This window comes from Nematostella vectensis, chromosome 4 (genome assembly GCF_932526225.1).
Source record: "Nematostella vectensis chromosome 4, jaNemVect1.1, whole genome shotgun sequence".
Lineage (NCBI taxonomy): Eukaryota > Metazoa > Cnidaria > Anthozoa > Actiniaria > Edwardsiidae > Nematostella > Nematostella vectensis.
In genome coordinates, this window is record NC_064037.1 from 16,849,270 (window position 1) to 17,104,021 (window position 254,752).

A 254,752-nucleotide genomic window follows, 5' to 3' on the forward strand; every position below is an offset into this window, starting at 1 on the left:
TTAGTAAAATGAATATTAACACCTTTTAGTAAAATGAATATTAACACCTTATAGTAAAATGAATACTTTAAAAGCACACTAGCATACACACATTGGCACCAGTCGGGGCAAGACGGGACGCTAGCACAGTCTATTACCCGTGCAGTTCGGCAACCATGGACAGCTGTTTCGTCCTTATTAGGACTCGTCAGCATGGCATAGCCGGTTTGCCTCAGTTAAACTTCATCGGCAAAAAAAAAAAAAAAAAAAAAAACTGCAGGGCGACTTCGACTCGAACGAAGTGCTTTAAACCACAGCTTAGATCCATGTGGGCTAGCGTGATGCCAAATGTGCGGATCACGCATGCGACCTTTGCTAGTCTAAAACTCCGTCGGATAGCCAAACTATCCTTGCGAGTATGTACATAAATGTGGACTTTAAAAGCACACTAGCATACACACATTGGCACCACACATTAACACCTTTTAGTATAATTAATATTAACACCTTTTAGTAAAATGAGTATTAACACCTTTTAGTAAAATGAATATTAACACCTTTTAGTAAAATGAATATTAACACCTTTTAGTAAAATGAATATTAACACCTTTTAGTAAAATGAATATTAACACCTTTTAGTAAAATGAATATTAACATCTTTTAGTAAAATGAATATTAACACCTTTTAGTAAAATGAATATTAACACCTTTTAGTAAAATGAATATTAACACTTTTTAGTGTGACCCCTAGGGTGGCACTTGCAGAGTGTAAACTCAGAAATTCAAAGTCGAAAGGAGCACTCATCGAGGTGACGGTTTTGAAGATAGCCACTTTTTGAGCAATCACGGTTTGGAGCCTTGATATAACGAACCTCCGTAAAGGGACACCCTCTATATAACGGACACGGTAAAATATTCTTCAGTCAAACTCTATAAATGAACCCTCTGTTATGGTATACCTGTTGAATTTGCTAGTTACCAGGCCGTGCGCAGCATGGCTTAGCTTGTAGTAAATTGAACACGAATAAAACACCCTCCATTAAAGGGCGCACTTTTGGGGTCACGAGGGTGTCCGTTATATGGAGGTTCTACTGTATGTTTGTTATGTGGTGGTCCCGAAGGTGTCCGTTATATGGAGGTTCTACTGTATGTTTGTTATGTGGTGGTCCCGAAGGTGTCCGTTATATGGAGGTTCTACTGTATGTTTGTAATGTGCTGGTCCCGAGGGTTCGTCATATGGAGGTGCCAGCATTATTGTGACATTAGCGTGGATGATACTCACCGCAAGCTTGTTTCGCTTTAGCCAGGCAACCAATCCAAGACTACCTTGAGCCATTAGCTACAAAAGAAATATGGAAAATAATCGCATCAAAATTCATTTATTCCTTTAGCTATGATTACTGGCAGAGCAGGCCTTAGATATTTGGGGCACAGCCACGCCCTGATTGTCATTTCTTTATGTTTTAAAACATTTTTTTTTTTTTTTGGGGGGGGGGGCTAAGGGCCCAGACTGAGCTGGGACGGATCTAGAATCTCATAAAAGGGGACTGGAGAAGAGTGTCTGGAAATATACTTTATTTGTTACTTTATTTATTTGTTTACAAAACAAAGAGACGCGATAATGATTTTACTAAAGAAGAACGACAAATGGATATCCACCCATTTATATTCGCACCTAAGGGGCATGGCGATGGGTGGGTGGAGGGCAAACCCTCCCTTGGGCTGAAGAATCAGCAAATCTGCATTAGCACAACCGGTGTAATTTTGCACGGGGGTTCTGTCTAACAAACAGATATCATTTTTGCGTGCGTCTTGACCTCTAATATTTGCAGAGGAAAAAAAAAATAGCCAAATTATTCGCTGACGCCTGAAGCGTGCGTGTACCCTCTAGTAACACATGGACCCTTGACCAATCAAAGCTCGTGATTTACGAGTGTCGCTGTAAAAAACGTGTGCTACCTCTATCAGGCAGCCATACTTAAGAGGGAGAAACGTAACTACCTAAGGGTAGGTTAACGTCGTATTATTATTCATGATCCGTAATTACCTTATTCTCCTCTATTTTTTATTGTCATTTTCGCGATCGCGGAGAAAAATTTTGTTTGAAGGAGATATAATTTCGCGAATACGAATTTCAAGTTACTTCTTTTTTTCGTTTTTACAAAAAAAATGACGATAACCAACAGCTAAAACAGGACCAAAATATTGAAACAAAGACTAACAAGCTGCCTTGTTCCTCGGAACAATTATCATCCAAATATTTGTTATTATACGCATGATTCAAATCACATTTGGGAAATGATGATAAGTGAAAAAAGGCCTTTTCAACATTCATTATATTACTGAATCTTCCTCTTAAGTAGTTGATCCCCGCCACGGAGGCGGAGCGGAGGCCGAGCGGATCAGTCGTGTGTTTCAGCCGCTCCGTATTATTGCTAAACCTTTATCAATCGTGGCCGCAAAATGGCTTTTAAACTACTCATTTCATCTCTAGTAGTCCTTCTGGCCCTACACAAGTGTTTGGTGCGGGAAAATAAGCGTTCTCCATCGTCTAGAGTGCCAGCATTTACTCGATGGCTATCAAGATCAAGTTTTGCTCTTTCGAAATCAGCCAACCGAACACTGCCTATGTATTTGCATATTCCAGATCACTGTCACGCAACCGTCACGGTCGTGCGCCGGGTCTTGTTTTGCGATCGAATTCCATGGGGAGTCTGCTACAACTGCTCCTCATGATCGCAAGCGATTGTTCATCTATAAACCCTTGCCTGGTTAAACATCCTTGCGGTGTCTGCGAACGGCCTTGTAAATCCAACCAAAACGCGATCCAGTGCGATGAGTGTTCATTTTGGTTCCACACCAAATGCATTTCCATGGCGGCGAAGTCATACGATAGACTTGGCTCCGATTCTAAATTGGCATGGTTGTGAACCAAGTGCATCTTCCCGAATTTCTCAACCACCTTCCTCCTAAGAGAAACGGACTTTGATCACGAAAATCACTTTAGCCTGTTGTCAGACGTGAGCTCTACCGAAAGCGATCCCGGGCTGCCTCTACTCACATCTAGTCCAGCCATCTCCTCTGCCCACTCGAGGTCTCGTAATCCCAACGCACGAAAGAAGTTAAAGGTTCTGTCGCTGAACTGCAACGGAATCAAGAGTGCGAAAAAGAAATTAGAGTTCCACTCATTGGTCGCTCTGCATGACCCAGATATTATTCTTGGATGCGAAAGCAAAATCGATTCAAGCATACCGGCATATTCAGTGTTCCCTGAAAATTACGAAATTTTTCGTAAGGACAGAACTCTATTCGGTGGCGGTGTATTCGTCGACGTCCGCAACGACCTTACTGCGGCGGAGGAACGTGGTGTAGACGTCGACAGCTGCGAGATCATTACATGCTCGATCCAACTTGTGAAGCGCAAAAAGCTATTCTTCACTAGTTTTTATCGACCCCCTCCTGACGAATACTCGCTTAGCCTGCTCAATGATCACCTCTGCAAGCTGTACAGCAAGCACACTCAACTCCAATCTCGATCTGGTGTTTTCGTCTAACCCAGGACTTATCCAGGCGTGTCATGTTACCAACGGCTTGAGCGACCACGAGGGGGCTGTTCTATTCGAGGTTGATACTTTACCAAAGTATACCCCAAAGGCGCCCCACAAAATCTACCAGTACCATAAAGCTGACTACGATGGCCTGAGGTCCTACTTGTCTACCTTTGGAACCGATTACATGGCATCATTCCCGCTAAGATCTGTCGATGAGAATTGGGCTCCACTTTTTGAAGGCTTGAAAGATGCTCTGGACAAGTTCGTCCCACACAAGATATCGAAGGGGAAACGCCACCTTCCCTGGGTGAGCCCAGCCATCAAGCGGCTTATGCGTAAACGAGATAGAGCTTACAAAAAAGCCAAACGCTCTTCGAAGGAAAAAGATCTCCGCTCGTACAGACGTATACGGAACTATACAACCAAATGCATCAGAGACACGCATAATATATACTTCAGCGAGGTCCTGGGTGGGCTTGCGCCGGACAATAGTACACCTAATCCTGGCGGAGCAAAAAGGGCGTGGTCGTATCTTAAGCTGCTGCGCTCCGAGTCCTTGGGTATCCCGACCCTCTTTCAACGTGACCAGATCTGCGCGTCAGATTCATCCAAAGCGGAGGCATTGCGCGTCCAATACGAGAGCGTCTTCACGCAAGAGGATCTTACCAACATTCCTGTTCTTGGTGACTCCCCCTACCAAGAGGTCGCTGACCTGACATTTACAACTAACGGCATCCACAAGCAGCTAAAGAACATCCAGCCCAACAAGGCCTCCGGTCCCGACACTGTGCCAGCACGTATCCTGATAGAAGCCGCTGGCGAACTTGCCCCGTTGCTAGCTCCACTATTTCAACAGTCTTATGACTCGGGCTCTCTACCTGCCGCCTGGAAGGACGCCAACGTTACAGCCATCTTCAAGAAAGGCCACAGAGCGGACCCCAAGAATTATCGCCCAGTATCTTTAACATCTTTGATCTCTAAAGTCATGGAACAAGTAGTCTGCCAGCATGTTATAAACCATCTTTGCGCGAATCAAATAATAACGCATCTCCAACACGGATTTCAGCAAGGTCTTTCATGTGAGACTCAACTGACTTCAGTGATCCACGACTGGGCCTTCGTTAAAACGCCCATGGTCAAGTTGATGTTGTGTTCTTGGATTTTGCCAAGGCGTTTGACACTGTTCCCCATCAGCGCCTCCTCCTTAAAGCTCAATATTACGGGATCAGGGGGAAACTACTCACTTGGCTTCATAGCTTCCTTACGGATAGAAGGCAACGCGTCGTTGTAAATGGGTCTTGTTCAGAATGGTCTCCAGTGACATCCGGAGTTCCCCAAGGCACCGTCTTAGGCCCGGTCTTATTCTTGCTCTTCATCAACGACATGCCAACTGGTCTGAAGTCGCATGTAAGGCTGTTTGCCGACGACAGTGTATTATACCGCCCAATCAACTCACCTGACGACCATGATATTCTCCAAGAAGACCTACACCTCCTGGAACTCTGGGCGGAGAAATGGCAAATGGCTTTTGCGCCAAAAAAGTGCTACATCATGTCAATCACTTTGAAGCGTCATCCATCAGTAGGGGTGTACTCCTTATGCGGTTCCGTCCTCGAGAGCGTCACGTGCCAAATATACCTAGGCGTCTACATCACATCAAGCCTTCGTTGGGACATGCAAGCTGAGGAAGTTAAAAAGAAGGCGAATCGAGTCTTAGGAGTGCTACAGAGGAACCTTTCATCGCGTTCAGTCCGAATCAAGGAGCGAGCCTACATGTCCCTCGTCCGCCCCATCCTCGAGCCGGTTCGGTGGCATGGTCTCCACATACCAAGAGGTATATTAGCACGTTGGAATCTGTCCAGCGTAGAGCCGCACGCTTTACCACAGGGGATTACCAAAGAACAAGTAGTGTTACCCAAATGATTAAAGTTGGCAATTAGGCTGGCAGTCACTCCAACATCGAAGAATAGTTAGTGACCTCGCACTTTTTTATAAGATAAACTCCGGCCTCGTCAAAATTGATTTTCCGCCTGATGTTTTACCTAAGCCTGCCGTCTACTTCACAAGAACCAGTGCCTGTAATAGCTACCAATTTTCACTCTTTCCAGCTAAAATTAATGCTTTCCAGTTCTCCTCCTACTCACGCACTATCCCCGTCTGGAATGCTTTACCGCAGGCAGTTTTTCCCTGTCTACCATCTGCAGCCAACTTTGTAGCGGCCTTACCTAGTGAGCTAATCCGATGATGGGCTTTCATCGTGTTTTTCGTTTGTTTGCTTTTTACATGTCACTTTAAGTTATGCGCATCGCAAGTATTTTCATTGTATTATCATTGTTTTTGTACATGTTGACGTCCGTTATCGTTCTCACGCGCCAGCCTCCGCTGACCGCCAACTGCCGGATTAGCTCGCTAGTGGCAATTAAGTTATTTAAAGTAAAGTTAAACTAGATGTTTGACCAGTTTTGAGGAAACCAAGAAAACGTGTTTTAGGGAGTCACTTCATTTACTTTCAACAGTTTAAAGTGTTTGTCCTCGTTTGCAAGGGCGCAACGATGCAGCTAATATCCATATAAATTATAAATTATATTGGTGACCTTGTTTTCTTGAAGTTTTGGTGTTATTGGTTACCTGTGTTTGTACACCGCTAAGATCGCGGGCTCATCAGAAAGCGAAAACGTGTTAGAGTTGGCACGTTGAACCGTACACATATGTTGTGTTTGGAGTTAACAAGTGGTTATTATTTATGTTCAATTCCAAACAATTCGCGATGGAATAATCAAAACATTAGGGCTATAAAACAGTTAAAGTAAGGACATTATTCTACAGTAACAAAAGGAGTTTGCAGGCCATACGTTTGTTCGCGTACTCAATTGACCGTGAAAGAGTTTTTACTCGCCTAGCAGGCGCTTCCCCAGGATTGGCTGAGGAGAGGTGCGCAGTCGTAGATATCTTATGGAAAAAGCCTAGTATTTCAAGATTCCTTAATAAGAAATGACCCACTTTTGGGGCGCCAGGGGGGGGGGGGGGTGCGTTCAATCACGCCGCCATTTTATGCTCCCGCACAATAAGAAAAGAATCCATTTCCATCGGCTAATTTAAGCAATTAACTAAGAAACTGTCAATCAGGTGTCATTAATAATGTATCAGACTTAAATCGTGGATGGTTATTTTGAAAGTTTTCTTGTAAATGAACCGCTGTATTTTCAATTGTAAAAAATAGCAAAGGAGTGGCTGGTCGACATGTTTCAATTTCCCTTAATGTGGTGACAATAGCCTGCTTGTTATTATCGGTTCAAAGCATGACTTCTTGAATATCTATTGCATACTGCCAAATGTTAAGAAGCATTCTACAGAGATTTGAAATAATCAAAATAAGCTCAAATCGTGCGAAAACTTTCGAGTTGAAATAATCAAAATAAGCTCAAATCGTGCGAAAACTTCCGAATTTTGACACAAACAGCGCAAATTTACAAATTAGGGAAACTTTTTGTGTCAATTTTTCAATATTTGGCAGGTGAAATTGAATTTATTATGTGGGCAATCTAGTCAAAGTTTTTGCTGATTGTTCTGCACACCACGTCAGCACCGCTCTTTCATCCGGAGGGTAAAAACACTTGATAGTCACACATAGCAACAAGCGTAAACTTTTCTATCCCGGTTAATGCTGCTTGTTTTGCATTACTACGATGTTAGAATTACATTCTGTGTTCGGTAGCGTCGTGCTTCAAAACTTAAACTCATTTTCTTCAGATCCCATTTTATACGTTTATGAGTAATAAAAAATTAATGGTTTTTGAGGTGGTCTTAATTTTTCACCCCAACTGATGAATTGTTTTAAGGATGCGAAACACATTTTTTCCGGTGACTCGGCTTAGATCTTTTAGAAATTATTTATTTGCATCGATTAAAATTCTATGGTAGTCAATATCAACGAAATTTGCCAATTCTCTTCAATTTCAGCTTAATCTACTAAAGAAAAACAAAGTTGCTTTAAAAAGTGTTTTAAGAGGGCTGAATTATGTTTGTCATCGTTAGGTTTAGTTAAAAGAAAAGGCGCAATGTTACACGTACGTTTTTATGCGCAAAAACACCATATTGTCAAAACAATAGAAATTAACACCAGAATATATTTGACATTTCCCTCTATGAGTACTCTTAAGAATCAAATAAATGAGGTAAACGGTCCTGAGGATTTGAATAAAGGCATTTTTGTCCCATATTTTAGCCATTTTTCCGATTTTTGTCATTTAAACTTACCAGAAAACCACACCATAGACCGCTTCCATCCGAACCACCGTAAACGGCCCACATAATTCCCAAGATGACATTAATGAGTCCCAAAACGAGCAGGAAGATTCCCACTATACCGGCGGCCTTGCCTTTCCCTGCTTCTATTTGGTCCGCCATATCAAAATTCGAGTGTTCTAGTGGTTTGGCTCTCTTGAAGATCGTTCGGATAATGTAAACTTTCTTAAATAATACACTTCTAAGTTTGAATATTTGTCATGGAAACTGGAATTTTTTATTAGCCCCCATAGCGCTTGCTTCATTCAATTCGAAAGGAAATTAGCGATTGAAGTTATTACTCTCATCTAGATATCAAAATTCTACATTTCCATATTTCACGCAAGTTTATTTTTACATCAACCAGCTTGCCCCTTTATTGTAAAAAAAAAAAAACACACACACACTTGTATAACTCGAGTTTGTATGCTAATATTGAAGTCATATTTATGACAAAACAAGCTCGAGAAAGATAAACAAATACAATGCTGTTGCCAACACAACCTTGATATCGGATAAAACATATTTTACGTTTGTACCGAAATGCAAAGTATAGTACAATTAATACACGTGATTTTCTTTACACGTTTATCTTCATCTACAGAAGTATATATAGGAAACGAGAGTGATAAATAGAAAAAATGGACGACAAACGAGTGCTCGATAAACCTGGGTACTAGAGGCTTCAAGCTTGCCAGACTAAGTCGTGTCCGATTGGCCACCACGCGCGTACACAGGGGGTGCGCGCGCACCCCCCTTGGCGGCCAGAAGTGAGTCACTTTTTATAAAGAAATCTTCAAATACTCTGCTTTTTCTATAAGATTCCTATGACTGCGCACCCCCCTCAACCAATCCTGAGTACGCGTCTGGACACGAGTAAGGCTTGGAGCCTCTGGTACACAGGGCTATTCTTGGTTTTATTCGATTGCTGGTTGTATTCCCGCTCTACTGCATTGGGTAGCTTTGTTGCTCTGGAGGAGGAGCTTGGCCGATACCGACAGCCGCTGGCTGTTGCACAATTACCACGTTGGTTTGTTGAGCCTAATAGAGAGAAACAAAAGCGTTAGATGAATGGAATTGTCTATACATTTTCTACATTGTCATAGCTACGCGCTTTTGATATCTATTGTAATAGAGATCGCAGGCTCAGGGCCTGGCCGGCGGTATCCGTGACATGGATAGCTTCGCCCCCCTTTCGGCTGAATAAAATTCATACTTCAAGATGACAACACGCCGTAACATTGCGTCGTAATGAGTTCTGTTATCGTTAATAATTTGAACACATTTTTACTGCACATTCCTGCTCTTTTGGTGGGTTATTCATTGTTAGTAGCCAAGAGAAAATAAACCAAGCAAACAAGAACAAAAGCTCCTAAAAAAATTGAGTTTGGGTCTCGCTCCTCTTTGGCAAACGAGACACGCTTGAATTCCGGAGCTCCGCACCGCATAGCAGTTTACTTCCAACTGAGCCTTTCGTGGACGCCCTGGTCAAGGGCCTTTATTAGTGCAGGTCCTTGTTTAAGGAGAGGGCCTTCCTAAAGAAGGCTTTTAAGGAAAGAGGGGCTTGATAGGGGGAAAAAAGGCTTATTTTGAAATTATTTTCACTAGTGAGCCGCTTTTTTTTTTTAGTTTTTATTCTATTATATTGTAAAATGGGCTATGTGCAGAAATCTCAAAATAACTATTTATATGAGCTTCACAATTCAGCCGAGAGAAATGGTTGCTTCCTTCCTATTAACACTTTTGACAAAATCGCGGCTAGCAGAGACTCTTTTAATGGGACTCGTTTAATGGCAGAGACTCGTTTAATGGCAGAGACTCGTTTAATGGCAGAGACTCGTTTAATGGCAGAGACTCGTTAAATTGCTGAGACTCGTTAAATTGCAGAGACCCGTTTAATGGCAGAGACCTGTTTAATGGCAGAGACTCGTTAAATGGCAGAGACTCGTTTAATGGCAAAGACTCGCTTAAAGGCAGAGACCCGTTTGATGGCAGAGACTCGTTTGATGGCAGAGACTCGTTTAATGGCAGAGACCCGTTTAATGGCAAAGACTCGTTTAATGGCAGAGACCCGTTTAATGTATTTAGCTCTTACCGGTTGGCTGGCACAGCAAGTAGCCATGCATCCGATGATGGAGGCGGCGAAGACGAAGATGGCGGCAAGACCGTTGAGGATCAACAGACAGAGGAAGATGGCGTCAATGGTGTTAATCACATCACAGTCATCAACTAAGCACAACAAAGGCAAGTCAATTTAGCCGTCTAAAATAATAACCAGAAGCGCTGAAGAATTGTACATGCTGGCAAGTCTGAGTCAAATTGTCGTTTTCTTAGCAAGAAAATGAATCATTATTTAGCTAGCAACCGTTTTGAGTATTCTTCTGCAGGATTCCAGCCACAATGGTTTGGTGCAGGGAGCGGTCTCACCTCCCCCCCCCCCCCCCCCCCACACACACACACACCTAACCTTCACTTGACCCTTCAGATAACGGCTTTTTTTTTAATCGTAAAATCTCAAAACCTTGAGAAAAACTACAGTGTGGTAAAGGGTATTTTTGTGAAGCGAGATTTGGCCTATTTTCACAATCGAGAAACGTGAAATCGTCCGTTTCGATGTCCGTGAAACGTGACTTAACGATTTAGAAGGCCATTTTTTGTTCCGTGAAAAGTGGAAAAGGTCATTTTGCCCGGTCCGTTAAACGTGATCCATACCCCGTTTTCTACCCTGAAACTAGTGTTGAACATCCGTCTGAAGCGAATGTCTTCGTTTTCCTGCGTAGGGATATGAAGGTCATAAGAAAAATAAGCGCGTGAGGTAATAACAATGTGTTTTATAAAGAAAACGTGATATAAACCAAGTTTAACAATTCTTCGCCGTCACCTGTGAAGGCGCGTACACAGGGGGGGGGGGGGGGGGGGGCAGGGGTGCATAAAGGAATCTTTAAATACTATGCTTTTTCCATATGATACCTGTGACTGCGAACCCCCCCCCCCCCCCCCCCCCTTGGCCAATCCTGGGAACAAGCCTGCTATGCATAGGGTGGTGTATGTTATAATATGAATAACTACATGGAATATGAAGATCGCCACTTACGTCCAATAGGGATTGACTCGCCACGACAGACACATCTTCCGCTAGCGTCACTGCACTTGGTCAGTATGACTCCCTTGATAATTTGCCAGATGAGCCAAGCCAAGGCGGCGAGGGCTGCCTGTACGATCGTCAGGATGATGTTTAAAAGGGCCAAGATTAAGTAGAAAACCGCCTGGAGCAAAAATAAAATGATAATGTTTTGCACTTGTTTTAATACAAGCTTTTCATACAATGGAAATTCCATACAGTAAAGTGTTAGCCCCGTGTTTTTAGCCATTACATCGCCCAGCATGGCGACAAAGCCTCACTTGTCTAAGCTACAAGACAAATTTGCTAACAACTTTGTAGGAATCCCTTGGCGTACAAACAGCCCGCCAATAATGATGTCGCTTGATTCCTTTGTCAACATGATCAGTTAAACGGCTTGTGGCTATCTTAGTCACGTTGGGACCCATAGATAGGATGGGGAGACCCTGAGGGGGGAGGGAGAGGGAGACTTAGATTAGTAGGAGGGTGACCTACCGCTACTTTGTTGCGATTAACCCAGCAAACGATTCCAAGTGCACCATTCAACAACAGCTAAAATCACATAGAATCAAGGATAAGTAAGGGTTAACATACCGGTACACCAAAAATGTTATCAGAGCAAACGGCAAATGGCGATTGGCACATGCAGTAATCAATTTAAGGCTATAGATGTGCAACTCTGTGGCATCGCGGGAGTTCATTTATAAGCACCTTTTGGTCTTGGGATTGCCAGTCCATATTTGCCGTTTGCACTGACGTTTTTTTATTATGTGTATATTCATTGTCAATATAATTACACCAAAAGGTATTGTTATATCGAAAAACAATTTAGGTAGAGTGGTTGATCATTATTGAATTCTGTAGTGTTCTTGTGGGTAGCCTGTGAGCGAGGCGAGGCCTGGGAACGAGAGAAGCGGATCGCCAAGTTTGATTGTACTGAACATGCTCAAACCGAGTAAAAGTCGTGATTACATTCTGGTATAATCCTATCCATACTGTAGTTAGACACTGCAAATTCGCTAATAAGAGCGGGCTATACTGACACGAGAGTTAATTTAAACCGGTATTTTGTTGCGTGTTTCCTGTATCGGCGTATTTATTGCAGTTTTCTTATAGGGAATTCAATTTTAAACCGGCACGTGAAGATGCGTTGTGACTGACACATTTCAGTCGCTTTGCGTCAAACAACGCAGTGAAAACACTTTGTTTCACGGTTTAGCGAGAACGGAAACGCGGCGTTGTACATCAAACCAAGTTTTTTTCATGGTGATTATTTGAAATAATAGGTCATTTACGGAGCATCCCGTATGCCCTTGACAACGACGTCATATTTTGATTCTTTGTTATGAAGTTCTACGGTTTTGTTCAGTATCCGTTTGAAACGATAAAAAATAAGCTATTCGATATACATGTTAAAGTCCATATAACCTTTCACAGTTGATAGACTTTGTCAATTCTTTATATTTTCACCTCCCGAACGGTATGTGGTGCTTATGGACCCTAAAAACACGCGTTCGCGCGAATAACTCAAATCTGTAATATTGAGGTATTTTGGTCAACCTTCGGAAAAAAGGCCGTGAACTGAAAGGCCCGGGTCCAGTCATTTGTGACGTAGATCGAGATGTCAACCATGAGAAAACATGTGAGCGCGCTTTACCGGTTCCCGTCTTCATGTCTTCTTAGTTATTGCTGAAGAACGTTGTGTGTTTGCATTTTTTACCGTTATCTTTATATCTCAACCTGGTAGTCAAATGAGTATTTAAATTCAGGAAACAAATCTACAAAATTTGGCAGATATTTTTTAGTCTTTGAATTGTTTTTGCATTGTGCGCGCGCGCTGCATTCGCAATCAAGAATGGCGACATTCTCACGAGCGCGCGCTGTTTTTGAAACCTACAACAAAACGATATTTTCTTTTTTCGCATAAAATTCTCGACTTTAAATTATTCTTCGCTTTATTGCGGGTAGCATTGCAATAGAAAACAATTCGCCAATATTTTGTGGTACTGCCGTCTCTGAATTTTAACGGGTTTAAGGAAAATACGTTGTGTCAGATTTTCCCGCCTAAACTTGGAATTATTCACTCGATTCAATCTCCTTTCGCGCGACCAGGAAAATTTTCAAAGATCTGTAAAAAAATTCAAATTTTAATCAAATTCAATTCCCTTTTCATAATTTGAAAGTTTATCTATGCTTTGTTTTGACTAGATTTTTAAAAGTGAAAGGTTTTAAGAACTTTAAAGAGCGAGAATAATTTATTCGACCTTAGAAAACGATAAATTAAGTAGGTAATTATGTAATCGAATTGTTAGGTGAAATTAAGGCACAAGCCTTTTTGGGTTGGTTCGAAGATCGCTCAATGCAAATTCTTAATTCAAAAGAAGTAGGGAGGTTTTTTTCACACAAAAGGAATAAAACGAAAAAACAATTTTTTTCAATTACCTTACAATCTTAGCCGCCCGCTAGTTCCTGCCACGGGAATTAGGATACTTTGTCAGCGATTTCTTAATAAAATAACCAAAAATGCATTCCCAATTTGTATTGAATATTGTATTCGGCGAATAAAATATCTCTAACCTTTGTGCGAAAAATGTCTCCTGCCTCTCGAATCAGCGAAATCCTTTCTCGTTATATTTCTATTTCTCTTGTCTAAAAAACTTGTCGCATGCGCGGGCATGTGTCGGCGGCGCGATAAGTTCAAAGAGAAAGTGACCTGTCACTCATCAATCATGTCTCATACCAACATCACAACATTGTCCTTAACTAGGCAGGTTTTCGAACAATGGAATCGAGCGTTGTTTCACTCCCTTCCTATTTTATATAGAACCTAAATACGAAGTTAGGTTCGGAGAGCGTTCGGGCTAGTCACGAACACTGAAGAGGCTATATGGTTACTTAGTACTGTTCAAATGTTTCGAGAGTTGAAAACAACGATCGCGTGGGTTTTTAGACAAGAGAAATAAAAATATAACGAAAAAGGATTTCGCTGAATCGGGAGGCAGGAGACATTTCGCACAAAGGTTAGAGATATTTTATTCGCTGAATACGGTATTCAGCGAATTGGGAATGCATTTTTGGTTATTTTATTTAGAAATCGCTGACAAAGAATCCTAATTCCCGTGTTCCTGCTACTGTTTGCATGGAGATGACATGGCAACAACACAAACATTATAAACCAGCAAACAAGCTAAATATTGCAACGAATCTTTAGGTAAACTTCAAAATAGAGCTGGGCTAGAAATCTCGAAATAGATAGTCCTCCATCGATAAAAAAAACATGAAAAAGACAATAATCTGGTCAAAATACGGAAATTTCGGAACGATCACTACGATAAAACGTCGCCTCACTTATTCTAAAATCAGCTTGTCAAATAGGAATGGTTTAGTTCAATTTTTGTTCGTCGTGTTCATTTTTTAACTTAGGTATTCTAGGACTTGTTTTTCTCGCTAAGCTTATAAAGCTATATCCCATGCTGAGTTACCTCTTCATTAAATTGTTAGCGGCTGAACACATACAACTTTGTCTTCGTTTTCCACTAATTGTAAATGTTCTAAATATCTTGAAGATCAGCGAATAGTTTTACTTCAAAAAGACAACAAGCCAACATTAAACAAACTAACGTAAGATACCTAAAATATCTTTAAACCTCTTTCTAAAACTCACCAGAAATCCGGACCACAATCCTTGGCCGTCAGGGCCTCCATAGGTCGCCCACATAATGCCCAAAATAACATCGATAAGACCGAAAATTATTATGAAGATGCCAACTATACCGGCGGCCTTGCCCTTTCCAGCTTCGATCTCCGACATTTTTTGGTTTCTTCAAGAGAGTACCGTCCTCTACCACGCTATCTTCGAGAATGCTCCAAACAGTGTTGAATGGATTTTTTTTTATATTCAATAACTCTATTTGTGATGGTTACATTGCTATGACAACAAATGACCGAACATTGTATGATTTAGTTTTTGGATACCACCTCAAACATACTTCTTTTAAGAGCCGTGAGAGTAAAATGGAAAGAAGTTTTTTAAATCACCGTTTTTGCTACAAAGTTCTCATCCTTTGAGCACTACAACAGTTATGCTAACATTGACCCAGCCAGTATTTTGATCAAACTTTCCACGCAATAGAAAGGTATCCATTCAAGCGTTTCCACTTTGAATAATTTTAATTACCGATACCGTTTAAAAAAAAACGGTAACGGGCATAGAAAACTATGCGTGGTGGCGTGCATGTTGGGTTGATAAGCATGTTTCTGCTAAAATCACTCTCTTATATTCTGCAAAATGTTCCCAGAGTTGTCCTTTGACAACTCGAGTTTGAATAAGTTTAGCTAGTCAAAAATGACACCTGAAAAGAAATTATTGGTGTCTATTCAGCGAGTAGAAAATGTATGAAGCCTTCTTTGTTCATACGTTTGAAACCTCAACATACTAGTTCCTTTTTTTTATCTCTTATGTAATCCTTCAAATGCAAAACAATAATATTGAAAGACTTTGCATTGTTTCGCAAGGATCAAGAATAGTGCCCAGGGGGCATAACGAGCAAAAATACCATGCGATGACGTCACACACAACAAACTATTGTCAAACAAATATACGTGAAATACATCAAAACCGTCGGCCTAATGCATTGCCTTTATATTGGATTGGGCTACAATAAAAACAATGAATTTTCAATTCAAATACTACGAATTCAGATCAGATCATTGAAATGATGCCATAAAATATATCTAGATATGACGAGAGGCAATCATCTAAACTGTAAGTTCCTGATTTCCAGCGCGTTTGTCTGTCAGCTAGGGATTAACTTGTCAGCTTCTTTACCTGACGTTTTACAGTTTCAGCAACGAGGTATACATTTACTCGACATATGAACCTTTTTGAAAGCGGGATGGTGAACTCTCTGTGCTCTCCACAAGTATCCCAGGCTCACGGCGAGTGTAGGTTTATTACAGAGTTTGTATGAGCGAACAAATCTCGTTGAAATAAATATGCTGATTTGAAAATAAAACAGTAGCTTGACGTTGCTGCTACTCAAACCCGCCATTATTTGCCATTTTAAGCTGTTTTAGCCGCTGCGAATTTTTCCCGTCGCCTTCTGTATATATTTTATATACAGAAAGCCGTCGTCGCCTTCTACAAACTACAAACTCAATAAACCTACACTCGCCGTGAGCCTGGGCTACCTGTGTCCTCTCCCGTTTCTACAAAGTTATTCGACTCTATGAAACGCTTTTACATCCTTTCATTATGAGATTTGTGGTGAGCGGCCCTTTTGCAAAGTTGCAAAGAGTTTTCCTGCAACGATTCCAGGAAGAATTCGCTGGTAAAGCGAGAGAAACTGCTTGACTCAAAAGCCGGCCACGGCAGTCAGAGCAAAGGCGATTGATGCCCCACTACATCAGTCGAACGACTAATTGCAACTCGTACCTAGGACGTCCACCCTTTACTCTATCACGCATTACCTCAAATACAAGGTATGTTGATTTTTAGGATACTCATTTTCGCTTGACATGCTAAACTTTGCATGGCCCGTTATGCTGTATGCATCAAAGCCCGCCAAAATTACTCTAGACCGAAATCTTTATAAAGCTTGCTATGGAAATATATAATCGTTTTGGGCAAGGCTGATATAAAATCGTGTTTACAAACACAAAATACGTATACAACTTAAATACTGGTTTGTGTCATTGATAGTCTACTGCAGTACATGTTTTTAATACCTTTCTAGGGCCAACTAGGGAGCTACTCTTCCATATGAATACAACCAAGAACCGCAACATATTCTGACACAGGATAGTGAAAGTTGACAAACTGAGCCGTTTGTAAAATGTATCATCATGAAAATATAATATTGTTTAAAAATATATACTTTTCTGTGGAATTCTACTTACAGTATGACCTGCTTTTTTACTCTAACTTTCTAACTTTATTCTCTTTTATAATAGCGGAGCCAGCGCGGAGCTCCATAGCTATAGAAATATGGTAAGCTATGCGACTTGGTTTTGTGGTCATCGCGGTCACCCTGTGGTGTCACAAATCAGCCAGTAACCCAGCCGCGCAACTCTCAGGCCCCTCTCGGTCTTACGCTTTTATGTGTTTTTAGTTCAAAGTTCGTATGTTCACAGAAAAAAAGGCAGTATTTAATGAGGAAATATGCGGATTCAAATGGACTGAAGTCTTTTAGGAACCGTTTTGTCTGAAGTACGAGTCAATAGTAAAATCTACCCTAGTATTCGTGAATCCCGCCCGTCGCAACAGCTAAAAAGAGGAATATGGAGGACTACACTACCATTGTATATTCATTCACGTCTATATTTATGTAAGGAGATCCTGAGAAGCAAAAGGCCTTGATGTTTGTTTTCAGCTATAAAAATCATTCGCTTGTGTCGACGAGTTCCTTGCTAGCAGAAATTCGACAACTTCACAGTTTACAAAAAAAGCGAACAACACAACCACAACAAAAAGCAAAAAAAAAAAACTGCCAAGGTGAGTTTTAGACGACAATTTGTATTGAGAATATGAAAGTTATTTTTCTTTTATTGTTGTGCTTTTATAATGCTCGTTTGTTCGTTTTTTTTTTCCCATAACCAATCGCTCAGACAAAAACACCGTACCAGCTTTAGTTTGACGTCAAGATGCCATATCAAAGTCATATTATATCCTTGTTTTGATGTAAATACGTAAATACTTACAAGTTCTATAAATTCAGGCGTATATTCCTCACGGTAAGTAAGAATTTAACGACAGAAATACGTAGTAGTCTAGTTACTGTATCAATGCCACTTAGCTTGTTGGATTTATATATTTGTTTCTAGAATTTGCTTTGAGAATTCGTGGTCTAATCAAACATGTTGAGCAGAACACATCTTTTGATATTCTTCGTTCTCTCTATACTTTATTGACTGCGTTGAGATATTTAATGAAGGCTGACAAATATTATCCTGTCATATATTGCTAAAGAAGACCTTTCTTGTCTTTATATTCTGTGTATTTAGTCTTTTCAAAGATACAGAAACATTATTTCATTATTACATCATTTCAACATTATCATAACTACTTAAACTTTACAATTACAAAAGAATTTTCTCTTCGAAAAAAATGCAACCCTTATTAGCTATATTGTTTTTGCTTTTATATTGTCTGCATCTTGCATACTTTCTAATGTGTTTATTTATTTTTATTCAAATAGTTGTGGAAAATTAGTAAGGTTATAAATGGCATGATGAAAATATTGTTTTGAAATAAAAAAAAATAATTAATTGTTTTCACTTTTATTTAGGTAAAACCAACCAAGGACTACCTAAAGGCCATGATTGATTCTAAAGGCTGAAAGGCATAATAATTGGCAAATATTAAGATAATATAGTAGGCATCTTACTTTTATATTACAGTATAAGTGTAATAGGTTTTTTAGAGCAAGATACTTGCTCTCAATGATAAATCTGTAAAGAAGACATCTATCAACCAAAAGATAATGAGGAAAGGAGAAATGTTAGGAGAGTGTTGTTGCATTATTGTTAATTTTTTTTTATCAAAGATATACCCCCATTTCTTCCTTTTTTCTCTCTGCTGACTATTTTTCTATGCAAATGATATTATTTGCTGTTTCCCCTTTGCACCCTAAATAAATTAAAATATGTTAGCTTTGAAATAAGACATTTTCATTTAGCACCACTTTCAGTAATATCAAGGATTTTTTTTAGAATTTGCTTCCCAAGTAAATTTGTTCTTCTCCATTGCATTTAATTTTGGAGTAGCATTAGGATGTGTGGATCCAGGGTTTTTATAAAACAGCAGGCCACCATGCTGAAGGGTGGGTGCACCAATATGTAATGCATGACTGTAATATCCTTGGTGATGGAGTATTACCAGTATGTGATAGACAAAACTTCCATATGGCACCTGAAATGTATAACTGTATCATTATATCTTTGGAATGCTGTTTCATTCATTATTTGTTTCTTTGCAAGGGCAAAGCTGGTCAGAATGTAGCTTTGATACAAGTTCTATACTTCTATAAAGGGAAGAGGTTTTTATTAGATCAAAGTACTTAAATTATATAAAGATAACAACAAACTTGTGCTTTTTCAATAATAAGTTTGTAAAGAAAACAGTTTTATATCAATCCTAAAGGTAATAGGGAAAGGGAAAAATAATAGGAAAGTGCTCAGTCAAGTTATTATTGCATTATTGTTATAAATGTTTTAATACAGAGTAACATTTTTTCAAATAGAGTCACATTTCTCCCTTTTCTCCGCTCCCCATTGACTTTTTGTTTATTTGTATATTTATTCCTCTCTGCCCCAAACATAGATCAATGAACATGGTTTGGTTTGAAATTAGAAACTTTCAGTAATTTAGGATTTGCCTCCATTGCATTCATTTTTTAGTAGCCTGTATGAGTGGATCCAAAAATAAGGCCAAAGGGTGGGTGCACCAATATGTAATGCATGTCAGGAGGTATATTTGTGGAGTTTAATTTCAACACATTCTTCTGAATAATCAGTTGCAGTACGTGAAAACTACAGTATGGCATCTAATTCTTTGGAATACTGCTACATCTTTGATATATTCTTCACAAGGTCAAAGCTTGTTAGAATGCTATTTTGATAAAAAACAAAATATAGATAGTGGAGTTAAATAAGAGGGAAAATAAGAATTGACCATTAGACTCTTGAAAATCATTCTCGCCAACTAAGACACCTAAACTTTGACAGCCTTTTTCACACCAAGGTTTAGTATTTGTTAACTTTCATACTGCATATTAAATATTATTAAATGAGTGCTTGCTTGATACATTTGGAGGGGCCAATGCAACAGACCCATACCGAGGATTTTTCTTGGGGGGGTGAGAAATAAAAAAAAGTGGACCTTACATTTCTGGGATAAAAATCTGACAATGCCTTTGCAGTATCCCCACGGGACGTTTATTGTCGGATTTGGCTACATACCAGAGTGAGTTTTGTCTACAAATAATAGCTCGCCTATTGCGAACCGAAAGTGTTCCTTTGGCCGTTGTGGGGGGGGGGGGGGGGGGGCATTCGCACCCCTCCTAGGTACGGGCCTGTACAATTCACAATGACATGGCAGTAAAAAAATGACTTTTTTAAGACACCTAGAACCCCCCAAATTACCCCTATCAGTCAACACAGAAAGGTATCAAATGCTGGCTCCGCCTTTTGGCAGTGCCTAAATCTATATATTATCTCATTCATTTTAGTAGCAGTGCATCCAGATGTGTCGTCGGGGTGTGCCCTGTTGCATTAACCCTTATAATAATATTTATTCACTTTAGTAGCAGAGCATCCAGATGTGTCGTCGGGGTGTGCACTGTTGCAATAACCCTTATAATAATATTTATTCACTTTAGTAGCAGAGCATCCAGATGTGTCGTCGGAGTGTGCACTGTTGCATTAACCCTTATAATAATATTTATTCACTTTAGTAGCAGAGCATCCAGATGTGTCGTCGGAGTGTGCACTGTTGCATTAACCCTTATAATAATTTCTTATTCACTTTAGAAGCAGTGCATCCAGACGTGCCGTCTGAGTGTTCACTTACATTATATTATCTCATTCACATTGGTAGTGAATATGGTAGTGAATGAGAGTTCATTGTAATTTTAAGGCATTTTGTTTTCTTTTTACAGCTTCATCCAAGCACAAAGCCCAAATGCGCAGATGAGGTGTATCGTGCTGAGGACTTCGTTACATTGCGCTTAGCCGCATTTTGTTCGATGTGCCTGAAATGCTAATGCTGCCCTGAGTTCAAATACCCATATTACACAGACATTTATTTTCTTGTATAGTGGAAAGCTGAGCAGGTGTACTCATAGCCCGCTTGAACGGGCATGCATTACAGCTATTGGTTGAAAATAAAAGTTTGTGTGTATGATTCTTTTTCGGGGTCGGTATCCATCTTATCGCGCGCTCTGATTGTCTCTCGTATGAGGTCCTTTATCTTACGATCCGGACCCGCGCGCGGTCAACTAAACAACCTAATTAGGTTCTCGGGCTCGGTCAGTAATTTCAAGACCTGGTAACAAATAAGTGATGTTTTATAAACGATCAAACTATAATGCTGCATTTTTTTTCGCTGGAGTTATAACGTTTGCAGTAGCTGTGGTTGTTGTTTTTGCGAGGATATTATATGAAATCGAAAATTTTGTACGACTAGAGGTGTTGGCCAATCACCCCCTCCCTCCCCCCCCCCCCCCCCCCCCCCCCCCGCATCCACTCCTCTCATGATGCTATCAGCGTTATAAAGATCGTATAAAATCTTTATCCTCCAAGCCTATTTCAATATGAGATTTGTTTGTGTGTCGTGACGAATTTGTCGTGCTATAACGTGCTGGTAAGCGCTATTTAGTACCCCATCACGATAAATATTCTTTTGCTTTTGAATTCCTTTTGAATCCAGGCACTTGCTAGTTCCTTTGTAATGTTTTTATACTTCAAACGCTTCGTTTTGTTCCCTAGTCCAGCGGATATGTGCAGATTTTACCTTGAATTGCGCACTTTTTGCTAAAATTATCAATTTTAGCCAAGTTTAGCCATTTTAGTTTTTGATACCTCTTAAAAGATAGGCTATATGTGACCGGGTGGTATTTTGGGTTATTTTAGATTTTGCAAAGATTTTTTGGATTGCGATTATAATTGTTTTACGTATTTTACGGATTGTTTCTCAAACGTGATTCTAATTCGTTCCGTACACGTTTAGGAATTTACTTTCAACATGTTTCAAATTCCTTTAGATTAGTATCAATAGCTTGATATAGATAATTGACTAAAGTTTAGCGTCCTTTACCATTTCCCAGGAAGATTAGCGATTGGCGAATAGCGATGAAAAGAAAAGATGAGAAAATGAGAGATGGTTCCGCGGATGGACTTGACTTTTTACAAAGGAAGCTAATACGAGCAAGATGGACACATGGACGGTGATACGCAGTGCTCTACAGTTGTGCTCTAGTGGTTTAGCTCTCACGAGGACCACTAGGCGAACGCCAGCCCTCTATGACACTGGTGTTGTTTAAGTTATTTGGAAGTATTCTTGCTGCTTCGTAGGTTATGAGAGTAATGATTAGTATAACCGGACTTGTCAGGCTATTTTGAGGAAGGTTTATGTAGTTATATTTTGGTTTTAGTTCACACGAGGACGTGATGAACAAAAGGAGGGGCGAGTGTGACCAGGTGGTATTTTGGGTTATTTTAGATTTTGCAAAGATTTTAAGTAAGCGATTTTTGGATTGCGATTATAATTGTTTTACGTATTTTACGGATTGTTTCTCAAACGTGATCCTAATTCGATCAGTACATGTTTAGGAATTTACTTTCAACATGTTTCAAATTCCTTTAGATTAGTATCAATAGCTTGATAGTGATAATTGACTTAAGTTTAGCGTCCTTTACTATTTCCCAGAAAGATTAGTTTCTAAATTTGACAGGACAATGGACGCTGAGTAATTTGAACGGTAGTAAATGTTAGCGTCCCTAGAAAAATGCGCGTTCCCAAGCGAGTTTAAAAGCGGCTGTTTTTACAGTATCTGTTAGTTTTTAGTTTAGTACCGTTGAGCAAAGGAGACGCATTGCTTGCGCGGCGTGATGCCGGAGCGAGATATGCAGTTGCTCAGGGAAGACAGTCAGCAGAGATAAGCTACAAGCTTATCCGTACGGGCCTGTCATGCCAGTTGTGTTCAGTTTGATTTACCGGTTGTAAGTACTTTGTTTTTAAAACTAGCCTTTGGTTTAGGTCACCTTTTCTCCGGATTTGACTATGTTTGTTATCACTCAAACTTTATTATTTAATTTTTTAATAAATCCTTATAAGTCCATGCCTTGCATCATGTCTTCGTTTTCACATTGCCTTTCGCTCGATCGTTTTCGTTTCATTCCATTTATTTTTGCCTACTTTTTGGCTGGTGTCAGAACCTGATAGTTTTGCTTTCAGTATTGCATTTGTTTCTACATTTTTCGTAACCGCACGGTTCTTAATGTCAAGTTCCGACGGTTACATATAGAGTCAAGCTCAGTTCGGCTTTAATTTCTGATTAATATATATTGACTTGGCCGCCATTTTGAACCAGAAGTATTCCAAAAAAATAAACTCGCACATTTTAAGAAAGTTTACTCATAGACAAATAAAATATAAGTCAGAGAATGCATCTAAACAAAAGAGTTCTTAAAGAACAAGGTTTTCTCCATTTTTGTAATTTTTACGGTGACAACGATTTTGAACCGGAAGTTATCAAGAATAAATACTGGCACGCTTGTTTCACTTTGCGCCTTTAAACAAAAATTTAAAAAACATTGTTTCAGGAGTAATTTAGGGTCATCTGTTCAAGATAAGCTATGGAGTCAAAAGAAAATCTGATTAAATCACGGATTATCTTGGAATTTTGAAATGGCCGATAATTTAAACCGAAAGTGAAAAGTCACGCGTCGATACTCACTATTTTCGAAAGTCGTCAAATGATTTAAAAGGCACATATAGCCAGCCCAAGTATTCCAAACATTCACGCTCAATAGCTGGATCAAGAGAAAAGAAAGAAGACAAAAGCAACTGCTTATGTGACAAGCCTGGTGGGGATACCAAGTACCCCGGGAGCGGGCCGCTCCACCAATTGACTTCAACGTCTGTAAACGACAGCACACATGAATGTGTGCAAGTGCTACAAGATAAACAGTTTCTAACAGTAGAACTGTTAATTTGGTGGCCTCGGGTGTGCGCTTATCACTCTTCTTGCATTCCTTCCTTTTTCTACAGAAGAGTCAAAGGAGTATCTCGCCAATTAGAATTTCACGCATTTACAGGTGATACTGTATCCTGTTGTGCGGGTAGGGGGAAAAGACAGTACTTACTGTATTCCCCGAAACCACAGATGCTTTTCGACAGTTAGCCTTCAGGCCAGTTAAAATAAAATACAGAATGTTTGGCAACCTTTGAAGTAGACAAGGCAAGAATACAGCTCTTCGTGAAGAAGAACAGCATTTGATGTCATTCTACCGACGAAGACAGCTAATACAACACACCAAGAAAGCTGCATTTCAAGCAGGCAATTGTTGGGGGCAAGCACTCCTCCCTTTCCCAATACTTCCGTCTTTTTAGCACAACGGACAACAGTTACCAGCCGCTTTGGACAAACGCTACTAGAGCTTTCCAAGGCGTGCCAAGAAGCCAAAGAACTATTAGATAAAGAACCAAGAGCTATTAGATGCAAGATAGGCTGCCCAGCACGCTGAACTTGCAGCAAAGCCAGTTTAAAATGTTCAGCCCTTTGCAGCTCCATTGAATTGTTTAACGAGAAAGCTGTAAGATATCTGAACTGCGTCAAATAAAGAAAACAATTCTCATCGGAGTTTGTTATTACGTTAGACCGACGTATTATGAAGCACACTAGTAGTAAAGTAAGTCTATCTATAGGGTGGATTCCAGTCCCCCGGCCGCGCGGTCGTGGCGCGTTCTGATTGGTTGTTAAAAATGGCGTGCTGTAATTGGTTGGATTTGATAGGGCAGAAGTGACGTCACAGGTGGACTTTGCCCTTTGGCCTTTTGACCTTTGGACTTTGGCGTGGGGAGGGGGAGGGTGGTGTGATTGGTGGGAATATATCGGGCGGAAGTGACGTTAACTGTCCACACCATATTTAGAGCAAAAAACTTTTATTAAAGAAACACTATGGATACAAAGGTTCATAAAAAGTATGTTATTTATCAAGTATCTATCGTAGTGTTTTTTAGTGTTCCCATATAATGTTGGAAAAGTCAATGGCAGGTACTGCCAGGTCTGCCTTCTACGTGGATGGTTAACCTTAGGTCATTACGACTTGGTGAAGATGTTGGATTACCTGTTGTAGCAGACTGCTCTTGGGGTAGTGCTGGGTTACCTGTGGTAGCAGTAGTCTGATCTTGGGAGGGTAGTGGTGGTGGTGGCGGCGGCGGTGGTGGTGGTGCTGGTGGACGTTCAGAATACGTTCAGAGATGTTGATCGAGAGGGGGTTTCTATTTACTAGTGGGAGCGCTTGTTCTAGAGCTCTTATTAGAACTCTGTAGCAAACATCGAGAGACCGATTCTCGAAGATTACGCATGTAACTGTCGGGCCCCAATTCGTAGACTTCTCGTTCAACGTGGCCTTCAGGAGGTGAGGGTGGAATGACGTTTTTGATTGTCCAATGGTAATCATTGTTATTGTTGTTAACGTGTAGCCACAGCCAGAATCCATACTGGGCTATATTTTCGTTTTCTTTTGGGGTCGTCAAGACGGGTCGTCGGGGGAGTAGGAGGGGAAGTTCCATGTCGTGTCTGTTCTCACAATTGGTTTTATGAGTAGCTTGTGTTTGCTTTGTTCGCACATCACCCCAATGTGGAAGGGGTCCTTCAGGTGAGCGGAGTGAATTTCCATGAATTGTTTGTACCGGTTTATGACCGATTGAGCCTTTTATTTTTCTTCGAGGACAATTTGGTCAGTGGTATGATTTTTGTTCTTGGGGACGAAATCACTGGGTATCCACAGGACTACTTGGTTCCATGGGTGGTGCTCCTTTCGGCAGTGTGGACAGGCCTCCCGTGGTGTTAGGTGAGCGTGTAGCCATTTCCACAAACAGGGATAATGTCAGGGTTGCTTACAGCAGGGGAGTAATTCCATGAGTTCGTCATCTCCTTCACAACAGATCATACAAGTCATATGACCATCCATGTTGTTGCTGTTGTTGTTGTTCATGGTGGCTTGTGAGAGTGTGTGAGCTGGCGTTCTCTGTTTTATAATTTTCTAAAAGGATGACGTAATGGTAAGGAGCGCTTTTTATTGGTAGAAATTCGCGCGCTTTCTTAATGCTGTTCTCTGATTGGTTTAAATTTTTTTCCCGAGAGTGTATAGATAGGGAGGTTTCGCTTTTGTTTTTTCTATAGTGTCCGTCCACCGATGTGGAAGTTAGCCCTTGTTTCTTTTACCCGAGGGTGCTCGTTTGGATTTGTTATTTTCGTGAGTGTACGCATCTCCCTTTACCTGATATGTTGGGAAGTGTCGGAATGGCTGAGAGAAATGATGCCGAAAAGGAAGGAGGAGGAGGAGGAGTGAACCATACTGCTGCTGTTGCTGATGAGCTTCAGGCCATCACGGGAATTCTTAATCTTGATGGCTTTACAAAGAATAACGAGTTTTGGTGCAAGGAAGCAGCGTTTTGCCACCACGGTAATGAAGTGGTTGGCAAACATTTTCCGTTCCCCATCGCATTCAATGAACTCTCGGTGAGTGACCAGAGATGTGTTCGTTATACCAGTCAACGTATCATAAAAATGAACTTTGATCTTGCACCTAGGTCAAGCGTTCCGCTCACGGAACTGAATCATGTCGTCCAGGAGTGGTATGACATGTACGGCCAAGGTGGAATCGTAGCGTACAAGGGAGGATCCTATGAGCGCAAGGTGCTACATGAGCTCGGTATTCCCCACGTTAATCTGGAACTGTATGGTTGCCCTAAATACGATGCATTATGGAAGCATTATGACTCTATTACACCTCATATGAATATTTTATAGGATATTAGTGGAGTGACTTGTGGGTATCACTTTTATCAACCCGAGCCCACCCCCGTGCATTGCCCTAGAGCTGAAGTATAGGTGTGGTGGTTAAAGGAGAAACAAAGAATGTATAGTAGACCCCCTCTCCCTCCACACCATTTTGAGACTACTGTGTAAAAACGAACATACGAACAGCACGTTATGGTTTTTGTAAAAAAACATTTTATTGCTATTAAAGAGAGAATGTTGCACATAACAACACATTGTCTTTTTTTCCTTTTTTAAAAAGGGTCCCATGGGAGTAGCCTTCCTGGGTGCTGTTCTTGTGGCGGTGAGTGAATAGGTCGTAGTGTCGATCTCCTTGTGGGTGTTTGTAGTCGTCGTCGTTTAAGTCTTGGTATGCGTGATTGCCTTGGTGTGTTGGTGGGTGGTGACGGAAGTAGAGGGGTCTTGTCTACTTTGACTTGTGATGATGCTGAGCTTGGTGTTTTGCTTGGTGGTGAAGGAAGGCTAAGGGTCGGTTCCACCGAAGCTGAGGACCTTGACCATTTCTCCATCCAATCGTGCCATGATGCGGAATTAAGGGGCCGTTGTGACGTTTTTCTTGGTCATAATCATGTTGATCATGTATTCAGGGATCATGGCCATGCGATGGGGGGGGAATGAGAAATCCACCACGTTGACTTGTGACGAAACCTTTTCGGGTACTATTGGGTATTCTCTTGTTGGCCAGGGTGCGTAGTCGTTGCTGGTAAGGCTTCAGCTTTTTCTTTTGAGTCTGAGAAACCTTTCAATAGGTTATTGGCAATTTCCCCCAACGTGTTTATTTGCTCCGGTGTCGCATTTTCCAGGAGACGTTGACACGCTTTCCCTGTGGTATGAGCGAGCACTTCAAGGAAACGCACGTTCCTTCTCAGTCGGTTAGACATGACGAAATTAGACTAGGTAAGAAGAGTCTTTGTTATTTATATAGTTCACACCCATCGTGTTCTCCATGCTGGATTACTTTTGCCAACGAGGACTTGACCCCCGCGTTGGTTTGTTCCATGACCAGACACGCGACGGGTGGTGACGCATTTGGTCTTGGTGGTGGTGTCCCCGTTTTGGCCACGACTCTTGCGGGTTGTACACTTTTTAGTGGTTTTGGTGGTTTTGGCTTTACCTCTTGTACTACCACGGGAAGAGGCACGGCTCGAGGTGGGTGTGGGTGGGGTACAGGTGCGACTTCTTGTACGACTTCTGGGTGTTGAAGTTCGTGAAGGAGAAGGAGTAATACTCCCCACCGAAGATCTCATCCCTGGTGATGATAATGAGCTACTACTACTACTACTACTACTACTACTACTACTACTACTACTACTACTACTACTACTACTACTACTACTACTACTACTACTACTACTACTGCTGCTACTTCTAGCAGGAGTACCAGCTACAGCTCTGAGGGCCTCAAGCAAATTGGTGCGCCGTGGTGGTGTTTTCGTTTTAGTGGTGAGAAGTCCCATGGCACTACCAGCTCGTCGCCGTGGAACCGAGATTGGTCGCCGCTTTGCGGGTGTGCCACTGCGTCGTCGCGAGATCGAGGTTTAAGCGATGGCGGGGTACGTCGTTGTTGTCGAGGTGTACTCACGGGTGGAGTGGATGCCAGGGGAGACAGGACTGGTGATAGGGATGATGGGGTCTCGAGGGGTACCCCCAATTCGTCTAGGAGAATATTGTCGATTGCTGAAGCTACAGAGGATGAGGAGGTGGAGGGTGTGGATGTGGAAAGGGAGCTAAGCCCTTCCGATGGTGTGGGCGGGGAGAGACCATGGCGTCTACCCAATTCTGCTTCTGCTCTCTAACGTGCTCGCGCACTTGCTGTGGGTCATCCACGTACACCCCACGTGTGACACCGCCACGGATACGGGGAGTACCTCGTGTGATACCACCACGGGTGTGTACTGCTCCACGTGTTCCTCCTCGTGTCCTGGCCATCGTCAGCTGAAATGGGGTGCTTTCCCTTCACCTCTATTTATGCGCTTTTGGGTGTATACACGTACATGGGACATTGGTTGGGTAAGATGTGAGAACGAAGGCGGTAGGCGTCAGGTTTTTTTTTTGGTGAAAATCCATCAACAAGTAGCCATGAGGTTTTTGTGTGGCTTGTCGGTACGCATCCATCACGTAATCTAACTGTCCTGGAAACGCTTGTTGGGCAAGCATGCGTACTCCCAATTGGTTCCTCGGGTCTTTGAACAACACAAAGTAATGGCCATTGATCGAAGCGGTACGTGATTTTCCTCCTGGGAATAAATTCTGTGACAAAAATAGGGTGGTGATATCATGGTGATTCTTGGGTGAAAACTTTCACTACCCGGTCGATTTGATCCATCAGGTCGTCCATGATGAGCAGGCCTGGGGTATCGTGTTTTCCAAATAGGTCTGTGATGGAGTAGGTTAAACCATGGTAAAATTCGACGCCCAGTTGACGTTGCATCGAGTCAAATAAGGCTTGCCATTCCCCGTAACAATAGACGATTTTACGAAATTGTTTGTCAAAGGCCCGAGGTGCTTGTTGCAACAAGGCATGGTATATAAGTACTAGTATTATTTTATTTATTAGGTTAGTCGTAATAACAATGATTAGTAGTTAAGAGCGTACTAAATGGTGCTGGGGTACAGCACACTGACGCCAAGGGCAATACGGTACACGACGTTGTCCATCACGTAGTCGTCGTTGTGACAAGGCTCTCACGTGGAACGTGTCGTGTACAAACGTGCACACCACTTGATCGTTCCAGTCGGGGTGAGTGCTAAACATGGAAGTAATGTCTTTCAAAGGTTTGTTACGAGTACGGTGCCACAAGAAAAACAAACTACTGTCCACACACGGCAGAGTTTAAAGCTTGGAGACGTTGTGGATTCGTCACGAGGCGTGGACGTAGGGCACAAAAATCTACCATGTTCAGTCCATACGCTTGTGGGGGGAAACCAAAACTATCCCACCATTCACAACGGTGTGGAGTAAAGTAGACCGATAACCAATGGCTTCCCGGTTTGTTGCTAGGATCCACATTCGCAATGTACGCTGCGCAGCCGTTACCGTCTTCAGGGATGAAGGTAGGTAGACGATCTGAGGGGAAAACCCCTTCGAACACGGGTTCTATGTAGGGATCGCTTCGTGCCATGGCTTCCAATTCTTCGGTCCTCATTGCGTCTAGTCCAAGATTCATCATTCTTCCCCAGCCGTCATCCATTTTTCAGTTTTTTAACCTTGAATGTCGTACATCACGTTGTGAGCGGGGTCTATTTCCATGTTGTTGTTGAATTCACCGTACAGCACGACTGTGTACACCTTGTCGGTGGCTTGACTGAAGGTTAATTCGAGCGTCACCACTCCTTTATACTGAGGCTGGAAGTACCCGGATGGTGCATTCGCAGGGGAATAAGGCGTACCCCTTCTTGAATTCTTCACGTGTGATGTTTAGTCCTCTTCCGCGATACGGACCACACACGTTGTCGAACAGCAGATGGTACAAGTCCACGTCTTGACCATCTATGTTTTTGAGATTCGTGATGGGTGTTTCGTTTCCATCCACTTTGACCTCGATACTGTTCAGATGCGGCATCTGGAAATTGAAGGGGTTCTTTTAATAATGGCCATTGTGCGCGGCATCCTCGACGATCCCAAAAATCATCCGTTTAGGGACGAGTCCATTGAATAGGTTCTGAACAGTACGGGCGTTTTCCGTTTTCGATCTGCTCGGTTTTTACTACAGCAGTAGTTAAGGGGTACTTTGCCAAGTTGTGCTTGAGCATTTCATTGGCGTGATTCAACCTGACAGAGTCGGCGGGAGTCACGTGGTACGGGCGAAGAACTGCTCCCTTGGAAATATTAAATTTTCCATTTCCACCATGGGACACGAGGGCAAATACTGTTTTTTGCAGTTTAATTCTGATCTTGAAGGGAATTTGGTCCAGTTGGTACCGCTCGGAATGGAATATGTGGTAGAATAGAGGGCCGGTCAGTCCAGGGGTTGCACTTTCAGCCGTGAAGGTGGAGCGTGTTGTCAATCCCAGGTTTAGAGCGCCACTACCACTCAATTCGTTGACTTCCATATGACCAGCTGTGTCTTTGTACCAGAGGGCACCAGTCAAGTACGACTCTTGGGCTTCCTTAGAGTAGTTAAAGAGTGATTCAATGTAGGAACGGTACGCATAAGAATTCGATTGTAGGGTAACGGGTCTATTATTCAATTCGACCTTGACTTTTTCGCCTGCAGAAAGATTACCGCCATCATTTTTGGTGAGTTTCACTTCCAGTCGGATGTGTGATTTCTTCAGATCAATATAAGTGGAACTTGGGTAAATGTACCACTCAATGTGATCGTCTCCCTCATCGGATGGCGTATACGGAATATAAATGCCCTTTTGTACGTCTACATCTGTTGCTGGAAGTGTAAACAAATTCATCCCCGCATTGGCGACTTGTTTTTACCCGGTAAAGACACTCATGATGATGATGATGATGATGATGATGATTGAAGAAAATACTCCTCGATGTTCAATTGGTTTTATTGACAAAGATGAGGAAGTCCTATGGCAATACAATAAATCAAGGATTATAATTAAACTGAGGATTACAAATAACGGTAACTAGGATATAACAAATGAACGCGTAGGACTTACATGAATAATGTTCAAAACAAGATGGCCGGCTGCTCTCTTCTGAGCCGGTCAGCGGTCTTACATAAGACCTAGGCCCTAGCGGCCAGCGTCACACACTCTTCATCCCCCCCAGTCCGTGAGTCTATACTAAGTCTAGAGTCTATACAAGGCTAGACGAACGGACTCCTGCTACTGTCCAATTCCCTGTCTCTGGTTCGTAGCGTTTTGGTCGTGTTCTCGCACGAGTTGGCCTTCTAGGTTCAGGGAGTGGCTGCGGGGCCTGAGATGAGGCGTCAGGCATACAAGAGGATACAGGGTCATTGTTGGCTTGAGTGGTAGGTGGTGTTTCAGCGACGGGTTCAGCGGGTGGAACTGTCTGGTTGCACTCTGTGGGTATGACGGGATGGCTACCGTGTGAGAGTTGGGTGGTGACGTGAGGATTGCCCGTCAATGGTCCACTGCCTGTGGGAGGCGACGGTGAGCTGTTAAGTGTGGGTTGACACTCTGGAGATCTGGGTGGAGGTGGTGGCGTCCTGTACTGATGGTCTGGGGTGGGCGTGGCCGGGGTGTATGCACGAAGGAACCGACGATTACGCAGGGTCAACCGTCCTGAGCCATCCACCTTTATCCTGTATTGGTCGTGGCCTGGCGACTCCACTACCATGCCTGAGCGGTCCCATTTGTTCGGGTGTGGGCCCTGCTGGTTCTGGATGAAGACCCTTTCACCTAGCTTCAGAGGTCGAAGTGGTTTGGAGTGGCTCGTCAATGATTCGGTGGTACGTGATATGCGGGTCCGAAGGGCATCTTCCTTTGCCGCCCATGCTTGCCGCCACAGGGGTCGGATGTGTGGATTAGAGAACTTCTCTAGTCGATTGACGAACATGAGGGAGTCTCGAAGGGGTCGACCGAATATGATTTGGGCTGGTGAAAGGTCGCAGTCCCGGTCCGGTGTGTTTCGTAGCTGTAACATGGCACGCAGGAAGCGATCGTTATCAAGGCTGCCGTTAGGACCAGTATTGGACATCAGGAGACGTTTAGCTGTTTTGACTGCCACTTCTGCTCTCCCGTTGGATTGTGGGAAGCCGACAAAAGACAGGCGGTGTTTGATCCCCCAAAGTCGGAGAAAGGTCTCGGTGCCGCCTGCTGTGAACTCTGGTCCGCCATCGCTTGATATCTCTGTTGGCACGCCAAAGGTGGCGAAGAATGCTCGGAGGTGACGGACCAGGCCAGCGGAGCCCCCTAGGTCAGTACCTGCGGTGGAGCCATGTGACAGGTTCCCCGTAAGGCACTCGTTCGATGACACCAAGGGCCTCGTCCCGGAGAAGGTCGTCGTATACCTTTTGCTGCCAGTGAAGAGGAATGGTGGCCGGGGTGTGGCAAGCTCTGGGTGTGGCTGCTGGGTCTACATGTATCTCGATGGGTGGTCCGTCCATGCACGGGAGCGCACGATGGGGGCAGGTGTTGAACGTCGAGGAGGCATACCTCTCGAGGAGCCAGTCTTTCATGCGGCCATTGTTCTCCGGGGTGCAGGGGAATGGCAGTTCCGACGGACGTTGTGGTGGCACCGTGCGCTGGGGACAATGACAGGTCGGATCAGAAGGGGTGTTTGGTGCTGTGCAGCCGCCGTTGATGGAACGGGTGGCGTTGATGGATGAGTGCGGCTCTGGTATGCTGCGGCCATGGGGGGTAGGTCGGCGGCCGTCGTGTCTTCCAACCGGGTTCGTCGGGAAGTCCGTAGATAGGAGACCGAGGTTGAGGAGGGACTCATAGGAGAGGTACATAGCTCGGACTGAGCTGCTCACGTACACCATGGAACGGCAGCACGTGGCCTCACCGTTGGGAGGAGCTGTGGAGAGTTTAGCGAAGAAAGCACCGTCGATGGCTATTGGAGACCGGTTGGCGGCCGACAAGCTGAGGTTGACCGGTTGCAGTTCATCGCGCGAGAAGCCGCATGCAAGGAACTCCTCTAGAGACCAAAGGTCGGACTGGGCACCAGTGTCGGCCACGGCTGATATCTGAGCTACGAGGTGATCGCGAGGACGGGAAGTGGCTCCCGAAGCTGATGGAGTATCGAGCGATATAGTGATGTTTGTCCGCGGATGATCACGGAGTTGAGCTCGTCGCCACTCCCCCTTGGTGAAGATATGGTGATCCAGTTTGGCGGGCTCGTTCTGTGGTCTACCACGAGAGCGAGGTACGGCTCCGGATTGTAGAGATGCGATCTGGGAGATCGGGCCTGACTCGATGGCGGACTGTTGACTTTTGGCTGGTTGTCGCCTTTTGCGCCTACGGGCTCTGTAGCAATCGATGCATACCTGATGAGGTTTGGAATTCCAGCCCCGAGATCCTTCTGAGAAGACGTGAAATGACACTTTACAATCAGGACAGGAGGCCTGTCGTGATTTCTCTGCTGCGCTTGGTGACTGGTCTGAGGGTGGCGTGTTTTTGTTACGCTGGAAGGACGACATCGCGGACAGGGTTGAAGACGGTAGGGCGTTGCGAGCCATCTCTTTACTCTCCACCGAGGCAATGACGTCATTAATTGGGTTGGTCAAGATATCTGTAATGCCCAGAGTCTCACGCCTTATGTCTGAGTCGTAAATGCCATTTAAAAGGACGTCGCGTATGATGTGGTCGGTGTAGTCAACGGGTTGGCCACACGCACATGCTGCTGTGTATGCGCACGTTTCCGCTTTTCCCCGCACCCTGGCTGCGAATGCACGAAAGGTTTCGTCCCGTTCCTGTTTTAACTGGAGCAGCTCGGTACGGAGGACACATGTAGCGATAGGAATGACAGCTAGCGAGCGCATGGCTGCGGTCAAATCTTGCAAGGGCAACGAGGTGGCTCCTGGGTTGGCTTTCAGTAGGCTGTCCCCGAGGTCAGGGCCGGCACACTGGAACAGTTGGAAAGGCGCCTGGGCGTCAGTGATGCCAGATCCAGAACGGAAAACCCCCCATCGGCGCATGAATATGTTCCATTCCTCGATAGAGATCCCTATGTCCACTTTGGGTCGGTCGAGTTTCGGGCCTCGGGCCGGCGGTGGGGCAGTAGGAGCGGGAGGTAGTGCTTGATGTGCGAGGCCGTGGTTATTTAGTAACGCTACGGCGATTGCATCAGAGACATCCTGTGTTTTGAAGTCACAGTTGGGTACCGAACATTCGACGATCACCATGATAATGACTTCCTCATGAAGAAAATACTCCTCGATGTTCAATTGGTTTTATTGACAAAGATGAGGAAGTCCTATGGCAATACAATAAATCAAGGATTATAATTAAACTGAGGATTACAAATAACGGTAACTAGGATATAACAAATGAACGCGTAGGACTTACATGAATAATGTTCAAAACAAGATGGCCGGCTGCTCTCTTCTGAGCCGGTCAGCGGTCTTACATAAGACCTAGGCCCTAGCGGCCAGCGTCACACACTCTTCAATGATGATGATGATGATGATGATGATGATGATAATGATGATAGAGTGAGAGAGAGAGAGAGAGCTCTTCTTCGTGCCAAGGATAACTGCTAACTGAGAATGGTACGTGTTCGATGAGGACTTTTATCTTTTTGTCTAGTCAAAGATATCAGGGCTGCGACGACGACGAGGACGAGGATACTATGGGGTAACTTTACGACGGCGAGGAGGTCGAGGACGGGTACTCTTTCTTCCACCAACACCCATTTTAATGGTTGTTCCTATAGGAACGGTCTTTGGTAGGAACTTCACCAATTCGGGTGCTTGTTTCTTGGTGTATGGTTTGATGCTTTTAAAGGAAGAATGAGTGATGGGGATGCCATTAGGAATGTCAATGGGAGGTCCCATGGACTTACGAATGAATACGTTGGACTCCCTGGTATGAAGCACAACCGATGCCACGCCCACTTTGTAAGACAACAGGGTGTCCGATGAACGTTGGATCTCGTCCATTTCCCCATCCTTGTTGTGGTATTTCAATGGGGCCGCCTACGAATGCATCATCTCCTAGACCACGTTGGTTCCAACTTCCAATAAACGGTGTAGGGTGTCCAAGATTCGGTTGGCCACTCCCTTCTTGTCCAGACCCCACTGTCTGGTCATCGGGCAAGTACATCTCCGCCACAGTCTTTCCAAATACACCTAAAAGTTTTTCAACAGGAACGTTTCCTCCCTTCATGATGATGATGATGTACGCCGAAAATGAAGTGTCACCTTGATGCTACCCGATGAAAACGGCACTGTTCTACCCGTATCGTCGTTTATATAGATGTGAATCTGCTCGATGAGCTGTAGGCGTACAGGGAAATAGAACGGGCGTTCAAAATTCCGTTCTACAGCACTTCCTCCAGGTTCACCTTGGGCCACAATCACGCGCAACACATTGCGGGCGTTACTCCCCAAGATGAAGTTGTCTTCTGTGATGTTTGAGTACACGTACATGTTTTGAAAGGGTAGACGAAAAATGAAGGGTTTAGGGTGCTTACTGGAGGGGAACATGCGAGTGTCAGTATTGTCTGGCCATTGAGTAAGAGAACAATCAAATACAATCCAGTGGGGCAGCGGTCTTGCAGGGATTTCCGGTGGATTCGGTGGCTTATCTTTGTAGGTTTCTCTTTCAGTGATGGGGTAATCCGGGGGAAGGATGCCTCGAATCACGATATTTTCCAGCAGTGTGGGGTAGAAGGGTCCTGGATCGGAGAGTCTTCTGTTGTCATATCCAATCCCTGCAGCCAATCGTGGGCGCATCAGCACTCGATTACCTCTTCCCACTCTGAATAGCACCTTTTCGTTGCATTCATCGAGTATCATGTCTAGATCCAGATAATTTTGCTGTAATGCTTGTCTTGTATCGTATCTGGACGCGTTAAAGTCGTTGACTGTTAGTTGAACGTTTTTGGACAATTGAGGCCAATCGTTCATCGTCGAAGGTGGTATGGTAGTAGTAGGGCACGGGCGGTGAAGGATTTGACTTGGTGGTCTAGATGCTTGCACATGATCCAGATATCATAGTTGGGTTGGTAGATGATCGAGGAAAGTCCCACTTCCCAGTCCCCGTAGCGTAAATCTATCCTTTGTGGAGGACACACTAGGAAATCCCCAACCTCACTGGTAGTTGCGTCTTCTCTGTCTGAGCTGGATAAGGTGAGAGTAAATTCTCGGCGGGCAGCCATCCCCCCTCAGGCGAATCGAACGCGTCGAAAGTGTAATGTTCCCACGACGGCACCAGACTGAAATGAGATGGGTTCTCCCATATCGTCGGTTATATTGAGGTGAATCATGTTAATCATCTGCGAATCGGAAAATAATAAGGATTTATAAAATGTCGCTCCACAGCTTCACCATAGTTTCCTTCAGGCGACAGCACTTGCTTCCCATGACGAGATTGCCCTCGGACATGTTCGAGTACACGTAGATGTCTTGAAAGGGGTGCAGTTCTTCGATGGCCATATCAGTCTCCTTGGAGGTAAAGGGACGAACTAGTAGTAATACGAAATCCTCGGAGCCTGCGAATTGGCTCAGGTCGTCGTAGCTTAAGGGCACCCAACTCAACAGAACTTTATGTATTTCAGCTTGGCCAAAGTGATAGTCGGGTGGAAGAATACCATCATCAGGATGCAATTGCATGATCCATTCCCCCGAAACCCATCCGTGGACGTAGGAGGAGTTGAACGTTCTCCCCGATCTTGATGGTGGTCTTTTTTGATGTAGTAGCTATCGTCACGTCCACATCCTTGTGCCTTTGACCAAGTTGCTGTATCACTGTTGCTCGATCCTTGTTGAATTGATCGATAGCCTTCTTGAGATTGAAGGCAACTTCGTGCCATTTCGGGACTTTGAAGTCATCCGGTTTGATATAAGTTCATTTGTTATTAATTTTTTAGTCGGGGACGCGTGCGTTGGGGTTATCTTTGTTAGCCTGTAGCCAACTTGCTTCGGGTACTTGATGGTAGATCCAGATATTATGATCACGTGGTAGGAACTTTGTCCACGTGTGAGGGTAAATCAACTACACCAAGGCCACTGCCCCTCGCGCAAATCCAGTGTCTTTGGCGTACGTATGGAAAAATTGTTAATGGTATTGCCGGGTAAGGCGCCTTGAATGGCATTGCTGGGTAACGTCACGTGGAAATGATGTTGGTCTGTCATGGTGCATGAAACAACTGGGTGCAGGCCACGTCGATCATAAGATTTTATGCACTTGTTGGGCAGACCCCCAACTGTTGTACTTGTCAGGCCATCCACGCCATTGCACAAAATACTCCTCGCTCCGACCCTTCCCTAGCGTCCTGATCACCCGTTCGATGCGGAACAGATCCCGTTGCTCGTCGAGACTGACGTGTTGCAGTTCGGGTTCGTAAACCGCCCCTCTAACCACGTTCCATCGTATTCGCGAAGTCGGTACGCGTGGTTCTTCTGATTCGTGTTGTTGTACCGCTGACCCACCGTAAACACTTCTTCGGTCCAATTGGGAATGTATCCTTTGGCAAAGACGTGTTTGACTTTACTGATCCGTACCCTATTCCCCACGTTAAATTTGGATGGTACCCCCTTTTTCTTCTTCTTTGGGTCTCCCGGTCTTTTTTTCCCGTACATAATAGCCCACACCTCCTGAGCATCGTCGTACGTGACCACATCCGCAGGAGCACGTCGGATGCTACGGTGGTACGAGTGATTGTAATTGTGCACCAATTGCGGTAACACGTCCACGTAACGGCGTGTCTCCTTGTGGGTAAACCATCGCCACATCCAGGTCTTGAGAGTGCGATTGAATCGTTCTACCACAGAAGCTTTCAATTCGCTTCGGGTGGAAAAGTGTTGGATCCCTTTGGAGTTGAGAAACGCTTGGAAGATTCGATTCTTGAACTCGGTACCATCGTCCGTTTGTAGTTTTTCTAGCTGGCGTCCACTCTTGAAAATCAACTCAAACGCCTCGACGAGCCGTTTGCCCGTCTTGTCCACCGTGAATCACGGTGAGTAAGTAGTTGTACCCGTCATTGTACGATCGTAACGCCTGCATGTCACACAGATCCGCTTGCCATTGTTCGTCCATACCATTCACCACTACCCGTTGGCGTGGGTAGCGACGACGGTACGGTTTATGGAGCGTGTAGGCGGGCTGGCTCCGAAGCCACAAATTCACTTGGGCACGACGCACTCCTTGAGAACGTACCGCTTGGACTAATTTGTCCACTCCCCCCAAGGCTGCTGGATGATTCGGATCGTAATAAATTGGGCGAAGAAGACGATCGATTGTCTTCTGAGTCATCGTCTTCTTCCTCTTCTTCATACTCTTTTTTTCGCACACGGATGATGGTGGGTGTGGGTGTGGGAGGGGATGGGGCTGGGGCTGGGGTGCCATCGAGTTGCGATGCATGAATTTCGATTCGACCCCCACAACACGCAAAGAGACACCGTAAACGTTCCCACACCGTGCGACAATCGAAACGCGGCTGAAGAGGATCCGCACCAAAGCAACCCATGCTACAAGTGATTCCTTTCCCTACCACCCTCACCTTATTTATATACAAAAAAACAACCTACTACCACAGAAAAAAAGGCTTTTATTTATCTACATCTCTCTTTAATTTTACAACTTAAAATAACCATAAGGGTAAGTGCGCATGCCCCGTCGCACCCGTTTGTTATACACGACACGAAATGTCTTGTGCGCTTGCACCGTGTGTAGAGGTCTGTCGTGCACATTGCGCTGAATGGTGTAAGGGAGAGTAACGTGACGCTCTTCCGCAACCGCGCCTTCAACGCTCAAGAGTTCCAACATGCTGGTCAGCTTCACGATATCAGCCGTACGAAGGTTGATGTGAAGTCCCTTCACTTTACACTTAGAATGACCCTGTAGCGTGGTCTACCCGTAACTCTTGGGTACCGTGGACGAATAACGATCGATAAAGTCTCCTGGCTCCAACTTGCTCGTCAGGTCACCTAAATAGTCTCCACAGGGTGGTTTCCACTCTCTAGGGCGATGTAAGAAAATGACGCTATTCGTGTCATGATACAGACAGCGTTCCCCTAACCCATCCAGCACATCGTACAACTTGAGGCGCGCGTACGCCGTGGTGAAGGCAGCAATCACCACGTTGGTGTGTGGTTTCAATTCTTGAAACTTTTACGTAAGCCTGTAGTGAACATGAATGAGGCCGTTGTTCACGATGAGCACATCATTCTGCTCGATATTGTCGTTGTTAAGCAGAGCAAAGTAGGCTTTGGGGTCGTCCACGTACTCGGTACGTTGGGGGTTGGGCTGCTCACCAAACTTTCCCCACATACAATTCAGGCCCATCTTTGCCACGGAGCGGAGACCTGGCTTCTTCTCGATCTTGCTAGGATCCATACAAACGCCTTGGTGACGTTCGTAATCGTCGATGTACTGAATCTTGTCGGCGTCGGTGGTGCACCAGCCCGACGCTTCTTGTTTGTACTTCAAAAAGGTCTTGATGTACTCTTCAAACAACCGTGCCCAGCGCTCCCAATGCCACACCTCGTACACACGGATCACGCGATAGCCTTTCTCTAGAGCTTTGTAAATCCCGGGGTGGGCCCACGTTCCCGTGAACGCCCGCTCCTCGTCCGAATGCGTGCACGAACCTTGCTCCTCCTCTTGGGCACACCGGTGACACAGAGGGAACATCAACTTGTCGTTGACACGGACAGGGAGGACGCGGAAGAATAGGTCGCGAGGCGGTAAAACACGTAGCTTCAGCAGTCCCTTGTACGCGTGAAGATCTTCTTCGAAATTCTTGGTAAGGATCGCGTCGGGGTGCCCCACGGGGTACTCGCACATGGCATTAACCAACGGGTACAACGACGTAAAGTCATAATAGTGAATTTCTTCACCCTGCTCCACGTTTACTTTGCAATGCAGTCGAATCGCGTTGGTCCTTCCTCCGAAAAAATAAAAGCAGGAGCTTCTAGAGGTTCCGTGCTCGACATCCCCCACGAGAGCTCGCAGTTCGGGGTGGGTGTTGAGTTGCGCGTCAAACTGGCACTCCCACACTGTAACCCTGGGCTTTGAGACGCAACTCCACCGCACGCGTATGTTCGCGAAGCTCTTGCATCGTGGTGTTCGTCAAAGTGTTGACGGTATGAGGTTGGAAACACGTGGTGCAACCGTGGTAGAAACACCTGTGGTACTGATACACCGTGCTGGTAGACTCGGCGTACCCGTCCACCTTGATCCGGCCTGCCAAGCGCACTTCGCCACGGTTCCCGGCATGCTGAATAAACACTCCTTCTCCCTCGCGATGTTCGATGTACTTCAGCCACTACAACGCTTTCAGAGATTGCACGTCGTGGCCACGGTACCCGCGCGTGTGTATCAGTCCAATAGTCTTCTCCTCCAGAAACTTGGTGCGCAGTATACGGCTGGACAACGAGGCAATGGTGATGGCCACTTGAAACGGGTGAAGACCTGCAGCGGCCATGATGAGCTCGTCAAAAGCGAGTACTGCTCTCTTGAGCGCCTCAACGTCCAGATGACAGTACGAAGCGAGATCCTCTTGTAAGTTAAACACGGCGCCACGAGCCACCGGCTTGGTGCCAGGCACGTAGGGTGCGGGCATCTTCTTCTTTCATCCCTTGAAGGTCGTAACAGCTCAAGTCGGGCATGGGCCCCACGTAGTCTTGGTGCTCGGGGGTATTGAAAAAATGAGGAAACGTTCCCTTTTGGGTTACGTGATCAAAATTTGGGGAGCTTGCTCAAAGGCATCTGCAGAAAGTTCAGGGTGCACTTCATGTCGATCCGCAGCGGCTTGATGTTCAGGTACATCACCTTTCCTCCGGTGAAAATCACTTCGGGTTTAAAGCCATTCGTAAAAAGGTATTCGAGGATGAAATAGGAGTCGTAACCTAAATTGTGAGCCAAACACGTGTAGCCAGCAGTACTCCCATCGAACAGCCAATCGCAAAACGCTTGTACCGGTGTAAAACTGCGTTTGCGAAGTCCATACGTCTCGCACTCAAGGCGATCCATAGACCACCCCTTGCAGGTCTCACACAGTTTCTGCACCCCGACAAAATTCACAGTATACTTGGCTTCCAGAGGCATGGCCTCGAAATCAAAGATGATCAAGCGCATCGAATCGTCATCATCATCGTCAGTGCTGTTCTTCTTCGGTAAAGCATCTTCACCCACCGTCACGTAACACAAATGATCGGGTGGGACCACTTCCTTGCACACGGAGCACTTGTACTCTCCACACACATGGTCTCCTTCCTTTCTATCCATCATATCGACGCGTTTACCACACCTCTCGCACTTGTGGTACCGTTGGCAATACGACCAAGAGACCTGGGGTTCACCACCACCACCACGCTTCTTGGTTCCTCGAGGCTTGACACGTCGGTGGTTCTCGAAACACGTCTGCGTGCGAAAGTACCGGTGACACTCACAATACTGCCACTCCCAACGATGGTCTTGTTTGGCGGGTGGAACCAAGAGGGGACACTCTTGCTCACCACACCCATAGCACATGTTGTTACACTTGTGATTTCTTCGATCGTACCCCTTTTGACAGCTCGTACAATAATAACATCGACCAAGCATCCCCGGCATGCTATTGATATAATCAAAATGTTGCTTGGCGTAGTAGAGTTATAGCCTGTACTCGGGTGCAGGTAAGTTTCCAGAATAGATCACCGTGTTCGCGTGTTCCCTCGACACCACGTTAAGCTCGAAGTTGCGTTCACCCAGATAGCGCTGGAATTGCTGGATCTCGTAAAGACGGTCCTCAGGGACTCCCGCATCGCGGTGCAGTGCTCGAGCGCGCTCCGTCTGCAAGGAGAGTCTAGTACCTCCATCTTTTGGGTTGTACAACTTAACATAGTCAGGATCCATAGTGAAATAAGCCATTCCGATCACGATAGCTCGAGCCGCGCACAGTTCGTCATGATTCCTAACGCGGGTGATGTTCTTTGTTCCCAAAAGCCATGTCTCTAAATCTCCAGTATCCAGGGTGGAGGAATTCTTCTTAGACTTTACCTGTTTCCCAGCCCCATAAGGCATTTGAGTGCGTACGACATGGAGATGGAAATTACCTTGCACCACAAACTGCTCGTTCGATTGCACCACGGTCTCAACGACTCCCATAATGCGCTGAGGGGTAAGTTGATGACGGCGCATAAACGGCAAAGCAATGGGATTCTTGATAGCAGGGGCGTATAGAGTAAGGCGTGCGTAATCGTGCTTTTGCACCCCGCGTAGCGTATCGTCGAGGACACGGTCTAGCACCCGCTCCACATCCTCCAAAGCTCCCTCGATAGTACCACGAGTAGGTAAATCTACCGACAGTTCGTAATCGGTACAGTCAATACGCATTTTGGTAGAATGTCGAGTAGTCACTTGACGTAAATCATACGTAACATCATCCTTCTCCTCTTCCTCATCATCACTATCATGAGAGCGTTTCATTCCACGGCCTTCTTGTTGCACCCCGGAAGGACCAGGTTCGCTCAAAAAAGGATCTTCAAACGAAATCTCCTCACCCTCCCTCTCTGGAGTGAAATAATAGTCAAACAATTCGTCATAGGGGCTAAATTGAGGTAAGTCCGACTCAGCGAGATCATCGTCAAAAAAATCAGGAGGAAGTCGTTCAGTCTCTCCTTCTTCTTCGGGGTCAGGTAACACTTCTAACAATTTGGTAAGCCACTCATCATCATCACTATCATAAGCCATTGCGAAGTTCGCCAAGAACAAACTGAAATGCGAGTGAAAATGCAACCTCTTTTATAGAACTCTTATCCAATCAAAAAGCTTGAATTCTAGTAAGCAAAAAATACTTTTTTCTAAAAAATAAACCGATCATTTTATTTTTCATCGTTTTTTCTATCCCTCTAATTGGACAAATAAAACTACTTAACCCAATCAGTGGCGTTCCTGATGACCTCATCGATACACAGGGATCCCGTAACCATTATTATATTTTTAAAAAACACTTCTAACCCTTAATACTGTTTATAATAACATTTATGACAAAAAAACCAAAAAGAGATGGGAGGGGTGGGTAAAAATAAGCCATGACATCATCAGTATGACGTCTTCCGATACACAGGCTACCGTGACAATTATTTTATTTAAAAAAAAAAACACTTTTAACCCCTTAATAACAAAAAAGCATAATGAGAGGGGGAGGGGAGAATATAAAAATAAGCTATGACATCATCATCATATATTCGTTTGTTGTTTTATAACAAGTTAAGGGAAAACAGAGGTCGAAAGATTCCAGCGTTTCGAGGTGGGAGAGTCGGCAAAAGCCAAATTTCCCTGCGAATTCAGCAGTTGGTGTCACAGTTAGCCCAAGTTTGAAAGGTCAAATACCTGTGAAGTGTTGTATCTTTTTGGCGCTCTCAGCGCTCCGGATTTTATTATCCCAAAAATTTTATTTCAGATTCTAGGCAAGTAAGTGACTATCTTTTCAGGAAAAATGACCATTTTTGATAGAGCAATGTACCAGATGCGACTTTTAAGGCCTCAATTTGTCGGTTTAACGATCGTGCAAAATGATGGATGCGAGGCTATATTTGAGAAAATCTGTCAAATATTCTATTTTAACTGGATTAAGCCGAGATTAAAATAATATTGAGAGCATGTATTCTGGTTGCCTCCTGTGGTGTTGTTGTGTTTCTGCGCTGTTTATTTTTCGCGCTGCAGGTAGCGATACTTGGTTCAAATTTTGTAGTGTTTTTCGGGGTCAAGCCGAGAAAAATAAAAAAAAATTCATAAAATATTTAATATTTGTTCGGTTTTAAAAAGAAGCACAGTTTTGTAATCAGGAGACAAATATAAGTCTATAGACAAATTATTAAAAAATCTTTTTTTTGAGTATTGCATTTCATCTTGAATGGATTAGCGGAGCGCTTCTTAATATGTTCTCAAAGTTTCAAAATGTGCCGATTCTTTTCTTTTATTGTTTTATGGAATCAATGTGTCAACGTTGACGACAGCGCGGATTACACTAAGGCAAACTGTAAAAGGATTACAACGCATTCCTTTCGGGTACTTACATTTAAAGCCGTTTGCGTCTCGTCATTGAGTTTCTAAAAGTCCACCTTCTATACTGCGTAATGTGTTGAATTATTTATTGCGATTCTCAATACATCGCGACCCTTCGCCTTGACATTCTAACGGTGAGTTTGGTTAGTTCGTGGGCGTCAATCATCTGCGTTTCCATAACAATCAAGGCAGACTTCATTTGTTTCGTGTATCGAAAGTTGTAGTCGACTTTACTCAGGGCCCGAGAGCCACATTTGACAACACAGTAAAGGAACGCAAAAGTTCAGTTCTCATAAAAGGGTAAAAAACATATATCAAAACATTCAAGGTTCAAGTTTTGCCAGTCATCTCACAAAGAAAGCCACGAAACTCTTTCTTCAAGATTCTACCGCTGTCATGCAATCCAACAACGGCCACGGTTGTCAGCGATAATTTTATCTTGTTCAGATAATATTTACTGGGATACCTGTGGTAGCTCAGTCATAAAATGCAACTGTTGTTTTTTTGTGGACCCGAGAAATCTGCAATGTGCACTTTTTGTACTCACTATGATCATACCGAGGCATTTTCCTTACACGAAGTATACAAGCCTATGACCTCATTGCAATTCGCTAGAGGGCAAGCTGGGGTAGTCGCCATCTTGGAATTTAGACTTTCAAATCTACGATTTATGTATTTGTGCAGAATCAAGGCCTAATTGGCGATTTTATTGCTGACTACTTTAGTAAGTTAGAGACAGCTCCAGCTCCTAATCTTGATGTGATCTGAATACAAAAGAATGAACTAAAGGTATTTAACTAAATTGCTTAATCTATTAAAGTAATTTGAGTGAAAACTAACTTCTGTACTAAATCGCTATGGTATTATGAATAAGCTACTTGGCCGCTAGAGCTTTTAGAGGCTTCTGGTTAATCTCTTAGAACACATGCTTTCTTTAGATAAGTTTTGTTTTCTTCCTAAAATACCTTTATAACTGGTACCAGTGGTAGCCCAGGCATAAAAGGCAACTGTTTTTATTTCTGCTCGCGATATGGCCAAAGTTGCGTCGATCAATTTCTGCATAGTTAAACCACAGGGAGCCCACTCAACTCAGCGCATTATTTATTTAGCATGTGCTTTGAACTTCGTTTATGAATATTAATTAGGTCAAGAAGTTCTCAATAAAACTCCTTCCAAATACATATGTCTTACTCTTTATTGCAACCATTCATGTTCGGGTTTTGCAAAACTTCGACGCAAGTAAGGCTGTCCCAAAGATGCTCGGCAACTTTTGAGCAACTTTTAGGATTTGCGACAACTTTTCCTTTTCCGGGCATCTTTTTAAAATGAAAGCAACTATGCTGTTTTTTTTCGGTTTTAAGGGATATATTCACACCAAATGTGCATTTTTTTTTTGCTTTTTTTCTTGTTCTTGGTATCGAACTATTTGCGTTTTTTTAGCTTTTTACCTCATTCATAAATCTGGTAATCATTTATGGTCATTGGTTAACTTGTGGTTTGGCAAGCATGCAGTTTTGATGGTCAGCGTTCTTCACTATGATTATTCAAAATGGCGGAATCCTCGAGTGACGATGAACTTATTATAGAATCCAACCCTCTAGCTGGAACAGCTGGAACTAAGCTAAGTACACCTCAGAAAGCAACAATTTCTCGAGAAAGAAAACACCCAGACAACCTTGCTGGGAAGAAGACTGTCCGTGGCGTCAGGGCCTGAAGTGCCGACTTGGCAGAGAGTTAAGGAATTCCAAAATGAACATTTGGTTGCTCAATCTGGAAAACTTAGGTGCGAAGCCTGTAAAGCATGTTACTTCGCAAAAGCATCTAAGGGCTAAAGCTATTCTTGAGAAGGACAAAGCGAAGGATCAGAACATTAAGACACTTTTGTCCAAACATAGCAACATTCAAGGTTCCACTCTTCCAGAGGAAATGCGCCTCTATCGCTACGAGCTGGTAGAGATAATGCTAAAAGCTGGGATTCCTCTTGCAAAAGTTGATGTTCTTAGACCTTTCCTTGAAAAGTATGGCCATCGATTGACCACTCGATCCCATCTGTCAGAGTTCATCCCTTTAATATCAGAGAAAGAGAAGATGCTGATAAAGACTGAAATCTCGGCCTGAAATAGGTTCTCTGTTATCTTTGATGGGAGTACAAGACTTGGCGAGGCCCTAGCTATCTTATTAAGATATGTTGATCAGCAATATAAAGTCCAGCAGCGGCTTGTCAAGATTGAAGTTTTAGCTCGCAGCCTCAATGGAGAACATCATAATCAGCATCATGTTTTTAATGTGAAGTGCTTTTCACATACCATTGATAATGCTGGGAAACATTTTGAGTTTACAATGCTAGAGACATTTTCTAGATACTGGAACACAATGTTTTCCCACAGCCCGGCAGTCAGACTAGCTTGGAAGACAAGAACAGGGACTTCTATGAAGCTGAGATCAGAGACAAGATGGTGGAGTAATTATGAAGTGCTTGATTTGGTTACCCAGTACTATGGAGATGTTGAGCCCTTCTTGAGAGAGAATGACCACCTCTCACCCATGTGCAGAGCCAAGCTGCTGGAGGTGTTCGATGATCCTGAGACTACACGTGACCTAGAAATGGAGTTGGCTGATGCAGGCAAGCATTTCGTTTCTGCCACCTATTATCTAGAAGGAGATGGGCCCCTTGTATTTTCTTGTTATGAGCCCCTGTCTACAGTAGCCCATGCTATTGCCATCGAGGCATACCGGAATGTTGAGGCCAAAGCAAAGCAGCAGGCAAATAATGATCCTGGTATCTACAACGAGCCGGTTGTAAAGGCAAAGGCCTGCATTGCTCCAGGTTTTTAATATTTTCAAAGGAAATTTAGTGTAGAATTTCGTTCTACCGTGCGTGCCTTCAAGGCAGCACGCATGTGTTGCCCTGTGAAGGTACAGGAACTGCACCCAAATGCAGCATCTGTGGAGGAGCTGCAGGAGTTTGGATTTTTCTCCAATGATGAGGTTGATTCTCTGGTTGAAGAGTTACCAAGCTACTTGGGCGCTGCAGATGGAGTAGTTTGCACCACAGAGGAAGAGAAAGTATCTTGGTGGGCAGATCATGTGGATACTCTTTCTAACTGGTCAGCAGCTACGAAGAAGATCTTACTTATCCAACCAAGCTCGGCAGCGGCAGAGAGAGTATTCAGTCTCCTACAAAATGCTTTTAGCCGACAGCAGAACAGTGCACTAGAGGAGACACTTGAAGTGTCTGTGATGCTCAGATATAATGACAACAAGCGAGTTTGAAATGCCTGTGATGCTCTGATATAATGGCAACAAGGGAGTGTTGCCTCACTAGCCTGCATGTGCTTTGGCTATCAGCCATGTTGTTATAAAACTCACATGGACAACTCTTTCTTTAAGTTGCACTGTGAACCAAGTCGTTTCGTTTTTTCATGATGCCTCTTTTATTGCATCATAATTTATATACATATTACATTTCATATTACATATTTACATTAAATGTCCAACAATGTTTTTTTTGATGTTGAAAAGAATTAATAAGCAGCCATCTCTCAGCAACTTTGAAAAATGTAGTAAATTTGTTGGCAAATTTTTACACTTGGGACAATTTTTCGATAATTCGTATTCCCTTTTTTGAGCATCTTTTTGGCAACTTTTGCAAATTTGTGGCAACTTTGTGGGAATTTTTTAAAATTTTTGGAGCAACTTTTGGCAACTTTTAAGTATTTTTGGAGCATCTTTTTAAGAAATTTGGGGCATCTTTGGGACAGCCTTAGACGCAGGGGTATAAAATAAGTGTTCCAAACATGAATGGATGTAATAAAGAGTAAGACATATGTCTTTGGAAGAAGTTTTATTGAGAACTTCGTGACCTTATTGATATTCATAAACGAAGTCCAATGCTAAATAAACAATGCGCTAAGTTGAGTGGGCTCCCTGTGGTTAAACGCTGTGGCAAAATGAGGGGTAGCCGCTCAAGGTCCTACGTGAGCTAAATGAGCGGTGCTAAATGAGCGGTAGCTTTTATTTTTTTTAATGCGAGAAGATGCAACCTTGATGAACAAATGACCTTCTATCTTGTTTTAGATAGGGGAAACATTTATCGATGTATTGATGTCTTTGAAATAAAAACTTTCCCCTTGCCTGTGTACAGTTGAACAACGCTACTTTCGGTATGTGTTGTGCACATTCGAGTAAGCCGGTGAAACAAATTTGATATTATAGTCCAAAAGTTGCTAATCTTCTGTGAAAAAAAAAGGAAAATTACACATTCTAATGTGCCTTTTTATTTACCCTCTTCGTCTCTGTTCACAGCTAAAACCCCAGCATTTCCTTAGAAAGATGTTTCGCGTGAGGCCCGCTCTCACGCTCAAGGTCTTTTAAATGCTATGGTATTGAAAATTACCTGTATTTGTTATTCTCTTAAATCATCCAAGCAAATTACACCTTTTAAATAAAATTAAATAAGCACAGTCTTTTCCTTGTTTAGAAACAAGAAGCAATCGTTTTTTATTTGTTTTTTTTTTATCATTGTTACAATTCCGCTTACCGTTCTGTGTACAGTCTATTTCGAGCATTTTGTCACACTACGAAGTCGCGGAGTCTCGCATCGCGTGGGCCCCGGCCTCCCGCTCAACAGCTCAAAGGTCTTGAAAATTCTAAATGAGTGGTAGATTTTTCTTCTCTTAAACAACCCAAGAAAACAACATGTTTGTAAATAAACACAATTCTAGTTTGTTGTGAAACAAGAAGCGATTGGGGTTTCTTTTATTCCGACGCTTTTCGTTGTGTGTACAGACTATAAGATTGAGCATCTTTTTCACACTTACCCTATTCAGACCGGGGGGGGGGGGCTTTTGAAGCCCCCAGCACCTTTGATCTGTAATAATTTTAGGCTACAGCATTGAAATTTGATAGGCTACAGCATTGAAATTTGATAGGCTAGAGCATTGAAATTTGATAGGCTAGAGCATTGAAATTTGATGACTTTTCCTAAAATTTATCTGGAATCAGTTTGGTGTAAACAAAATTTTGATATGTGTACCCTGGTAACCATTAGTAACCAAGTTTTGAGACATTAGGCAAAACGCTTTAAGTCGTTAAGATCAACTATTAATACGACGTGCTCAACTTAAATCCATTTCATATAAACGTTTTATACCAAGTTTTAAACACAATAAAAATGTACATCTCTATTTTAGGGGGGAAGGGGTGGTGTTTTTTTTGTCAATTTTTGACCTTCTCGAAATAGTGCTTGAAGAAATAACAAAAGATAGCTTCAGACTTTGCCACCCAGTTTTTATTGATTAAAATAGATAACTTTCCTTAAATCCAAGATGGCGGATGCTGATGTCACATAATTTGCTAAAACTCGCTGTTTTCTTTTTAAACTAACATTTAAATTTGGCAAAATCCTTTTTATATTCCTCTATTTTAAATAAAAAGTAGAAAAAAACATTTTTGGGAAATATATTTAAATTATTTCTTTAATTAAGAGTACAGTTGCAAACTTATGCTATATTAAAGGTGTTGTCATAGAAACAGTAATGTGGACTTTAGAAGCACACTAGCATACACACATTGGCACCAGTCGGGCCAAGACGGGACGCTAGCACAGTCTATTACCCGTGCAGTTCGGCAACCATGGACAGCTGTTTCGTCCTTCTTAGGGCTCGTCAGCATGGCATAGCCGGTTTGCCTCAGTTAAACTTCATCGGCAAAAAAACTGCAGGGCGACTTCGACTCGAACAAAGTGCTTTAAACCACAGCTCAGATCCATGTGGGATCTAGAGCTACGACCGGGCTAGCGTGATGCCAATTGTGCGGATCACGCATGCGACCTTTGCTAGTCTAAAACTCCGTCGGATAGCCAAACTATCCTTGCGAGTATGTATACATAAATGTGGACTTTAGAAGCACACTAGCATACACACATTGGCACCAGTCGGGCCAAGATGGGACGCTAGCACAGTCTATTACCCGTGCAGTTCGGCAACCATGGACAGCTGTTTCGTCCTTCTTAGGGCTCGTCAGCAAGGCATAGCCGGTTTGCCTCAGTTAAACTTCATCGGCAAAAAAACTGCAGGTCGACTTCGACTCGAACGAAGTGCTTTAAACCACAGCTCAGATCCATGTGGGATCTAGAGCTACGACCGGGCAAGCGTGATGCCAATTGTGCGGATCACGCATGCGACCTTTGCTAGTCTAAAACTCCGTCGGATAGCAAAACTATCCTTGCGAGTATGTATACATAAATGTGGACTTTAGAAGCACACTAGCATACAAACATTGGCACCAGTCGGGCCAAGACGGGACGCTAGCACAGTATATTACCTGTGCAGTTCGGCAACCATGGACAGCTGTTTCGTCCTTCTTAGGACTCGTCAGCATGGCATAGCCGGTTTGCCTCAGTTAAACCTCATCGGCAAAAAAACTGCAGGTCGACTTCGACTCGAACGAAGTGCTTTAAACCACAACTCAGATCCATGTGGGATCTAGAGCTGCGACCGGGCTAGCGTGATGCCAATTGTGCGGATCACGCATGCGACCTTTGCTAGTCTAAAACTCCGTCGGATAGCCAAACTATCCTTGCGAGTATGTATACATAAATGTGGACTTTAGAAGCACACTAGCATACACACATTGGCACCAGTCGGGCCAAGACGGGACGCTAGCACAGTCTATTACCTGTGCAGTTCGGCAACCATGGACAGCTGTTTCGTCCTTCTTAGGACTCGTCAGCATGGCATAGCCGGTTTGCCTCAGTTAAACCTCATCGGCAAAAAAACTGCAGGGCGACTTCGACTCGAACGAAGTGCTTTAAACCACAGCTCAGATCCATGTGGGATCTAGAGCTGCGACCGGGCTAGCGTCCCGTCTTGGCCCGACTTGTGCCAATGTGTGTATGCTAGTGTGCTTTTAAAGTCCACATTTATAGAAACAGTGTCACTAATAACACAAACAGAAATATTGATCATTATATGACGTCATCGTTAGGTCACAAAGACAATTTTTTTGAAGAATATCGGTCGCTTTTTGAATACAACATGATTATGACTTATTTGGGTTTTGCATGTTCTATGCAAAGGTTTCGAAATGTAGGCTATTTATAACCATATTGCCTTAAATGACGTCATAATTTTTGGGGAGCTTACACAATAAATGAGAAATTGCGGCCCAAATGGTCCAACTGAATTTTGTTTCAATTTAAGGTTATAGTGGCTAGTACTGATTGCAAACCACCAGCTCATGTGTAAGTGACTATAGATTGTATTGAGCATGACGCCCAAGATACTTTTGTAGCCCACATGCAATGGACTTTTGTTTGGGAATGTAGATTGCACCATGCAACCCATTGAAGGTCACTCTGGTTTTCTTTCATATCGAGTAAATCTTTCGCCTTTTAATAAAGATTTCCGTGGAAAAGAGCACTGAAATGAGGATATCAACTCAATTTTTTATTTGCCCTGCATTTTTGCGGGGCTTACATAATAAATGAGAAATTGCGGCCCAAATGGTTCAACTGAATTTTGTTTCAATTTAAGGTTATAGTGGCTAGTACTTATTGCAAACCAACATCTGATGTTTAAGTACCGACAGAGTATTTTGCGCATGACGCCCCAGATACTTTTGCAGTCCCACATGCAATGGAGTCTTGTTTGGGGATATAGATTGCACCATGCGAACCATTTAAGGGCACTCTGGTTTTCCATCATATCGAGTAAATCTTTCGCCTTTTACTAAAGATTTCCGTGGAGGAGAGCACTTAAAATGAGTATATCACTCAATTTTTGATTTGCCCTGCATTTTTGCGGGGCTTACACACTAAATGAAAAAGTGCGGCCCAACTGGTTCAACTGAATTTTGCTTTAATTTAAGGTTATATTTGTTAGTGCTGATTGCAAACCACCAACTCATGTTAAGTAGCGACAGAGTATTTTGCGCATGACGCCCCAGATACTTTTGCAGTCCCACATGCAATGGAGTCTTGTTTGGGGATATAGATTGCACCATGCGAACCATTTAAGGGCACTCTGGTTTTCCATCATATCGAGTAAATCTTTCGCCTTTTACTAAAGATTTCCGTGGAGGAGAGCACTGAAATGAGTATATCACTCAATTTTTGATTTGCCCTGCATTTTTGCGGGGCTTACACACTAAATGAAAAATTGCGGCCCAAATGGTTCAACTGAATTTTGCTTTAATTTAAGGTTATATTTGTTAGTGCTGATTGCAAACCACCAACTCATTTTAAGTACCGACAGAGTAATTTGCGCATGACGCCCCAGATACTTTTGCAGTCCCACATGCAATTGAGTCTTGTTTGGTGATATAGATTGCACCATGCGAACCATTGAAGGGCACTCTGGTTTTACTTCATATCGAGTAAATCTTTCGCCTTTTACTAAAGATTTCCGTGGAGGAGAGCACTGAAATGAGTATATCACTCAATTTTTGATTTGCCCTGCATTTTTGCGGGGCTTACACACTAAATGAAAAATTGAGGCCCAAATGGTTCAACTGAATTTTGCTTTAATTTAAGGTTATATTTGTTAGTGCTGATTGCAAACCACCAACTCATGTTAAGTACCGACAGAGTATTTTGCGCATGACGCCCCAGATACTTTTGCATTCCCACATGCAATGGAGTCTTGTTTGGGGATATAGATTGCACCATGCGAACCATTGAAGGGCACTCTGGTTTTCCTTTATATCGAGTAAATCTTTCGCCTTTTACTAAAGATTTCCGTGGAGGAGAGCACTGAAATGAGTATATCACTCAATTTTTGATTTGCCCTGCATTTTTGCGGGGCTTACACACTAAATGAAAAAGTGCGGCCCAAATGGTTCAACTGAATTTTGCTTTAATTTAAGGTTATATTTGTTAGTGCTGATTGCAAACCACCAACTCATGTTAAGTAGCGACAGAGTATTTTGCGCATGACGCCCCAGATACTTTTGCAGTCCCACATGCAATGGAGTCTTGTTTGGGGATATAGATTGCACCATGCGAACCATTGAAGGGCACTCTGGTTTTCCTCCATATCGAGTAAATCTTTCGCCTTTTACTAAAGATTTCCGTCGAGGAGAGCACTGAAATGAGTAAATCACTCAATTTTTGATTTGCCCTGCATTTTTGCGGGGCACACACTAAATGAAAAATTGCGGCCCAAATGGTTCAACTGAATTTTGCTTTAATTTAAGGTTATATTTGTTAGTGCTGATTGCAAACCACCAACTCATGTTAAGTACCGACAGAGTATTTTGCGCATGACGCCCCAGATACTTTTGCAGTCCCACATGCAATGGAGTCTTGTTTGGTGATATAGTTTGCACCATGCGAACCATTGAAAGTCACTCTGGTTTTCATTCATATCGAGTAAATCTTTCCCCTTTTTCTAAAGATTTCCGTGGAGGAGAGCACTGAAATGAGTATATCACTCAATTTTTGATTTGCCCTGCATTTTTGCGGGGCTTACACAATAAATGAAAAATTGCGGCCCATATTTTACAACTGAGTTTTGTTTCAATTTAAGGTTATAATTGTTAGTACTGATTGCAAACCACCATCTCATGTTTAAGTAGCGATAGAATATTTTGCGTATGACGCCCCAGAGAGCACTGAAATGAGTATATCACTTAATTTTTTTATTTGACCTGCATTTTTGCGGGGCTTACACACTAAAAGAAAAATTGCGGCCCAAATGGTTCAACTGAATTTTGCTTCAATTTAAGGTTATATTTGTTAGTGCTGATTGCAAACCACCAACTCATGTTAAGTACCGACAGAGTATTTTGCGCATGACGCCCCAGATACTTTTGCAGTCCCACATGCAATGGAGTCTTGTTTGGGGATATAGATTGCACCATTCGAACCATTGAAGGGCACTCTGGTTTTCCTTCATATCGAGTAAATCTTTCGCCTTTTACTAAAGATTTCCGTGGAGGAGAGCACTGAAATGAGTATATCACTCAATTTTTGATTTGCCCTGCATTTTTGCGGGGCTTACACACTAAATGAAAAATTGCGGCCTAAATGGTTCAACTGAATTTTGCTCTAATTTACGGTTATATTTGTTAGTGCTGATTGCAAACCACCAACTCATGTTAAGTACCGACAGAGTATTTTGCGCATGACGCCCCAGATACTTTTGCAGTCCCACATGCAATGGAGTCTTGTTTGGGGATATAGATTGCACCATTCGAACCATTGAAGGGCACTCTGGTTTTCCTTCATATCTAGTAAATTTTTCGCCTTTTACTAAAGATTTCCGTGGAGGAGAGCACTGAAATGAGTATATCACTCAATTTTTGATTTGCCCTGCATTTTTGCGGGGCTTACACACTAAATGAAAAATTGCGGCCCAAATGGTTCAACTGAATTTTGCTTTAATTTAAGGTTATATTTGTTAGTGCTGATTGCAAACCACCAACTCATGTTAAGTACCGACAGAGTATTTTGCGCATGACGCCCCAGATACTTTTGCAGTCCCACATGCAATGGAGTCTTGTTTGGGGATATAGATTGCACCATGCGAACCATTGAAGGGCACTCTGGTTTTCCTTCATATCGAGTAAATCTTTCGCCTTTTACTAAAGATTTCCGTGGAGGAGAGCACTGAAATGAGTATATCACTCAATTTTTGATTTTCCCTGCATTTTTGCGGGGCTTACACACTAAATGAAAATTGCGGCCCAAATGGTTCAACTGAATTTTGCTTTAATTTAAGGTTATATTTGTTAGTGCTGATTGCAAACCACCAACTCATGTTAAGTACCGACAGAGTATTTTGCGCAAGACGCCCCAGATACTTTTGCATTCCCAAATGCAATGGAGTCTTGTTTGGGGATATAGATTGCACCATGTGAACCATTGAAGGGCACTCTGGTTTTCCTTCATATCGAGTAAATCTTTTGCCTTTTACTAAAGATTTCCGTGAAGGAGAGCACTGAAATGAGTATATCACTCAATTTTTGATTTGCCCTGCATTTTTACGGGCTTACACACTAAATGAAAAATTGCGGCCCAAATGGTTCAACTGAATTTTGCTTTAATTTAAGGTTATATTTGTTAGTGCTGATTGCAAACCACCAACTCATGTTAAGTACCGACAGAGTATTTTGCGCATGACGCCCCAGATACTTTTGCAGTCCCACATGCAATGGAGTCTTGTTTGGGGATATAGATTGCACCATGCAAACCATTGAAGGGCACTCTGGTTTTCCTCCATATCGAGTAAATCTTTCGCCTTTTACAAAAGATTTCCGTCGAGGAGAGCACTGAAATGAGTATATCACTCAATTTTTTATTTGCCCTGCATTTTTGCGGGGCTTACACACTAAATGAAAAATTGCGGCCCAAATGGTTCAACTGAATTTTGCTTTAATTTAAGGTTATATTTGTTAGTGCTGATTGCAAACAACCAACTCATGTTAAGTACCGACAGAGTATTTTGCGCAAGACGCCCCAGATACTTTTGCATTCCCAAATGCAATGGAGTCTTGTTTGGGGATATAGATTGCACCATGCGAACCATTGAAGGGCACTCTAATTTTCCTTCATATCGAGTAAATCTTTTGCCTTTTACTAAAGATTTCCGTGAAGGAGAGCACTGAAATGAGTATATCACTCAATTTATGATTTGCCCTGCATTTTTGCGGGCTTACACACTAAATGAAAAATTGCGGCCCAAATGGTTCAACTGAATTTTGCTTTAATTTAAGGTTATATTTGTTAGTGCTGATTGCAAACCACCAACTCATGTTAAGTACCGACAGAGTATTTTGCGCATGACGCCCCAGATACTTTTGCAGTCCCACATGCAATGGAGTCTTGTTTGGGGATATAGATTGCACCATGCGAACCATTGAAGGGCACTCTGGTTTTCCTCCATATCGAGTAAATCTTTCGCCTTTTACAAAAGATTTCCGTCGAGGAGAGCACTGAAATGAGTAAATCACTAAATTTTTGATTTGCCCTGCATTTTTGCGGGGCACACACTAAATGAAAAATTGCGGCCCAAATGGTTCAACTGAATTTTGCTTTAATTTAAGGTTATATTTGTTAGTGCTGATTGCAAACCACCAACTCATGTTAAGTACCGACAGAGTATTTTGCGCATGACGTCCCAGATACTTTTGCAGTCCCACATGCAATGGAGTCTTGTTTGGGGATATAGATTGCACCATGCGGACCATTGAAGGGCACTCTGGTTTTCCTTCATATCGAGTAAATCTTTCGCCTTTTACTAAAGATTTCCGTGGAGGAGAGCACTGAAATGAGTATATCACTCAATTTTTTATTTGCCCTGCATTTTTGCGGGGCTTACACACTAAATAAAAAATTGCGGCCCAAATGGTTCAACTGAATTTTGCTTTAATTTAAGGTTATATTTGTTAGTGCTGATTGCAAACCACCAACTCATGTTAAGTACCGACAGAGTATTTTGCGCATGACGCCCCAGATACTTTTGCAGTCCCACATGCAATGGAGTCTTGTTTGGGGATATAGATTGCACCATGCGAACCATTGAAGGGCACTCTGGTTTTCCTTCATATCGAGTAAATCTTTCGCCTTTTACTAAAGATTTCCGTGGAGGAGAGCACTGAAATGAGTATATCACTCAATTTTTGATTTGCCCTGCATTTTTGCGGGGCTTACACACTAAATGAAAAATTGCGGCCGAAATGGTTCAACTGAATTTTGCTTTAATTTACGGTTATATTTGTTAGTGCTGATTGCAAACCACCAACTCATGTTAAGTACCGACAGAGTATTTTGCGCATGACGCCCCAGATACTTTTGCAGTCCCACATGCAATGGAGTCTTGTTTGGGGATATAGATTGCACCATTCGAACCATTGAAGGGCACTCTGGTTTTCCTTCATATCTAGTAAATTTTTCGCCTTTTACTAAAGATTTCCGTGGAGAAGAGCACTGAAATGAGTATATCACTCAATTTTTGATTTGCCCTGCATTTTTGCGGGGCTCACACACTAAATGAAAAATTGCGGCCCAAATGGTTCAACTGAATTTTGCTTTAATTTAAGGTTATATTTGTTAGTGCTGATTGCAAACCACCAACTCATGTTAAGTACCGACAGAGTATTTTGCGCATGACGCCCCAGATACTTTTGCAGTCCCACATGCAATGGAGTCTTGTTTGGGGATATAGATTGCACCATGCGAAAAATTGAAGGGCACTCTGGTTTTCCTTTATATCGAGTAAATATTTCGCCTTTTACTAAAGATTTCCGTGGAGGTAAGCACTGAAATGAGTATATCACTCAATTTTTGATTTCCCTGCATTTTTGCGGGGCTCACACACTAAATGAAAAATTGCGGCCCAAATGGTTCAACTGAATGTGCTTTAATTTAAGGTTATATTTGTTAGTGCTGATTGCAAACCACCAACTCATGTTAAGTACCGACAGGGTATTTTGCGCATGACGCTCCAGATACTTTTGCAGTCCCACATGCAATGGAGTCTTGTTTGGGGATATAGATTGCACCATGCGGACCATTGAAGGGCACTCTGGTTTTCCTTCATATCGAGTAAATCTTTCGCCTTTTACTAAAGATTTCCGTGGAGGAGAGCACTGAAATGAGTATATCACTCAATTTTTGATTTGCCCTGCATTTTTGCGGGGCTTACACACTAAATGAAAAATTGCGGCCCAAATGGTTCAACTGAATTTTGCTTTAATTTAAGGTTATATTTGTTAGTGCTGATTGCAAACCACCAACTCATGTTAAGTACCGACAGAGTATTTTGCGCATGACGCTCCAGATACTTTTGCAGTCCCACATGCAATGGAGTCTTGTTTGGGGATATAGATTGCACCATGCGGACCATTGAAGGGCACTCTGGTTTTCCTTCATATCGAGTAAATCTTTCGCCTTTTACTAAAGATTTCCGTGGAGGAGAGCACTGAAATGAGTATATCACTCAATTTTTGATTTGCCCTGCATTTTTGCGGGGCTTACACACTAAATGAAAAATTGCGGCCCAAATGGTTCAACTGAATTTTGCTTTAATTTGAGGTTATATTTGTTAGTGCTGATTGCAAACCACCAACTCATGTTAAGTACCGACAGAGTATTTTGCGCATGACGCCCCAGACACTTTTGCAGTCCCACATGCAATGGAGTCTTGTTTGGGGATATAGATTGCACCATGCGAACCATTGAAGGGCACTCTGGTTTTCCTTCATATCGAGTAAATCATTCGCCTTTTACTAAAGATTTCCGTGAAGGAGAGCACTGAAATGAGTATATCACTCAATTTTTTATTTGCCCTGCATTTTTGCGGGGCTTACACACTAAATGAAAAATTGCGGCCCAAATAGTTCAACTGAATTTTGCTTTAATTTAAGGTTATATTTGTTAGTGCTGATTGCAAACCACCAACTCATGTTAAGTACCGACAGAGTATTATGCGCATGACGCCCCAGATACTTTTGCAGTCCCACATGCAATGGAGTCTTGTTTGGGGATATAGATTGCACCATGCGAACCATTTAAGGGCACTCTGGTTTTCCTTCATATCGAGTAAATCTTTCGCCTTTTACTAAAGATTTCCGTGGAGGAGAGCACTGAAATGAGTATATCACTCAATTTTTGATTTGCCCTGCATTTTTGCGGGGCTTACACACTAAATGAAAAATTGCGGCCCAAATGGTTCAACTGAATTTTGCTTCAATTTAAGGTTATATTTGTTAGTGCTGATTGCAAACCACCAACTCATGTTAAGTACCGACAGAGTATTTTGCGCACGACGCCCCAGATACTTTTGCATTCCCACATGCAATGGAGTCTTGTTTGGGGATATAGATTGCACCATACGAAAAATTGAAGGGCACTCTGGTTTTCCTTTATATCGAGTAAATCTTTCGCCTTTTACTAAAGATTTCCGTGGAGAAGAGCACTGAAATGAGTATATCACTCAATTTTTGATTTGCCCTGCATTTTTGCGGGGCTTACACACTAAATGAAAAATTGCGGCCCAAATGGTTCAACTGAATTTTGCTTTAATTTAAGGTTATATTTGTTAGTGCTGATTGCAAACAACCAACTCATGTTAAGTACCGACAGAGTATTTTGCGCAAGACGCCCCAGATACTTTTGCATTCCCAAATGCAATGGAGTCTTGTTTGGGAATATAGATTGCACCATGCGAACCATTGAAGGGCACTCTGGTTTTCCTTCATATCGAGTAAATCTTTCGCCTTTTACTAAAGATTTCCGTAGAGGAGAGCACTGAAATGAGTATATCACTCAATTTTTGATTTGCCCTGCATTTTTGCGGGGCTTACACACTAAATGAAAAATTGCGGCCCAAATGGTTCAACTGAATTTTGCTTTAATTTAAGGTTATATTTGTTAGTGCTTATTGCAAACCACCAACTCATGTTAAGTACCGACAGAGTATTTTGCGCATGACGCCCCAGATACTTTTGCAGTCCCACATGCAATGGAGTCTTGTTTGGGGATATAGATTGCACCATGCGAACCATTGAAAGGCACTCTGGTTTTCCTTCATATCGAGTAAATCTTTCGCCTTTTACTAAAGATTTCCGTGGAGGAGAGCACTGAAATGAGAATATCACTCAATTTTTGATTTACCCTGCATTTTTGCGGGGCTTACACACTAAATGAAAAATTGCGGCCCAAATGGTTCAACTGAATTTTGCTTTAATTTAAGGTTATATTTGTTAGTGCTGATTGCAAACCACCAACTCATGTTAAGTACCGACAGAGTATTTTGCGCATGACGCCCCAGATACTTTTGCAGTCCCACATGCAATGGAGTCTTGTTTGGGGATATAGATTGCACCATGCGAACCATTGAAGGGCACTCTGGTTTTCCTTCATATCGAGTAAATCTTTCGCCTTTTACTAAAGATTTCCGTGGAATAGAGCACTGAAATGAGTATATCACTCAATTTTTGATTTGCCCTGCATTTTTGCGGGGCTTACACACTAAATGAAAAATTGCGGCTCAAATGGTTCAACTGAATTTTGCTTTAATTTAAGGTTATATTTGTTAGTGCTGATTGCAAACCACCAACTCATGTTAAGTACCGACAGAGTATTTTGCGCATGACGCCCCAGATACTTTTGCAGTCCCACATGCAATGGAGTCTTGTTTGGGGATATAGATTGCACCATTCGAACCATTGAAGGGCACTCTGGTTTTCCTTCATATCGAGTAAATCTTTCGCCTTTTACTAAAGATTTCCGTGGAGGAGAGCACTGAAATGAGTATATCACTCAATTTTTGATTTGCCCTGCAGTTTTGCGGGGCTTACACACTAAATGAAAAATGGCGGCCCAAATGGTTCAACTGAATTTTGATTTAATTTAAGGTTATATTTGTTAGTGCTGATTGCAAACCACCAACTCATGTTAAGTACCGACAGAGTATTTTGCGCATGACGCTCCAGATACTTTTGCAGTCCCACATGCAATGGAGTCTTGTTTGGGGATATAGATTGCACCATGCGGACCATTGAAGGGCACTCTGGTTTTCCTTCATATCGAGTAAATCTTTCGCCTTTTACTAAAGATTTCCGTGGAGGAGAGCACTGAAATGAGTATATCACTCAATTTTTTATTTGCCCTGCATTTTTGCGGGGCTTACACACTAAATGAAAAATTGCGGCCCAAATGGTTCAACTGAATTTTGCTTTAATTTAAGGTTATATTTGTTAGTGCTGATTGCAAACAACCAACTCATGTTAAGTACCGACAGAGTATTTTGCGCATGACGCCCCAGATACTTTTGCAGTCCCACATGCAATGGAGTCTTGTTTGGGGATATAGATTGCACCATGCGAACCATTGAAGGGAACTCTGGTTTTCCTTCATATCGAGTAAATCTTTCGCCTTTTACTAAAGATTTCCGTGGAGGAGAGCACTGAAATGAGTATATCACTCAATTTTTGATTTGCCCTGCATTTTTGCGGGGCTTACACACTAAATGAAAAATTGCGGCCCAAATGGTTCAACTGAATTTTGCTTTAATTTAAGGTTATATTTGTTAGTGCTGATTGCAAACCACCAACTCATTTTAAGTACCGACAGAGTATTTTGCGCATGACGCCCAAGATACTTTTGCAGTCCCACATGCAATGGAGTCTTGTTTGCGGATATAGATTGCACCATGCGAAAAATTGAAGGGCACTTTGGTTTTCCTTCATATCCAGTAAATCTTTCGCCTTTTACTAAAGATTTCCGTAGAGGAGAGCACTGAAATGAGTATATCACTCAATTTTAGATTTGCCCTGCATTTTTGCGGGGCTTACACACTAAATGAGAAATTGCGGCCCAAATGGTTCAACTGAATTTTGCTTCAATTTAAGGTTATATTTGTTAGTGCTGATTGCAAACCACCAACTCATGCTAAGTACCGACAGAATATTTTGCGCATGACTCCCCAGATACTTTTGCAGTCCAACATGCAATGGAGTCTTGTTTGGGGATATAGATTGCACCATGTGAACCATTGAAGGGCACTCTGGTTTTCCTTCATATCAAGTAAATCTGTCGCCTTTTACTAAAGATTTCCGTGGAGGAGAGCACTGAAATGAGTATATCACTCAATTTTTGATTTGCCCTGCATTTTTGCGGGGCTTACACACTAAATGAAAAATTGCGGCTCAAATGGTTCAACTGAATTTTGCTTTAATTTAAGGTTATATTTGTTAGTGCTGATTGCAAACCACCAACTCATGTTAAGTACCGACAGAGTATTTTGCGCATGACGCCCCAGATACTTTTGTAGTCCCACATGCAATGGAAGCTTGTTTGGGGATATAGATTGCACCATGCGAACCATTGAAGGGCACTCTGGTTTTCCTTCATATCGAGTAAATCTTTCGCCTTTTACTAAAGATTTCCGTGGAGGAGAGCACTGAAATGAGTATATCACTCAATTTTTGATTTGCCCTGCATTTTTGCGGGGCTTACACACTAAATGAAAAATTGCGGCCCAAATGGTTCAACTGAATTTTGCTTTAATTTAAGGTTATATTTGTTAGTGATGATTGCAATCCACCAACTCATGTTAAGTACCGACTGAGTATTTTGCGCATGACGCTCCAGATACTTTTGCAGTCCCACATGCAATGGAGTCTTGTTTGGGGATATAGATTGCACCATGCGGACCATTGAAGGGCACTCTGGTTTTCCTTCATATCGAGTAAATCTTTCGCCTTTTACTAAAGTTTTCCGTGGAGGAGAGCACTAAAATGAGTATATCACTCAATTTTTGATTTGCCCTGCATTTTTGCGGGGCTTACACACTAAATGAAAAATTGCGGCCCAAATGGTTCAACTGAATTTTGCTTTAATTTAAGGTTATATTTGTTAGTGCTGATTGCAAACCACCAACTCATGTTAAGTACCGACAGAGTATTTTGCGCATGACGCCCCAGATACTTTTGCAGTCCCACATGCAATGGAGTCTTGTTTGGGGATATAGATTGCACCATGCAAACCATTGAAGGGCACTCTGGTTTTCCTCCATATCGAGTAAATCTTTCGCCTTTTACAAAAGATTTCCGTGGAGGAGAGCACTGAAATGAGTATATCACTCAATTTTTTATTTGCCCTGCATTTTTGCGGGGCTTACACACTAAATGAAAAATTGCGGCCCAAATGGTTCAACTGAATTTTGCTTTAATTTAAGGTTATATTTGTTAGTGCTGATTGCAAACAACCAACTCATGTTAAGTACCGACAGAGTATTTTGCGCAAGACGCCCCAGATACTTTTGCATTCCCAAATGCAATGGAGTCTTGTTTGGGGATATAGATTGCACCATGCGAACCATTGAAGGGCACTCTAATTTTCCTTCATATCGAGTAAATCTTTTGCCTTTTACTAAAGATTTCCGTGAAGGAGAGCACTGAAATGAGTATATCACTCAATTTATGATTTGCCCTGCATTTTTGCGGGCTTACACACTAAATGAAAAATTGCGGCCCAAATGGTTCAACTGAATTTTGCTTTAATTTAAGGTTATATTTGTTAGTGCTGATTGCAAACCACCAACTCATGTTAAGTACCGACAGAGTATTTTGCGCATGACGCCCCAGATACTTTTGCAGTCCCACATGCAATGGAGTCTTGTTTGGGGATATAGATTGCACCATGCGAACCATTGAAGGGCACTCTGGTTTTCCTCCATATCGAGTAAATCTTTCGCCTTTTACAAAAGATTTCCGTCGAGGAGAGCACTGAAATGAGTAAATCACTCAATTTTTGATTTGCCCTGCATTTTTGCGGGGCACACACTAAATGAAAAATTGCGGCCCAAATGGTTCAACTGAATTTTGCTTTAATTTAAGGTTATATTTGTTAGTGCTGATTGCAAACCACCAACTCATGTTAAGTACCGACAGAGTATTTTGCGCATGACGTCCCAGATACTTTTGCAGTCCCACATGCAATGGAGTCTTGTTTGGGGATATAGATTGCACCATGCGGACCATTGAAGGGCACTCTGGTTTTCCTTCATATCGAGTAAATCTTTCGCCTTTTACTAAAGATTTCCGTGGAGGAGAGCACTGAAATGAGTATATCACTCAATTTTTTATTTGCCCTGCATTTTTGCGGGGCTTACACACTAAATAAAAAATTGCGGCCCAAATGGTTCAACTGAATTTTGCTTTAATTTAAGGTTATATTTGTTAGTGCTGATTGCAAACCACCAACTCATGTTAAGTACCGACAGAGTATTTTGCGCATGACGCCCCAGATACTTTTGCAGTCCCACATGCAATGGAGTCTTGTTTGGGGATATAGATTGCACCATGCGAACCATTGAAGGGCACTCTGGTTTTCCTTCATATCGAGTAAATCTTTCGCCTTTTACTAAAGATTTCCGTGGAGGAGAGCACTGAAATGAGTATATCACTCAATTTTTGATTTGCCCTGCATTTTTGCGGGGCTTACACACTAAATGAAAAATTGCGGCCGAAATGGTTCAACTGAATTTTGCTTTAATTTACGGTTATATTTGTTAGTGCTGATTGCAAACCACCAACTCATGTTAAGTACCGACAGAGTATTTTGCGCATGACGCCCCAGATACTTTTGCAGTCCCACATGCAATGGAGTCTTGTTTGGGGATATAGATTGCACCATTCGAACCATTGAAGGGCACTCTGGTTTTCCTTCATATCTAGTAACTTTTTCGCCTTTTACTAAAGATTTCCGTGGAGAAGAGCACTGAAATGAGTATATCACTCAATTTTTGATTTGCCCTGCATTTTTGCGGGGCTCACACACTAAATGAAAAATTGCGGCCCAAATGGTTCAACTGAATTTTGCTTTAATTTAAGGTTATATTTGTTAGTGCTGATTGCAAACCACCAACTCATGTTAAGTACCGACAGAGTATTTTGCGCATGACGCCCCAGATACTTTTGCAGTCCCACATGCAATGGAGTCTTGTTTGGGGATATAGATTGCACCATGCGAAAAATTGAAGGGCACTCTGGTTTTCCTTTATATCGAGTAAATATTTCGCCTTTTACTAAAGATTTCCGTGGAGGTAAGCACTGAAATGAGTATATCACTCAATTTTTGATTTCCCTGCATTTTTGCGGGGCTCACACACTAAATGAAAAATTGCGGCCCAAATGGTTCAACTGAATGTGCTTTAATTTAAGGTTATATTTGTTAGTGCTGATTGCAAACCACCAACTCATGTTAAGTACCGACAGGGTATTTTGCGCATGACGCTCCAGATACTTTTGCAGTCCCACATGCAATGGAGTCTTGTTTGGGGATATAGATTGCACCATGCGGACCATTGAAGGGCACTCTGGTTTTCCTTCATATCGAGTAAATCTTTCGCCTTTTACTAAAGATTTCCGTGGAGGAGAGCACTGAAATGAGTATATCACTCAATTTTTGATTTGCCCTGCATTTTTGCGGGGCTTACACACTAAATGAAAAATTGCGGCCCAAATGGTTCAACTGAATGTGCTTTAATTTAAGGTTATATTTGTTAGTGCTGATTGCAAACCACCAACTCATGTTAAGTACCGACAGAGTATTTTGCGCATGACGCTCCAGATACTTTTGCAGTCCCACATGCAATGGAGTCTTGTTTGGGGATATAGATTGCACCATGCGGACCATTGAAGGGCACTCTGGTTTTCCTTCATATCGAGTAAATCTTTCGCCTTTTACTAAAGATTTCCGTGGAGGAGAGCACTGAAATGAGTATATCACTCAATTTTTGATTTGCCCTGCATTTTTGCGGGGCTTACACACTAAATGAAAAATTGCGGCCCAAATGGTTCAACTGAATTTTGCTTTAATTTGAGGTTATATTTGTTAGTGCTGATTGCAAACCACCAACTCATGTTAAGTACCGACAGAGTATTTTGCGCATGACGCCCCAGACACTTTTGCAGTCCCACATGCAATGGAGTCTTGTTTGGGGATATAGATTGCACCATGCGAACCATTGAAGGGCACTCTGGTTTTCCTTCATATCGAGTAAATCATTCGCCTTTTACTAAAGATTTCCGTGAAGGAGAGCACTGAAATGAGTATATCACTCAATTTTTTATTTGCCCTGCATTTTTGCGGGGCTTACACACTAAATGAAAAATTGCGGCCCAAATAGTTCAACTGAATTTTGCTTTAATTTAAGGTTATATTTGTTAGTGCTGATTGCAAACCACCAACTCATGTTAAGTACCGACAGAGTATTATGCGCATGACGCCCCAGATACTTTTGCAGTCCCACATGCAATGGAGTCTTGTTTGGGGATATAGATTGCACCATGCGAACCATTTAAGGGCACTCTGGTTTTCCTTCATATCGAGTAAATCTTTCGCCTTTTACTAAAGATTTCCGTGGAGGAGAGCACTGAAATGAGTATATCACTCAATTTTTGATTTGCCCTGCATTTTTGCGGGGCTTACACACTAAATGAAAAATTGCGGCCCAAATGGTTCAACTGAATTTTGCTTCAATTTAAGGTTATATTTGTTAGTGCTGATTGCAAACCACCAACTCATGTTAAGTACCGACAGAGTATTTTGCGCACGACGCCCCAGATACTTTTGCATTCCCACATGCAATGGAGTCTTGTTTGGGGATATAGATTGCACCATACGAAAAATTGAAGGGCACTCTGGTTTTCCTTTATATCGAGTAAATCTTTCGCCTTTTACTAAAGATTTCCGTGGAGAAGAGCACTGAAATGAGTATATCACTCAATTTTTGATTTGCCCTGCATTTTTGCGGGGCTTACACACTAAATGAAAAATTGCGGCCCAAATGGTTCAACTGAATTTTGCTTTAATTTAAGGTTATATTTGTTAGTGCTGATTGCAAACAACCAACTCATGTTAAGTACCGACAGAGTATTTTGCGCAAGACGCCCCAGATACTTTTGCATTCCCAAATGCAATGGAGTCTTGTTTGGGAATATAGATTGCACCATGCGAACCATTGAAGGGCACTCTGGTTTTCCTTCATATCGAGTAAATCTTTCGCCTTTTACTAAAGATTTCCGTAGAGGAGAGCACTGAAATGAGTATATCACTCAATTTTTGATTTGCCCTGCATTTTTGCGGGGCTTACACACTAAATGAAAAATTGCGGCCCAAATGGTTCAACTGAATTTTGCTTTAATTTAAGGTTATATTTGTTAGTGCTTATTGCAAACCACCAACTCATGTTAAGTACCGACAGAGTATTTTGCGCATGACGCCCCAGATACTTTTGCAGTCCCACATGCAATGGAGTCTTGTTTGGGGATATAGATTGCACCATGCGAACCATTGAAGGGAACTCTGGTTTTCCTTCATATCGAGTAAATCTTTCGCCTTTTACTAAAGATTTCCGTGGAGGAGAGCACTGAAATGAGTATATCACTCAATTTTTGATTTGCCCTGCATTTTTGCGGGGCTTACACACTAAATGAAAAATTGCGGCCCAAATGGTTCAACTGAATTTTGCTTTAATTTAAGGTTATATTTGTTAGTGCTGATTGCAAACCACCAACTCATTTTAAGTACCGACAGAGTATTTTGCGCATGACGCCCAAGATACTTTTGCAGTCCCACATGCAATGGAGTCTTGTTTGCGGATATAGATTGCACCATGCGAAAAATTGAAGGGCACTTTGGTTTTCCTTCATATCCAGTAAATCTTTCGCCTTTTACTAAAGATTTCCGTAGAGGAGAGCACTGAAATGAGTATATCACTCAATTTTAGATTTGCCCTGCATTTTTGCGGGGCTTACACACTAAATGAGAAATTGCGGCCCAAATGGTTCAACTGAATTTTGCTTCAATTTAAGGTTATATTTGTTAGTGCTGATTGCAAACCACCAACTCATGCTAAGTACCGACAGAATATTTTGCGCATGACTCCCCAGATACTTTTGCAGTCCAACATGCAATGGAGTCTTGTTTGGGGATATAGATTGCACCATGTGAACCATTGAAGGGCACTCTGGTTTTCCTTCATATCAAGTAAATCTGTCGCCTTTTACTAAAGATTTCCGTGGAGGAGAGCACTGAAATGAGTATATCACTCAATTTTTGATTTGCCCTGCATTTTTGCGGGGCTTACACACTAAATGAAAAATTGCGGCTCAAATGGTTCAACTGAATTTTGCTTTAATTTAAGGTTATATTTGTTAGTGCTGATTGCAAACCACCAACTCATGTTAAGTACCGACAGAGTATTTTGCGCATGACGCCCCAGATACTTTTGTAGTCCCACATGCAATGGAAGCTTGTTTGGGGATATAGATTGCACCATGCGAACCATTGAAGGGCACTCTGGTTTTCCTTCATATCGAGTAAATCTTTCGCCTTTTACTAAAGATTTCCGTGGAGGAGAGCACTGAAATGAGTATATCACTCAATTTTTGATTTGCCCTGCATTTTTGCGGGGCTTACACACTAAATGAAAAATTGCGGCCCAAATGGTTCAACTGAATTTTGCTTTAATTTAAGGTTATATTTGTTAGTGATGATTGCAATCCACCAACTCATGTTAAGTACCGACTGAGTATTTTGCGCATGACGCTCCAGATACTTTTGCAGTCCCACATGCAATGGAGTCTTGTTTGGGGATATAGATTGCACCATGCGGACCATTGAAGGGCACTCTGGTTTTCCTTCATATCGAGTAAATCTTTCGCCTTTTACTAAAGTTTTCCGTGGAGGAGAGCACTAAAATGAGTATATCACTCAATTTTTGATTTGCCCTGCATTTTTGCGGGGCTTACACACTAAATGAAAAATTGCGGCCCAAATGGTTCAACTGAATTTTGCTTTAATTTAAGGTTATATTTGTTAGTGCTGATTGCAAACCACCAACTCATGTTAAGTACCGACAGAGTATTTTGCGCATGACGCCCCAGATACTTTTGCAGTCCCACATGCAATGGAGTCTTGTTTGGGGATATAGATTGCACCATGCGAACCATTGAAGGGAACTCTGGTTTTCCTTCATATCGAGTAAATCTTTCGCCTTTTACTAAAGATTTCCGTAGAGGAGAGCACTGAAATGAGTATATCACTCAATTTTTGATTTGCCCTGCATTTTTGCGGGGCTTACACACTAAATGAAAAATTGCGGCCCAAATTGTTCAACTGAATTTTGCTTTAATTTAAGGTTATATTTGTTAGTGCTGATTGCAAACCACCAACTCATGTTAAGTACCGACAGAGTATTTTGCGCATGACGCCCCAGATACTTTTGCAGTCCCACATGCAATGGAGTCTTGTTTGGGGATATAGATTGCACCATTCGAACCATTGAAGGGCACTCTGGTTTTCCTTCATATCGAGTAAATCTTTCGCCTTTTACTAAAGATTTCCGTGGAGGAGAGCACTGAAATGAGTATATCACTCAATTTTTGATTTGCCCTGCATTTTTGCGGGGCTTACACACTAAATGAAAAATTGCGGCCCAAATGGTTCAACTGAATTTTGCTTCAATTTAAGGTTATATTTGTTAGTGCTGATTGCAAACCACCAACTCATGTTAAGTACCGACAGCGTATTTTGCGAATGACGCCCCAGATACTTTTGCAGTCCCACATGCAATGGAGTCTTGTTTGGGGATATAGATTGCACCATGTGAACCATTGAAGGGCACCTTGGTTTTCCTTCATATCGAGTAAATCTTTCGCCTTTTACTAAAGATTTCCGTGGAGGAGAGCACTGAAATGAGTATATCAGTCAAATTTTGATTTCCCTGCATTTTTGCGGGGCTCACACACTAAATGAAAAATTGCGGCCCAAATGGTTCAACTGAATGTGCTTTAATTTAAGGTTATATTTGTTAGTGCTGATTGCAAACCACTAACTCATGTTAAGTACCGACAGAGTATTTTGCGCATGACGCTCCAGATACTTTTGCAGTCCCACATGCAATGGAGTCTTGTTTGGGGATATAGATTGCACCATGCGGACCATTGAAGGGCACTCTGGTTTTCCTTCATATCGAGTAAATCTTTCGCCTTTTACTAAAGATTTCCGTGAAGGAGAGCACTGAAATGAGTATATCACTCAATTTTTGATTTGCCCTGCATTTTTGCGGGGCTTACACACTAAATGAAAAATTGCGGCCCAAATGGTTCAACTGAATTTTGCTTTAATTTAAGGTTATATTTGTTAGTGCTGATTGCAAACCACCAACTCATGTTAAGTACCGACAGAGTATTTTGCGCATGACGCCCCAGACACTTTTGCAGTCCCACATGCAATGGAGTCTTGTTTGGGGATATAGATTGCACCATGCGAACCATTGAAGGGCACTCTGGTTTTCCTTCATATCGAGTAAATCATTCGCCTTTTACTAAAGATTTCCGTGGAGGAGAGCACTGAAATGAGTATATCACTCAATTTTTGATTTGCCCTGCATTTTTGCGGGGCTTACACACTAAATGAAAAATTGCGGCCCAAATTGTTCAACTGAATTTTGCTTTAATTTAAGGTTATATTTGTTAGTGCTGATTGCAAACCACCAACTCATGTTAAGTACCGACAGAGTATTTTGCGCATGACGCCCCAGATACTTTTGCAGTCCCACATGCAATGGAGTCTTGTTTGGGGATATAGATTGCACCATGCGAACCATTGAAGGGCACTCTGGTTTTCCTTCATATCGAGTAAATCTTTCGCCTTTTACTAAAGATTTCCGTGGAGGAGAGCACTGAAATGAGTATATCACTCAATTTTTGATTTGCCCTGCATTTTTGCGGGGCTTACACACTAAATGAAAAATTGCGGCCCAAATGGTTCAACTGAATTTTGCTTCAATTTAAGGTTATATTTGTTAGTGCTGATTGCAAACCACCAACTCATGTTAAGTACCGACAGAGTATTTTGCGCATGACGCCCCAGATACTTTTGCATTCCCACATGCAACGGAGTCTTGTTTGGGGATATAGATTGCACCATGCGAAAAATTGAAGGGCACTCTGGTTTTCCTTTATATCGAGTAAATCTTTCGCCTTTTACTAAAGATTTCCGTGGAGGAGAGCACTGAAATGAGTATATCACTCAATTTTTGATTTGCCCTGCATTTTTGCGGGGCTTACACACTAAATGAAAAATTGCGGCCCAAATGGTTCAACTGAATTTTGCTTTAATTTAAGGTTATATTTGTTAGTGCTGATTGCAAACCACCAACTCATGTTAAGTACCGACAGAGTATTTTGCGCAAGACGCCCCAGATACTTTTGCATTCCCAAATGCAATTGAGTCTTGTTTGGGAATATAGATTGCACCATGCGAACCATTGAAGGGCACTCTGGTTTTCCTTCATATCGAGTAAATCTTTCGCCTTTTACTAAAGATTTCCGTAGAGGAGAGCACTGAAATGAGTATATCACTCAATTTTTGATTTGCCCTGCATTTTTGCGGGGCTTACACACTAAATGAAAAATTGCGGCCCAAATGGTTCAACTGAATTTTGATTTAATTTAAGGTTATATTTGTTAGTGCTGATTGCAAACCACCAACTCATGTTAAGTACCGACAGAGTATTTTGCGCATGACGCCCCAGATACTTTTGCAGTCCCACATGCAATGGAGTCTTGTTTGGGGATATAGATTGCACCATGCGAACCATTGAAAGGCACTCTGGTTTTCCTTCATATCGAGTAAATCTTTCGCCTTTTACTAAAGATTTCCGTGGAGGAGAGCACTGAAATGAGTATATCACTCAATTTTTGATTTGCCCTGCATTTTTGCGGGGCTCACACACTAAATGAAAAATTGCGGCCCAAATGGTTCAACTGAATTTTGCTTTAATTTGAGGTTATATTTGTTAGTGCTGATTGCAAACCACCAACTCATGTTAAGTACCGACAGAGTATTTTGCGCATGACGCCCCAGATACTTTTGCAGTCCCACATGCAATGGAGTCTTGTTTGGGGATATAGATTGCACCATGCGAACCATTGAAGGGCACTCTGGTTTTCCTTCATATCGAGTAAATCTTTCGCCTTTTACTAAAGATTTCCGTGGAGGAGAGCACTGAAATGAGTATATCACTCAATTTTTGATTTGCCCTGCATTTTTGCGGGGCTTACACACTAAATAAAAAAGTGCGGCCCAAATGGTTCAACTGAATTTTGCTTTAATTTAAGGTTATATTTGTTAGTGCTGATTGCAAACCACCAACTCATGTTAAGTAGCGACAGAGTATTTTGCGAATGACGCCCCAGATACTTTTGCAGTCCCACATGCAATGGAGTCTTGTTTGGGGATATAGATTGCACCATGTGAACCATTGAAGGGCACCTTGGTTTTCCTTTATATCGAGTAAATCTTTCGCCTTTTACTAAAGATTTCCGTGGAGGAGAGCACTGAAATGAGTATATCACTCAAATTTTGATTTTCCTGCATTTTTGCGGGGCTCACACACTAAATGAGAAATTGCGGCCCAAATGGTTCAACTGAATGTGCTTTAATTTAAGGTTATATTTGTTAGTGCTGATTGCAAACCACTAACTCATGTTAAGTACCGACAGAGTATTTTGCGCATGACGCTCCAGATACTTTTGCAGTCCCACATGCAATGGAGTCTTGTTTGAGGATATAGATTGCACCATGCGGACCATTGAAGGGCACTCTGGTTTTCCTTCATATCGAGTAAATCTTTCGCCTTTTACTAAAGTTTTCCGTGGAGGAGAGCACTGAAATGAGTATATCACTCAATTTTTGATTTGCCCTGCATTTTTGCAGGGCTTACACACTAAATGAAAAATTGCGGCCCAAATGGTTCAACTGAATTTTGCTTTAATTTAAGGTTATATTTGTTAGTGCTGATTGCAAACCACCAACTCATGTTAAGTACCGACAGAGTATTTTGCGCATGACGCCCCAGATACTTTTGCAGTCCCACATGCAATGGAGTCTTGTTTGGGGATATAGATTGCACCATGCGAACCATTGAAGGGAACTCTGGTTTTTCTTCATATCGAGTAAATCTTTCGCCTTTTACTAAAGATTTCCGTGGAGGAGAGCACTGAAATGAGTATATCACTCAATTTTTGATTTGCCCTGCATTTTTGCGGGGTTTACACACTAAATGAAAAATTGCGGCCCAAATGGTTCAACTGAATTTTGCTTTAATTTAAGGTTATATTTGTTAGTGCTGATTGCAAACCACCAACTCATTTTAAGTACCGACAGAGTATTTTGCGCATGACGCCCAAGATACTTTTGCAGTCCCACATGCAATGGAGTCTTGTTTGCGGATATAGATTGCACCATGCGAAAAATTGAAGGGCACTTCGGTCTTCCTTCATATCCAGTAAATCTTTCGCCTTTTACTAAAGATTTCCGTGGAGGAGAGCACTGAAATGAGTATATCACTCAATTTTAGATTTGCCCTGCATTTTTGCGGGGCTTACACACTAAATGAGAAATTGCGGCCCAAATGGTTCAACTGAATTTTGCTTCAATTTAAGGTTATATTTGTTAGTGCTGATTGCAAACCACCAACTCATGTTAAGTACCGACAGAATATTTTGCGCATGACGCCCCAGATACTTTTGCAGTCCAACATGCAATGGAGTCTTGTTTGGGGATATAGATTGCACCATGTGAACCATTGAAGGGCACTCTGGTTTTCCTTCATATCAAGTAAATCTGTCGCCTTTTACTAAAGATTTCCGTGGAGGAGAGCACTGAAATGAGTATATCACTCAATTTTTGATTTGCCCTGCATTTTTGCGGGGCTCACACACTAAATGAAAAATTGCGGCCCAAATGGTTCAACTGAATTTTGCTTTAATTTAAGGTTATATTTGTTAGTGCTGATTGCAAACCACCAACTCATGTTAAGTACCGACAGAGTATTTTGCGCATGACGCCCCAGATACTTTTGCAGTCCCACATGCAATGGAATCTTGTTTGGGGATATAGATTGCACCATGCGAAAAATTGAAGGGCACTCTGGTTTTCCTTTATATCGAGTAAATATTTCGCCTTTTACTAAAGATTTCCGTGGAGGAGAGCACTGAAATGAGTATATCACTCAATTTTTGATTTGCCCTGCATTTTTGCGGGGCTTACACACTAAATGAAAAATTGCGGCCCAAATGGTACAACTGAATTTTGCTTTAATTTAAGGTTATATTTGTTAGTGCTGATTGCAAACCACCAACTCATGTTAAGTACCGACAGAGTATTTTGCGCATGACGCCCCAGATACTTTTGCAGTCCCATATGCAATGGAGTCTTGTTTGGGGATATAGATTGCACCATGCGAACCATTGAAGGGCACTCTGGTTTTCCTTCATATCGAGTAAATCTTTCGCCTTTTACTAAAGATTTCCGTGGAGGAGAGCACTGAAATGAGTATATCACTCAAATTTTGATTTGCCCTGCATTTTTGCGGGGCTTACACACTAAATGAAAAATTGCGGCCCAAATGGTTCAACTGAATTTTGCTTTAATTTAAGGTTATATTTGTTAGTGCTGATTGCAAACCACCAACTCATGTTAAGTACCGACAGAGTATTTTGCGCATGACGCCCCAGATACTTTTGCAGTCCCACATGCAATGGAGTCTTGTTTGGGGATATAGATTGCACCATGCGAACCATTGAAGGGCACTCTGGTTTTCCTCCATATCGAGTAAATCTTTCCCCTTTTACAAAAGATTTCCGTGGAGGAGAGCACTGAAATGAGTATATCACTCAATTTTTGATTTGCCCTGCATTTTTGCGGGGCTTACACACTAATTGAAAAATTGCGGCCCAAATGGTTCAACTGAATATTGCTTTAATTTAAGGTTATATTTGTTAGTGCTGATTGCAAACCACCAACTCATGTTAAGTACCGACAGAGTATTTTGCGCATGACGCCCCAGATACTTTTGCAGTCCCACATGCAATGGAGTCTTGTTTGGGGATATAGATTGCACCATGCGAACCATTGAAGGGCACTCTGGTTTTCCTCCATATCGAGTAAATCTTTCCCCTTTTACAAAAGATTTCCGTGGAGGAGAGCACTGAAATGAGTATATCACTCAATTTTTGATTTGCCCTGCATTTTTGCGGGACTTACACACTAAATGAAAAATTGCGGCCCAAATGGTTCAACTGAATTTTGCTTTAATTTAAGGTTATATTTGTTAGTGCTGATTGCAAACCACCAACTCATGTTAAGTACCGACAGAGTATTTTGCGCATGACGTCCCAGATACTTTTGCAGTCCCACATGCAATGGAGTCTTGTTTGGGGATATAGATTGCACCATGCGAACCATTGAAGGGCACTCTGGTTTTCCTTCATATCGAGTAAATCTTTCGCCTTTTACTAAAGATTTCCGTGGAGGAGAGCACTGAAATGAGTATATCACTCAATTTTTGATTTGCCCTGCATTTTTGCGGGGCTTACACACTAAATGAAAAATTGCGGCCTAAATGGTTCAACTGAATTTTGCTCTAATTTACGGTTATATTTGTTAGTGCTGATTGCAAACCACCAACTCATGTTAAGTACCGACAGAGTATTTTGCGCATGACGCCCCAGATACTTTTGCAGTCCCACATGCAATGGAGTCTTGTTTGGGGATATAGATTGCACCATTCGAACCATTGAAGGGCACTCTGGTTTTCCTTCATATCTAGTAAATTTTTCGCCTTTTACTAAAGATTTCCGTGGAGGAGAGCACTGAAATGAGTATATCACTCAATTTTTGATTTGCCCTGCATTTTTGCGGGGCTTACACACTAAATGAAAAATTGCGGCCCAAATGGTTCAACTGAATTTTGCTTTAATTTAAGGTTATATTTGTTAGTGCTGATTGCAAACCACCAACTCATGTTAAGTACCGACAGAGTATTTTGCGCATGACGCCCCAGATACTTTTGCAGTCCCACATGCAATGGAGTCTTGTTTGGGGATATAGATTGCACCATGCGAACCATTGAAGGGCACTCTGGTTTTCCTTCATATCGAGTAAATCTTTCGCCTTTTACTAAAGATTTCCGTGGAGGAGAGCACTGAAATGAGTATATCACTCCATTTTTGATTTGCACTGCATTTTTGCGGGGCTTACACACTAAATGAAAAATTGCGGCCCAAATGGTTCAACTGAATTTTGCTTTAATTTAAGGTTATATTTGTTAGTGCTGATTGCAAACCACCAACTCATGTTAAGTACCGACAGAGTATTTTGCGCATGACGTCCCAGAAACTTTTGCAGTCCCACATGCAATGGAGTCTTGTTTGGGGATATAGATTGCACCATGCGAACCATTGAAGGGCACTCTGGTTTTCCTTCATATCGAGTAAATCTTTCGCCTTTTACTAAAGATTTCCGTGGAGGAGAGCACTGAAATGAGTATATCACTCAATTTTTTATTTGCCCTGCATTTTTGCGGGGCTTACACACTAAATAAAAAATTACGGCCCAAATGGTTCAACTGAATTTTGCTTTAATTTAAGGTTATATTTGTTAGTGCTGATTGCAAACCACCAACTCATGTTAAGTACCGACAGAGTATTTTGCGCATGACGCCCCAGATACTTTTGCAGTCCCACATGCAATGGAGTCTTGTTTGGGGATATAGATTGCACCATGCGAACCATTGAAGGGCACTCTGGTTTTCCTTCATATCGAGTAAATCTTTCCCCTTTTACTAAAGATTTCCGTGGAGAAGAGCACTGAAATGAGTATATCACTCAATTTTTGATTTGCCCTGCATTTTTGCGGGGCTTACACACTAAATGAAAAATTGCGGCCTAAATGGTTCAACTGAATTTTGCTCTAATTTACGGTTATATTTGTTAGTGCTGATTGCAAACCACCAACTCATGTTAAGTACCGACAGAGTATTTTGCGCATGACGCCCCAGATACTTTTGCAGTCCCACATGCAATGGAGTCTTGTTTAAAGATATAGATTGCACCATTCGAACCATTGAAGGGCACTCTGGTTTTCCTTCATATCTAGTAAATTTTTCGCCTTTTACTAAAGATTTCCGTGGAGGAGAGCACTGAAATGAGTATATCACTCAATTTTTGATTTGCCCTGCATTTTTGCGGGGCTTACACACTAAATGAAAAATTGCGGCCTAAATGGTTCAACTGAATTTTGCTCTAATTTACGGTTATATTTGTTAGTGCTGATTGCAAACACCAACTCATGTTAAGTACCGACAGAGTATTTTGCGCATGACGCCCCAGATACTTTTGCAGTCCCACATGCAATGGAGTCTTGTTTGGGGATATAGATTGCACCATTCGAACCATTGAAGGGCACTCTGGTTTTCCTTCATATCTAGTAAATCTTTCGCCTTTTACTAAAGATTTCCGTGGAGGAGAGCACTGAAATGAGTATATCACTCAATTTTTGATTTGCCCTGCATTTTTGCGGGGCTTACACACTAAATGAAAAATTGCGGCCCAAATGGTTCAACTGAATTTTGCTTTAATTTAAGGTTATATTTGTTAGTGCTGATTGCAAACCACCAACTCATGTTAAGTACCGACAGAGTATTTTGCGCATGACGCCCCAGATACTTTTGCAGTCCCACATGCAATGGAGTCTTGTTTGGGGATATAGATTGCACCATGCGAACCATTGAAGGGCACTCTGGTTTTCCTTCATATCGAGTAAATCTTTCGCCTTTTACTAAAGATTTCCGTGGAGGAGAGCACTGAAATGAGTATATCACTCAATTTTTGATTTGCCCTGCATTTTTGCGGGGCTTACACACTAAATGAAAAATTGCGGCCCAAATGGTTCAACTGAATTTTGCTTTAATTTAAGGTTATATTTGTTAGTGCTGATTGCAAACCACCAACTCATGTTAAGTACCGACAGAGTATTTTGCGCATGACGCCCCAGATACTTTTGCAGTCCCACATGCAATGGAGTCTTGTTTGGGGATATAGATTGCACCATGCGAACCATTAAAGGGCACTCTGGTTTTCCTCCATATCGAGTAAATCTTTCCCCTTTTACAAAAGATTTCCGTGGAGGAGAGCACTGAAATGAGTATATCACTCAATTTTTGATTTGCCCTGCATTTTTGCGGGGCTTACACACTAAATGAAAAATTGCGGCCCAAATGGTTCAACTGAATTTTGCTTTAATTTAAGGTTATATTTGTTAGTGCTGATTGCAAACCACCAACTCATGTTAAGTACCGACAGAGTATTTTGCGCATGACGTCCCAGATACTTTTGCAGTCCCACATGCAATGGAGTCTTGTTTGGGGATATAGATTGCACCATGCGAACCATTGAAGGGCACTCTGGTTTTCCTTCATATCGAGTAAATCTTTCGCCTTTTACTAAAGATTTCCGTGGAGGAGAGCACTGAAATGAGTATATCACTCAATTTTTTATTTGCCCTGCATTTTTGCGGGGCTTACACACTAAATAAAAAATTGCGGCCCAAATGGTTCAACTGAATTTTGCTTTAATTTAAGGTTATATTTGTTAGTGCTGATTGCAAACCACCAACTCATGTTAAGTACCGACAGAGTATTTTGCGCATGACGCCCCAGATACTTTTGCAGTCCCACATGCAATGGAGTCTTGTTTGGGGATATAGATTGCACCATGCGAACCATTGAAGGGCACTCTGGTTTTCCTTCATATCGAGTAAATCTTTCGCCTTTTACTAAAGATTTCCGTGGAGGAGAGCACTGAAATGAGTATATCACTCAATTTTTGATTTGCCCTGCATTTTTGCGGGGCTTACACACTAAATGAAAAATTGCGGCCCAAATGGTTCAACTGAATTTTGCTTTAATTTAAGGTTATATTTGTTAGTGCTGATTGCAAACCACCAACTCATGTTAAGTACCGACAGAGTATTTTGCGCATGACGCCCCAGATACTTTTGCAGTCCCACATGCAATGGAGTCTTGTTTGGGGATATAGATTGCACCATGCGAACCATTGAAGGGCACTCTGGTTTTCCTTCATATCGAGTAAATCTTTCGCCTTTTACTAAAGATTTCCGTGGAGGAGAGCACTGAAATGAGTATATCACTCAATTTTTGATTTGCCCTGCATTTTTGCGGGGCTTACACACTAAATGAAAAATTGCGGCCCAAATGGTTCAACTGAATTTTGCTTTAATTTAAGGTTATATTTTTAGTGCTGATTGCAAACCACCAACTCATGTTAAGTACCGACAGAGTATTTTGCGCATGACGCCCCAGATACTTTTGCAGTCCCACATGCAATGGAGTCTTGTTTGGGGATATAGATTGCACCATGCGAACCATTGAAGGGCACTCTGGTTTTCCTTCATATCGAGTAAATCTTTCGCCTTTTACTAAAGATTTCCGTGGAGGAGAGCACTGAAATGAGTATATCACTCAATTTTTGATTTGCCCTGCATTTTTGCGGGGCTTACACACTAAATAAAAACTTGCGGCCCAAATGGTTCAACTGAATTTTGCTTTAATTTAAGGTTATATTTGTTAGTGCTGATTGCAAACCACCAACTCATGTTAAGTACCGACAGAGTACTTTGCGCATGACGCCCCAGATACTTTTGCAGTCCCACATGCAATGGAGTCTTGTTTGGGGATATAGATTGCACCATGCGAACCATTGAAGGGCACTCTGGTTTTCCTTCATATCGAGTAAATCTTTCGCCTTTTACTAAAGATTTCCGTGGAGGAGAGCACTGAAATGAGTATATCACTCAATTTTTGATTTGCCCTGCATTTTTGCGGGGCTTACACACTAAATGAAAAATTGCGGCCCAAATGGTTCAACTGAATTTTGCTTTAATTTAAGGTTATATTTGTTAGTGCTGATTGCAAACCACCAACTCATGTTAAGTACCGACAGAGTATTTTGCGCATGACGCCCCAGATACTTTTGCAGTCCCACATGCAATGGAGTCTTGTTTGGGGATATAGATTGCACCATGCGAACCATTGAAGGGCACTCTGGTTTTCCTTCATATCGAGTAAATCTTTCGCCTTTTACTAAAGATTTCCGTGGAGGAGAGCACTGAAATGAGTATATCACTCAATTTTTGATTTGCCCTGCATTTTTGCGGGGCTTACACACTAAATGAAAAATTGCGGCCCAAATGGTTCAACTGAATTTTGCTTTAATTTAAGGTTATATTTTTAGTGCTGATTGCAAACCAACAACTCATGTTAAGTACCGACAGAGTATTTTGCGCATGACGCCCCAGATACTTTTGCAGTCCCACATGCAATGGAGTCTTGTTTGGGGATATAGATTGCACCATGCGAACCATTGAAGGGCACTCTGGTTTTCCTTCATATCTAGTAAATTTTTCGCCTTTTACTAAAGATTTCCGTGGAGGAGAGCACTGAAATGAGTATATCACTCAATTTTTGATTTGCCCTGCATTTTTGCGGGGCTTACACACTAAATGAAAAATTGCGGCCCAAATGGTTCAACTGAATTTTGCTTTAATTTAAGGTTATATTTGTTAGTGCTGATTGCAAACCACCAACTCATGTTAAGTACCGACAGAGTATTTTGCGCATGACGCCCCAGATACTTTTGCAGTCCCACATGCAATGGAGTCTTGTTTGGGGATATAGATTGCACCATGCGAACCATTGAAGGGCACTCTGGTTTTCCTTCATATCGAGTAAATCTTTCGCCTTTTACTAAAGATTTCCGTGGAGGAGAGCACTGAAATGAGTATATCACTCAATTTTTGATTTGCCCTGCATTTTTGCGGGGCTTACACACTAAATGAAAAATTGCGGCCTAAATGGTTCAACTGAATTTTGCTTTAATTTAAGGTTATATTTGTTAGTGCTGATTGCAAACCACCAACTCATGTTAAGTACCGACAGAGTATTTTGCGCATGACGCCCCAGATACTTTTGCAGTCCCACATGCAATGGAGTCTTGTTTGGGGATATAGATTGCACCATGCGAACCATTGAAGGGCACTCTGGTTTTCCTTCATATCGAGTAAATCTTTCGCCTTTTACTAAAGATTTCCGTGGAGGAGAGCACTGAAATGAGTATATCACTCAATTTTTGATTTGCCCTGCATTTTTGCGGGGCTTACACACTAAATGAAAAATTGCGGCCCAAATGGTTCAACTGAATTTTGCTTTAATTTAAGGTTATATTTGTTAATGCTGATTGCAAACCACCAACTCATGTTAAGTACCGACAGAGTATTTTGCGCATGACGCCCCAGATACTTTTGCAGTCCCACATGCAATGGAGTCTTGTTTGGGGATATAGATTGCACCATGCGAACCATTGAAGGGCACTCTGGTTTTCCTTCATATCGAGTAAATCTTTCGCCTTTTACTAAAGATTTCCGTGGAGGAGAGCACTGAAATGAGTATATCACTCAATTTTTGATTTGCCCTGCATTTTTGCGGGGCTTACACACTAAATGAAAAATTGCGGCCCAAATGGTTCAACTGAATTTTGCTTTAATTTAAGGTTATATTTGTTAGTGCTGATTGCAAACCACAAACTCATGTTAAGTACCGACAGAGTATTTTGCGCATGACGCCCCAGATACTTTTGCAGTCCCACATGCAATGGAGTCTTGTTTGGGGATATAGATTGCACCATGCGAACCATTGAAGGGCACTCTGGGTTTCCTTCATATCGAGTAAATCTTTCGCCTTTTACTAAAGATTTCCGTGGAGGAGAGCACTGAAATGAGTATATCACTCAATTTTTGATTTGCCCTGCATTTTTGCGGGGCTTACACACTAAATGAAAAATTGCGGCCCAAATGGTTCAACTGAATTTTGCTTTAATTTAAGGTTATATTTGTTAGTGCTGATTGCAAACCACCAACTCATGTTAAGTACCGACAGAGTATTTTGCGCATGACGCCCCAGATACTTTTGCAGTCCCACATGCAATGGAGTCTTGTTTGGGGATATAGATTGCACCATGCGAACCATTGAAGGGCACTCTGGTTTTCCTTCATATCGAGTAAATCTTTCGCCTTTTACTAAAGATTTCCGTGGAGGAGAGCACTGAAATGAGTATATCACTCAATTTTTGATTTGCCCTGCATTTTTGCGGGGCTTACACACTAAATGAAAAATTGCGGCCCAAATGGTTCAACTGAATTTTGCTTTAATTTAAGGTTATATTTGTTAATGCTGATTGCAAACCACCAACTCATGTTAAGTACCGACAGAGTATTTTGCGCATGACGCCCCAGATACTTTTGCAGTCCCACATGCAATGGAGTCTTGTTTGGGGATATAGATTGCACCATGCGAACCATTGAAGGGCACTCTGGTTTTCCTTCATATCGAGTAAATCTTTCGCCTTTTACTAAAGATTTCCGTGGAGTAGAGCACTGAAATGAGTATATCACTCAATTTTTGATTCGCCCTGCATTTTTGCGGGGCTTACACACTAAATGAAAAATTGCGGCCCAAATGGTTCAACTGAATTTTGCTTTAATTTAAGGTTATATTTGTTAGTGCTGATTGCAAACCACCAACTCATGTTAAGTACCGACAGAGTATTTTGCGCATGACGCCCCAGATACTTTTGCAGTCCCACATGCAATGGAGTCTTGTTTGGGGATATAGATTGCACCATGCGAACCATTGAAGGGCACTCTGGTTTTCCTTCATATCGAGTAAATCTTTCGCCTTTTACTAAAGATTTCCGTGGAGGAGAGCACTGAAATGAGTATATCACTCAATTTTTGATTTGCCCTGCATTTTTGCGGGGCTTACACACTAAATGAAAAATTGCGGCCCAAATGGTTCAACTGAATTTTGCTTTAATTTAAGGTTATATTTGTTAGTGCTGATTGCAAACCACCAACTCATGTTAAGTACCGACAGAGTATTTTGCGCATGACGCCCCAGATACTTTTGCAGTCCCACATGCAATGGAGTCTTGTTTGGGGATATAGATTGCACCATGCGAACCATTGAAGGGCACTCTGGTTTTCCTTCATATCGAGTAAATCTTTCGCCTTTTACTAAAGATTTCCGTGGAGGAGAGCACTGAAATGAGTATATCACTCAATTTTTGATTTGCCCTGCATTTTTGCGGGGCTTACACACTAAATGAAAAATTGCGGCCCAAATGGTTCAACTGAATTTTGCTTTAATTTAAGGTTATATTTGTTAGTGCTGATTGCAAACCACCAACTCATGTTAAGTACCGACAGAGTATTTTGCGCATGACGCCCCAGATACTTTTGCAGTCCCACATGCAATGGAGTCTTGTTTGGGGATATAGATTGCACCATGCGAACCATTGAAGGGCACTCTGGTTTTCCTTCATATCGAGTAAATCTTTCGCCTTTTACTAAAGATTTCCGTGGAGGAGAGCACTGAAATGAGTATATCACTCAATTTTTGATTTGCCCTGCATTTTTGCGGGGCTTACACACTAAATGAAAAATTGCGGCCCAAATGGTTCAACTGAATTTTGCTTTAATTTAAGGTTATATTTGTTAGTGCTGATTGCAAACCACCAACTCATGTTAAGTACCGACAGAGTATTTTGCGCATGACGCCCCAGATACTTTTGCAGTCCCACATGCAATGGAGTCTTGTTTGGGGATATAGATTGCACCATGCGAACCATTGAAGGGCACTCTGGTTTTCCTTCATATCGAGTAAATCTTTCGCATTTTACTAAAGATTTCCGTGGAGTAGAGCACTGAAATGAGTATATCACTCAATTTTTGATTCGCCCTGCATTTTTGCGGGGCTTACACACTAAATGAAAAATTGCGGCCCAAATGGTTCAACTGAATTTTGCTTTAATTTAAGGTTATATTTGTTAGTGCTGATTGCAAACCACCAACTCATGTTAAGTACCGACAGAGTATTTTGCGCATGACGCCCCAGATACTTTTGCAGTCCCACATGCAATGGAGTCTTGTTTGGGGATATAGATTGCACCATGCGAACCATTGAAGGGCACTCTGGTTTTCCTTCATATCGAGTAAATCTTTCGCCTTTTACTAAAGATTTCCGTGGAGGAGAGCACTGAAATGAGTATATCACTCAATTTTTGATTTGCCCTGCATTTTTGCGGGGCTTACACACTAAATGAAAAATTGCGGCCCAAATGGTTCAACTGAATTTTGCTTTAATTTAAGGTTATATTTGTTAGTGCTGATTGCAAACCACCAACTCATGTTAAGTACCGACAGAGTATTTTGCGCATGACGCCCCAGATACTTTTGCAGTCCCACATGCAATGGAGTCTTGTTTGGGGATATAGATTGCACCATGCGAACCATTGAAGGGCACTCTGGTTTTCCTTCATATCGAGTAAATCTTTCGCCTTTTACTAAAGATTTCCGTGGAGGAGAGCACTGAAATGAGTATATCACTCAATTTTTGATTTGCCCTGCATTTTTGCGGGGCTTACACACTAAATGAAAAATTGCGGCCCAAATGGTTCAACTGAATTTTGCTTTAATTTAAGGTTATATTTGTTAGTGCTGATTGCAAACCACCAACTCATGTTAAGTACCGACAGAGTATTTTGCGCATGACGCCCCAGATACTTTTGCAGTCCCACATGCAATGGAGTCTTGTTTGGGGATATAGATTGCACCATGCGAACCATTGAAGGGCACTCTGGTTTTCCTTCATATCGAGTAAATCTTTCGCCTTTTACTAAAGATTTCCGTGGAGGAGAGCACTGAAATGAGTATATCACTCAATTTTTGATTTGCCCTGCATTTTTGCGGGGCTTACACACTAAATGAAAAATTGCGGCCCAAATGGTTCAACTGAATTTTGCTTTAATTTAAGGTTATATTTGTTAGTGCTGATTGCAAACCACCAACTCATGTTAAGTACCGACAGAGTATTTTGCGCATGACGCCCCAGATACTTTTGCAGTCCCACATGCAATGGAGTCTTGTTTGGGGATATAGATTGCACCATGCGAACCATTGAAGGGCACTCTGGTTTTCCTTCATATCGAGTAAATCTTTCGCCTTTTACTAAAGATTTCCGTGGAGGAGAGCACTGAAATGAGTATATCACTCAATTTTTGATTCGCCCTGCATTTTTGCGGGGCTTACACACTAAATGAAAAATTGCGGCCCAAATGGTTCAACTGAATTTTGCTTTAATTTAAGGTTATATTTGTTAGTGCTGATTGCAAACCACCAACTCATGTTAAGTACCGACAGAGTATTTTGCGCATGACGCCCCAGATACTTTTGCAGTCCCACATGCAATGGAGTCTTGTTTGGGGATATAGATTGCACCATGCGAACCATTGAAGGGCACTCTGGTTTTCCTTCATATCGAGTAAATCTTTCGCCTTTTACTAAAGATTTCCGTGGAGGAGAGCACTGAAATGAGTATATCACTCAATTTTTGATTTGCCCTGCATTTTTGCGGGGCTTACACACTAAATGAAAAATTGCGGCCCAAATGGTTCAACTGAATTTTGCTTTAATTTAAGGTTATATTTGTTAGTGCTGATTGCAAACCACCAACTCATGTTAAGTACCGACAGAGTATTTTGCGCATGACGCCCCAGATACTTTTGCAGTCCCACATGCAATGGAGTCTTGTTTGGGGATATAGATTGCACCATGCGAACCATTGAAGGGCACTCTGGTTTTCCTTCATATCGAGTAAATCTTTCGCCTTTTACTAAAGATTTCCGTGGAGGAGAGCACTGAAATGAGTATATCACTCAATTTTTGATTTGCCCTGCATTTTTGCGGGGCTTACACACTAAATGAAAAATTGCGGCCCAAATGGTTCAACTGAATTTTGCTTTAATTTAAGGTTATATTTGTTAGTGCTGATTGCAAACCACCAACTCATGTTAAGTACCGACAGAGTATTTTGCGCATGACGCCCCAGATACTTTTGCAGTCCCACATGCAATGGAGTCTTGTTTGGGGATATAGATTGCACCATGCGAACCATTGAAGGGCACTCTGGTTTTCCTTCATATCGAGTAAATCTTTCGCCTTTTACTAAAGATTTCCGTGGAGTAGAGCACTGAAATGAGTATATCACTCAATTTTTGATTCGCCCTGCATTTTTGCGGGGCTTACACACTAAATGAAAAATTGCGGCCCAAATGGTTCAACTGAATTTTGCTTTAATTTAAGGTTATATTTGTTAGTGCTGATTGCAAACCACCAACTCATGTTAAGTACCGACAGAGTATTTTGCGCATGACGCCCCAGATACTTTTGCAGTCCCACATGCAATGGAGTCTTGTTTGGGGATATAGATTGCACCATGCGAACCATTGAAGGGCACTCTGGTTTTCCTTCATATCGAGTAAATCTTTCGCCTTTTACTAAAGATTTCCGTGGAGGAGAGCACTGAAATGAGTATATCACTCAATTTTTGATTTGCCCTGCATTTTTGCGGGGCTTACACACTAAATGAAAAATTGCGGCCCAAATGGTTCAACTGAATTTTGCTTTAATTTAAGGTTATATTTGTTAGTGCTGATTGCAAACCACCAACTCATGTTAAGTACCGACAGAGTATTTTGCGCATGACGCCCCAGATACTTTTGCAGTCCCACATGCAATGGAGTCTTGTTTGGGGATATAGATTGCACCATGCGAACCATTGAAGGGCACTCTGGTTTTCCTTCATATCGAGTAAATCTTTCGCCTTTTACTAAAGATTTCCGTGGAGGAGAGCACTGAAATGAGTATATCACTCAATTTTTGATTTGCCCTGCATTTTTGCGGGGCTTACACACTAAATGAAAAATTGCGGCCCAAATGGTTCAACTGAATTTTGCTTTAATTTAAGGTTATATTTGTTAGTGCTGATTGCAAACCACCAACTCATGTTAAGTACCGACAGAGTATTTTGCGCATGACGCCCCAGATACTTTTGCAGTCCCACATGCAATGGAGTCTTGTTTGGGGATATAGATTGCACCATGCGAACCATTGAAGGGCACTCTGGTTTTCCTTCATATCGAGTAAATCTTTCGCCTTTTACTAAAGATTTCCGTGGAGGAGAGCACTGAAATGAGTATATCACTCAATTTTTGATTTGCCCTGCATTTTTGCGGGGCTTACACACTAAATGAAAAATTGCGGCCCAAATGGTTCAACTGAATTTTGCTTTAATTTAAGGTTATATTTGTTAGTGCTGATTGCAAACCACCAACTCATGTTAAGTACCGACAGAGTATTTTGCGCATGACGCCCCAGATACTTTTGCAGTCCCACATGCAATGGAGTCTTGTTTGGGGATATAGATTGCACCATGCGAACCATTGAAGGGCACTCTGGTTTTCCTTCATATCGAGTAAATCTTTCGCCTTTTACTAAAGATTTCCGTGGAGGAGAGCACTGAAATGAGTATATCACTCAATTTTTGATTTGCCCTGCATTTTTGCGGGGCTTACACACTAAATGAAAACTTGCGGCCCAAATGGTTCAACTGAATTTTGCTTTAATTTAAGGTTATATTTGTTAGTGCTGATTGCAAACCACCAACTCATGTTAAGTACCGACAGAGTATTTTGCGCATGACGCCCCAGATACTTTTGCAGTCCCACATGCAATGGAGTCTTGTTTGGGGATATAGATTGCACCATGCGAACCATTAAAGGGCACTCTGGTTTTCCTTCATATCGAGTAAATCTTTCGCCTTTTACTAAAGATTTCCGTGGAGGAGAGCACTGAAATGAGTATATCACTCAATTTTTGATTTGCCCTGCATTTTTGGGGGGCTTACACACTAAATGAAAAATTGCGTCCCAAATGGTTCAACTGAATTTTGCTTTAATTTAAGGTTATATTTGTTAGTGCTGATTGCAAACCACCAACTCATGTTAAGTACCGACAGAGTATTTTGCTCATGACGCCCCAGATACTTTTGCAGTCCCACATGCAATGGAGTCTTGTTTGGGGATATAGATTGCACCATGCGAACCATTGAAGGGCACTCTGGTTTTCCTTCATATCTAGTAAATCTTTCGCCTTTTACTAACGATTTCCGTGGAGTAGAGCACTGAAATGAGTATATCACTCAATTTTTGATTTGCCCTGCATTTTTGCGGGGCTTACACACTAAATGAAAAATTGCGGCCCAAATGGTTCAACTGAATTTTGCTTTAATTTAAGGTTATATTTGTTAGTGCTGATTGCAAACCACCAACTCATGTTAAGTACCGACAGAGTATTTTGCGCATGACGCCCCAGATACTTTTGCAGTCCCACATGCAATGGAGTCTTGTTTGGGGATATAGATTGCACCATGCGAACCATTGAAGGGCACTCTGGTTTTCCTTCATATCGAGTAAATCTTTCGCCTTTTACTAAAGATTTCCGTGGAGGAGAGCACTGAAATGAGTATATCACTCAATTTTTGATTTGCCCTGCATTTTTGCGGGGCTTACACACTAAATGAAAAATTGCGGCCCAAATGGTTCAACTGAATTTTGCTTTAATTTAAGGTTATATTTTTAGTGCTGATTGCAAACCACCAACTCATGTTAAGTACCGACAGAGTATTTTGCGCATGACGCCCCAGATACTTTTGCAGTCCCACATGCAATGGAGTCTTGTTTGGGGATATAGATTGCACCATGCGAAGCATTGAAGGGCACTCTGGTTTTCCTTCATATCGAGTAAATCTTTCGCCTTTTACTAAAGATTTCCGTGGAGGAGAGCACTGAAATGAGTATATCACTCAATTTTTGATTTGCCCTGCATTTTTGCGGGGCTTACACACTAAATGAAAACTTGCGGCCCAAATGGTTCAACTGAATTTTGCTTTAATTTAAGGTTATATTTGTTAGTGCTGATTGCAAACCACCAACTCATGTTAAGTACCGACAGAGTATTTTGCGCATGATGCCCCAGATACTTTTGCAGTCCCACATGCAATGGAGTCTTGTTTGGGGATATAGATTGCACCATGCGAACCATTAAAGGGCACTCTGGTTTTCCTTCATATCTAGTAAATCTTTCGCCTTTTACTAAAGATTTCCGTGGAGTAGAGCACTGAAATGAGTATATCACTCAATTTTTGATTTGCCCTGCATTTTTGCGGGGCTTACACACTAAATGAAAAATTGCGGCCCAAATGGTTCAACTGAATTTTGCTTTAATTTAAGGTTATATTTGTTAGTGCTGATTGCAAACCACCAACTCATGTTAAGTACCGACAGAGTATTTTGCGCATGACGCCCCAGATACTTTTGCAGTCCCACATGCAATGGAGTCTTGTTTGGGGATATAGATTGCACCATGCGAACCATTGAAGGGCACTCTGGTTTTCCTTCATATCGAGTAAATCTTTCGCCTTTTACTAAAGATTTCCGTGGAGGAGAGCACTGAAATGAGTATATCACTCAATTTTTGATTTGCCCTGCATTTTTGCGGGGCTTACACACTAAATGAAAAATTGCGGCCCAAATGGTTCAACTGAATTTTGCTTTAATTTAAGGTTATATTTGTTAGTGCTGATTGCAAACCACCAACTCATGTTAAGTACCGACAGAGTATTTTGCGCATGACGCCCCAGATACTTTTGCAGTCCCACATGCAATGGAGTCTTGTTTGGGGATATAGATTGCACCATGCGAACCATTGAAGGGCACTCTGGTTTTCCTTCATATCGAGTAAATCTTTCGCCTTTTACTAAAGATTTCCGTGGAGGAGAGCACTGAAATGAGTATATCACTCAATTTTTGATTTGCCCTGCATTTTTGCGGGGCTTACACACTAAATGAAAAATTGCGGCCCAAATGGTTCAACTGAATTTTGCTTTAATTTAAGGTTATATTTGTTAGTGCTGATTGCAAACCACCAACTCATGTTAAGTACCGACAGAGTATTTTGCGCATGACGCCCCAGATACTTTTGCAGTCCCACATGCAATGGAGTCTTGTTTGGGGATATAGATTGCACCATGCGAACCATTGAAGGGCACTCTGGTTTTCCTTCATATCGAGTAAATCTTTCGCCTTTTACTAAAGATTTCCGTGGAGGAGAGCACTGAAATGAGTATATCACTCAATTTTTGATTTGCCCTGCATTTTTGCGGGGCTTACACACTAAATGAAAAATTGCGGCCCAAATGGTTCAACTGAATTTTGCTTTAATTTAAGGTTATATTTGTTAGTGCTGATTGCAAACCACCAACTCATGTTAAGTACCGACAGAGTATTTTGCGCATGACGCCCCAGATACTTTTGCAGTCCCACATGCAATGGAGTCTTGATTGGGGATATAGATTGCACCATGCGAACCATTAAAGGGCACTCTGGTTTTTCTTCATATCGAGTAAATCTTTCGCCTTTTACTAAAGATTTCCGTGGAGGAGAGCACTGAAATGAGTATATCACTCAATTTTTGATTTGCCCTGCATTTTTGCGGGGCTTACACACTAAATGAAAAATTGCGGCCCAAATGGTTCAACTGAATTTTGCTTTTATTTAAGGTTATATTTGTTAGTGCTGATTGCAAACCACCAACTCATGTTAAGTACCGACAGAGTATTTTGCGCATGACGCCCCAGATACTTTTGCAGTCCCACATGCAATGGAGTCTTGTTTGGGGATATAGATTGCACCATGCGAACCATTGAAGGGCACTCTGGTTTTCCTTCATATCGAGTAAATCTTTCGCCTTTTTCTAAAGATTTCCGTGGAGGAGAGCACTGAAATGAGTATATCACTCAATTTTTGATTTGCCCTGCATTTTTGCGGGGCTTACACACTAAATGAAAAATTGCGGCCCAAATGGTTCAACTGAATTTTGCTTTAATTTAAGGTTATATTTGTTAGTGCTGATTGCAAACCACCAACTCATGTTAAGTACCGACAGAGTATTTTGCGCATGACGCCCCAGATACTTTTGCAGTCCCACATGCAATGGAGTCTTGTTTGGGGATATAGATTGCACCATGCGAACCATTGAAGGGCACTCTGGTTTTCCTTCATATCGAGTAAATCTTTCGCCTTTTACTAAAGATTTCCGTGGAGGAGAGCACTGAAATGAGTATATCACTCAATTTTTGATTTGCCCTGCATTTTTGCGGGGCTTACACACTAAATGAAAAATTGCGGCCCAAATGGTTCAACTGAATTTTGCTTTAATTTAAGGTTATATTTGTTAGTGCTGATTGCAAACCACCAACTCATGTTAAGTACCGACAGAGTATTTTGCGCATGACGCCCCAGATACTTTTGCAGTCCCACATGCAATGGAGTCTTGTTTGGGGATATAGATTGCACCATGCGAACCATTGAAGGGCACTCTGGTTTTCCTTCATATCGAGTAAATCTTTCGCCTTTTACTAAAGATTTCCGTGGAGGAGAGCACTGAAATGAGTATATCACTCAATTTTTGATTTGCCCTGCATTTTTGCGGGGCTTACACACTAAATGAAAAATTGCGGCCCAAATGGTTCAACTGAATTTTGCTTTAATTTAAGGTTATATTTGTTAGTGCTGATTGCAAACCACCAACTCATGTTAAGTACCGACAGAGTATTTTGCGCATGACGCCCCAGATACTTTTGCAGTCCCACATGCAATGGAGTCTTGTTTGGGGATATAGATTGCACCATGCGAACCATTGAAGGGCACTCTGGTTTTCCTTCATATCGAGTAAATCTTTCGCCTTTTACTAAAGATTTCCGTGGAGGAGAGCACTGAAATGAGTATATCACTCAATTTTTGATTTGCCCTGCATTTTTGCGGGGCTTACACACTAAATGAAAAATTGCGGCCCAAATGGTTCAACTGAATTTTGCTTTAATTTAAGGTTATATTTGTTAGTGCTGATTGCAAACCACCAACTCATGTTAAGTACCGACAGAGTATTTTGCGCATGACGCCCCAGATACTTTTGCAGTCCCACATGCAATGGAGTCTTGATTGGGGATATAGATTGCACCATGCGAACCATTAAAGGGCACTCTGGTTTTTCTTCATATCGAGTAAATCTTTCGCATTTTACTAAAGATTTCCGTGGAGGAGAGCACTGAAATGAGTATATCACTCAATTTTTGATTTGCCCTGCATTTTTGCGGGGCTTACACACTAAATGAAAAATTGCGGCCCAAATGGTTCAACTGAATTTTGCTTTTATTTAAGGTTATATTTGTTAGTGCTGATTGCAAACCACCAACTCATGTTAAGTACCGACAGAGTATTTTGCGCATGACGCCCCAGATACTTTTGCAGTCCCACATGCAATGGAGTCTTGTTTGGGGATATAGATTGCACCATGCGAACCATTGAAGGGCACTCTGGTTTTCCTTCATATCTAGTAAATCTTTCGCCTTTTACTAACGATTTCCGTGGAGTAGAGCACTGAAATGAGTATATCACTCAATTTTTGATTTGCCCTGCATTTTTGCGGGGCTTACACACTAAATGAAAAATTGCGGCCCAAATGGTTCAACTGAATTTTGCTTTAATTTAAGGTTATATTTGTTAGTGCTGATTGCAAACCACCAACTCATGTTAAGTACCGACAGAGTATTTTGCGCATGACGCCCCAGATACTTTTGCAGTCCCACATGCAATGGAGTCTTGTTTGGGGATATAGATTGCACCATGCGAACCATTGAAGGGCACTCTGGTTTTCCTTCATATCGAGTAAATCTTTCGCCTTTTACTAAAGATTTCCGTGGAGGAGAGCACTGAAATGAGTATATCACTCAATTTTTGATTTGCCCTGCATTTTTGCGGGGCTTACACACTAAATGAAAAATTGCGGCCCAAATGGTTCAACTGAATTTTGCTTTAATTTAAGGTTATATTTTTAGTGCTGATTGCAAACCACCAACTCATGTTAAGTACCGACAGAGTATTTTGCGCATGACGCCCCAGATACTTTTGCAGTCCCACATGCAATGGAGTCTTGTTTGGGGATATAGATTGCACCATGCGAAGCATTGAAGGGCACTCTGGTTTTCCTTCATATCGAGTAAATCTTTCGCCTTTTACTAAAGATTTCCGTGGAGGAGAGCACTGAAATGAGTATATCACTCAATTTTTGATTTGCCCTGCATTTTTGCGGGGCTTACACACTAAATGAAAACTTGCGGCCCAAATGGTTCAACTGAATTTTGCTTTAATTTAAGGTTATATTTGTTAGTGCTGATTGCAAACCACCAACTCATGTTAAGTACCGACAGAGTATTTTGCGCATGATGCCCCAGATACTTTTGCAGTCCCACATGCAATGGAGTCTTGTTTGGGGATATAGATTGCACCATGCGAACCATTGAAGGGCACTCTGGTTTTCCTTCATATCTAGTAAATCTTTCGCCTTTTACTAAAGATTTCCGTGGAGTAGAGCACTGAAATGAGTATATCACTCAATTTTTGATTTGCCCTGCATTTTTGCGGGGCTTACACACTAAATGAAAAATTGCGGCCCAAATGGTTCAACTGAATTTTGCTTTAATTTAAGGTTATATTTGTTAGTGCTGATTGCAAACCACCAACTCATGTTAAGTACCGACAGAGTATTTTGCGCATGACGCCCCAGATACTTTTGCAGTCCCACATGCAATGGAGTCTTGTTTGGGGATATAGATTGCACCATGCGAACCATTGAAGGGCACTCTGGTTTTCCTTCATATCGAGTAAATCTTTCGCCTTTTACTAAAGATTTCCGTGGAGGAGAGCACTGAAATGAGTATATCACTCAATTTTTGATTTGCCCTGCATTTTTGCGGGGCTTACACACTAAATGAAAAATTGCGGCCCAAATGGTTCAACTGAATTTTGCTTTAATTTAAGGTTATATTTTTAGTGCTGATTGCAAACCACCAACTCATGTTAAGTACCGACAGAGTATTTTGCGCATGACGCCCCAGATACTTTTGCAGTCCCACATGCAATGGAGTCTTGTTTGGGGATATAGATTGCACCATGCGAACCATTGAAGGGCACTCTGGTTTTCCTTCATATCGAGTAAATCTTTCGCCTTTTACTAAAGATTTCCGTGGAGGAGAGCACTGAAATGAGTATATCACTCAATTTTTGATTTGCCCTGCATTTTTGCGGGGCTTACACACTAAATGAAAACTTGCGGCCCAAATGGTTCAACTGAATTTTGCTTTAATTTAAGGTTATATTTGTTAGTGCTGATTGCAAACCACCAACTCATGTTAAGTACCGACAGAGTATTTTGCGCATGACGCCCCAGATACTTTTGCAGTCCCACATGCAATGGAGTCTTGTTTGGGGATATAGATTGCACCATGCGAACCATTGAAGGGCACTCTGGTTTTCCTTTATATCGAGTAAATCTTTCGCCTTTTACTAAAGATTTCCGTGGAGGAGAGCACTGAAATGAGTATATCACTCAATTTTTGATTTGCCCTGCATTTTTGCGGGGCTTACACACTAAATGAAAAATTGCGGCCCAAATGGTTCAACTGAATTTTGCTTTAATTTAAGGTTATATTTGTTAGTGCTGATTGCAAACCACCAACTCATGTTAAGTACCGACAGAGTATTTTGCGCATGACGCCCCAGATACTTTTGCAGTCCCACATGCAATGGAGTCTTGTTTGGGGATATAGATTGCACCATGCGAACCATTGAAGGGCACTCTGGTTTTCCTTCATATCGAGTAAATCTTTCGCCTTTTACTAAAGATTTCCGTGGAGGAGAGCACTGAAATGAGTATATCACTCAATTTTTGATTTGCCCTGCATTTTTGCGGGGCTTACACACTAAATGAAAAATTGCGGCCCAAATGGTTCAACTGAATTTTGCTTTAATTTAAGGTTATATTTGTTAGTGCTGATTGCAAACCACCAACTCATGTTAAGTACCGACAGAGTATTTTGCGCATGACGCCCCAGATACTTTTGCAGTCCCACATGCAATGGAGTCTTGATTGGGGATATAGATTGCACCATGCGAACCATTAAAGGGCACTCTGGTTTTTCTTCATATCGAGTAAATCTTTCGCCTTTTACTAAAGATTTCCGTGGAGGAGAGCACTGAAATGAGTATATCACTCAATTTTTGATTTGCCCTGCATTTTTGCGGGGCTTACACACTAAATGAAAAATTGCGGCCCAAATGGTTCAACTGAATTTTGCTTTTATTTAAGGTTATATTTGTTAGTGCTGATTGCAAACCACCAACTCATGTTAAGTACCGACAGAGTATTTTGCGCATGACGCCCCAGATACTTTTGCAGTCCTACATGCAATGGAGTCTTGTTTGGGGATATAGATTGCACCATGCGAACCATTGAAGGGCACTCTGGTTTTCCTTCATATCGAGTAAATCTTTCGCCTTTTACTAAAGATTTCCGTGGAGGAGAGCACTGAAATGAGTATATCACTCAATTTTTGATTTGCCCTGCATTTTTGCGGGGCTTACACACTAAATGAAAAATTGCGGCCCAAATGGTTCAACTGAATTTTGCTTTAATTTAAGGTTATATTTGTTAGTGCTGATTGCAAACCACCAACTCATGTTAAGTACCGACAGAGTATTTTGCGCATGACGCCCCAGATACTTTTGCAGTCCCACATGCAATGGAGTCTTGTTTGGGGATATAGATTGCACCATGCGAACCATTGAAGGGCACTCTAGTTTTCCTTCATATCGAGTAAATCTTTCGCCTTTTACTAAAGATTTCCGTGGAGGAGAGCACTGAAATGAGTATATCACTCAATTTTTGATTTGCCCTGCATTTTTGCGGGGCTTACACACTAAATGAAAAATTGCGGCCCAAATGGTTCAACTGAATTTTGCTTTAATTTAAGGTTATATTTGTTAGTGCTGATTGCAAACCACCAACTCATGTTAAGTACCGACAGAGTATTTTGCGCATGACGCCCCAGATACTTTTGCAGTCCCACATGCAATGGAGTCTTGTTTGGGGATATAGATTGCACCATGCGAACCATTGAAGGGCACTCTGGTTTTCCTTCATATCGAGTAAATCTTTCGCCTTTTACTAAAGATTTCCGTGGAGGAGAGCACTGAAATGAGTATATCACTCAATTTTTGATTTGCCCTGCATTTTTGCGGGGCTTACACACTAATGGAAAATTTGCGGCCCAAATGGTTCAACTGAATTTTGCTTTAATTTAAGGTTATATTTGTTAGTGCTGATTGCAAACCACCAACTCATGTTAAGTACCGACAGAGTATTTTGCGCATGACGCCCCAGATACTTTTGCAGTCCCACATGCAATGGAGTCTTGATTGGGGATATAGATTGCACCATGCGAACCATTAAAGGGCACTCTGGTTTTTCTTCATATCGAGTAAATCTTCCGCCTTTTACTAAAGATTTCCGTGGAGGAGAGCACTGAAATGAGTATATCACTCAATTTTTGATTTGCCCTGCATTTTTGCGGGGCTTACACACTAAATGAAAAATTGCGGCCCAAATGGTTCAACTGAATTTTGCTTTTATTTAAGGTTATATTTGTTAGTGCTGATTGCAAACCACCAACTCATGTTAAGTACCGACAGAGTATTTTGCGCATGACGCCCCAGATACTTTTGCAGTCCCACATGCAATGGAGTCTTGTTTGGGGATATAGATTGCACCATGCGAACCATTGAAGGGCACTCTGGTTTTCCTTCATATCTAGTAAATCTTTCGCCTTTTACTAAAGATTTCCGTGGAGTAGAGCACTGAAATGAGTATATTACTCAATTTTTGATTTGCCCTGCATTTTTGCGGGGCTTACACACTAAATGAAAAATTGCGGCCCAAATGGTTCAACTGAATTTTGCTTTAATTTAAGGTTATATTTGTTAGTGCTGATTGCAAACCACCAACTCATGTTAAGTACCGACAGAGTATTTTGCGCATGACGCCCCAGATACTTTTGCAGTCCCACATGCAATGGAGTCTTGTTTGGGGATATAGATTGCACCATGCGAACCATTGAAGGGCACTCTGGTTTTCCTTCATATCGAGTAAATCTTTCGCCTTTTACTAAAGATTTCCGTGGAGGAGAGCACTGAAATGAGTATATCACTCAATTTTTGATTTGCCCTGCATTTTTGCGGGGCTTACACACTAAATGAAAAATTGCGGCCCAAATGGTTCAACTGAATTTTGCTTTAATTTAAGGTTATATTTGTTAGTGCTGATTGCAAACCACCAACTCATGTTAAGTACCGACAGAGTATTTTGCGCATGACGCCCCAGATACTTTTGCAGTCCCACATGCAATGGAGTCTTGTTTGGGGATATAGATTGCACCATGCGAACCATTGAAGGGCACTCTGGTTTTCCTTCATATCGAGTAAATCTTTCGCCTTTTACTAAAGATTTCCGTGGAGGAGAGCACTGAAATGAGTATATCACTCAATTTTTGATTTGCCCTGCATTTTTGCGGGGCTTACACACTAAATGAAAACTTGCGGCCCAAATGGTTCAACTGAATTTTGCTTTAATTTAAGGTTATATTTGTTAGTGCTGATTGCAAACCACCAACTCATGTTAAGTACCGACAGAGTATTTTGCGCATGACGCCCCAGATACTTTTGCAGTCCCACATGCAATGGAGTCTTGTTTGGGGATATAGATTGCACCATGCGAACCATTGAAGGGCACTCTGGTTTTCCTTCATATCGAGTAAATCTTTCGCCTTTTACTAAAGATTTCCGTGGAGGAGAGCACTGAAATGAGTATATCACTCAATTTTTGATTTGCCCTGCATTTTTGCGGGGCTTACACACTAAATGAAAAATTGCGGCCCAAATGGTTCAACTGAATTGTGCTTTAATTTAAGATTATATTTGTTAGTGCTGATTGCAAACCACCAACTCATGTTAAGTACCGACAGAGTATTTTGCGCATGACGCCCCAGATGCTTTTGCAGTCCCACATGCAATGGAGTCTTGTTTGGGGATATAGATTGCACCATGCGAACCATTGAAGGGCACTCTGGTTTTCCTTCATATCGAGTAAATCTTTCGCCTTTTACTAAAGATTTCCGTGGAGGAGAGCACTGAAATGAGTATATCACTCAATTTTTGATTTGCCCTGCATTTTTGGGGGGCTTACACACTAAATGAAAAATTGCGTCCCAAATGGTTCAACTGAATTTTGCTTTAATTTAAGGTTATATTTGTTAGTGCTGATTGCAAACCACCAACTCATGTTAAGTACCGACAGAGTATTTTGCTCATGACGCCCCAGATACTTTTGCAGTCCCACATGCAATGGAGTCTTGTTTGGGGATATAGATTGCACCATGCGAACCATTGAAGGGCACTCTGGTTTTCCTTCATATCTAGTAAATCTTTCGCCTTTTACTAAAGATTTCCGTGGAGTAGAGCACTGAAATGAGTATATCACTCAATTTTTGATTTGCCCTGCATTTTTGCGGGGCTTACACACTAAATGAAAAATTGCGGCCCAAATGGTTCAACTGAATTTTGCTTTAATTTAAGGTTATATTTGTTAGTGCTGATTGCAAACCACCAACTCATGTTAAGTACCGACAGAGTATTTTGCGCATGACGCCCCAGATACTTTTGCAGTCCCACATGCAATGGAGTCTTGTTTGGGGATATAGATTGCACCATGCGAACCATTGAAGGGCACTCTGGTTTTCCTTCATATCGAGTAAATCTTTCGCCTTTTACTAAAGATTTCCGTGGAGGAGAGCACTGAAATGAGTATATCACTCAATTTTTGATTTGCCCTGCATTTTTGCGGGGCTTACACACTAAATGAAAAATTGCGGCCCAAATGGTTAAACTGAATTTTGCTTTAATTTAAGGTTATATTTTTAGTGCTGATTGCAAACCACCAACTCATGTTAAGTACCGACAGAGTATTTTGCGCATGACGCCCCAGATACTTTTGCAGTCCCACATGCAATGGAGTCTTGTTTGGGGATATAGATTGCACCATGCGAACCATTGAAGGGCACTCTGGTTTTCCTTCATATCGAGTAAATCTTTCGCCTTTTACTAAAGATTTCCGTGGAGGAGAGCACTGAAATGAGTATATCACTCAATTTTTGATTTGCCCTGCATTTTTGCGGGGCTTACACACTAAATGAAAACTTGCGGCCCAAATGGTTCAACTGAATTTTGCTTTAATTTAAGGTTATATTTGTTAGTGCTGATTGCAAACCACCAACTCATGTTAAGTACCGACAGAGTATTTTGCGCATGACGCCCCAGATACTTTTGCAGTCCCACATGCAATGGAGTCTTGTTTGGGGATATAGATTGCACCATGCGAACCATTAAAGGGCACTCTGGTTTTCCTTCATATCTAGTAAATCTTTCGCCTTTTACTAAAGATTTCCGTGGAGTAGAGCACTGAAATGAGTATATTACTCAATTTTTGATTTGCCCTGCATTTTTGCGGGGCTTACACACTAAATGAAAAATTGCGGCCCAAATGGTTCAACTGAATTTTGCTTTAATTTAAGGTTATATTTGTTAGTGCTGATTGCAAACCACCAACTCATGTTAAGTACCGACAAAGTATTTTGCGCATGACGCCCCAGATACTTTTGCAGTCCCACATGCAATGGAGTCTTGTTTGGGGATATAGATTGCACCATGCGAACCATTGAAGGGCACTCTGGTTTTCCTTCATATCGAGTAAATCTTTCGCCTTTTACTAAAGATTTCCGTGGAGGAGAGCACTGAAATGAGTATATCACTCAATTTTTGGTTTGCCCTGCATTTTTGCGGGGCTTACACACTAAATGAAAATTTGCGGCCCAAATGGTTCAACTGAATTTTGCTTTAATTTAAGGTTATATTTTTAGTGCTGATTGCAAACCACCAACTCATGTTAAGTACCGACAGAGTATTTTGCGCATGACGCCCCAGATACTTTTGCAGTCCCACATGCAATGGAGTCTTGTTTGGGGATATAGATTGCACCATGCGAACCATTGAAGGGCACTCTTGTTTTCCTTCATATCGAGTAAATCTTTCGCCTTTTACTAAAGATTTCCGTGGAGGAGAGCACTGAAATGAGTATATCACTCAATTTTTGATTTGCCCTGCATTTTTGCGGGGCTTACACACTAAATGAAAACTTGCGGCCCAAATGGTTCAACTGAATTTTGCTTTAATTTAAGGTTATATTTGTTAGTGCTGATTGCAAACCACCAACTCATGTTAAGTACCGACAGAGTATTTTGCGCATGACGCCCCAGATACTTTTGCAGTCCCACATGCAATGGAGTCTTGTTTGGGGATATAGATTGCACCATGCGAACCATTGAAGGGCACTCTGGTTTTCCTTCATATCGAGTAAATCTTTCGCCTTTTACTAAAGATTTCCGTGGAGGAGAGCACTGAAATGAGTATATCACTCAATTTTTGATTTGCCCTGCATTTTTGCGGGGCTTACACACTAAATAAAAAATTGCGGCCCAAATGGTTCAACTGAATTTTGCTTTAATTTAAGGTTATATTTGTTAGTGCTGATTGCAAACCACCAACTCATGTTAAGTACCGACAGAGTATTTTGCGCATGACGCCCCAGATACTTTTGCAGTCCCACATGCAATGGAGTCTTGTTTGGGGATATAGATTGCACCATGCGAACCATTGAAGGGCACTCTGGTTTTCCTTCATATCGAGTAAATCTTTCGCCTTTTACTAAAGATTTCCGTGGAGGAGAGCACTGAAATGAGTATATCACTCAATTTTTGATTTGCCCTGCATTTTTGCGGGGCTTACACACTAAATGAAAAATTGCGGCCCAAATGGTTCAACTGAATTTTGCTTTAATTTAAGGTTATATTTGTTAGTGCTGATTGCAAACCACCAACTCATGTTAAGTACCGACAGAGTATTTTGCGCATGACGCCCCAGATACTTTTGCAGTCCCACATGCAATGGAGTCTTGTTTGGGGATATAGATTGCACCATGCGAACCATTAAAGGGCACTCTGGTTTTCCTTCATATCGAGTAAATCTTTCGCCTTTTACTAAAGATTTCCGTGGATGAGGGCACTGAAATGAGTATATCACTCATTTTTTGATTTGCCCTGCATTTTTGCGGGGCTTACACACTAAATGAAAAATTGCGGCCCAAATGGTTCAACTGAATTTTGCTTTAATTTAAGGTTATATTTGTTAGTGCTGATTGCAAACCACCAACTCATGTTAAGTACCGACAGAGTATTTTGCGCATGACGCCCCAGATACTTTTGCAGTCCCACATGCAATGGAGTCTTGTTTGGGGATATAGATTGCACCATGCGAACCATTGAAGGGCACTCTGGTTTTCCTTCATATCGAGTAAATCTTTCGCCTTTTACTAAAGATTTCCGTGGAGGAGAGCACTGAAATGAGTATATCACTCAATTTTTGATTTGCCCTGCATTTTTGCGGGGCTTACACACTAAATGAAAAATTGCGGCCCAAATGGTTCAACTGAATTTTGCTTTAATTTAAGGTTATATTTGTTAGTGCTGATTGCAAACCACCAACTCATGTTAAGTACCGACAGAGTATTTTGCGCATGACGCCCCAGATACTTTTGCAGTCCCACATGCAATGGAGTCTTGTTTGGGGATATAGATTGCACCATGCGAACCATTGAAGGGCACTCTGGTTTTCCTTCATATCGAGTAAATCTTTCGCCTTTTACTAAAGATTTCCGTGGAGGAGAGCACTGAAATGAGTATATCACTCAATTTTTGATTTGCCCTGCATTTTTGCGGGGCTTACACACTAAATGAAAAATTGCGGCCCAAATGGTTCAACTGAATTTTGCTTTAATTTAAGGTTATATTTGTTAGTGCTGATTGCAAACCACCAACTCATGTTAAGTACCGACAGAGTATTTTGCGCATGACGCCCCAGATACTTTTGCAGTCCCACATGCAATGGAGTCTTGTTTGGGGATATAGATTGCACCATGCGAACCATTGAAGGGCACTCTGGTTTTCCTTCATATCGAGTAAATCTTTCGCCTTTTACTAAAGATTTCCGTGGAGGAGAGCACTGAAATGAGTATATCACTCAATTTTTGATTTGCCCTGCATTTTTGCGAGGCTTACACACTAAATGAAAAATTGCGGCCCAAATGTTTCAACTGAATTTTGCTTCAATTTAAGGTTATATTTTTAGTGCTGATTGCAAACCACCAACTCATGTTAAGTACCGACAGAGTATTTTGCGCATGACGCCCCAGATACTTTTGCAGTCCCACATGCAATGGAGTCTTGTTTGGGGATATAGATTGCACCATGCGAACCATTGAAGGGCACTCTGGTTTTCCTTCATATCGAGTAAATCTTTCGCCTTTTACTAAAGATTTCCGTGGAGGAGAGCACTGAAATGAGTATATCACTCAATTTTTGATTTGCCCTGCATTTTTGCGGGGCTTACACACTAAATGAAAAATTGCGGCCCAAATGGTTCAACTGAATTGTGCTTTAATTTAAGGTTATATTTGTTAGTGCTGATTGCAAACCACCAACTCATGTTAAGTACCGACAGAGTATTTTGCGCATGACGCCCCAGATACTTTTGCAGTCCCACATGCAATGGAGTCTTGTTTGGGGATATAGATTGCACCATGCGAAGCATTGAAGGGCACTCTGGTTTTCCTTCATATCGAGTAAATCTTTCGCCTTTTACTAAAGATTTCCGTGGAGGAGAGCACTGAAATGAGTATATCACTCAATTTTTGATTTGCCCTGCATTTTTGCGGGGCTTACACACTAAATGAAAAATTGCGGCCCAAATGGTTCAACTGAATTTTGCTTTAATTTAAGGTTATATTTGTTAGTGCTGATTGCAAACCACCAACTCATGTTAAGTACCGACAGAGTATTTTGCGCATGACGCCCCAGATACTTTTGCAGTCCCACATGCAATGGAGTCTTGTTTGGGGATATAGATTGCACCATGCGAACCATTGAAGGGCACTCTGGTTTTCCTTCATATCGAGTAAATCTTTCGCCTTTTACTAAAGATTTCCGTGGAGGAGAGCACTGAAATGAGTATATCACTCAATTTTTGATTTGCCCTGCATTTTTGCGGGGCTTACACACTAAATGAAAAATTGCGGCCCAAATGGTTCAACTGAATTTTGCTTTAATTTAAGGTTATATTTGTTAGTGCTGATTGCAAACCACCAACTCATGTTAAGTACCGACAGAGTATTTTGCGCATGACGCCCCAGATACTTTTGCAGTCCCACATGCAATGGAGTCTTGTTTGGGGATATACATTGCACCATGCGAACCATTGAAGGGCACTCTGGTTTTCCTTCATATCGAGTAAATCTTTCGCCTTTTACTAAAGATTTCCGTGGAGGAGTGCACTGAAATGAGTATATCACTCAATTTTTGATTTGCCCTGCATTTTTGCGGGGCTTACACACTAAATGAAAAATTGCGGCCCAAATGGTTAAACTGAATTTTGCTTTAATTTAAGGTTATATTTTTAGTGCTGATTGCAAACCACCAACTCATGTTAAGTACCGACAGAGTATTTTGCGCATGACGCCCCAGATACTTTTGCAGTCCCACATGCAATGGAGTCTTGTTTGGGGATATAGATTGCACCATGCGAACCATTGAAGGGCACTCTGGTTTTCCTTCATATCGAGTAAATCTTTCGCCTTTTACTAAAGATTTCCGTGGAGGAGAGCACTGAAATGAGTATATCACTTAATTTTTGATTTGCCCTGCATTTTTGCGGGGCTTACACACTAAATGAAAACTTGCGGCCCAAATGGTTCAACTGAATTTTGCTTTAATTTAAGGTTATATTTGTTAGTGCTGATTGCAAACCACCAACTCATGTTAAGTACCGACAGAGTATTTTGCGCATGACGCCCCAGATACTTTTGCAGTCCAACATGCAATGGAGTCTTGTTTGGGGATATAGATTGCACCATGCGAACCATTAAAGGGCACTCTAGTTTTCCTTCATATCTAGTAAATCTTTCGCCTTTTACTAAAGATTTCCGTGGAGTAGAGCACTGAAATGAGTATATCACTCAATTTTTGATTTGCCCTGCATTTTTGCGGGGCTTACACACTAAATGAAAAATTGCGGCCCAAATGGTTCAACTGAATTTTACTTTAATTTAAGGTTATATTTGTTAGTGCTGATTGCAAACCACCAACTCATGTTAAGTACCGACAGAGTATTTTGCGCATGACGCCCCAGATACTTTTGCAGTCCCACATGCAATGGAGTCTTGTTTGGGGATATAGATTGCACCATGCGAACCATTGTAGGGCACTCTGGTTTTCCTTCATATCGAGTAAATCTTTCGCCTTTTACTAAAGATTTCCGTGGAGGAGAGCACTGAAATGAGTATATCACTCAATTTTTTATTTGCCCTGCAAAAATGCAGGGCTTACACACTAAATGAAAAATTGCGGCCCAAATGGTTCAACTGAATTTTGCTTTAATTTAAGGTTATATTTGTTAGTGCTGATTGCAAACCACCAACTCATGTTAAGTACCGACAGAGTATTTTGCGCATGACGCCCCAGATACTTTTGCAGTCCCACATGCAATGGAGTCTTGTTTGGGGATATAGATTGCACCATGCGAACCATTGAAGGGCACTCTGGTTTTCCTTCATATCGAGTAAATCTTTCGCCTTTTACTAAAGATTTCCGTGGAGGAGAGCACTGAAATGAGTATATCACTCAATTTTTGATTTGCCCTGCATTTTTGCGGGGCTTACACACTAAATGAAAAATTGCGGCCCAAATGGTTCAACTGAATTTTGCTTTGATTTAAGGTTATATTTTTAGTGCTGATTGCAAACCACCAACTCATGTTAAGTACCGACAGAGTATTTTGCGCATGACGCCCCAGATACTTTTGCAGTCCCACATGCAATGGAGTCTTGTTTGGGGATATAGATTGCACCATGCGAACCATTGAAGGGCACTCTGGTTTTCCTTCATATCGAGTAAATCTTTCGCCTTTTACTAAAGATTTCCGTGGAGGAGAGCACTGAAATGAGTATATCACTCAATTTTTGATTTGCCCTGCATTTTTGCAGGGCTTACACACTAAATGAAAAATTGCGGCCCAAATGGTTCAACTGAATTTTGCTTTAATTTAAGGTTATATTTGTTAGTGCTGATTGCAAACCACCAACTCATGTTAAGTACCGACAGAGTATTTTGCGCATGACGCCCCAGATACTTTTGCAGTCCCACATGCAATGGAGTCTTGTTTGGGGATATAGATTGCACCATGCGAACCATTGAAGGGCACTCTGGTTTTCCTTCATATCGAGTAAATCTTTCGCCTTTTACTAAAGATTTCCGTGGAGGAGAGCACTGAAATGAGTATATCACTCAATTTTTGATTTGCCCTGCATTTTTGCAGGGCTTACACACTAAATGAAAAATTGCGGCCCAAATGGTTCAACTGAATTTTGCTTTAATTTAAGGTTATATTTGTTAGTGCTGATTGCAAACCACCAACTCATGTTAAGTACCGACAGAGTATTTTGCGCATGACGCCCCAGATACTTTTGCAGTCCCACATGCAATGGAGTCTTGTTTGGGGATATAGATTGCACCATGCGAACCATTGAAGGGCACTCTGGTTTTCCTTCATATCGAGTAAATCTTTCGCCTTTTACTAAAGATTTCCGTGGAGGAGAGCACTGAAATGAGTATATCACTCAATTTTTGATTTGCCCTGCATTTTTGCGGGGCTTACACACTAAGTGAAAAATTGCGGCCCAAATGGTTCAACTGAATTTTGCTTTGATTTAAGGTTATATTTTTAGTGCTGATTGCAAACCACCAACTCATGTTAAGTACCGACAGAGTATTTTGCGCATGACGCCCCAGATACTTTTGCAGTCCCACATGCAATGGAGTCTTGTTTGGGGATATAGATTGCACCATGCGAACCATTGAAGGGCACTCTGGTTTTCCTTCATATCGAGTAAATCTTTCGCCTTTTACTAAAGATTTCCGTGGAGGAGAGCACTGAAATGTGTATATCACTCAATTTTTTATTTGCCCTGCATTTTTGCAGGGCTTACACACTAAATGAAAAATTGCGGCCCAAATGGTTCAACTGAATTTTGCTTTAATTTAAGGTTATATTTGTTAGTGCTGATTGCAAACCACCAACTCATGTTAAGTACCGACAGAGTATTTTGCGCATGACGCCCCAGATACTTTTGCAGTCCCACATGCAATGGAGTCTTGTTTGGGGATATAGATTGCACCATGCGAACCATTGAAGGGCACTCTGGTTTTCCTTCATATCGAGTAAATCTTTCGCCTTTTACTAAAGATTTCCGTGGAGGAGAGCACTGAAATGAGTATATCACTCAATTTTTGATTTGCCCTGCATTTTTGGGGGGCTTACACACTAAATGAAAAATTGCGTCCCAAATGGTTCAACTGAATTTTGCTTTAATTTAAGGTTATATTTGTTAGTGCTAATTGCAAACCACCAACTCATGTTAAGTACCGACAGAGTATTTTGCTCATGACGCCCCAGATACTTTTGCAGTCCCACATGCAATGGAGTCTTGTTTGGGGATATAGATTGCACCATGCGAACCATTGAAGGGCACTCTGGTTTTCCTTCATATCTAGTAAATCTTTCGCCATTTACTAAAGATTTCCGTGGAATAGAGCACTGAAATGAGTATATCACTCAATTTTTTATTTGCCCTGCATTTTTGCGGGGCTTACACACTAAATGAAAAATTGCGGCCCAAATGGTTCAACTGAATTTTGCTTTAATTTAAGGTTATATTTGTTAGTGCTGATTGCAAACCACCAACTCATGTTAAGTACCGACAGAGTATTTTGCGCATGACGCCCCAGATACTTTTGCAGTCCCACATGCAATGGAGTCTTGTTTGGGGATATAGATTGCACCATGCGAACCATTGAAGGGCACTCTGGTTTTCCTTCATATCGAGTAAATCTTTCGCCTTTTACTAAAGATTTCCGTGGAGGAGAGCACTGAAATGAGTATATCACTCAATTTTTGATTTGCCCTGCATTTTTGCGGGGCTTACACACTAAATGAAAAATTGCGGCCCAAATGGTTCAACTGAATTTTGCTTTAATTTAAGGTTATATTTGTTAGTGCTGATTGCAAACCACCAACTCATGTTAAGTACCGACAGAGTATTTTGCGCATGACGCCCCAGATACTTTTGCAGTCCCACATGCAATGGAGTCTTGTTTGGGGATATAGATTGCACCATGCGAACCATTGAAGGGCACTCTGGTTTTCCTTCATATCGAGTAAATTTTTCGCCTTTTACTAAAGATTTCCGTGGAGTAGAGCACTGAAATGAGTATATCACTCAATTTTTGATTTGCCCTGCATTTTTGCGGGGCTTACACACTAAATGAAAAATTGCGGCCCAAATGGTTCAACTGAATTTTGCTTTAATTTAAGGTTATATTTGTTAGTGCTGATTGCAAACCACCAACTCATGTTAAGTACCGACAGAGTATTTTGCGCATGATGCCCCAGATACTTTTGCAGTCCCACATGCAATGGAGTCTTGTTTGGGGATATAGATTGCACCATGCGAACCATTGAAGGGCACTCTGGTTTTCCTTCATATCGAGTAAATCTTTCGCCTTTTACTAAAGATTTCCGTGGAGGAGAGCACTGAAATGAGTATATCACTCAATTTTTGATTTGCCCTGCATTTTTGCGGGGCTTACACACTAAATGAAAAATTGCGGCCCAAATGGTTCAACTGAATTTTGCTTTAATTTAAGGTTATATTTTTAGTGCTGATTGCAAACCACCAACTCATGTTAAGTACCGACAGAGTATTTTGCGCATGACGCCCCAGATACTTTTGCAGTCCCACATGCAATGGAGTCTTGTTTGGGGATATAGATTGCACCATGCGAAGCATTAAAGGGCACTCTGGTTTTCCTTCATATCGAGTAAATCTTTCGCCTTTTACTAAAGATTTCCGTGGAGGAGAGCACTGAAATGAGTATATCACTCAATTTTTGATTTGCCCTGCATTTTTGCGGGGCTTACACACTAAATGAAAAATTGCGGCCCAAATGGTTCAACTGAATTGTGCTTTAATTTAAGGTTATATTTGTTAGTGCTGATTGCAAACCACCAACTCATGTTAAGTACCGACAGAGTATTTTGCGCATGACGCCCCAGATACTTTTGCAGTCCCACATGCAATGGAGTCTTGTTTGGGGATATAGATTGCACCATGCGAACCATTGAAGGGCACTCTGGTTTTCCTTCATATCGAGTAAATCTTTCGCCTTTTACTAAAGATTTCCGTGGAGGAGAGCACTGAAATGAGTATATCACTCAATTTTTGATTTGCCCTGCATTTTTGCGGGGCTTACACACTAAAAGAAAAATTGCGGCCCAAATGGTTCAACTGAATTTTGCTTTAATTTAAGGTTATATTTTTAGTGCTGATTGCAAACCACCAACTCATGTTAAGTACCGACAGAGTATTTTGCGCATGACGCCCCAGATACTTTTGCAGTCCCACATGCAATGGAGTCTTGTTTGGGGATATAGATTGCACCATGCGAACCATTGAAGGGCACTCTGGTTTTCCTTCATATCGAGTAAATCTTTCGCCTTTTACTAAAGATTTCCGTGGAGGAGAGCACTGAAATGAGTATATCACTCAATTTTTGATTTGCCCTGCATTTTTGCGGGGCTTACACACTAAATGAAAACTTGCGGCCCAAATGGTTCAACTGAATTTTGCTTTAATTTAAGGTTATATTTGTTAGTGCTGATTGCAAACCACCAACTCATGTTAAGTACCGACAGAGTATTTTGCGCATGACGCCCCAGATACTTTTGCAGTCCCACATGCAATGGAGTCTTGTTTGGGGATATAGATTGCACCATGCGAACCATTAAAGGGCACTCTAGTTTTCCTTCATATCTAGTAAATCTTTCGCCTTTTACTAAAGATTTCCGTGGAGTAGAGCACTGAAATGAGTATATCACTCAATTTTTGATTTGCCCTGCATTTTTGCGGGGCTTACACACTAAATGAAAAATTGCGGCCCAAATGGTTCAACTGAATTTTGCTTTAATTTAAGGTTATATTTGTTAGTGCTGATTGCAAACCACCAACTCATGTTAAGTACCGACAGAGTATTTTGCGCATGACGCCCCAGATACTTTTGCAGTCCCACATGCAATGGAGTCTTGTTTGGGGATATAGATTGCACCATGCGAACCATTGAAGGGCACTCTGGTTTTCCTTCATATCGAGTAAATCTTTCGCCTTTTACTAAAGATTTCCGTGGAGGAGAGCACTGAAATGAGTATATCACTCAATTTTTGATTTGCCCTGCATTTTTGCGGGGCTTACACACTAAATGAAAAATTGCGGCCCAAATGGTTCAACTGAATTTTGCTTTAATTTAAGGTTATATTTGTTAGTGCTGATTGCAAACCACCAACTCATGTTAAGTACCGACAGAGTATTTTGCGCATGACGCCCCAGATACTTTTTCAGTCCCACATGCAATGGAGTCTTGTTTGGGGATATAGATTGCACCATGCGAACCATCAAAGGGAACTCTGGTTTTCCTTCATATCGAGTAAATCTTTCGCTTTTTACTAAAGATTTCCGTAGAGGAGAGCACTAAAATAAGTATATCACTCAATTTTTGATTTGCCCTGCATTTTTGCGGGGCTTACACACTAAATGAAAAATTGCGGCCCAAATGGTTCAACTGAATTTTGCTTTAATTTAAGGTTATATTTGTTAGTGCTGATTGCAAACCACCAACTCATGTTAAGTACCGACAGAGTATTTTGCGCATGACGCCCCAGATACTTTTGCAGTCCCACATGCAATGGAGTCTTGTTTGGGGATATAGATTGCACCATGCGAACCATTGAAGGGCACTCTGGTTTTCCTTCATATCGAGTAAATCTTTCGCCTTTTACTAAAGATTTCCGTGGAGGAGAGCACTGAAATGAGTATATCACTCAATTTTTGATTTGCCCTGCATTTTTACGGGGCTTACACACTAAAAGAAAAATTGCGGCCCAAATGGTTCAACTGAATTTTGCTTTAATTTAAGGTTATATTTTTAGTGCTGATTGCAAACCACCAACTCATGTTAAGTACCGACAGAGTATTTTGCGCATGACGCCCCAGATACTTTTGCAGTCCCACATGCAATGGAGTCTTGTTTGGGGATATAGATTGCACCATGCGAACCATTGAAGGGCACTCTGGTTTTCCTTCATATCGAGTAAATCTTTCGCCTTTTACTAAAGATTTCCGTGGAGGAGAGCACTGAAATGAGTATATCACTCAATTTTTGATTTGCCCTGCATTTTTGCGGGGCTTACACACTAAATGAAAACTTGCGGCCCAAATGGTTCAACTGAATTTTGCTTTAATTTAAGGTTATATTTGTTAGTGCTGATTGCAAACCACCAACTCATGTTAAGTACCGACAGAGTATTTTGCGCATGACGCCCCAGATACTTTTGCAGTCCCACATGCAATGGAGTCTTGTTTGGGGATATAGATTGCACCATGCGAACCATTAAAGGGCACTCTAGTTTTCCTTCATATCTAGTAAATCTTTCGCCTTTTACTAAAGATTTCCGTGGAGTAGAGCACTGAAATGAGTATATCACTCAATTTTTGATTTGCCCTGCATTTTTGCGGGGCTTACACACTAAATGAAAAATTGCGGCCCAAATGGTTCAACTGAATTTTGCTTTAATTTAAGGTTATATTTGTTAGTGCTGATTGCAAACCACCAACTCATGTTAAGTACCGACAGAGTATTTTGCGCATGACGCCCCAGATACTTTTGCAGTCCCACATGCAATGGAGTCTTGTTTGGGGATATAGATTGCACCATGCGAACCATTGAAGGGCACTCTGGTTTTCCTTCATATCGAGTAAATCTTTCGCCTTTTACTAAAGATTTCCGTGGAGGAGAGCACTGAAATGAGTATATCACTCAATTTTTGATTTGCCCTGCATTTTTGCGGGGCTTACACACTAAATGAAAAATTGCGGCCCAAATGGTTCAACTGAATTCTGCTTTAATTTAAGGTTATATTTGTTAGTGCTGATTGCAAACCACCAACTCATGTTAAGTACCGACAGAGTATTTTGCGCATGACGCCCCAGATACTTTTGCAGTCCCACATGCAATGGAGTCTTGTTTGGGGATATAGATTGCACCATGCGAACCATTAAAGGGAACTCTGGTTTTCCTTCATATCGAGTAAATCTTTCGCCTTTTACTAAAGATTTCCGTGGAGTAGAGCACTGAAATGAGTATATCACTCAATTTTTGATTTGCCCTGCATTTTTGCGGGGCTTACACACTAAATGAAAAATTGCGGCCCAAATGGTTCAACTGAATTTTGCTTTAATTTAAGGTTATATTTGTTAGTGCTGATTGCAAACCACCAACTCATGTTAAGTACCGACAGAGTATTTTGCGCATGACGCCCCAGATACTTTTGCAGTCCCACATGCAATGGAGTCTTGTTTGGGGATATAGATTGCACCATGCGAACCATTGAAGGGCACTCTGGTTTTCCTTCATATCGAGTAAATCTTTCGCCTTTTACTAAAGATTTCCGTGGAGGAGAGCACTGAAATGAGTATATCACTCAATTTTTGATTTGCCCTGCATTTTTGCGGGGCTTACACACTAAATGAAAAATTGCGGCCCAAATGGTTCAACTGAATTCTGCTTTAATTTAAGGTTATATTTGTTAGTGCTGATTGCAAACCACCAACTCATGTTAAGTACCGACAGAGTATTTTGCGCATGACGCCCCAGATACTTTTGCAGTCCCACATGCAATGGAGTCTTGTTTGGGGATATAGATTGCACCATGCGAACCATTAAAGGGAACTCTGGTTTTCCTTCATATCGAGTAAATCTTTCGCCTTTTACTAAAGATTTCCGTAGAGGAGAGCACTAAAATAAGTATATCACTCAATTTTTGATTTGCCCTGCATTTTTGCGGGGCTTACACACTAAATGAAAAATTGCGGCCCAAATGGTTCAACTGAATTTTGCTTTAATTTAAGGTTATATTTGTTAGTGCTGATTGCAAACCACCAACTCATGTTAAGTACCGACAGAGTATTTTGCGCATGACGCCCCAGATACTTTTGCAGTCCCACATGCAATGGAGTCTTGTTTGGGGATATAGATTGCACCATGCGAACCATTGAAGGGCACTCTGGTTTTCCTTCATATCGAGTAAATCTTTCGCCTTTTACTAAAGATTTCCGTGGAGGAGAGCACTGAAATGAGTATATCACTCAATTTTTTATTTGCCCTGCATTTTTGCGGGGCTTACACACTAAATGAAAAATTGCGGCCCAAATGGTTCAACTGAATTTTGCTTTATTTTAAGGTTATATTTGTTAGTGCTGATTGCAAACCACCAACTCATGTTAAGTACCGACAGAGTATTTTGCGCATGACGCCCCAGATACTTTTGCAGTCCCACATGCAATGGAGTCTTGTTTGGGGATATAGATTGCACCATGCGAACCATTGAAGGGCACTCTGGTTTTCCTTCATATCGTGTAAATCTTTCGCCTTTTACTAAAGATTTCCGTGGAGGAGAGCACTGAAATGAGTATATCACTCAATTTTTGATTTGCCCTGCATTTTTGCGGGGCTTACACACTAAATGAAAAATTGCGGCCCAAATGGTTCAACTGAATTTTGCTTTAATTTAAGGTTATATTTGTTAGTGCTGATTGCAAACCACCAACTCATGTTAAGTACCGACAGAGTATTTTGCGCATGACGCCCCAGATACTTTTGCAGTCCCACATGCAATGGAGTCTTGTTTGGGGATATAGATTGCACCATGCGAACCATTGAAGGGCACTCTGGTTTTCCTTCATATCGAGTAAATCTTTCGCCTTTTACTAAAGATTTCCGTGGAGGAGAGCACTGAAATGAGTATATCACTCAATTTTTGATTTGCCCTGCATTTTTGCGGGGCTTACACACTAAATGAAAAATTGCGGCCCAAATGGTTCAACTGAATTTTGCTTTAATTTAAGGTTATATTTGTTAGTGCTGATTGCAAACCACCAACTCATGTTAAGTACCGACAGAGTATTTTGCGCATGACGCCCCAGATACTTTTGCAGTCCCACATGCAATGGAGTCTTGTTTGGGGATATAGATTGCACCATGCGAACCATTGAAGGGCACTCTGGTTTTCCTTCATATCGAGTAAATCTTTCGCCTTTTACTAAAGATTTCCGTGGAGGAGAGCACTGAAATGAGTATATCACTCAATTTTTGATTTGCCCTGCATTTTTGCGGGGCTTACACACTAAATGAAAAATTGCGGCCCAAATGGTTCAACTGAATTTTGCTTTAATTTAAGGTTATATTTTTAGTGCTGATTGCAAACCACCAACTCATGTTAAGTACCGACAGAGTATTTTGCGCATGACGCCCCAGATACTTTTGCAGTCCCACATGCAATGGAGTCTTGTTTGGGGATATAGATTGCACCATGCGAACCATTGAAGGGCACTCTGGTTTTCCTTCATATCGAGTAAATCTTTCGCCTTTTACTAAAGATTTCCGTGGAGGAGAGCACTGAAATGAGTATATCACTCAATTTTTGATTTGCCCTGCATTTTTGCGGGGCTTACACACTAAATGAAAAATTGCGGCCCAAATGGTTCAACTGAATTGTGCTTTAATTTAAGGTTATATTTGTTAGTGCTGATTGCAAACCACCAACTCATGTTAAGTACCGACAGAGTATTTTGCGCATGACGCCCCAGATACTTTTGCAGTCCCACATGCAATGGAGTCTTGTTTGGGGATATAGATTGCACCATGCGAAGCATTGAAGGGCACTCTGGTTTTCCTTCATATCGAGTAAATCTTTCGCCTTTTACTAAAGATTTCCGTGGAGGAGAGCACTGAAATGAGTATATCACTCAATTTTTGATTTGCCCTGCATTTTTGCGGGGCTTACACACTAAATGAAAAATTGCGGCCCAAATGGTTCAACTGAATTTTGCTTTAATTTAAGGTTATATTTGTTAGTGCTGATTGCAAACCACCAACTCATGTTAAGTACCGACAGAGTATTTTGCGCATGACGCCCCAGATACTTTTGCAGTCCCACATGCAATGGAGTCTTGTTTGGGGATATAGATTGCACCATGCGAACCATTGAAGGGCACTCTGGTTTTCCTTCATATCGAGTAAATCTTTCGCCTTTTACTAAAGATTTCCGTGGAGGAGAGCACTGAAATGAGTATATCACTCAATTTTTGATTTGCCCTGCATTTTTGCGGGTCTTACACACTAAATGAAAAATTGCGGCCCAAATGGTTCAACTGAATTTTGCTTTAATTTAAGGTTATATTTGTTAGTGCTGATTGCAAACCACCAACTCATGTTAAGTACCGACAGAGTATTTTGCGCATGACGCCCCAGATACTTTTGCAGTCCCACATGCAATGGAGTCTTGTTTGGGGATATAGATTGCACCATGCGAACCATTGAAGGGCACTCTGGTTTTCCTTCATATCGAGTAAATCTTTCGCCTTTTACTAAAGATTTCCGTGGAGGAGAGCACTGAAATGAGTATATCACTCAATTTTTGATTTGCCCTGCATTTTTGGGGGGCTTACACACTAAATGAAAAATTGCGTCCCAAATGGTTCAACTGAATTTTGCTTTAATTTAAGGTTATATTTGTTAGTGCTGATTGCAAACCACCAACTCATGTTAAGTACCGACAGAGTATTTTGCTCATGACGCCCCAGATACTTTTGCAGTCCCACATGCAATGGTGTCTTGTTTGGGGATATAGATTGCACCATGCGAACCATTGAAGGGCACTCTGGTTTTCCTTCATATCTAGTAAATCTTTCGCCTTTTACTAAAGATTTCCGTGGAGTAGAGCACTGAAATGAGTATATTACTCAATTTTTGATTTGCCCTGCATTTTTGCGGGGCTTACACACTAAATGAAAAATTGCGGCCCAAATGGTTCAACTGAATTTTGCTTTAATTTAAGGTTATATTTGTTAGTGCTGATTGCAAACCACCAACTCATGTTAAGTACCGACAGAGTATTTTGCGCATGACGCCCCAGATACTTTTGCAGTCCCACATGCAATGGAGTCTTGTTTGGGGATATAGATTGCACCATGCGAACCATTGAAGGGCACTCTGGTTTTCCTTCATATCGAGTAAATCTTTCGCCTTTTACTAAAGATTTCCGTGGAGGAGAGCACTGAAATGAGTATATCACTCAATTTTTGATTTGCCCTGCATTTTTGCGGGCTTACACACTAAATGAAAAATTGCGGCCCAAATGGTTCAACTGAATTTTGCTTTAATTTAAAGTTATATTTTTAGTGCTGATTGCAACCCACCAACTCATGTTAAGTACCGACAGAGTATTTTGCGCATGACGCCCCAGATACTTTTGCAGACCCACATGCAATGGAGTCTTGTTTGGGGATATAGATTGCACCATGCAAACCATTGAAGGGCACTCTGGTTTTCCTTCATATCGAGTAAATCTTTCGCCTTTTACTAAAGATTTCCGTGGAGGAGAGCACTGAAATGAGTATATCACTCAATTTTTGATTTGCCCTGCATTTTTGCGGGGCTTACACACTAAATGAAAACTTGCGTCCCAAATGGTTCAACTGAATTTTGCTTTAATTTAAGGTTATATTTGTTAGTGCTGATTGCAAACCACCAACTCATGTTAAGTACCGACAGAGTATTTTGCGCATGACGCCCCAGATACTTTTGCAGTCCCACATGCAATGGAGTCTTGTTTGGGGATATAGATTGCACCATGCGAACCATTGAAGGGCACTCTGGTTTTCCTTCATATCGAGTAAATCTTTCGCCTTTTACTAAAGATTTCCGTGGAGGAGAGCACTGAAATGAGTATATCACTCAATTTTTGATTTGCCCTGCATTTTTGCGGGGCTTACACACTAAATGAAAAATTGCGGCCCAAATGGTTCAACTGAATTTTGCTTTAATTTAAGGTTATATTTGTTAGTGCTGATTGCAAACCACCAACTCATGTTAAGTACCGACAGAGTATTTTGCGCATGACGCCCCAGATACTTTTGCAGTCCCACATGCAATGGAGTCTTGTTTGGGGATATAGATTGCACCATGCGAACCATTGAAGGGTACTCTGGTTTTCCTTCATATCGAGTAAATCTTTCGCCTTTTACTAAAGATTTCCGTGGAGGAGAGCACTGAAATGAGTATATCAATCAATTTTTGATTTGCCCTGCATTTTTGGGGGGCTTACACACTAAATGAAAAATTGCGTCCCAAATGGTTCAACTGAATTTTGCTTTAATTTAAGGTTATATTTGTTAGTGCTGATTGCAAACCACCAACTCATGTTAAGTACCGACAGAGTATTTTGCTCATGACGCCCCAGATACTTTTGCAGTCCCACATGCAATGGAGTCTTGTTTGGGGATATAGATTGCACCATGCGAACCATTGAAGGGCACTCTGGTTTTCCTTCATATCGAGTAAATCTTTCGCCTTTTACTAAAGATTTCCGTGGAGGAGAGCACTGAAATGAGTATATCACTCAATTTTTGATTTGCCCTGCATTTTTGCGGGGCTTACACACTAAATGAAAAATTGCGGCCCAAATGGTTCAACTGAATTTTGCTTTAATTTAAGGTTATATTTTTAGTGCTGATTGCAAACCACCAACTCATGTTAAGTACCGACAGAGTATTTTGCGCATGTCGCCCCAGATACTTTTGCAGTCCCACATGCAATGGAGTCTTGTTTGGGGATATAGATTGCACCATGCGAACCATTGAAGGGCACTCTGGTTTTCCTTCATATCGAGTAAATCTTTCGCCTTTTACTAAAGATTTCCGTGGAGGAGAGCACTGAAATGAGTATATCACTCAATTTTTGATTTGCCCTGCATTTTTGCGGGGCTTACACACTAAATGAAAAATTGCGGCCCAAATGGTTCAACTGAATTGTGCTTTAATTTAAGGTTATATTTGTTAGTGCTGATTGCAAACCACCAACTCATGTTAAGTACCGACAGAGTATTTTGCGCATGACGCCCCAGATACTTTTGCAGTCCCACATGCAATGGAGTCTTGTTTGGGGATATAGATTGCACCATGCGAAGCATTGAAGGGCACTCTGGTTTTCCTTCATATCGAGTAAATCTTTCGCCTTTTACTAAAGATTTCCGTGGAGGAGAGCACTGAAATGAGTATATCACTCAATTTTTGATTTGCCCTGCATTTTTGCGGGGCTTACACACTAAATGAAAAATTGCGTCCCAAATGGTTCAACTGAATTTTGCTTTAATTTAAGGTTATATTTGTTAGTGCTGATTGCAAACCACCAACTCATGTTAAGTACCGACAGAGTATTTTGCGCATGACGCCCCAGATACTTTTGCAGTCCCACGTGCAATGGAGTCTTGTTTGGGGATATAGATTGCACCATGCGAACCATTGAAGGGCACTCTGGTTTTCCTTCATATCGAGTAAATCTTTCGCCTTTTACTAAAGATTTCCGTGGAGGAGAGCACTGAAATGAGTATATCACTCAATTTTTGATTTGCCCTGCATTTTTGCGGGGCTTACACACTAAATGAAAAATTGCGGCCCAAATGGTTCAACTGAATTTTGCTTTAATTTAAGGTTATATTTGTTAGTGCTGATTGCAAACCACCAACTCATGTTAAGTACCGACAGAGTATTTTGCGCATGACGCCCCAGATACTTTTGCAGTCCCACATGCAATGGAGTCTTGTTTGGGGATATAGATTGCACCATGCGAACCATTGAAGGGCACTCTGGTTTTCCTTCATATCGAGTAAATCTTTCGCCTTTTACTAAAGATTTCCGTGGAGGAGAGCACTGAAATGAGTATATCACTCAATTTTTGATTTGCCCTGCATTTTTGCGGGTCTTACACACTAAATGAAAAATTGCGGCCCAAATGGTTCAACTGAATTTTGCTTTAATTTAAGGTTATATTTGTTAGTGCTGATTGCAAACCACCAACTCATGTTAAGTACCGACAGAGTATTTTGCGCATGACGCCCCAGATACTTTTGCAGTCCCACATGCAATGGAGTCTTGTTTGGGGATATAGATTGCACCATGCGAACCATTGAAGGGCACTCTGGTTTTCCTTCATATCGAGTAAATCTTTCGCCTTTTACTAAAGATTTCCGTGGAGGAGAGCACTGAAATGAGTATATCACTCAATTTTTGATTTGCCCTGCATTTTTGGGGGGCTTACACACTAAATGAAAAATTGCGTCCCAAATGGTTCAACTGAATTTTGCTTTAATTTAAGGTTATATTTGTTAGTGCTGATTGCAAACCACCAACTCATGTTAAGTACCGACAGAGTATTTTGCTCATGACGCCCCAGATACTTTTGCAGTCCCACATGCAATGGTGTCTTGTTTGGGGATATAGATTGCACCATGCGAACCATTGAAGGGCACTCTGGTTTTCCTTCATATCTAGTAAATCTTTCGCCTTTTACTAAAGATTTCCGTGGAGTAGAGCACTGAAATGAGTATATTACTCAATTTTTGATTTGCCCTGCATTTTTGCGGGGCTTACACACTAAATGAAAAATTGCGGCCCAAATGGTTCAACTGAATTTTGCTTTAATTTAAGGTTATATTTGTTAGTGCTGATTGCAAACCACCAACTCATGTTAAGTACCGACAGAGTATTTTGCGCATGACGCCCCAGATACTTTTGCAGTCCCACATGCAATGGAGTCTTGTTTGGGGATATAGATTGCACCATGCGAACCATTGAAGGGCACTCTGGTTTTCCTTCATATCGAGTAAATCTTTCGCCTTTTACTAAAGATTTCCGTGGAGGAGAGCACTGAAATGAGTATATCACTCAATTTTTGATTTGCCCTGCATTTTTGCGGGCTTACACACTAAATGAAAAATTGCGGCCCAAATGGTTCAACTGAATTTTGCTTTAATTTAAAGTTATATTTTTAGTGCTGATTGCAACCCACCAACTCATGTTAAGTACCGACAGAGTATTTTGCGCATGACGCCCCAGATACTTTTGCAGACCCACATGCAATGGAGTCTTGTTTGGGGATATAGATTGCACCATGCAAACCATTGAAGGGCACTCTGGTTTTCCTTCATATCGAGTAAATCTTTCGCCTTTTACTAAAGATTTCCGTGGAGGAGAGCACTGAAATGAGTATATCACTCAATTTTTGATTTGCCCTGCATTTTTGCGGGGCTTACACACTAAATGAAAACTTGCGTCCCAAATGGTTCAACTGAATTTTGCTTTAATTTAAGGTTATATTTGTTAGTGCTGATTGCAAACCACCAACTCATGTTAAGTACCGACAGAGTATTTTGCGCATGACGCCCCAGATACTTTTGCAGTCCCACATGCAATGGAGTCTTGTTTGGGGATATAGATTGCACCATGCGAACCATTGAAGGGCACTCTGGTTTTCCTTCATATCGAGTAAATCTTTCGCCTTTTACTAAAGATTTCCGTGGAGGAGAGCACTGAAATGAGTATATCACTCAATTTTTGATTTGCCCTGCATTTTTGCGGGGCTTACACACTAAATGAAAAATTGCGGCCCAAATGGTTCAACTGAATTTTGCTTTAATTTAAGGTTATATTTGTTAGTGCTGATTGCAAACCACCAACTCATGTTAAGTACCGACAGAGTATTTTGCGCATGACGCCCCAGATACTTTTGCAGTCCCACATGCAATGGAGTCTTGTTTGGGGATATAGATTGCACCATGCGAACCATTGAAGGGTACTCTGGTTTTCCTTCATATCGAGTAAATCTTTCGCCTTTTACTAAAGATTTCCGTGGAGGAGAGCACTGAAATGAGTATATCAATCAATTTTTGATTTGCCCTGCATTTTTGGGGGGCTTACACACTAAATGAAAAATTGCGTCCCAAATGGTTCAACTGAATTTTGCTTTAATTTAAGGTTATATTTGTTAGTGCTGATTGCAAACCACCAACTCATGTTAAGTACCGACAGAGTATTTTGCTCATGACGCCCCAGATACTTTTGCAGTCCCACATGCAATGGAGTCTTGTTTGGGGATATAGATTGCACCATGCGAACCATTGAAGGGCACTCTGGTTTTCCTTCATATCGAGTAAATCTTTCGCCTTTTACTAAAGATTTCCGTGGAGGAGAGCACTGAAATGAGTATATCACTCAATTTTTGATTTGCCCTGCATTTTTGCGGGGCTTACACACTAAATGAAAAATTGCGGCCCAAATGGTTCAACTGAATTTTGCTTTAATTTAAGGTTATATTTTTAGTGCTGATTGCAAACCACCAACTCATGTTAAGTACCGACAGAGTATTTTGCGCATGTCGCCCCAGATACTTTTGCAGTCCCACATGCAATGGAGTCTTGTTTGGGGATATAGATTGCACCATGCGAACCATTGAAGGGCACTCTGGTTTTCCTTCATATCGAGTAAATCTTTCGCCTTTTACTAAAGATTTCCGTGGAGGAGAGCACTGAAATGAGTATATCACTCAATTTTTGATTTGCCCTGCATTTTTGCGGGGCTTACACACTAAATGAAAAATTGCGGCCCAAATGGTTCAACTGAATTGTGCTTTAATTTAAGGTTATATTTGTTAGTGCTGATTGCAAACCACCAACTCATGTTAAGTACCGACAGAGTATTTTGCGCATGACGCCCCAGATACTTTTGCAGTCCCACATGCAATGGAGTCTTGTTTGGGGATATAGATTGCACCATGCGAAGCATTGAAGGGCACTCTGGTTTTCCTTCATATCGAGTAAATCTTTCGCCTTTTACTAAAGATTTCCGTAGAGGAGAGCACTGAAATGAGTATATCACTCAATTTTTGATTTGCCCTGCATTTTTGCGGGGCTTACACACTAAATGAAAAATTGCGTCCCAAATGGTTCAACTGAATTTTGCTTTAATTTAAGGTTATATTTGTTAGTGCTGATTGCAAACCACCAACTCATGTTAAGTACCGACAGAGTATTTTGCGCATGACGCCCCAGATACTTTTGCAGTCCCACGTGCAATGGAGTCTTGTTTGGGGATATAGATTGCACCATGCGAACCATTGAAGGGCACTCTGGTTTTCCTTCATATCGAGTAAATCTTTCGCCTTTTACTAAAGATTTCCGTGGAGGAGAGCACTGAAATGAGTATATCACTCAATTTTTGATTTGCCCTGCATTTTTGCGGGGCTTACACACTAAATGAAAAATTGCGGCCCAAATGGTTCAACTGAATTTTGCTTTAATTTAAGGTTATATTTGTTAGTGCTGATTGCAAACCACCAACTCATGTTAAGTACCGACAGAGTATTTTGCGCATGACGCCCCAGATACTTTTGCAGTCCCACATGCAATGGAGTCTTGTTTGGGGATATAGATTGCACCATGCGAACCATTGAAGGGCACTCTGGTTTTCCTTCATATCGAGTAAATCTTTCGCCTTTTACTGAAGATTTCTGTGGAGGAGAGCACTGAAATGAGTATATCACTCAATTTTTGATTTGCCCTGCATTTTTGGGGGGCTTACACACTAAATGAAAAGTTGCGTCCCAAATGGTTCAACTGAATTTTGCTTTAATTTAAGGTTATATTTGTTAGTGCTGATTGCAAACCACCAACTCATGTTAAGTACCGACAGAGTATTTTGCTCATGACGCCCCAGATACTTTTGCAGTCCCACATGCAATGGAGTCTTGTTTGGGGATATAGATTGCACCATGCAAACCATTGAAGGGCACTCTGGTTTTCCTTCATATCTAGTAAATCTTTCGCCTTTTACTAAAGATTTCCGTGGAGTAGAGCACTGAAATGAGTATATCACTCAATTTTTGATTTGCCCTGCATTTTTGCGGGGCTTACACACTAAATGAAAAATTGCGGCCCAAATGGTTTAACTGAATTTTGCTTTAATTTAAGGTTATATTTGTTAGTGCTGATTGCAAACCACCAACTCATGTTAAGTACCGACAGAGTATTTTGCGCATGACGCCCCAGATACTTTTGCAGTCCCACATGCAATGGAGTCTTGTTTGGGGATATAGATTGCACCATGCGAACCATTGAAGGGCACTCTGGTTTTCCTTCATATCGAGTAAATCTTTCGCCTTTTACTAAAGATTTCCGTGGAGGAGAGCACTGAAATGAGTATATCACTCAATTTTTTATTTGCCCTGCATTTTTGCGGGGCTTACACACTAAATGAAAAATTGCGGCCCAAATGGTTCAACTGAATTTTGCTTTAATTTAAAGTTATATTTTTAGTGCTGATTGCAACCCACCAACTCATGTTAAGTACCGACAGAGTATTTTGCGCATGACGCCCCAGATACTTTTGCAGACCCACATGCAATGGAGTCTTGTTTGGGGATATAGATTGCACCATGCGAACCATTGAAGGGCACTCTGGTTTTCCTTCATATCTAGTAAATCTTTCGCCTTTTACTAAAGATTTCCGTGGAGTAGAGCACTGAAATGAGTATATCACTCAATTTTTGATTTGCCCTGCATTTTTGCGGGGCTTACACACTAAATGAAAAATTGCGGCCCAAATGGTTCAACTGAATTTTGCTTTAATTTAAGGTTATATTTGTTAGTGCTGATTGCAAACCACCAACTCATGTTAAGTACCGACAGAGTATTTTGCGCATGACGCCCCAGATACTTTTGCAGTCCCACATGCAATGGAGTCTTGTTTGGGGATATAGATTGCACCATGCGAACCATTGAAGGGCACTCTGGTTTTCCTTCATATCGAGTAAATCTTTCGCCTTTTACTAAAGATTTCCGTGGAGGAGAGCACTGAAATGAGTATATCACTCAATTTTTTATTTGCCCTGCATTTTTGCGGGGCTTACACACTAAATGAAAAATTGCGGCCCAAATGGTTCAACTGAATTTTGCTTTAATTTAAAGTTATATTTTTAGTGCTGATTGCAACCCACCAACTCATGTTAAGTACCGACAGAGTATTTTGCGCATGACGCCCCAGATACTTTTGCAGACCCACATGCAATGGAGTCTTGTTTGGGGATATAGATTGCACCATGCGAACCATTGAAGGGCACTCTGGTTTTCCTTCATATCGAGTAAATCTTTCGCCTTTTACTAAAGATTTCCGTGGAGGAGAGCACTGAAATGAGTATATCACTCAATTTTTGATTTGCCCTGCATTTTTGCGGGGCTTACACACTAAATGAAAACTTGCGGCCCAAATGGTTCAACTGAATTTTGCTTTAATTTAAGGTTATATTTGTTAGTGCTGATTGCAAACCACCAACTCATGTTAAGTACCGACAGAGTATTTTGCGCATGACGCCCCAGATACTTTTGCAGTCCCACATGCAATGGAGTCTTGTTTGGGGATATAGATTGCACCATGCGAACCATTGAAGGGCACTCTGGTTTTTCTTCATATCGAGTAAATCTTTCGCCTTTTACTAAAGATTTCCGTGGAGGAGAGCACTGAAATGAGTATATCACTCAATTTTTGATTTGCCCTGCATTTTTGCGGGGCTTACACACTAAATGAAAAATTGCGGCCCAAATGGTTCAACTGAATTTTGCTTTAATTTAAGGTTATATTTGTTAGTGCTGATTGCAAACCACCAACTCATGTTAAGTACCGACAGAGTATTTTGCGCATGACGCCCCAGATACTTTTGCAGTCCCACATGCAATGGAGTCTTGTTTGGGGATATAGATTGCACCATGCGAACCATTGAAGGGCACTCTGGTTTTCCTTCATATCGAGTAAATCTTTCGCCTTTTACTAAAGATTTCCGTGGAGGAGAGCACTGAAATGAGTATATCACTCAATTTTTGATTTGCCCTGCATTTTTGCGGGGCTTACACACTAAATGAAAAATTGCGGCCCAAATGGTTCAACTGAATTTTGCTTTAATTTAAGGTTATATTTGTTAGTGCTGATTGCAAACCACCAACTCATGTTAAGTACCGACAGAGTATTTTGCGCATGACGCCCCAGATACTTTTGCAGTCCCACATGCAATGGAGTCTTGTTTGGGGATATAGATTGCACCATGCGAACCATTGAAGGGCACTCTGGTTTTCCTTCATATCGAGTAAATCTTTCGCCTTTTACTAAAGATTTCCGTGGAGGAGAGCACTGAAATGAGTATATCACTCAATTTTTGATTTGCCCTGCATTTTTGCGGGGCTTACACACTAAATGAAAAATTGCGGCCCAAATGGTTCAACTGAATTTTGCTTTAATTTAAGGTTATATTTGTTAGTGCTGATTGCAAACCACCAACTCATGTTAAGTACCGACAGAGTATTTTGCGCATGACGCCCCAGATACTTTTGCAGTCCCACATGCAATGGAGTCTTGTTTGGGGATATAGATTGCACCATGCGAACCATTGAAGGGCACTCTGGTTTTCCTTCATATCGAGTAAATCTTTCGCCTTTTACTAAAGATTTCCGTGGAGGAGAGCACTGAAATGAGTATATCACTCAATTTTTGATTTGCCCTGCATTTTTGCGGGGCTTACACACTAAATGAAAAATTGCGGCCCAAATGGTTCAACTGAATTTTGCTTTAATTTAAGGTTATATTTGTTAGTGCTGATTGCAAACCACCAACTCATGTTAAGTACCGACAGAGTATTTTGCGCATGACGCCCCAGATACTTTTGCAGTCCCACATGCAATGGAGTCTTGTTTGGGGATATAGATTGCACCATGCGAACCATTGAAGGGCACTCTGGTTTTCCTTCATATCGAGTAAATCTTTCGCCTTTTACTAAAGATTTCCGTGGAGGAGAGCACTGAAATGAGTATATCACTCAATTTTTGATTTGCCCTGCATTTTTGCGGGGCTTACACACTAAATGAAAAATTGCGGCCCAAATGGTTCAACTGAATTTTGCTTTAATTTAAGGTTATATTTGTTAGTGCTGATTGCAAACCACCAACTCATGTTAAGTACCGACAGAGTATTTTGCGCATGACGCCCCAGATACTTTTGCAGTCCCACATGCAATGGAGTCTTGTTTGGGGATATAGATTGCACCATGCGAACCATTGAAGGGCACTCTGGTTTTCCTTCATATCGAGTAAATCTTTCGCCTTTTACTAAAGATTTCCGTGGAGTAGAGCACTGAAATGAGTATATCACTCAATTTTTGATTTGCCCTGCATTTTTGCGGGGCTTACACACTAAATGAAAAATTGCGGCCCAAATGGTTCAACTGAATTTTGCTTTAATTTAAAGTTATATTTTTAGTGCTGATTGCAACCCACCAACTCATGTTAAGTACCGACAGAGTATTTTGCGCATGACGCCCCAGATACTTTTGCAGACCCACATGCAATGGAGTCTTGTTTGGGGATATAGATTGCACCATGCGAACCATTGAAGGGCACTCTGGTTTTCCTTCATATCGAGTAAATCTGTCGCCTTTTACTAAAGATTTCCGTGGAGGAGAGCACTGAAATGAGTATATCACTCAATTTTTGATTTGCCCTGCATTTTTGCGGGGCTTACACACTAAATGAAAAATTGCGGCCCAAATGGTTCAACTGAATTTTGCTTTAATTTAAAGTTATATTTTTAGTGCTGATTGCAACCCACCAACTCATGTTAAGTACCGACAGAGTATTTTGCGCATGACGCCCCAGATACTTTTGCAGACCCACATGCAATGGAGTCTTGTTTGGGGATATAGATTGCACCATGCGAACCATTGAAGGGCACTCTGGTTTTCCTTCATATCGAGTAAATCTTTCGCCTTTTACTAAAGATTTCCGTGGAGGAGAGCACTGAAATGAGTATATCACTCAATTTTTGATTTGCCCTGCATTTTTGCGGGGCTTACACACTTAATGAAAAAAATGAAAATTGCGGCCAAAATGGTTCAACTGAATTTTGCTTTAATTTAAGGTTATATTTGTTAGTGCTGATTGCAAACCACCAACTCATGTTAAGTACCGACAGAGTATTTTGCGCATGACGCCCCAGATACTTTTGCAGTCCCACATGCAATGGAGTCTTGTTTGGGGATATAGATTGCACCATGCGAACCATTGAAGGGCACTCTGGTTTTCCTTCATATCGAGTAAATCTTTCGCCTTTTACTAAAGATTTCCGTGGAGGAGAGCACTGAAATGAGTATATCACTCAATTTTTGATTTGCCCTGCATTTTTGCGGGGCTTACACACTAAATGAAAAATTGCGGCCCAAATGGTTCAACTGAATTTTGCTTTAATTTAAGGTTATATTTGTTAGTGCTGATTGCAAACCACCAACTCATGTTAAGTACCGACAGAGTATTTTGCGCATGACGCCCCAGATACTTTTGCAGTCCCACATGCAATGGAGTCTTGTTTGGGGATATAGATTGCACCATGCGAACCATTGAAGGGCACTCTGGTTTTCCTTCATATCGAGTAAATCTTTCGCCTTTTACTAAAGATTTCCGTGGAGGAGAGCACTGAAATGAGTATATCACTCAATTTTTGATTTGCCCTGCATTTTTGCGGGGCTTACACACTAAATGAAAAATTGCGGCCCAAATGGTTCAACTGAATTTTGCTTTAATTTAAGGTTATATTTGTTAGTGCTGATTGCAAACCACCAACTCATGTTAAGTACCGACAGAGTATTTTGCGCATGACGCCCCAGATACTTTTGCAGTCCCACATGCAATGGAGTCTTGTTTGGGGATATAGATTGCACCATGCGAACCATTGAAGGGCACTCTGGTTTTCCTTCATATCGAGTAAATCTTTCGCCTTTTACTAAAGATTTCCGTGGAGTAGAGCACTGAAATGAGTATATCACTCAATTTTTGATTTGCCCTGCATTTTTGGGGGGCTTACACACTAAATGAAAAATTGCGGCCCAAATGGTTCAACTGAATTTTGCTTTAATTTAAGGTTATATTTTTAGTGCTGATTGCAAACCACCAACTCATGTTAAGTACCGACAGAGTATTTTGCGCATGACGCCCCAGATACTTTTGCAGTCCCACATGCAATGGAGTCTTGTTTGGGGATATAGATTGCACCATGCGAACCATTGAAGGGCACTCTGGTTTTCCTTCATATCGAGTAAATCTTTCGCCTTTTACTAAAGATTTCTGTGGAGGAGAGCACTGAAATGAGTATATCACTCAATTTTTGATTTGCCCTGCATTTTTGCGGGGCTTACACACTAAATGAAAAATTGCGGCCCAAATGGTTCAACTGAATTTTGCTTTAATTTAAGGTTATATTTTTAGTGCTGATTGCAAACCACCAACTCATGTTAAGTACCGACAGAGTATTTTGCGCATGACGCCCCAGATACTTTTGCAGTCCCACATGCAATGGAGTCTTGTTTGGGGATATAGATTGCACCATGCGAACCATTGAAGGGCACTCTGGTTTTCCTTCATATCGAGTAAATCTTTCGCCTTTTACTAAAGATTTCCGTGGAGGAGAGCACTGAAATGAGTATATCACTCAATTTTTGATTTGCCCTGCATTTTTGCGGGGCTTACACACTAAATGAAAAATTGCGGCCCAAATGGTTCAACTGAATTGTGCTTTAATTTAAGGTTATATTTGTTAGTGCTGATTGCAAACCACCAACTCATGTTAAGTACCGACAGAGTATTTTGCGCATGACGCCCCAGATACTTTTGCAGTCCCACATGCAATGGAGTCTTGTTTGGGGATATAGATTGCACCATGCGAAGCATTGAAGGGCACTCTGGTTTTCCTTCATATCGAGTAAATCTTTCGCCTTTTACTAAAGACTTCCGTGGAGGAGAGCACTGAAATGAGTATATCACTCAATTTTTGATTTGCCCTGCATTTTTGCGGGGCTTACACACTAAATGAAAAATTGCGTCCCAAATGGTTCAACTGAATTTTGCTTTAATTTAAGGTTATATTTGTTAGTGCTGATTGCAAACCACCAACTCATGTTAAGTACCGACAGAGTATTTTGCGCATGACGCCCCAGATACTTTTGCAGTCCCACATGCAATGGAGTCTTGTTTGGGGATATAGATTGCACCATGCGAACCATTGAAGGGCACTCTGGTTTTCCTTCATATCGAGTAAATCTTTCGCCTTTTACTAAAGATTTCCGTGGAGGAGAGCACTGAAATGAGTATATCACTCAATTTTTGATTTGCCCTGCATTTTTGCGGGGCTTACACACTAAATGAAAAATTGCGTCCCAAATGGTTCAACTGAATTTTGCTTTAATTTAAGGTTATATTTGTTAGTGCTGATTGCAAACCACCAACTCATGTTAAGTACCGACAGAGTATTTTGCGCATGACGCCCCAGATACTTTTGCAGTCCCACATGCAATTGAGTCTTGTTTGGGGATATAGATTGCACCATGCGAACCATTGAAGGGCACTCTGGTTTTCCTTCATATCGAGTAAATCTTTCGCCTTTTACTAAAGATTTCCGTGGAGGAGAGCACTGAAATGAGTATATCACTCAATTTTTGATTTGCCCTGCATTTTTGCGGGGCTTACACACTAAATGAAAAATTGCGTCCCAAATGGTTCAACTAAATTTTGCTTTAATTTAAGGTTATATTTGTTAGTGCTGATTGCAAACCACCAACTCATGTTAAGTACCGACAGAGTATTTTGCTCATGACGCCCCAGATACTTTTGCAGTCCCACATGCAATGGAGTCTTGTTTGGGGATATAGATTGCACCATGCGAACCATTGAAGGGCACTCTGGTTTTCCTTCATATCTAGTAAATCTTTCGCCTTTTACTAAAGATTTCCGTGGAGTAGAGCACTGAAATGAGTATATCACTCAATTTTTGATTTGCCCTGCATTTTTGCGGGGCTTACACACTAAATGAAAATTTGCGGCCCAAATGGTTCAACTGAATTTTGCTTTAATTTAAGGTTATATTTGTTAGTGCTGATTGCAAACCACCAACTCATGTTAAGTACCGACAGAGTATTTTGCGCATGACGCCCCAGATACTTTTGCAGTCCCACATGCAATGGAGTCTTGTTTGGGGATATAGATTGCACCATGCGAACCATTGAAGGGCACTTTGGTTTTCCTTCATATCGAGTAAATCTTTCGCCTTTTACTAAAGATTTCCGTGGAGGAGAGCACTGAAATGAGTATATCACTCAATTTTTGATTTGCCCTGCATTTTTGCGGGGCTTACACACTAAATGAAAAATTGCGTCCCAAATGGTTCAACTGAATTTTGCTTTAATTTAAGGTTATATTTGTTAGTGCTGATTGCAAACCACCAACTCATGTTAAGTACCGACAGAGTATTTTGCGCATGACGCCCCAGATACTTTTGCAGTCCCACATGCAATGGAGTCTTGTTTGGGGATATAGATTGCACCATGCGAACCATTGAAGGGCACTCTGGTTTTCCTTCATATCGAGTAAATCTTTCGCCTTTTACTAAAGATTTCCGTGGAGGAGAGCACTGAAATGAGTATATCACTCAATTTTTGATTTGCCCTGCATTTTTGCGGGGCTTACACACTAAATGAAAAATTGCGGCCCAAATGGTTCAACTGAATTTTGCTTTAATTTAAGGTTATATTTGTTAGTGCTGATTGCAAACCACCAACTCATGTTAAGTACCGACAGAGTATTTTGCGCATGACGCCCCAGATACTTTTGCAGTCCCACATGCAATGGAGTCTTGTTTGGGGATATAGATTGCACCATGCGAACCATTGAAGGGCACTCTGGTTTTCCTTCATATCGAGTAAATCTTTCGCCTTTTACTAAAGATTTCCGTGGAGTAGAGCACTGAAATGAGTATATCACTCAATTTTTGATTCGCCCTGCATTTTTGCGGGGCTTACACACTAAATGAAAAATTGCGGCCCAAATGGTTCAACTGAATTTTGCTTTAATTTAAGGTTATATTTGTTAGTGCTGATTGCAAACCACCAACTCATGTTAAGTACCGACAGAGTATTTTGCGCATGACGCCCCAGATACTTTTGCAGTCCCACATGCAATGGAGTCTTGTTTGGGGATATAGATTGCACCATGCGAACCATTGAAGGGCACTCTGGTTTTCCTTCATATCGAGTAAATCTTTCGCCTTTTACTAAAGATTTCCGTGGAGGAGAGCACTGAAATGAGTATATCACTCAATTTTTGATTTGCCCTGCATTTTTGCGGGGCTTACACACTAAATGAAAAATTGCGGCCCAAATGGTTCAACTGAATTTTGCTTTAATTTAAGGTTATATTTGTTAGTGCTGATTGCAAACCACCAACTCATGTTAAGTACCGACAGAGTATTTTGCGCATGACGCCCCAGATACTTTTGCAGTCCCACATGCAATGGAGTCTTGTTTGGGGATATAGATTGCACCATGCGAACCATTGAAGGGCACTCTGGTTTTCCTTCATATCGAGTAAATCTTTCGCCTTTTACTAAAGATTTCCGTGGAGGAGAGCACTGAAATGAGTATATCACTCAATTTTTGATTTGCCCTGCATTTTTGCGGGGCTTACACACTAAATGAAAAATTGCGTCCCAAATGGTTCAACTGAATTTTGCTTTAATTTAAGGTTATATTTGTTAGTGCTGATTGCAAACCACCAACTCATGTTAAGTACCGACAGAGTATTTTGCGCATGACGCCCCAGATACTTTTGCAGTCCCACATGCAATGGAGTCTTGTTTGGGGATATAGATTGCACCATGCGAACCATTGAAGGGCACTCTGGTTTTCCTTCATATCGAGTAAATCTTTCGCCTTTTACTAAAGATTTCCGTGGAGGAGAGCACTGAAATGAGTATATCACTCAATTTTTGATTTGCCCTGCATTTTTGCGGGGCTTACACACTAAATGAAAAATTGCGTCCCAAATGGTTCAACTGAATTTTGCTTTAATTTAAGGTTATATTTGTTAGTGCTGATTGCAAACCACCAACTCATGTTAAGTACCGACAGAGTATTTTGCGCATGACGCCCCAGATACTTTTGCAGTCCCACATGCAATGGAGTCTTGTTTGGGGATATAGATTGCACCATGCGAACCATTGAAGGGCACTCTGGTTTTCCTTCATATCGAGTAAATCTTTCGCCTTTTACTAAAGATTTCCGTGGAGGAGAGCACTGAAATGAGTATATCACTCAATTTTTGATTTGCCCTGCATTTTTGGGGGGCTTACACACTAAATGAAAAATTGCGTCCCAAATGGTTCAACTAAATTTTGCTTTAATTTAAGGTTATATTTGTTAGTGCTGATTGCAAACCACCAACTCATGTTAAGTACCGACAGAGTATTTTGCTCATGACGCCCCAGATACTTTTGCAGTCCCACATGCAATGGAGTCTTGTTTGGGGATATAGATTGCACCATGCGAACCATTGAAGGGCACTCTGGTTTTCCTTCATATCTAGTAAATCTTTCGCCTTTTACTAAAGATTTCCGTGGAGTAGAGCACTGAAATGAGTATATCACTCAATTTTTGATTTGCCCTGCATTTTTGCGGGGCTTACACACTAAATGAAAATTTGCGGCCCAAATGGTTCAACTGAATTTTGCTTTAATTTAAGGTTATATTTGTTAGTGCTGATTGCAAACCACCAACTCATGTTAAGTACCGACAGAGTATTTTGCGCATGACGCCCCAGATACTTTTGCAGTCCCACATGCAATGGAGTCTTGTTTGGGGATATAGATTGCACCATGCGAACCATTGAAGGGCACTCTGGTTTTCCTTCATATCGAGTAAATCTTTCGCCTTTTACTAAAGATTTCCGTGGAGGAGAGCACTGAAATGAGTATATCACTCAATTTTTGATTTGCCCTGCATTTTTGCGGGGCTTACACACTAAATGAAAAATTGCGGCCCAAATGGTTCAACTGAATTTTGCTTTAATTTAAAGTTATATTTTTAGTGCTGATTGCAAACCACCAACTCATGTTAAGTACCGACAGAGTATTTTGCGCATGACGCCCCAGATACTTTTGCAGTCCCACATGCAATGGAGTCTTGTTTGGGGATATAGATTGCACCATGCGAACCATTGAAGGGCACTCTGGTTTTCCTTCATATCGAGTAAATCTTTCGCCTTTTACTAAAGATTTCCGTGGAGGAGAGCACTGAAATGAGTATATCACTCAATTTTTGATTTGCCCTGCATTTTTGCGGGGCTTACACACTAAATGAAAACTTGCGGCCCAAATGGTTCAACTGAATTTTGCTTTAATTTAAGGTTATATTTGTTAGTGCTGATTGCAAACCACCAACTCATGTTAAGTACCGACAGAGTATTTTGCGCATGACGCCCCAGATACTTTTGCAGTCCCACATGCAATGGAGTCTTGTTTGGGGATATAGATTGCACCATGCGAACCATTGAAGGGCACTCTGGTTTTCCTTCATATCGAGTAAATCTTTCGCCTTTTACTAAAGATTTCCGTGGAGGAGAGCACTGAAATGAGTATATCACTCAATTTTTGATTTGCCCTGCATTTTTGCGGGGCTTACACACTAAATGAAAAATTGCGGCCCAAATGGTTCAACTGAATTTTGCTTTAATTTAAGGTTATATTTGTTAGTGCTGATTGCAAACCACCAACTCATGTTAAGTACCGACAGAGTATTTTGCGCATGACGCCCCAGATACTTTTGCAGTCCCACATGCAATGGAGTCTTGTTTGGGGATATAGATTGCACCATGCGAACCATTGAAGGGCACTCTGGTTTTCCTTCATATCGAGTAAATCTTTCGCCTTTTACTAAAGATTTCCGTGGAGGAGAGCACTGAAATGAGTATATCACTCAATTTTTGATTTGCCCTGCATTTTTGCGGGGCTTACACACTAAATGAAAAATTGCGGCCCAAATGGTTCAACTGAATTTTGCTTTAATTCAAGGTTATATTTGTTAGTGCTGATTGCAAACCACCAACTCATGTTAATTACCGACAGAGTATTTTGCGCATGACGCCCCAGATACTTTTGCAGTCCCACATGCAATGGAGTCTTGTTTGGGGATATAGATTGCACCATGCGAACCATTGAAGGGCACTCTGGTTTTCCTTCATATCGAGTAAATCTTTCGCCTTTTACTAAAGATTTCCGTGGAGGAGAGCACTGAAATGAGTATATCACTCAATTTTTGATTTGCCCTGCATTTTTGCGGGGCTTACACACTAAATGAAAAATTGCGGCCCAAATGGTTCAACTGAATTTTGCTTTAATTTAAGGTTATATTTGTTAGTGCTGATTGCAAACCACCAACTCATGTTAAGTACCGACAGAGTATTTTGCGCATGACGCCCCAGATACTTTTGCAGTCCCACATGCAATGGAGTCTTGTTTGGGGATATAGATTGCACCATGCGAACCATTGAAGGGCACTCTGGTTTTCCTTCATATCGAGTAAATCTTTCGCCTTTTACTAAAGATTTCCGTGGAGGAGAGCACTGAAATGAGTATATCACTCAATTTTTGATTTGCCCTGCATTTTTGCGGGGCTTACACACTAAATGAAAAATTGCGGCCCAAATGGTTCAACTGAATTTTGCTTTAATTTAAGGTTATATTTGTTAGTGCTGATTGCAAACCACCAACTCATGTTAAGTACCGACAGAGTATTTTGCGCATGACGCCCCAGATACTTTTGCAGTCCCACATGCAATGGAGTCTTGTTTGGGGATATAGATTGCACCATGCGAACCATTGAAGGGCACTCTGGTTTTCCTTCATATCGAGTAAATCTTTCGCCTTTTACTAAAGATTTCCGTGGAGGAGAGCACTGAAATGAGTAGATCACTCAATTTTTTATTTGCCCTGCATTTTTGCGGAGCTTACAGAAAAAAATGAAAAATTGAAGCCCAAGTGGTACAAATGAATTTTGTTTGAATTTAAGTCCTTCATTACTATAACGTCAAAGTCAAACACCGCTGCACCTAGTCTACGGTATCCTAGCTTTCCAACAGTGTTTGCGGTCCCATTTTTAAATCCCTTGTCGTTGAGTGCTAATGCGAGCTAGTGTTGATGGTTGCTTGTCACAAGCAACTTAATTCTTTTATCAAAAATACAGCTATATGCAAAATGGGAGAGTGTCCTATGACATGTCTTTTGTGGCATAATTGAGTGCGGTGCTTATGGATATTTGTAAGCAAAGGTGTATTCATGGCGATTTTTTTCTTGTTTGGCTTTGTCTGGGTGAGAAAATAATTTTCTTATGAATCACCACAGCTCTCGTAAATGCTGTCTTTTCTTAAACCAAATTGATTCAATAGTTGTTTACTCTGCGATTCTGGGTCTGTATGAACTGGAATTGATCTGTTTGGCTTTGGGGTGAAAAGACTTGTTGACTGGCCCTCACCTCTTGAATTTTTCCCTTGATCTTCCAGAATGTTTTGCAATCCGTTATGGCATCCAAGTGGTTATACAAGGTTTTGAAGAGGTGGACATTGTGTTTTGAGGCCATGGAAATGAACCTGGAGTATCAGAAACAAGGTTTCTATTTGTGTCTTGGGCTGTGTTTGCTGATGTCTCTCCCTTGTTTTGTATTTTGAGCGTTTTGTGTGAGGTGATTCTGCTTTTTTTTCGATTTGAAGTTTGTAAAAGAAACTGAGCTATCATTTGGCTACAGAGTAGCTACTATCACCTAGGCTCTTAGAAGTTATTAGGGTGGGAGATTCTCAGTCACGGTTTTGTGCTCGGTCCTTATTAGAGGTCATATAATTTGTATATTTGCTTGAGGCTCAGCGAATCTCACTTTAGCTTAAAGTCTGGTTTCTTTTAGGTGCTTTCTTTGCTGTGTACTATCTACAGATGCAATCTTTGCAATAACGCCTTACCATGCTTTCGACGAGATGTGATATCTTTTATTGTCTTAATAAATAATAAGATTAAAACCCGTCTTTTTTGTTTATGGTCTTGTCATCTCAATATTCGATCTTGTTATGCTAATATGCATGGTGTTCGATCGCGGGATCAGGCAAAGAGCGTAAAAAATTCGTACCGTCGCAACTGAATAGCTGTTGGGATAGAATACATTCTGAATTGAATAAATAATATACTATTTCGAATTGTAATACCCATAAAAAATGTGCATAGACACATGATAGCAGTTGAGATAAATCTGGTAGCTAGCCCTCTGTTTTCACGCATTCCATGACCCATAGACACGTCGATTTGCTGGTCTCGAATGTTTTGACAGGCTTCGTGCCGAGCGGCAAATCAAAAGTGACGTCATTAACAGACAAACCGCTCAGCCAAGTCAGGGGACGATACTATCTAGCAGCTAATCAGATAATATGAAACATAACATGTGAAAAGGCTTTTATTGTGTCAAGGCTTAGCTAAGAAAACGTTATTGTTGATTAGGTTGTTTGAAACAAAGCTTACCAAAGTTGCTGATAATCTGCGTAGTATAAAGCGGCGCTTTTTGTAGAATTATACGTTATTAAAAAGTCACTCTGTATGGGCATTAAAGTTATTTAAGAATGTAATTATACGCAGGTGCTCTTATATATCATTCTAGGAATATAGTTTCTAGGATTGCATAGCGATTGCGTTGCTTACAAGCGGTTGACATTTTTGCACTTATTGAATGTTGCCATCCTTGGGTGGGATATCGGATGAGTATGACGGTGGTGGATACCCCCCTTGAGCAGGGGACCCCCCTTGAGCAGGGTACCCCCCTTGAGCAGGGTACCCCCCTTGAGCAGAGTAGCCCCCCTGGGGGAATCCCCCTTGCTGTATGATCACGCCTGACTGTGGGACCATCACGACTCCTGGTTGTGCCTGTGCCTGTTAATATAAACCGCTTTAGTAACGGGCTCAAGCTATGGGGGGGGGGGGGGGGGGGGGGGTGGCAATGGAAAAAAAACCCTTCCCCTTGAGGACTGAGGTCTGGAAATCTAGCTCTAGCTAATCTTAAATTTATCAGCTCCTGTCTTGTATCTTATTTGAGATGCACAGGTGGCCTATGGAAGCACGGCTGGCCTAGTGTGTTAGCATGCCTGCCTCTCACCGCTGCGATAAAAACACAAAACCGGAGATCCTGTCTCTTCAAGCTGCACTACTGCACCATCCTGAACCGAAGGGACGTAAAAGAAGCGCTTGGGACACAATAAACCCTCCGGCATTGACCAACCCAAGTGAAAGTGCTAACTAACAATGCTTACTAACAATACTTGGTTTGGAGCCTAGCTCTGTTGTACCTTACGCACCAGTATAACTTTTGTATATACACAATATATTTTTTAATGTGAGATTAGAAGTTCTATTCATTACTAAAGTATTAAATATTTTCCCATGTCCATATACATGTCCCAGTGCCCCACCTCCCGCTACGGGCCTGATATCACTATGGAATCTAAATCAAATTCAGCGATTTTCCTTGTAATTTCCTTTGAAATTTTATCCTAACCCAGACTTATCCGAAACGTTATTTTAACCTAACTGTAACTGAAGCTTTATCATCTCTCGTGCGCCTTATTCTTTTGAGTACCGTATACTGCGCATGTGATTCGGTGAAATCACCGCTGACTTCGTCTCTTACCGGTGACTTGGCGCAGCATGTACCAATGCATCCGACAATTGAGCCCGCAAACGCGAGCAAAGAAGCAGCGGCGTTGATAATGACGAATAGAAGAAACAAGACCTCGAATGTGGTGATCCAAGAACAGTCAGTCACTGAAACACAACTTTCAAATCAGAACACACAAAGAAAACCTCAAATCAGCTTACAAGCCTAGAGTTTTTTATTTGGGGAGAGAAGATGAATTTCAAGATATCGGTTTTTGTATACAGCACCAGGCTACCTGTGTTCAAATTTGTGGTCTAAGCTCCCTGAATGATAAACAAATATAATAGTGAACTTTAGAAGCACACTAGCATACACACATTGGCACCAGTCGGGCCAAGACGGGACGCTAGCACAGTCTATTACCCGTGCAGTTCGGCAACCATGGACAGCTGTTTCGTCCTTATTAGGACTCGTCAGCATGGCATAGCCGGTTTGCCTCAGTTAAACTTCATCGGCAAAAAAAACTGAAGGGCGACTTCGACTCGAACGAAGTGCTTTAAACCACAGCTTAGATCCATGTGGGATCTAGAGCTGCGACCAGGCTAGCGTGATGCCAATTGTGCGGATCACGCATGCGACCTTTGCTAGTCTTAAACTCCGTCGGATAGCCAAACTATCCTTGCGAGTATGTATACATAAATGTGAACTTTAGAAGCACACTAGCATACACACATTGGCACCAGTCGGGCCAAGACGGGACGCTAGCACAGTCTATTACCCGTGCAGTTCGGCAACCATGGACAGCTGTTTCGTCCTTATTAGGACTCGTCAGCATGGCATAGCCGAAGTAAACCGGCTATGCCATGCTGACGAGTCCTAATAAGGACGAAACAGCTGTCCATGGTTGCCGAACTGCACGGGTAATAGACTGTGCTAGCGTCCCGTCTTGGCCCGACTGGTGCCAATGTGTGTATGCTAGTGTGCTTCTAAAGTTCACATTTAAATATAATAGACAAGTTCTTGGTTATCCACAGGGGCTAATAAGTACTTACGAGCCCCTGTTATCCACATATTTTGCGCTTGTAAAAAAAAGTTGAACACATGACAACAATAAGAAAAGGTTTCCCCAAATAAGGACTTTTAAAAGTTGACACCTTATATCATAATGTCGGTATTTTTCTGGGAGAATACACGTTTCCCGTGTGGATACACTAACCTTGTATCGGCACATCATTGCCGGAGCAGTGGCAATATCCATTTCGAATTTCGCAGCTGGAATTCACGATGTCCTTGATAGCTTGCCAAATGAAGAAAGCGATCAGGCTTAGAATCGCTTGCACAGCACACACGATCACACCAAGGATACAACCAATAAGGAAAAAGATCATCTGGAAAATAAAAGATTTTATTTTTTTCTGGGTCCGGTATCCATCAAATCGCGCGCTCTGATTGGCTCTCTCTGACGATCCGGACCACGCGATACCGGCCCGCCCACCTCCAAAGCTCGAAAAAGTGAGTTGATTTGTAAAATGACCACCGGAAACTGGATTTTAAACCCCGAGGTTATAGATATTTACACTAAACAGCATTTTATTGTCATTTTATCTAGAATCATTGACTTGACGGAAGATCGGCTTCAAACTCCCTGTGTTTTGACAATTTCCCGCCATAATGATTTTGCAACTCGCGCGACAATTTCAATTTTGGGATAAAAATAAGGCAGCAAATCGTCTCTTCATACGAAGAAAAACGACAAATCACTCTGTGAATTTACCTGCATAAACCAGCTTAACGTATCCACATTCAAGAGAAGTTCTTTAGTGAATGTATCTTATCGTTTGTGAAGGATTTAAAGCAAAAGAAGACATTTCTACGAGTTGAGAAAGGCGTATCAATTTGGACTCAATTATTTTACAAAATTGTTGGTCAAAACTCAAAGCATGTCTTCTTTGGAGGTTCTGAATTTTTGGAGGATTAAAAGCGTTGTGTGGAAATACAAAATGGAGATTATTGAATGATCATGAGAGAACAAAATCTTCACTAACATCGACGAAAGTCAGTAGCGAAACCTCGCCTAGTGCAACCATAAGCTTGTAAGGTAAAAAAAAGTTAAAAATCTATTGAGCAAAAAAATAAATGTGTTATTTTCCAGCTTAGGGTCGGTCCGTATCGTGAAATAACGTGACCTCGGCCTTGAAAATACAGTATTTTCAAGTCCTCGTTCACGGTATTTCTCGATACGGACCTCCCAGCTGATAAATAACATATATTTCTTTTCAAATTGCTTTCGAAACTATTTGTATCTATTTATAGCGGAGCCAGCGTGGCCGTAGACCGCGTGTGGAGCTCCATGGGTAGAGAAATGGAATATAACTATGCGACTATGCGATGAATTTAATAATATATTCAATTTTTAAAAAATTCATTCCTTGTGTTGTTTTAAATAAATGTGAGGAATTCCCCCCAATATTAGTAATGGTGATTCCTGTAATTGTAATCTCCATGAAAAACATCACTAGCTCTGTAATTGTATCTAATTCTTCTTTCGATCAATTCACTGTTACAAGCGCCTTTTCGTCCTCTGTTTGGTTGAGGTCTCACCACAATGCACATGGTATTTTCATGTTTTTTGTGATATTTCGTAAGCTGATTTTTTTTCTTCACTATCGAATAAGAAACGAGCCATCACTCGCCACCAGCCACCACTGCTGCTGATTCGCATCCCTTCTTTTATAGCAGAGCATTTAGAGTTTCAGAATAAAACATAACATTTTCTCTAAAATGATGGCTCCGCTTTAGGCCGGGCCTAAATCTATAAATCATCTATTTGTAATGTATAGTTCCTAATAAAAAAAAAACAAGTTCACGAAATCACTTGATTTGTGATTAAACGCATACTTTTTTCTCCAAGGACAGAACTGTAATATAGGGATGTAGAAGGATGGGTATGGAGAGTCAGTAAGGAAAGATAAAAGAGATAGTAGAGAAAGTTGAAAAATTAACGGTCTGAAAATAGGCAGGAAAAAAAAGATGTGATAAAAAGGGATAGGAGAGGGAGAAGACAGTGGGAGGTGTGTGGAAGAATATTCTTGATCTCCCTTGAGACAAACAACATGGGAATCTGGTAAATAACTCCAAAGCAGGGCCGTAGCAGGGAGTGGGGCACTGGGGGCACAAACCCCCCCTCCATATTGTTTTTAAAAATTATAAGGAAATGACCGCTAGGGGCGTGGCTGTGCCCCCCATTTTCTTAAAAGTTTCTGTATCGTGCACCCCCTCCCCCCCTATATTCCGAGGTCTGCTACGGCTATGCAAAGTTAGAGTTGATTTGCAGATGGGATTGCGAAACAGAGCGAGCCCACCAGAACATAAGAAAATTGTCTAAGTGAGTTATTCAGGTCTCCTATGGAAACTCTCCCGTGACCCAAAAGGATTTAAATTCATAAAGACAAGCCAGTAAGTAGACTGAGATCATATAATTGAAATACCGTTATTTGATGGCTAGAATTGAATTAGGGCTGACTTTGGCTGGGAGATATTCTGTAAGGGGCGTTTTAAGGTTTACTTACCGCGGTCTTGTTCCTTTTCACCCATGTCACGACTCCAACAACACCAGTGGCAAGAAGCTGTACCATGTAAAAAATTTCTCAAAATCAGTACATCAAGCGACCATGATTTTTCATTTTTAACCTGCGCTAATATACATCTTACTTATGCCGAAAGTGATGTTGGGGTCTTTAAGAATCAGGTAAGGGGGTTTTATGCAAGCGTCTTCATGCTGACTTCGAGTAGCTTGGCATATCCTTCACCAATATCCCCGTTTTTCCAAAATTACTGTTTATTTCTGCAGCGATCAAAGAAAGTGTGCTTTGAAAAGTGTTGGGCAGATTTTTTAGTAGGCTTTCGCTGCTTACATTAAAAAAATTCGGTGAGTCGTTAAATTGCGGTTAGTATCCTCTCAAATATCGCCTACTTCAGATATTGTTTTTTATATTTTACAGTTCACATATCTAAATAAACGAACCTTTACAGCTTTGATGTTAGAAAATAATATTTAAGGCTGCCAAAATGGATGTCGCTTCACTCAACAGGATAGACGCCATTTGTGGCGCTTTTGGAAGAATCTGCCAGGTTTCTTGGGGGCGAGAGCGGAAAGGGCCTGTGACGTCATAGCCATGCAGGGCGTGATAGGCCCGCGAGAAGCCTAGGAACGAGGCTAGACAACAACTAGCAAAACATGCATTTACGCTAAGCAGAGGACAGTCACACGAGAAACAACCAAAAGGCAAGGCCCTTGCCAAGTCGTGGATAATAAAATGGTAATTTGGGACAAAAGCTTGGTTTTTGTGCATTTTAACCCACTTTAGGATAAAATGGTATGTAGAGTATGGAACAAACCAATACATTTCTTGGCTTTATGTGGTTTTATGTATTATACATAGCGTATTTTTTCTTAGACAAGTTTAATACTGTGATGTTGGAATAACGGCTTCAGGTAAGTCTATGCCCATCTGATTGATTCCCTGGAGACAACCAGTCGACCCAGATACCATTGATAGAAAAGAGGCCCTCTAGCCCTCCTTGGGTGATTTTGCTTATAGACATTCAAAAAACTGACTCCTCCTCTTGGCAGACGAAGTATTGTCTAGAAATGTTATTCATGGAGACGTTGGAAACAACGCTACTCGTAGCGAAGTGCGGATTAATTGCGAAACTTAAATTATAAAAGCAAGAATGTGTTGGAGCTAATTCAGCGAGCATGCATGCAATAAATAAACAAAGAATTTGGTGCAAAGCCAGCAGTAGTAGGGGGGGGGGAGTGGAAATGCCTTGAGTGGCGTTTCGTAAGTGTGTTGACCACAGGGTGTCTACAAAACGAAGACCTAAAACCTAAAACCTGTGACCCCAAAAGCTACGTTATTATTATTATTTAGCCTACCTTGTTTCCCAAAATGGCTACACAGCGTGGAAGTTTCATGTGGAGTCAATGATCCTTATGAGATAACAAGCTTATTCAATTTGTTGTTTTTCTTTTAATTGGGAAATGGTGAACTACTTGTGTTTCCAGGTGGTCGTTTCTTAAAACGCCGATAAACTCAGAAACCTGGAATGTTACCCGGTAAACTTTTTCGGGTGTTTCTTCCAAAATCTTAATTGCCCTCTAGCTTTATACGGGAAAATCGCTTCATGTTCTAGTTGTGTCGAGTTGTAGAAAGTTTTCATCACAGAGAAAACCATTCCACTGCCTGGTAAAAAGTGGGTCAATCAAGGCTTACATCATTTTACCGTATTTCCTTCCAACCAATCAGGTTTCATCTCTGTCAAATGACTTGACATTTAGCTGTCACAGTGCGCCAAAAAATAAAACAGCTTAGCGAAATTATTAGAAGTTTTTCTACAAAATGAGACTTTATTTACTTGTTCTTTGTCTTTCTTTCGAAAAATGTCGATGCCACAGCAATTTTTGGGGTGCAAGTTGTCTATAGACATCGACAAAACTAGGATTCCAATAACTATTTAGCCAATCTATTCATTAACTTTGGAAAAAATAATTTACTTGCCGGGAACCCGTATCGGCACGCTACGCAAAAGCTTTGTTTTTTCTTCCTCGCCAGGGAGTTCGAAAACTTTTCTGAGGGCATTTTTCTAAACTACCGGTAATTGTCGGGTCTGTTAGGTTACCGGGAGAGTTTTTGTGATAATTTTTCGGGCAAAGGAGCGTGTCTATAAAATGAGTGCAACTACAATTTTTCATGGGACAAATAAACGAAGATAAAAAAGATAGATCATTGGCGCGCACATGATAATATTTCCTTCATGAAAAGCACAACAAAATTCGCTGAATTACCTCATTAGGATCACTGATTCCATATGAAACTTTCGCGCTGTGTAGCCATTTGGGAAACAAGGTAGACTAAATAATAACTGAAATTCTTGGAAGGGGATAGCTTTTGGAGTCACAGATTGTAGGTATTAGGTTTTAGGTCTTCGTTTTGTAGACACCCGTTGACCACATAATATATCGTGAAAGTTAAACTGATTACGAACGGACTTTGAAGCGAAACCTTGCATTCATATAGCTATTTATCGAATGTGGCTCGATTTTTTATAGTCAAGAAAAGCAGGAATGACGTTAAATCATGGTCTTAACCATCACCACCTTCAAAGAATTACTACTGCCGCCATATTTGTTTTTGACATAGTTTGGAAAACCGCTGACAATTCCCAGGCTTTTTCCCTAAAACGTCTGTTTTGATTGGCCAAGGGTTCTGATATTAGAAGAGATATGATTGGCTATGGGTTACACTTGAGTCGACGATTAGTGACACAACCCCGCTAACCGCAAAAAGTCCTGAATAGCTTCCGAATAGCTTCGCTATCCACGACTTAAAAACACCCTTGTATCACAGGTAGCCCAGGTACTGTCAATGAGTATTTTGAACCGACCGGCTCATTGACCGTTTACACAGGCGGACCAGGAAAATAAAGTATAATTTGAAGTTGTGTCTTGAATGTTTTCTCAATAAAGCTAGGGATAGTGACATTACTATATTAGCCTCGTGTGTTGTAATTAAGGGGAATTGTGGCGCCACTCGAGAGCAAATTTTTCCCACCAAAAAGAAAAGAGTCTCTCTCTCGCTTTAGCGCTGTTCGGTGACATTTAGAATTCCCTCTATCACACTCACAATAGTGCTTGTATATCACCTGGATGCTCTACTATTTCTAACATGATTTGCTTTTTCAAAGTCGAGCTCTGTTTTCTTTTTTTCAAGTTTTTATCCAACTATGTGAAACAAAACTTTAAAATCTGCATTTTCCTTATAAAGCTCTATATTCAAAGGATTTACGAGTGAGTGATCAATAGGTATGAAATTCCTGAGTCGCATAATAAGAAAATATCGTAAAAGAACTTTGTTAGATATTGGTAGAAGCACGCGCACTGCGATTTGTTCCATTTTCTTAATTAAAAACAATTTGAAATCCGTTTTGTTATCTATAATTAACGATTCGGGTATCTGCAATACTAATTTGCAAGCAAACATATTTACTGCAAAGTATATATTATTTTGGATTATATTTCAAACCCATCTCTAAAAAATCTATTTTTGATAAAGTGTGCAATTTCATCTCTTGTATTTAACGATTATTTCATGGGACTCTCAAGTAGAAAATCGCTCGAAAAAAAAAGATGGCGCCCAAAACACGGGAAAGCGGGGTTTTCGTCGCGAAAAACACCAACAAACGCCTACAAGTAGGCTAATGGAACATCATCATTATAGGAACACTGAATACGTGAGTTAGATTTGCACTACGCCTCCGCCTTATTTTAAGCGACAAGTATGGAACCATCCCTAAAATCACCATGTCACAAGATGCTTTAAACCTGATTTATTCCTTGTATAAAAGGAATATAATTTCAAAGCAAAATTTAAGTGCTCGATTCAAAACACTTCGAGCGACGTATTGGCGTTTCATAAAAACAGACCTGTTTTTGGCAAAGTCAAGAGAAACTTAAGAACACACATACCAAGAACCCAGTCCAAAGGCCGTATCCATCTCTCGCGCCGTACCCAAGGTATACGAATCCGACTACAGTGTCCAACAACGCAAAAATGAGAATGAGAATGCTGATAATTCCAGCCGCTTTCGCGTTCCCGGCCTCAACTTCGTACGGCATTTCCACGTTGTATGGAATTTCTACTGATGATGAGATGACAAGGCGGTTGTCTTGTTTTTGGATTCGCTCAATGAACAATATTAGATCGTGAGGTGTGATTCGGAATAATAATTAGGTGAAATTCATTAGGCATGCTTAGACGTCATTGAATGTTAATATCGTGAACGTTTCTTTTCTTTAATTCGTAATTATCTATCTATTTATTCGCCTTATTTGAACAAAATACCAAGTTCAGGAAATGAGAAAAACACTTGGCAACAAATACAAATATCCTAAAAAAGAATTTTCTTTGGACTTTATACAGTATGTGACCGATTGGACTTATTATGCCGATCTATAAGCGTGGGTAAAAATTCTCTATTGTTTGCGCTTGGTGCTTGACTGAACGTAGATAGGTTGAAAACAGGTTAAGTGAATACATCGAGACCATTCTTTCTTTAAGAGTGGATAAAATAAATATGTTGTGTTATTGACATTTAACGCCCGGTAGCCTGTCGCTAAAGGGAGCACGGCAGAATGTGTTTCATTTACTACGAAAATAAACCACTTTGTTATGCAACGCGTCATGTGTGTTTGTTTTGTAAGTGGAAATATCATTTGCAATTTAGCATAGCAACAATGTTTGGCATAGCAACATCCTACACGCAGTTTCACTCCCCGTCACTTTTATTGTGACTCTCTCCATTCGGAAAGGATTCGGGTATTATACGAACAAAGACCCTGTTGCCAAACATAATCCTCTTCATAATCCGAGCCCCACCACCTTCAACAGCGCAACTGATTTCTTCACTTACAAAACAAACACATGATGCATAGCATAACAAAGTGGTTTATTTTCGTAGTAAATGAAACACATTCTGCCGTGCTCCCTTGGATAGAGGGTTGAAATGGCGTTTTCAGCTCATCGCTATTTTAAATTCCAAAGTCCGTCCACTGTCTTTGCCGTCGTCAATTTCAGGACAGAAAACGGATAATTTTGCTACTGATAACGGGAATTTAGCTAACATGAACGAAAACGGGATTTCTGGTAAACAGCGGGCAGAAAGACAGGATTGGAAAAGAAAAGTAGCCAGTAGAAAAAGCTGAATTCAAACCCCCGCCATGGCCCTGTTTTATTCAGTCGTTTAATTCTTTAGTTAAACCCAGCAAACGAATAGCGCATGGCAGAGCCGTAGCAGGCCCATAAGATTGGGGGGGGGGGGGGGGGGGGGAGGGGCACAATACAGAAAAATAAAGAAAATATTGGGGGGCACATGCCCCAAGGGCCCCACCCCCTGCTACGGCCCTGCATGGAAGGGTCACATGTTCTCGCCCTATCCCTTGGTGTCGAAAAACAGTCCCCCAGGCTTTTTTAGCGCTGCCCAAAGGTCTCAACTGAATAGATTGTGCGGGACAGGTCACCCACGAGGCTATTTTATTTATAGCAAATTTTCACAACATCAGCATAATTATACACAATTGATTAAATATTATTTTCTGAGTCACACCAGTGTCATTTTAAAAGCCTTGAATGTAAAAGCACTGAGTTTTTTTAATGCTGCTAAAACGGTTTTTATTATTATATTATCGTCGAGAATCAAGTACAACAGAGGATTTCTACCAGAATAACCATGGAACTCTTGGTGGGTCTTAACAAAAGGAAATAAACTCTAAATGCCACTAGCAGCAGGTTGTTAACAAGAAGATAGGCATCATAATACACAACCGGCGGATGAGTTAAATAATATGCGTGCGAATCCACAAATCCGAGAAAGGGGGGCGAAGTAAGAGTTTCAAAAAAGAGGGGTCCGGTGTTATTGTTTTCCGTGCTGGGTTTTCTTGTGTTTTCTTGTTATTTTCAAGCCAAATATCTGGAAAAGGGGGGTGGAGGCTGTCGGCCCACCCTAGATGCGCCCGTAGAAATACACTCTACATGCCACTAGCGGATTCAGGCTGCGAGTTGGGAGGATAGGCACCCTGGTAGGGCGGAGGGGGTTCAGCCTTGGCGGGGAGGGGTGCGGGGGGATACGCTTGTCCCGGTAAGGGCTGCGGGTAGGCTGGTGGCTGTTGCTGGGCGTAGGATGTGGTGGTGTAGGTCACGGCCGTGGGCTGAGCCCCTGCTGCGCCGCCTGAGAAGACGAACATATGAAATAGAAAGGTAAGCAATGAGGAGAAGTTTCAAATTGATTATTATCCAGCTCCGGCGCATTAAATATAGGCTTGGAAATTTGGTTTTTATTCCTTAAATGAACTACAACAGACCAATCACTTCGTCACTGTGAAATACCAGTTAGAACAATGACACGTGTATAATTTCCCATTATTTATTGTTGGCTGTCTAATTGCTGCTGAGAGACCCGTAATACATACTGTTATTGTTATTGTTATTGTCATTGTCATTGTCATTGTCATTGTCATTGTCATTGCCATTGTAAATTGTTATTGTTAAATCATTATTCTTATTGAATCTACAATGCTGAGCCCTCGTTATTTAAAATACAAGATACAAGACGGGAATTTGTTTCACAAATTAGCGGCTTCACGTTCTCTAGTATCGCTCGCTCACTGACATACTAATTCATTCATTCATTCGCTTGCTCGCTCACTGACCTATTCTTTAGCGTTGCTGGGCGAATGCTCTTCAAGTTGAAATAATCTCATGTGGTATCTACACTCACCTATCACGATCGGCTGGCCGCCACTAACCATCCAGTTGAAATAATCTCATGTGGTATCTACACTCACCTATCACGATCGGCTGGCCGCCACTAACCATCAAGTTGAAATATTCTCATGTGGTATCTACACTCACCTATCACGATCGGCTGCCGCCACTAACCATCAAATTGAAAGAATCTCATGTGGTATCTACACTCACCTATCACGATCGGCTGGCCGCCACTAACCATCAAATTGAAAGAATCTCATGTGGTATCTACACTCACCTATCACGATCGGCTGCCGCCACTAACCATCAAGTTGAAATAATCTCATGTGGTATCTACACTCACCTATCACGATCGGCTGGCAGCCACTAACCATCAAGTTGAAATAATCTCATGTGGTATCTACACTCACTTATCACGATCGGCTGGCCGCCACTAACAATCAAGTTGAAATAATCTCATGTGGTATCTACACTCACCTATCACGATCGGCTAGCCGCCACTAACCATCAAGTTGAAATAATCTCATGTGGTATCTACACTCACCTATCACGATCGGCTGCCGCCACTAACCATCAAATTGAAAGAATCTCATGTGGTATCTACACTCACCTATCACGATCGGCTGGCCGCCACTAACCATCAAATTGAAAGAATCTCATGTGGTATCTACACTCACCTATCACGATCGGCTGCCGCCACTAACCATCAAGTTGAAATAATCTCATGTGGTATCTACACTCACCTATCACGATCGGCTGGCCGCCACTAACCATCAAATTGAAATAATCTCATGTGGTATCTACACTCACCTATCACTATCGGCTGGCCGCCACTAACCATCAAATTGAAAGAATCTCATGTGGTATCTACACTCACCTATCACGATCGGCTGCCGCCACTAACCATCAAGTTGAAATAATCTCATGTGGTATCTACACTCACCTATCACGATCGGCTGGCCGCCACTAACCATCAAATTGAAATAATCTCATGTGGTATCTACACTCACCTATCACTATCGGCTGGCCGCCACTAACCACCATAGTCTGTCCTCCGCCATAAGCTCCCGTGGTTACCATGGCACCCTGCTGTTGCACCACCACGGTATTGCTTGGCGGTTGCTGTGGAGACAAGAATGTTTTAGGATTCGGCAAAGGTGCTGATTCAAGAAGTCAGATTTTCACTTTAAATACCAAAAGGATAAAATACGTAAGTCCTAGACCTAACTCTAGCGGAGGTCGGTGCCATCAAATTTTAGTATGGTAAACTACTATAAAATTACAATACTTTTAACAAAAGCAAAAAAGGGGAGGAATCCACCCCTCTGAGCACCATCCATGTCCAACGAGAATGACATTCCGTCGCAGGCAAAATATTCGTTCATTTTACTCACGTGACTTACGGGTTCTTAATCACGTGGTTTACTAGTTTTTAATCACGTGACTCACTGGTTCGTTAGAGCAACAAGCCGCGATACAGCCTATGATGGATCCAGCGAAGACGAACAGCGAGCAAATGCCATTAACGATAATAAACAGGAGAAACATGTTCTCGAAGGTACTGATCCACGAGCAATCCTCCACTGAAAACACAGTCATAAAAACAAGTCATTGAGTTTGTTTCCCGGATCACAAATTTCGCTCCCAGACCCTAGATCATCGGTTCATCTTAAATTGCAATGGCTGCCAAAGGCTTCTGGAAACACATTCAATGAAACTTTCTAAGATCCACATCCACACGTACTCGCATTCAACAGGAACTTTCTGATATCCACACCCACACGTACTCACATTTAATAGGAATCTTCAGAGATTCATATCCACACGTACTCACATTTAATAGGAACCTTCAGAGACTCACATCCACACGTACTCACATTTAAAAGGAACCTTCTCAGATCCACATTTACACGTACTTACATTCAACAGGAACCTTCTGAGATCCACATCCACACGTACTCAGATTCAACAGGAAACTTGTCAGATCCACAACCACACGTACTCACATTGAAAAGGAACCTTCTCAGATCCACAAACACACGTACTCACATTCAACAGGAACCTTCTCAGATCCACATCCACACGTACTCACATTGAAAAGGAACCTTCTCAGATCCACAACCACACGTACTCGCATTCAACAGGAACCTTCTCACATCCACATCCACACGTACTTACATTGAACAGGAACCTTCTGAGATCCATATCCACACGTACTCACATTCAACAGAAACCTTCTCAGATCCACATCCACACGTACTCACATTGAACAGGAACCTTCTCAGATCCACATCCACACGTACTCACATTGAACAGGAACCTTCTCAGATCCATATCCACACGTACTCACATTGAAAAGGAACCTTCTCAGATCCACATCCACACGTACTCACATTGAAAAGAAACCTTCTCAGATCCACATCCACACGTACTCACATTGAAAAGGAACCTTCTCAGATCCATATCCACACGTACTCACATTCAACAGAAAGCTTCTCAGATCCACATTCACACGTACTCACATTCAACAGGAACCTTCTCACATCCACAACCACACGTACTCGCATTCAACAGGAACCTTGTCAGATCCGCATCCACACGTACTCACATTCAACAGGAACCTTCTCAGATCAACACCCACACGTACTCAGATTCAACAGGAACCTTCTCAGATCCACATCCACACGTACTCAGATTCAACAGGAAACATTCTCAGATCCACATCCACACGTACTTACATTCAACAGGAACCTTCTCAAGTCCACATCCACACGTACTCACATTGAAAAGGAACCTTCTCAGATTCACATCGCCACGTACTCGCATTCAACAGAAACCTTCTCACATCCAAATCCACACGTACTCAGATTCAACAGGAACCTTCTCAGATCCACATCCACACGTACTCACATTGAAAAGGAACCTTCTCAGATCCATATCCACACGTACTCACATTCAACAGAAAGCTTCTCAGATCCACATCCACACGTATATACATTGAACAGGAACCTTCTGAGATCCATATCCACACGTACTCACATTCAACAGAAACCTTCTCAGATCCACATCCACACGTACTCACATTGAACAGGAACCTTCTCAGATCCACATCCACACGTACTCGCATTGAACAGGAACCTTCTGAGATCCACAACCACACGTACTCGAATTCAACAGGAACCTTCCGAGATCCACATCCATACGTACTCACATTCAACAGGAACCTTCTCAGATCCACATCCACACGTACTCACATTGAACAGGAACCTTCTCAGATCCATATCCACACGTACTCGCATTCAACAGGAACCTTCTCAGATCCATATCCACACGTACTCACATTCAACAGAAACCTTCTCAGATCCACATCCAAACGTACTCACATTGAACAGGAACCTTCTCAGATCCACAACCACACGTACCCACATTAAACAGGAACCTTCTCAGATCCACATCCATACGTACTCACATTGAAAAGAAACCTTCTCAGATCCACAGCCACGCGTACTCACATTGAAAAGGAACCTTCTCAGATCCACATCCACACGTATATACATTGAACAGGAACCTTCTGAGATCCATATCCACACGTACTCACATTCAACAGAAACCTTCTCAGATCCACATCCACACGTACTCACATTCAACAGGAACCTTCTCAGATCCACAACCACACGTACTCACATTCAACAGGAACCTTCTCAGATCCACATCCAAACGTACTCAAATTGAAAAGGAACCCTCTCACATCCATATCCACACGTACTCGCATTCAACAGGAACCTCCTGAGATCCATATCCACACGTACTCACATTCAACAGGAACCTTCTCAGATCCATATCCACACGTACTTACATTCAACAGGAACCTTCTCAAGTCCACATCCACACGTACTCGCATTCAACAGGAACCTTCTCAGATCCACATCCACACGTACTCACATTGAAAAGGAACCTTCTCAGATCCACAACCACACGTACTCGCATTCAACAGGAACCTTGTCAGATCCACATCCAAACGTACTCACATTGAAAAGGAACCTTCTCAGATTCACATCGCCACGTACTCGCATTCAACAGAAACCTTCTCACATCCAAATCCACACGTACTCAGATTCAACAGGAACCTTCTCAGATCCATATCCACACGTACTCACATTCAACAGAAAGCTTCTCAGATCCACATTGACACGTACTTACATTGAACAGGAACCTTCTGAGATCCATATCCACACGTACTCACATTCAACAGAAACCTTCTCAGATCCACATCCACACGTACTCACATTCAACAGGAACCTTCTCAGATCCACATCCAAACGTACTCGCATTGAACAGGAACCTTCTGAGATCCACAACCACACGTACTCGCATTGAACAGGAACCTTTTGAGATCCACATCCACACGTACTCACATTCAACAGAAACCTTGTCAGATCCACATCCACACGTACTCACATTCAACAGGAACCTTCTCAGATCCACATCCACACGTACTCACATTGAACAGGAACCTTCTCAGATCCACATCCACACGTACTCACATTCAACAGGAACCTTCTCGGATCCACAGTCACAGTGGTCATCCTTGATTCGACACTTGGTGGAAATTATCCCTTTCAGCACTTGCCAGATAAAGAAGCCAATGGCAGCGAGGATGGTCTGAACGATGCACAGGATGATGTTCAAGATACATAGCACCATGAAAAATATCATCTGGAAAACACCAGGAAAAATATTGTATGAAAGATAACATGAAAAATATAATCTGAAAAATAGAATGAAAATTATCATCTAAAAAAAACAGGAAAAAATTATTAGAAAGATACCTTTAAGTACATCATCTGAAAAGTATCATTAAAATATCATTTGAAAAATACCAGGAAAAATGTAATGTGAAAGATACCAGAAAAAGTACATAAAGACAAAAGACTGAATAAAAGCAGAACAGATGTTATCAGGAAAATGTTACCGGAAAACCCAGGAAAATGGTATCTGTGTACGATACCAGTATTCGTGATTAAAGGTTGCGCTCTCAAACGGAAATAATTTATTCTTCTGAAATCCCATCACGTCTAATTATCACTGAGGGACTGAGTCCGACATCCCTTATAATCAATGTATAACGAGTATAGGGTCCATGCAGGTCCTAAATATTGTGAGTTGGTGTGACCTCCCTCTAAAGTATATGGTCATCATACGTACCGCGACCTTGTTACGTTTAACCCATGTTATGATGCCAAGGATTCCATTCATCAGAAGCTGAAAATTGCGGAAATTATATTATTGGTAGGGGACTTAAATCAAGGGTTTTTTTCACAAGTAGACGCAGCAGACGGCGATGGGAGCGATGCCGTAAGATCAGATGAAAACGATAAAACTAAACCATATTCGTAAACTCTGGTGTGACTCTGTCTTGGTTATTTCATTTATTTTCTTGTATCACCATCATATCAGAAGAAACCAAGGCATTTCACAGGATCTAGGGGGCATAAGGTGTAAGCTATCTATCTGCCTGCCTGCCTGTCGTATCTCCCTAAACACACCATATTGAATTGTGAGGGACTTAAAGAAGCCTCTGAGGCTGTTGGCCGAGGTGCGTTGGCCCGTGTTCCATCTTCATTGTCAGTGCACATTAATGAACTCGCACTCGTGAATATAGTCTACGTTAAACAGTCTGTACGTTGACTGTTTGTAAGCTGCATGTTAAGCGGATGCGGAGGTTCGTATGCTAACATAGCCTTTATGGTGGTATCCTGGGATGTATCTAGGTGTTTCGCTCGAAACCCGGTCCGCTAGAAGACGTGTTTTCCAAGGAAAAGAATATTTCGAAAATGCCTGTTTTAAATAGTACCTTAGAATAACACTGCAAATCAGACTTGAGCAAAATCTGTGAACCTGCCTGTCTTAAAGTACCTGAATTGGCTCGATTCTTACAGAGTGCCGCTCTTAAGGTTACGGAACAGTTTCGTGTGGACAGAAATACCGAAAATGCGATTTTTACATTAACTGAGTCCCTACATTAAATACTACCATATTCTGGAATAATATTTACGGTAGCGATTTTATTTTAAAAAATATAAGCGAAAAACGTTTTTAGGAGAATTATAGCGGAGCCAGCGGTATAACTATGCGACTTGGTTTTGTGGTCATCGCGCGGGTACCCTGTGGTGTCACTCGCCAGCCAGTCAGTCAGTCAGCCGCGCGACTCCCAGGCCTCACTCGGCCCCGTAATGGCGGCTAAATACAAGCACAGAGCAAGGGAAAAGTTCTTGTCATGCGTTGATTATTTCTTTTTGCCTCAAATTTTGTGACTTAAGGATAAAGTCAATTAGAGGAGATCTACTAACATTCAATCACGCCAAGATTTATGTAAGGATATGTCTGGTTTATGCTAGTAAATTTAAGTAAGTAATAGTTCACATTAAAAAGCGAACAAAACCACAAAAAAGCGACAAAATTCAAGGTGAGTTTCAGACGACGATTTCTTTTGTCTATTGAGGATATGACAGTTATTGGGCTTTTTGTTGTCCTTTTTGTTTGCTTTGAGAATGAGCATAACACATTTTGTTTTGACATTCTTTGTTCTATCTTTATTCTTGATTCTGTTGAAATATTTCATAAAGGCTAACCAATATCGTGTTGCATTTGTCATATACTGGTAAAGCAGACCGTTCTTGTCTTTATATCCTGTACTCTTAGTCCTAAGAAGATACATATCCTTAGAAGATACAGCAACTTTTTCAACTTACAAGAGAAATTTTCCTTACCGAGGATAAAAACAAAACAAAATTCAACCTCTGTGTCCAATATGTATTGTTATTGTCTGCATCTTACATCTTATGTGTTTATTATTATTTTTTCAAATATTTGTGAAAATTAGTCAGATTATAAATGTCTTGATGAAAAGATTGTTTTGAAAGAAATGTTACTCTTTTATGAACCAGGGACTACCTGAGGGCCAAGATGAATGCTAAAGACTGGAAGACATGAGAATTGAAAACCATGTCTTGAAAGACATGTCTGAAAGACAGTAGGGAGTTCTTATTCACTAGTCATTTGATACCCCCACACACATGGTCCCAGGAAAGGGTGGGGGATTAGACTTTAATAAAAGCCTGTTTCCAAGTTAAGAGTCAAAAACAGTCAATACCACCACCCCTCTTGATATATTCTGGTTAAAAAGTAATCTAAAACCCCACAATAACCCCTGACTTCCCCAGGACCATAAGGGAGGGGGCTCAAATGACTAGGGCATTACCATGTGATTCAGCAGTACACACTCAATAGGTTTTTTTTAGAACAAGATACTTATATTATATAAAACTAAAAACAAACGTTTGCTTTTTAAATAATAAATCTGTATCTTTATTAACCTAAAGATAATGGAAAAGGGGATATTTTAGGAAAGTACTGAATATAGTTATCACATTATTGTTATTATATTTTCTTTTCAAACATTTAAAGAAGAGTCATATTTATTCCGTTCCTTCTCCATGTTGACTATTTTTATGCAATTGATGCTCTTTGCTATTTCCCCTCTACACCAAAAATAAATTAATAAACAGATTTGATTTTTGAATTAGAAATTTTCATTTAGTACTTTCACTTATATCTTCTTTTTAGGATTTCCTTTCCTTTTCCATTACATTTATTTTAAAGGTTTAGATTTATTTCATTGGAATGGTTGGATCCAGGGTTTCTAAAAACACCAAAATATAATGCATTACTGGATGTATATTTGTAGATATTAATTCCCATGGGGATGGAAAATCACCACTTAAAATGGTACATTAAAACTTCAGTATTGCATCTTATCTAAAATTGTGTCTGACACTATATTCTATCTTTGAAATCCTGTTTCATCCATTACTTGTTCTTTGCAAGGACAAAGCTTGTTAGAATGTAGCTTTACAAATGTACATTAATGAAACTTTTATTATGGAAAGGGTTTTTTTAGGGCAAGATACTTAAACTTTATAACACTAGCAACAACCTTGTTCTTTTTCAATAATAGAATTTTGTTCACATAGCTTGTATAGCAAAGACATGGCTTTGGAATATCTCTAGCTCAGCATATAACAAGACAACTGCTCACTTCGATTCGTACTGTAGACTAACTTTATTCTTTAATTCAGATAATTATATAGTATACACCTTTGACCTTATATGGCATAACAATCACTTGTCACGCAATCATTACATACATAATCAATTACATCATCACTAGTGTTAATCCTATAAATATCTTAATGCTAATACACTACATCCCTCCCCTTTTTGCTAATGGAATGTAGGACTTAAATGAATAACCTAAATCAACTACAAATATAAAAGTAATCACAACAACTAGGGAAAATCAAATAATGCGTAACCATGCACGTGAGCTCATGATAATCAAACACTTAAATAATACATAGAAAATCTACTGATACACGAGATAGTCGTTCAACCGTGCTGGAGGCTGGCGGGCTCGAACACTTGTGCGTATCGAAGGCGGTTCGGGAGGTTGGTCTACAGGAGGGTTGCTTTCTATAGGGTCTTGGATTAATTCCGGGTTACCCTGGTTCTCCTTACTTACCTTCTCACTGGTTGCCTCTAGCACTTTCTTAGCGCATTGAACGTTTCGCCTAAGCGTGCCTCCAGTCTCACTTTCGCAAACAATATCAGAACCATTCTTACTTACCACTTTGTACTTTTCTGGTCTAAAGTTTGGCTCTAACTTTCCTTGTTGTTCATTCCTCATTAACACTGTATCTCCTTCTTTAATCTCACTCTCTTTAGCCTTCTTGTCGGCATGCTCCTTCAGCTTTAGCTTGTATTCTCTATCCCTGTCTCTAGCTAACTCAGGATCACTAGCTGTAAAGTCTAGCTGGGGAAGCTTTGTGCGCATTTCTCGCCCAAACATCAACGAAAATGGGGTACACCCTGTTCCCGTGTGTGGCGTAGATCGGTATGCCGCAACAAACTTCCTAAACTCTCTCTGCATGTCTGCCTTCTCCTGAGTAGCTATCTTTAACACCTTCAATATCGACCGGTTAGTTCTCTCTACCAAACCGTTTGCCTGGGGCCAAAGTGGAGTCGTAGAAAGCCATTTCACCCCACCTGCCCTGAGAAATGTCTGGAACTCACCTGAGATAAATTGCGGACCGTTATCCGTCCTCAACACTTCTGGATACCCATACCTAGCAAATGTTGCATCTAAGAATTCGATAATGTTCTCTGCCTTAGTCGATCTCAACATAGCTGCCTCAAACTATCGACTGAAATAATCGATGATGACAATTACATACCTACCATCGGGGAGCGGTCCAAGAAGATCCGTACTACAAAATTGCCATGGTCCTTTAGGCATTTCGGTCGTAACGATAGGTACCGGTGGATCATAGCTCGACACTAGCTGACATAACTCACATGATTTGCACATAGACTCAACATCCTTGTCCATGCCTAACCACCATACCTTACTCCGAAGCCTCTGCTTACACTTGACAATTCCTTGATGACCCTCGTGTGCTAATTTTAACACTCGATCTCGCAGGTCTGAGGGTATGAAAATCCGATTTCCACGCAAAATCACACCATCGCACTCACTCAACTCTCCTCTCACTGACTTCACACTTGCTGCACACTTGTCCCACTTACCTGTTTTCAAAGCTTCCTTCATGTTTTCGACACTATCGCAGTTATCTGAACTGGTTTTAATCTCTTCCCATGACATTGCAATCGGTATAGCTTCCCTCACTACCGCTGCAATATAATCTCCTGTGTCATCCACTTTAGTGCTTTCTCTGGGACCTCTACTTAACCTAGACATCGGGTCTGCGATGTTAGACTCACCTGGCTTGTACTGTAGCTCAAAGTCAAATGGCTCTAACCTCAAGCTCCATCTCTCTAGCCTAGGCGTTGATTTGGAATTCGCGTTGTTAAACACGTGAGTGAGCGGCTTGTGATCTGTTATGAGTTTGAACTTTGTACCTAATAAATACATCTGGAAGTGTTCACAAGCCCATACTAATGACAGTGCTTCGCGTTCTGTCTGAGAATATCTCTTTTCCACATCTGTTAGACTTCTATGCCCATACGCTACTACTCGGTTCTCACCTGCTTTTCTCTGGACTAGGACAGCTCCTAATCCCACTGGACTCGCATCAGCGATCACGGTCGTTTCGCTCTCTCTATCAAAATATGCTAACGTCTCACTAGCACTCATCAGCCTTTTGATGTCGCGAAAACTATCTTCCTGTTTCTGGGTCCATTCAAATGGAACCGATTGGCGCGTTAATGCTCTAAGTGGAGCGGACAGGGTGGCTAGATCCGGAATGTAACGACCGACATACTGTACCAGACCTAGGAATCCCCTTAATTCTGACACATTCATTGGGGCCCGGGCGTTTACTATTGCCTCGACCTTACCTGGGTCGGCTGATACCCCGTTGTCAGAGATAACATGCCCTAAAAACGTGATCGAACTTAATCCGAACTGACACTTACCTGGATTGAGTGTCAACCCGCTTTCCGACAAACGTGACATAACACTCAATAAACGCTCTTTGTGTTGGCGTTCGTCTTTACCGAAAACAACAATATCGTCAGCTAAGTTTAACACTCCAGGTAACCCTGCAAGAACCTTCTGAATTGTGTACTGAAACAACTCAGGAGCGCATGAAATCCCCAAGCCTTTTCATTCTGAATAAACCCACATGAGTAACAAAGGTCGTGATATCGCGAGATTCTTTGTCCAACTCTAGCTGAAAAAATCCTTGCTTTAAATCTAACTTAGAAAATACCTTGGACCCGTTCAATGCTGCTAGCATTTCCTGCATAGTGGGAATGGGGTACCTCTCCCGAATTATTGCTTCATTGACCTTCCTGAAGTCAATACACATTCGCAAATCACCGTCCGATTTGGGAACTACAACAATAGGGCTTACCCAACGTGAACCAACCCCCTCTACCGACTCTATGATATCTTCGGCTTCCAGCCTTTCCAGCAAAGTTGCCACTTTATCTCGGTATCCGAAAGGCAATCTGCGCACCGGTTGCGCTACAGGCTCACGATCAGGGTCTACATGTATCTTAACCTTAGTACCCTTAAGTTTACCCACCCCATCGAAACACTGAGTAAACTTCGACTTAATTTCCGTCTCTAGACTGGCGTGACACTGTTGACCTGTGACGGAATTGACATGAAGTAATCGTAACTCATTAGCGGTTTTGTTACTTATCAAATTGTTGACAGATGCTTTTCCATTAAACACGTAAAAATTAGCGAGAGCTTTGTTATCATTTACAGTAATTTCCGCTTCAAACTCTCCTTTCAATTTCAAAGGCACCGATTGCCCAAAAGCAAATAACTTTTTGGTAGTCTTCCTAAGTACCACATCACGTTTGATCTTTTTATACAATTGATTAGAAACTATGTTAGCGGCAGCTCCTGAATCAATGATAAAATTAAATACCATACCCCTAATCTCTGCCTCGCACGTGGGCGCTTCCTTTACGTTTCTAACCTCTACGGAAAACAAATGTGTTACCGCCTTTTCCTGTTTGGTATCGGCGTGCTCATCGGTGATCTGGTTTGCACGGCCTCCACGTCGCGAACGGCTGCCGTTCCTAACGCGTGACGACTGGGAGTTATTTTCTGGTCTTACTAGCCGGCAGAATTTGCTCTTCGCAAAATGTCCGACGACGCCACAGTCGTTACATTTCTTGCCAACGGCCTTGCAACACTTATCACGGGCAACATGCCCTCTCTTCCCGCAACGGAAGCACACAACCGCATTTCCCTTTGAGATCGCCGACACGGAGACGGGTGTGTCGCTCTGGCCCTCACGTCCGCTTTTTGCATCAAGCAAAAGGAATGCGCTTGCCTCTTGTACGGCCTCCGACAGTTTTAACGAACTCCCCTTTTGGAGAAGTTTTCGTTCAATCCCTGGGTGGTTTATCCCAGAGATAAACTGTTCCACCAGATTCTCGTTAAGAATTTCTCCGGTAAACTCACAATACCGTACCGCGTTACGTAGTCGCACCTCGAAATCAGCTACGCTCTCCTTCTCGTCTCTTCTAAGAGCCCGAAACTTTGCTCTTTCTAAACGAGTGTTCCTCACAGAACCATAGTGCTCGATTAGTCTCCCTTTGAGCGTGTCGTACGCCACTTCTTTTGGAACCTCGGGAGCCACCAGGTCTCTCAACGTTTGGTACTGACCTGCCGTCAGACCACACAGCAACAGAGGGACTCTACTCTCTGTGCGAGTCTTCATCAGCTCGAAGTAGCACTCTAAGCGCTCGATATACCCTTCGATGTCCCCCACCCCTGTATAGGTCGGGACCGGAATGCTCTGAACCATCTGTTGAGCCATCTCATAAAATTTCTCGTCAGATCCTCGTCGCCAATTTGGAATATCTCTAGCTCAGCATATAACAAGACAACTGCTCACTTCGATTCGTACTGTAGACTAACTTTATTCTTTAATTCAGATAATTATATAGTATACACCTTTGACCTTATATGGCATAACAATCACTTGTCACGCAATCATTACATACATAATCAATTACATCATCACTAGTGTTAATCCTATAAATATCTTAATGCTAATACACTACAATGGCCTCTTTAGAGGCCTGTGGTGGTGAAAGGGTTAAGATAATGGGAAAGGGGAAATGTCAAGAAATGCTCAATCAAATTATTTTCATTACTGTTATATTTTTTTCACCAAACCATTCAAGTTGAGTCAATTCACTTTATATCTCCTCTCCCGTCGATTATTTTTTAGTCAATTGATATTCTTTGATTCCTCTCTACCCCAAACATAGATCAATGAAAGGGTTTGGTTTGAAATTAGAAGTTAGCATTTTCAATCTGTTTTTTCTTCATTGCATTCATTTGGGAGTAGGCCACCAACAACAAGGCCACTATATGGTAAAGTGGGGTGCACCAATATGTAATGCATGAAAGGAGATATATTTTTGGATTTTAATTTCCATAAATTTTTCTGAATATTCGGTCCAATGAAGGAGAGAATCCCCACTAAATCAATACATAAAAATCACAGTATGGCATCTAAACAGTCTAAATATATTATTTTGAATCTTTGGAATACTGTTACATCCATGACATCTTCTGCACAGGGCAAAGCTTGTGGGAGTATTGTTTTGATTAAAAAAAAAGATATTTATAATGAAACTTCTATGATGGGACATAAGAATTTACCATTAGACTCTTGACAACTTTGACAGCCACACCAGGAATTGTGTTTGTTAACTTTGATGTACTGCATAATTAAAATTATTGAATAAGGCCTGGATCCATTTGGTTGGTACAATAAATAAATTTCAGTAGAGAGCAGGATCCTAGATCCCCCAATAATACCTTTGATCAGTCAACACCAAAGGTGTTTATGCTGGCTCCGCTTTTAGGCAGTGCCTAAATCTATATATTAGCAACCTTTTTTGGTTAATTCACTTCTGTACTCACAATCGAAGTTTTATAGCCTCTGTCAACAACAATACATATTTAGAATGCAAAAAGTAATAGTATAGAGATAAACTTACGAGAATCCCGATCCACACACCGTTACCGTCTGTTCCTCCATACCCGATGTAAACAAACCCTGTAACAGTGTTGATAAATCCAAATATCAAAATAAAAATGCTTATAATTCCAGCCGTCTTGCTTTGACTTTCCCCAACTAAGTCTGCCATGTTGACGGCGCACACAAAACGAACGACCGATCTTTTCTTCACAAACAAAGACCACCGTCCTGAGACCAATGATGTAATCCTATGCATTTAGTGCTAGTTTTGTTATGGTAACGGAGATAAACAGCATATAACACTTACGATTAAAATAGATAGATAGATAGAAACTTTATTAAAGTGTCATAAACAACCTCTAGCCGGGGATAAAACCCCTACTAATTGGGGGACACAAAAAAAGATAAAATTATAAAAATTATACTGATTATTAAAAATTTAAAATTGTAGATTCTTACTGATAAAGCTAAATAAATATATATATATATATAAATACATGTAAATTGATTGTAATCTATATGAAATTATGAAAAAAAAATTGACTAGATTTAAAAATTATCATGCGGAACATAGGGCACAGCCCTTACAATTTTCTATAAATTCGAAATCCTTTTTTCTCATAGTCACTTTAAAACTTTTTAAACTGTCAATTGATCTTTCTGCCCTAGGTAGGCTATTCCATAGTTTAGCCCCCATATATCTTAGGGAATGTTTCCCGTAAGTGACTGTATTAAATCTTGGTATAACGAAATCGGACAATCTTAAATTATAGTTCGTGTTTTTTTTAGAAAACAAATCACTAATCCCAGATGGACAAAGGCCATTTTTAACTTTGTACATTAAGATGCAAATGTCTTGCAGTCTACGATTACGTAGAGTAGATAAATTAGCCTTTATTAATAGTTCGTGGTAAGTGCAATTCCAGTCTTTAAAAACAGCTCTTAAGGCACGTTCCTGTAAACGCTCAAGCTTCCTACTATCGCTTGCCTTACAAAAATGCCAGGTCAAGTGGCAGTATGTCAAATAAGGCAACACAGCAGATTTATAGAGAACTAGTTTAGCGTTTGTAGGTATCAAGTTCCTAAGTCTCATCAGCACACCGATTCTTCTGCCAGCATTTTTACATGCTATGCTTATATGCTCCGAGAAATTGAGTTGAGAGTCTATTGTAACTCCTAGTAGCTTTAGGGAGTCCGCTGACCGTATTTCCTGGTTGTTGATAGAAATGCGTGAGATCGAGTCCACGGAGGCGTTCGCCTTTTTACCATAACCGATGCTTAGTGTTTGGTATTTCTTGAGGTTACCTTCCAACAAATTGGACTCGTACCACGCAGTCGCGAGTTCGGCACTTGCACTGAGCTTTGCTGTGACCACTCCCGGATCCCGACCGCAATGGTAAATTTGATGATCGTCGGCGTACATTGATAACTCCGTATTGACACTCATTGGGAGGTCATTCTGAAAAATATTCCAGAGCAATGGTCCTAGGGCCGAACCCTGAGGACAGCCTCGGTTGACCGTGCTGTAAGAACTTAGATCCTTTCCCATTCTAACACGATTTCTTCTGTCTGAGAGATAACTCTCAAGAAGTCGCAGACATGTATCCTGAGCTCCATAGGCTTTCCATTTACTGAGTAGTAAGGGGGGATGCATCGAGTCAAATGCCTTTGACATATCTGTTGATAGAATGTTCACTGAAAGTCTCTCATCCCTTGCCATTTTCCACCTTTCCGTGAGATTGATCAAAGTTGTTTCGCAGCTGTATTGTTTTCGATATGCGCTAGAGTTCACGTACATAAGGGAGTCGAAACTCGTGGCGAGTTGTACACTAACCAGTTTCTCAAGCACTTTGTTTACACAGGACAAGATAGTGACTGGTCGATAATTCTCTTTTGAGAGCTTATCGTCTTTTTTATATACTGGTATCCAATCTCCCCTCTTCCAAGCACTAGGCCAAGCGCCTGCAGTAATACAAGAGTTATATAGAGTGGCGAGTGGCCTCGCCAACTCTTCCGCACCAATCTTAAGTAATTTAGAGGGAATTTGGTCACTTCCAGTTGCTTTCCAGATGTTTAGAGCCCCAAGTGCTCCAGAAACTTGACCCTGTGTGACTGGTTTTATGCAAATAGTACTTTCTTCCAAATTTTTTTGTTTGATTCTTAAAACACTAGGATGATTCTCGAAATCCTCCACATTCTTGCATTTGACAGCATCACCTCCAATTCCATCAGCTATGGATGCGAAATTCTCCACGAAAACTTCAGCAACTTGTTTTTGATCTTTGATAACTTCACCATTTTCGTTCAAAAGAATCTCTTCACTTGCCTTACAACCCTTTGTGCTCAGAAACGGCTTAAACGTTTTAAAGAACTCTTTAGGGTTGTCCTTCAAGTCCGCAGTTTTAAGTCTCCAATACTCCTTTATCGCTTTTCTCCTCTGCTGTGTCGCTTCATTCCTAGCCCTGCGTCTGAGTTCCCAATTTTCAGGAGTTTTATCTTTAAGGTATTTTGCATTAGCCTTGCGCTTTGCTCGAATAGCGCTTTTCCAACCTGTAGTCATATACGGCACGTCTTTGTCACGCACTCTCATAGTTTTAACAGGTGCAACCTCGTCCAAAATATCATTCATTAAGGAGTTCCAATAATTGACTTGATCTTCCGTTTCGTCAAAAAGCTCACCCACGTGCCAAGGAGCCGTCTCTAACAATTTCTTGTACGAATCCGCATCAAAGTTCTTATAGCTCCTAAAGGAAATAACTTTGGGCTTGTTTTGATTTATCCTTTCTTTTAGAACGCCATAGATGAGTGCATGATCACTCAAGCAGGGATAATAATTGCCGGCACATTTAAATAACTCCGGCTTATTGCTAAGCAACACGTCAATTAGAGTTTTTGTGATAACATCTCCACGCTTTTCCACCCGTGTTGGCTGGGTTATCAGGCACTTAAAATCTTGCTCAGCTTCTAAATCTAGTAACAATTTACCCTCTGGCTTTTCTGGTTTCAATCTGTCCAGATTTAGGTCTCCTAAAACTACCACAAAATTTGCCTGCAAACTTGCCCAGTTACAAAGTTCGCTAAGTTCATTTTCCAGCTCCAGTCGGTAGTTTCCACACAACAATGTCGGTGGTCTATAAATTCCCAGAATTACCATATTGCCTTTATTTGTTTTGATTTCAAAAGCCAGGGTTTCCACAGTTTTGTAATTCTTATTAATTTTAAGTCTCTTTTTGACAAGCGCTGTCGATATTAAGGCCATGATGCCACCACCTCCTTTTTTACGATCGTTACGATAGAGAGAGTATCCCGCCATACTAAACTGAGAATCGGGGTAACTAGAATCAATCTTTGTTTCGCTGATGAACATCACATGTATTTGCAGATCCTTGATAATTTTACAAAGCTCCTCAAATTTGTTTTGGATACTGTTTATATTCAAATGCGCGATAAGCAGCTCCTTTTTGTGTTGATTCCTTAAACGTTCCAGTTCAGTATTCTCAGGAATGCCTTCCGCGCCAGGTTCAACAGGATCTAGTTGTATATTACCCATTAGATTCCTATCTTGTAACGGGTCGTCTTCCGCAGGAGAATTACCTGTTCCTTCGGATGGTAACTCAAAAGTTGTTTCGTTAATGGAAATTTCACCGGGAAATATGCATGTGGAACAAGCCCAGTAAAGTGATGGGTTCTTAGCGTAGTCCTTAAACTCCATGTTACTTATCCTTACGCATTTTGCGTGAAACCATTTCTCACATTCCTCACATTCAATAGCTTTCTGCGTTGAGCGACATCCTTTTCCACACACACCACATAATTCAATTGCCTTCCTCGGCCCTGGGTTGGTGCTAATATCCCCCGCTAAAAGTAGCAGATATGAAGCACAGAGGAAGGTGTAGGACAACTGAAGTCCAGCCAAAGATTTCAAATATGGCGACGTAGGCGAAGCACGTGGAAATCGCTTGACCAAGGAATTTCGACCAGGAAAGTATTTCCTGTCCAGGCCCTTACATATTAGTACAGAGGAACGTTTTAGGAGACTAGTTGATGACTTCTGGGTCTTAATGGATACGGTAAAAAGTAAAAAAAGAATAAAAATTGTAGAGCTCCCAAAGTAGCGTCCGGCCATGATAATATATTCAATATAGTGCTTGGCTAGATAAGCACAGTTTTCTTTGGGTTTGAAAATTCTAAAGCTGTTTGTTGTCGAAGTTGATAATTTTTAAAGGGTTTATATTGTTTACTTTGCTTTCTTACAAGCACGAAATAAACTTTTCGTTTGTTGTAATCCGTAAGGAATATGTTTGACGTAATACTTTAATTTATTCTTGAAGCAGCATAAAATTTTCCTCATTGTCACAAGTATTCAATAACCATGAAATAATTGCTTGCCATACAAAGACAACATCAACATCGCCTCGCCAAGAAACAAAAAAAACCGCTTGAGCAATAGATACTGTAAATAGTCTACAAGCAGAAGTCATACTGGTTGAAAACCTTTCGCTTGTTCGATGATTGAGGTGCCTCACGGGTCCTATATTTATTTTGGGTTTCTTCAGTCAGCGGGGAGCGTTTGCTTTTTTCGCGCGCTTTTTACGATCGAGACTCGGCATCTTTGTGGGACTATGATTACGCGATTCGGCATCAAATTCAAACTAGTTTATATACATTATATTTGGTATAAGAATATACCCCAATTCCACAACACATTCTTATTAATTCAGACAAAAATAGAATGGTTTTCAAAAACCCGTCAAATACGTTTTAGTTTATTTAGTACTAGTACACTGTAATGTATTTGCACGGGATTTTGAAAACCACTCTATATGATATAATTTTATAGTATATCATAGTAATACCGGGTGACATTTCATTTCTTTTCAGTATATGTGCATTAATCGGAAAATTTCGTGAAATCTCCTCATACTCCTTCTCTTTGGAATAATGTGCTTTTAATAATTATTTTAACGGATGATATACTGTTTTTGATAAGATATACTGCCAGCTCTCGTCATTTGGAGTTATTCGGAAATGATTTTTTTTCAAAAGATTGGGAGCCCTGTGGTGCACAAAGGAAGGGATGCACTGGATCGGCTCACATCCTCCGTCGGGTCGCCCCAGTGCATCTCGGCCTTTTCACGTTTGAAAAGACAACATTTCCGAATATTCCCAAATGAGATCTGGCTTGCATGCGAGACTATTATGGTCCTGCTGTCTCCGTTTATCTTGCTTTTCTTGGTGCTTCGCGTTTAATTTTCATACTTTTTGATGGAGTTCTTATAATGTGGCTTTATGCCATGATTCACTTCAACCCCTGTTCCATCGCTCCCTGTATAATAGTATACGCGTCGGTCCATGCTTGTTTTGTGTCCGCCGTGAATTTGTCGCCAAGACTGGTCTCGAGTGTCCACAGAAGCGCTGAACCGACATGCTAGAACGAACACGGTATGTGAATATAAATAAATACGGAATAGTTGGCTGGTATTGACAAATCGGTGATGGTGTACTAATAGTGATGGTGATGTGATGATTATAATTGCATGTACATGATGTTGGTGATGACGGTCAGGGCGTAGCAGGGGGTGGGGTAATGGGGGCTTGACCCCCCTCCCCCCAATATTTTCAAAAATTATAAGGAAATGACCAGAAGGGGCGTGGCTGTGCCCCCCCCCAATATTATAAAAAGTTATAAGGAAATGACCAGAAGGGGCGTGGCTGTGCCCCCCCAATATTTTCAAAAATTATAAGGAAATGACCAGAAGGGGCGTGGCTGTGCCCCCCCCAATATTTTCAAAAATTATAAGGAAATGACCAGGAGGGGCGTGGCTGCGCCCCCCCTCCCCCCATATTTTAAAAAATTATAAGGAAATGACCAGAAGGGGCGTGGCTGTGCCTCCCCCAATATTTTTAAAAAATTATAAGGAAATGACCAGAAGGGGCGTGGCTGTGCCCCCCCCCAATATTTTCTTAATGTTTCTGTATTGTGCCCCTCCCCCCAATCTTACGTGGCCTGCTAAGGCTCTGAAGATGATGGTAAAATGGCGATAATAATGGTGATGTGATGATAGCCTACTTGTAGGCTTCAATGACAGTTTTTCCGGCACGAAAAAAAATGCATTTTTTCTCCCCCTCCCTCTGCAGAGAGCGTTATCCAAGATGGCCGCCGTGGTATTCGAACTTCGTGTTTTCAGGGTTTTCGTGCCGGAAAAAATATCAATGTCTACAAGTAGGCTAATGTGATGATGTCTATGGTGATAGCGATGGTGATAGTGATAACGATGAAAATAATGGTGATGATGACTATGGTATGCGAACTTCGTGTTTTCAGGGTTTTCGTGCCGGAAAAACTATCAAAGTCTACAAGTAGGCTAATGTTATGATGTCTATGGTGATAGCGATGGTGATAGTGATAACGATGAAAATAATGGTGATGATGACTATGGTATGGTTTTGGCGAAGACAAACGTGATGTGGAAGTGGTGATGGCGATGTTGACGGCGATTATGAAGGTGTTATAATGGTAATAATGTTAAACATGGAAATTTTGAATGTGATGGTGATAGTGATAATGTTGGCGATTGCAATCAAGAACTTCATGTCATGGTGATGGCGATGCTATAATGGTGGTAATAACCATGGTAACAATGATTGCTTGAGTTACCTCAAACTCTTGATTGGTTAGTCCAAACCGCTTATGAAATTGTCCAAGCTCAACCAATTTAAGCGCCAAGCTTTCTTGATCGTCCAGTCCCCTCACGGCCACCTCCACAGTATCCATGACTCCCAGCGCATGCGTCTTGAGTCCTGGACTCGCCGGGTCGTACCCAAACGGAAACAGGTCACGGATGTATGGTGCGATCTTAAATAATCTAAGTAATGTAAAGATGAAAAATAGAATGACAGATAGAGAAGTTAGTGCCATTACATCCACTATTTGTTTTAAGAGTAGTAGTTTCATAAGTTAATTAAAGGAAAGGTGAAAATGAAAGGTGTATTAAAACTAAATTGAGGACCGCGTTTAATTAAATATGTTTTGACATCTAGTTTGTGGCATCTAGTTTGCGTCTAAAAACAATACTGCTTCCCTAAACGATAAAAACCTATTTTGTAACCTAACATCATTCGAAGACGGCCAACCATATGTTGATTCTTACAATATAATGCATTTTGATTGACAGCTACCATACAGGCGCGTACACAGAGGGGTGCGCAGGGTGCGCGTGCATCCTTCTTGGCGGCCATAAAGTAGGTCATTTCTTATTTAGGAATCTTCAAATACTATGCTTTTTCTATATGATACCTATGAATGCGCCCCCCCCCCCCCCCCAACCTTGGTACGCGCCTGCCATAGGTTGCATTCGATGTTAACTGAACGTGTCTAGCACATGTTGCCTTTCCATTATATGAAAACACCGTTAATTACCTTGTGAAAAGTTTTATCCCTGCTTCTTGCTTCTGATTCTCTACGAGTGTCCATGAGTCCTGAATAAGTTGAATTTGTCGTTCGGTGAGAGGAGCCTCCTTAACGTGTGGCTTTACCCTCTTTGAGGTCGTGGAGAATACACCCAACAGAGACATTAGAAGTCCTTTCCAAATGTCCCCGAACAACAGGCTGTAACAAGATAAGGAGGACCTGGGGCATTAGTAGTTATACTTATCGTCAATCTTGCCTTGAGGGTAGAGGGAGAGAAGAGAAGAGCTACGTAATAGTGCTATAAGCCATGTCCCTTCGCTGCTGACCGGCGGGACAATGTAACAGTGCTTTTTAAAGTGGACCGTTGTTTTACCGTTGTGTTTACGCAGGTCAAAAATATGACTTGGACAAAATACACACGAGTGGCTATGCGTCCGTGTAGGGCTATTACAATCGTAACTTAACGAATATCCAATACCCGATCGTTTTAGTGTATTTTGTGAATGAGTAGATGGGCGGGTGGCGCTGACGCTGATGAAACTTGGGAATAGTAAACAAACAAAACGTTTTCAAGGACTTTATTTTTTTAGACCCTTTTCGCCCTATAGCGGCGCTCGACGTCAAACCAATGATAAGGTCATGATGAAGACTGAAAACTTGCACTCAGACGAAACGACTTATGTCTATGTTGCATCCCAAAGAAAGAAATAAAATTAACTTGGAACCGGGCCACTTTACTCATGGTACGTCGTAATTATAAAGTTAAAACATGAATATTTAAAAAAATGCTTTTGATAATTCTTTATGGGGATTTTTTTTAATAAGAAATTGTCTGTGATGCCTTATTAGTTATTCATTACGCTGCCGAGCAGTGAGGCAAGACACTCAGTGATTCTTGAACTTGCAATGATCATGGATATTGTGTTCTTCGTGACGTCACGGGGGTCAGGACGTTCCCCACTGATCCGAATAGACCGTTTTCACGATGTTGCGCGCGCATCCAAAATACTACAGACTGGTCAAAGTTGATCTAAAATGGCGTACGAAGTGGAGTTTACAGACGAAGCTATAGAAAATGCTATCAGAGTGCTATTTTCAAGGAGTTTTGGCGCTAGGGTAAAATTCCCTTTTCTCCGCATTTTGGATCATAGCTGTAGGCCGCTATTTTGGATGCTCGCACAACATCGTGAAAATGGTCTATTCTCTTGACTTGCTTGAGAGGCGAGGACTATCCTGCTTTGTTATTGGTTAAGCTGGTACTTGTACCATGGCACCTGAGGGGGGGGGGATACAGGAGAGCAATGGGAGTGGGCATAAAACGAGGGGGGATGGGGGAACAGCAATGTGTCAGATAATACATGCGCAAAATGGTATACTTCGTGTGGCTGATATTCTAAATGTGAAGCATCAAAGAGCTCTTTGGCATGTAAAGCAGCCTTAGGGACTTGCTCGGCTCTCAGTCTACTAAACACTTTCAAGAGCCACTGGAGATATTCTACACATCGGAAGAAAACTTTTTTTACTCTCACCTTCCCACTCTTTTTCACCTTTCTTTAAAACACTGAATATTCCAGGGAATTCTGGATTCGCTGCCTGAATTACACTCTTCCTTTTTATAAAAAAAGCTTGAGATTTCATCATCTCTAGGCTCAGATAGCAGCAAAATATTGTTTGTTAGTGTGATGCGTTCAAAATGCAGAACCAAATTGTGTGATTATATTCCAATGCTTCATTGGGCATTAAATTTTTAAATACACTGAAATTTGCGAAACATGTTTAACACAGCCCGGCCTCAACTGAAAATTAAACGTTCTTATATTAAAAAAGTGTATATGTTACAATCTCGCTAGTTTGAATGGAGGAGAATGGGGGAATTTGCGAGATTAGGAGGCAGGGGGGGGGGGCATGGTGCACTGTTTTTGTTGTTATTGTTGTTGTTGCTCTTGATGCCCACTTTGAGTATTTTTTTTTATTCAGAATGAGAATGAAAGTGTTTCACATTGACTCATGCACCGTGTCTGTAGTTATCATAGGGGAAGGGGAAGGGAGCAAACGGGGGATTGGGGGGAGGGGTAAGTTACTTACAGTACGAGCAGCATATGACTTGTCGTAAATGAATAATTAGCGCATAATAATATTTTGACCTTTTTCTTTTAACAAATTTCGCTTTTGTTCAACGCCAGCAGCGATAAACGGGAAAAGTGATTTTACTATCATCATTTACGATTACAAGTTATACTAATTTGTAATAATTATTTGCCAAGGATCTCAAGCTTAACACTCACATTAAAAAAACAAGACATAATAAACTGCTCCCATCCCAACACAGAATAGGATACTAGTAAGACTGCACTACAAGAGAAGCCTACGCACCTTAGGAGTGAAGAAATGAAATCCAGAACTCTCGCCATTCTTGCTTTCCGAAAAATAATAACAGAACTTCGAGTGTCTGTGAGGGGACTATCGGTGTCTTGGAACGCGTTGACGCAAGACGCAGCGGGAAACGGCGACTCGTCTCTTCCGAAGTTAAGTATTTTTGCTAAAATCAACGGCACGTTGGATCGACTTACGTTACTGTTAAGTCGATGATGACCATCTGGGCAAGGGATTTTTAATCTTTGTACTAATCACATGAGATTTGATAGCGGGAATCTGGCCCATGCGTACCAACATTGCAAATGCAATAACCACTGTTAAAGTTCAATTAGTGCTCATTAATGAATTCTATACTGCTTTCGGGTTATTTGCATGCCACGGATTTCTTGCATTGTGGGGGGATTAAAGTAGCTCGTCTGATGGCCGGCGGGTTGGATAAACAGCTTGTCCCGTAACCCTTCGCTTTATTACGTGCTACCTGTGGCGCTACGCGGGTCAGAGATTGCGTATGTTGGTGCAGATAGAGAAAATGGGCAGTTACGACCTAGCATCTTTAAATCGGGTACTAGCACGTATCAAACATACACGGATACAGCGTCAAGTCTCGCTATTACCTCAGGATCGTAATTTACTGTTCGTAATAGCGAGAATTTGTAGTGTCAGGGGACACTTTGCTTTCACTTTTGTACTTCGGTGTAAATCCGTCAGTTCGAGCATCTCCGACAATCGGCGTACCAGCCCACTCCCTCCCCACCTATTTGAACCTAGGTACCCTTTCAGCTATTTCGCTTCTGAGAATAAGAAGTGTGAATAAAATCGCCTCCTCAGCAAGGTTGTAGTAACCGTAAATAACTCACTATTCCTGAGGCTAAATAATCATGACCTAAAATATGACAGAAAATTGAGATCTCTGTACGAACCTCAGCCTACTGTATCATTTTTTCCGATCATGTCGGAGGATAGCCCATGAATGCTGGCGTTGTTCGAACACCGTGTTGGGTGGATGGGGGAGGAGGGAGGGGTACTTTGAAGCAGTTTGGAAACATTTTGTGTGGCCAACCGAACGTAGCGGCGCCTGCAATGCTGACTCATGTTGCTGCTCTGCGCGCATCTTATTGCGTTGGCCATTGCGATAGTGTCGGAGCTCTTTGTAACTGTACAATAGCATGTAAATGAGCTGAGTGTTCAAAGGAAAACAGTATGCAGATATAAATTAAACCCGATATTTGAGGGTCAAAACAGCTATTTTCAAAGAAAATACCCTACAAAAGCAAGATCGCGGTGGCCTGGTAATGAGAGAAATGCGAATAAGAGTGTCACGCAATGAAAATGAGCGTCCTTCCGTGACTAGAAGATGGCTTACGCCACGTCCATTGTATACTTCACAGTTCGGACTTTTTTAACGTTTACGATGCTAAACCAAGAGAACAGACAGGTAAGTTCTGAGCTATTTGCATGGTCACTGCTTTTAGTGGCACTCGGCCAAGCGCAACCGGTTTCCTTTGAAAATTCATAAACAAAACTTTATCATTAGGAACCAAACACCGCAAGAATCATAATACTATATAGTATTCTCTAGTTGGGGACACCAAACATACACAAACGACACCGAGCTTTCAAAACATTCACTTGTTTTTGAGGTCATTTTAACGATTTGTTGAAGGCGATATATTATAAAGCATTAGTCCGAAGGGGTTAAGAAATTCGATATGCAACGAGTATCGAAAATTCCTAACCTTACAATTTATAACTCAACAGTTTAATCGCAAACTTTACGTCGATCCAAAAAAAAAATTTCTAGATAATGCTGATGTTTAGCGATAAGATTGGCTACTGACAAGAAAATAAAACACCAGGGAATAATACCTTACAGAATAAACCGTATTTGCATTTACATGACGTCTGTGCCAACAGATGACGCAGCCTCTCACAGTCAGTATAAGCACGGGCTATAGGATAATTTTACAGTATAATTTTATAGGATAATTTTTATGATGTATGTCTTGTTAGTGTTGAATAAAGCACGTGTTCCTACCTAACCTGGCTGTATTCCCTACGCGTTACCTCGTACCCTTTTCAAACGACGTGCTTTGTAACCGCAGCCGCCTGGTAAATGAGTAACTCGACCCCCAGCAGCGTCGTGATTTTTTTTTTCTCTTCCAGTGCAGTGGGGAAGGAAAAATCGCGCCGCTGCTGGGGGTCGAGCGCTTATTTATTGTTTTCATGTCCTAGCCCTGGGCCAGGTTCCCCTCCCGCCACACGGCCATGTTACAGATACAGGATCAAATTTTGATTTATCATTTCTTTAATTCTAACTTTTTAAATTAAAACACTTTGTTGGTATAATCTTTATACAAAAGCTGGGGTGTGTTTTGGGCTGCGATGTCACTGAAATTTAAAACATCCGTAAGAGCTTTTTCAGCCTTAAAATTCTCCAAAAATAGGAACGGCTCAGTCTTTACTGAAAATTAGACATTCCTGTAAAGAAAGAGTATTTTTAGCACCACTTCGGGGTCAAACTCGAACACCCCATGAACTCGGATGTGATCTCTGCCTTCTAACGTAGACTTGGAAAAGAAAAAGGGGATCAAAATACCTGCCATCGACATACTTTTATGTTTTCTCGCAAGTTACCGTTCTATTTCTAAAAAAAAAAAGTGAACTGCAAGAAAGGAGTGGTTTATCGGCATTTTTTAATTGTCTTTTCTTTTGTTACAGGGTGCAAGTTAGTTGTGAAGTGTTGACTGCAAAATGATCAGTTCAATCCTGTCAAGTGGAAAACGGCTGTATTTTCACCTCTCTAACCGGCGATCGTTCATAACAAGACATCCCTTTATCTTCCTGATATTTGTATTCATCGTGGTTACACTTGCTGTTCTGCACTTCTTTATAATTCCCACAGCGAGCGGGACATATAACGATGAATGCTATTTACCCCAAGACAAATTAAACAACCTTCGTTACGCGATTAAAACCATTTGCGAGACAATGGATGCCCATAATATGACCTACTGGCTCGATTACGGTGAGTTCTTGTGTACATACATAGTCAAGGAAAACAGCAAAGAACAGGGGTAGATCTAGCCTTTTGCCCGGGGGGGGGGGGGGGTAACCCAAACATTTTCGTCATTATTTTATTTTTGGAATGAACAGACGCAATGCAAACAATAAAAGAGGCAGCCCAAGAGGGGTTAAACCCTTTAACACCACCTCCCCCCCCCCCCGGAGATCCGCTACTGAAGAACCACCGTTGATATTTATGCCCGGGGGGACTCTCCAGAGAAGTAGGCGGGATTGATCGTCCTATCTTTTAGGGTATAAAATCTTGACCAACTGCTATTCCTTAGGGTTGCTTAACGGTTATTTGCTTTAGAAGTAGGAATTTCTGTTGCCCACACTCAAAATGCTATCAGTCTATTGGACATAAAAAAAATGCCTGCAAGTAAAATAGAATATCGCTTTTCCTCAGGGACCTTGCTTGGTGCAGTAAGGCGTGGTGATGTCCTACCTTGGGACGGGGATGCCGATATATCGTTCCTCAGGGACCAAGAGAAATACGTCGTCCACGAGGAACTCATCAAGATCCATGGTATCCAGTCTAATGAACTACAAGCGAACTACAAAGGCCTCTCTATCGACTATGTAAGATGGGAGGAGATTGAAGGCTCTTATAGCGGTCAAAAGCAGACACTTCTACATAAATATTACCCGTCGTTTGTCCTAAAGAACGAGAATATGCTCGTATTGTGGAACCATGAGCTCGACACCTTCCCCAAGGCCTGGGTGAGCCCTAGGAAGAGAATAGATTTCCAGGGTTCTCAGTTAGCGATACCGAGTGATCCGCATAGGCACTTGGCTCATAGGTACCCTACCACATACTGGCATGGCTTTTCTGTGCCCTTTAAGTGGAAGTGTTATGTTCCGTGCTTTGTAATGCGTGCGAATGGGTGCCCGTGACGACCTGGAGAAAAAGGGGCCTACCAGAGGAGGTAGCGCAGAAGTGACGGATCAAGGGTGTGTGTGGTGACCATGCTCGAGGATTCACGAAAAGTACGCTGGATCCTCGGGCAAGGGTGGAGGCTGGATTTGGCTGTCCCTTCTGGGTGAACTTTTAAAAGTAATTGAAGGGAGTTAAAATCTTCCGACATATGTTTTGTGTATCCCCCCGTCCCCAACTTGAGTATAGGGGTTGATGTAGAAAACAGGTGAGGTAGGAGAGAGTGTGAGGCGAATAAGGGGCAGATTATTTGATAGGGGGGCATACCCCCTAAAAAACGAACAGATAAACTAAAGCAAAACACAGCCAAGGCCTATCAAAAGAAGTAACAAGCTATTTGTGAAAAATATCGAGCGGGAAAATGCAGCAACTTCCCCGTCACTCAAATGATCGGCCCACGCAATTAGATTCGCAACCGATGGATAATAGATTTCACGAGACTCTTTTTTTTTACAACCCTCAAGGGTCTTCTGGGTAATTTTTCTAAACAGCTAGTCAGCTAGCCCCCAAACCCTGACCGAGTAAAACCTAGGAATGAGGTCATGCATTTAACACCGCAACGTTATTTACATCGGTAGTCACGTGACCGTAGTTCGATCTTCGAAAATACAACATCAAGAATGGAATGCATGCCGCGCAAAGGATTGTGGCTCCTGATATGTAGAATGTGTCGGCGTAGGAATGCGTGACGTCAGCAACCAAACCTTGGGAGAAAAAAAAGTCCATCAGATGTAAGGTTTTCTAGCATGGTGGATACAGTTTGATAGTTTTGAAGGTGATACCTATCTAGCTCTCTTGCTGTTATATTCTCGCTTGCTACAGTGGCCACCAAAGTATCATAGTGCGACGCACGTTCCTGGGCCAACATCAAAGTATCATAGTGCGACGCACGCTACTGGGCCAACATCAAAGTATCATAGTGCGACGCACGCTACTGGGCCAACATCAAAGTATCATAGTGCGACGCACGCTACTGGGCCAACATCAAAGTATCATAGTGCGACGCACGTTCCTGGGCCAACATCAAAGTATCATAGTGCGACGCACGGTACTGGACCAACATCAAAGTATCATAGTGCGACGCACGCTACTGGGCCAACATCAAAGTAACATAGTGCGACGCACGCTACTGGGCCAACATCAAAGTATCATAGTGCGACGCACGCTACTGGGCCAACATCAAAGTATCATAGTGCGACGCACGCTACTGGGCCAACATCAAAGTATCATAGTGCGACGCACGCTACTGGGCCAACATCAAAGTATCATAGTGCGACGCACGCTAGTGAAACAACATCAAAATAACATAGTGCGACGCACGTTCCTGGGCCAACATCAAAGTATCATAGTGCGACGCACGCTAATGGGCCACCAACAAAGTAACATAGTGCGACACACGCTACTGGGCCAACATCAAAGTATCATAGTGCGACGCACGCTACTGGGCCAACATCAAAGTATCATAGTGCGACGCACGCTAGTGAAACAACATCAAAGTAACATAGTGCGACGCACGTTCCTGGGCCAACATCAAAGTATCATAGTGCGACGCACGCTAATGGGCCACCAACAAAGTAACATAGTGCGACGCATGCTTCCGTTGGTTTATTTGTCAAAACTATCAAGGTGACCTCGCCAACGCGCGTCTCACTGTAACAGAGTCACCTTTAAAGGCAGTGTGTACAAATAAACATACACTACCATATCAAGAAACAGTAAACCTCCCCCCCTGCCCCACACCGTACTCTGCTGTGTTTGCTCACCTGCTAACGGGTCTGCTCACCTGCTAACGGGTCTCCTCACCTGCTAATGGGTCTGATCACCTGCTAATGGGTCTGCTCACCTGCTAATGGGTCTGCTCACCTGCTAATGGGTCTGCTCACCTGCTAATGGGTCTGCTCACCTGCTAATGGGTCTCCTCACCTGCTAACGGGTCTCCTCACCTGCTAATGGGTCTGCTCACCTGCTAATGGGTCTCCTCACCTGCTTATGGGTCTGCTCACCTGCTAATGGTCTGCTCACCTGCTAACGGGTGTCCTCACCTGCTAATGGGTCTGCTCACCTGCTAATGGGTCTGCTCACCTGCTAATGGGTCTCCTCACCTGCTAATGGGTCTCCTCACCTGCTAATGGGTCTCCTCACCTGCTAACGGGTCTCCTCACCTGCTAATGGGTCTCCTCACCTGTTAATGGGTCTGCTCACCTGCCAATGGGTCTCCTCACCTGCTTATGGGTCTGCTCACCTGCTAATGGGTCTGCTCACCTGCTAATGGGTCTGCTCACCTGCTAATGGGTCTCCTCACCTGCTTATGGGTCTGCTCACCTGCTAATGGGTCTCCTCACCTGCTAATGGGTTTGCTCACCTGCTAATGGGTCTGCTCACCTGCTTATGGGTCTGCTCACCTGCTAATGGGTCTGCTCACCTGCTAATGGGTCTGCTCACCTGCTAATGGGGTACCAGTCGCCGTCGGGAGGGCCATCGCCATCATGTGCATACCGAGGGTACCACCTCGTGCCTCGGGGACTAGCGTCAGCATAATGACGTCACAGCACGTGATCGCAGCTCCGAACGCGAATCCGAACACTACGAAGTACACGGAAAGGTACGCGTAGCTTGTACTGAGACGGGACAGCAGCGTAGACACACCCGCGATCGCCCAACACACCTGGTACACGTAGCCTGGTTGGATGGATGGCCTGTCAATCAAACGACCGATTGCCACGTGACCAATAAGCGAGGCAACGCCCATGTAAACGTACATCCACGCTGCACGGTCAGCGGAGATGCCCAATTCTTTGCAATATGCAACCTACATTAAGAGCACATGTCAGTAAAACTACTTGTACTTGGACGCATTAGCGACGTAAAACTAAGAATTGGGGAGTTGTGCTAAAAGATCCCGTGACCTTTTGGGTGGCAAATTCAAGCCAAGACATAAGTGACTGCATAGTTTGCCACCCAAAAGTCACATGTTCTCTTAGCGCAAGTACCCTTTTTGTCTGAAGCCCGATGCGGCCGAGAGAAAATTTATTTTCTAAAAGTTCTTTAAACTTCTTTATTATTCGAAAGGCAACTTTCCAAAATAATCTGCATTCCCCATATCAATATCAGCTCTTAATAGAAGGCAAGCGCTAAAAATTGAGAATAGCCAATCACAAACGCAAGTAAAAGGTGCTTTTGTGCATGTTGGCGAGCGTGGAATTACTTGGCTGCGCTAAGAACTGTGGCAGCTTTTATGGAGTCTTACCATGAAGAACTGAGGAATAAACGCGGCCAGTGTTGCCAAACCAGATGCTAGTGTAAACACAGTAAACGTCGGAATCTTCCACAAAGACCAGTCAATCCATCCGCAAACCCCTATTCCACGTTTTCGCGGCATGGGCAACTCTCTACTACTTCCCGAATCATTACTTCCTTCCTGGAAATACTCGTGATCCGTTTCTTCCTGGACATGCGAATCGAACGTCCACATGTTGATGTTAATCAACAACACATGTTGATGTTAATCAACTTGATGTACAAGAGCTGTGTATGTTGACGGGCTGGAATGCCCTCGTGACTTTTCCGACTAGAGGTGATTCCTATTTAGATAACGTCTTTACAAATCGACCGGACTTGTTTGGGGAGTGCATTCCATACAACATATCAATCAAAACAGATCACACGGCAGTTATCTTGCCAGCAGGGAAGAAATTAAAACCTCTTCGAAAAACGATCAAAATTCGAGACTGCAGGAAACACAGAAAAGAAGCGTTATATTTAGCGCTGGCAGAAGAAAAATGGGATAGTGTATTAGAGAGTAATGATGTTAATGAAGCCGTTCGCAACTTAGAAAACCTTATTCATGACAACCTGGAAAAGTGTATGCCACTCAAGACTGTGCGCATGTCATCTCGTGATCCGCTATGGATGACGCCTTTGGTGAAGTCCCTGTTAAAGACAAAATCAAAGATAGGACCAAATAATACGGATCGGCTTAAAGAGATCAACAAGAAAATCAGTGATCTTATTTGCAAAAACAGAAAGAATATTTTGCAAGCACCAGTTGGCTCGAGGGAGTGGTGGAGGCACATTGATAACCTCTCACAGCGCCGACGTTCTTCAGCTAAGGTCTCGCTTGATGAGCAGTCACTAGTCGAACTCAATGACTACTTTGCGAACCTCTGTTGGGACACAGCGTATGAGCAGCCCACCCTGGTCGAAGTCCATAGTGAAGACCACGCCCCGGAGTTTTTTGGCTAGCCGCCAACAGCGCGTGGTATACAATGGGTTTGAGTGTCATTGGAAATGTGTAAATCGAGGTACAACGCAGGGCAGCGTTAGTGGCCCGTATCTTTTTAACATATTTATCAATGATTTAGAAATCAATTTATGTAATCAGCCCGCTCTGTTTAAATATGCTGACGACTCAAATATTGTTATTCCTGTCTGGGCCAATGGCGAATGTCGCACGGACTTAGTAGATTTGTTTTTAACTTGGACAAAGGACAATGGCATGGTATGTAATTCATCTAAATGCAAAGAGCTAGTTTTCCGCAAGAAAGGGTGTAATCAGAATATCGAGTTAGTGAACAACATTCCGCAATGTACGGTATTACCGATTCTAGGGAATACCTTTCAGTCTAACGGCAAATACAGTGAACATGTGCGTTCCAAGTTAACAAAGGCAAATAAGTGTCTTTACATTTTAAGATCTTTAAGAAAGGAAGGAATTTGTCAAGAAGAACTCGATCACCTCTTTAAGTCTATTGTCCTTCCTAATTTCACTTATGGCTTGTCCGTTTTTGGTGCCTCAGACTCGGATCTCACAAACATACAGAACTTCCTAGAGAGATGCTTTAAAAGGAAATACATTTCAAACATTGTAAACATCCGTAAACTTCTAGAGGAGGCAGATAAGAAGATTTATCGTACTCGCTTAGATCAACCTGAATATCCTCTGAGCAAAATCCTGCCTAAGAAAAAAGACCAAAAATACAACCTCAGAAAAAGAAATGTGATTTATCCTAGGGTTCACTCAGAGCGATTTAAAAATACTTTTGTCAATAGGCTTGTCTTTAAATATAGTGACATATAATTGATGTAGCGCATTTACTTATAATCGGTTTCTCCTACATTTTGTAAACTTAGACATGTTGATTTATCTAAGGCAATAAAGATTATTATTATTATTATTATTATTATTATTATTATTATTATTATTATTATTATTATTATTATTATTATTATTATTATTATTATTATTATTATTATTATTATTATTATTATTATTATTATTATTATTATTACATGACCAATGTGTTGGCCAGGACCATCGCCGCCATCACTCGTAGCGTATTTCTTAGCTGCAGTGCGTCCAGTAATAATTGAATCACCGGAGCCATAACTAGAATCCCAAGTCCTTCACCCGAGCCGACTATTCCCACCGCCAAGGCGCGAAACCTGTTGAAGTACTTTGCAGTTATGGAGAAGATAGAGGTGAAGATTAGACCAGTGCCCACTCCGAGAAGCAGCCCGTAGGTCAGGTACACTATCCAGATCTCCGGAGCAAATGAGGAAAGAAGGAGGCCGGCGGAGCACACAACAGTACCGAGGTACCCGGTGAGCCGTGAGCCGAGTTTGTCACACAGTGCTCCAGACACGACGGCACTGACGCTCATGATTGACACGGGGAGGGAGCCGATCCATGCTGTGGAAAATGGGGATATTCAAAGTGTTATAGTAGGGGTACAGGGGCGTGTCCAGTTCGAGGGATCCGGACCTCACTCCCACTCATGTGACGAAATAGTTTGACTTCGGTAAACTCCTTCCGTGTGATAGTCGAGAACAGGGTCAATTGTATGTGCGTATTTGTATAGCATTTTCTAGATGGATCTCAGGGGCGTAGCCAAGGGGGTGGCCTAGGGGGCCCGGCCCCCCCCCCTTTTAGCAGCCAAAAATACAGTAAATGTATGACACATTATCTAAAATACAGGAGAAAATGCATTGAAAGTCCCTTTTGGGTCCCCACCTGTTAAAAATCTTGGCTACGCCGCTGGATCTCTTGATAAGGAACTAATAATAGCGTCCAGAGCTAAGAATGCCGATTTGACCTTATTTGATCCGTTTTTCTCTAGACACGCACCAGATTTAAGATCATTACCAGATAAATAAAAAAAAGGGGAAACAATTTTGAATGAGGAAAGCGCAAAACAGCTGCCCTATTCCCATCTTCAGTAACACAGGGCTTCGAAGTCAGTGTAACGAGTCGCGAGAGAGTAGCACAGGGAAAATGTAAATATCAATTTAACCTTAACTTATAAACATATCTTAGACCCTAACCACCTGTAGCTTTTTACAGCTTAGTCTGCTCTCCTTATATCACCTAACCTGTCTTCTTACTAATCATATCGTGACGAGGTCGCAGTCATGATGCAAATCTCGTCTGCCAGACACCTGTCCACTTACATCTAGACGTGTCAATCGCAGTTGGCATGGCTTGTGAATTTTAATCAAAATTTGCTAAAAAAAGTGCTATTTCTAGCGATACAAATCTCTCAATGTATTCAGAGTAAGAAAGAAAGCAGGTCCTCACTTTAGTTTGGAGCTGTCAGTTGACTTTTCATACTTTTTAAGTCATGTGTTTAAACAGTTTAAATTTATTTCAAGGTCACATATCGTATGATCGTGTCTTGGTTTCTAGTATTCACGGTTAGAGAGCTTACCTGTTTTTTCTCTAGATCGACCCAGATCTTTGAGAAAAGCTGGGTACAAAACGCCAAAACTAAGCACGGTCCCCATGACGAGAACGTTGCACAGAACACAGCTCGCACAAACTACCCAGGAGTAAGCACTGTCGACTTTACGAGCCATGAATTTGCTTGCTTTTCTAGGGCTCGCTACTGAAACAGACACACTTTCACTCTAGTATTCCACGCGCCGTAATAGATTTTTGTCCGTAGTAAGAAACGCGCCATTGTTATTGTTATGAAGACAGAGTTAAGTGTTTAACGACCCCGTGCGCGCGCACCGAGTCTTGCTCAAAATGACGATGCGTAAATTCTAGAGTCACGCATAAATACGAATAACACAAAACGCGCGTAGGGTGGCAAACTCGGGCGCGCTCAGGTTTTTAGCGGCAAAATAACAACAACATAAGACAACGGATACGGGTATCGTCCACACGAAAACGATGACCGAAAACGGAACGATTTGAAAACGATCTCTAGAGTGGAACAATTTGAAAACGATACCATTTCGGTGCCGTGGGGACGGACGAAAACGGAACCTTTCGAAAACGATGGCGTGACAACTCATGTCCATTCCACTTGGCGCGCGAGTACGCATGCGCTGTAGACCTTGTTATATCGTTTCTGCGTTTTCGTGGGGACGGGTCGCATCAAAATAAAAACGCTGTGTGGACGCGGATTTTTTTGATAACGGAACAAAATGGTTGCGTTTTCAAACGAAAACGGATACGTGGGGACAGGGTCTAAACCAGCTTATTCGGCGCTTACGAATAAGCCAGAAAGACTTTTTGTCAGAAGGAGATTGTTTTGCCGCATCTTTCTCTGGCGTGACGGGCGCAGTCATTTCTGTTTTTTTTAGTTTTCCAAAATGTTTAGTGATCAGTAGTCTATTCTTGCTAATTTAGTTAAACGAAGAAGAAATTGAATAATTATTATGTTTATTGCAGTTTGTTAAAACTCATAATCATCTTCATCTCACTGCCATATTTATAACCCCAACCATCATAACTATTACCGCTACTACCACAATCATCACCATCATCGTCATCTCTGTTTCATCATCATAATCATTAACCATCGTCACCATTACTATCACCACTTCCATCATCGTTATCTCTGTGTCATCATCATAGTCATTAGCCATCATCACCATTACTATCACCACTACCTTAATCATTCGTCAGCTTCTATTGTTTTAATAGCTTCTATTATTTTTTCAGTAGAAAACAAAACAAATATGTCTCATATTCCTCTTCACTCTGAATTGACGCACTCCCATACATAGTCAGTACATGACCTCTGAAATAATTAGGGGATCACGTCTCTGTCGCGCGTGAAGGGAGAGGGATAGCTGATGACACTGGGTCACGATTTGGTGATTTTGACTGTCGTCTTGACGATGTAGAAGCACGGTTTGGTGATCGTGATTGTCGTCTTGACGATGTAGAAGCACGGTTTGGTGATCGTGATTGTTGTCTTGTCGATGTAGAAGCACGGTTTGGTGATCGTGATTGTTGTCTTGTCGATGTAGAAGCACGGTTTGGCGTTTGCGACTTTCTCCTTGGTGAAACATGATCTGGTAATTGAGAATGTCGCCTTGGTGATGCTTGGACACGTTGAGGTGATTGAGAACGCTGTCTTTGCGATACAGGGGCCCGATTTGGAGATTGTGAATATCGCCGACCACGCACAACTGGTCAGGATTGTTGCCTAGGTGACAATGGAACACGTCTTGGTGAATTAGACTGTTGCCTTGAAGATAAAGGGGCACGCCTTGGTAAATTAGGCCGTTGCCTTGGTGATACAGGAACACGCCTTGGTGAATTAGACCGTTGCCTTGGTGATACAGGAACACGCCTTGGTGAATTAGACCGTTGCCTTGGTGATACAGGAACACGCCTTGGTGAATTAGACCGTTGCCTTGGTGATACAGGAACACGCCTTGGTGAATTAGACCGTTGCCTTGGTGATACAGGAACACGCCTTGGTGAATTAGACCGTTGCCTTGGTGATACAGGAACACGACTTTGTGAATGGGACCTTCCTCTTTTAGTTGCATAAGTCTGTCCTGGTGATTGTGACCTTCGGCGAGTTTGAATTGGTTGGTATTGCTGAATAGGTAATTGCACCCCTTCTTTGTGACTGTGAGTTTCCACTCTTGAGGGAGAAAGTGGTGTATGATGTGGTTCTGTACTAAGACATGGTGAGCAGGATCTGTGTTCAGGTTGTGATTGTTGCTCTTGTTGTATAGGCTTTTGTAGGTCACCAAGGCAGCAGATATGGTCATACACAAACCAAAGCTACAAAAGTAAACATGAATTCAATAAACAATATTCATTCATTCATTCATTTTTTTATTTTGCACTATTTTGAATAAGATAAAGAATATTTGGATACAGGTAGAAAAAAGGGGAAGTTAACTATTTACGGTACTTAAGAAGAAAAAAAAATTTAAGGTGCGCAGTGACCATAGAAGCATAAGCTTTCGAGATGGTCACTGCCACAGTCAGATTTCGAGGGTCTTACAGGATATTATTATAATATTATTATAATATTATTATTATTATTATTTTTTTTTTTTTTTTTACAATATATAATATATACATAAACAAAATATAATATTTTAGAGTGAGGAAAAGTAAATCTGGCCAGGGTGGATCAATATTAATTCTGATTATTTAATAAATGCAATTTCAGTTGTTCTATGAAGGAATTGTAAGGTAAGGACTTAATGCAATTTGGTATTATAACTTATGTGTTATACAATATATAACTTATAACAATACTAAAAACAACACTAAGTAAAAAATGCCTAAGGATTAAATGATTCACCTCCACACACATGCACAGGAATCGTCCACCCATCAGGATGAGAGAAATACAGGTCTGTAAGCAGACCCTGACTTTTGGAACAGTCAGCTGAACCTTGACATACAACCAGAATGGAAGGACATGTAGACCAGTAATGGCATATGTTCCAATTGCAGTCTTAAAACCTAAAATCAGATGAAAGCTTAGTTGAATGTAAGCTAATGTATGTACAACAAAAACTCAATATGCAAGGAGGGTGTGATGTCTGTTTTCGGGGCCTCACCAAGAGGCCAATTTCTGTTGCTCTTCACATTATTGCATGTTTCACAGTTTGTTGTGTAATTATATTAGTTAGAAGTAAATATCTAAATGAAATAAAATAAATGTACGCCACCTCTGCAACTGAAAAGAAAAGTAGAGAAAAAAGTGTAGAAAAATACTTCCAGTATTTTGAGATAGGAAACCTAAGATCATTTTTTTATCATTTTCCTCTTTAAGTTTGGCTGATCACACAAGACGTACCATTTGCCATGACAGCCTGTACCCACAATGGTTGAGGGGTTCTGCTTGTGTTTTTCCAGGAAGGACCCAAAGAGTGTGTGCACACAAAGACTAACCATTCCTGACAGCTAACGAACCAACCAGACTGGAACACAACAAGAAGTCAATAAGATACATATGCAGTTTGAATCGACCAGTGAGCATCAAAATACATGACACATGCATGATTACGTACACAATAAAGTGTAAGGCAAGATGACATGCCATATCAAGGTGGTGGGCTACAAGCAATTTTCACAGTTTTTTCAATCTCTATTAATCTATCCTTTTTATCTGATGGCACAAAATTAACTACTCTTTGAGGGTGGCACTAGCATGGGGTCCAGAGCCCTGTCAAAAAGCAACTTCTTATTCTAATTTCTTATAAACTTCAGTAAACAAGTACTTGCTCAAAGACCTATTTTAGCCCTGTCATCAGGTAAGTTTAGAAGATAAGCAGTATGCAGAGAAATTTGTTAGTTTTTTTAACACCCTCAAACTAAAATTGTCTTACCTTACTAACATAGCACCATAACATCGTTCTACCTACATTGTCTATCACAACATCAAGCTGCAAATAACAGCACACATGTTATGACAAACGAACAACTGAGACTGAAAGCATGAATAAACACAAACATGGCCTACAAGGGTTCTCCCTTAGCACCAGCAAAAGATGAATTTTGCCAGCTTGAAAAATGGCAAACAGGAGCTTTAACATTGCTTTTGAACACTCAGTGAATTTTATTATTTTTTATCTGGACAAATATTCTATTCGAGAGTCGATTTGTAGTAAAAGATAGCCTAGGAATAAATTTTATAGGGCTTTCTGTGTCAATCTGTGTACACACTATTAAAATGCAGCATCTCTGTTATTGCAAGCAAATAGTCACTCTATATCTTTTACTATTTAGTATAGTAATTATTCAATATATATCACCCATGCTCCAAATGCCGAGGTCTGGTTGAAGCTCCTAGCGACATAACCATCAACACCTGAAAGTCATCCAGAATATGCCGTCAGGCTCTCTATTAAATATAAAATTGCAATGTTCATTTAAACTCAGTTCCTGTAAAGTGTGAAGTACAGTAAGAAACCATCAAATAGATTTGAGTCCTTTCAAAAGGTAAACAAACCTTACTCCTGAGTCATGCATTAAGCACAGCGAAAAGATCCAGCTTTTTACTGCTAATAAACATTTTGTTATTTTCCAAACTGATCTGCTCTACTTTGTTTGGTGTATCTATAAACTTACCGTCTAAAATAGCAGAGATTCCGTAGTACAGCAGAAACGTCAGTGGACAGCAATCAATATTGACCCAAGCCAATACAAGAAAGGCCAATCTAAAATAACCTAAAACAAAGAGAGGGTTAAATATGACAAAGGCATTCAAAAGCGACGATATATTTCTTAATTTTGATAACTCTATCTTAGTAGTAGGACAGTTAAGCTTACATAACTTAATGTCATTTGAAATTTGACGCGACCAAATCCCATGCTAAGAGCAGCAAAGCCAAAGTTTGCACTTTTCAAATAAAAGCATAACTAACTGACATGGAAAAGACCGAACTTCTTCTTTATAAAATAAAGCTATTCTTGCGATCTTACCTAAAACATTGGGGTAAAAAAGGAAAACATTTCCTTGAGACATGTTGCTGCCTTCATCTTTGACTTTGTCAAAATAAAGCTGTTTGTTGTCGAAGTTGATAATTTTTAAAGGGTTTATATTGTTTACTTTGCTTTCTTACAAGCACGAAATAAACTTTTCGTTTGTTGTAATCCGTAGGGAATATGTTTGACGTAATACTTTAATTTATTCTTGAAGCAGCATAAAATTTTCCTCATTGTCACAAGTATTCAATAACCATGAAATAATTGCTTGCCACACAAAGACAACATCAACATCGCCTCGCCAAAAAAACAAAAAAAACCGCTTGAGCAATAGATACTGTAAATAGTCTACAAGCAGAAGTCATACTGGTTGAAAACCTTTCGCTTGTTCGATGATTGAGGTGCCTCACGGGTCCTATATTTATTTTGGGTTTCTTCAGTCAGCGGGGAGCGTTTGCTTTTTTCGCGCGCTTTTTACGATCGAGACTCGGCATCTTTGTGGGACTATGATTACGCGATTCGGCATCAAATTCAAACTAGTTTATATACATTATATTTGTATAAGAATATGCCCCAATTCCACAACACATTCTTATTAATTCAGACAAAAATAGAATGGTTTTCAAAAAACCCGTCAAATACCTTTTAGTTTATTTAGTACTAGTACACTGTAATGTCTTTGCACGGGATTTTGAAAACCACTCTATATGATATAATTTTATAGTATATCATAGTAATACCGGGTGACATTTCATTTCTTTTCAGTATATGTGCATTAATCGGAAAATTTCGTGAAATCTCCTCTTCTCTTTGGAATAATGTGCTTTTAATAATTATTTTAACGGATGATATACTGTTTTTGAAAAGATATACTTGCCGGCTCTCATCATTTGGAGTTATTCGGAAATGATTTTTTTTCAAAAGATTGGGAGCCCTGTGGTGCACAAAGAAAGGGATGCACTGGATCGGCTCACATCCTCGTCGGGTCGCCCCAGTGCATCTCGGCCTTTTCACGTTTGAAAAGACAACATTTCCGAATATTCCCAAATGAGATCTGGCTTGCATGCGAGACTATTATGGTCTTGCTGTCTCCGTTTATCTTGCTTTTCTTGGTGCTTCGCGTTTAATTTTCATACTTTTTGATGGAGTTCTTATAATGTGGCTTTATGCCATGATTCACTTCAACCCCTGTTCCATCGCTCCCTGTATAATAGTATACGCGTCGGTCCATGCTTGTTTTGTGTCCGCCGTGAATTTGTCGCCAAGACTGGTCTCGAGTGTCCACAGAAGCGCTGAACCGACATGCTAGAACGAACACGGTACGTGAATATAAATGAATACGGAATAGTTGGCTGGTATTGACAAATCGGTGATGGTGTACTAATAGTGATGGTGATGTGATGATTATAATTGCATGTACATGATGTTGGTGATGACGGTCAGGGCGTAGCAGGGGGTGGGGCAATGGGGGCTTGACCCCCCCCCCCAATATTTTAAAAAATTATAAGGAAATGACCAGAAGGGGCGTGGCTGTGCCCCCCCCCAATATTTTCAAAAATTATAAGGAAATGACCAGAAGGGGCGTGGCTGTGACCCCCCAATATTTTAAAAAATTATAAGGAAATGACCAGAAGGGGCGTGGCTGTTCCCCCCCCCCCCCAAATATTTTAAAAAATTATAAGGAAATGACCAGAAGGGGCGTGGCTGTGCCCCCCCCCCCAATATTTTCAAAAATTATAAGGAAATGACCAGGAGGGGCGTGGCTGTGCCCCCCCAATATTTTAAAAAAATTATAAGGAAATGACCAGAAGGGGCGTGGCTGTGCCCCCCCAATATTTTCAAAAATTATAAGGAAATGACCAGTAAGGGCATGGCTGTGCCCCCCCCCTAATATTTTCAAAAATTATAAGGAAATGACCAGAAGGGGCGTGGCTGTGCCCCCCCCCAATATTTTCTTAATGTTTCTGTATTGTGCCCCTCCCCCCAATCTTACGTGGCCTGCTAAGGCTCTGAAGATGATGGTAAAATGGCGATGGTTATGGCGATAATAACGGTGATGTGATGATAGCCTACTTGTAGGCTTTGACAGTTTTTCCGGCACGAAAAAAATGCATTTTTTCTCCCCCTCCCTCTGCGGAGAGCGTTATCCAAGATGGCCGCCGTGGTATTCGAACTTCGTGTTTTCAGGGTTTTCGTGCCGGAAAAACTATCAAAGTCTACAAGTAGGCTAATGTGATGATGTCTATGGTGATAGCGATGGTGATAGTGATAACGATGAAAATAATGGTGATGATGACTATGGTATGCGAACTTCGTGTTTTCAGGGTTTTCGTGCCGGAAAAACTATCAAAGTCTACAAGTAGGCTAATGTTATGATGTCTATGGTGATAGCGATGGTGATAGTGATAACGATGAAAATAATGGTGATGATGACTATGGTATGGTTTTGGCGAAGACAAACGTGATGTGGAAGTGGTGATGGCGATGTTGACGGCGATTATGAAGGTGTTATAATGGTAATAATGTTAAACATGGAAATTTTGAATGTGATGGTGATAGTGATAATGTTGGCGATTGCAATCAAGAACTTCATGTCATGGTGATGGCGATGCTATAATGGTGGTAATAACCATGGTAACAATGATTGCTTGAGTTACCTCAAACTCTTGATTGGTCAGTCCAAACCGCTTATGAAATTGTCCAAGCTCAACCAATTTAAGCGCCAAGCTTTCTTGATCGTCCAGTACCCTCACGGCCACCTCCACAGTATCCATGACTCCCAGCGCATGCGTCTTGAGTCCTGGACTCGCCGGGTCGTACCCAAACGGAAACAGGTCACGGATGTATGGTGCGATCTTAAATAATCTAAGTAATGTAAAGATGAAAAATAGAATGACAGATAGAGAAGTTAGTGCCATTACATCCACTATTTGTTTTAAGAGTAGTAGTTTCATAAGTTAATTAAAACTTCATTTTATGAAAGGTGTATTAAAACTAAATTGAGGACCGCGTTTAATTAAATATGTTTTGACATCTAGTTTGTGGCATCTAGTTTGCGTCTAAAAACAATACTGCTTCCCTAAACAATAAAAACCTATTTTGTAACCTACCATCATTCGAAGACGGCCAACCATATGTTAATTATTACAATATAATGCATTTTGATTGACAGCTACCATACAGGCGCGTACACAGAGGGGTGCGCAGGGTGCGCGCGCATCTTTCTTGGCGGCCATAAAGTAGGTCATTTCTTATTTAGGAATCTTCAAATACTATGCTTTTTCTATATGATACCTATGAATGCGCCCCCCCCCCCCCCCCCAACCTTGGTACGCGCCTGCCATAGGTTGCATTCGATGTTAACTGAACGTGTCTAGCACATGTTGCCTTTCCATTATATGAAAACACCGTTAATTACCTTGTGAAAAGTTTTATCCCTGCTTCTTGCTTCTGATTCTCTACGAGTGTCCATGAGTCCTGAATAAGTTGAATTTGTCGTTCGGTGAGAGGAGCCTCCTTAACGTGTGGCTTTACCTTCTTTGAGGTCGTGGAGAATGCACCCAACAGAGACATTAGAAGTCCTTTCCAAATGTCCCCGAACAACAGGCTGTAACAAGATAAGGAGGACCTGGGGCATTAGTAGTTATACTTATCGTCAATCTTGCCTTGAGGGTAGAGGGAGAGAAGAGAAGAGCTACGTAATAGTGCTATAAGCCAAGTCCCTTCGCTGCTGACCCGCGGGACAATGTAACAGTGCTTTTTAAAGTGGACCGTTGTTTTACCGTTGTGTTTACGCAGGTCAAAAATGTGACTTGGACAAAATGCACACGAGTGGCTATGCGTCCGTGTAGGGCTATTACAATCGTAACTTAACGAACATCCAATACCCGATCGTTTTAGTATATTTTGTGAATGAGTAGATGGGCGGGTGGCGCTGACGCTGATGAAACTTGGGAATAGTAAACAAACAAAAGGTTTTCAAGGACTTTATTTTTTTAGACCCTTTTGGCCTTATTGCGGCGCGCGACGTCAAACCAATGATAAGGTCATGATGAAAACTGAAAACTTGCACTCAGACGAAACGACTTATGCCTATGTTGCATCCCAAAGAAAGAAATAAAATTAACTTGGGACCGGGCGACTTTATTCATGGTACGTCGTAATTATAAAGTTAAAACATGAATATTTGAAAAAATGCTTTTGATAATTCTTTATGGGGAGCTTTTTTTTAAATAAGAAATTGTCTGTGATGCCTTATTAGTTATTCATTACGCTGCCGAGCGGTGAGGCAAGACACTCAGTGATTCTTGAACTTGCAATGATCATGGATATTGTGTTCTTCGTGACGTCACGGGGGTCAGGACGTTCCCCACTGATCCGAATAGACCGTTTTCACGATGTTGCGCGCGCATCCAAAATACTACAGACTGGTCACAGTTGATCTAAAATGGTGTACGAAGTGGAGTTTACAGAAGAAGCTATAGAAAATGCTATCAGAGTGCTATTTTCACGGAGTTTTGGCGCTAGGGTCAAATTCCCCTGAAAATGGTCTATTCTCGTGAAAATGGTCTATTCTCTTGACTTGCTTGAGAGGCGAGGACTATCCTGCTTTGTTATTGGTTAAGCTGGTACTCGTACCATGGCACCTGAGGGGGGGGGATACAGGAGAGCAATGGGAGTGGGCATAAAACGAGGGGGGATGGGGGAACAGCAATGTGTCAGATAATACATGCGCAAAATGGTATACTTCGTGGCTGATATTCTAAATGTGAAGCATCAAAGAGCTCTTTGGCATGTAAAGCAGCCTTAGGGACTTGCTCGGCTCTCAGTCTACTAAACACTCTCAAGAGCCACTGGAGATATTCTACACATCGGAAGTAAACTTTTTTTACTCTCACCTTCCCACTCTTTTTCACCTTTCTTTAAAACACTGAATATTCCAGGGAATTCTGGATTCGCTGCCTGAATTACACTCTTCCTTTTTATAAAAAAAGCTTGAGATTTCATCATCTCTAGGCTCAGATAGCAGCAAAATATTGTTTGTTAGTGTGATGCGTTCAAAATGCAGAACCAAATTGTGTGATTATATTCCAATGCTTCATTGGGCATTAAATTTTTAAATACACTGAAATTTGCGAAACATGTTTAACACAGCCCGGCCTCAACTGAAAATTAAACGTTCTTATATTAAAAAAGTGTCTATGTTACAATCTCGCTAGTTTGAATGGAGGAGAATGGGGGAATTTGCGAGATTAGGAGGCAGGGGGGGGGGCATGGTGCACTGTTTTTGTTGTTATTGTTGTTGTTGCTCTTGATGCCCACTTTGAGTAATTTTTTTTTTATTCAGAATGAGAATGAAAGTGTTTCACATTGACTCATGCACCGTGTCTGTAGTTATCATAGGGGAAGGGGAAGGGAGCAAACGGGGGATTGGGGGGAGGGGTAAGTTACTTACAGTACGAGCAGCATATGACTTGTTGTAAATGAATAATTAGCGCATAATAATATTTTGACCTTTTTCTTTTAACAAATTTCGCTTTTGTTCAACGCCAGCAGCGATAAACGGGAAAAGTGATTTTACTATCATCATTTACGATTACAAGTTATACTAATTTGTAATAATTATTTGCCAAGGATCTCAAGCTTAACACTCACATTAAAAAAACAAGACATAATAAACTGCTCCCATCCCAACACAGAATAGGATACTAGTAAGACTGCACTACAAGAGAAGCCTACGCACCTTAGGAGTGAAGAAATGAAATCCAGAACTCTCGCCATTCTTGCTTTCCGAAAAATAATAACAGAACTTCGAGTGTCTGTGAGGGGACTATCGGTGTCTTGGAACGCGTTGACGCAAGACGCAGCGGGAAACGGCGACTCGTCTCTTCCGAAGTTAAGTATTTTTGCTAAAATCAACGGCACGTTGGATCGACTTACGTTACAGTTAAGCCGATGATGACCATCTGGGCAAGGGATTTTTCATCTTTGCACTAATCACATGAGATTTGATAGCGGGAAAATGGCCCATGCGTACCAACATTGCAAATGCAATAACCACTGTTAAAGTTCAATTAGTGCTCATTAATGAATTCTATACTGCTCTCGGGTTATTTGCATGCCACGGATTTCTTGCATTGTGGGGGGATTAAAGTAGCTCGTCTGATGGCCGGCGGGTTGGATAAACAGCTTGTCCCGTAACCCTTCGCTTTATTACGTGCTACCTGTGGCGCTACGCGGGTCAGAGATTGCGTATGTTGGTGCAGTTACGACCAAGCATCTTTAAATCGGGTACTAGCACGTATCAAACATACACGGATACAGCGTCAAGTCTCGCTATTACCTCAGGATCGTAATTTACTGTTCGTAATAGCGAGAATTTGTAGTGTCAGGGGACACTTTGCTTTCACTTTTGTACTTCGGTGAAAATCCGTCAGTTCGAGCATCTCCGACAATCGGCGTACCAGCCCACTCCCTCCCCACCTATTTGAACCTAGGTACCCTTTCAGCTATTTCGCTTCTTAGAATAAGAAGTGTGAATAAAATCGCCTCCTCAGCAAGGCTGTAGTAACCGTAAATAACTCACTATTCCTGAGGCTAAATAATCATGACCTAAAATATGACAGAAAATTGAGATCTCTGTACGAACCTCAGCCTACTGTATCATTTTTCCCGATCATGTCGGAGGATAGCCCATGAATGCTGGCGTTGTTCGAACACCGTGTTTGGTGGATGGGGGAGGAGGGAGGGGTACTTTGAAGCAGTTTGGAAACATTTTGTGTGGCCAACCGAACGTAGCGGCGCCTGCAATGCTGACTCATGTTGCTGCTCTGCGCGGATCTTATTGCGTTGGCCATTGCGATAGTGTCGGAGCTCTTTGTAACTGTACAATAGCATGTAAATGAGCTGAGTGTTCAAAGGAAAACAGTATGCAGATATAAATTAAACCCGATATTTGAGGGTCAAAACAGCTATTTTCAAAGAAAATACCCTACAAAAGCGAGATCGCGGTGGCCTGGTAATGAGAGAAATGCGAATAAGCGTGTCACGCAATGAAAATGAGCGTCCTTCCGTGACTAGAAGATGGCTTACGCCACGTCCATTGTATACTTCACAGTTCGGACTTTTTTAACGTTTACGATGCTAAACCAAGAGAACAGACAGGTAAGTTCTGAGCTATTTGCATGGTCACTGCTTTTAGTGGCACTCGGCCAAGCGCAACCGGTTTCCTTTGAAAATTCATAAACAAAACTTTATCACACAAGGAGGCCTTGGACTCCAGCGGGCTCCAAAGTCTTGCTGACCGCAGGCGCGAGCTTTGTATCAGTCTCATGACCTCCGCTAAGGAGCTAGAACCCCTTCGATCTGTAATTACTGGAGGCGTAATTAATAACGAGCATGGATACTCACTAAGATCCGGCAGTATGAATACCTACAAACATATTTCTGTAACTAAACGCTTTGATGACTTTGTTACTTATCGATTTCTGTAATATTATAACGCTATATGTGCTGGCCCTTTGCCTTAATTCAGTCTGTAATACTGCCATGGCAATTGAATAAAACCTCCCATCTATCTATCTATCATTAGGAACCAAACACCGCAAGAATCATAATACTATATAGTATTCTCTAGTTGGGGACACCAAACATACACAAACGACACCGAGCTTTCAAAACATTCACTTGTTTTTGAACCAGATTGAAGTTAGTTCCTTATTCGCAGTTCCTTTTTCGTCTGTTTCCTTATTCGCTCAGTTCGCTCAGGGGGGTACTTACATGATACCTTTTACTTCGAGTTGAAACAGTATTTAGGCATAACAGTTCATTCAGAACAAGTCCAACAGCATTTTCGTCGGGTAAATTTGGATGCTTTAACGTGCTCGCTGCTAAGCGGAGCTGTGAACATGAGACTATCTGCTACAAAAGGTCAAATTACGCTATGCGTGCAATCGGGAATTCATATATTAGCTAACTTAGCAAATTAACTTACTAGTACTAGTAAATGAAATTGGGGGCGAGAAAGTTTAGTGGTATTATTTTGAAATTTTATAGAATTTTAAAATTTTATAGATAAAAACATACTAGTAAACAAAATTTCGGGGCGAGAAAGCAATCTGACAACTCGCCCCGACATTTGGTTTACTAGTGTAAAAATAACTATACTATTAAATGAAATTACGGGGCGTAAAGCAAAAACGACAACTCGCCCCGAGATTTGGTTTACTAGTAATGAGTAATTATAATACTTATAAATTACGGGGCGTAAAGCAAAAACGACAACTCGCCCCGAGATTTGGTTTACTAGTACTAAGTAAACATAATACCGAGAAATTACGGGGCGTAAAGCAAAAACGACAACTCGCCCCGAGATTTGGTTTACTAGTACTAAGTAAACATAATACCGAGAAATTACGGGGCGTAAAGCAAAAACGACAACTCGCCCCGAGATTTGGTTTACTAGTAATGAGTAATTATAATACTTATAAATTACGGGGCGTAAAGCAAAAACGACAACTCGCCCCGAGATTTGGTTTACTAGTACTAAGTAATTATAATACCGAGAAATTACGGGGCGTAAAGCAAAAACGACAACTCGCCCCGAGATTTGGTTTACTAGTACTAAGTAAACATAATACCGAGAAATTACGGGGCGTAAAGCAAAAACGACAACTCGCCCCGAGATTTGGTTTACTAGTAATGAGTAATTATAATACTTATAAATTACGGGGCGTAAAGCAAAAACGACAACTCGCCCCGAGATTTGGTTTACTAGTAGTAAGTAATTATAATACCGAGAAATTACGGGGCGTAAAGCAAAAACGACAACTCGCCCCGAGATTTGGTTTACTAGTACTAAGTAAACATAATACCGAGAAATTACGGGGCGTAAAGCAAAAACGACAACTCGCCCCGAGATTTGGTTTACTAGTAATGAGTAATTATAATACTTATAAATTACGGGGCGTAAAGCAAAAACGACAACTCGCCCCGAGATTTGGTTTACTAGTACTAAGTAATTATAATACCGAGAAATTACGGGGCGTAAAGCAAAAACGACAACTCGCCCCGAGATTTGGTTTACTAGTAGTAAGTTATTATGATACTTATAAATTACGGGGCGTAAAGCAAAAACGACAACTCGCCCCGAGATTTGGTTTACTAGTAGTAAGTAATTATGATACTTATAAATTACGGGGCGTAAAGCAAAAACGACAACTCGCCCCGAGATTTGGTTTACTAGTAGTAAGTAATTATGATACTTATAAATTACGGGGCGTAAAGCAAAAACGACAACACGCCCCGAGATTTGGTTTACTAGTAGTCAGTAATTATAATACCGAGAAATTACGGGGCGTAAAGCAAAAACGACAACTCGCCCCGAGATTTGGTTTACTAGTAGTAAGTTATTATGATACTTATAAATTACGGGGCGTAAAGCAAAAACGACAACTCGCCCCGAGATTTGGTTTACTAGTAGTAAGTTATTATGATACTTATAAATTACGGGGCGTAAAGCAAAAACGACAACTCGCCCCGAGATTTGGTTTACTAGTAATAAGTAATTATAATACCGAGAAATAATGGGGCGTAAAGCAAAAACGATAACTCGCCCCGAGATTTGGTTTACTAGTACCAAGAAATTACAGTGTGTAAAGGAAAAACGACAACATGCACCGAGGTTTGGTTTATTCACGGGAATTAGGATACTTTGTCAGCGATTTCTCTATAAAATAAACAAAAATGAATCCCCAATTTATGTTGAATAATGAACTCGGCTAATAAAATATTTCTAACCTTATAATCCGAAAGGTCTCCTGTCGTTTGAGTTAGCGAAACCCTTTTTAGTTTCCTCTCGTTCCATTTCTATTTCTCTTGTCTAAAAACCCTAGAGATCGTTGTTTTCACTCGAAACATTTGAACGGTACTGTGTAACCATAGCCTATTTAGGCCCGAGCCCTCTCCAAACCTAACTTCGTATTTAGGTTCTATATGAAATAAGAAGGGAGTGAAACAACGCTCGATTCCATTGTTCGAAAACCTGCCTAGTTACGGCCAATGATGTGATGTTGTATGAGACATGATTGATTGACAGCTCACCTCTTTAAACTTATCTCGCCGCCGACACACACCCAGGCATGCGACAAGTGCTGGGATCGGGGCTTCTTTTGCAGGGGGTGCGAACGCATCCCCCTACAACGGCCGAAAGTCCACTTTTGGTTCTCAGTAGACGTGCTATTTGTAGACAAAACTCAAAATTATAAGCTAGATCACTCTGGTATTAGCCAAATCTGGCAATAAACGTCCCGTGGAGATACTGCAAAGGCATAAAAAAGTCCCTTTTTGTTCTTTCGGAGGTGGTTAGATTTTTATCAGAAAACTCTCTCCCTCCCTCCCCCCCAAGAAAAATCCTGGGTACGGGCCTACTTCTTCATACAAAAAGTTAAATAACAGGAGATGGTCAGCTTATAATTTGATTTGCTCTATTCCCCCTTCTCCACTTCGCCATTAATAGAAACACTTTGCCCTCTGCCGATAACTTGCAGAATTTTCTGTTTTCTTATTACTAGTAAACCAAATCTCGGGGCGTGTTATCGTTTTTGCTTTACGCCCCGTAATTTCTTGGTACTAATAAACCAAATCTCAGGGAGTGTTGTCATTTTTGCTTTACGCCCAGTAATTTCTTGGTACTAGTAAACCAAATCTCGGGGCGAGTTGTCGTTTTTGCTTTACGCCCCGTAATTTCTCGGTATTATAATTACTTACTACTAGTAAACCAAATCTCGGGGCGAGTTGTCGTTTTTGCTTTACGCCCCGTAATTTCTCAGTATTATGTTTACTTAGTACTAGTAAACCAAATCTCGGGGCGAGTTGTCGTTTTTGCTTTACGCCCCGTAATTTCTCGGTATTATAATTACTTAGTACTAGTAAACCAAATCTCGGGGCGAGTTGTCGTTTTTGCTTTACGCCCCGTAATTTCTCAGTATTATGTTTACTTAGTACTAGTAAACCAAATCTCGGGGCGAGTTGTCGTTTTTGCTTTACGCCCCGTAATTTCTCGGTATTATAATTACTTACTACTAGTAAACCAAATCTCGGGGCGAGTTGTCGTTTTTGCTTTACGCCCCGTAATTTCTCAGTATTATGTTTACTTAGTACTAGTAAACCAAATCTCGGGGCGAGTTGTCGTTTTTGCTTTACGCCCCGTAATTTCTCGGTATTATAATTACTTAGTACTAGTAAACCAAATCTCGGGGCGAGTTGTCGTTTTTGCTTTACGCCCCGTAATTTCTCGGTATTATAATTATTACTAGTAAACCAAATCTCGGGGCGAGTTGTCGTTTTTGCTTTACGCCCCGTAATTTTTCGGTACTAGTAAACCAAATCTCGGGGCGAGTTGTAGTTTTTGCTTTACGCCCCGTAATTTCTCGGTATTATAATTACTTAGTACTAGTAAACCAAATCTCGGGGCGAGTTGTCGTTTTTGCTTTACGCCCCGTAATTTCTCGGTATTATAATTACTTAGTACTAGTAAACCAAATCTCGGGGCGAGTTGTCGTTTTTGCTTTACGCCCCGTAATTTCTCAGTATTATAATTACTCATTACTAGTAAACCAAATCTCGGGGCGAGTTGTCGTTTTTGCTTTACGCCCCGTAATTTCTCGGTATTATAATTACTTAGTACTAGTAAACCAAATCTCGGGGCGAGTTGTCGTTTTTGCTTTACGCCCCGTAATTTATAAGTATTATAATTACTCATTACTAGTAAACCAAATCTCGGGGCGAGTTGTCGTTTTTGCTTTACTCCCCGTAATTTCTCGGTATTATGTTTACTTAGTACTAGTAAACCAAATCTCGGGGCGAGTTGTCGTTTTTGCTTTACGCCCCGTAATTTCTCGGTATTATAATTACTTACTACTAGTAAACCAAATCTCGGGGCGAGTTGTCGTTTTTGCTTTACGCCCCGTAATTTCATTTAATAGTATAGTTATTTTTACACTAGTAAACCAAATGTCGGGGCGAGTTGTCAGATTGCTTTCTCGCCCCGAAATTTTGTTTACTAGTATGTTTTTATCTATAAAATTTTAAAATTCTATAAAATTTCAAAAAAATACCACTAAACTTTCTCGCCCCCAATTTCATTTACTAGTACTAGTAAGTTAATTTGCTAAGTTAGCTAATATATGAATTCCCGCGTGCAATCGCTTTCACAAATGAATCTAGCAAAAAAGAGGAAATCTACCTCTCATCTAATAAATGTATTTATATCTTGGGCTCTCTTTCTAAACGCATTAATATATTTAGAGGAGAAATATTCACGCTTTACTTGACTACGTACGCGTGTAGAAGGAAACCACAATTTGACAGATAGTGCTTGTCGTCAATTAACACCTTGGCTACCAGATAAGGCCCTGTCAAAACAAATAGATTAGTGCAGTGACACGAATAGGGAACTGTTCCTTATTCAAGTTAGTTTTCGCGAATAAGGAAATGGAATCTCCCAACGTCCGATTTCGTTTTACCACTTATCCGAATAAGGAATAGACTATGAAGAGGATTGTCAGTGTTAGCTCATCATTTCTCAATAAAGGAAATGAAATTTCATAACGCCCGATTTCGCTTTAACGACTCCTTTCGAAAGAGTTCTCGAAAAAGGAAATGGTATTTCATAACTCCCGATCTCGTTTTAACTACTTATCCGAATAAGGAATAGACTAAAAAGAGGGTCGTTAGTGTTTTCTAAACATTTCTCGAAAAAGGAAATGGAATTTCATAGCGCCCGATCTCGTTTTAACTACTTATCCGAATAAGGAATAGACTAAAAAGAGGGTCGATAGTGTTTTCTAAACATTTCTCGAATAAGGAAATGGAATCTCATAGCGCCCGATCTCGTTTTAACTACTTATCCGAATAAGGAATAGACTTAAAAGAGGGTTTTTTATATTTTCTAAACATTTCTCGAATAAGGAAATGGAATCTCATAGCGCCCGATCTCGTTTTAACTACTTATCCGAATAAGGAATAGACTAAATAGAGGGTCGTTAGTGTTTTCTAAACATTTCTCGAAAAAGGAAATGGTATTTCATAACGCCTGATTTCTTTTTAAATATTTATTCAAATAAGGAATCTACTTTAAAGAGGATTGTTAGTATTTTCTCACAATTTGTTTAGAGGAGTATATTCGCGCTTTAGTTGACTACGTAAGTATGTCGTGTGAATTTGACCTTGCTAACAAAACCACAATTTGATAGATAGTGCTTGTTGTCAATTAACACCTTGGCTACTAGATATGGCTCTGACAAAACAAATAGATTAGTGCAGTGACACGAATAGGGAACTGTTCCTTATTCAAGTTAGTTTTCGCGAATAAGGAAATGGAATCTCCCAACGTCCGATTTCGTTTTACCACTTATCCGAATAAGGAATAGACTATGAAGAGGATTGTCAGTGTTTGCTCATCATTTCTCAATAAAGGAAATGAAATTTCATAACGCCCTATTTCGCTTTAACGACTCCTTTCGAAAGGGTTCTCGAAAAAGGAAATGGTATTTCATAACTCCCGATCTCGTTTTAACTACTTATCCGAATAAGGAATAGACTAAAAAGAGGGTTTTTTATATTTTCTAAACATTTCTCGAAAAAGGAAATGGTATTTCATAACTCCCGATCTCGTTTTAACTACTTATCCGAATAAGGAATAGACTAAAAAGAGGGTCGTTAGTGTTTTCTAAACATTTCTCGAAAAAGGAAATGGTACTTCATAACGCCTGATTTCTTTTTAAATATTTATTCGAATAAGGAATCTACTTTAAAGAGGATTGTTAGTGTTTTCTCACAATTTGTTTAGAGGAGTTATGAAATACCATTTCCTTTTTCAAGAACTCTTTCGAATTAGTCGTTAAAGCGAAATCGGGAGTTATGAAATTTCATTTTCTTTATTGAGAAATGATGAGCAAACACTGACAATCCTCTTCATAGTCCATTACTTATTCGGATAAGTAGTTAAAACGAAATCAGGCGTTATGAAATACCATTTCCTTATTCGGATAAGTAGTTAAAACGAGATCGGGAGTTATGAAATACCATTTCCTTTTTCGAGAACTCTTTCGAAAGGAGTCATTAAAGCGAAATAGGGCGTTATAAAATTTCATTTCCTTTATTGAGAAATGATGAGCAAACACTGACAATCCTCTTCATAGTCTATTCCTTATTCGGATAAGTGGTAAAACGAAATCGGACGTTGAAAGATTCCATTTCCTTATTCGCGAAAACTAACTTGAATAAGGAACAGTTCCCTATTCTTGTCACTGCACTAATCTATTTGTTTTGTCAGAGCCATATCTAGTAGCCAAGGTGTTAATTGACAACAAGCACTATCTATCAAATTGTGGTTTTGTTAGCAAGGTCAAATTCACACGACATACTTACGTAGTCAACTAAAGCGCGAATATACTCCTCTAAACAAATTGTGAGAAAATACTAACAATCCTCTTTAAAGTAGATTCCTTATTCGAATAAATATTTAAAAAGAAATCAGGCGTTATGAAATACCATTTCCTTTTTCGAGAAATGTTTAGAAAACACTAACGACCCTCTTTTTAGTATATTCCTTATTCGGATAAGTAGTTAAAACGAGATCGGGAGTTATGAAATTCCATTTCCTTATTCGAGAAATGTTTAGAAAATATAAAAAACCCTCTTTTTAGTATATTCCTTATTCGGATAAGTAGTTAAAACGAGATCGGGAGTTATGAAATACCATTTCCTTTTTCGAGAACTCTTTCGAAAGGAGTAGTTAAAGCGAAATCGGGAGTTATGAAATTTCATTTCCTTTAATGAGAAATGATGAGCAAACACTGACAATCCTCTTCATAGTTTATTCCTTATTCGGATAAGTGGTAAAACGAAATCGGACGTTGGGAGATTCCATTTCCTTATTCGAGAAATGTTTAGAAAACACAAACGACCCTCTTTTTAGTCTATTCCTTATTCGGATAAGTAGTTAAAACGAAATCAGGCGTTATGAAATACCATTTCCTTATCCGAGAAATGTTTAGAAAACACTAACGACCCTCTTTTTAGTCTATTCCTTATTCGAATAAGTAGTTAAAACGAGATCGGGCGCTATGAAATTCCATTTCCTTATTCGAGAAATGTTTAGAAAACACTATCGACCCTCTATTTAGTCTATTCCTTATTCGGATAAGTAGTTAAAACGAGATCGGGCGCTATGAAATTCCATTTCCTTTTTCGAGAAATGTTTAGAAAACACTAACGACCCTCTTTTTAGTCTATTCCTTATTCGGATAAGTAGTTAAAACGAGATCGGGAGTTATGAAATACCATTTCCTTTTTCGAGAACTCTTTCGAATTAGTCGTTAAAGCGAAATCGGGCGTTATGAAATTTCATTTCCTTTATTGAGAAATGATGAGCAAACACTGACAATCCTCTTCATAGTCTATTCCTTATTCGGATAAGTGGTAAAACGAAATCGGACGTTGGGAGATTCCATTTCCTTATTCGCGAAAACTAACTTGAATAAGGAACACAGTTCCCTATTCGTGTCACTGCACTAATCTATTTGTTTTGACAGGGCCTTATCTGGTAGCCAAGGTGTTAATTGACAACAAGCACTATCTGTCAAATTGTGTTTTCCTTCTGCACGCGTACGTAGTCAAGTAAAACGTGAATATTTCTCCTCTAAATATATTAATGCGTTTGGAAAGAGAGCCTAAGATATAAATACATTTATTAGATGAGAGGTAGATTTCCTCTCTTTTGTTTGATTCATTTGTGAAAGCGATTGCACGCATAGCGTAATTTGACCTTTTGTAGCAGATAGAGTCTCATGTTCACAGCTCCGCTTAGCAGCGAGCACGTTAAAGCATCCAAATTTACCCGACGAAAATGCTGTTGGACTTGTTCTGAATAAACTGTTATGCCTAAATACTGTTTCAACTCGAAGTAAAAGGTATCATGTAAGTAACCCCCCGGATTTGAATAAGGAACTGAGCGAATAAGGAAACAGACGAAAAAGGAACTGCGAATAAGGAACTAACTTCACTCTGGTTGTTTTTTAGGTCATTTTAACGATTTGTTGAAGGCGATATATTATAAAGCATTAGTCCGAAGGGGTTAAGAAATTCGATATGCAACGAGTATCGAAAATTCCTAACCTTACAATTTATAACTCAACAGTTTAATCGCAAACTTTACGTCGATCAAAAAAAAAATTTCTAGATAATGCTGATGTTTAGCGATAAGATTGGCTACTGACAAGAAAATGAAACACCAGGGAATAATACCTTACAGAATAAACCGTATTTGCATTTACATGACGTCTGTGCCAACAGATGACGCAGCCTCTCACAGTCAGTATCAGCACGGGCTATAGGATAATTTTACAGTATAACTTTATAGGATAATTTTTATGATGTATGTCTTGTTAGTGTTGAATAAAGCACGTGTTCCTACCTAACCTGGCTGTATTCCCTACGCGTTACCTCGTACCACTTTCAAACGACGCGCTTTGTAACCGCAGCCGCCTGGTAAATGAGTAACTCGACCCCCAGCAGCGTCGTGATTTCTTTTTTCTCTTCCAGTGCAGTGGGGAAGGAAAAATCGCGCCGCTGCTGGGGGTCGAGCGCTTATTTATTGTTTTCATGTCCCAGTCCTGGGCCACGTTCCCCTCCCGCTACACGGCCATTTTACAGATACATGATCAAATTTTGATTTATCATTTCTTTAATTCTAACTTTTAAAATTAAAACACTTTGTTGGTATAATCTTTATACAAAAGCTGGGGTGTGTTTTGGGCTGCGATGTCACTGAAATTTAAAACATCCGTAAGAACTTTTTCAGCCTTAAAATTCTCCAAAAATAGGAACGGCTCAGTCTTTACTGAAAATTAGACATTCCTATAAAGAAAGAGTATTTTTAGCACCACTTCGGGGTCAAACTCGAACACCCCATGAACTCGGATGTGATCTCTGCCTTCTAACGTAGACTTGGAAAATAAAAAGGGGATCAAAATACCTGCCATCGACATACTTTTATGTTTTCTCGCAAGTTACCGTTCTATTTCTAAAAAAAAAAGTGAACTGCAAGAAAGGAGTGGTTTATCGGCATTTTTTAATTGTCTTTTCTTTTGTTACAGGGTGCAAGTTAGTTGTGAAGTGTTGACTGCAAAATGATCAGTTCAATCCTGTCAAGTGGAAAACGGCTGTATTTTCGCCTCTCTACCCGGCGATCGTTCATAACAAGACATCCCTTTATCTTCCTGATATTTGTATTCATCGTGGTTACACTTGCTGTTCTGCACTTCTTTATAATTCCCACAGCGAGCGGGGCATATAACGATGAATGCTATTTACCCCAAGACAAATTAAACAACCTTCGTTACGCGATTAAAACCATTTGCGAGACAATGGATGCCCATAATATGACCTACTGGCTCGATTACGGTGAGTTCTTGTGTACATACATAGCCAAGGAAAACAGCAAAGAACAGGGGTAGATCTAGCCTTTTGCCCGGGGGGGGGGGGGGGGGGGGGGGTGACCCAAACATTTTCGTCATTATTTTACCTTCGTAACGATTTTGGAATGAACAGACGCAATGCAAACAATAAAAGAGGCAGCCCAAGAGGGGTTAAACCCTTTAACACCACCTCCCCCCCCCGGAGATCCGCTACTGAAGAACCACCGTTGATATTTATGCCCGGGGGGACTCTCCAGAGAAGTAGGCGGGGTTGATCGTCCTATCTTTTAGGGTATAAAATCTTGACCAACTGCTATTCCTTAGGGTTGCTTAACGGTTATTTGCTTTAGAAGTAGGAATTTCTGTTGCCCACACTCAAAATGCTATCAGTCTATTGGACATAAAAAAAATGCCTGCAAGTAAAATAGAATATCGCTTTTCCTCAGGGACCTTGGTTGGTGCAGTAAGGCGTGGTGATGTCCTACCTTGGGACGGGGATGCCGATATATCGTTCCTCAGGGACCAAGAGAAATACGTCGTCCACGAGGAACTCATCAAGATCCATGGTATCCAGTCTAATGGACTACAAGCGAACTACAAAGGCCTCTCTATCGACTATGTAAGATGGGAGGAGATTGAAGGCTCTTATAGCGGTCAAAAGCAGACACTGCTACATAAATATTACCCGTCGTCTGTCCTCAAGAACGAGAATATGCTCGTATTGTGGAACCATGAGCTCGACACCTTCCCCAAGGCCTGGGTGACCCCTAGGAAGAGAATAGATTTCCAGGGTTCTCAGTTAGCGATACCGAATGATCCGCATAGGCACTTGGCTCATAGGTACCCTACCACATACTGGCATGGCTTTTCTGTGCCCTTTAAGTGGAAGTGTTATGTTCCGTGCTTTGTAATGCGTGCGAATGGGTGCCCGTGACGACCTGGAGAAAAAGGGGCCTACCAGAGGAGGTAGCGCAGAAGTGACGGATCAAGGGTGTGTGTGGTGACCATGCTCGAGGATTCACGAAAAGTACGCTGGATCCTCGGGCAAGGGTGGAGGCTGGATTTGGCTGTCCCTACTAGGTGAACTTTTAAAAGTAATTGAAGGGAGTTAAAATCTTCCGACATATGTTTTGTGTATCCCCCCGTCCCCAACTTGAGTATAGGGGTTAATGTAGAAAACAGGTGAGGTAGGAGAGAGTGTGAGGCGAATAAGGGGCCGATTATTTGATAGAGGGGCATACCCCCTAAAAAACGAACAGATAAACTAAAGCAAAACACAGCCAAGGTCTATCAAAAGAAGTAACAAGCTATTTGTGAAAAATATCGAGCGGGAAAATGCAGCAACTTCCCCGTCACTCAAATGATCGGCCCACGCAATTAGATTCGCAACCGATGGATAATAGATTTCACGAGACTTTTTTTTTTTTTACAACCTCCAAGGGTCTTCTGGGTAATTTTCCTAAACAGCTAGTCAGCTAGCCCCCAAACCCTGACCGAGTAAAACCTAGGAATGAGGTCATGCATTTAACACCGCAACGTTATTTACATCGTTAGTCACGTGACCGTAGTTCGATCTTCGAAAATACAACATCAAGAATGGAATGCATGTCGCGCAAAGGATTGTGGCTCCTGATATGTAGAATGTGTCGGCGTAGGACTGCGTGACGTCAGCAACCAAACCTTGGGAGAAAAAAAAGTCCATCAGATGTAAGGTTTTCTAGCATGGTGGATACAGTTTGATAGTTTTGAGGGTGATACCTATCTAGCTCTCTTGCTGTTATATTCTCGCTTGCTACAGTGGCCACCAAAGTATCATAGTGCAACGCACGGTACTGGGCCAACATCAAAGTATCATAGTGCGACGCACGCTACTGGGCCAACATCAAAGTATCATAGTGCGACGCACGCTACTGGGCCACCAACAAAGTAACATAGTGCGACGCACGCTAGTGAAACAACATCAAAGTAACATAGTGCGACGCACGCTAGTGAAACAACATCAAAGTAACATAGTGCGACGCACGTTCCTGGGCCAACATCAAAGTATCATAGTGCGACGCACGCTAATGGGCCACCAACAAAGTAACATAGTGCGACGCAAGCTTCCGTTGGTTTATTTGTCAAAACTATCAAGGTGACCTCGCCAACGCGCGTCTCACTGTAACAGAGTCACCTTTAAAGGCAGTGTGTACAAATAAACATACACTACCATATCAAGAAACAGTAAACCTCCCCCCCCTGCCCCACACCGTACTCTGCTGTGTTTGCTCACCTGCTAATGGGTCTGCTTACCTGCTAATGGGTCTCCTCACCTGCTAATGGGTCTGCTCACCTGCTAATGGGTCTGCTCACCTGCTAACGGGTCTGCTCACCTGCTAATGGGTCTCCTCACCTGCTAATGGGTCTCCTCACCTGCTAATGGGTCTGCTCACCTGCTAATGGTCTGCTCACCTGCTAACGGGTCTCCTCACCTGCTAACGGGTCTCCTCACCTGCTAATGGGTCTGCTCACCTGCTAACGGGTCTGCTCACCTGCTAATGGGTCTGCTCACCTGCTAATGGGTCTGCTCACCTGCTAATGGGTCTGCTCACCTGCTAATGGGTCTCCTCACCTGCTAATGGGTTTGCTCACCTGCTAACGGGTCTGCTCACCTGCTAATGGGTCTCCTCACCTGCTAATGGGTCTGCTCACCTGCTAATGGGTCTGCTCACCTGCTAACGGGTCTGCTCACCTGCTAATGGGTCTGCTCACCTGCTAACGGGTCTGCTCACCTGCTAATGGGTTTGCTCACCTGCTAACGGGTCTGCTCACCTGCTAACGGGTCTGCTCACCTGCTAATGGGTCTGCTCACCTGCTAATGGGGTACCAGTCGCCGTCGGGAGGGCCATCGCCATCATGTGCATACCGAGGGTACCACCTCGTGCCTCGGGGACTAGCGTCAGCATAATGACGTCACAGCACGTGATCGCAGCTCCGAACGCGAATCCGAACACTACGAAGTACACGGAAAGGTACGCGTAGCTTGTACTGAGACGGGACAGCAGCGTAGACACACCCGCGATCGCCCAACACACCTGGTACACGTAGCCTGGTTGGATGGATGGCCTGTCAATCAAACGACCGATTGCCACGTGACCAATAAGCGAGGCAACGCCCATGTAAACGTACATCCACGCTGCACGGTCAGCGGAGATGCCCAATTCTTTGCAATATGCAACCTACATTAAGAGCACATGTCAGTAAAACTACTTGTACTTGGACGCATTAGCGACGTAAAACTAAGAATTGGGGAGTTGTGCTAAAAGATCCCGTGACCTTTTGGGTGGCAAATTCAAGCCAAGACATAAGTGACTGCATAGTTTGCCACCCAAAAGTCACATGTTATCTTAGCGCAAGTACCCTTTTTGTCTGAAGCCCGATGCGGCCGAGAGAAAATTTATTTTCTAAAAGTTCTTTAAACTTCTTTATTATTCGAAAGGCAACTTTCCAAAATAATCTGCATTCCCCATATCAATATCAGCTCTTAATAGAAGGCAAGCGCTAAAAATTGAGAATAGCCAATCACAAACGCAAGTAAAAGGTGCTTTTGTGCATGTTGGCGAGCGTGGAATTACTTGGCTGCGCTAAGAACTGTGGCAGCTTTTATGGAGTCTTACCATGAAGAACTGAGGAATAAACGCGGCCAGTGTTGCCAAACCAGATGCTAGTGTAAACACAGTAAACGTCGGAATCTTCCACAAAGACCAGTCAATCCATCCGCAAACCTCTATTCCACGTTTTCGCGGCATGGGCAACTCTCTACTACTTCCCGAATCATTACTTCCTTCCTGGAAATACTCGTGATCCGTTTCTTCCTGGACATGCGGATCGAACGTCCACATGACCAATGTGTTGGCCAGGACCATCGCCGCCATCACTCGTAGCGTATTTCTTAGCTGCAGTGCGTCCAGTAATAATTGAATCACCGGAGCCATAACTAGAATCCCAAGTCCTTCACCCGAGCCGACTATTCCCACCGCCAAGGCGCGAAACCTGTTGAAGTACTTTGCAGTTATGGAGAAGATAGAGGTGAAGATTAGACCAGTGCCCACTCCGAGAAGCAGCCCGTAGGTCAGGTACACTATCCAGATCTCCGGAGCAAATGAGGAAAGAAGGAGGCCGGCGGAGCACACAACAGTACCGAGGTAGCCGGTGAGCCGTGAGCCGAGTTTGTCACACAGTGCTCCAGACACGACGGCACTGACGCTCATGATTGACACGGGGAGGGAGCCGATCCATGCTGTGGAAAATGGGGATATTCAAAGTGTTATAGTAGGGGTACAGGGGCGTGTCCAGTTCGAGGGATCCGGACCTCACTCCCACTCATGTGACGAAATAGTTTGACTTCGGTAAACTCCTTCCGTGTGATAGTCGAGAACACGGTCAATTGTATGTGCGTATTTGTATAGCATTTTCTAGATGGATCTCAGGGGCGTAGCCAGGGGGTGGCCTAGGGGGCCCGGCCCCCCCCCCCCCCCCCCTTTTAGCAGCCAAAAATACAGTAAATGTATGACACATTATCTAAAATACAGGGGAAAATGCATTGAAAGCCCCTTTTGTGTCCCCACCTGTTAAAAATCCTGGCTACGCCGCTGGACCTCTTGATAAGGAACTAATAATAGCGTCCAGAGCTAAGAATGCCGATTTGACCTTATTTGATCCGTTTTTCTCTAGACACGCACCAGATTTAAGATCATTACCAGATAAATAAAAAAAGGGGAAACAATCTTGAATGAGGAAAGCGCAAAACAGCTTCCCTATTCCCATCTTCAGTAACACAGGGCTTCGAAGTCAGTGTAACGAGTCGCGAGAGAGTAGCACAGGGAAAATGTAAATAGTCAATTTAACCTTAACTTATAAACATATCTTAGACCCTAACCACCTGTAGCTTTTTACAGCTTAGTCTGCTCTCCTGATATCACCTAACCTGTCTTCTTACTAATCATATCGTGACAAGGTCGCAGTCATGATGCAAATCTCGTCTGCCAGACACCTGTCCACTTACATCTAGACGTGTCAATCGCAGTTGGCATGGCTTGTGAATTTTAATCAAAATTTGCTAAAAAAAAGTGCTATTTCTAGCGATACAAATCTCTCAATGTATTCAGAGTAAGAAAGAAAGCAGGTCCTCACTTTAGTTTGGAGCTGTCAGTCGACTTTTCATACTTTTTAAGTCATGTGTTTAAACAGTTTAAATTTATTTCTAAGTCACATATCGTATGATCGTGTCTTGGTTTCTAGTATTCACGGTTAGAGAGCTTACCTGTTTTTTCTCTAGATCGACCCAGATCTTTGAGAAAAGCTGGGTACAAAACGCCAAAACTAAGCACGGTCCCCATGACGAGAACGTTGCACAGAACACAGCTCGCACAAACTACCCAGGAGTAAGCACTGTCGACTTTACGAGCCATGAATTTGCTTGCTTTTCTAAGGCTCGCTACTGAAACAGACACACTTTCACTCTAGTATTCCACGCGCCGTTATAGATTTTTGTCCGTAGTAAGAAACGCGCCATTGTTATTGTTATGAAGACAGAGTTAAGTGTTTAACGACCCCGTGCGCGCGCACCGAGTCTTGCTCAAAATGACGATGCGTAAATTCTAGAGTCACGCATAAATATGAATAACACAAAACGCGCGTAGGGTGGCAAACTCGGGCGCGCTCAGGTTTTTAGCGGCAAAATAACAACAACATAAGACAACGGATACGGGTATCGTCCACACGAAAACGATGACCGAAAACGGAACAATTTGAAAACGATACCATTTCGGTGCCGTGGGGACGGACGAAAACGGAACCTTTCGAAAACGATGGCGTGACAACTCAGGTCCATTCCACTTGGCACGCGAGTACGCATGCGCTGTAGACCTTGTTATATCGTTTCTGCGTTTTCGTGGGGACGGGTCGCATCAAAATAATAACAATATGTTTAGAAATCATCCCTAGACTACCGTGATTAAGAAAATTATAGCTTTTTTCCTCATCATATATATAAAACTACGTACATAAAAATGAATGAGTAAACATTTGATTTTTCCCCTAGTTATGCAAATAAGATCGCCAATTTTTTTTGCAGTCCAGTGACTGCAGGCCTATAGGCTGCGTACGCCCCTGGACGCGGATTTTTTTGATAACGGAACAAAATGGTTGCGTTTTCAAACGAAAACGGATACGTGGGGACAGGGTCTAAACCAGCTTATTCGGCGCTTACGAATAAGCCAGAAAGCTTCTTTGTCAGGAGGAGATTGTTTTGCCGCATCTTTCTCTGGCGTGACGGGCGCAGTCATTTCTGTTTTTTTTTTAGTTTTCCAAAATGTATAGTGATCAGTAGCCTATTCTTGCTAATTTAGTTAAACGAAGAAGAAATTGAATAATTATTATGTTTATTGCAGTTTGTTAAAACTTATAATCATCTTCATCTCACTGCCATACTGCCATATTTATAACCCCAACCATCATAACTATTACCGCTACTACCACAATCATCATCATCATCGTCATCTCTGTGTCATCATCATAATCACTAACCATCGTCACCATTACTATCACCACTTCCATCATCGTTATCTCTGTGTCATCATCATAGTCATTAGCCATCATCATCATTACTATCACCACTACCTTAATCATTCGTCAGCTTCTATTGTTTTGATAGCTTCTATTATTTTTTCAGTAGAAAACAAAACAAATATGTCTCATATTCCTCTTCACTCTGAATTGACGCACTCCCATACATAGTCAGTACATGACCTCTGAAATAATTAGGGGATCACGTCTCTATCGCGCGTGAAGGGAGAGGGATGGCTGATGACACTGGGTCACGGTTTGGTGATTTTGACTGTCGTCTTGACGATGTAGAAGCACGGTTTGGTGATCGTGATTGTTGTCTTGTCGATGTAGAAGCACGGTTTGGCGTTTGCGACTTTCTCCTTGGTGAAACATGATCTGGTGATTGAGAACGTCGCCTTGGTGATGCTTGGACACGTTGAGGTGATTGAGAACGCTGTCTTTGCGATACAGGGGCCCGATTTGGAGATTGTGAATATCGCCGACCACGCACAACTGGTCGGGATTGTTGCCTAGGTGACAATGGAACACGTCTTGGTGAATTAGACTGTTGCCTTGAAGATAAAGGGACACGCCTTGGTAAATTAGGCCGTTGCCTTGGTGATACAGGAACACGCCTTGGTGAATTAGACCGTTGCCTTGGTGATACAGGAACACGCCTTGGTGAATTAGACCGTTGCCTTGGTGATACAGGAACACGCCTTGGTGAATTAGACCGTTGCCTTGGTGATACAGGAACACGCCTTGGTGAATGGGACCTTCCTCTTTTAGTTGCATAAGTCTGTCCTGGTGATTGTGACCTTCGGCGAGTTTGAATTGGTTGGTATTGCTGAATAGGTAATTGCACCCCTTCTTTGTGACTGTGAGTTTCCACTCTTGAGGGAGAAAGTGGTGTATGATGTGGTTCTGTACTAAGACATGGTGAGCAGGATCTGTGTTCAGGTTGTGATTGTTGCTCTTGTTGTATAGGCTTTTGTAGGTCACCAAGGCAGCAGATATGGTCATACACAAACCAAAGCTACAAAAGTAAACATGAATTCAATAAACAATATATAACTTATAACAATACTAAAAACAACACTAAGTAAAAAATGCCTAAGGATTAAATGATTCACCTCCACACACATGCACAGGAATCGTCCACCCATCAGGATGAGAGAAATACAGGTCTGAAGGCAGACCCGAACTTTTGGAACAGTCAGCTGAACCTTGACATACAACCAGAGTGGAAGGACATGTAGACCAGTAATGGCATATGTTCCAATTGCAGTCTTAAAACCTAAAACCAGATGAAAGCTTAGTTGAATGTAAGCTAATGTATGTACAACAAACTCAATATGCAAGGAGGGTGTGATGTCTGTTTTCGGGGCCTCACCAAGGGGCCAATTTCTGTTGCTCTTCACATTATAGCATGTTCCACAGTTTGTTGTGTAATTATATTAGTTAGAAGTAAATATCTAAATGAAATAAAATGTATGCCACCTCTGCAACTGAAAAGAAAAGTAGAGAAAATGTGTAGAAAAATACTTCCAGTATTTTGAGATAGGAAACCTAAGATCATTTTTTTATCATTTTCCTCTTTAAGTTTGGCTGATCACACAAGACGTACCATTTGCCATGACAGCCTGTACCCACAATGGTTGAGGGGTTCTGCTTGTGTTTTTCCAGGAAGGACCCAAAGAGTGTGTGCACACAAAGACTAACCATTCCAGACAGCTAACTAACCAACCAGACTGGAACACAACAAGAAGTCAATAAGATACATGCAGTTTGAATCGACCAGTGAGCATCAAAATACATGACACATGCATGATTACGTACACAATAAAGTGTAAGGCAAGATGACATGCCATATCAAGGTGGTGGGCTACAAGCAATTTTCACAGTTTTTTCAATCTCTATTAATCTATCCTTTTTACCTGATGGCACAAAATTAACTACTCTTTGAGGGTGGCACTAGCATGGGGCCCAGAGCCCTGTCAAAAAGCAACTTCTTATTCTAATTTCTTATAAACTTCAGTAAACAAGTACTTGCTCAAAGACCTATTTTAGCCCTGTCATCAGGTAAGTTTAGAAGATAAGCAGTATGCAGAGAAATTTGTTAGTTTTTTTAACACCCTCAAACTAAAATTGTCTTACCTTACTAACATAGCACCATAACATCGTTCTACCTACATTGTCTATCAAAACATCAAGCTGCAAATAACAGCACACATGTTATGACAAACGAACAACTGAGACTGAGGGCATGAATAAACAAAAACATGGCCTACAAGGGTTCTCCATTAGCACCAGCAAAAGATGAATTTTGCCAGCTTGAAAAATGGCAAACAGGAGCTTTAACATGGCTTTTGAACACTCAGTGAATTTTATTCTTTTTTATCTGGACAAATATTCTATTCAAGAGTCGATTTGTAGTAAAAGATAGCCTAGGAATAAATTTTATAGGGCTTTCTGTGTCAATCTGTGTACACACTATTACAATGCAGCATCCCTGTTATTGCAAGCAAATAGTCACTCTATATCTTTTACTATTTAGTATAGTAATTATTTAATATATATCACCCATGCTCCAAATGCTGAGGTCTGGTTGAAGCTCCTAGCGACATAACCATCAACACCTGAAAGTTATCCAGATTATGCCGTCAGGCTCTCTATTAACACAATGACCCCTCAACCGGCCTGTACCGGCTTTGGGAAGTACCCACAACCCAAAAAATTCATAAATTCAAAATAAACACAACAAGATGAAGATACTCAGGCATCAGTCTAAGGGATAAATGGTCTTGCAGACATGCATCCAACCAAGGTGTTGGCATCTACTCTTAAGCCAAATAATAGCACAGGTTCTTTGACAAATCTTAAATCGAACAAGGAGAGAAAAGCAGAATCACCCCTCTCAATAAAACAATCAAAATACCACACAAGGAAGAGAGATCAGCAAACACAGCTCAAGACACAAATAGATACCTTTATTCTGATCCTCCAGGTACATTTCCTTGGCCTCAAAACACAATGTCCATTCCTTGAAGGATTGTACAACCACGAAAATGTCTTTACGTATTGCAAAGCATTCTGGGAGATCCAGGGAAAAATTCACGAGGGAAGGGCCAGTCAACACTCCTCTCCCCAAAGTCAGATGGTTTTTTATAAGTCTTTTCACCCCGAAGCCAAACAAATCAATTCCAGGTCATACAGACCCAGAATAGCAGTGTAAACAATTTTGCAATCAATTTGGTTTCAGAAAAGACAGCATTTAGGAGAGCTGTGGTGATTCGTTAGAAAATTATTTTCTCATCCGGGCAAAGCCAAACAAGAGAAAATCATCATGAATCCACCTTTGCTTGCAAATATACATAAGCAAAGCACTCAATTATGCCCCAAAAGACTTCATGATGTCCTGAGACACTCTCCTAATATGCTCATAGCTGTATTTTTGATGAAAAATACAAGCAACCATCAACTTGTGCTGGCTTCAGCACAACGACGAGAGATTAAAAGTGGGGACCGCAAAGCACTGTTGGAAAGCTTGGATACCGCAGACTAGGTGCAGCTGTGTTTGACTTTGACGGGCTGTATAAAACTCAGAATAGGGGGGGAGGTATCTGTTTTCAGTCTGTTTTTTTGTAAATTCAGCTCCAAAAAAGCCAGGAGTCAATGGGTTAAATATAAAATTGCAATGTTCATTTAAACTCAGTTCCTGTAAAGTGTGAAGTACACTAAGAAACCATCAAATAGATTTGAGTCCTTTCAAAATGTAAACAAACCTTACTCCTGAGTCATGCATTAAGCGCAGCGAAAAGACCCAGCTTTTTACCGCTAACAAACATTTTGTTATTTTCCAAACTGATCTGCTCTACTTTGTTTGGTGTATCTATAAACTTACCGTCTAAAATTGCAGAGATTCCGTAGTACAGCAGAAACGTCAGTGGACAGCAATCAATATTGACCCAAGCCAATACAAGAAAGGCCAATCTAAAATAACCTAAAACAAAGAGAGGGTTAAATATGACAAAGGCATTCAAAAGCGACGATATATTTCTTAATTTTGATAACTCTATCTTAGTAGTATGACAGTTAAGCTTACATAACTTAATGTCATTTGAAATTTGACGCGACCAAATCCCATGCTAAGAGCAGCAAAGCCAAAGTTTGCACTTTTCAAATAAAAGCATAACTAACTGACATGGAAAAGACCGAACTTCTTCTTTATAAAATAAAGCTATTCTTGCGATCTTACCTACAATATTGGGGTAAAAAAGGAAAACATTTCCTTGAGACATGTTGCTGCCTTCATCATTGACTTTGTCAAAATATCACGAGAGGACCTCGGACCTAGGAATTTTGTGATCGTGGCATAATCATTAACTCGCACATGAGGCCAAATCAAGATGGCGGCCATGTGCCATTTCGTATGAAGACATTTTTTATCAATATTACAACTTTTAGAAGCAATTGATTTCTGCTTTTACTACAATGTTCGGAGCAGATATGAGTCGAGCTGTTATTAACTCAAGCCGTCGTGCTCAGGGCATCACACGGGTCGTTTTAAAAGGAGCATTAGAACCAAGTAGTGTAACGAGAAGTGCAAATGCACGTTGTTTGTGGTTGAAGTCGAGTGGTGTTCCGACCTGTGCTGCAAGAACGCTATGCAGTGAGGCTCTATCAAGACACAGCACTGAAAGAAGTGATATATACCTTGACAATATGGTATGGAATTTATTTATGTGCTGCTGTTAAGTTCCCTTGCGTATGTTGGAATATGACTACGACGCGATAGAGTCATGACAATTTCCAATCCCCCATATTATGTCTCTTTACATGTGGAAACTGGCATTTCAGGAATAGAAGGTAGTGCCCGCTTTGTTTTTGCTTGTCATCCATTCATTATTGTGTTTTTGATTTTTTAGAAGTAAGGAAAGACATGCTTTTTACCAAAAATAGGCACGCACTATTAAAAAAATGTCCTCAATGTCCAAGCCCCTAACTGCTCTAGATGGTATGGTGGCCGTTAGCTTGAGGTAAAACAAGGTCGCACATGTGCAATCCTGTTCTGGTTCATTGGGTAGAGGCAATGCACATTCAATTCGGCTTTGGGGGATAAAAATAAGGTTGGGAATATCTAGTGCTGCCTTGTCCCAACATTACTGGCTGGTGCGCTGTCTGTTGTACTACCGCTGGTAGGTAATACATGACATAACAATCACCATTTGTGTGTCATTTCACTTGCCAGTTGTACATTTAGATATTTTACTCATTGCAGTTCCAATAAAAAGTTTAATTACTGTACCTATAACCCTTTACTGATTATTCATTTTCTGCCATTGTAAAAGTATTCCTGTTTTGTTGAAGCATATTGTTGCAACTAGGGCCCCCCTTCTTTTGGATTAAAAAGTTACCATTTGGCTCCTACTTTTTATTGAAACGTGAGTTTTTCGCACTGTGTACTTCATCGCAATGTAAAATGCTTCTAAGTGAATGATAAAGTGTGTACTGTATTTTATTTTCAGATTCATCCAACAAGACTAAAGTCAGCTGGTATGTTTATGACCTTTGGTCAAGTGCAAAGTCTTACACAGACAGCATCTCCTTGACACTACTCAGAGTTTGATTTTACATTTTAACACTCTCCAGAGATACAGTAGGTGAAAATTGAGAAGAAACATCTGAGCATACTTTGGCAAATTGCGCAAAGTTAGGGATGGTTTTCCCAACCACCGATTACCTCTAGTGAGAGGATATGCTCTTAGCCTGCCATTAAATTTGTGAATTCCTGAACATCAGGCTATTATTTATGAGATTGGGTCACCTTTGCAATAAACACAAACTGTATGTGATGTACAGCAAAATGGATTTCTAAATCATTGTCTTTTTTGCTTTAGATTTCCAAACCCACATTCTCAAACTTGCACATCGAGCCGGCTCCATCATAGGGAATGCAGATCACTTGATCCCAGCATTCATTCATAAGTCATACTTGGTGTCCAATGGGGCAGAACTGAAGAATATATACACCAGCAATGACCAGCTAGCTCTGCTAGGTAAGAACTGATAATGTATATCACTCAAGGAGGCTGCATCAGGAGTTTTCCACGGGCCAAAGCTTATCCCCCCCTTTTATTAGAGGAGTGACTGAAGCCTGGGAAATCCCATATAAATCTACACATACATTTCTCTTGTAATTTGATTGCTGATTAAAATAATCCTAGAGTTTCAACAGTTTGGGATGTCTACAGGAAACTTAAGGTTAAAAACTAATATAATTGTAGAGTTTCAACAGTTTGGGATGTCGACAGGAAACTTAAGGTTAAAAACGAATAGATGTATTCAGATTATGGGGCCCCTTAAAAAAATAAACTATTTAAATTTAAAGAATTTTTGTTATTAAACAAAATCTTTCATAATATCCTCAATGTCCAAGCCCCTAACTGCTCTAGATAGTATGGTGGCCGTTAGCTTGAGGTAAAACAAGGTCGCACATGTGCAATCCTGTTCTGGTTCATTGGGTAGAGGCAATGCACATTCAATTCGGCTTTGGGGGATAAAAATAAGGTTGGGAATATCTAGTGCTGCCTTGTCCCAACGTTACTGGCTGGTGCGCTGTCTGTTGTACTACCGCTGGTAGATAATACATGACATAACAATCACCATTTGTGTGTCATTTCACTTGCCAGTTGTACATTTACTGTAGATATTTTGCTCATCACAGTTCCAATAAAAAGTTTATTACCTTTATGTATAAACCTTTAACTGATTATTACAGTAGTTTTCTGCCTATGTAAATGTAGAGATTCTTGTATAACTTAGACTGTGAAAAATGTTTGTGGCTGTTTAAACATTATCAAATTAATCTTAACATTTATCTAAAGCTTCAATATGCCATAAAAATATGTAAAATCATGGAAATTATCTTGGTACCACAATTTTTTGTTTTTGGTGGTTGGCTGCTGAAAGTTCTAATGAATTCTCTCTACATGCTATTCAAACTTTAATTAATCTTATCCCTTTATATATATATATTTTTTTTATTATGTCCAGGGTTTCAGTTAACCAAGAGATTCATGACAGAACATTTATATCAAGCATATCCCCAGTTCTCTGCCTTTCAGCTTTGGTGAGTCCTTTATTGAGGACATGAAACTCTGAGTTGTAATTTGGTTGACAAGGATACCATTTATATTTTCCAGTACTGTGTGTAAGATACACAGTATTTATAATTCCTTAAGATTCCAAAAGATTTTGTTCAATGTATAAGAAATATCTTTACTTGACAACTTACATATACTGGAAAATGTGCTGTGTAGTGATGTATTTGTATTTAATACACTGTTTTTAAAGGGATTTACAAAATGGTTTGATGGAAAGAGTGGCAGACAGGTTTGCATCAGATGATGAGTTCATGGGACTTATTGCATTCCTTGTAAGTACTAGAAAATATTAACTAAACTACATACCAAGGACACAGTTTACAAAGAATTGCAATGAAAGTCTATAAAAATCTTGATGCTCTATTGATTTTGCTTAGGGCCAAGACAAGAGCGCCATGGCTTCCCACACTTTTGCTGCCTTGATAGCGATAATTTACACAAAAGAGGTACAGTAATACCTAGATCTCTGTAAGAGCAGTTGCATACAGTATGTAGTAAGAGAAGATGTATACAGTATGTAGTAAGAGAAGATGTATACAGTATGTAGTAAGAGGAGATGCACACAGTATGTAGTAAGAGGAGATGCACACAGTATGTAGTAAGAGGAGATGCACACAGTATGTAGTAAGGGGAGATGCACACAGTATGTAGTAAGAGGAGATGCACACAGTATGTAGTAAGAGGAGATGCACACAGTATGTAGTAAGAGGAGATGTATACAGTATGTAGTAAGGGGAGATGCACACAGTATGTAGTAAGAGGAGATGCACACAGTATGTAGTAAGAGGAGATGCATACAGTATGTAGTAAGAGGAGATGCACACAGTATGTAGTAAGAGGAGATGCACACAGTATGTAGTTAGAGGAGATGCACACAGTATGTAGTTAGAGGAGATGCACACAGTATGTAGTAAGAGGAGATGCACACAGTATGTAGTAAGGGGAGATGCACACAGTATGTAGTAAGGGGAGATGCACACAGTATATAGTAAGAGGAGATGCACACAGTATGTAGTAAGAGGAGATGCACACAGTATGTAGTAAGGGGAGATGCATACAGTATGTAGTAAGGGGAGATGCACACAGTATGTAGTAAGGGGAGATGCACACAGTATGTAGTAAGGGGAGATGCATACAGTATGTAGTAAGGGGAGATGCACACAGTATGTAGTAAGGGGAGATGCACACAGTATGTAGTTAGAGGAGATGCACACAGTATGTAGTAAGGGGAGATGCACACAGTATGTAGTAAGGGGAGATGCACACAGTATGTAGTAAGGGGAGATGCACACAGTATGTAGTTAGAGGAGATGCACACAGTATGTAGTAAGGGGAGATGCACACAGTATGTAGTAAGGGGATATGCACACAGTAGGTAGTAAGAGGAGATGCACACAGTATGTAGTAATTGGAGATGCACACAGTATGTAGTAAGAGGAGATGCACACAGTATGTAGTAAGGGGAGATGCATACAGTATGTAGTAAGGGGAGATGCACACAGTATGTAGTAAGGGGAGATGCACACAGTATGTAGTAAGAGGAGATGCATACAGTATGTAGTAAGGGGAGATGCACACAGTATGTAGTAAGGGGAGATGCACACAGTATGTAGTAAGAGGAGATGCATACAGTATGTAGTAAGAGGAGATGTACACAGTATGTAGTAAGGGGAGATGCACACAGTATGTAGTAAGGGGAGATGCACACAGTATGTAGTAAGAGGAGATGTACACAGTATGTAGTAAGGGGAGATGCACACAGTATGTAGTAAGAGGAGATGCACACAGTATGTAGTAAGAGGAGATGCACACAGTATGTAGTAAGAGGAGATGCACACAGTATGTAGTAAGAGGAGAAGTATACAGTATGTAGTAAGAGGAGATGCACACAGTATGTAGTAAGAGGAGATGCACACAGTATGTAGTAAGGGGAGATGCACACAGTATGTAGTAAGAGGAGATGCATACAGTATGTAGTAAGAGGAGATGCACACAGTATGTAGTAAGAGGAGATGCACACAGTATGTAGTAAGAGGAGATGCACACAGTATGTAGTAAGAGGAGATGCACACAGTATGTAGTAAGAGGAGATGCACACAGTATGTAGTAAGAGGAGATGCACACAGTATGTAGTAAGAGGAGATGCACACAGTATGTAGTAAGAGGAGACGCACACAGTATGTAGTAAGAGGAGATGCACACAGTATGTAGTAAGAGGAGATGCATACAGTATGTAGTAAGAGGAGATGCATACAGTATGTAGTAAGAGGAGATGCACACAGTATGTAGTAAGAGGAGATGCATACAGTATGTAGTAAGAGGAGATGCACACAGTATGTAGTAAGAGGAGATGCACACAGTATGTAGTAAGAGGAGATGCATACAGTATGTAGTAAGAGGAGATGCACACAGTATGTAGTAAGAGGAGATGCACACAGTATGTAGTAAGAGGAGATGCACACAGTATGTAGTAAGAGGAGATGCATACAGTATGTAGTAAGAGGAGATGCACACAGTATGTAGTAAGGGGAGATGCATACAGTATGTAGTAAGAGGAGATGTATACAGTATGTAGTAAGAGGAGATGAATACAGTATGTAGTAAGAGGAGATGCACACAGTATGTAGTAAGAGGAGATGCACACAGTATGTAGTAAGAGGAGATGCACACAGTATGTAGTAAGAGGAGATGCACACAGTATGTAGTAAGAGGAGATGCACACAGTATGTAGTTAGAGGAGATGCACACAGTATGTAGTTAGAGGAGATGCACACAGTATGTAGTAAGAGGAGATGCACACAGTATGTAGTAAGAGGAGATGCACACAGTATGTAGTAAGGGGAGATGCACACAGTATGTGGTAAGGGGAGATGCACACAGTATGTAGTAAGGGGAGATGCACACAGTATGTAGTAAGAGGAGATGCACACATGAGTGGTTAGAGGAGATGCACACAGTATGTAGTAAGGGGAGATGCATACAGTATGTAGTAAGGGGAGATGCACACAGTATGTAGTAAGGGGAGATGCACACAGTATGTAGTAAGAGGAGATGCACACAGTATGTAGTAAGAGGAGATGTATACAGTATGTAGTAAGAGGAGATGCACACAGTATGTAGTAAGAGGAGATGCACACAGTATGTAGTAAGAGGAGATGCACACAGTATGTAGTAAGAGGAGATGCACACAGTATGTAGTAAGAGGAGATGTATACAGTATGTAGTAAGAGGAGATGCACACAGTATGTAGTAAGAGGAGATGCACACAGTATGTAGTAAGAGGAGATGCATACAGTATGTAGTAAGAGGAGATGCACACAGTATGTAGTAAGAGGAGATGTATACAGTATGTAGTAAGAGGAGATGTACACAGTATGTAGTAAGAGGAGATGCACACAGTATGTAGTAAGAGGAGATGTATACAGTATGTAGTAAGAGGAGATGTACACAGTATGTAGTAAGAGGTGATGCACACAGTATGTAGTAAGAGGAGATGTATACAGTATGTAGTAAGAGGAGATGTATACAGTATGTAGTAAGAGGAGATGTATACAGTATGTAGTAAGAGGAGATGTACACAGTATGTAGTAAGAGGAGATGCACACAGTATGTAGTAAGAGGAGATGTATACAGTATGTAGTAAGAGGAGATGTACACAGTATGTAGTAAGAGGTGATGCACACAGTATGTAGTAAGAGGAGATGTATACAGTATGTAGTAAGAGGAGATGCATACAGTATGTAGTAAGAGGAGATGTATACAGTATGTAGTAAGGGGAGATGCATACAGTATGTAGTAAGGGGAGATGCACACAGTATGTAGTAAGAGGAGATGCACACAGTATGTAGTAAGAGGAGATGCACACAGTATGTAGTAAGAGGAGATGCACACAGTATGTAGTAAGAGGAGATGCATACAGTATGTAGTAAGAGAAGATGCACACAGTATGTAGTAAGAGGAGATGCACACAGTATGTAGTAAGAGGAGATGCACACAGTATGTAGTAAGAGGAGATGCATACAGTATGTAGTAAGAGGAGATGTATACAGTATGTAGTAAGAGGAGATGTATACAGTATGTAGTTAGAGGAGATGTATACAGTATGTAGTAAGGGGAGATGAACACAGTATGTAGTAAGAGGAGATGCATACAGTATGTAGTAAGAGGAGATGTATACAGTATGTAGTAAGGGGAGATGCACACAGTATGCAGTAAGAGGAGATGCACACAGTATGTAGTAAGGGGAGATGCACACAGTATGTAGTAAGAGGAGATGCATACAGTATGTAGTAAGAGGAGATGTACACAGTATGTAGTAAGAGGAGATGTACACAGTATGTAGTAAGAGGAGATGCACACAGTATGTAGTAAGAGGAGATGCATACAGTATGTAGTAAGAGGAGATGCACACAGTATGTAGTAAGGGGAGATGCACACAGCATGTAGTATTGTATTTGATTATATACATACTGAGAAATACTCACTGAAAACATATTCAGTGCATAAAAATCGTACAAGCATTTTCCATTGAGTAATTTATTTATTTCATAGATGTCGAGATTTCAGAGATTAAAAAGTGCACTACTTGTGTAACAGTCTCGTGCGTGACATTAGCGAGACGAGATTCATTTCAATGTAACTTTCTGTGTGTCTTCAATTGAACCGTGGAACATCACAAACCTTAGAGCTTCTGCAGCCAAGTTTAATATAATGTTAAGTAATAAGCTTATTATAAATTTCTCAGTATGTCTATATAAACATAATACAGCATGGAAAGTGCTTTGTACAGTTTTAATTCACTCGTTGTTTTTTATCATACAGCATGTAGTATTGCACAACTGCACAACTCGTGAATAAAAACCATACACGCACACTTTTCATGTTTTATTGTATTGTCCTGTTTGTTTCTTACTCTCCTATAGGGACCTGAGAAAGCTAAGGAGGCCATAAAGACACTTTGCTTACCTGAACTGAGCCGAGAGGATATTAACATGATCGCTAAACTTCAGCATCCTAAGTTTATTCTAAAGTCCTTAACAGAAGCCTCATCATCATCAGCTCCTGCTGCAAGGACGGAGTAAGTTAACCTTTCAAGTCTCAGACTCACCTCCTTGCTGTTTACTGATTTGGAAATAGTATTGTATATTATTGTACTCTTAAGCCCCGGCACAAGTTGTTGCAAGTTTTGACTTGTGCTTACTTGCAATGAAGTGGCCAAACAAAACCTGACAGCCTGATTGGCTGTTTCTGTATGTAGCTTTCAAGTGTCTGTCTTTGATTTGCTGTAATAATTATGTAATTATAATTTTTTTTTAGACTTTTAAGCACAGAGAAAAGTGAGATGCCACTAGGTCGACGCCACAGATACAGAGTTGGTGTGTTTTTAGATGATGAATGTATTGCTGAAGGTAAATCGAAGCCTTAATCACTATAGATTCTTGCTTATTTAGTCTTTACTCACCTAATATTTTCAATTCTCTTGACTTTTCAGCATCAGCCAGCACATTAGAGAAAGCTGAGTCAAAGGTAAGATATTCTCTGGTCATTTATCTCTTACAGAGAAACCCTGATTTTATGATAACGCATGGGCAAAATCATGACTGTTATAACAAGATTATCGATCATATCATGGTTCCGCTGTAGTTGCATCTTCTGAATGCAGCATAATTTTTGTAACTATAGCTTATGAAGTAAAGCTTTTTGCCTAACTGAGGCTTATATAACTCATACAGTAGTCTTTATAGCAGGGATTCGCTGTGCCAATAACTCTTCCTTTATACCTGATAGGCATGTCTACTAGCTCTGCATCAGAAGTTCAGCAGCCAACTCAATGAGTTTAGCTTCTCCTATGAAGCAGAGGGTCTCACCCTTGAGAGTGAAGTCTCCCTGGGTCTTATCACCCCAGACCAGAGGGTTGTGGAGATTGATAAGGTCAGAGGTGTTTGTTTATTACTGTTTTTAGAGCAAGAACCCTAAATGGTAGGGCTAGAATACCATAATAGTGAGATGCAAAACGAGCTACCATGCTGTAAAAGAGTTATATTTTCTTTTATAGCCGGGCTTTTTTACCCCCTCCTCTACACATTTCTACAGGTTTTAAAGGGGCAGGTCCAGGATTTCCCAGAAGGGGGAGGAAGGGGAAACCAATATACAGTGTAAAACATATTGCAGTAGGTAAATTTGTGAATTTTACCCAAAATCAATTCTGTTTTTTAAGTTTGGTCCAGAGGGGGTGAGGGGGGAGAACTCCCCCCTTTGGACATTCCCCCTGGATCCGCCACAGTTTTCTGGTTTTCTTTCTATCAAAAAGGCATAGTGACGAGAACAGGGTGTCATTGTGCCTTATGTTTGGTCAGTCAATCAGCGAGTGAGCTCATTTGTTTCCAATCATAATTGTAGGGGAGGTAATTTATTACCAATCATAATTGCAGGAGAGGTAGTGTATTACCAATTATATTTGTATCAGGTTGATGGCAGTTTGGGGTTCAACATCAAAGGAGGCGAGAAAAAGAGACTGAAGAATGAGCAATGGCTGATCTATCGCTACTACTCCCCTGTCTTCATAGTCAGCATCACCCCTAACGGCCCGGCTGACAAGCACGGTGGCCTAAGACCAGGAGATATACTGCTGGCTGTTAATGATAGGGTAATAATATTGACTAATCCTTCCTGAAAAGCAAGAGAGGGTGTTTTCTAAAGCTAAATCCTCTAAAAAAAGGGTTATGATCCAAAATGACTTGGGCCGAATCGCCTTGGTTGTATTCATTCAAACAACACCTTCAACTATTTTTCTTTGTGTGCGAATGAACCATAAGGAGGCAGAGAGAGGATGGCTTGTTCTTTTTGTATGCTTTCAATTTTGGTTTGCCTCATATTAAGAAAAAAATGATGTGATTGATATAAAAAAATGAATGAGCACTTTTTATCATATTTGATGAAGCACCATAAAACGGTAATACCACTGTGAGCCTGGTCATATCTCACCGAACAGCACATAAAACCCAAAGTTTCACGGTCTAGCGAGGGCGGGAAGGTGTGTGCTGAAAACTAGACTGTCCTTTTTCGCTATGTTAGAAATAAGATTCAAAGCTGTTTTTGGAGTCACCTTGTCTGTCTGTCTGTCTGTCTGTCTGTCTGTCTGTCTGTCTGTGTTAGAATAATCTTTATACCCATCTCGTATAGATTACAAACAACTGGCAAATAGATTACAAACAACTGGCAGCTATTAGATAATTTTTAGTTATTGGTGGTGACAACTGCTTGGTTTTGCAGAGTCTGGTTGGGCTGGAGCATTCACAGGCGGTGCGCATCCTCAAGTCTGTGTCAGGTAAGTAACATGTATGCATCGTGTTGCTGTGTGGCGATGAAAATGCCCTTCTTGCACCTTTTTAGTACCAGGGGCTGGTTCCTAGAAAGCAGGTTAACGGGATAAGAACGTCCATCTTGTCATTTGATGGAGTAAAATGTGCATTCTGCGTTAGCGAGATTCTGCTTTCTAGGTACCCGGCCCAGGGCAATCGAGCAAACAAAAGCAAATAATGTCAATATGTTTTCTCGTCAAACATGATTGGCAATAACTATCTTTGCTCCCAACTCTACCCCTTTAAAATTATGCCCTTGTAATTCTGTTTCAGCTGAGAGAGGGTGATAATTTCCTCTTATTTATTTGTGTGCTTATTTTTTTTGTGACCGCAGGTACCGTGCGCCTCACAGTCAAGAAGTCAAGAGAAGGTGAGTGCAGCTTTCTCTGTGCCCTCGTGCACTTAGATGTGGTATTTACAGGATTTGCTCCACTCTTGCAGTCCTTGTAACCGACGAAATCGAGACCAAGTACAAAGCCATGAGAACTCGCAAGTTTTTGGCCGAGCTGTCATCGGAGGACTGGGCCGAGTGGCACAGGGCGCAGGCACAAAAAAATCTAGCAAAATATGCGTCTGTCCTTAGCAACGAGTAGTTTCCATAGCGACAACATATCTCCTTAGCAACGAATAATGTCTCCGGTAACAAGTATTGTCATTCCCTGCTAGCAAAGGCCTCTTTTCTCTGTATTTCGCTGGGCTGGAGTTCGCGAGGAAAAGATACCTCTGCCATGGGTCGCAAGTTTGTTTGATCAAACCGCCGTCCACGATCGTGGACGAGATCCAGAGCGCATGCTCCGTTCATTATTTACTGGCCACTATTTGAGCCCACAATAATTAGCGCATGCATGAAACGTATATCCGCTGCGGGATAATAAGCCCGCATTCGAAACGGCGTCCTCCGTAGAAATATCACGCGACGAATTATAAAAGAAGCCATTCAATGCCTTATCTTCATTCAGAATTTTCTCTCTTTTGACTAACGAGTCAATCTTCCGTTTACAGGTTTTGCATATTCTTCTGGGAATAGCTGATCTAAGTTTACCAAAAAGTTTTGTAACATTTTCTTCGAATCCAACTGTGCGATATTTACATTGAAGAAACTCGCCTGCCCAGATGTCTTGAAATTAATCCCACAAACAAGACAAAACTCGTCTTTGCTGCGTTTGTTGTTCAATCTTTTTAGTGACGTTTTAGGTGATTGAAATTGAACAGTTGTTTTCTTTTTTCGAAGAGGAGAACTAACCGGAGTTTGATTTATGATTTCCGACTAAACCCATGCAAAGCATATTAGCATATTGACAGCTTTCGCGCGATGGTACGGGTTTTGGCACGTCGGTCGCTTATTAACGCTCACGCATGCGCAACAGAAATAGTTTCGACCCATGGCAGAGGTATCTTTTCCTCGCGAACTCCAGCCCTGCGAAATACAGAGAAAAGAGGCCTCTGCTAGCAGGGAAGTATTGTCAGAAAGTAGGTTTAAAATGCTACTGCTAGAATGTTTCGACTGAAGTCATTTCAGTGGTACCAAGGATTTCAATTTATTTTTCGAAATCTAAAGGATTAATTGATACTGTAATTCCAAACTGGAAAAATAACGGTCCCATTTCGTCACACTGTTAAGAAACAAATTAAACAACAATTCTCAAGGGAAAATCGTCTTTTTTCTTGTCATTGCAGTTTGCTATATTAATTTACATCATCTGCATCAATAATATTATATATTTGAATAAAATAACTTACACGCTGTACATGTTTATGATATCAAAAACCTAGTTTTGTATACGGTATAAGAAAACTGGGACGAGTGCATGGAAACTAGACTCTCGGGTAATATGGTAGCAAAAGAATTCAGCCTCAGCTTGATTAGCATAAGAGGCTCTCAATTCTCGGCAAAAACTGAGCTCGTTTGCCTCTTGTGAGAACAAAACATTAACCCTCATCTAAAGTTGTGAGCACCCAACCGAACATGGGTTATTACTGTAGGGTAACTTCAGGCCTAGTTGAACGGCGTGCGGGCGGATAAAGGTAGGAGTGGAGAGATAAAATAACCGCACATCTTTCTTAAAAATGAAGAAAGGGAAGGCACTTTTCATTGTTCTGTAAATATAATTTAGATAAAATATCAAACCTTTGTCTGGTCTCTCTCTTTCAACTGCCTGCTGTGCCCTTTCTGTTGTACGTGCAGGTAAAAAGAAGTTACTTATACAACTAGGTTTTAGCCATTTCATAATACAATCTCGTTCTCAAAGCAATCTCGTTCCCTTTGAGCCAGCGGTTCTTTGGCGGAGTTGGTTCTTCATGTAGCCAGCAATTTGTGTGTCAACCCTGACCATGGCTACATGAAGTACTAACTTTGGTTGGGCGGCTACAAATATCGCGGGCTCTTGGGCCGAGATTGTTCAAAACATTTACGGGTCAAAAATCTCCCCTTCTAAAACGTTACACTTTCGACGTGTTATTCCTTCATGCTACTGACAATATCTAGCTTCTTAACCGTCTCATTCACCACTCGGTGCAGTGACATGTTCGAGCCGAAGCTTGACCCAGACTTCCCTAGCCCTAGTACCGAGGCCGGTCGTCTCTGTCTCGGCTGGTACCCCGTATGTAGTCGGTCAGGCTGTTTTCTACTCGACGGACGGCTGATCTTGATCGCCTCCGTATTTCCTCCGCGAAGAGCAATGAATTTATTCACGAGTAGTTTCCAGTCTAAGACGTCTTCGATGCGCGGGCTACGAGACGCGCTCTCGCGGTGACGTAATCCACCGTTTGGTAACCATGAAGACACGGAGTTCTCGGTGTAGAGGACGTTGAGACTCACGGAGGTGTTTTCAAGGACGAACTACGAGGGAAAAAAAATCAAGATTGAACATGGTTCCCGAGGATGAATCGACAACGATGAATCGACAACGTTTTAACATTTTTTTTTCACAAGAACAAGCGTAACTTAATTAGGGTCAAACCAAAAGCTAAAGGTGAAAAGACCCTGCGATCACACTCGATAATTTGTTTTATTGGGACCAACAACTCTCACACTCACGCAATCACGTTCTTAGCTCACACATATTACCCGCGATCATTTGTTCTTTGGTCACCCTCCCACGTAATGTTCTTGGCTTAAACACATCATGCGCGGTCAGATATTCTTTGGCCACCCAACCACGTGATCATATGATGTTGGTTGACGCTCATCACTCGCGATCACGGGTTATTGAAATAAAATGAAAGTATTTTTCCCCACCTGATCATCTGTTCTTAGCACGTCTATGATGTCCGCTCTACAGCATCTACACTTGGCGCGGTACAAAACCCGCAGGTACGAAATGAGCTTCGTGAGGAGGTTCAGTGGCGAGGGCGTGGTCGTAGACCTCTTCATGTTTCGGATCAGTTTGGCCCTTCCGAACTTCCACTCGGTGTCCGACTGTCTCTGGATTCTCTGATAAGTGTCACTCATCATAGCAATGAGCAGATTAATCAGAACGATGATAGTAATCACGTTATAGATTCCAAATGTGGCTTTAGCCAGAAGGTGAGTCGCTGATGGATGATTGTCCCCCGTAGGTTGCAGACTATCCATCTCAGTGAGTCCGAATAAACTGAAGAATAGCAGCTCGAAGCATTGATAGAATCCGAATGACTGACCATAAAGTAGCATGGCCTTGCTATCCAGTCTTTTCGCAAGCATTGGTCGGTACACTGCCGCGAGATGAGCTGTGAAGCCCATCATGAATATTGATAAGATGACGAGGAATCGCACCATGTCGTACATCAGATCCCGTATGATGACCCCCCACGGACCGAACAAATGATGGAAAGAGAGGAAGTCCAAAAGTTGCGCAAAGCAGAGCATCATACTAACCGCGAGAAACTGGTTACGAGTGTACACGATATTCAAGCGTTGCTCCCCTTGAAAAGCGATGGCGAGTAGATGAAGGAGGATCGCAATGAGACTGAGGAACAGCACAATGAGCGGCATCCAGCCCAGGCCCGCGCGGTCATGAGGGTCCGTCAGTTGCGATAGCAACAAGCCCGATAACCATATAAGGAGGAGAAGCTCGTACCAGTGTGGAATAAGGGACTGGGCCGAGCTGTTCCACGGTACCACGGTGGTTAAACAAAACAGTATAATCAGGTAAAGGTGAGATATAAGATGACAGATAAACTTAATGATAGGTACTTTGTGAAATCGGTCCTTCCACGGGAGACAAAGAAACGCCCAGAAAGGAGGGCATAGAAGACACATAATAAATAACAAGAAGTATTTCCAGTCGTCCCATTTGAAGTCACCTCGCCACACATCGCCGAGGTAAACCTGCACAGTAGGGTGTGATACACAATCTTTTTGCTCCGTCTCGATTAGGAAGTCCAAAAAGGGTATATCCCTGTCGTCTACTGCCGACAGTAGGGCCTCAGGGTTATCGGCGCAAGCTAGGGATAACAGCTCCACCGCGACCGTCTCGCACACCGTGCTAACCGCAAGGAGGTCGCGACCGCGTTCTTTTTCCCGTGAGGACTCGACTCGGTAGTGTCTTGACAGCTTGGCGGCGGAGTAGATCGGTGCGGGGGTTTGAAGAATGAAGTCAACAACGGATGCGGAGTCGTTAGACTTGGAACACACCATCAGGTCAAACAGGAACTGAAACAAGATGAACGGAATGAGGTGTGTTACACGAACACGGCAAATCACGCCGCCATCTTATGCTTCTGCGAAATACCGAGTCACACTAAGCATCCATTTCCATCGGCTCAAGCGGGTATGTTAGATACTTTTAATTAGATCTCGATAGTAAAGTATCATACTTTATTTGTGGATGGTTATTTGGAAGCTATTTTTTGAAGTGTTAGAAACGTGTGTTTGATCATATACCGCGTCAAAGTCTTCTACTATCGGCGTCTTACGCACCTTTCTGTTGGCTAGTAGTGCGTTTTACTATCGGCGTCTTACGCACCTTTCTGTTGGACAGTAGTGCGTTTTACTATCGGCGTCTTACGCACCTTTCTGTCGGCTAGTAGTGTGTTTTACTATCGGCGTCTTACGCACCTTTCTGTTGGCTAGTAGTGTGTTTTACTTTCGGCGTCTTACGCACCTTTCTGTTGGATAGTAGTGCGTTTTACTATCGGCGTCTTACGCACCTTTCTGTTGGCTAGTAGTGCGTTTTACTATCGGCGTCTTACGCACCTTTCTGTTGGCTAGTAGTGCGTTTTACTATCGGCGTCTTACGCACCTTTCTGTTGGCTAGTAGTGTGTTTTACTTTCGGCGTCTTACGCACCTTTCTGTCGGCGAGTAGCCGGTCGGTGTTCATCTCTTGCTGTAAAAGGTAATTTACCACGCTCACGTGACCAGATGCAGCCGCGTAACAGATCGGAAATTTCCCTTCCTGAGAGAAAACATATTTAATCTAAGTGTGAAAGAAACTTCTCTCTTGAGCGTAGAGGTCAGCAGTCGCGGTCCACCGTGCTCGACAACTAACGGCAGTCGACAAATAAACACGAACCATCGCACTCGACAACTGACCGCAGTGCACCGCACTCGACAGCTGACCACAGTCAACCGCCGTCGACAACGGACCACAGTCAACCGCACTCGACAACGGACTACAGTCCACCGCACTTGATAACTGACCGCAGTTCACCGTACTCGACAGCTGATCGTAGTCCAACGCACTCGACAAATGACCGCAGTTCACTGCAATCAACAACTGACCGCAGTCCACCGCACTCGACAACTGACTGCAGTCCACCGCACTCGACGACTGACCGCAGTCCACCGCACTCGACAACTGACCGCAGTTCACCGCACTCGACAACTGACCGCAGTTAACCGCACTCGACAGCTGATCGTAATCCAACCGCACTCGACAACTGACTGCAGTCCACCGCACTCGATGACTAACAGAATTTTACTGCACTCCATTACTAACCGCAGTCCACTGCACTCAAAAACTGACCGCGGTGCATCACACTACATCAAAAATCCCATCCCACCCCCCATCCCATGTGACTTTTGTTGGTAAGAGCTGTCACCAAGGGTAATCAGTAAAATAGCCTCCAAGTCAAGTGCCCCCGTGAGTGATTTGTTGGAAAGCACTGTCAGTGCGTGTTATTACTGTACTGACCTTATTCTCCACTCTTGGAGAGGCACCCGACTCTACCAGTAATTTGACTACATCCACGTGACCATACTCCGCTGACATGTGGATCGGGGCGCAGCCATTCTAACAATGATAAGGAGAGGAGTTTGCTAAGCTAAGCTAGCATTTGGGGGAAGGAAAGAAGAGAGAATAAGGATAGAAACAATTGCGAAAGTAAAGGCAATTGCAGCAAATTGCATTTTGGAGATTCTGATCGGAGTTTGCCTATGTATTTTTGTCTACCTCGTCCGGTGCGTTTATGTCCGCGCCCTGTCCGATAAGCTGACTGACAAGTTCACGATGTCCGTTAGACGCAGCCAGGTGCAGGGCAGAGCGTCCGACTTTGTCCTTTACGTGTAACTGTACCGTTGATTTGCTGAGCAGAATACTGACAACTTCTGATTGGCCATTTTCGGCCGCCAGGTGCAAAGGAATGCTGCCCTACAGATGCATATAGATGATAAATAGAATGAGAACGAGAGAAATTTCCATTGTAACTATCATCACTAGCCTTCACCATTACTCTAACCATTACTATTATATTACCAACATCATCACCACCTTATGAATAGAACGATTTCGATAGTCATTAACATAAAACTAATAATCGGCAATAACATCGTGTTTATTTTTGATAACATAAAGTATTAACTAAAGCATTGTGATCATCAGTCATCATCGTCACACAAACACCAGCCCAAACAATATCAATATCATCAACATCGATCATCGTGTTCGCCACCTTCGACATCATCCTCACTTTCATCGCCGTTTATCGCCTTCCTTATTGTTATCATCATATCCCTTCCACTGACATTGCCCTAGCGTACCTGGATTGCTGTAGCTGAGTCCACGCGCACCCCTGGAGAGTTTAGCAGTATCCGCACGACATCCACGTGACCTGATTGGGCGGCGAGATGCAGAGGCGTGTAACTATACTATAAACGGCAAAAAGGATGGAAATTGAATAATTTTTCTAGTAGTGTCTGCAAACCATGTACCATAAGCAGAGTTGAAGCAAGCCTCGAGATATTGACCCTGCATAAGAGAAATTCCAGAAATTCTTTAGTCCGAGTAATGGCTAAGAACAAATGCACTGCTACATTTATAAACATGATGCATTGTAGACGATTCGACGTTCGTTAGAATAAGTATATACCTTTGACCTTTGATCCTATGATTTTAAATTGCTGCTTAGCAACGCATCCTTACATACTGGTTACCATGGATACTCACATCTCCTTTCTCGCTGTCGACAACTGATGGCGACTCGCTCTTGAGCGTGCCCGGGACCTTAAGTAGCATCTCCCGGACGACCTCGATCTGACCGTAACGTGCCGCCACGTGCAGCGCTGATAGGCCGGTCTGAAAAACATCAAGGGGCTAGCGTATTATACCAGCAAACACGAAACATGAGATCAAGGGGGTTAGTGTATTGTATCAGCAAACAAGAAACATAAGATCATGGGGGTTAGCGTATTGTACCAGCAAACAAGAAACATGAGATCATAGGGGCTAGAGTATTGTACCAGCAAACAAGAAACATGAGATTAAGGGGACTAGCGTATTATACCAGCAAACAAGAAACATGAGATTAAGGGAACTAGCGTATTGTACCAGCAAACAAGAAACATGAGATTAAGGGGGAGAGACGTTTACCTTGACACTAGCCATACTCCAGGGTACTTTACCGCGTAACACCTCGAGCACGTCCAGATGGCCGTACTTTGCCGCCAGATGGAGTACCGTCATGCCCTCCTGTGAACATAATACACCCAGTCACTTGTCAGTCACACAACACACTTAGTCACGTGCTAGTCACACAACACAAACAGTCCCATGATAGTCACACAATACACTCAGTCACGTGTCAGTCACACTATACACTCAGTAACGTGTTAGTCACAAAGACACTTAGTCGCGTGTTAGTCACACAACACACTTGGTTACGTGCTAGTCACACAACACAAACAGTCACATGATAGTCACACAATACACTCAGTCACGTGTCAGTCACACACGCAACATATTATGTTTCGTATAAATCAGGTAACAGAAAACATTTTACTGATTTTTTTACTGATGAAAACAACAAAGAACAAAAACACAACAATTGTGATTGGTGATTTGATTCCTGTTGGGACTTTTGTCTGTTCGGGTTTGATTTTGGTTACTTTTCCGAGTAATGTCCAGAAATAACATTTGTTGTTGGCTATTAGGACCTGTTCGGTTACTGTTCAGGTCATGTTCGGGTAGCTACGAGTCAATTTAACATACCACATCCTCGTCGCTCGCGGGCGCACCATATCCTATCAAGACTTCCACGACTGCCTTGTGGCCACCGCTGGCCGCTAGTAACAGGGGCGTCGCGTATTTACTCTGAAAAATCAGCATCTGTCAATATGAAGGGTAGCCGCAATCCATACGTTACGAGCAAGCCTTGAGTGCACTTCTATTTTTTTCTGATTTATGGTCCTGCCTACTCACACACAAAACGATGAATAGCAGAGCCAGTAAAAGCGGTCTCTTTGAACATGGCAAGAACATCCTCCTTTCACTTTGTACAGATTAACCTTGTTCCAAGCCACCAACACCGCCAACACCACTGCCCTTTGTTAAGATTTACCTCGTTCCTTACCCTCTACCCCTCCACCTCTGCTTTTGCCCTTTGTACAGAGTCACCTTGTTCGTACAACCCCCCCCCCCCTACCAGGGCCTTTTGTTCATAATCACCTTGTTCCTCCCCCCCACCATGGCCCTCTGTACAAAGTAACCTTGTTCCTACCCCCCACCATGGCCTTTTGTTTATAATCCCCTTGTTCCTCCCCCCCTACCATGGCCCTTTGTACAAGGTTACCTTGCCCCCCCCCCCCCCCACCATGGCCCTTTGTACAATGTTACCTTGTTTCTAGTAGTGAGGATACCAGACGCGTTAAAGCGAATGAGTTCCTTCATGACGGATACGCTCCCCTTCATGGCGGCGATATGTACACACGTGCTTCCCTCCTAAAACAAACGAAACCATTGAGAAGCGCCGGTACTCAAGCAACAAACGAAACCATTGAGAAGCGCCGGTACTCAAGCAACAAACGAAACCATTGAAAAGCGCCGGTACTCAAGCAACAAACGAAACTATTGAGAAGCGCCGGTACTCAAGCAACAAACGAAACCATTGAGAAGCGCCGGTACTCAAGCAACAAACGAAACCATTGAGAAGCGCCGGTACTCAAGCAACAAAGGAAACCATTGAGAAGCGCCGGTACTCAAGCAACAAACGAAACCATTGAGAAGCGCCGGTACTCAAGCAACAAACGAAACCATTGAGAAGCGCCGGTACTCAAGCAACAAACGAAACCATTGAGAAGCGCCGGTACTCAAGCAACAAACGAAACCATTGAGAAGCGCCGGTATTCAAGCAACAAACGAAACCATTGAGAAGCGCCGGTACTCGAGCAACAAACAAAACCATTGAGAACCCCCGGTACTCAAGCAACAAAGGAAACCATTGAGAAGCGCCGGTACTCAAGCAACAAGGGAAACCATTGAGAAGCGCCGGTACTCAAGCAACAAACGAAACCATTGGGAAGCGCCGGTACTCGAGCAACAAGGGAATGCAACGACGCAAGCGAGACAATGCTGAATAACGTTTGCGCGGGCTCTTGCCAGAACAAACACAACCGTAGTGATGAGTGAGTTCGAGTGAATGTACGAAGGTTGACTTCAGTTGCCATTTTGACTAACTGTACAGCATTAACACCATAATGTACAAAATATGACAAATTTGCTTGATACTGAGAAGGTCATAAAGAAAATCGTAACCTTAGCTTTTTCGCTAGTTTTCTTGGCATTCGTCGAAATGTGACAGTTCGCCGGTAAAAAGCCGCCATTTCAGAACAAAAAGGCTGGTTCAACCGCGCGAATTCGAAAGTAATCTAGCGTTTTTCAGCGCTGCCCGCTAGCGAAAGTACTTAGTTGCTTCGTTCTACAAGTGAGTCGCTTTTCTCTCTTGTTCCTTGCGTCAAAGGGATTGTTCTTGATGCATTGTGTGACTCGATGATGCATTGTGTGACTTACCGAGTTATGCTGTAGCATTACGTCTGGTTTGTGCTTGAGGAAGAGCGTTATGTGACTGGTTGTGTAGCGTGACTTGATGAATGATGTGACTCCTTGTGCTGTGTGACTTTGCTTGACTTACCGAGTTATGCTGTAGCATTACGTCGGGTTTGTGCTTGAGGAAGAGCGTTATGTGACTGGTTGTGTAGCGTGACTTGATGAATGATGTGACTCCTTGTGCTGTGTGACTTTGCTTGACTTACCGAGTTATGCTGTAGCATTACGTCGGGTTTGTGCTTGAGGAAGAGCGTTATGTGACTGGTTGTGTAGCGTGACTTGATGAATGATGTGACTCCTTGTGCTGTGTGACTTTGCTTGACTTACCGAGTTATGCTGTAGCATTACGTCGGGTTTGTGCTTGAGGAAGAGCGTTATGTGACTGGTTGTGTAGCGTGACTTGATGAATGATGTGACTCCTTGTGCTGTGTGACTTTGCTTGACTTACCGAGTTATGCTGAAGCATGACGTCGGGTTTGTGCTTGAGGAAGAGAGCCACGACTTCCGAGTGATCGTTCTGCGCGGCGTAGTGGAGTGGCGTTTGGCCTTTCTGTAATCGTCATACCATTTTTTTACATATTAAAAATGAGATAAAACCAAAATGAAAAGTAAAAAAAATTGTCCGCGGATCGAACTCTCGATTATAAGAGGAAAAGAGACCATACATCCAGACGTGCGCTGAATCACCGTATGGCAGCTAAGGCTTTACGGCTAGGCTGGAGATTTCGGCCCCAGCACCGCTAACTAGCAAACTGAGTAACACACAGGTACCGAGGCACCCGCGCATTTATAGGGAGGCAATAACCAGGTTCCTAGCCCTGCCTTATACGGTTACGCCACGCACAGTTCGCTGTCAAGTAGGTCGAAAAATATAAATGTCTATAAGGACGCCTTGGGTATCTTGGGAGCTCCCCTAGGCTGCTCCAAGGCAGTCTCTCTACTCATGTTAGTATAACTTCTTTTGCGCGCAGGGAAAATGGAGAATGATAAAGTGAGAATAGAAGCAGAATAATTTTTGTATGTGAGCCGGCGACATAAGCAGGTGCTGAAATAAATCAACGGCGACTTTGGTTATAATTTATGCTTGTGTTTGGCCGATTCACAACAAAAGTTTTCGACAAATTTTTCATTTTCTTCCTGAGTCACATCCTTGCCTTGAGATGTACTTACGTTGTCAACAAAGCTGATGTCGGCTTTCAATTCAAGAAGATGCTCACACACGAGAATACGTCCCTTTTCAGCAGCTAGATGGAGGGGCGTCTTTTTGTCCTGGTGAAAATAGAAATAGGTTTAGCAGATTTGTCCACCCCCCCCCCCCCCCCTCCAATGCTTCCTTTTCTAATGGCGCATTCAGGTTTGCCTCCTGTTTGGACGTAAATTTTAGAAGAAATATGTGACAGTGGTGCCCCTTCCCACCCCCTCTCAGGATGGTGCCCCTGCCTCCCCCCTCCCCCTCCCCCACGCTTACAACCCAACCTCAATCAGTATTCAATTAATTTTGAAATTTTCTCATCGTTTTCCTCCACCAGTCCCTGAAAAGCGACAGCCCTATCCCAGTCGTTTGGGTTTCCTGTGCCGTGAGGACTAGGTAAAGCCACATGAAACCAAAAACACCACAGGCAACCCGCATTGTGTACTTACCAATGTAAGTGCATCGACGCTGCCCTGATATTTATTCACCAGTAGCCCAACGAGCTCTTTGTGTCCGTTTTCAGATGCTAAATGAAGCGGGGTTAGGCCAACCTATGAGAATAAAAAAAAAATGCTAAATGGTAAGCATGGTATACAACAGAGTTTTATTCTACTCAGAACTCACATATCATTCACTAGTGTTAGTCACTAGGCTTAGTCGAAACTCGATGCAGCGATAATCACTACAACGATAATCTTTTGCATAACGATCTTGATTTTTGATCCCGCCAGCCATAAGTTATGGGAAATCATCACGATATAATTATGTAATTTTTTGTCCCTCGCCATAATTATCATATCGATATTTACCTTGGCTATTTGCTGATAATCACCTTGGTTATAATGCTGATATTCAACTCAATTTTTAACTTAAAATTTTTACATGCGGTGATATCAACCTCAGTGTTTAGCTATTACCTTGGTTTTGTACATTAGCTATGCGGTGATATCAACCTCGGTGTTTTGCTATTACCTTGGTTTTGTACATTAGCTATGTGGTGATATCAACCTCAGTGTTTAGCTATTACCTTGGTTTTGTACATTAGCTTTGCGGTGATATCAACCTCAGTGTTTAGCTATTACCTTGGTTTTGTACATAAGCTATGCGGTGATATCAACCTCGGTGTTTAGCCATTACCTTGGTTTTGTACATTAACTATGCGGTGATATCAACCTTGGTGTTTAGCTATTACCTTGGTTTTGTACATTAGCTATGTGGTGATATCAACCTCGGTGTTTAGCTATTACCTTGGTTTTGTACATTAGCTATGTGTTGATATCAACCTCAGTGTTTAGCTATTACCTTGGTTTTGTACATTAGCTTTGCGGTGATATCAACCTCAGTGTTTAGCTATTACCTTGGTTTTGTACATAAGCTATGCGGTGATATCAACCTCGGTGTTTAGCCATTACCTTGGTTTTGGCGTTGACGTACGCCTTGTGTTCCAGCAGCTCTTGTGCCACCGCTAGGTGACCACGCTCGGCCGCGAAGTGAAGAGCAGCCTTACCCGTCTGGAAAAAAACCGTAAAATACTGGGTGCAGATCGTTTTTAAGAACAATATATCGGCAGGCCAATATTTGTAACCTGCCTTCGTCAGGTTACAAAAAATATCGTTTTTAAAAACCATATCTTCGTTGTTGTCGACTTTTTTTTTTTAAATATCTTATTGATATCTAACTGTTGACGCAGACCACAAGGTCCGACGCACACCAGCAGATATTTTCTTCCTACATTTATATAAATATTAGACGAACAAACCTCATCAAAGACATCCACTCGCGCTTGGTATCTGAGCAGGGTCTTCACGACGTCCACGTGACCTTTCTCGCTTGCAATGTGCAATGGCGCAAGCCCGATCTGTCATGAGGAAGATATGAAGCAATAAGAATTTAACATGTCAAGGCTCAAACACATAAATCTTGTGGGCGCTGAGGCTAACATCGGGTGACGCAAATATCGTAGTCAGGGGACTGATCATTTGAAAAGTGAAGGGTGTGTGAAATCTTTTTATCTGATCTTCTTTTTATCTGATCTTCTTTGTATCTGATCCTCTATTTATCTGATCTTCTTTGTATCTGATCTTCTATTTATCTGATCTTCTTTTAATCTGATCTTCTTTGTATCTGATCTTCTTTTTATCTGATCTTCTTTGTATCTGATCTTCTTTGTATCTGATCTTCTTTTTATCTGATCTTCTTTTTATATGATCTTCTTTTTATATGATCTTCTTTTATCTGATCTCTTTCTGAGAGCGAGCATGTTTTTCTTTCTTTTTTGTTCAACTTTCATTTCTCTCCGGTTCTAGTTGAATGAATAGCTGACGGGTTTCAAATCGTGTACACAAATGTCTAACATAACGTGACACAACACTCACCAATGATCGTCAGTATGTCTTACATCACGTGGCAAAACACTCACTGATGATCGTCTGTATGTCTAACATCACGTGACACAACACTCACTGATGATCGTCTGTATGTCTAACATCACGTGACACAACACTCACCAATTATCGTCAGTATGTTTAACATCACGTGACACAGCACTCACCAATTATCGTCGGTATGTCTAACATCACGTGACACAGCACTTACCGATGATCGTCTGTTGACGGCCGCCTGGATCTTACGCTGGGACATGGCCCCCAGCAAAGCACCAAGAATGTCGTTATTTCCCGAGCGTGCGCAGTCGTGTAACGGAGTTTCTTTCGTCTGGTGGAAGAAGAATTTTCAAAATAAAATTGGCTTGATTCTTACGAAGCGAGTGTAACCAGGTTTATTTAATACACAAAAGCTTACTGAGGTTGCAGAGCTCACAGTTTTTTTAGAGTGTTAAAAAAGCTTGCAGAGTACGTGGCAGAGCTTGCACGCACGTGACGAAACATACTGATTGGGAGTCGAAGCTTACCGAAAATTTTAATTGGACGGCTTACCAAGTGCGTGGAGGGGATGATCGTCATTTTGTAAGGAAGCTTATCAGAAAGGGGGAGAAGGTTACATCCGTGTCGAAGCTTATATGTAAAGAAATTTATAAAGTAAGCTCCGAAGCCTACCGAGTATGTATCGAGTAAAACCGAGTTTACACCCAAGTTAGCCAAGTAAACATGTGCCAAAGAGTAAAGCTATCGAACAAAATATGTCTATGCTTACCGAGTGCGTATCTAAGCTTACGGGTATGTGCGTAAGTTTACCCGTAAAGAAGTCGAAGCTTACCAAGTGTATATCGAATTTTACCGAGTACTATATGTTACGAAGCTCACCAGAAAGAAGTTGAAGCAAAACGAGTATGTGTCGAAGCTTACCGAGTGTATAACGAAGCTTACTTAGTATGCTTTGAGGCTCACCCGAGAAGAAGTCGAAGCTTACCGTGTGTGTGACGGCGGTGCAGTCCGCACCATGTCTCAGTAGAATATTGACGATTTCGATATCTGCACTTCCGCGAACTTTTGCTTTTGTAAGCTGTGCGGCGTAATGTAATGGAGTCTCACCTTTCTAAGAAATAATAAATAAATTTCTTAAAATGTATTTCCTGGCTTAAGAAATGTTAAACGCCAGTTGTTGCTGTTTTTCATGGGGAGGGACCAGCGTACCAACGCGAATTTCCTGCATTCCCTAAAATACTTAACACTAACCCAGCACTCGCTTAAAACGTCCAGTACTATATTCGGGGAATATTCTTTTCATGATTATTTTTTAAACAAAATATGGGGGTCATGCACGCCCCCTCTCTCTGCCGCCGCTTTCAAGACGTCCCGTTGATACCCAGTACGTCAGAGCTCCTCCTAGTTCTTCTTTGCCTTTTGTTGATTCATTTAACCCACGTCGGTTGACGTTGAGTGCAAAGGTTTAACCTGGTCCACACTACTGTCGGCCCCACCCGTCCTCTTACTCTCGTGTACATGAGAGCTCTCAACATTTCTTCTTTGTGCTTTTGTTACTTACGTCGGTCGGCATGTTGAGAACGAGTTTCGCCACGGCCTTGGACTTCGTCTTGTACAGCACTTTGAGAAGCTCCTCCAGCTCTAAATAGCGGCCGCTTTTTATCGCGTGATGGAGCGGGGTCTCTCCGTTCTGCACCAAATAGAGAATGATGTCACGAATATTTGGTGAGGGGCACGACATTGTCTTGGTGGACAGAAACCGTAACAAAACGTAGCTGAAATGCATAGTAAGCACTCTGTGCCACATAAATAAATAAATATTGTTTTCTATACACAACGTATGAAGGTTTGCAGAAGAACAGTAGCATTGCCTTGGGAAAGCCTACAATATTATTTAGTTGTACTTTTATGGTACAGGAAGCTGAAAGATAACACTTTTTAAGTTAAAACCTTGGCTCTCCTAGCAGCATCTGCTTTCTCCTTGATAAGTAATTTCAGCGTTGCCAGGTTACCAAACCGGGCGGCAAGATGGACGGACGTCTCTCCGTTCTACGAAAAGAGAGAGAGAAAAATGGTAAGTGCAATGGTTCTCTTGGTCTACTTTTTAAACTCAAATTACCACCTTTACATTATCTGGTATGCTGTAGTATTTAAACGCGAGGTTCCTCTGTAAAAGGAAAAGCTCCTCCCACCCCCAGGCTCAAGAACAATCAGTTATCAATCAGCCGTCAATGCGTCAACATGTCAGGAAAATTGCTCTGAGCGCTAACTTCAAATTTCTTTTCATATATCTTTCCTAGACTTGTCCAAAATTTTGCTAAAATGTTCAGATTTATAGTAAAATAATGCTATATCAAGCTGTGCGTGCTCTAAAAGACGAGCATTTTAATCACAGCGAGAGAATAATGTATGCAGAGGTGTTAGATTACGGACAGCGCAAAATTTGAAATTTCGCCCCGAAAACGTGAGTGGACAGCAAATCACTAATTTATCAATCTCTTAACACAACTGTCTCGTTACCTGTGCAAAAATAGTTTTATTCTAACCGACTGAGGCTCAGAGATAAGCAATTTTACAGGAGGCTTATAACTTGTGACTGCTAGCATGGTAGTGTTATGATTATAATTGCAAATTGGATCCCGGGGGTGGGAGGAGCTTTCCCTTTTATAGCGGAACCTCGTGTTTAAAAGTAAGGGAAGTATAAGGGATGGGAAGGAAAAAGGGAAGGGAAGCGATAAGGGAAAGGAGGGAATGAGAAGGGAAGGGAGGGATGAGGGAAATCATGAACAAATGTTAACGTACCACTCTCGGCGCATTGACATCTGCACCACTCTTCAGCAACATCTCTGCAACACGCTCGCCATCTTTGATACGCGCGGCAATATGTAGCGGCGTCTGTTGCTCCTAAGAACAAGATAATGGTTACCGGAGCTCGAATCTCTCCGAGTGTGCTACGACCGAGCTCCCAACTCCCGAATCTCTCCGAGTGTGTGATCGAGTGTTACCTTTCCTCCTTTCAGTTGTACATTCGCCCCGAATCCCAGTAGAGTCTGAACAACTTGCGGTTTGCCGTGCTGGACGGCGATATGCAAAGCTGTATAGTCATCCTGTGGAAAATGAGAATGTTTAATTTTTTTTTTTTTTTAATAAGTTATATTATAGAATGTAATCTTCTCGTGTGAATAATAAGCAGGTAAAGTTCTTCAGAATGTAATCATCCCGTGTGGGTAATAACCAAGTAAAGTTCTTCAGAATGTAATCATCCTGTGTGGGTAATAACCAAGTAAAGTTCTTCAGAATGTAATCATCCTGTGTGGGTAATAACCAAGTAAAGTTCTTCAGAATGTAATCATCCCGTTTGGGTAATAACCAAGTAAAGTTCTTCAGAATGTTATCATCCCGTGTGGGTAATAACCAAGTATAGTTCTTCAGAATGTAATCATCCTGTGTGGGTAATAACCAAGTAAAGTTCTTCAGAATGTAATCATCCCGTGTGGGTAATAACCAAGTAAAGTTCTTCAGAATGTAATCATCCCGTGTGGGTAATAACCAAGTAAAGTTCTTCAGAATATAATCATCCCGTGTGGGTAATAACCAAGTAAAGTTCTTCAGAATGTAATCATCCCGTGTGGGTAATAACCAAGTATAGTTCTTCAGAATGTAATCATCCCGTGTGGGTTACACCAAGTTTTATTCTTTTCTATTTTTACCTTGGTCTTTGCGTCTACTGTTGCGCCCTTCTGGAGTAAAGACTTCACTACGCTGGTATGGCCCTTGCGTGCGGCGGTGTGTAAACACACAGCACCATCCTAACAGACACGTACATGATTAAAATATCCAAGTGCTTATTTGGCAAATGTAGTGATATGTCAAGCAATTTGGCATATAGGTCAGTGTAACCTTATTTGGCAAATGTAGTGTAACGTCACGCAATTTGGCATACATGTCAGTGTTGACTTTTTAACAAATGTATTGTATTGTCAAGCAATTTGGCAGGCAGTATTACCTTATTTGGCATGTCAAGTGTAGTATTACCTTATTCGGAATGTCAAGTGTAGTGTTACCTTATTTAGCATGTCAAGTACAGTATTACCTTATTTGGCATGTCAAGTGTAGTATTACCTTATTTGGCATGCCAAGTGTAGTATTACCTTATTCGGAATGTCAAAAGTAGTATTACCTTATTTGGCATGTCAAGTGTAATGTTACCTTATTTGGCATGTCAAGTGTAGTATTACCTTATTCGGAATGCCAAGTGTAGTGTTACCTTATTCGGAATGTCAAGTGTAGTTTTACCTTATTTGGCATGTCAAGTGTAGTATTACCTTATTTGGCATGTCAAGTGTAGTGTTACCTTATTCGGAATGCCAAGTGTAGTGTTACCTTATTCGGAATGTCAAGTGTAGTGTTACCTTATTTGGCATGTCAAGTGTAGTGTTACCTTATTTGGCATGTCAAGTGTAGTGTTACCTTATTTGGCATGTCAAGTGTAGTGTTACTTTATTTGGCATGTCAAGTGTAGTGTTACCTTATTTGGCATGTCAAGTGTAGTGTTACCTTATTTGGCATGTCAAGTGTAGTGTTACCTTATTTGGCATGTCAAGTGTAGTGTTACCTTATTTGGCATGTCAAGTGTAGTATTACCTTACTTGGCATGTCAAGTGTAGTGTTACCTTATTCGGAATGCCAAGTGTAGTGTATTACCTTATTTGGCATGTCAAGTGTAGTGTTACCTTATTTGGCATGTCAAGTACAGTATTACCTTATTTGGCATGTCAAGTGTAGTATTACCTTATTCGGAATGTCAAGTGTAGTGTTACCTTATTCGGAATGTCAAGTGTAGTGTTACCTTATTCGGAATGTCAAGTGTAGTGTTACCTTATTTAGCATGTCAAGTACAGTATTACCTTATTTGGCATGTCAAGTGTAGTATTACCTTATTCGGAATGTCAAGTGTAGTGTTACCTTATTTGGCATGTCAAGTGTAGTATTACCTTATTCGGCATGTCAAGTACAGTATTACCTTATTCGGAATGTCAAGTGTAGTTTTACCTTATTCGGAATGTCAAGTGTAGTATTACCTTATTTGGCATGTCAAGTGTAATGTTACCTTATTTGGCATGTCAAGTGTAGTGTTACCTTATTCGGAATGTCAAGTGTAGTGTTATCTTATTCGGAATGTCAAGTGTAGTTTTACCTTATTTGGCATGTCAAGTGTAGTATTACCTTATTTGGCATGTCAAGTGTAGTGTTACCTTATTCGGAATGTCAAGTGTAGTGTTACCTTATTTGGCATGTCAAGTGTAGTATTACCTTATTTGGCATATCAAGTGTAGTATTACCTTATTCGGAATGTCAAGTGTAGCATTACCTTATTTGGCATGTCAAGTGTAATGTTACCTTATTTAGCATGTCAAGTGTAGTATTACCTTATTCGGCATGTCAAGTACAGTATTACCTTATTTAGCATATCAAGTGTAGTATTACCTTATTCGGCATGTCAAGTACAGTATTACCTTATTTGGCATGTGTAATGGCACGCCTTTCTTGAGGAAGACCATTGCGGTGTCAGGATGTCCGGCCTCTGCGGCCACGTGCATCAAGGTGCTGCCGTCCTTGGTGCGAAGGTTCACGTTTGCTTTAAACTTATCGACGAGAAATTCCGCGATGCTTGAATGACCTCTTTGTGCTGCGAGGTGAAGTGCCGTGCGATCGTGCTGATAACAAAACCATGCATTATGGGAAGCCAAACGAGGATTAGACTAAGCGAGAGATTGGAGTAAATTACAGTCCTGGAGAAAATAGGGAACTTAAGCAAAAGTAGGAATTTTCTGGATGACGAACGATTGAAGTTTCTCACTTCTATATTCGACTATCTGGCAGGAGCGATACATAACGAAAGAAAACGTTTTACTTTCGGTTGGGTATGGGTTGGGTAACAAATGATTTGGCTAACAAATAAACAAACAATTCACCTTACCGAGTCAGTTACGTTAGCGTCAGCTTTGACGGAGTACAGGAACTTGACCACTGCCTCGTCCCCTTCCATTGCCGCGACGTGTAGGGCCGTCTGACCTTCGTGCTACAATGAAATCGTGATAGCGTTCTAGATTTTGCTGGATAGAATGCTCCCTTGAAATGCACTTTTGAGAATTTTGGGTGCTCTGAGATTCCAAAATTCTCCAAATTAGTTGTAAGATTTCCATAGGATTACTATAACTCATGGGATGGAATCTTTCTTTGCTCCTTCAATATGTGTAATACATCAATTACAGTGAAAATTGAAAATACGTTTTCAAACTTACGTTTTGAACATCAACAGGGCAGGTGGCTTCGATGAGGATTTTCGCGATCTCGATGTCTTTCCTTTTGATAGCAGCGTGCAGCACAGTATCACCAGTTTCCTATGGACAGATCGAATCTATTAACATAACCCGCGACAAGCAGCAGATGACATGGGGAGTCCCACTGCAAGAACTAGCGACGCCAAACCTGCAAGTGCTTGTTCTAAAATATGGGAAAGGCCTGAGTGCTCTTTTGCAGATCACACGTTGAAAAGAAAATTAGCAGTGAACAAATATTTGTGAAAGGGAAGAAACAGCAAAATATAAATTATGCTGATGGCGATGATGAGGATGATGAATATGTGACGGTTCTGGTGATGATTGTTATGGTGGCTGAGGTAACAATGTTGATAATTACGGCGGTGATTCTTGATAATATTGATAATACCCAAGGTGGTGGTGATGATGATGACGAAAATGGTGATGATGGTGACGATAATTATGGTGGTGGCAGTGTTATTGAAAATTATGATAATACTCAAGGTGACAATTATGGTGGTGGTGGTAATGCTATTGACGACAGCGAAGATGACTGAGATTAAGATGAATACCACTTTAGTAGTTCAGAGTCACAGCTCACCCCCTTGACGATGTTGACTTGCTGTTCCGCCTGGGAAAGTAACAACTCTTTGACAACCTGCTGGTTGCCAACAGCAACGGCAAGGAATAACGGAGTCGAGCCATTCTAAGGGAGAGAGCAAAACGCGAGAAAAACCCGCATCTAATATTGAGCTTTTAAGTACTGGAAATAAATTCAAGGTACATGTCATAACACGTGACATGTCGTGTGATAGCTGACCTTGTCGACCGTGAGTTTGCAGTCCTTTCCGGACACTTTAAGCAGAGTCTTGACGATCTCAAGAGCTCCAGACGGGCGGGAACACGCCATGTGCAGGGGGAGCTGGTCCAGAGGCTGCGATCACGAATCACCATAAGTTAAAAATACAACTCAGTGACACCCTTTTGACTACATACTACTATTTGGGGAAAAAGGGCAATTACAAATTATCATTAGCTAGCAAAACAATTCTATGCAAAGACTGGCGCTTATCTACTGCAACTTACTATTTATCATAAAAAGGGCTCTACCAACGCGACAATGGATACACGCACATGATGAGTCCCCTGTAAATCGCATGCGTTTCTACGACATTTATCCAGCCGAACAGATCGAATGTCTTGTTTCGCATCGCCTAGTATTTTCTAAAAATCCTTGTCCTTTTTGCAGGGGTTTTAATAGCACGTAGTCAATCAAACCATGTCCTAGTGCCCCTGAAATAAGTAATATGACCCCCCCTCCTCCCTTCCCCCTCCCACCTCCTAGCTAACAAAGCATTTCTTACCCCGGCCACTTGAGTCGGGTCGACCTTTTTGTTGAGCAAGAGTTTGACGATTCCATCCGAACCCGTGGCTGCAGCATAATGCAACGCAGTGCGGCCTTCCTGAAAACACACGGAAATTCATGAGACAAATATGGTATTATAATATATATATATATATCATGAGCGGTGCCGCTCCCCTAAAAAATATAAATACTATCATATACAAAAAATGGATGGGAACGGATTTAAAAATACATTTTTTTCGGTGTAAGGCTATACGTATACTCCTTTATCTATATCACGGTAATTAAGTCCTTTGCAATTTCAAACTTGGGCTCTTGATCATTTTTGCTGCTTTATTTCGTTTTATTTCATATTTTCTCCACGTGTTGTTAGTAGTAACGGGTCCCTTTAACATAAAACCCGGCCTAGCAGAAGCAGAAGAAGAAATTATGTAGATATTTCTCAATCAAGAAGAGATAAAAAAATGGTGATGATTGTTGAAAGTTTTAATGCATATTGTTTTTTTTTAGTACAAACGTGGGAGGAACTAACTAATGAAAGAATAAAGCGGCATCTGTTCTTTCGTCGCCTTAAAATTATTGAATCTCAACTTATTTTCCACTTATTAGCCCCGGGTTCTTTTTTCGCTGTAACATCTGTCGGCTGTTCAAATCCAATTTTAAATTAAACAGGATAAAAACACCGATTGAAAATGATATTGTGGAGAGGATCAACAGTTACGAAGAATATACCTATTTTTCTACTCTGATCTTTCCCGATGCAAGCAATTAAAATCAATGGTGACGCTAGCGTAGGCGCGATGTGAAAGGGAGAGATGACCTGTCATGGGGGCACGCACGTACCGTTAATAACGCTCCGTCAAAAAGGGCCTTTACCGACCGCCAGGAGTTAACCTTCGGGCGTGTTGAACGATAACGGCGCGATCGCTTTGCTTTTTCACCCTGGCGCTTAGAGTTCATGTTGTAAATGGTATAACACAGTTTGGAGCATTATGTTTTGTTACAAAAAAAACATATATGAAAAAATATTTTAACGAACTTCCTTTTTGAATAAGCCATTACTTGCGAATATAAAAGACCGGATCAAACCACTCAAACGGTTTAGTGATTAGAGCTCTGTTTGGGGTTCTTGTTTGGCTTATTGTCTGCTAAATCTTTATAAACATTTTAACAAAAGGCTAAAGCAAAAAAAAATTTGTGAAAGACGTAAAGTATTTAAATAATTGTTCATTGTGTTAATAAAAATATTTTTGTCACATTCCTCTCGACGAACAAAATCACATTTGGTTTTGGAAGAAAAGATAAGTAAGCCTTGTGGAGCTTGGACATGTTGACTCTGTATTTACTTGACCTCCGTTAGCTCAAACTTGCTACAGAATAACAAGCTAAAAGCTACCCCAAACATAAAAAAACTACAAGAAATAATTTTTCACAAATTGAAACCTATCAAACGTAGATAGGCTGGCAAAAATAAGTTGTCAATTTTTATGGAAAGATGTGTAGTGTGTTTGGATCAGTTTTCTTGTAATTTCCATCTCGTGATATCAGGTGTCAATCCAACAGATGGTCAGATTTTGACTCCTTTTTTGTTGTTTGTCTCTCTAAGCAACAGAACCCTCAACACGGAGAACATTAATGTAAGTATTGTCTCCCAGTGGGTCCTTATATTAGCTAAAATCCGGAAATATCGGGGTAAGGTTGAGGGGGGAGGGGGTAAAGAAAACTGTACATACAAAGACTGTGCCATCTGCCGTTCTGGGAATAGGGTGAGCAGGCGCGTACGCAGAAGGGTGCGCGCACCCCCTCTTGTTTGAAAACGTCCGTTGAGGGTAAGGGGGGTATTTTATTTTTATTCTGGCCTCTTGAACTTTATGCTCAACTTAAAGTCGACAAGCTTAAAGCCGCATTGTCACCAGTTTACTTCCGGAGGTCCGACGGAAACCGTTAAAAGACAAAAGAATCTATTAAAATCCGAGATACTTAACAGGCCATCCGCTCGAAATTATCAATCACATCCTCAAAGAAACTTCCAATAGACACTCTGCTTTCAATATTTTGAAATATTTTTCGCGTTTTCTGTTTAAAATCTTTGGATATTGTTACGTAATCGACCGAAAGTAAACTGGCGACAATGCGGCTTTAAAGCACCATCATGACCAGGAAAGAGGAGTAATAATATATTCAGGGCAGAAACCCACCAACACCCTAGAGAAGAAGGACGCGCTTTAAATCACCCTCCCATCACCACCCACCCCACCCCTGGGCCTTTTTTTGGAAAACGACGTTCATATCAGTCAATCTTGTTTTAAAAACTGTCATTTTTAGATCAAAATTTGGGAGTCCGTCGAGAATTTAACGTAAACTTGCAGGAATTCGTGTTTACTACGATTTTGCTAGCAGCCATCTTGGAAATGGAGCCTAGTTCCAAACGTTTCACAGGTCTCCCGCGCGCTCGGCCCAGGCTCTTTTAGACCATTTAGAAAAACGACAGCCATTGATTGATATGTTTTGTCTTTTTTCAAATAATCAAATCATGCAAATACATAAAGTACCAGTGTCGGCATTCCTTTTGCAAACGCCAACGTGGCGTTGCAAATGGCTCTTTTCTACTGGCTCTATAGCTGCTGGGATGACAATATGACGGCTGACAGAGCACGTTTAATATTTTCCTATTTTCTGTGTCTGGGCCCTTCTTCTCCGCCCTATTCCTTTGGTTCACGTAATGACGTAATGATAAAAGACGACATAAAACATTTGATGGGGAGGGGGGTACAGGGTTACCATAAGATAAAACAACGACCAGACTCAAAATCGTGCATTGGAAAAGCAAAGAACACAAATTATGCACATTAACGAAATAACTATAGTGCACAAATTCATTAGAACACCCTCCCACACACACCGGCCCCCCATCAAATTTAGAAAGTTGGCGTATGTTTTTACTAACCCAAAAATGGGTGAATAATATTTCTTTATGTGGCATAAAATCCCTTTTTATGGCATAAAAACATCATATGTAAACTCCTCTATCATATTTGCTCTTCTCCTGTAAGCTTAGAAGCAATTATAAAATTTAGAGACCGGTAATATTCACGAAGTTGACACCAAAATCTTGATATGAACCACCCGGTTTGAATATTCCCTTATATTCCGAACATCTTATCTAGATAGAACCAACGAACGATTTTCGCGAGCACCTTTTGGTTTTTCAAAAATCCGAGCAACATTGAATTTCGTGGCAAATGTCAAGCCATTTTGAAAATCATTTATAAACTTGAGCAATAATGCAAGAGTGAATTATAGTCCGCTTGTTCTCTCTCCGTCCGGTTACGACCATTTAAGATAGCGATCGGTTTTCACGGGTCACCCGGAAGCGTTTATCCAAAATCGAAAAAGGAGAGCAAACGAGCTCCTATTTTTCGACGGCCAGCAATCGAGCACAGCGAAATATTCAATGCAAGCACGCCTAAAAATGTGACCTTCCGAAAGTACTGCGAGGGCCTTCCGAAAGAACTGCGATTGCCTTCCGAAAGTACTGCGACGACCTTCCGAAAGTACTGCGAGTACCTTGCGAATTGAGAGGGCAATTTAAGGCCTTAATACGGGCAATTATACAAAGATGTGAGATTTCAAGTAATGAGCATATGAGCGTAGCTGGTAAGCGCGCAAGGCGTAATGGGTATGGTAAAGATCTTGATCATTCCCGCAATGCACAGCGCGGAGTTTCGCGTTTTTGAAAAAAAGGCATTGCGAAGGAGCACGGAGGTTATAGGATAATTCCTATTTCGTGCGAATTTCCAGTTTACTTTGACTAGATTGCTTTATCACCAGTGGTTTGAGAACCAAATTGTGCCTTACAAAGTGGTTTTTGACATTACACCTTTATCTAAATAAATCCACACAAAAAAAAATTGCTTTTCGGTGTTGTTAGCATAGTTTTCATATGAACAAATAAAATTACCCAAACGTGCGGCATACTCTGAAACTCACTTTCCTTTTTTTCCCTTGTCTCAAGTTTTCAAGATGAAGTTTCAAAATTTTAATTGACCCTTGAATTTAACTGACAATTTAACTGCGAAAAGGATCCAGAAAGAAAAGAAATACTAACAAACTGTTTTGATTTAACACGTTCAAATCATATTCTTTTCTGTCAATAAAGAGCGAAACTGAAAGTGAACTTTGCGATTAAATTTCTGTCGCTTTTACGATGCCATATTGTATGGAGTGATTAAGATACAAAGTACTTATTGATGAGAAAATAGAAAATTATCGATCCAACTTCCTGCACAGATGGCTATCTCAGATCGCCACTATGGAACCATACATTATTAAAAAAGCAAACGTTTGTATAGAGTCGATAACAGTAGGATACGATTCAAAAAGCAATTAAGATTTTCACCAGAAATCCCTGAAAAATTATCGTATTACACGCAAAAAGATAGGGCGATTGGCACATCCCAGAAGGCTTCAAAAACGGTAAACCCCTCCTTGCCGTTTTGACATTTAGAAATCGATAAGCCTCTTTACTTAAAATGACTCTAAGAGATTGTAAAGGAGAAAGTATTGTAGGCTGTCATGATAAAACAAGATTTCCTCTTGTTTCCCAATAAAATGGCAAGAATCATGACGTCTGTGTTTTAGTTAGGCGTGAAGCCAAAGCAACAATAAATTGAAACCGGAGATCAGTTTTTGAGATTTTCCATGCGTGATTTCAATTACACTTTCTCCCAAAGTGGCAGGATACGAAAAAGATATGAATGTAAAATTCTAAAGAAATGGAAATAGCTGAATTCGTTGTTTCACGCCCGCGCAGTATTGAAAACCCTCGTCCCGTTTGTGTATGGATATTCCTAAAGCTCGACTGTAGCAAAAGTTGCAATACTTGTAAAATAGAAAATTTTCATTGTAAAAAACAACAACACGGTGAGCAAAAAGACCGTGACCACGTGTTATTCCCTAAAAGAGACAGAAACTTTGAATTCATAGCGGGTCGAAACTGCCAGCTTACTGTAAAACCTTGGGTACCAGAAACTTAAAGCCATTTTAACGGAACTGCTTAAGCACAAGATACCTCCACCAAATGATATCGAATTCTAATGACAAAAACCTGGACCGTAAGGCATAATAAGTAATAAGGGTTTGATGATGATGGTTATGATGACAATGATGATGATGATTATGATGACGACGGCGACGAAGACGATGATGATGATCATGATCATGCGACCGACTATTTGATAAATAAAGGATCGGTGAATCAATTAAAAGTCAAGCAAGCAAGCCCAAGAAATATTTTAAAAACCAGCAAATTTTGGCTAAGAAACACAGAAACACTCTATATCGAGCAGAAAGAAAAATCAGTTACTACCAGGTCATTTATAAAAGGGTAATTCCCTAATGTACCCAGAAAAAGTTAATATAATGCATTCAACAAATAAGGCTCAATGCACATATCAATTAGTCGCACTAGTTACCCATGCATCTCTTCCACTCACTTTATCTCTATCCGTTACTACGGCGCCAAGTTCGAGAAGTTTCTCCACAATGTTGTGTTTGCTGTCCCGAGCTGCGAGCATCAACGGTGTCAACCCATTGTCCTATAAAATGAGCAAGCAAGCAAACATGAGCAACCTTCAGAGCCTACTTGAAACACCTAATAAGACCTTAGAGAAAATACGATTGTATCAGTTCTGATGAAAATCCTTCGCGTCCGCTCGCTTAGCGCTATCTCTAATGACTTGTTCTTAACTAAACATGACATTCCCTTTTGACTTTTGATTTGAAGGAAGGATGGATCGTCTTTTATGCCTATCTAGTTTTAATATCAGATTGGCAAACGGGGATTAATTCAAGGGAAGCGTCAGCTGAAGTCTGAGCAAACGAACTTGCTGCCAAACCTGAACCTGACAGAAAAGGAAAATTGAATACTCAATGCTATGAATTCTCAGTCTGATTTTATAAAAAAAAACGTAATTAAGAAGAATACGTAATGTTAAAAGTCTGATATTATAAATAACATAGAACATGATAGAGCCAAGCAATATATTTTTGTTGTAAGAACTGCTAATGTTTGACCGTGACATTTTAGAACATGTTAATAATTACTACTCTTTATCCTAAGGTTTAGTCGTAACTATTCAAGCAGACTTTAATTTACCAAAAAAAAAACAAATTGCCTAACAGGTGAAATTTAAAAAAATTACAGGGCAAGAAAACCATAACATATCAGACCATGGGTTACAAAATTTGGTTCTTTCAAAGAAATAACAAAAAAGTGGATTGTGATGTGATTATATCTAAATGAAAAAACAAGGGTTGATTCATGATTCTTATTCCACACAAAAAAAAACAATCTCACCACGACTCGACTAGGCAACTGATTAACTTCGTGCCAAGCGACAGCGCTTTAGTTTACGGAAATAACCCGGTAAAATGCCCCCTACGATCCTAAGTGCATTTAACGACGGAGAAAAAAAAGTAGTTAATTAATATCAGTAGGTTGTTAGCGCCGTTCATTTTTTATGTCGGTTTGCTCGGTTCGTGTCTTAATGAGATAGTAATTTGCGTCGCCTTCACGCGCTAGGCATGTTGATTTTGGGAACGATCAAGTTCCCTTAGCTCTCGCAAATAGATTTTCAATGGCATAAGCTCAAAGCTAACAATAAACGCTACTGTCAAGATACATATTTGGCCTTGAATGCGCACATAAGCAAGGTTAAAACAATCAAGAAATATAAAAGGTATATATAAAAAAATAAATTGGTGTCAAACTGGTAGGAGATCCGAAATGAATAATTAGGGGACAATAAGGAAAAAAAAGTCGTAAAAAAGTATTCATTAATAATGGTATTACTTCGATTTCAGAAGAAGACAATTCCAAATTATTCTTCTCCAAGTGTATAAGGTACTGGTCTACTCCACACCAGTCTCCCTTCAGGGAAAGCGCCATGATCCGTGTAACCAACTCCCATTTGAGTAAAGCAGGCGAGATATCTTTCATTTCGAGAATTGCGCGCGAACCGCGTCTTGGGGCAGAAGAGCCAGTTCCCATTGTCGGACTTGACGGCAGTAGAGACTGTCGCCTGTTGTTGGAACTCGAGTTCGACCAAGCCATTTTACACAGCAAAGAGCTCCACTCTGTTAGTTTAGCCAGACACGAATGCCCTCACAAATAGCATTACATCTCGCGCCTTTTGTTGCACCCTTTCATACCCTTTAAATCCCCTAATGATACCATTCACAAGTCACTTTTTTTTCTAGTCCATTGTGGTGTGAATTTTAGTTGACGCATGCGTAGTTGGTCTCTAACGCTGAACGGTTTCGGTGAAGTAGATGTCCAAACACGGTATGGCAAGGTGTTTTTTCTAGTCTGAGTCAACACGCGGCTTCCCTTGATGTGTATGTGTTCACGGTGAGCTCGAAGCGAGCGATCTTAATTTATGTCAACTGTAAGGAGGAAATGGGCAAAGCCAAATGACAAAACAGGGACTGTGAATGGCCCGAGTAAATTAAATGAAAACAAAACTCGTAATAAGATATAAAAAATAATTACATTGAGTGCATTACAAAGTGAAGCAAACACAACAGTGCTGTGTCAATTTCAACGTAGTTTGCAAGTTTGCCATTTTAGAATACTTGAGGGTTTTATATTAATGGCGCTAAAAATTATAAGGGCTTCGCATCGACAAGAAAGATTTCCCGACAAGATTTGAACTAATAAAGAGCTTTTTTGATGAGAACACCCTACTATGTGTACTCTGAGGATTTTCTGATTATTTTAAGTGTTCAGATAAAGCCAAGATAAATGGGAATTACTTCTGAGAGAAAAAAGGGATTAGTTAGCATATATCAAGATAGATAGGTAGCTAACGGATAGGCTCAGAGGCGGGTTGATCTTCCCAAGAAACACAGAAATCCGGAGGTTTGGCTATGTAGTCCAAATAGCAATAAAAAAAACATTCATTTGCTATGCAAAGCATCTAGGTATCATAATAAAATTAAATAAATTCGACTAAGAGAAATACTGGTATGTTATTCATTTAAAATAATCATTTTCTCTCATTTGTCACTAACGACATGAATTCAGCTCTCATTACAGATTTCTAAAATAATTGAATATTTTCTGGAATGATTTCTCGATATTTGGCGCATTTATTTATTTAACCTTTTGAATTTATTGTAAATCCGTCAAAAGCGCGACTATGAAAAGGCAAAGTGAAAAATGAAAAACGTTAAAAACACACGAGAAGAAAAAAAACCTTTTTCACCGAACGCTAGCAGAAATTGAAGAAAGAATTGTTTGGGAATAACCATCTGCAACAATCCGTGACCAGTTTCAGCAATTTGAACTTTTCACTTTTCAGAGGTAATTGAAATAAGAAATCTTTTTTTCTTTTCGATCTTGAAAATACATTAAAATCCTTGTCAAGAGTTCAGAAAAATATCCTACATTTTTCATTAAAATCTATCTTTTCCATATTTTGCAAAAGAAGGGGGAAATAATTTTTTCTCTAGCTTTTGCTCGATTTCTTTCTCCTCAAAAAGGCACGATTTCGCTAAGCGTTTTCTCATCTCTAACAGAAATGTAGAAACCTTGAATTACTGGTAGTATTTTTTTCCATTTCGCGAAAACAAAGAAAACAAAAAAAGTCACGGTTCACTTTCGGCAATTCGTCTTCTCACATCCAGCAGACGCTAAGATTCCGGTGCGTATCGTTTGACGTGGCTCGTTTGTTTACATTCCAAGAGCATGTTCCATAGGAAAGACACGGTTTGTATTGATGAGTGTGGAATGCTTAAGTTTTTGGACATAGTGTCTTATGGACATTGTGCCTTATGGACATAGTGCCTTATGGATATTGTGCCTTATGGACATTGTGCCTTATGGACATTGTGCCTTATGGACATTGTGCCTTATGGACATTGTGTCTTATGGACATTGTGTCTTATGGACATTGTGTCTTATGGATATTGTGTCTTATGGACATTGTGTCTTATGGACATTGTGCCTTATGGACATTGTGTCTTATGGACATTGTCCCTTATGGACATTGTGCCTTATGGACATTGTGCCTTATGGACATTGTGCCTTATGGACATTGTGTCTTATGGACATTGTGTCTTATGGACATTGTGCCTTATGGACATTGTGCCTTATGGACATTGTGCCTTATGGACATTGTGCCTTATGGACATTGTGCCTTATGGACATTGTGCCTTATGGACATTGTGCCTTATGGACA

General features: G+C 41.4%; 16 protein-coding genes, 2 long non-coding RNA genes and 247 other non-coding genes across 284 annotated transcripts in view; 252 read left to right on the top strand and 13 right to left on the bottom strand.

The window, feature by feature from the left end:
* The window catches only part of LOC116616016, a 15,418-nt gene extending 7,326 nt beyond the window's left edge, over positions 1-8,092 (bottom strand). Inside the window, exons 1-2 of the mRNA XM_048726448.1 lie at positions 7,788-8,092; positions 1,262-1,318 (exon numbers count right to left, since the gene is read on the bottom strand). Of these exons, the coding sequence (XP_048582405.1) occupies positions 1,262-1,318; positions 7,788-7,937 (207 nt within the window). The 5' untranslated portion in view covers positions 7,938-8,092. The remainder of the gene's footprint in view (positions 1-1,261; positions 1,319-7,787) is intronic.
* A 132-nt stretch (positions 8,093-8,224) lies between these two features.
* LOC5508960 lies at positions 8,225-14,854 on the bottom strand. The gene is made up of 5 exons (XM_001629447.3): positions 14,600-14,854; positions 11,431-11,487; positions 10,909-11,080; positions 9,910-10,043; positions 8,225-8,855 (listed from the first exon to the last, which is right to left on the bottom strand). The coding sequence occupies exons 1-5, from the start codon at positions 14,744-14,746 to the stop codon at positions 8,760-8,762; spliced, it is 606 nt and encodes a 201-aa protein (XP_001629497.1). The 5' UTR covers positions 14,747-14,854; the 3' UTR covers positions 8,225-8,759.
* A 677-nt stretch (positions 14,855-15,531) lies between these two features.
* Positions 15,532-20,836, top strand: LOC116616017. Of its 8 annotated transcripts, none has more exons than XR_007307551.1 (4): positions 15,532-15,790; positions 16,195-16,416; positions 16,671-16,924; positions 17,307-18,285. It is a non-coding gene; the product is annotated as an uncharacterized LOC116616017 (long non-coding RNA). The 8 variants fall into 8 exon arrangements; XR_007307550.1 differs by having other exon boundaries at positions 15,532-15,700; XR_007307547.1 differs by adding an exon at positions 20,592-20,836 and having other exon boundaries at positions 15,707-16,416; positions 17,307-17,428.
* Positions 20,837-32,350: 11,514 nt separating this feature from the next.
* On the bottom strand, positions 32,351-34,554 carry LOC116613350. The gene is made up of 2 exons (XM_048726700.1): positions 34,443-34,554; positions 32,351-34,350 (listed from the first exon to the last, which is right to left on the bottom strand). Exon 2 carries the CDS (start codon positions 34,277-34,279, stop codon positions 32,351-32,353), a length of 1,929 nt encoding a protein of 642 aa, XP_048582657.1. The 5' UTR covers positions 34,280-34,350; positions 34,443-34,554.
* Positions 34,555-51,442: 16,888 nt separating this feature from the next.
* Positions 51,443-51,565, top strand: LOC116617723. The gene has a single exon (XR_004295859.2). It is a non-coding gene; the product is annotated as a U5 spliceosomal RNA (small nuclear RNA).
* A 211-nt stretch (positions 51,566-51,776) lies between these two features.
* Positions 51,777-51,899, top strand: LOC116617707. Its single transcript, XR_004295844.2, has one exon. It is a non-coding gene; the product is annotated as a U5 spliceosomal RNA (small nuclear RNA).
* A 210-nt stretch (positions 51,900-52,109) lies between these two features.
* LOC116617708 lies at positions 52,110-52,231 on the top strand. Its single transcript, XR_004295845.2, has one exon. It is a non-coding gene; the product is annotated as a U5 spliceosomal RNA (small nuclear RNA).
* A 210-nt stretch (positions 52,232-52,441) lies between these two features.
* On the top strand, positions 52,442-52,563 carry LOC116617709. Its single transcript, XR_004295846.2, has one exon. It is a non-coding gene; the product is annotated as a U5 spliceosomal RNA (small nuclear RNA).
* Positions 52,564-52,773: 210 nt separating this feature from the next.
* LOC116617710 lies at positions 52,774-52,895 on the top strand. The gene has a single exon (XR_004295847.2). It is a non-coding gene; the product is annotated as a U5 spliceosomal RNA (small nuclear RNA).
* Positions 52,896-53,105: 210 nt separating this feature from the next.
* Positions 53,106-53,227, top strand: LOC116617714. Its single transcript, XR_004295851.2, has one exon. It is a non-coding gene; the product is annotated as a U5 spliceosomal RNA (small nuclear RNA).
* A 208-nt stretch (positions 53,228-53,435) lies between these two features.
* On the top strand, positions 53,436-53,557 carry LOC116616049. The gene has a single exon (XR_004295161.2). It is a non-coding gene; the product is annotated as a U5 spliceosomal RNA (small nuclear RNA).
* Positions 53,558-53,966: 409 nt separating this feature from the next.
* On the top strand, positions 53,967-54,088 carry LOC125562254. Its single transcript, XR_007307961.1, has one exon. It is a non-coding gene; the product is annotated as a U5 spliceosomal RNA (small nuclear RNA).
* A 210-nt stretch (positions 54,089-54,298) lies between these two features.
* Positions 54,299-54,420, top strand: LOC125562168. Its single transcript, XR_007307875.1, has one exon. It is a non-coding gene; the product is annotated as a U5 spliceosomal RNA (small nuclear RNA).
* A 210-nt stretch (positions 54,421-54,630) lies between these two features.
* LOC125562106 lies at positions 54,631-54,750 on the top strand. The gene has a single exon (XR_007307813.1). It is a non-coding gene; the product is annotated as a U5 spliceosomal RNA (small nuclear RNA).
* Positions 54,751-54,961: 211 nt separating this feature from the next.
* Positions 54,962-55,083, top strand: LOC125562133. The gene has a single exon (XR_007307840.1). It is a non-coding gene; the product is annotated as a U5 spliceosomal RNA (small nuclear RNA).
* A 209-nt stretch (positions 55,084-55,292) lies between these two features.
* LOC125562202 lies at positions 55,293-55,414 on the top strand. Its single transcript, XR_007307909.1, has one exon. It is a non-coding gene; the product is annotated as a U5 spliceosomal RNA (small nuclear RNA).
* Positions 55,415-55,624: 210 nt separating this feature from the next.
* Positions 55,625-55,744, top strand: LOC125562219. Its single transcript, XR_007307926.1, has one exon. It is a non-coding gene; the product is annotated as a U5 spliceosomal RNA (small nuclear RNA).
* A 211-nt stretch (positions 55,745-55,955) lies between these two features.
* Positions 55,956-56,077, top strand: LOC125562194. Its single transcript, XR_007307901.1, has one exon. It is a non-coding gene; the product is annotated as a U5 spliceosomal RNA (small nuclear RNA).
* Positions 56,078-56,285: 208 nt separating this feature from the next.
* Positions 56,286-56,407, top strand: LOC125562096. Its single transcript, XR_007307803.1, has one exon. It is a non-coding gene; the product is annotated as a U5 spliceosomal RNA (small nuclear RNA).
* Positions 56,408-56,617: 210 nt separating this feature from the next.
* LOC125562266 lies at positions 56,618-56,739 on the top strand. Its single transcript, XR_007307973.1, has one exon. It is a non-coding gene; the product is annotated as a U5 spliceosomal RNA (small nuclear RNA).
* A 210-nt stretch (positions 56,740-56,949) lies between these two features.
* LOC125562199 lies at positions 56,950-57,071 on the top strand. Its single transcript, XR_007307906.1, has one exon. It is a non-coding gene; the product is annotated as a U5 spliceosomal RNA (small nuclear RNA).
* Positions 57,072-57,281: 210 nt separating this feature from the next.
* LOC125562213 lies at positions 57,282-57,400 on the top strand. Its single transcript, XR_007307920.1, has one exon. It is a non-coding gene; the product is annotated as a U5 spliceosomal RNA (small nuclear RNA).
* A 211-nt stretch (positions 57,401-57,611) lies between these two features.
* On the top strand, positions 57,612-57,733 carry LOC125562277. The gene has a single exon (XR_007307984.1). It is a non-coding gene; the product is annotated as a U5 spliceosomal RNA (small nuclear RNA).
* A 210-nt stretch (positions 57,734-57,943) lies between these two features.
* On the top strand, positions 57,944-58,065 carry LOC125562279. The gene has a single exon (XR_007307986.1). It is a non-coding gene; the product is annotated as a U5 spliceosomal RNA (small nuclear RNA).
* A 210-nt stretch (positions 58,066-58,275) lies between these two features.
* On the top strand, positions 58,276-58,397 carry LOC125562210. The gene has a single exon (XR_007307917.1). It is a non-coding gene; the product is annotated as a U5 spliceosomal RNA (small nuclear RNA).
* Positions 58,398-58,607: 210 nt separating this feature from the next.
* On the top strand, positions 58,608-58,729 carry LOC125562280. Its single transcript, XR_007307987.1, has one exon. It is a non-coding gene; the product is annotated as a U5 spliceosomal RNA (small nuclear RNA).
* Positions 58,730-58,939: 210 nt separating this feature from the next.
* LOC125562158 lies at positions 58,940-59,061 on the top strand. The gene has a single exon (XR_007307865.1). It is a non-coding gene; the product is annotated as a U5 spliceosomal RNA (small nuclear RNA).
* Positions 59,062-59,271: 210 nt separating this feature from the next.
* On the top strand, positions 59,272-59,393 carry LOC125562164. The gene has a single exon (XR_007307871.1). It is a non-coding gene; the product is annotated as a U5 spliceosomal RNA (small nuclear RNA).
* Positions 59,394-59,603: 210 nt separating this feature from the next.
* On the top strand, positions 59,604-59,724 carry LOC125562144. The gene has a single exon (XR_007307851.1). It is a non-coding gene; the product is annotated as a U5 spliceosomal RNA (small nuclear RNA).
* Positions 59,725-59,935: 211 nt separating this feature from the next.
* On the top strand, positions 59,936-60,057 carry LOC125562175. The gene has a single exon (XR_007307882.1). It is a non-coding gene; the product is annotated as a U5 spliceosomal RNA (small nuclear RNA).
* Positions 60,058-60,267: 210 nt separating this feature from the next.
* On the top strand, positions 60,268-60,389 carry LOC125562128. The gene has a single exon (XR_007307835.1). It is a non-coding gene; the product is annotated as a U5 spliceosomal RNA (small nuclear RNA).
* Positions 60,390-60,599: 210 nt separating this feature from the next.
* LOC125562097 lies at positions 60,600-60,721 on the top strand. The gene has a single exon (XR_007307804.1). It is a non-coding gene; the product is annotated as a U5 spliceosomal RNA (small nuclear RNA).
* Positions 60,722-60,931: 210 nt separating this feature from the next.
* LOC125562231 lies at positions 60,932-61,053 on the top strand. Its single transcript, XR_007307938.1, has one exon. It is a non-coding gene; the product is annotated as a U5 spliceosomal RNA (small nuclear RNA).
* Positions 61,054-61,263: 210 nt separating this feature from the next.
* LOC125562223 lies at positions 61,264-61,385 on the top strand. The gene has a single exon (XR_007307930.1). It is a non-coding gene; the product is annotated as a U5 spliceosomal RNA (small nuclear RNA).
* Positions 61,386-61,595: 210 nt separating this feature from the next.
* LOC125562216 lies at positions 61,596-61,717 on the top strand. The gene has a single exon (XR_007307923.1). It is a non-coding gene; the product is annotated as a U5 spliceosomal RNA (small nuclear RNA).
* A 210-nt stretch (positions 61,718-61,927) lies between these two features.
* Positions 61,928-62,049, top strand: LOC125562282. Its single transcript, XR_007307989.1, has one exon. It is a non-coding gene; the product is annotated as a U5 spliceosomal RNA (small nuclear RNA).
* Positions 62,050-62,259: 210 nt separating this feature from the next.
* On the top strand, positions 62,260-62,381 carry LOC125562151. Its single transcript, XR_007307858.1, has one exon. It is a non-coding gene; the product is annotated as a U5 spliceosomal RNA (small nuclear RNA).
* A 210-nt stretch (positions 62,382-62,591) lies between these two features.
* On the top strand, positions 62,592-62,713 carry LOC125562137. The gene has a single exon (XR_007307844.1). It is a non-coding gene; the product is annotated as a U5 spliceosomal RNA (small nuclear RNA).
* A 210-nt stretch (positions 62,714-62,923) lies between these two features.
* On the top strand, positions 62,924-63,043 carry LOC125562220. The gene has a single exon (XR_007307927.1). It is a non-coding gene; the product is annotated as a U5 spliceosomal RNA (small nuclear RNA).
* A 211-nt stretch (positions 63,044-63,254) lies between these two features.
* Positions 63,255-63,376, top strand: LOC125562195. The gene has a single exon (XR_007307902.1). It is a non-coding gene; the product is annotated as a U5 spliceosomal RNA (small nuclear RNA).
* Positions 63,377-63,584: 208 nt separating this feature from the next.
* Positions 63,585-63,706, top strand: LOC125562099. Its single transcript, XR_007307806.1, has one exon. It is a non-coding gene; the product is annotated as a U5 spliceosomal RNA (small nuclear RNA).
* A 210-nt stretch (positions 63,707-63,916) lies between these two features.
* Positions 63,917-64,038, top strand: LOC125562283. Its single transcript, XR_007307990.1, has one exon. It is a non-coding gene; the product is annotated as a U5 spliceosomal RNA (small nuclear RNA).
* A 210-nt stretch (positions 64,039-64,248) lies between these two features.
* LOC125562226 lies at positions 64,249-64,370 on the top strand. The gene has a single exon (XR_007307933.1). It is a non-coding gene; the product is annotated as a U5 spliceosomal RNA (small nuclear RNA).
* Positions 64,371-64,580: 210 nt separating this feature from the next.
* On the top strand, positions 64,581-64,699 carry LOC125562214. Its single transcript, XR_007307921.1, has one exon. It is a non-coding gene; the product is annotated as a U5 spliceosomal RNA (small nuclear RNA).
* Positions 64,700-64,910: 211 nt separating this feature from the next.
* On the top strand, positions 64,911-65,032 carry LOC125562284. Its single transcript, XR_007307991.1, has one exon. It is a non-coding gene; the product is annotated as a U5 spliceosomal RNA (small nuclear RNA).
* Positions 65,033-65,241: 209 nt separating this feature from the next.
* Positions 65,242-65,363, top strand: LOC125562285. Its single transcript, XR_007307992.1, has one exon. It is a non-coding gene; the product is annotated as a U5 spliceosomal RNA (small nuclear RNA).
* A 210-nt stretch (positions 65,364-65,573) lies between these two features.
* On the top strand, positions 65,574-65,695 carry LOC125562211. Its single transcript, XR_007307918.1, has one exon. It is a non-coding gene; the product is annotated as a U5 spliceosomal RNA (small nuclear RNA).
* A 210-nt stretch (positions 65,696-65,905) lies between these two features.
* LOC125562287 lies at positions 65,906-66,027 on the top strand. Its single transcript, XR_007307993.1, has one exon. It is a non-coding gene; the product is annotated as a U5 spliceosomal RNA (small nuclear RNA).
* Positions 66,028-66,237: 210 nt separating this feature from the next.
* On the top strand, positions 66,238-66,359 carry LOC125562159. Its single transcript, XR_007307866.1, has one exon. It is a non-coding gene; the product is annotated as a U5 spliceosomal RNA (small nuclear RNA).
* Positions 66,360-66,569: 210 nt separating this feature from the next.
* On the top strand, positions 66,570-66,691 carry LOC125562165. The gene has a single exon (XR_007307872.1). It is a non-coding gene; the product is annotated as a U5 spliceosomal RNA (small nuclear RNA).
* A 210-nt stretch (positions 66,692-66,901) lies between these two features.
* LOC125562242 lies at positions 66,902-67,023 on the top strand. Its single transcript, XR_007307949.1, has one exon. It is a non-coding gene; the product is annotated as a U5 spliceosomal RNA (small nuclear RNA).
* A 210-nt stretch (positions 67,024-67,233) lies between these two features.
* Positions 67,234-67,355, top strand: LOC125562224. Its single transcript, XR_007307931.1, has one exon. It is a non-coding gene; the product is annotated as a U5 spliceosomal RNA (small nuclear RNA).
* A 210-nt stretch (positions 67,356-67,565) lies between these two features.
* LOC125562217 lies at positions 67,566-67,687 on the top strand. The gene has a single exon (XR_007307924.1). It is a non-coding gene; the product is annotated as a U5 spliceosomal RNA (small nuclear RNA).
* Positions 67,688-67,897: 210 nt separating this feature from the next.
* LOC125562288 lies at positions 67,898-68,019 on the top strand. Its single transcript, XR_007307994.1, has one exon. It is a non-coding gene; the product is annotated as a U5 spliceosomal RNA (small nuclear RNA).
* A 210-nt stretch (positions 68,020-68,229) lies between these two features.
* Positions 68,230-68,351, top strand: LOC125562152. Its single transcript, XR_007307859.1, has one exon. It is a non-coding gene; the product is annotated as a U5 spliceosomal RNA (small nuclear RNA).
* Positions 68,352-68,561: 210 nt separating this feature from the next.
* LOC125562163 lies at positions 68,562-68,683 on the top strand. The gene has a single exon (XR_007307870.1). It is a non-coding gene; the product is annotated as a U5 spliceosomal RNA (small nuclear RNA).
* A 210-nt stretch (positions 68,684-68,893) lies between these two features.
* On the top strand, positions 68,894-69,015 carry LOC125562289. The gene has a single exon (XR_007307995.1). It is a non-coding gene; the product is annotated as a U5 spliceosomal RNA (small nuclear RNA).
* Positions 69,016-69,225: 210 nt separating this feature from the next.
* Positions 69,226-69,345, top strand: LOC125562200. The gene has a single exon (XR_007307907.1). It is a non-coding gene; the product is annotated as a U5 spliceosomal RNA (small nuclear RNA).
* A 210-nt stretch (positions 69,346-69,555) lies between these two features.
* LOC125562225 lies at positions 69,556-69,677 on the top strand. The gene has a single exon (XR_007307932.1). It is a non-coding gene; the product is annotated as a U5 spliceosomal RNA (small nuclear RNA).
* Positions 69,678-69,887: 210 nt separating this feature from the next.
* Positions 69,888-70,009, top strand: LOC125562212. Its single transcript, XR_007307919.1, has one exon. It is a non-coding gene; the product is annotated as a U5 spliceosomal RNA (small nuclear RNA).
* A 210-nt stretch (positions 70,010-70,219) lies between these two features.
* On the top strand, positions 70,220-70,341 carry LOC125562290. The gene has a single exon (XR_007307996.1). It is a non-coding gene; the product is annotated as a U5 spliceosomal RNA (small nuclear RNA).
* A 210-nt stretch (positions 70,342-70,551) lies between these two features.
* On the top strand, positions 70,552-70,673 carry LOC125562126. The gene has a single exon (XR_007307833.1). It is a non-coding gene; the product is annotated as a U5 spliceosomal RNA (small nuclear RNA).
* A 210-nt stretch (positions 70,674-70,883) lies between these two features.
* Positions 70,884-71,005, top strand: LOC125562166. The gene has a single exon (XR_007307873.1). It is a non-coding gene; the product is annotated as a U5 spliceosomal RNA (small nuclear RNA).
* Positions 71,006-71,215: 210 nt separating this feature from the next.
* LOC125562291 lies at positions 71,216-71,337 on the top strand. The gene has a single exon (XR_007307997.1). It is a non-coding gene; the product is annotated as a U5 spliceosomal RNA (small nuclear RNA).
* Positions 71,338-71,547: 210 nt separating this feature from the next.
* LOC125562292 lies at positions 71,548-71,669 on the top strand. Its single transcript, XR_007307998.1, has one exon. It is a non-coding gene; the product is annotated as a U5 spliceosomal RNA (small nuclear RNA).
* Positions 71,670-71,879: 210 nt separating this feature from the next.
* Positions 71,880-71,998, top strand: LOC125562204. The gene has a single exon (XR_007307911.1). It is a non-coding gene; the product is annotated as a U5 spliceosomal RNA (small nuclear RNA).
* Positions 71,999-72,209: 211 nt separating this feature from the next.
* Positions 72,210-72,331, top strand: LOC125562154. The gene has a single exon (XR_007307861.1). It is a non-coding gene; the product is annotated as a U5 spliceosomal RNA (small nuclear RNA).
* Positions 72,332-72,541: 210 nt separating this feature from the next.
* Positions 72,542-72,662, top strand: LOC125562116. The gene has a single exon (XR_007307823.1). It is a non-coding gene; the product is annotated as a U5 spliceosomal RNA (small nuclear RNA).
* A 211-nt stretch (positions 72,663-72,873) lies between these two features.
* On the top strand, positions 72,874-72,995 carry LOC125562222. The gene has a single exon (XR_007307929.1). It is a non-coding gene; the product is annotated as a U5 spliceosomal RNA (small nuclear RNA).
* A 210-nt stretch (positions 72,996-73,205) lies between these two features.
* On the top strand, positions 73,206-73,327 carry LOC125562218. Its single transcript, XR_007307925.1, has one exon. It is a non-coding gene; the product is annotated as a U5 spliceosomal RNA (small nuclear RNA).
* Positions 73,328-73,537: 210 nt separating this feature from the next.
* LOC125562189 lies at positions 73,538-73,659 on the top strand. Its single transcript, XR_007307896.1, has one exon. It is a non-coding gene; the product is annotated as a U5 spliceosomal RNA (small nuclear RNA).
* A 210-nt stretch (positions 73,660-73,869) lies between these two features.
* Positions 73,870-73,991, top strand: LOC125562134. The gene has a single exon (XR_007307841.1). It is a non-coding gene; the product is annotated as a U5 spliceosomal RNA (small nuclear RNA).
* A 210-nt stretch (positions 73,992-74,201) lies between these two features.
* On the top strand, positions 74,202-74,323 carry LOC125562191. The gene has a single exon (XR_007307898.1). It is a non-coding gene; the product is annotated as a U5 spliceosomal RNA (small nuclear RNA).
* A 210-nt stretch (positions 74,324-74,533) lies between these two features.
* On the top strand, positions 74,534-74,653 carry LOC125562188. Its single transcript, XR_007307895.1, has one exon. It is a non-coding gene; the product is annotated as a U5 spliceosomal RNA (small nuclear RNA).
* Positions 74,654-74,865: 212 nt separating this feature from the next.
* On the top strand, positions 74,866-74,987 carry LOC125562294. Its single transcript, XR_007308000.1, has one exon. It is a non-coding gene; the product is annotated as a U5 spliceosomal RNA (small nuclear RNA).
* Positions 74,988-75,197: 210 nt separating this feature from the next.
* On the top strand, positions 75,198-75,319 carry LOC125562169. Its single transcript, XR_007307876.1, has one exon. It is a non-coding gene; the product is annotated as a U5 spliceosomal RNA (small nuclear RNA).
* Positions 75,320-75,529: 210 nt separating this feature from the next.
* On the top strand, positions 75,530-75,649 carry LOC125562173. Its single transcript, XR_007307880.1, has one exon. It is a non-coding gene; the product is annotated as a U5 spliceosomal RNA (small nuclear RNA).
* A 212-nt stretch (positions 75,650-75,861) lies between these two features.
* On the top strand, positions 75,862-75,983 carry LOC125562100. The gene has a single exon (XR_007307807.1). It is a non-coding gene; the product is annotated as a U5 spliceosomal RNA (small nuclear RNA).
* Positions 75,984-76,193: 210 nt separating this feature from the next.
* Positions 76,194-76,315, top strand: LOC125562198. Its single transcript, XR_007307905.1, has one exon. It is a non-coding gene; the product is annotated as a U5 spliceosomal RNA (small nuclear RNA).
* A 210-nt stretch (positions 76,316-76,525) lies between these two features.
* On the top strand, positions 76,526-76,647 carry LOC125562171. The gene has a single exon (XR_007307878.1). It is a non-coding gene; the product is annotated as a U5 spliceosomal RNA (small nuclear RNA).
* A 209-nt stretch (positions 76,648-76,856) lies between these two features.
* LOC125562153 lies at positions 76,857-76,978 on the top strand. Its single transcript, XR_007307860.1, has one exon. It is a non-coding gene; the product is annotated as a U5 spliceosomal RNA (small nuclear RNA).
* A 210-nt stretch (positions 76,979-77,188) lies between these two features.
* On the top strand, positions 77,189-77,310 carry LOC125562295. Its single transcript, XR_007308001.1, has one exon. It is a non-coding gene; the product is annotated as a U5 spliceosomal RNA (small nuclear RNA).
* A 210-nt stretch (positions 77,311-77,520) lies between these two features.
* Positions 77,521-77,642, top strand: LOC125562193. The gene has a single exon (XR_007307900.1). It is a non-coding gene; the product is annotated as a U5 spliceosomal RNA (small nuclear RNA).
* Positions 77,643-77,852: 210 nt separating this feature from the next.
* On the top strand, positions 77,853-77,974 carry LOC125562101. Its single transcript, XR_007307808.1, has one exon. It is a non-coding gene; the product is annotated as a U5 spliceosomal RNA (small nuclear RNA).
* Positions 77,975-78,184: 210 nt separating this feature from the next.
* On the top strand, positions 78,185-78,306 carry LOC125562296. Its single transcript, XR_007308002.1, has one exon. It is a non-coding gene; the product is annotated as a U5 spliceosomal RNA (small nuclear RNA).
* A 210-nt stretch (positions 78,307-78,516) lies between these two features.
* On the top strand, positions 78,517-78,638 carry LOC125562297. Its single transcript, XR_007308003.1, has one exon. It is a non-coding gene; the product is annotated as a U5 spliceosomal RNA (small nuclear RNA).
* A 209-nt stretch (positions 78,639-78,847) lies between these two features.
* On the top strand, positions 78,848-78,969 carry LOC125562298. The gene has a single exon (XR_007308004.1). It is a non-coding gene; the product is annotated as a U5 spliceosomal RNA (small nuclear RNA).
* A 210-nt stretch (positions 78,970-79,179) lies between these two features.
* On the top strand, positions 79,180-79,301 carry LOC125561996. Its single transcript, XR_007307703.1, has one exon. It is a non-coding gene; the product is annotated as a U5 spliceosomal RNA (small nuclear RNA).
* A 210-nt stretch (positions 79,302-79,511) lies between these two features.
* LOC125561997 lies at positions 79,512-79,633 on the top strand. The gene has a single exon (XR_007307704.1). It is a non-coding gene; the product is annotated as a U5 spliceosomal RNA (small nuclear RNA).
* Positions 79,634-79,842: 209 nt separating this feature from the next.
* LOC125562172 lies at positions 79,843-79,964 on the top strand. Its single transcript, XR_007307879.1, has one exon. It is a non-coding gene; the product is annotated as a U5 spliceosomal RNA (small nuclear RNA).
* Positions 79,965-80,174: 210 nt separating this feature from the next.
* LOC125561998 lies at positions 80,175-80,296 on the top strand. The gene has a single exon (XR_007307705.1). It is a non-coding gene; the product is annotated as a U5 spliceosomal RNA (small nuclear RNA).
* A 210-nt stretch (positions 80,297-80,506) lies between these two features.
* LOC125561999 lies at positions 80,507-80,628 on the top strand. Its single transcript, XR_007307706.1, has one exon. It is a non-coding gene; the product is annotated as a U5 spliceosomal RNA (small nuclear RNA).
* A 210-nt stretch (positions 80,629-80,838) lies between these two features.
* Positions 80,839-80,960, top strand: LOC125562000. The gene has a single exon (XR_007307707.1). It is a non-coding gene; the product is annotated as a U5 spliceosomal RNA (small nuclear RNA).
* Positions 80,961-81,170: 210 nt separating this feature from the next.
* Positions 81,171-81,292, top strand: LOC125562138. Its single transcript, XR_007307845.1, has one exon. It is a non-coding gene; the product is annotated as a U5 spliceosomal RNA (small nuclear RNA).
* Positions 81,293-81,502: 210 nt separating this feature from the next.
* LOC125562002 lies at positions 81,503-81,624 on the top strand. Its single transcript, XR_007307709.1, has one exon. It is a non-coding gene; the product is annotated as a U5 spliceosomal RNA (small nuclear RNA).
* A 210-nt stretch (positions 81,625-81,834) lies between these two features.
* LOC125562146 lies at positions 81,835-81,956 on the top strand. Its single transcript, XR_007307853.1, has one exon. It is a non-coding gene; the product is annotated as a U5 spliceosomal RNA (small nuclear RNA).
* Positions 81,957-82,166: 210 nt separating this feature from the next.
* On the top strand, positions 82,167-82,288 carry LOC125562003. Its single transcript, XR_007307710.1, has one exon. It is a non-coding gene; the product is annotated as a U5 spliceosomal RNA (small nuclear RNA).
* A 210-nt stretch (positions 82,289-82,498) lies between these two features.
* Positions 82,499-82,620, top strand: LOC125562004. Its single transcript, XR_007307711.1, has one exon. It is a non-coding gene; the product is annotated as a U5 spliceosomal RNA (small nuclear RNA).
* A 210-nt stretch (positions 82,621-82,830) lies between these two features.
* Positions 82,831-82,952, top strand: LOC125562005. Its single transcript, XR_007307712.1, has one exon. It is a non-coding gene; the product is annotated as a U5 spliceosomal RNA (small nuclear RNA).
* Positions 82,953-83,162: 210 nt separating this feature from the next.
* On the top strand, positions 83,163-83,284 carry LOC125562197. Its single transcript, XR_007307904.1, has one exon. It is a non-coding gene; the product is annotated as a U5 spliceosomal RNA (small nuclear RNA).
* Positions 83,285-83,494: 210 nt separating this feature from the next.
* Positions 83,495-83,616, top strand: LOC125562006. The gene has a single exon (XR_007307713.1). It is a non-coding gene; the product is annotated as a U5 spliceosomal RNA (small nuclear RNA).
* A 210-nt stretch (positions 83,617-83,826) lies between these two features.
* On the top strand, positions 83,827-83,948 carry LOC125562007. The gene has a single exon (XR_007307714.1). It is a non-coding gene; the product is annotated as a U5 spliceosomal RNA (small nuclear RNA).
* Positions 83,949-84,158: 210 nt separating this feature from the next.
* Positions 84,159-84,280, top strand: LOC125562008. The gene has a single exon (XR_007307715.1). It is a non-coding gene; the product is annotated as a U5 spliceosomal RNA (small nuclear RNA).
* A 210-nt stretch (positions 84,281-84,490) lies between these two features.
* Positions 84,491-84,612, top strand: LOC125562107. Its single transcript, XR_007307814.1, has one exon. It is a non-coding gene; the product is annotated as a U5 spliceosomal RNA (small nuclear RNA).
* A 210-nt stretch (positions 84,613-84,822) lies between these two features.
* On the top strand, positions 84,823-84,944 carry LOC125562009. Its single transcript, XR_007307716.1, has one exon. It is a non-coding gene; the product is annotated as a U5 spliceosomal RNA (small nuclear RNA).
* Positions 84,945-85,154: 210 nt separating this feature from the next.
* Positions 85,155-85,276, top strand: LOC125562010. Its single transcript, XR_007307717.1, has one exon. It is a non-coding gene; the product is annotated as a U5 spliceosomal RNA (small nuclear RNA).
* Positions 85,277-85,486: 210 nt separating this feature from the next.
* Positions 85,487-85,608, top strand: LOC125562147. Its single transcript, XR_007307854.1, has one exon. It is a non-coding gene; the product is annotated as a U5 spliceosomal RNA (small nuclear RNA).
* Positions 85,609-85,818: 210 nt separating this feature from the next.
* LOC125562011 lies at positions 85,819-85,940 on the top strand. The gene has a single exon (XR_007307718.1). It is a non-coding gene; the product is annotated as a U5 spliceosomal RNA (small nuclear RNA).
* Positions 85,941-86,150: 210 nt separating this feature from the next.
* Positions 86,151-86,272, top strand: LOC125562013. Its single transcript, XR_007307720.1, has one exon. It is a non-coding gene; the product is annotated as a U5 spliceosomal RNA (small nuclear RNA).
* Positions 86,273-86,482: 210 nt separating this feature from the next.
* On the top strand, positions 86,483-86,604 carry LOC125562014. Its single transcript, XR_007307721.1, has one exon. It is a non-coding gene; the product is annotated as a U5 spliceosomal RNA (small nuclear RNA).
* A 210-nt stretch (positions 86,605-86,814) lies between these two features.
* On the top strand, positions 86,815-86,936 carry LOC125562015. Its single transcript, XR_007307722.1, has one exon. It is a non-coding gene; the product is annotated as a U5 spliceosomal RNA (small nuclear RNA).
* Positions 86,937-87,146: 210 nt separating this feature from the next.
* On the top strand, positions 87,147-87,266 carry LOC125562108. The gene has a single exon (XR_007307815.1). It is a non-coding gene; the product is annotated as a U5 spliceosomal RNA (small nuclear RNA).
* A 212-nt stretch (positions 87,267-87,478) lies between these two features.
* Positions 87,479-87,600, top strand: LOC125562228. The gene has a single exon (XR_007307935.1). It is a non-coding gene; the product is annotated as a U5 spliceosomal RNA (small nuclear RNA).
* A 210-nt stretch (positions 87,601-87,810) lies between these two features.
* LOC125562016 lies at positions 87,811-87,932 on the top strand. The gene has a single exon (XR_007307723.1). It is a non-coding gene; the product is annotated as a U5 spliceosomal RNA (small nuclear RNA).
* Positions 87,933-88,141: 209 nt separating this feature from the next.
* LOC125562017 lies at positions 88,142-88,263 on the top strand. Its single transcript, XR_007307724.1, has one exon. It is a non-coding gene; the product is annotated as a U5 spliceosomal RNA (small nuclear RNA).
* Positions 88,264-88,473: 210 nt separating this feature from the next.
* Positions 88,474-88,595, top strand: LOC125562180. The gene has a single exon (XR_007307887.1). It is a non-coding gene; the product is annotated as a U5 spliceosomal RNA (small nuclear RNA).
* A 210-nt stretch (positions 88,596-88,805) lies between these two features.
* On the top strand, positions 88,806-88,927 carry LOC125562018. The gene has a single exon (XR_007307725.1). It is a non-coding gene; the product is annotated as a U5 spliceosomal RNA (small nuclear RNA).
* Positions 88,928-89,137: 210 nt separating this feature from the next.
* LOC125562019 lies at positions 89,138-89,259 on the top strand. The gene has a single exon (XR_007307726.1). It is a non-coding gene; the product is annotated as a U5 spliceosomal RNA (small nuclear RNA).
* Positions 89,260-89,469: 210 nt separating this feature from the next.
* LOC125562020 lies at positions 89,470-89,591 on the top strand. The gene has a single exon (XR_007307727.1). It is a non-coding gene; the product is annotated as a U5 spliceosomal RNA (small nuclear RNA).
* Positions 89,592-89,801: 210 nt separating this feature from the next.
* LOC125562123 lies at positions 89,802-89,923 on the top strand. Its single transcript, XR_007307830.1, has one exon. It is a non-coding gene; the product is annotated as a U5 spliceosomal RNA (small nuclear RNA).
* A 210-nt stretch (positions 89,924-90,133) lies between these two features.
* Positions 90,134-90,255, top strand: LOC125562155. The gene has a single exon (XR_007307862.1). It is a non-coding gene; the product is annotated as a U5 spliceosomal RNA (small nuclear RNA).
* Positions 90,256-90,465: 210 nt separating this feature from the next.
* Positions 90,466-90,587, top strand: LOC125562021. Its single transcript, XR_007307728.1, has one exon. It is a non-coding gene; the product is annotated as a U5 spliceosomal RNA (small nuclear RNA).
* Positions 90,588-90,797: 210 nt separating this feature from the next.
* LOC125562022 lies at positions 90,798-90,919 on the top strand. The gene has a single exon (XR_007307729.1). It is a non-coding gene; the product is annotated as a U5 spliceosomal RNA (small nuclear RNA).
* Positions 90,920-91,129: 210 nt separating this feature from the next.
* On the top strand, positions 91,130-91,251 carry LOC125562024. The gene has a single exon (XR_007307731.1). It is a non-coding gene; the product is annotated as a U5 spliceosomal RNA (small nuclear RNA).
* Positions 91,252-91,461: 210 nt separating this feature from the next.
* LOC125562174 lies at positions 91,462-91,583 on the top strand. The gene has a single exon (XR_007307881.1). It is a non-coding gene; the product is annotated as a U5 spliceosomal RNA (small nuclear RNA).
* A 210-nt stretch (positions 91,584-91,793) lies between these two features.
* Positions 91,794-91,915, top strand: LOC125562229. Its single transcript, XR_007307936.1, has one exon. It is a non-coding gene; the product is annotated as a U5 spliceosomal RNA (small nuclear RNA).
* A 210-nt stretch (positions 91,916-92,125) lies between these two features.
* Positions 92,126-92,247, top strand: LOC125562025. Its single transcript, XR_007307732.1, has one exon. It is a non-coding gene; the product is annotated as a U5 spliceosomal RNA (small nuclear RNA).
* A 209-nt stretch (positions 92,248-92,456) lies between these two features.
* On the top strand, positions 92,457-92,578 carry LOC125562026. The gene has a single exon (XR_007307733.1). It is a non-coding gene; the product is annotated as a U5 spliceosomal RNA (small nuclear RNA).
* A 210-nt stretch (positions 92,579-92,788) lies between these two features.
* LOC125562182 lies at positions 92,789-92,910 on the top strand. Its single transcript, XR_007307889.1, has one exon. It is a non-coding gene; the product is annotated as a U5 spliceosomal RNA (small nuclear RNA).
* Positions 92,911-93,120: 210 nt separating this feature from the next.
* LOC125562027 lies at positions 93,121-93,242 on the top strand. The gene has a single exon (XR_007307734.1). It is a non-coding gene; the product is annotated as a U5 spliceosomal RNA (small nuclear RNA).
* A 209-nt stretch (positions 93,243-93,451) lies between these two features.
* Positions 93,452-93,573, top strand: LOC125562028. Its single transcript, XR_007307735.1, has one exon. It is a non-coding gene; the product is annotated as a U5 spliceosomal RNA (small nuclear RNA).
* Positions 93,574-93,783: 210 nt separating this feature from the next.
* Positions 93,784-93,905, top strand: LOC125562127. Its single transcript, XR_007307834.1, has one exon. It is a non-coding gene; the product is annotated as a U5 spliceosomal RNA (small nuclear RNA).
* Positions 93,906-94,115: 210 nt separating this feature from the next.
* On the top strand, positions 94,116-94,237 carry LOC125562029. Its single transcript, XR_007307736.1, has one exon. It is a non-coding gene; the product is annotated as a U5 spliceosomal RNA (small nuclear RNA).
* Positions 94,238-94,447: 210 nt separating this feature from the next.
* On the top strand, positions 94,448-94,569 carry LOC125562124. Its single transcript, XR_007307831.1, has one exon. It is a non-coding gene; the product is annotated as a U5 spliceosomal RNA (small nuclear RNA).
* Positions 94,570-94,779: 210 nt separating this feature from the next.
* LOC125562030 lies at positions 94,780-94,901 on the top strand. Its single transcript, XR_007307737.1, has one exon. It is a non-coding gene; the product is annotated as a U5 spliceosomal RNA (small nuclear RNA).
* A 210-nt stretch (positions 94,902-95,111) lies between these two features.
* LOC125562139 lies at positions 95,112-95,233 on the top strand. The gene has a single exon (XR_007307846.1). It is a non-coding gene; the product is annotated as a U5 spliceosomal RNA (small nuclear RNA).
* Positions 95,234-95,443: 210 nt separating this feature from the next.
* Positions 95,444-95,565, top strand: LOC125562031. Its single transcript, XR_007307738.1, has one exon. It is a non-coding gene; the product is annotated as a U5 spliceosomal RNA (small nuclear RNA).
* A 210-nt stretch (positions 95,566-95,775) lies between these two features.
* On the top strand, positions 95,776-95,897 carry LOC125562201. Its single transcript, XR_007307908.1, has one exon. It is a non-coding gene; the product is annotated as a U5 spliceosomal RNA (small nuclear RNA).
* Positions 95,898-96,107: 210 nt separating this feature from the next.
* LOC125562176 lies at positions 96,108-96,229 on the top strand. The gene has a single exon (XR_007307883.1). It is a non-coding gene; the product is annotated as a U5 spliceosomal RNA (small nuclear RNA).
* A 210-nt stretch (positions 96,230-96,439) lies between these two features.
* On the top strand, positions 96,440-96,561 carry LOC125562032. Its single transcript, XR_007307739.1, has one exon. It is a non-coding gene; the product is annotated as a U5 spliceosomal RNA (small nuclear RNA).
* A 210-nt stretch (positions 96,562-96,771) lies between these two features.
* Positions 96,772-96,893, top strand: LOC125562033. Its single transcript, XR_007307740.1, has one exon. It is a non-coding gene; the product is annotated as a U5 spliceosomal RNA (small nuclear RNA).
* A 210-nt stretch (positions 96,894-97,103) lies between these two features.
* LOC125562035 lies at positions 97,104-97,225 on the top strand. The gene has a single exon (XR_007307742.1). It is a non-coding gene; the product is annotated as a U5 spliceosomal RNA (small nuclear RNA).
* Positions 97,226-97,435: 210 nt separating this feature from the next.
* LOC125562109 lies at positions 97,436-97,555 on the top strand. Its single transcript, XR_007307816.1, has one exon. It is a non-coding gene; the product is annotated as a U5 spliceosomal RNA (small nuclear RNA).
* Positions 97,556-97,767: 212 nt separating this feature from the next.
* On the top strand, positions 97,768-97,889 carry LOC125562183. Its single transcript, XR_007307890.1, has one exon. It is a non-coding gene; the product is annotated as a U5 spliceosomal RNA (small nuclear RNA).
* A 210-nt stretch (positions 97,890-98,099) lies between these two features.
* On the top strand, positions 98,100-98,221 carry LOC125562036. Its single transcript, XR_007307743.1, has one exon. It is a non-coding gene; the product is annotated as a U5 spliceosomal RNA (small nuclear RNA).
* A 209-nt stretch (positions 98,222-98,430) lies between these two features.
* On the top strand, positions 98,431-98,552 carry LOC125562037. Its single transcript, XR_007307744.1, has one exon. It is a non-coding gene; the product is annotated as a U5 spliceosomal RNA (small nuclear RNA).
* A 210-nt stretch (positions 98,553-98,762) lies between these two features.
* LOC125562177 lies at positions 98,763-98,884 on the top strand. Its single transcript, XR_007307884.1, has one exon. It is a non-coding gene; the product is annotated as a U5 spliceosomal RNA (small nuclear RNA).
* Positions 98,885-99,094: 210 nt separating this feature from the next.
* On the top strand, positions 99,095-99,216 carry LOC125562215. The gene has a single exon (XR_007307922.1). It is a non-coding gene; the product is annotated as a U5 spliceosomal RNA (small nuclear RNA).
* A 209-nt stretch (positions 99,217-99,425) lies between these two features.
* On the top strand, positions 99,426-99,547 carry LOC125562145. Its single transcript, XR_007307852.1, has one exon. It is a non-coding gene; the product is annotated as a U5 spliceosomal RNA (small nuclear RNA).
* Positions 99,548-99,757: 210 nt separating this feature from the next.
* LOC125562038 lies at positions 99,758-99,879 on the top strand. The gene has a single exon (XR_007307745.1). It is a non-coding gene; the product is annotated as a U5 spliceosomal RNA (small nuclear RNA).
* Positions 99,880-100,089: 210 nt separating this feature from the next.
* Positions 100,090-100,211, top strand: LOC125562039. The gene has a single exon (XR_007307746.1). It is a non-coding gene; the product is annotated as a U5 spliceosomal RNA (small nuclear RNA).
* A 210-nt stretch (positions 100,212-100,421) lies between these two features.
* On the top strand, positions 100,422-100,543 carry LOC125562157. Its single transcript, XR_007307864.1, has one exon. It is a non-coding gene; the product is annotated as a U5 spliceosomal RNA (small nuclear RNA).
* A 210-nt stretch (positions 100,544-100,753) lies between these two features.
* LOC125562040 lies at positions 100,754-100,875 on the top strand. Its single transcript, XR_007307747.1, has one exon. It is a non-coding gene; the product is annotated as a U5 spliceosomal RNA (small nuclear RNA).
* A 210-nt stretch (positions 100,876-101,085) lies between these two features.
* Positions 101,086-101,207, top strand: LOC125562041. The gene has a single exon (XR_007307748.1). It is a non-coding gene; the product is annotated as a U5 spliceosomal RNA (small nuclear RNA).
* A 210-nt stretch (positions 101,208-101,417) lies between these two features.
* On the top strand, positions 101,418-101,537 carry LOC125562136. Its single transcript, XR_007307843.1, has one exon. It is a non-coding gene; the product is annotated as a U5 spliceosomal RNA (small nuclear RNA).
* Positions 101,538-101,748: 211 nt separating this feature from the next.
* LOC125562042 lies at positions 101,749-101,870 on the top strand. The gene has a single exon (XR_007307749.1). It is a non-coding gene; the product is annotated as a U5 spliceosomal RNA (small nuclear RNA).
* A 210-nt stretch (positions 101,871-102,080) lies between these two features.
* Positions 102,081-102,202, top strand: LOC125562043. The gene has a single exon (XR_007307750.1). It is a non-coding gene; the product is annotated as a U5 spliceosomal RNA (small nuclear RNA).
* Positions 102,203-102,412: 210 nt separating this feature from the next.
* On the top strand, positions 102,413-102,534 carry LOC125562044. The gene has a single exon (XR_007307751.1). It is a non-coding gene; the product is annotated as a U5 spliceosomal RNA (small nuclear RNA).
* A 210-nt stretch (positions 102,535-102,744) lies between these two features.
* LOC125562141 lies at positions 102,745-102,866 on the top strand. The gene has a single exon (XR_007307848.1). It is a non-coding gene; the product is annotated as a U5 spliceosomal RNA (small nuclear RNA).
* Positions 102,867-103,075: 209 nt separating this feature from the next.
* Positions 103,076-103,197, top strand: LOC125562252. Its single transcript, XR_007307959.1, has one exon. It is a non-coding gene; the product is annotated as a U5 spliceosomal RNA (small nuclear RNA).
* A 210-nt stretch (positions 103,198-103,407) lies between these two features.
* LOC125562205 lies at positions 103,408-103,529 on the top strand. Its single transcript, XR_007307912.1, has one exon. It is a non-coding gene; the product is annotated as a U5 spliceosomal RNA (small nuclear RNA).
* A 210-nt stretch (positions 103,530-103,739) lies between these two features.
* On the top strand, positions 103,740-103,861 carry LOC125562115. The gene has a single exon (XR_007307822.1). It is a non-coding gene; the product is annotated as a U5 spliceosomal RNA (small nuclear RNA).
* A 210-nt stretch (positions 103,862-104,071) lies between these two features.
* On the top strand, positions 104,072-104,193 carry LOC125562046. The gene has a single exon (XR_007307753.1). It is a non-coding gene; the product is annotated as a U5 spliceosomal RNA (small nuclear RNA).
* A 209-nt stretch (positions 104,194-104,402) lies between these two features.
* LOC125562192 lies at positions 104,403-104,524 on the top strand. Its single transcript, XR_007307899.1, has one exon. It is a non-coding gene; the product is annotated as a U5 spliceosomal RNA (small nuclear RNA).
* A 210-nt stretch (positions 104,525-104,734) lies between these two features.
* On the top strand, positions 104,735-104,856 carry LOC125562203. The gene has a single exon (XR_007307910.1). It is a non-coding gene; the product is annotated as a U5 spliceosomal RNA (small nuclear RNA).
* A 210-nt stretch (positions 104,857-105,066) lies between these two features.
* LOC125562047 lies at positions 105,067-105,188 on the top strand. The gene has a single exon (XR_007307754.1). It is a non-coding gene; the product is annotated as a U5 spliceosomal RNA (small nuclear RNA).
* Positions 105,189-105,397: 209 nt separating this feature from the next.
* On the top strand, positions 105,398-105,519 carry LOC125562135. Its single transcript, XR_007307842.1, has one exon. It is a non-coding gene; the product is annotated as a U5 spliceosomal RNA (small nuclear RNA).
* Positions 105,520-105,729: 210 nt separating this feature from the next.
* On the top strand, positions 105,730-105,849 carry LOC125562111. Its single transcript, XR_007307818.1, has one exon. It is a non-coding gene; the product is annotated as a U5 spliceosomal RNA (small nuclear RNA).
* A 212-nt stretch (positions 105,850-106,061) lies between these two features.
* On the top strand, positions 106,062-106,183 carry LOC125562227. Its single transcript, XR_007307934.1, has one exon. It is a non-coding gene; the product is annotated as a U5 spliceosomal RNA (small nuclear RNA).
* A 210-nt stretch (positions 106,184-106,393) lies between these two features.
* On the top strand, positions 106,394-106,515 carry LOC125562048. The gene has a single exon (XR_007307755.1). It is a non-coding gene; the product is annotated as a U5 spliceosomal RNA (small nuclear RNA).
* Positions 106,516-106,725: 210 nt separating this feature from the next.
* On the top strand, positions 106,726-106,847 carry LOC125562162. The gene has a single exon (XR_007307869.1). It is a non-coding gene; the product is annotated as a U5 spliceosomal RNA (small nuclear RNA).
* A 210-nt stretch (positions 106,848-107,057) lies between these two features.
* On the top strand, positions 107,058-107,179 carry LOC125562049. Its single transcript, XR_007307756.1, has one exon. It is a non-coding gene; the product is annotated as a U5 spliceosomal RNA (small nuclear RNA).
* Positions 107,180-107,388: 209 nt separating this feature from the next.
* On the top strand, positions 107,389-107,510 carry LOC125562050. Its single transcript, XR_007307757.1, has one exon. It is a non-coding gene; the product is annotated as a U5 spliceosomal RNA (small nuclear RNA).
* A 210-nt stretch (positions 107,511-107,720) lies between these two features.
* On the top strand, positions 107,721-107,842 carry LOC125562051. Its single transcript, XR_007307758.1, has one exon. It is a non-coding gene; the product is annotated as a U5 spliceosomal RNA (small nuclear RNA).
* Positions 107,843-108,051: 209 nt separating this feature from the next.
* On the top strand, positions 108,052-108,173 carry LOC125562052. The gene has a single exon (XR_007307759.1). It is a non-coding gene; the product is annotated as a U5 spliceosomal RNA (small nuclear RNA).
* A 210-nt stretch (positions 108,174-108,383) lies between these two features.
* LOC125562206 lies at positions 108,384-108,505 on the top strand. Its single transcript, XR_007307913.1, has one exon. It is a non-coding gene; the product is annotated as a U5 spliceosomal RNA (small nuclear RNA).
* A 210-nt stretch (positions 108,506-108,715) lies between these two features.
* Positions 108,716-108,837, top strand: LOC125562053. Its single transcript, XR_007307760.1, has one exon. It is a non-coding gene; the product is annotated as a U5 spliceosomal RNA (small nuclear RNA).
* Positions 108,838-109,047: 210 nt separating this feature from the next.
* Positions 109,048-109,169, top strand: LOC125562221. The gene has a single exon (XR_007307928.1). It is a non-coding gene; the product is annotated as a U5 spliceosomal RNA (small nuclear RNA).
* Positions 109,170-109,379: 210 nt separating this feature from the next.
* Positions 109,380-109,501, top strand: LOC125562095. The gene has a single exon (XR_007307802.1). It is a non-coding gene; the product is annotated as a U5 spliceosomal RNA (small nuclear RNA).
* Positions 109,502-109,710: 209 nt separating this feature from the next.
* On the top strand, positions 109,711-109,832 carry LOC125562054. The gene has a single exon (XR_007307761.1). It is a non-coding gene; the product is annotated as a U5 spliceosomal RNA (small nuclear RNA).
* A 210-nt stretch (positions 109,833-110,042) lies between these two features.
* On the top strand, positions 110,043-110,164 carry LOC125562207. The gene has a single exon (XR_007307914.1). It is a non-coding gene; the product is annotated as a U5 spliceosomal RNA (small nuclear RNA).
* A 210-nt stretch (positions 110,165-110,374) lies between these two features.
* Positions 110,375-110,496, top strand: LOC125562055. Its single transcript, XR_007307762.1, has one exon. It is a non-coding gene; the product is annotated as a U5 spliceosomal RNA (small nuclear RNA).
* A 210-nt stretch (positions 110,497-110,706) lies between these two features.
* Positions 110,707-110,828, top strand: LOC125562142. The gene has a single exon (XR_007307849.1). It is a non-coding gene; the product is annotated as a U5 spliceosomal RNA (small nuclear RNA).
* A 210-nt stretch (positions 110,829-111,038) lies between these two features.
* Positions 111,039-111,160, top strand: LOC125562057. The gene has a single exon (XR_007307764.1). It is a non-coding gene; the product is annotated as a U5 spliceosomal RNA (small nuclear RNA).
* A 210-nt stretch (positions 111,161-111,370) lies between these two features.
* Positions 111,371-111,492, top strand: LOC125562196. The gene has a single exon (XR_007307903.1). It is a non-coding gene; the product is annotated as a U5 spliceosomal RNA (small nuclear RNA).
* A 210-nt stretch (positions 111,493-111,702) lies between these two features.
* Positions 111,703-111,824, top strand: LOC125562102. The gene has a single exon (XR_007307809.1). It is a non-coding gene; the product is annotated as a U5 spliceosomal RNA (small nuclear RNA).
* A 210-nt stretch (positions 111,825-112,034) lies between these two features.
* LOC125562122 lies at positions 112,035-112,156 on the top strand. Its single transcript, XR_007307829.1, has one exon. It is a non-coding gene; the product is annotated as a U5 spliceosomal RNA (small nuclear RNA).
* A 210-nt stretch (positions 112,157-112,366) lies between these two features.
* Positions 112,367-112,488, top strand: LOC125562058. Its single transcript, XR_007307765.1, has one exon. It is a non-coding gene; the product is annotated as a U5 spliceosomal RNA (small nuclear RNA).
* Positions 112,489-112,698: 210 nt separating this feature from the next.
* Positions 112,699-112,820, top strand: LOC125562059. Its single transcript, XR_007307766.1, has one exon. It is a non-coding gene; the product is annotated as a U5 spliceosomal RNA (small nuclear RNA).
* Positions 112,821-113,029: 209 nt separating this feature from the next.
* LOC125562060 lies at positions 113,030-113,151 on the top strand. Its single transcript, XR_007307767.1, has one exon. It is a non-coding gene; the product is annotated as a U5 spliceosomal RNA (small nuclear RNA).
* Positions 113,152-113,361: 210 nt separating this feature from the next.
* On the top strand, positions 113,362-113,483 carry LOC125562061. The gene has a single exon (XR_007307768.1). It is a non-coding gene; the product is annotated as a U5 spliceosomal RNA (small nuclear RNA).
* Positions 113,484-113,693: 210 nt separating this feature from the next.
* LOC125562119 lies at positions 113,694-113,813 on the top strand. The gene has a single exon (XR_007307826.1). It is a non-coding gene; the product is annotated as a U5 spliceosomal RNA (small nuclear RNA).
* A 212-nt stretch (positions 113,814-114,025) lies between these two features.
* LOC125562112 lies at positions 114,026-114,145 on the top strand. The gene has a single exon (XR_007307819.1). It is a non-coding gene; the product is annotated as a U5 spliceosomal RNA (small nuclear RNA).
* A 212-nt stretch (positions 114,146-114,357) lies between these two features.
* LOC125562178 lies at positions 114,358-114,479 on the top strand. Its single transcript, XR_007307885.1, has one exon. It is a non-coding gene; the product is annotated as a U5 spliceosomal RNA (small nuclear RNA).
* A 210-nt stretch (positions 114,480-114,689) lies between these two features.
* Positions 114,690-114,809, top strand: LOC125562130. The gene has a single exon (XR_007307837.1). It is a non-coding gene; the product is annotated as a U5 spliceosomal RNA (small nuclear RNA).
* Positions 114,810-115,019: 210 nt separating this feature from the next.
* On the top strand, positions 115,020-115,141 carry LOC125562062. Its single transcript, XR_007307769.1, has one exon. It is a non-coding gene; the product is annotated as a U5 spliceosomal RNA (small nuclear RNA).
* Positions 115,142-115,351: 210 nt separating this feature from the next.
* On the top strand, positions 115,352-115,473 carry LOC125562063. The gene has a single exon (XR_007307770.1). It is a non-coding gene; the product is annotated as a U5 spliceosomal RNA (small nuclear RNA).
* Positions 115,474-115,683: 210 nt separating this feature from the next.
* Positions 115,684-115,803, top strand: LOC125562117. Its single transcript, XR_007307824.1, has one exon. It is a non-coding gene; the product is annotated as a U5 spliceosomal RNA (small nuclear RNA).
* A 212-nt stretch (positions 115,804-116,015) lies between these two features.
* On the top strand, positions 116,016-116,137 carry LOC125562064. Its single transcript, XR_007307771.1, has one exon. It is a non-coding gene; the product is annotated as a U5 spliceosomal RNA (small nuclear RNA).
* Positions 116,138-116,346: 209 nt separating this feature from the next.
* Positions 116,347-116,468, top strand: LOC125562065. The gene has a single exon (XR_007307772.1). It is a non-coding gene; the product is annotated as a U5 spliceosomal RNA (small nuclear RNA).
* A 210-nt stretch (positions 116,469-116,678) lies between these two features.
* On the top strand, positions 116,679-116,800 carry LOC125562066. The gene has a single exon (XR_007307773.1). It is a non-coding gene; the product is annotated as a U5 spliceosomal RNA (small nuclear RNA).
* A 210-nt stretch (positions 116,801-117,010) lies between these two features.
* On the top strand, positions 117,011-117,132 carry LOC125562068. The gene has a single exon (XR_007307775.1). It is a non-coding gene; the product is annotated as a U5 spliceosomal RNA (small nuclear RNA).
* A 210-nt stretch (positions 117,133-117,342) lies between these two features.
* On the top strand, positions 117,343-117,462 carry LOC125562120. Its single transcript, XR_007307827.1, has one exon. It is a non-coding gene; the product is annotated as a U5 spliceosomal RNA (small nuclear RNA).
* Positions 117,463-117,674: 212 nt separating this feature from the next.
* LOC125562113 lies at positions 117,675-117,794 on the top strand. Its single transcript, XR_007307820.1, has one exon. It is a non-coding gene; the product is annotated as a U5 spliceosomal RNA (small nuclear RNA).
* Positions 117,795-118,006: 212 nt separating this feature from the next.
* LOC125562179 lies at positions 118,007-118,128 on the top strand. The gene has a single exon (XR_007307886.1). It is a non-coding gene; the product is annotated as a U5 spliceosomal RNA (small nuclear RNA).
* Positions 118,129-118,338: 210 nt separating this feature from the next.
* Positions 118,339-118,458, top strand: LOC125562132. Its single transcript, XR_007307839.1, has one exon. It is a non-coding gene; the product is annotated as a U5 spliceosomal RNA (small nuclear RNA).
* A 210-nt stretch (positions 118,459-118,668) lies between these two features.
* Positions 118,669-118,790, top strand: LOC125562069. Its single transcript, XR_007307776.1, has one exon. It is a non-coding gene; the product is annotated as a U5 spliceosomal RNA (small nuclear RNA).
* A 210-nt stretch (positions 118,791-119,000) lies between these two features.
* LOC125562070 lies at positions 119,001-119,122 on the top strand. Its single transcript, XR_007307777.1, has one exon. It is a non-coding gene; the product is annotated as a U5 spliceosomal RNA (small nuclear RNA).
* Positions 119,123-119,332: 210 nt separating this feature from the next.
* Positions 119,333-119,452, top strand: LOC125562118. The gene has a single exon (XR_007307825.1). It is a non-coding gene; the product is annotated as a U5 spliceosomal RNA (small nuclear RNA).
* Positions 119,453-119,664: 212 nt separating this feature from the next.
* Positions 119,665-119,786, top strand: LOC125562071. Its single transcript, XR_007307778.1, has one exon. It is a non-coding gene; the product is annotated as a U5 spliceosomal RNA (small nuclear RNA).
* Positions 119,787-119,995: 209 nt separating this feature from the next.
* LOC125562072 lies at positions 119,996-120,117 on the top strand. Its single transcript, XR_007307779.1, has one exon. It is a non-coding gene; the product is annotated as a U5 spliceosomal RNA (small nuclear RNA).
* A 210-nt stretch (positions 120,118-120,327) lies between these two features.
* Positions 120,328-120,449, top strand: LOC125562167. The gene has a single exon (XR_007307874.1). It is a non-coding gene; the product is annotated as a U5 spliceosomal RNA (small nuclear RNA).
* A 210-nt stretch (positions 120,450-120,659) lies between these two features.
* Positions 120,660-120,781, top strand: LOC125562073. The gene has a single exon (XR_007307780.1). It is a non-coding gene; the product is annotated as a U5 spliceosomal RNA (small nuclear RNA).
* A 210-nt stretch (positions 120,782-120,991) lies between these two features.
* LOC125562208 lies at positions 120,992-121,111 on the top strand. The gene has a single exon (XR_007307915.1). It is a non-coding gene; the product is annotated as a U5 spliceosomal RNA (small nuclear RNA).
* Positions 121,112-121,323: 212 nt separating this feature from the next.
* On the top strand, positions 121,324-121,445 carry LOC125562184. Its single transcript, XR_007307891.1, has one exon. It is a non-coding gene; the product is annotated as a U5 spliceosomal RNA (small nuclear RNA).
* Positions 121,446-121,655: 210 nt separating this feature from the next.
* Positions 121,656-121,777, top strand: LOC125562103. Its single transcript, XR_007307810.1, has one exon. It is a non-coding gene; the product is annotated as a U5 spliceosomal RNA (small nuclear RNA).
* A 209-nt stretch (positions 121,778-121,986) lies between these two features.
* On the top strand, positions 121,987-122,108 carry LOC125562185. The gene has a single exon (XR_007307892.1). It is a non-coding gene; the product is annotated as a U5 spliceosomal RNA (small nuclear RNA).
* Positions 122,109-122,318: 210 nt separating this feature from the next.
* Positions 122,319-122,440, top strand: LOC125562105. The gene has a single exon (XR_007307812.1). It is a non-coding gene; the product is annotated as a U5 spliceosomal RNA (small nuclear RNA).
* A 209-nt stretch (positions 122,441-122,649) lies between these two features.
* Positions 122,650-122,771, top strand: LOC125562074. The gene has a single exon (XR_007307781.1). It is a non-coding gene; the product is annotated as a U5 spliceosomal RNA (small nuclear RNA).
* A 210-nt stretch (positions 122,772-122,981) lies between these two features.
* Positions 122,982-123,103, top strand: LOC125562125. The gene has a single exon (XR_007307832.1). It is a non-coding gene; the product is annotated as a U5 spliceosomal RNA (small nuclear RNA).
* Positions 123,104-123,313: 210 nt separating this feature from the next.
* LOC125562075 lies at positions 123,314-123,435 on the top strand. The gene has a single exon (XR_007307782.1). It is a non-coding gene; the product is annotated as a U5 spliceosomal RNA (small nuclear RNA).
* A 210-nt stretch (positions 123,436-123,645) lies between these two features.
* On the top strand, positions 123,646-123,767 carry LOC125562076. The gene has a single exon (XR_007307783.1). It is a non-coding gene; the product is annotated as a U5 spliceosomal RNA (small nuclear RNA).
* Positions 123,768-123,977: 210 nt separating this feature from the next.
* On the top strand, positions 123,978-124,099 carry LOC125562077. Its single transcript, XR_007307784.1, has one exon. It is a non-coding gene; the product is annotated as a U5 spliceosomal RNA (small nuclear RNA).
* A 210-nt stretch (positions 124,100-124,309) lies between these two features.
* On the top strand, positions 124,310-124,431 carry LOC125562079. Its single transcript, XR_007307786.1, has one exon. It is a non-coding gene; the product is annotated as a U5 spliceosomal RNA (small nuclear RNA).
* Positions 124,432-124,641: 210 nt separating this feature from the next.
* Positions 124,642-124,763, top strand: LOC125562143. Its single transcript, XR_007307850.1, has one exon. It is a non-coding gene; the product is annotated as a U5 spliceosomal RNA (small nuclear RNA).
* Positions 124,764-124,972: 209 nt separating this feature from the next.
* LOC125562190 lies at positions 124,973-125,094 on the top strand. The gene has a single exon (XR_007307897.1). It is a non-coding gene; the product is annotated as a U5 spliceosomal RNA (small nuclear RNA).
* Positions 125,095-125,303: 209 nt separating this feature from the next.
* LOC125562080 lies at positions 125,304-125,425 on the top strand. The gene has a single exon (XR_007307787.1). It is a non-coding gene; the product is annotated as a U5 spliceosomal RNA (small nuclear RNA).
* A 218-nt stretch (positions 125,426-125,643) lies between these two features.
* LOC125562081 lies at positions 125,644-125,765 on the top strand. Its single transcript, XR_007307788.1, has one exon. It is a non-coding gene; the product is annotated as a U5 spliceosomal RNA (small nuclear RNA).
* A 210-nt stretch (positions 125,766-125,975) lies between these two features.
* On the top strand, positions 125,976-126,097 carry LOC125562082. The gene has a single exon (XR_007307789.1). It is a non-coding gene; the product is annotated as a U5 spliceosomal RNA (small nuclear RNA).
* Positions 126,098-126,307: 210 nt separating this feature from the next.
* Positions 126,308-126,427, top strand: LOC125562149. Its single transcript, XR_007307856.1, has one exon. It is a non-coding gene; the product is annotated as a U5 spliceosomal RNA (small nuclear RNA).
* A 211-nt stretch (positions 126,428-126,638) lies between these two features.
* On the top strand, positions 126,639-126,760 carry LOC125562156. Its single transcript, XR_007307863.1, has one exon. It is a non-coding gene; the product is annotated as a U5 spliceosomal RNA (small nuclear RNA).
* A 209-nt stretch (positions 126,761-126,969) lies between these two features.
* LOC125562083 lies at positions 126,970-127,091 on the top strand. Its single transcript, XR_007307790.1, has one exon. It is a non-coding gene; the product is annotated as a U5 spliceosomal RNA (small nuclear RNA).
* A 210-nt stretch (positions 127,092-127,301) lies between these two features.
* LOC125562161 lies at positions 127,302-127,423 on the top strand. The gene has a single exon (XR_007307868.1). It is a non-coding gene; the product is annotated as a U5 spliceosomal RNA (small nuclear RNA).
* A 210-nt stretch (positions 127,424-127,633) lies between these two features.
* LOC125562084 lies at positions 127,634-127,755 on the top strand. The gene has a single exon (XR_007307791.1). It is a non-coding gene; the product is annotated as a U5 spliceosomal RNA (small nuclear RNA).
* A 210-nt stretch (positions 127,756-127,965) lies between these two features.
* On the top strand, positions 127,966-128,087 carry LOC125562085. The gene has a single exon (XR_007307792.1). It is a non-coding gene; the product is annotated as a U5 spliceosomal RNA (small nuclear RNA).
* Positions 128,088-128,297: 210 nt separating this feature from the next.
* LOC125562186 lies at positions 128,298-128,419 on the top strand. The gene has a single exon (XR_007307893.1). It is a non-coding gene; the product is annotated as a U5 spliceosomal RNA (small nuclear RNA).
* A 210-nt stretch (positions 128,420-128,629) lies between these two features.
* Positions 128,630-128,751, top strand: LOC125562129. The gene has a single exon (XR_007307836.1). It is a non-coding gene; the product is annotated as a U5 spliceosomal RNA (small nuclear RNA).
* A 210-nt stretch (positions 128,752-128,961) lies between these two features.
* On the top strand, positions 128,962-129,083 carry LOC125562086. The gene has a single exon (XR_007307793.1). It is a non-coding gene; the product is annotated as a U5 spliceosomal RNA (small nuclear RNA).
* Positions 129,084-129,293: 210 nt separating this feature from the next.
* LOC125562148 lies at positions 129,294-129,415 on the top strand. The gene has a single exon (XR_007307855.1). It is a non-coding gene; the product is annotated as a U5 spliceosomal RNA (small nuclear RNA).
* Positions 129,416-129,625: 210 nt separating this feature from the next.
* Positions 129,626-129,747, top strand: LOC125562087. The gene has a single exon (XR_007307794.1). It is a non-coding gene; the product is annotated as a U5 spliceosomal RNA (small nuclear RNA).
* Positions 129,748-129,957: 210 nt separating this feature from the next.
* LOC125562088 lies at positions 129,958-130,079 on the top strand. The gene has a single exon (XR_007307795.1). It is a non-coding gene; the product is annotated as a U5 spliceosomal RNA (small nuclear RNA).
* A 210-nt stretch (positions 130,080-130,289) lies between these two features.
* LOC125562090 lies at positions 130,290-130,411 on the top strand. Its single transcript, XR_007307797.1, has one exon. It is a non-coding gene; the product is annotated as a U5 spliceosomal RNA (small nuclear RNA).
* Positions 130,412-130,621: 210 nt separating this feature from the next.
* On the top strand, positions 130,622-130,741 carry LOC125562114. Its single transcript, XR_007307821.1, has one exon. It is a non-coding gene; the product is annotated as a U5 spliceosomal RNA (small nuclear RNA).
* A 212-nt stretch (positions 130,742-130,953) lies between these two features.
* LOC125562187 lies at positions 130,954-131,075 on the top strand. The gene has a single exon (XR_007307894.1). It is a non-coding gene; the product is annotated as a U5 spliceosomal RNA (small nuclear RNA).
* A 210-nt stretch (positions 131,076-131,285) lies between these two features.
* LOC125562091 lies at positions 131,286-131,407 on the top strand. The gene has a single exon (XR_007307798.1). It is a non-coding gene; the product is annotated as a U5 spliceosomal RNA (small nuclear RNA).
* A 209-nt stretch (positions 131,408-131,616) lies between these two features.
* LOC125562092 lies at positions 131,617-131,738 on the top strand. The gene has a single exon (XR_007307799.1). It is a non-coding gene; the product is annotated as a U5 spliceosomal RNA (small nuclear RNA).
* Positions 131,739-131,948: 210 nt separating this feature from the next.
* Positions 131,949-132,070, top strand: LOC125562093. Its single transcript, XR_007307800.1, has one exon. It is a non-coding gene; the product is annotated as a U5 spliceosomal RNA (small nuclear RNA).
* Positions 132,071-132,280: 210 nt separating this feature from the next.
* LOC125562094 lies at positions 132,281-132,402 on the top strand. Its single transcript, XR_007307801.1, has one exon. It is a non-coding gene; the product is annotated as a U5 spliceosomal RNA (small nuclear RNA).
* A 210-nt stretch (positions 132,403-132,612) lies between these two features.
* LOC116621097 lies at positions 132,613-132,734 on the top strand. Its single transcript, XR_004297316.1, has one exon. It is a non-coding gene; the product is annotated as a U5 spliceosomal RNA (small nuclear RNA).
* Positions 132,735-132,944: 210 nt separating this feature from the next.
* On the top strand, positions 132,945-133,066 carry LOC116617719. The gene has a single exon (XR_004295855.2). It is a non-coding gene; the product is annotated as a U5 spliceosomal RNA (small nuclear RNA).
* A 210-nt stretch (positions 133,067-133,276) lies between these two features.
* Positions 133,277-133,396, top strand: LOC116621106. Its single transcript, XR_004297323.1, has one exon. It is a non-coding gene; the product is annotated as a U5 spliceosomal RNA (small nuclear RNA).
* Positions 133,397-134,871: 1,475 nt separating this feature from the next.
* LOC116617693 lies at positions 134,872-143,846 on the bottom strand. 2 transcript variants are annotated; one of them, XM_032380631.2, is made up of 5 exons: positions 143,604-143,846; positions 139,645-139,701; positions 137,292-137,463; positions 136,109-136,242; positions 134,872-135,354 (listed from the first exon to the last, which is right to left on the bottom strand). In XM_032380631.2, the coding sequence occupies exons 1-5, from the start codon at positions 143,751-143,753 to the stop codon at positions 135,148-135,150; spliced, it is 720 nt and encodes a 239-aa protein (XP_032236522.2). In that variant the 5' UTR covers positions 143,754-143,846; the 3' UTR covers positions 134,872-135,147. The 2 variants fall into 2 exon arrangements, with proteins under 2 accessions (XP_032236522.2, XP_048582221.1); XM_048726264.1 differs by having other exon boundaries at positions 134,872-135,348; positions 143,604-143,844.
* A 1,286-nt stretch (positions 143,847-145,132) lies between these two features.
* LOC116617676 lies at positions 145,133-160,171 on the bottom strand. The gene is made up of 6 exons (XM_032380609.2): positions 159,958-160,171; positions 151,606-151,662; positions 150,945-151,116; positions 147,850-147,983; positions 147,411-147,522; positions 145,133-145,861 (listed from the first exon to the last, which is right to left on the bottom strand). The coding sequence occupies exons 1-6, from the start codon at positions 160,105-160,107 to the stop codon at positions 145,662-145,664; spliced, it is 825 nt and encodes a 274-aa protein (XP_032236500.1). The 5' UTR covers positions 160,108-160,171; the 3' UTR covers positions 145,133-145,661.
* Positions 160,172-165,170: 4,999 nt separating this feature from the next.
* LOC116607385 (neuroglobin) lies at positions 165,171-170,197 on the bottom strand. Its single transcript, XM_048726265.1, has 4 exons — positions 169,723-170,197; positions 167,359-167,547; positions 166,597-166,804; positions 165,171-165,366 (listed from the first exon to the last, which is right to left on the bottom strand). The coding sequence occupies exons 1-4, from the start codon at positions 169,758-169,760 to the stop codon at positions 165,238-165,240; spliced, it is 564 nt and encodes a 187-aa protein (XP_048582222.1). The 5' UTR covers positions 169,761-170,197; the 3' UTR covers positions 165,171-165,237.
* On the top strand, positions 165,255-168,049 carry LOC125561812. The gene is made up of 2 exons (XR_007307505.1): positions 165,255-165,380; positions 167,485-168,049. It is a non-coding gene; the product is annotated as an uncharacterized LOC125561812 (long non-coding RNA).
* Positions 170,198-170,965: 768 nt separating the features above from the next.
* LOC5498957 (uncharacterized protein RP689) lies at positions 170,966-175,427 on the top strand. The gene is made up of 3 exons (XM_048726723.1): positions 170,966-171,160; positions 172,444-172,750; positions 173,195-175,427. The coding sequence occupies exons 2-3, from the start codon at positions 172,477-172,479 to the stop codon at positions 173,680-173,682; spliced, it is 762 nt and encodes a 253-aa protein (XP_048582680.1). The 5' UTR covers positions 170,966-171,160; positions 172,444-172,476; the 3' UTR covers positions 173,683-175,427.
* On the bottom strand, positions 174,149-177,101 carry LOC5501528 (monocarboxylate transporter 4). Its single transcript, XM_048726724.1, has 3 exons — positions 176,970-177,101; positions 176,165-176,531; positions 174,149-174,426 (listed from the first exon to the last, which is right to left on the bottom strand). Exons 1-3 carry the CDS (start codon positions 177,099-177,101, stop codon positions 174,263-174,265), a joined length of 663 nt encoding a protein of 220 aa, XP_048582681.1. The 3' UTR covers positions 174,149-174,262.
* Positions 177,102-178,773: 1,672 nt separating this feature from the next.
* LOC116604540 (monocarboxylate transporter 11) lies at positions 178,774-180,754 on the bottom strand. Its single transcript, XM_032367063.2, has 2 exons — positions 180,427-180,754; positions 178,774-179,411 (listed from the first exon to the last, which is right to left on the bottom strand). The coding sequence occupies exons 1-2, from the start codon at positions 180,572-180,574 to the stop codon at positions 179,008-179,010; spliced, it is 552 nt and encodes a 183-aa protein (XP_032222954.1). The 5' UTR covers positions 180,575-180,754; the 3' UTR covers positions 178,774-179,007.
* Positions 180,755-181,371: 617 nt separating this feature from the next.
* Positions 181,372-191,577, bottom strand: LOC116617703. The gene is made up of 10 exons (XM_048726016.1): positions 191,158-191,577; positions 188,833-189,021; positions 188,072-188,279; positions 185,412-186,719; positions 185,058-185,156; positions 184,742-184,797; positions 184,316-184,372; positions 183,784-183,907; positions 183,283-183,446; positions 181,372-182,750 (listed from the first exon to the last, which is right to left on the bottom strand). The coding sequence occupies exons 4-10, from the start codon at positions 185,452-185,454 to the stop codon at positions 182,148-182,150; spliced, it is 1,146 nt and encodes a 381-aa protein (XP_048581973.1). The 5' UTR covers positions 185,455-186,719; positions 188,072-188,279; positions 188,833-189,021; positions 191,158-191,577; the 3' UTR covers positions 181,372-182,147.
* LOC125556693 (neuroglobin-like) lies at positions 188,009-188,987 on the bottom strand. Its single transcript, XM_048726701.1, has 2 exons — positions 188,833-188,987; positions 188,009-188,279 (listed from the first exon to the last, which is right to left on the bottom strand). The coding sequence occupies exons 1-2, from the start codon at positions 188,985-188,987 to the stop codon at positions 188,009-188,011; spliced, it is 426 nt and encodes a 141-aa protein (XP_048582658.1).
* An 872-nt stretch (positions 191,578-192,449) lies between the features above and the next one.
* Positions 192,450-205,107, top strand: LOC5511292 (uncharacterized protein RP689). The gene is made up of 3 exons (XM_048726017.1): positions 192,450-192,578; positions 202,574-202,880; positions 203,341-205,107. Exons 2-3 carry the CDS (start codon positions 202,607-202,609, stop codon positions 203,826-203,828), a joined length of 762 nt encoding a protein of 253 aa, XP_048581974.1. The 5' UTR covers positions 192,450-192,578; positions 202,574-202,606; the 3' UTR covers positions 203,829-205,107.
* LOC5511305 (monocarboxylate transporter 5) lies at positions 204,393-208,480 on the bottom strand. The gene is made up of 4 exons (XM_048726015.1): positions 208,197-208,480; positions 206,551-207,173; positions 205,746-206,112; positions 204,393-204,574 (listed from the first exon to the last, which is right to left on the bottom strand). Exons 1-4 carry the CDS (start codon positions 208,342-208,344, stop codon positions 204,411-204,413), a joined length of 1,302 nt encoding a protein of 433 aa, XP_048581972.1. The 5' UTR covers positions 208,345-208,480; the 3' UTR covers positions 204,393-204,410.
* Positions 208,481-209,299: 819 nt separating this feature from the next.
* Positions 209,300-213,849, bottom strand: LOC5511306 (DNA-directed RNA polymerase II subunit RPB1). 4 transcript variants are annotated; one of them, XM_048726014.1, is made up of 8 exons: positions 213,741-213,849; positions 213,387-213,485; positions 212,066-212,121; positions 211,640-211,696; positions 211,110-211,233; positions 210,616-210,779; positions 210,244-210,518; positions 209,300-210,201 (listed from the first exon to the last, which is right to left on the bottom strand). In XM_048726014.1, exons 1-8 carry the CDS (start codon positions 213,781-213,783, stop codon positions 209,703-209,705), a joined length of 1,317 nt encoding a protein of 438 aa, XP_048581971.1. In that variant the 5' UTR covers positions 213,784-213,849; the 3' UTR covers positions 209,300-209,702. The 4 variants fall into 4 exon arrangements, with proteins under 4 accessions (XP_048581971.1, XP_001631739.1, XP_032236535.1 ...); XM_001631689.3 differs by having other exon boundaries at positions 209,300-210,518; XM_032380644.2 differs by lacking the exon at positions 212,066-212,121 and having other exon boundaries at positions 209,300-210,518; positions 213,745-213,766.
* A 20-nt stretch (positions 213,850-213,869) lies between these two features.
* On the top strand, positions 213,870-225,662 carry LOC116617702. Its single transcript, XM_048726013.1, has 15 exons — positions 213,870-214,210; positions 215,011-215,038; positions 215,383-215,541; positions 216,539-216,614; positions 216,839-216,920; positions 217,026-217,094; positions 221,571-221,725; positions 221,965-222,056; positions 222,140-222,174; positions 222,436-222,579; positions 223,115-223,294; positions 223,921-223,975; positions 224,344-224,379; positions 224,451-224,655; positions 225,467-225,662. The coding sequence occupies exons 1-14, from the start codon at positions 213,977-213,979 to the stop codon at positions 224,600-224,602; spliced, it is 1,497 nt and encodes a 498-aa protein (XP_048581970.1). The 5' UTR covers positions 213,870-213,976; the 3' UTR covers positions 224,603-224,655; positions 225,467-225,662.
* The window catches only part of LOC5511308 (serine/threonine-protein phosphatase 6 regulatory ankyrin repeat subunit A-like), a 50,024-nt gene continuing 20,923 nt past the window's right edge, over positions 225,652-254,752 (bottom strand). For 7 of the 9 annotated variants that reach the window (XM_048726010.1, XM_048726009.1, XM_032380641.2 and 4 more), the window contains 29 exons: positions 251,006-251,107; positions 245,509-245,607; positions 244,965-245,078; positions 244,746-244,850; positions 244,127-244,225; positions 243,802-243,903; positions 243,338-243,538; positions 241,532-241,630; positions 240,827-240,928; positions 240,624-240,725; positions 239,772-239,870; positions 239,383-239,511; positions 238,807-238,932; positions 238,036-238,152; positions 237,200-237,298; positions 236,853-236,951; positions 235,890-235,991; positions 235,419-235,517; positions 234,697-234,798; positions 233,040-233,144; positions 232,416-232,517; positions 231,798-231,896; positions 231,375-231,503; positions 230,969-231,076; positions 230,382-230,579; positions 230,124-230,222; positions 229,278-229,385; positions 227,248-228,642; positions 225,652-226,848 (listed from right to left, as the gene is read on the bottom strand). In XM_048726010.1, the coding sequence (XP_048581967.1) occupies positions 226,465-226,848; positions 227,248-228,642; positions 229,278-229,385; positions 230,124-230,222; positions 230,382-230,579; positions 230,969-231,076; positions 231,375-231,503; positions 231,798-231,896; positions 232,416-232,517; positions 233,040-233,144; positions 234,697-234,798; positions 235,419-235,517; positions 235,890-235,991; positions 236,853-236,951; positions 237,200-237,298; positions 238,036-238,152; positions 238,807-238,932; positions 239,383-239,511; positions 239,772-239,870; positions 240,624-240,725; positions 240,827-240,928; positions 241,532-241,630; positions 243,338-243,538; positions 243,802-243,903; positions 244,127-244,225; positions 244,746-244,850; positions 244,965-245,078; positions 245,509-245,607; positions 251,006-251,107 (4,824 nt within the window). In that variant the 3' untranslated portion in view covers positions 225,652-226,464. Of the gene's footprint in view, positions 226,849-227,247; positions 228,643-229,277; positions 229,386-230,123; positions 230,223-230,381; positions 230,580-230,968; positions 231,077-231,374; positions 231,504-231,797; positions 231,897-232,415; positions 232,518-233,039; positions 233,145-234,696; positions 234,799-235,418; positions 235,518-235,889; positions 235,992-236,852; positions 236,952-237,199; positions 237,299-238,035; positions 238,153-238,806; positions 238,933-239,382; positions 239,512-239,771; positions 239,871-240,623; positions 240,726-240,826; positions 240,929-241,531; positions 241,631-243,337; positions 243,539-243,801; positions 243,904-244,126; positions 244,226-244,745; positions 244,851-244,964; positions 245,079-245,508; positions 245,608-251,005; positions 251,108-251,868; positions 251,950-252,363; positions 252,961-254,752 lie in introns of those variants that run through there. The other 2 variants (XM_048726005.1, XM_048726012.1) reach the window with 2 other exon arrangements.

What these genes read in the sequence shown, in the direction of transcription:
- LOC125556693 (XM_048726701.1), bottom strand. Translation starts at nt 188,987, where the DNA reads ATGTCTCTGTTGGGTGCATTCTCCACGACCTCAAAGAAGGTAAAGCCA. An exon ending in GGGATAAAACTTTTCACAAG is followed by an intron (nt 188,280 to 188,832) that starts GTAATTAACGGT and finishes TACATTACTTAG; the next exon opens with ATTATTTAAGATCGCACCAT.
- LOC116604540 (XM_032367063.2), bottom strand. Translation starts at nt 180,574, where the DNA reads ATGGCTCGTAAAGTCGACAGTGCTTACTCCTGGGTAGTTTGTGCGAGC. An exon ending in TCGATCTAGAGAAAAAACAG is followed by an intron (nt 179,412 to 180,426) that starts GTAAGCTCTCTA and finishes CATTTTCCACAG; the next exon opens with CATGGATCGGCTCCCTCCCC.
- LOC116613350 (XM_048726700.1), bottom strand. Translation starts at nt 34,279, where the DNA reads ATGGTGATCGTCGAATGTTCGGTACCCAACTGTGACTTCAAAACACAG.
- LOC116617693 (XM_032380631.2), bottom strand. Translation starts at nt 143,753, where the DNA reads ATGCCGTACGAAGTTGAGGCCGGGAACGCGAAAGCGGCTGGAATTATC. An exon ending in GCCTTTGGACTGGGTTCTTG is followed by an intron (nt 139,702 to 143,603) that starts GTATGTGTGTTC and finishes TACATGGTACAG; the next exon opens with CTTCTTGCCACTGGTGTTGT. An exon ending in TGAAAAGGAACAAGACCGCG is followed by an intron (nt 137,464 to 139,644) that starts GTAAGTAAACCT and finishes TTTATTTTCCAG; the next exon opens with ATGATCTTTTTCCTTATTGG.
- LOC5508960 (XM_001629447.3), bottom strand. Translation starts at nt 14,746, where the DNA reads ATGTCGGAGATCGAAGCTGGAAAGGGCAAGGCCGCCGGTATAGTTGGC. An exon ending in TTAATCGCAACAAAGTAGCG is followed by an intron (nt 11,081 to 11,430) that starts GTAGGTCACCCT and finishes TTTTTGCTCCAG; the next exon opens with GCGGTTTTCTACTTAATCTT. An exon ending in CGAGTCAATCCCTATTGGAC is followed by an intron (nt 10,044 to 10,908) that starts GTAAGTGGCGAT and finishes TGTTGTGCTTAG; the next exon opens with TTGATGACTGTGATGTGATT.
- LOC116617676 (XM_032380609.2), bottom strand. Translation starts at nt 160,107, where the DNA reads ATGGCAGACTTAGTTGGGGAAAGTCAAAGCAAGACGGCTGGAATTATA. An exon ending in GTGTGTGGATCGGGATTCTC is followed by an intron (nt 151,663 to 159,957) that starts GTAAGTTTATCT and finishes CGCAATTTTCAG; the next exon opens with CTTCTGATGAATGGAATCCT. An exon ending in TTAAACGTAACAAGGTCGCG is followed by an intron (nt 151,117 to 151,605) that starts GTACGTATGATG and finishes GGTGTTTTCCAG; the next exon opens with ATGATATTTTTCATGGTGCT.
- LOC116607385 (XM_048726265.1), bottom strand. Translation starts at nt 169,760, where the DNA reads ATGGCGAGAGTTCTGGATTTCATTTCTTCACTCCTAAG. An exon ending in TTCATTTCTTCACTCCTAAG is followed by an intron (nt 167,548 to 169,722) that starts GTGCGTAGGCTT and finishes ATCTTGTTACAG; the next exon opens with CCTGTTGTTCGGGGACATTT. An exon ending in TAACCAATCAAGAGTTTGAG is followed by an intron (nt 165,367 to 166,596) that starts GTAACTCAAGCA and finishes TGTTCGTTCTAG; the next exon opens with CATGTCGGTTCAGCGCTTCT.
- LOC5511306 (XM_001631689.3), bottom strand. Translation starts at nt 213,783, where the DNA reads ATGTCTCAAGGAAATGTTTTCCTTTTTTACCCCAATATTGTAG. An exon ending in TATGGTGCTATGTTAGTAAG is followed by an intron (nt 211,234 to 211,639) that starts GTAAGACAATTT and finishes GTTGTGTTCCAG; the next exon opens with TCTGGTTGGTTAGTTAGCTG. An exon ending in ACAGGCTGTCATGGCAAATG is followed by an intron (nt 210,780 to 211,109) that starts GTACGTCTTGTG and finishes ATCTGGTTTTAG; the next exon opens with GTTTTAAGACTGCAATTGGA.
- LOC5511292 (XM_048726017.1), top strand. Translation starts at nt 202,607, where the DNA reads ATGATCAGTTCAATCCTGTCAAGTGGAAAACGGCTGTATTTTCGCCTC. An exon ending in GACCTACTGGCTCGATTACG is followed by an intron (nt 202,881 to 203,340) that starts GTGAGTTCTTGT and finishes GCTTTTCCTCAG; the next exon opens with GGACCTTGGTTGGTGCAGTA.
- LOC5498957 (XM_048726723.1), top strand. Translation starts at nt 172,477, where the DNA reads ATGATCAGTTCAATCCTGTCAAGTGGAAAACGGCTGTATTTTCACCTC. An exon ending in GACCTACTGGCTCGATTACG is followed by an intron (nt 172,751 to 173,194) that starts GTGAGTTCTTGT and finishes GCTTTTCCTCAG; the next exon opens with GGACCTTGCTTGGTGCAGTA.
- LOC116617703 (XM_048726016.1), bottom strand. Translation starts at nt 185,454, where the DNA reads ATGTCTCAAGGAAATGTTTTCCTTTTTTACCCCAATGTTTTAG. An exon ending in TTTTTACCCCAATGTTTTAG is followed by an intron (nt 185,157 to 185,411) that starts GTAAGATCGCAA and finishes TCTTTGTTTTAG; the next exon opens with GTTATTTTAGATTGGCCTTT. An exon ending in ACAGGCTGTCATGGCAAATG is followed by an intron (nt 183,447 to 183,783) that starts GTACGTCTTGTG and finishes ATCTGATTTTAG; the next exon opens with GTTTTAAGACTGCAATTGGA.
- LOC5511305 (XM_048726015.1), bottom strand. Translation starts at nt 208,344, where the DNA reads ATGGCTCGTAAAGTCGACAGTGCTTACTCCTGGGTAGTTTGTGCGAGC. An exon ending in TCGATCTAGAGAAAAAACAG is followed by an intron (nt 207,174 to 208,196) that starts GTAAGCTCTCTA and finishes CATTTTCCACAG; the next exon opens with CATGGATCGGCTCCCTCCCC. An exon ending in TTATTCCTCAGTTCTTCATG is followed by an intron (nt 206,113 to 206,550) that starts GTAAGACTCCAT and finishes CTCTTAATGTAG; the next exon opens with GTTGCATATTGCAAAGAATT.
- LOC116617702 (XM_048726013.1), top strand. Translation starts at nt 213,977, where the DNA reads ATGTTCGGAGCAGATATGAGTCGAGCTGTTATTAACTCAAGCCGTCGT. An exon ending in TGGGACTTATTGCATTCCTT is followed by an intron (nt 216,921 to 217,025) that starts GTAAGTACTAGA and finishes GATTTTGCTTAG; the next exon opens with GGCCAAGACAAGAGCGCCAT. An exon ending in TGCTGGCTGTTAATGATAGG is followed by an intron (nt 223,295 to 223,920) that starts GTAATAATATTG and finishes TTGGTTTTGCAG; the next exon opens with AGTCTGGTTGGGCTGGAGCA.
- LOC5501528 (XM_048726724.1), bottom strand. Translation starts at nt 177,101, where the DNA reads ATGCCGCGAAAACGTGGAATAGGGGTTTGCGGATGGATTGACTGGTCT. An exon ending in TTATTCCTCAGTTCTTCATG is followed by an intron (nt 176,532 to 176,969) that starts GTAAGACTCCAT and finishes CTCTTAATGTAG; the next exon opens with GTTGCATATTGCAAAGAATT. An exon ending in GACTGGTACCCCATTAGCAG is followed by an intron (nt 174,427 to 176,164) that starts GTGAGCAGACCC and finishes TTTTCTCCCAAG; the next exon opens with GTTTGGTTGCTGACGTCACG.